Genomic DNA, 275,169 nt, shown 5'->3' on the forward strand with positions numbered 1-275,169 from the left:
GTTATCATAGTTCTAATGCACCACGCTAGTTATTGGAACCATTTTCACTACAGTAAGAATGGTTTTTTCAACAATTTCATGTGCAACGATCCCTATGGTTGTAGTAAAATATAAACGAGAGTAGAAATATGCCATTTGTTCTTCATTAGAGCCACTTTCACTAACAAAGTAATAGCCAACAATAGTTTTGGTGATAATGGTACTACATTGAAATTGAAACAAAAGAAATTACATCAAAAAATTACTTCCTAGAGTTTTGCGATAATAGTATTACATCAAAATTGAAACAAAATAAACTACATCCGAAGCAAACATTTAACAAAACAAATTACATACAAAGATGCTAGCACTTTGTTTTTGTGACACTTCTTTAAGCACTTGTCAACACCACCACTGTGATAGGACTAGGTGTCACTTTTTGCCCTTGTTAGCACTTTCTTACACTTTTGGCCTGGTACCTTGTATGCAGGGGACTATGAGCACCTCCTAGTGCTATCGTAGGTATGACTTTCTTACAATTTTGACCTGGAACTCCTCATATGCAGGGGATAATACGAGCACCTCATAATTGAAATAACCTTTTTCATAGCAACTTTAGAAGTCAAGGCATTGGAAAAGGGAACTCAACTTGGAGGTGAGCTCAATCGAGCACAACATTCGACATTAGACATGGAACTCAATATGGTGGTGAGCTCCAGCACACTGATGCATGCTCTCAGTGCATTAAAGTTGATCACCAAGTTGAGTTCCTTCCCTAGTGCAGAAGGTTGTGCGCAATTACGAGAGGCTCAACACCAAGTTGAGTTCTCTCCCAGTGCCTCACGAAGTCTTTCAAGGAATTCCCTTTATCATAGCAACTTCTTTCGTGAGGCACTGGTGGGGTTATAAAAGAATTGCTTCTTTCAAGGCCCCACTGGTAGAGAGAACTCAACAAAGACCCATTTCCCTTGGCTCCCCATCCTACAACTCCCTTGGTCATGGCTATGGATGGTGGAGTGTTGCAGGATGGAGAGCTAAGGAAAAACAATGGATCCCATGACTTGGGAGCATTATTAAGGGGCATCGAGGTTGCAGTAGAAGATTCATCATAGGGGTAGAAGGGGGCTTGGAGATAGCATGGAAGGGGATATGAGAGAAATTTTCCTAGGTGCGGTGAATTGTTTCTCTGTCCTTAAGGCCTTTATATGTCTAGACTTGCCGCCCTCCCAACCTTTCCCCCTTCATTTCTTGTGTCAGTTGTGCGACTCTGGGTATCTATCACTGCTAAGAGCACACAATCCACTAGCTGGATTTTGCTAGTAGCCCAACCTAGCATAGGCAGTCATCTACATCATCATCTAGCCATGACGTGCGATTAGATGGTTGCCATGCTAGAATTTCTTGGTCATCCAAGCCAAGATCTTGTGTTAGTTGTGCGACTCTGGGTGCCTATCACTGCTCTAAGAGCACACAATCCACCAGCTGGATTTTGTTGGTAGCCTAGCTTAGCGTAGGCAGTCATCTACATCATCGTCTAGCCATGACATGCGATTAGAGGGTTGCCATGGGAGAATTTCTAGATCATCAGAGCCAAGATCATAATAATTCAATGGGATGAAGGGGGAGGAGCGGTGGCACATACACCCAATTTGCTGGTAGCGCATCTTAGCTTAGGCGGTCATATACATCATCGTCTAGCCATGATGTGCGATTAGATGGTTACCATGGGAGAATTTCTTGGTCGTCAAAAAATGCTAATCTGGGTGGCCTGTGAACTAGATGGCCCCTCATGCAAAGTCATTGTTATTACAGTCAACTAAAGAAAGGAAAGATCAAAACAGGACATCAGATTAGCATTGAGTTGATTCATTAGGCTATAATAACAACAATAGTTCTCATTCTAAACTATTGTTATTACAACCTGATACATCGACTGAATGCTAATCTAAGCTTTTGAACTCGATGGTCCCCCATGCAAAGTCATTGTTATTACAATCTGATTTCAAGTGAATGCTAATCTGAGCCTGTGAATTAGTGTCCCTCATGCACAATCATTGTTATTATAGTCTAATTCTAACTGAATGCTTATCTAAACCTGTGAATTAGTTGGTCCCTCATGCATGGTCATTGTCACTAAAACAAGCTCGGTGGCTATTTGGGATTTATATTTTCCCTTGTTTGGGATTTATTGAAAGAAGCGCGGTGGTTGTTTGGGTTTTACTAAAGATTATATTTTGTGGGGGTTGCAATTAATCCTAAACCAATAAAAATGCATTTCATTTCCAGTGCCTACCTCCTCTAGCCTTAACTATCATACAAGTAACCTATCATATTCATCAATGTAATGTGTGGGGAATCTATCAGTACATGGGTCTTCAAAGATGGCAAAGATCTCACTGGATTACATCATTGAGCATGTCAAGATAGCTTGATTTGATAGATTAGAATATGTGAACAATTACATCTTGGATAGCAAGAGAGCAAACTAGTTTGAAATCCTGATAGGTCTCAAGTGAAGGAACAATGGAGGAACAGAGATGGAAAGCCACAAAGGCAATGACATTTTTCATGCCGCTTGTCTTGAGCTTGATGAAGCCATTTCGCAAGGGGTCCCTCGACAACCCAAGATTGTCGTAGATGAGATTGATCGCTTGGAGGAGGAACATAGAGTTCCCAAGAGTGTCATTCACAAGATGGTCATATTGCATGAGGAATTGTGGGAAGGCCTTCAATACTATAAGAACCCACAGTTTGCAAAGTATGTTGCTGAAGGCTCCCACTATGCAAAGTGTTGAGCCTGCGTCCTAGAATCCTTGCATAAATATAAAGTCCTTTAAAGATCTCAAACTTTATCTCTTGTAATCGTGGATATATATTACACGTGACTTTTTTAGGGGCTGACCACCCCTCTATTACAGTTGGCTTTTCAATAGAACTTGAGTTAAGTAGTAAATTGTCTTCTTTTTTTAAAAAAAAGTAAATTGTCTTTGTATTTATCCATACTTAGATACGATGGTGGTCTCTTTTCAAAATGTAGAAGAGTAAAACTTGGTTGTATACTATCTGGATATATAACTTAAGGGGCTGACTATACATTTGGCTTTTCTATATAACTTGAGTTTTAAAGCAATAATTCGCCATTTATATGTCATTGGTTACGATTGCTTCACTTAGCTGGACCTTATAATTTGAAAACGTTGCATTTAGTTGGATTCGAAGGTTGTATTTTCTTATGACTACTTCACTCATGACATGCGATTAGATGGTAATTCTAACTATGTGATGTATTCTTATAGTCTATCTCAACTTAATGCTAGTTCGCATTCTAAACTATTGTTATTACAGCCTGATAAACCGACGGAATGCTAATCTAAGCTTGTGAACTAGATGCAAAGTCATTATTATTACAGTCTGATTCCATCTCAATGCTAATATGAGCTTGTGAATTAGATGGTCCCTCATGCATAGTCATTGTTATTACAGTCTAATTTTGATTGAATGCTAATCTGAACCTATGAATTAGATGGTCCCTCATGCACAATCATTGTCACTAAAATAAGCTCACCGAGCTGGTTTAGGACAATCACATAACTGGTGTTTGAGCTGACCCAACCACGATTGCATGATGTTCCAACCACTGAGCTGGCTTAGGACAATCACATTAAGTACAAGCCAGCCTAGTTCTGGTGTTTGAGCTGAACTAGCCACATAGTTGCATGATATTCCAACCATTGGGCTAGTTTAGGACAATCACATTAAGTCCAAGCCAGCCTAGTAAACTATCCCAAAGCTCAATCACAATCAACCACCGGGTTGGTTTAGGCAACCACCACTGACCTGTGTTATATCAAGAAATAAAACAAGTAAACTATCCCAAAGCTCAATCACAAGCAACAACTGAGATGGTTTAGGCAACCACTGACCTGCATTGTATCAAGCATGTGTATGATGTTGTGACGCCAAAAATTGATATTTTTAATTTGGCATTGGTATTGTTTTTCTCTATGTTTGATAAGAATTTGAGTATCAAGTGATAGCCTAGCGGCTCTCGCTTATTTTTATTTTCTAAGATATTGTATGGGATTGAGAGGATGAGTGGAATGCATCATTGTAAATACCATAGATATGAATTATAAATACCTTGGTATGGGGTGAGAGTTATTTGTGTATGGGATATTATGGGGTTTTTAGAAAATAGGAAGAGTGAGTCATATAAAGAGGAGGGCTCATGTCCATGTGTTCCAATAATATAAGAGAGGCCACATCTTCTCCCTTGTGTTTGTAGTATTTTGAGTGTATTTGAGTGGAGTCTTACTCTCATGGCAATGAAAGTCACTTCTTATCATTTTCCTTGAGTCTCCATTCCTATGTTCTTTTCTCTCTCTATTCAAGTTTCTAAAGTAGTTCTTGTTTGGTCGCTTATGGTGCATGGATGGTCCATCCATTTCCCGAGCCACCATGTAAGATTATTTCTCTATTTTAGGAAAATTATAGGGGTATTGGATCGTTGATAATTGTGGAGCCTTGAGGGAGTAGTTTGCTTAGGCAAAATCTGCATGGGTAGATGGTAGTTAATATAGCAGTTAGACCCCTTGTCAGTATTTGGCCTATAACTTTCTCCTCGATGGTCTGATTTCAATGAAACTTATATCAGCGTGAAGCTCTATTTAAGGATCTATATCGCATTGATTAGTTTCTTGCATTGGTTCCAAGACAAGAAGTTATGAGTCTCTATGTATGACTATTTATTTCTATGGTAGTTTTTATTCCCTTTTAATAAACTATCCATATCTCTTCAACCGGTTATCTGTTTTCAATGAAACTTACATCAACATGAATTCTCTTTAAGGGTCTCCCTCTTATATAATTAGTTTCTTGCATTGGTTCCAAAACAAGAAGTTATGAGTCTCTGTGTACGACTGTTTATTTCTATGGTAGTTTTTACCCCCTTTCAGTAAACTATCCATATCTCTTCAACCGGTTATCTGTTTTCAATGAAACTTATATCAATACGAAGCTCACTTCAAGGCACATCCTTGTATGTACTTTACTTTTTTATATCAATTTTTTTGTGAAAGTTATAGACCTTTGTGTTTTCTAGTAGTTTGTAGAATGATTTTGAGCCATTTCTAGAGGCTTCTATGAAGGAGGTGCCATGTTTCCCCAAAATTTACCCATCCAGCCAAATCAGCCCCTTCAAGCCCCTAGATATATATCATTTCATGTCATGTTGAGCCAAAAGATCTTCTTGCAACAATGCATCACTCTTCTCTTTGGCACCGACTAGCTTGGTGAGATAATGGCCTCTATGGATCCTTTTCTTCTCCCGATGTTGGACTACAACGTCACTTGGGATGTTGCCATATTCATTCTCCTCTAAGTGAAGCAAGGAGAAAGATATGTTGTGGTTTTCTTTGCATGAAAATATTTTCTTCATCTCTCTTTGCAAGTGATAAGGGTCTCTATTATTAAGATTGGGAAAAGTAGGAACTTAAGAGGTGCGTGATGTTTCATTACCCCCAACTTCATGTCACAATGTGCTCGTCAAACATCTTGTATTCCATCTGCCTTCTATAGATGTCCTTGTTATTTGGAGAAACTCTCGAGAGATGCACGAAGAGTGGAAGCAATGCCTAATCATCCCAATCTGAGTAGTCTATGGGTGCTTCAACAGAATGAAAGAAAAGGAGAGATAGCCTAAGGGCAGAAGTAATTGCAATAGTGGTGACGTTTTGGCACTAGAATACTAAAGGTGTTGGTAGGGTTATCACTCTATGAACTTTAGAGTGCAGGCTAAAGCTTGTGAAGGCTCAAGAATGGTATTTACCAGAGTGGCCTAATGTGTCTTCCTTGAATACTACCACCAATCATGACATCACAACTCATTTTCTTCACTTTGATGGCAATGATCGAATGTGTGCATCTACAACAACTACTTCCTGTTGCTGCTCTGCAAGGAGTCTTTTGTTCCTTGTGCCTTGACCAAGCTTTTCAGCTTTTCTATCTCACAGCCTCTATTTGCTTCTCTTGTAAGCCATGGCAAGCTACAAGTTACCATGGCGATAATCAATGAAAGACGATAATGCCAAACCAAAATAGAGAGAAGCTAACTAGTGAGGCAAGCAAAGAATAGAAGACAACTTACCCGAAAGAAGACAATGGCAAACCAAAGTCTGCGCAAGGTCATGTCGAGGTGCGTGTAGGTTGTAGGGCGTTTGCAGGGCAGGGGCAGGTTGCAAGTACTTAATCTTCCAAGATTTGATGGGCGGGAGGTTGTGAAAATTTGAAATTTGCAGGAGTAGTGAAATTTCAACTGCCAATTTTTCCCCCTTTGGTGATACACGTTAGCAAAATTGGATATCCCAAACAAGTGCAATGTGGCCTAAAATGTTTGAAAACACAAATAGGCCAAAGGGCATGCTATCAGGTTTGGTGTTGTGTATTATTAAATGCAATGACCTTTGGCATGCTTATGAGCCATATAGAAAGCAAGTGCATGGAAAAAGATATAATTCAAAATTGTAAATAGTGTTGGATTTATTTAAATATCTTTTCACATGCACAAATTGCATTTTTCTTACTCCTTCCATTTTAGGGTGAATCTAGATACTAATACCAATAACAATCAATGTTTTAAGACCACCATGCACTAGTCCCAATAGTTTGGATTCCAAATTTTCAATCCGTTTTACAAATCAAAAAAAAGTTATGGAGCATGCCCTCAAATGGGTATACATCACTTTAGCACAACATTGGAGGCCCATTAACCCATGCATAATGATCTCATTTAGGTGTGTCCTTGGGTTGAGGAGAAGCTCACATAGTGTACTTTAGAATGATTACTTTGTTGCATGTATGTATAGAACAAAATTTTGATGTTTTTGAATAAATTGCTATATCCTATACTCTTCAAGATGCATGCTTCACATGCAACATAGAACTTGTAATGCTTTAATGATCTCATTCCAAATCCTTATTCCATAATTTTTTACTCTCATGTTCAAGTTTGGAATGTGTACTACAACTTGAAGATAAAGTTTGCCAAATTTCATTGAGCAATGCATAAGTTATGGGTCATGCAAGATACCCATATACAAAAAAGTCCCTGAACCTTACCAAAAATGGCTACACCCAAGCAAACAATGATTCAAGTAGAGAACCACCATAATAGGGAAGGAAAAAAGGACCTAGAGTGGAAAAATGTGCAAATATCCCACTACGAGAAACATACAATAAAAAGTGATTTGGATAGTTGGACATTGCCCAATAGAGCAAATCACTTTCTACTTTATAGTTTATAAAAACAATGCATACCTCTAGCACGGAAAAATGTGCAAATAGCTCACTCTGAGAAATGTACAATAAAAATAAATTTGGATAGGTGCACATTGCCAATAGAGCAATTGCTTTCTACTATATGGTTTATAAAAATAATGCATACCTCTATTTTTATCTCACATTTAAATATAATCCTAAATTGCTCAAACATTGATAAGGAAAGGACCACCATAACATGGAAAAAAAGAAGAGCTAGACTAAGGACACGTGCAAAATCCTCACTATGAAAATTTTAACAATAGAAAGTAATTTGGAAAGTTGAACTTTGCCAAATAGAGCAAATCGCTTTCTATTGTACACTTTGTAAAAAATACATACAAGTTCTTCTCTTGTCTCTCTCATGTATAGAATCCTAACTGTTAGGGGACAATCAAAACATGGCAGATAGGAAACTTAGAAGGAGAAAATGTGCAAAATTCTCTTTCTAAGAAATTGTATAATAGAAAGCAATTTGGGTAGTTGGAGATAGATTTAATTGGTCAAGTTGCTTTCTATTATACATTTGTGGGGCATACTAATTTGACATACCTTTTCCATTTTCTCCATTGTTTCCTTTGGAAACATTTTTTGGGGACTTTGCAAAACTCTTTCAAGGCTAGGCAAGCATCATGGAAGGAGGGAGGTTTGGGCCACATGGATTAGGGACCAATCAGGTTTCATTTGTGCATGTGTGGATGTAATTTGGCTACTAAAAGGATGCCTAAATAGAGAGGCTACATATGCATATTGAGAATCCATTTGTGGGGCACAATTTGATGTTACTAGCTAGTATGCACGTGCATGCATGCAATGCCCTAATGCATCGAGTCTTACAACCTATTCTATAGTCACGCACAATTTCACTCATTTGTCTTCTCACCGCATGCATGCAATGCCCTAATGCATCGAGTCTTACAGCCTATTCTATAGTCACACACTATTTCATCCTTTGTCTTCCCTCCATAGTTGCTCATCTCTTTTTCCTTTTGACATTGCTGGCCATGTAGCTCTCACTTGCACTTTCTAGGTCACTATGCGGTCAAGCACCGTGCCAAACCTTGTCTCTTAAATAGGCCCACACATGCAACTTTTTATTATGCCCCTTTGGGCATGTGACGTGATGCGTGGGGGTTCATCGATGGGGATACTGCATGGGGATGTGGAATAAGACCAAAATTGATATCCCTAGAAATCATGATGGGACAACGATTCATGCTAGGTCTTTTGCATTGAGAGTAGCTTGAGGCCTTCTTTTTCGATGCACATGCTTCTCTTTACTCCGGGTAGTAGTGATGGAGTTTTGGTAGGGTAAGCCAAAATTGAAGTCTCCATGTCTTGCTACCCTACCTAGGAAAGTAAGTGAGAAAGCACTGTGCAAATATTGAGGTATAAAGTTGAAATGATTGGGCCTCTAGCACTTTAAATTGATCACATAACATTTTGCATTTAGCATATAACAATTTGAATTTGGTACCTAGAACTGCACCTAAACATTGGAGTAAGGGGAGAAAATGTCGTGGTGTGCCAGCCTAGAATCCACGCAATGCTTCAAAATTTTGCTTAGAATGTCATAGCCTGAAGACTGCAAAATGGTTATTATACTTTGTACAAACCTTAAACTAAGTAGGTTTAAGGGCTATATAAAGTATCATGCCCATCGGGCACATATCCTCTAAGCAAATTGATGCATATTTTTAAACACACACACTGAGACTTTGGAATGATAGTGATTATCCATGGGTTGTAGGAGAAATTGGAAAAGGGAAGGGAGAGAAAAAGAAAATGATTTTCTCCTTGCAACTAAAAGTGAACACCTTATTTCTTTACAATTGTGGAGAAATGGTTCAAACAATATGAAGAAGAAAGAACTAAAAGAGAGGTGGATAGAAAAGCATGGGGAAGGAGCTACAGAGGTAGGCCGTATTCCCTCGAGTTATCAACATTTCTTGCTAAATGCACCATCCATTGGTTAGAAGCTATTCTAAAGGATGCTAGTCAAAGAGGGGAGATTGTGATAGATGGGGAGGAGGAATTTCAGTAAGGTTGTAATTTCTAGGGATATAACATTGCATTTATTTACATTTGTTTGTAACCTTAAAGAATAATCCATTGCCTCTACAATACCTTTCATTTAATACAATGTGGGAATATATAGTCACTATCAAGTAGAGAAAATTGATGTAACATGCAACACATTTGATCAAGGAGTCATGGCCAACTGCTCGTAAGATAGTAGAGCCATTACAAGGGATACAAATCTCATATAGGCAAAATGGATTACGTTGGAACCATGCAAGTAATTTTGCAAGGGAATTTTAGAAAATTCCAAGTATTTATCTTATATGAAATGGTTTAAAGTCTGCAAAGGTGCATACCGGAAGGGTCCAAGTGGGTTTTTTCCCATTGGCTAAACCAAAATTTGGGATGACCTTACTGATATATTTGCTCTACCCATACACTATGAGCAAGTAAGCATTTTTGCTTATATTGGTGTCTTGCCCTTGGATTTCATTCAAGCTTTCATGAACAATGTTGCATGAATTTGTGTTAAACTATGTATATCTTAATTGAGTGGACAACCAATGGTCATTTAAGATCAAGTTGCACCTAGAAACTGACTTTTATTTGAAGGTGTGTAAGTGGAGCATGAACTAGAAGATCAAGAAATAAACGTGTTGGAGTTACCACTTCTAATACACCTTCTACAAGAGTTTTGGAATATGAATATAGTTTGAGATCCTCAAAGGGTTTGTCTCACACTCATTTACGAGAGCTAGATTTACATGCAGAGGGTGTGCAAGACCTTAACATAAATGATTCACAGGATGAGAAAAAATCTCAAGAGGAAGTGAGGGTTCGATTGACTATAGAATGGAGGACAACATTGATTGGAACTATATTTGGTTGTGTAAACACTTATATTTAATTTCATTATTGCAAGGTGTAACATGAAACCCCACACTATCCAAAATTGTCAATTGTTAAAGTGATTGCAAATTTTCAACACTTTTACTGATGTTGGTAATTTTACCAATGACCTTATCAATGCTTATATCGACATTAATACCCATACTTGTCGGAAGGTTTTAGAATCTAATAATGACATAAATATAGATGAAAATAGCATTTTTTTTCAACAAACATAACTATGCACTATTATCGATGGTATAGCCTTGGAAAAAAATGAGGTAAAAGTGTCGCTATAATTACTGTCGATATTGTGTGTAGGGTAGAAGTGTAGTGAGCTATATGGACATGATTTTTCTTATACATTAAAAGAATCTTCCTTGTATATGGTACACCCGTGATAAGAAGGCCATATGTTTCCAACATGGGTGTGGATAGTATAAAGAGAAAAGTGAACTCTGTGGATATGTTACACTAGACATTCTTTCAAGGGTACATAAATGCCCACACCATAATTATGGAGTCTCTTTGGTGACAACATTCTTTTTGTTTTGTTTTGTTGCTATCTTCATTTCCCATTATACTTTAACTCATGAGGTTTTGCTACTAGCTTCCCTTTAACATTAGAATTTCACTCATGGCTCTTCTTTCTTTTTTGCTACTCTATTCATTTTCACATTAGGCTTTAACTCACGAGGTCTTCTTTTGATATCATGCTCAATTCAAACCTTTTGCACCCTTCTCTCCTCAATTTATATTAATAAGATTTTGTACCCAATACAAGTGCATTTGAGCTTGTCTAGATGCCATGGGAGATTTAATGTTCTTGTTTTCTCATAGTGAGGCACATGTACAACTCTACCACTCAACATTGCATGTAACCAAGTTCATTCATGTAATCAATTGTAGCAATGTTTCTTCTTTTTCCTGGATCTTTTTTTACCCTAAGATTGAAGTACAATGATATTGAGGGTGGGAATAGGAAAGTCTATAATAAGGCTTGAAGAGACAAGATGACTAATAAGGTAGGCAAGCAAGATAGCTTGAGAAGATGATGACCTGAATCCTATGCCAACTTAAGGAGATGCAATCTAGGAAAACATGTAAATCTATAAGGATTCATAATAAAGGTTGATGCAGGCAAAGAATTGTATGACACCATAACATTAGAACAATACTAGCAAATGTAAGAGAGGGAGTACATCTAATATATATAAACACACACACACATACACACACAATCTCTTTTTCCTTTTGACCATACTAATTACTTCTCTTCCCTTTATAACCCCTTGAAAACCCTTTTGTACTCAAAATTTTCCTATTTCCTTATTTTCCTTACTTCCTCTTTAATTTACTTTTTAATATTTTCTTTTTTCTCCCTTTTTTTTTCCTTTTTTCACTATTTTATTCTAATTTATATGTATACTTTTCTTTCTTAAGTCTCCCTTCTCTTTCACCTTGTTTTACCCTTCTTTTTGTATTTTTTAGTCTCCTTTTTCTTTTTTAGTCTCCCTTGTTTTACCCTTTATTTTTCACAAATTAGCACTTCTTAATTCTTTTTTCTTATCTCTTTCTAATTCTCTTACTTTAATTACTATTCTTGCTTCCTTTCCTTCTCTTGATTTACTTCTTCTTCATAATTTTCTCTGTAGTTTTGCCACAATATCCCTTATTTTTCCTAATTTCTCTCTATGCTCTCTCTCTCTCTCTCTCTCTCTCTCTCTCTCTCACCTTCCATGTTACGGCTTTTTCTCTCTGAAAATCCTCCTCTCCAAAAAGACCCCCCTTCCCCCCTTTTTTTAACCTATTCATCCCCTCTACTAATCTATCTTTATTTTCCCTAATTTTACTTAATTCTCTCTAAACCCCCCCCCCCTCGACTCTCCTGGACTCTTTGACTACCCGACCCTTGATCTCACACTATATCTCACACTATGACTACTCACCTCCCATTTGTATTGACTGTACCCATTACCTTAAATACCCCCCTTCCCATCACTTTCTACCATTTGAAATCTCATGAAATCCCTCCCCAACCAGTTTGCATCGATCTATTGTTCTGTACCCATGCCATCCTTGCTGTCTATGCCCGCTGCAACATCTTACCTCCGTGCTCTGCTTCTGGTCTTTTGCCAGCAGGTACTTCCCATCCCTTATGCCTTCCTTTCCCTCCCCCTCTGCCCATGTGCATTCTTTACTCTTCACATAACAATGTAACATCTATTTCAAGTATGTAACATTGGTACCCATTTTAAGATTCCCTTAAAATTTCATTAAAATTATAACTTTTTTAAAAAAATCTATATTTTGCATACTCAAAAACTAACAACTTACAGAATTCATACATTTTTCAAACATCATGCCTATAAATTAAAAAGGGCCTCCACTATATTGCAAAATATATTTTGATTTTCTATATTCTCAAAGTCTTAAATATTTTTACTTCCCATGCTGCCCTCTGTATTTTTATCAAAAAATAGCTTTTATTATCTTAACTTGCTGCACCTAATAGCATGTTCCACTTATTATTTTCCAAATGAGACTTTACACCCACTTTTTAAATCACATAAAGAAAGAATGGAAAACTTTTATTTGAGTGAGTCAAAACCTTTAAATTATTTAAGAGAAAAAAGTAAATTTTTTGTAGATTCATAGTTTGGTACTTTTGACATTAGAAATGATCTTGGAAGGCCCCAAAACCCTGAAAATGACTACAAACATGGATACCTTTTGATGATTTTCTGAAAATTCTAGATGGGAAAGTGCACAAGTTAAAGGCAAGACATGCCAGGCAAGAAAGAGGGTGGCATCTCAACTTGGCTAGGTTGACTCAGAGAATGTTCTAGTGGATAGTTTGGAGGAGGAAGGCTCTTACAACTTTTACCCTACAAATCTTTATCTCTAGTGCATTTGAGGGTATAGGATCCGAGGATGAATACTATTCTTTGTAGAATCAATGGCATGTATATTTGTGAAGCAATGTAATTTCTAGCATGTTAGACTTTCAAAATATGTCATGCCATGGCCCTTTTATTTGCATTAGAGGCATAGGTCCATATTGTAATGGTTTTGAGACATTATTATATTTTATGTGGATTGTGTATTCTAAGTAAAGATTCTCATGCCTGTTTTTTGAAATACCGTTATCAAAAATTTTTCAAAAAAAGATGGTTTTTATGTCTTTTGTCAAAAGACATTGTGTAAAATGGCCATCATTTTAAAAAATATGTAAATTTCACATGAAAAGAAGGGAATATTTAAAAGATTCTCCTAGAGTTCTCATTTTGAGGTTACAATTCTTGAATTAGATGTTACAATGTTACATGTGATCTTTGACCTCTGACTCTTTTCAAGTCCCCATGACCTCCTCGCCATCACGACAAACATTCTCAAGAATCTCCATGGCCGGTGACTTCTTCACTATGCGACTCATGCCTACCACATCATTCCTTTCTTTTATTGTGCCATGGACTCATCACAGGTTTGGTTGAGTCTTTTCATTTTCTTAGTTCATTTAACCCCCTCCCTCTTCTCTCTTTATATATATATATATATATATATATCCCTACTTACCTTTTTCCTCCCCCTCTACTTCTATATAATTCCATTATAATTTCCCGTTATACCCCCCTTTTTTCTTCTATTCTCCCTTTTACTTTTTCCAGTTTTCTTCTTTATTCGTAGTCTATTTTTAAATTTCTTCTTTATCCCCTTAAATCTCCTTGCTTTTTCTTATTTTCTTACTTTCTATTTTTCCTATTTGCCTTATTATTTTTTAACTTCAACTTAATTTTTTCATTCTAGTTTCCTTCTAAATTCTAAACTTACTTCTAATTTCTAATTTCTAATTTATTCATAATTATAGACTACTTTCTAATTATTCTTTTTCCCCTATTTTCTAAATCCTTTCTAATTACTCTCTTATTTTCCTAATGCTTCCTATTTTCTTTTCTTCTAAATTCATTATTTTTTTCTCGAGCCTTTTCCATTTTTCTTCTCTCCTTTCCCCCTATTCTTTCTATTTGTTTCCCCTTTCCTCTCACCAACACTCCCTAATTCTTCCCAAATTTCCCTAAATTTTCTCTATTTTTCTTGTAGTACTCTAAACCCTTCCTATTTTCACTATAATTTTCCAGAACTCCCCCCTTTTTCTTCTCTCCCTATCCTAACCTTATGCCCAACCACTCAACCCAATCCACACTCAAGTAACCCATTTTTTATAATCAATTTGTATATCGTGCTATTTAAGTTTATGGCAAAGCTTCTAATTTATTGTGACCTAGATAACAAGGGAGGAGTGTTTATGACATCTATCTTCCTAACTAAAGTTAAGCTAGTTCTTATCATGTCTTCTTGTTGGATGGTGGTAGGTATGAAGACTCTCCTCTTCAGTAAAAGAGATGCTTGTCAGGACTTCACCAAGCTCCAATTCTTTGCAAAAACATTATTGGCACTTCTTATCAAAACTCTTACATAATTTATTTTGCAATTTTGTAGGTGCTTTACCTACATACTCAAACTCTTCCTTAATTCTATGTTCTCTTTCTATCCTTTTCCCTGACTCTTTTGTCTTTTAACTATGTAAAAGGGACCCCGATAACAAGGGAGGATGGCACCTGTCTTCTCAACCAAAGCTAAAGCTGGTTCTTACTGTTTTTCTTGTTGGATGGTGGTATGTATGCAGATTCTCCTCTTCAATAAAAGAGATGCTTCTCGAGACTTCACCAGCTTTAATTTTGTTTGCAAATATTTTTTTCTAAAACATTATTGGTAGTCCTTGTCAATTAAACTCTTACATACTTTTTAATACATTCTCATAGGTGTTTTACCTACTCACTCAAGCACTTCCTTTACTCACTCAAGCACTTCCTTTATCTTACAAAAGGGGTTGTTGTCTTGTCTACCACACACATGTCTATTTCCCCTGCAACTCTGGATGGTTGCACATAGTACACTTTAGTCATCAAGGCTACTTAGCCTCTTGATTCCTTTCTTTAAAAAAATTCTTAACATTGTTACTAATTTATTTTTATCTTTGTAGAAATACTCTTGGGATACTATACTCGAGTCCAAGTCACTTAACACTCCTCTCCCCACCAATCCCTCTCCCACGACTCAAGCAGTACTCTCATGTTTCCAAAAGTCTGAGTTCTTTTCATTCATTAGAATGCATGATCTTGAGGCTCTTGCAAAGAACACTCCTTTGCTCATTAGAATGATGTCCCTTAATTATTGGATCAAGCTTCTCAAATTTTCACAAAGCGAAAGTGATGGCACCCTCGCTAGACTTGAAAAAGTTGCCTCAAACCTAGCCGCTATCAATCTCAATGACATAAAGGCTTTGAATGATTATGATACAATCCTTCCGTGCCTCGCCAACGACATCCTTGTCCTCAACGATGCCTTTTCCCTCCCCATCCCTGCCGAGTTAGCTCCTACTAATTCTAGTTTTCATAGCTTCATAAATCTTGACCTCCTTTAACCTAAAGACCCATGATCTTCACTCCTAGCCCTTAATCTAATCTCTAATCTAAGGGATGCATTCAAATTTAACACTATTGTGCGTTATCCAAGTTTAAGATTCCCTCAAAATAATACCAGATTTTAACTAAATTTTGAAATTGAGTTGAAATTTAAACATATCCAATTAAAAACATAATAATTTTATATAGATTTTTGTTAAGGGGATTATTTTGGAATTTCTAAAATGAAAAAAATCATTGATATTTAAAATTAAATCTCTAAAAAGAAATAGGCGATTGTAAAATCCTTGATAATTTATCAACCAAAATTTTTAGTGAGATGCACATTGTGATGCATATTTATTTGTTATAGATTAATATTTATGACTTTGGGTAGATGGTAAGATTGTTTGCTTGAGAATTCCTATTTTCATGGAATTCATGACTTCCTGTACACAAGGTATGATGAACACTTTAATGAATATACAACTATGTATTAAGACAATCTATAAATACTCTCACAGGGAGACTCTCTTTGAGATGAGAAGCATTATATGCTTCAAAGTTGTTCTTCAATGAATTAATTAGTGTTATTTTTAATCTCTTTTCCCTCATACAAAGAGAGTTGATTATAATTCTTTATTGTAATTTTTAAATTTGAAACTTTATACACTTTACATTTGGAAGCCTTCATCGATTTGATATTTTAACTATGAGTTTTAAACCCAAAATAATTAAATTAAGTTTAAAGAGGAGGACTCCTATCTAAAAATGATAAGACAAAGATGATATGGAATTTTGAGGACAAAATTTTGTATGTAAATAAGTACTATGTGCTTGAACCACCTAAGTCAGGTAATAGCTCTACATCCGCTCTTCCTCCAGCTATTCTAGCACATCTAGTTGGAATTCCAATAACTCCTGTGGAAGTAACCTATCCTCCACCACAATGTGGAAACTAGGCACCACATACTCATGAGCATTGATGGCCTCTATGTGTGGTATGCCCATCACATGGTCCATGCTACTATGGGCTTGAATGGTCCCATAAAGTCCAGTCCCCATTTTTGAAATGGTCCCAGAGGTAGCACTGGATGCATCAGCATGAGATCTTGATTTGAAGGCTAATTGAGCCATTGACATAAGTCACACTGAGTGCAAAGTGTCGGGCATCTTTTTGTAGCATGGGATACCAAAGTCCAGTCTGCAACATTTTCTTGGTTGTGATTGCTCCCGTAAAGTGGCCACCTATCACTCTGTAGTAGTGAGGCTCCATGAGAACTGCTTCTTGTTCATAGGGCAGCACACATCGGAGTATGGCATCCATCAAATGTCTTCGGTAGAGTTTCCCAACTACCACTTCAAATCCATAGCTCCACAAAGCCACCTGCTTTTGTTGATCTCTAGCTAGGTACTACGGCATAGTTCCTGTGTAGACAAAAAATATAGCATTTCATCATACATGACCACGGGTTTTCCTAATGTACCTTGGCCACATCAATGTCTGTAGTAGCATCCATAAAGTCTGCATCAAAATCCACATCCGAGAACAAGTCTTCGATGTTGATTATAGGCTTACTATATTTGAAGTGAAACAGGTAGTCCGCAATTGCATGCTGCGATCCAAGTCGATGTACACTTTGAAGTCGAATTCTTGAATACCCAATGCGCGAATTGACTTACAAGGTTTTGTTGCCTCACCAGATACAAAAGTGCGGAATGGTTGACATGGAGTACGAAACGGCAACCTAGATAGTGCCAAAATTTCTTCATGGAGAAGATCATCCCCATACCTTCTCGCTCTATCACTGAGTAGTTTTGCTCTACTGGGGAGAGTCTATAGCTTGTGTAATATATGGGTCTATACCACCCTACTACATCCTCTTGCATCAACATACTACCCAGTGCTCCATTTGAAGCATCCACAAAAACATGGAACGATTTGTCCCAATCGAACAGTATCAATGCTACTGCTCTAGACAGTTGCACCTTGAGTTTTCGATATGCCTTATCACACTCCTTGGACTAGAAGAAGGCTTTTGGCTCCACATGTGCCAATGCATTCCATTGTATCACCTTGTGAACCAAGAACCATAAATTCCTACCATGCCACCGGATTTGCCCGAGAAACCTCAAATACTTCTTCAGATTAGTGGGAGGAGGTGCTTGCATTATGACTGCCACTTTGTCAAGATCCACTGCAATTTCGTCCATGCACTGATGACATGACCTAGCAAACGGCCACTGTGGACCATGATTGCACACTTCATTGGGTTCAAGCTGAAGGAAACTTCTCAATAGCATTTGAAACTTAGCCATAGGTGCTCCAAATGGTTTACCTTTGCTCCAAAAACACTTAGATCATCCAATAAGATCCTCATAAAGCCCATGGTACAGATGTACACCCCCCAACCGATTATGAATGCTATCTTGGGCTTATCTTCTTGTGCCATCTGGATTTGATTGTACCCATTCTACCCATCTAGAGTAGACCTCATGCCCCACCACTTCATCTAGCATTAAGTCCATGTACAAAAGTGGTAAGAGATTTGGCACAATTGCGGCATTGAGTTTTTGGTAGTCCACACATATTCCCAACTTTTTTATTTTCTTAGGAACTATGACAATTGGAGAAATCCACTATGGATTCTTGATTAATGCAATGAATCCCACCTGTAGGAGATGCTCTATTCTGCCTTAACCTACTTGGCCACATGCAGCAGGTTCATCTAGAATTTTTGCATTTTGGTTGCATGGGTGTCTTTCTTCAAGTGGACTCAATGCTGGTAAAACTTAGGGTCGAGGCCCCGCATGTTAGAGTAATCCCACATGAACACATCTGCAAACTCCTTGAGCAATGACACCAACTTTGTCTAAAACTCCTAATTAAGTAGGTTGTTGACCTTCACAAGTTTAGAGCACCCATTTGTGCCTAGAAACACTGTATCGAGGACATCTTCCTGAATGCGGGTCACTCTCATTATGCATTCCTTGAATTCTCACTCCTATTTAAAAATGTCATCGAAAATGGATCATATGTTGTCCCAATCGGCAGTAATGGGTTTGCCATTCTTGTGAAGGGTCCAGGCAAGAGGTATTGTGTCAAAATATCTTTGTGGACATCAATTGTGAACAATGAGACCAAATCTGGGTTTCCTTGTAGAAACTCTTCGTCCTTGTTCATCATCCAAGCAGATGGCATCAACTTGGAGAGGTGTCATGGCGAACTCTGCCTATACTATCTCATGTGGAACTGAGGGCTCACAATGATTGAAACAACTGACACAACTGAAACTTATCCACCTCTTGCTAGTGAAGGTTGTGGATTGGTGAACAAACCTCGTACCATTGATGACATATCCCGCAATCAGTGATGATGGTTCACTCAACAATGCCAACCACACAGAAAAGGGCAAATAGGAGATACCAAACTCAAACATCAACTTAGAAATATGAGAGTGTCCTCGCCTCTTCCTGTGGGGTGTTCTTGTTCACTCTGTGCATCACCATGCTCCAAAATTTCTCTTACAATATATTTCGCATTTTGCTGAACCTCTCCCTCTACCAGGGGATCTCCATTAGGAGAAATGGACCACCTAGGCTGATGGGGAAGCCTAATTGTCAGAACTAGGGGATCCACAAATCCTTGCGACCTCATTCACATGCATGCTGCTAGTGTCTAATTGCATGATTTGGCCAAACATACGGTTGATCTCCGCATGCATATGCCAAACCTGTCGAACCAACTTCACTAGTGTAGCATTGATCACCGACTCGAGTTTGTTGTGGCCTTGTCTTCATCGCAAACAAGTCTGTGAATATTTCGTGAATCTGCACTTGCTTGTTGTTGATGAGCACTTGGAGGTCTTTGATAGTAAAAAAAAGTGGGACTTGCAATATTTCCATGGTCTTAAACTCTCTTATCATGTTGTGATATTTCGAGACTTGTTGGGTTTTTCTGATTCACTTTTTTTTGTTTGGGTCATCACAACATGATTGGGGCTCCTTTGTCAATTGTGAAACTCCCTATCATGTTGTGATGATTTCAAGAGGTGCCGAATTTTTCTTATTTACTTTTTTGTTTGATCATCACAATGTGATTAGGGACCCTTCGCCGATTGTGAGTTGTTGGGTTTTTCTTATTTGCTCTTGTTATTTGGATCATCACAACATAGTTAGGATCCCTCTATTGATCGTGAAACTCTCTTATCATGCTGTGATGATTCTAAGACATATTGGGTTTTTCTTTTCATTGTTTCATCCCTATTTCATCCTTGAAACTCCCTTATTGTGTTTTGATGATCCCAAAACCTGTCGAGTTTTTCTTATTCGCATTATGATTATAAGGCCCTCTATTTATTATGTTTTTTGTTCAAATCATTACAATGCGATTATCATCCTCCATTTATTCTACAAGTCCCTTATCACATTATGATGATTACAAGGCCTATCAAGTTTTTATTACTCATTTTTCATGTAAATCATCACAATCTGATTAGGTCCCTTCTATCGGTCCTAAAACTCCCTTATCACATTGTGCTGATTCTAAGGTCTATTGGATTTTTTTTACTTTTTTGCAAGGATTATTTCATGTTTTCACGTTTGCATTAATGGGTTATTAACGTTTATTAATTATGCTCTAAAGTAGTGTGAAATCAACGTGATAATCAAATCACGTGATTTAATTATCAAAAAATTTTACCGAGAAATCCATAAGACTACCAATGGTATTATTAACATACCCGATGGTAGTATTTACATTACTAGTGGTGGTGGTATAGACATTATCAACCGTTATTATTACCACTGGTAACATAGCAAATAGTAATGCAGTATTACCGCTGGTTGTCATTGTGGTGCCATTGGTAGTAGCTATGGTACTGGCGGTATTGTTAGCCACGGATTCATGGTTTCCCATGTAGCTCCACACTATATATCGTTGGAAAGGACAATACAAGCTCTTCATTGGATTGATTATTCTTCATATCCGATAAACCATTTGGTAAGTTGGGACAGAATGGTGAACCACTATCTAGATCGTATTGGTAAGGCTGAGTGGGGGACAGCGAGTCAACATTCATTATACTTGTGGATGTGGTTTGCTACTATGATTCCTTGCATTTTGAGGAAATCACATACCATAAACGTGAGTGCTAGTGAATGTGAGTGTTTGTTGTGTGGTCCTGGGGTGGTCTATACTATGACTCCTTGCATTCTGGGGAACTTGTGGACCATGATCATGAGTGCCAATGAATGCAATTGTTAGTGAGGAGTCTCAGTTGAGGACTTATGGTGTAGAGTTGTGAGATATTCATTTGGTTATAATTTATAAAGCATGGAGACAAGGGGGAGACGAGATGGCAATGATGTGAGCAAAAACAGAGTAGGAATTGCAATTACAAATGCACAATCGGGAATGCATGTAATTAGAAATGTTCATGCACAATCTTCAAGAAGAGTGGTGATTAGGCAAATTGTGGATGCATCGCCCTCATTTCTTTCCCCACACTTTTTCTAGTCACTTTCTTCTCCAAATTCCATTAAGCCTCCATATTTTCCATCTATCTCTATTTTTCATCCTCCAACTTCCGTCTACCATTTCCACCACCACTTTTTCCATGAAAATCTTCTCCACCACCCATTTTTCTGTCACCCCCCCTTCCATCTCCATCTCCACCTCCCATCATATTCCTCCCCATCACCTCCACTTTTTCTATCCATCCTCCATCTCCCCCACTCAAGGTAACCATCCTTTTCTCCTAAACTATATCTTTATTGCTCTATTGGCAATGTTCAACTATCCAAATTTTTATATAGATTTTTGTTGAGGGGATTATTTTGAAATTCCTAAAATGAAAAAAATCATTGATATTTAAAATAAAATCTCTATAAAGAAATAGGTGATTTTAAAATCCTTGATAATTTATCGACCAAAATTTTTAGTGAGATGCACTTTGTGATGCATATTTATTTGTTATAGATTAATATTTATGACTTTGGGAAGATGGTAAGATTGTTTGCTTGAGAATTCCTAGTTAAAGTAACTGCATTGTCCTGATAGCTAGTTAAACTAACTGAGGGTTGGTTCTCCTCTAACTAAGGGCTTCTTTAAGTCCAGGTACTATTAACTAGAAAATAATTCGAGACAAGAGGCTAGACGCTAGGCATGGTGACGCTCGAGGGCCATATAGGAAAAGGGAATATGAGGGGAGAAGCATTAACATGGGTGGGGAAAAGGGATTAAGAGGGGTGGGAATGAAGAGGGAGACTATGGCACAAGGGGAGAGGGAGAGGGGAAAGAGGAGCATGTACATAATGGGATGAGGAATGTAGAGATGGAGACATTAAGGGAGGAGGGTCATGCTTTATTTGAAAGGAAGGATGGGGGGAAGAAATCAAAGTACTAGCTAGGTGGATTTACAAGAATGAGCATGCTCCATCAAGGAATAGCCCCCTCCTTTTATAGCCAAGAGAGGGGGTTTCTCCCAATAAATGCATCCTCCCACATGCATGGTGTGTGTGGAAGAGTCTCCCATGTGGGCTAGGCGGTTACGCACTCTCAATTGTGTGCGACAACCCTTTGCCTCATTTTTCCACATATGTCAGCCCCCATATCCCAAGTCTAAGATACTCCCTTGGTCTCTTCCCAATCTTATAATGCATTCAAACATCTAGGAGGACAAGTGGAGGGTTGGCACAAGGACCACCTAATCCTACTTTTCCATTATTTAACTTGCATTCTTGGACTTTCTACACCCCCCCCCACATGGCCCTATCCTACATGGAGGGAATAATCCAATATAATATCTGTCTATACCTATTTTATATTACTTCTCCCATGGTCCTCGGACCATATCTCACTAAATGCAGGCGTGGGACCGCCTAGGTGGAGGGGTGGTACATGGAGGACCCATGCCACCTTATCATTTTATATTATTACTACCATGGATTATGTACAACACACCTTATGGGTCCTCTTACATGGAAGGGTGGCACATGGTCATGCCCTGCCACCTCAACCCTGGACCTTATGCACACCATATTTTATTATACTATCGCCACAGATACAAGCACACACACATATTTATGCCTTTTGCTTTGGTCAAATTTATCCATAACAGTTCCCCCCCCAAGCAGGGAATGCACAGCATTTCCATGCCTGGGACCATCACGCACAAAGAAGGGCTTGAGATTAATGCTTGTTGATCACCTTCTTGCCATATGGCTCATGCAGCTTCTAAACTTGTACAGACCCATTGCTATGTTCCTTGATGACTTTTTATGGACCAGTCCATAGTGGCAGGAACTTCTTATCCATTTGGTGGTCCAATCTATTATCAAAGCATACCACAACATCCCCCTCAACAGAGTATCTTTCCCATCCCTTGCGAATTTTAGCATCCGAGCGGGCCTTTTGTCGATTCTTTTGGATCTCTATTTGATGTAGTGCAAGGCATCGGGTTTCATCTAACTTCTCAAGTTGTACCAACCTGGCCTCTACATGTTCATCTTCTGTCATCCTCTATTCTTGTGCCAATCTCAAGGCCAGAATCTCTATCTCTAGGGGTAAAACTACCTCAGTACCATACACCAACTCAAAAGGAGTGTGACCTGTAGACATTTTATGAGTGATGTTGTAAGCTCGCACAGCTTCAGTGACCTTCTTATCCCACTGGCTCCTATTCCCTGTGGCCATTTTTCCCATGGATTTACAAAGGAGGCCATTGGTCCGCTCCGTTTTTCCCATGGATGCTGGATAGTAGATGCTAGAAGTGCGATGATCAATACCCATGCGATCCATGAGCAACTCCACTGCTTCATTTAAGAATGGACTCCCATGGTCAGATACTATTTCCACCCTGTGTCCCAAACCTTGTGCAAATACATTCAAATATGAAATTTGAAACTGCCTTACCATTTTCAGCAGGGAGGGCGATAGCTTCAGCCCACTTAGTGACATACTGAGTGGCTACCAAAAGATACTTCTTTTTATGGGAAATCATGGGTAGGGGCCCAACAAAATCTATTCCCCACTTCTGAAATAGATGGATGGACATCACTAGGTGATGTTGCCCAGGACGCAAATCCTTCCTACCAAAGAATTGGCATGGTTCATAAGTTTTGCAATACATAGTGACATCCTTGAACAAGGTCGGCCAGTAGTACCCAGCATGTAAAATCTTCTTAGCTATATAGTCACTGGCATAATGGCCTCCACAAAATCCATCATGATAATGCTTCAATACCTTAGGTACTTCATCTGCATCAATGGCCCGTCTTAGTATCCCATCCAGGCCTTGATGGTATAACACCCCATCAAAGAGAGTGTAGCACCTACTATCTCTACGGATTTTCTTTCTCTCATAGCTAGTACTTTCTGGAGGAAAGGAGAAAGCGGTCAAAAACCTATAGATACCACCATACCATGGATCCCCAACTTCTATGGCCACTACAAGGGTTACATCGAGGCACTCCTCTAAATCAATCAAAGCATTCTTCAAGTTTGACCAACCAGCCCATGGGATATGGTGATTGAAGAACCTACTTTGCAAGACCATTGCTACAAATTATAATGAAGGGCTTTCCAACAACATAATGCTTAAATCTCTCAATTCAAAACACCAAAGACAAAGCATGCTTGTTAGCCTCAGAGTAGCATCGTTCAGTTTCAAGCAATTGTCGAGAAGCAAATCAAACGGGATACATGAACCGATCCTCCCCTTGCTAAAGAAGAATACCCACTAGGGCGTGCTCACCAAACCCAGGATTGATATAGAAAGGCTTTGACCAATCAGGATTGCATAGAATGGGTTTTGAAGCCAGAGCACTCTTGATTTGTACCAACCCATGATCACAATCCTCATCCCAAGAAAAATCAACTCCATCTTTTAATAGCATAGTCGTGGGTCACGTCAAAGCAGCATATTGATCAATGAAGTGGTGATAGTATCCTACTAGATTGACAAATGAGCATACCTGACATCTGGTTGTTGGTGGGGAGAGCTTGAGGATAGCTTCTACCTTCTCGGGGTCAGGCTTGATGCCCTCGGATGAGAAAATATGTCCCAATAACCTCCCTTGAGTAGCTCCAATGGTGCATTTATCAGGTTGAGGCTGCAATTCGCATCATTGACCCTTTAGAAGTTCAACCTAACCTTCATGACGTGCTCCTTACGTGCTGAGAATATATAGAAATCATCTAAAAACACCTCCAAGAAAACCCCCAAATATGGAGTAGACACTGCATAAATCTTTGAAAGGTAGCAGGAGCATTGGTGAGGCCAAATGGCATTACTTTGAATGCAAACATCCCCCAAGGTGTGGCAAATGTGGTTTTAAGCACATCCTCCTCAGTAATTCTGATTTGATAAAACCCGAAGTAACCATCACAGAAAGTATACATCTCATGACCACTTACCTTCTCAAGAATGAGGTCTTGAAAGGGTAGAGGATGATGGTCCCTCTTGGTGGCTGCATTGAGTTTATTCTAATCGATGCAGACCCGCCATTTGTTGTTTTTCTTTGGAGTGACCACCACTAGTGAAACCCATTCAGTATTGTGAACTGGAACAATAAACTCAGCTTCTACAAGCTTCTGTAACTCTGAGCGCAAAGCATCGGTCTATAGGGGCCCTAATCTTTAATACTTCTGAGCCACTAGCTTAGCATCAGGCTTCAGCTCTATCTTGTATTCTATGGTAGTCACATGGCGAAGGTGGTGGTAGCTAGTTGCGAAGAGGTCAAGGAAATCTTTGAACATTTCTAGGAACTCATCTTTCTCACTTGGAATGAGGTTAGGGGAAAGCATAGATTCAAGCTGTTGAGGACTAGCTGTTAACTTTTCTGTAGGTGGCGGGGTTGGAGACACCCCCATCATGTAAACTTCCTCAATGACTCATAGGGTGGTGAGTCGTCAACCATCCGCTACCTTGATTCGAGTGGAGGAATGCCTTGTGCATTTCAAATTCAATTTCTTCATGATACGAGGCACCATGATATTACATGCAGCTCCCCCATCGACACACACACTTTTGACACGGCAATTATCTATGATGACATCTACTGTATGTGAGTGCCGATCAATTTCTTTAGAGATAGAAGAAACGTCTCGTACCTTGCCCTTTTTCTTGCTCTTCCTTGTTGAGAGCCCTTGGTGCAACTCACGTCTCACCTTAGGGCTTAATGCTATTAGTTGAGGAAGCATGATGCTCAAAGACTGATGAGCAAGGTCCTGAACGACCGAATAGTCTTCTTACCTTGAGCCGATGGGAAAATCTGAGGGCAACCACTTACTTCTGCGAGATCTTTTAGTCTTCTCCATTGGTGGGTCTGCCATCTCAGCATCTGAGGGCTCTGAGAAGGACACCTTCTTCCTGGGGTGGCCTGGGCCATGGTTTAAAGACGATGGTACGACTTCTTTTCCCAAGTCAAGGATCTCCATGTTAGAATCCTCGGTGCCTGATTCACTTAGAAGATTCACCCTTAGAATATTGGGACATTCCATGCGATAATGATGCAAGTTTGCCACCTACACGTACACATTCTTTGACTCCTCTTCTTTGCCGAAATACTCAATCATCGCTGCTGTCAACCTTGGCCAACTTTGGCAAACGTCTTTGGCCTGCTTCTCATACCACACTTGAGCCAAACCCTCTAGAAATGTGGGAAGAACCAACAGCCATCTATCTTCAGTAAGAAAGTTGAGAGAAACACAACGGCGCTTAGATACTCATTTGGATTTTCTTCAACCCATCCACAGAACACGAGAATGTCAGCCATGCTTGGAAAATGGAAAAGAGAGAGATGAAATGAGGCTTATCTATTGGCAAACAATGGAAAGAGATAGCTTGAACTGAAAATCAAGTGAAGATACATCCACAAAGCACACATAGGCAGGGTAGGGTGTGACTAGTGTATTGTGAAATACTACACGGGAAGAATCTTTAGCATAGAATAGCTCTTAGACAATCTTAAAAGGACCAACCCTCATGATATTGCATCCATCTTTACAAGTGAGGTTTAGAGACGTGGCACTGCATGAGGTTGTTCATCAAGGCAAACAAGAATGCCATGACAAATGTCAACAGTTGGAGAGCTTGCACATCACCTGAATAGCTTCTTCCAATTCTTGTAGTCGCCATGCTATTTCTTCAAGGGGTGTGCAGTTTGGCATCCTTCTTTTGTGCAATGTCCTTAAGGACTTTTCTAATGATCTTCCAAAGTCGGTAAACTCGTATCAAATATACCCAACACTTAGTTTCATGATGACCACAACTTTACATTCCTTACAAATGATCATGCTCATTTGTGGCTTACGGCTTTGTTGGGGTGATGCTTCCACTCGCTTCATGCGTGATTGAAGTACAAGCTTCACGTGCCAAGAAATCAACAACTATATTTTAAGCTTGAGGGATATGCTGAATTTTTTCCTCTTCAAATTGTTGGCAAAGTTCCAATGCTTGTTGATGTCATGGAACCAAGCGTTCACTCCGTACCTTCCACCTTCCACTAACTTGTTCACACATGAGTTGAGAATCTCCTTGTACCTCAAGTCGCTTGATGCAATGTTCCTGTGCCTTTTATAGCCCAAAAATGAGTGCCGAGTACTTAGCTTGGTTGCAAGTACTTGTTGGTGCAAACTTGCTATAACAATACACCTCACCCCCTGGTGAAGTGAGCTTCACACCCACACTAGCAACCTTGGTCGAAGGTTTGTATGCACCATAAAATTGGAGGAGCCAAGATGTCATCACACCAAGACTAAAATCTAGACATCCCAAGTTTCTCAGTAGTCCAAGATAGGTAGAAGGAGAGGGTGGGGAGAATTCAATACTTGAGCAAGACGTTCAGCACCAAATAAACTTGCAATCCTTTGTTGATAGTTTATCTTTAGACCAAAAAGAATTACAACTTGAAGCTCAAAATGAGGCACAAAAGGTTGATTAGGTACAAAGGGATTCCTTGGGCGAAACATTACCATATAGCTGAGCCCTAGAAACCTTTGTAGTGAGATCTAGAAGAAATCATTCAAGACGAGCTTATCCACAGGAACTAATAAGTAGATGCGCCAAATCTCCCTCCAAGCTTGGGGAGCATCCCACCCTTTGAAGAATGTCACCCTTTTAATTACCTCTGATGCAGCAAGTAGCTCGATCACTACACAATGAGTAGAATTGAAATCAAAGTCCTCCCAGTGTATCACTAGTTCTTCACCTTGAATCATCCATGGTGTATCATCCCACCCATCGTCTCCTTGAACAATGCATTGTACAATTAGTTGTTGAAGATTGACATGAAGATCAAGAAAGAGATCTTGCCAATTGGTAGCTATAATGAGCAGAGGTCCAAGCACCAAATCCTTGAACTCATCAAGAAGTGACATAAATATCCACCCTCCTCATGTGGCGTGCATCCAAGGAGTGAACTTGAAAAAGTTCAGAATCTACGATCTAGTATCAGATATGAATAGAGCACACTCCCTATGGTTAGAGAGTTACAGTTCATGAGATTTCACCATATCAGCAATATCATTACACTTTCATCACTTCCTATGTGCTAGCCCATTAGTAAGTCTTCCTATTGTGAATGGGGAGGTCTTGGGTTCAATTCCCACTTCTTAATAAAAAGAGAGGAGAGGAGAGGAGAAAAGAAAGAGAAGGAGAAGATAAAAGGGGCACGAGGTATGTTGCAGATGCACGGGAGCAGTTTTGCGTGGCATCGCACAGAAGATGCGCAGAAGTGATTTTGCAGATGCGGTCGACCAGAGATGCGTGGCACCACACAAAAGACGCACAAGAACCCAAAAGATGTGCAAGAACTGCAAGGGGAAGGTGCAAAAACTGAGAAGTTCTGCAGCCACAGAGACGGAGAATTACGAGCAAAAGACATGCAGATTGGAGGCACAGAAGCAAAGAACTGCACATGGAAGGTGCTGCAGAACTACACCTAGCCATAGGAGTAATGAATTTTATGCCACTAGCCATGGAGATTTCAATCCCACAGCCACACTAGTTCTATTAATTAGAAAAGAATTTGAGACAAGAGGCTAGACACTAGGCATGGTGATGCTCAAGGGCCATATAGGAAAAGGGAGCGTGAGGAGAGAAGCATTAACATGGGTGGGGAAAAGGAGGGGAAAAGGGATTAAGATAGGTGGGAATGAAGAGAGAGACTATGGCACAAGGGGAGAGGGAGAGGGGAAACAGGAGCATGTACATAATGGGACGAGGAATATAGAGATGGAGACATCAAGGGAGGAGGGTCATGCTTTATTTGAAAGGAAGGATGGGGGGAAGAAATCAAAGTACTAGCTAGGCGGCTTTACAAGAATGAGCATGCTCCATCAAGGAATAGCCCCCTCCTTTTATAGCCAAGAGAGGGGGTCTCTCCTAATAAATGCATCCTCCCACATGCATGGTGTGTGTGGAAGAGTCTCCCATGTGGGCTAGGCAGTTACGCACTCTCAATTGTGTGCGACAACCCTTTGCCTCATTTTTCCACATACATCAACCCCCATATCCCAAGTCTAAGACACTCCCTTGGACTTTTCCCCATTTTATAATACGTTCAAACATCTAGGAGGACAAGTGGAGGGTTGGCACAAGGAATCTTGCCAGCTCATCCTACTTTCCCATTATTTAACTTGCATTCTTGGACTTTCTACACCCCCCCCCACATGGGCCTATCCTACATGGAGGGAATAATCCAATATAATATCCATCTCCACCTATTTTATATTACTTCTCCCATGGTCCTTGGGCCATATCTCACTAAATGCAAGCGCAGGACCGCCTAGGTGGAGGGGTGGTATATGGAGGACCCATGCCACCTTATCATTTTATATTATTACTACCATGGATTATGTACAACATAACTTATGGGTCCTCTTACATGGAAGGGTGGCACATGGTCATGCCCTGCCACCTCAACCCTGGGCCTTATGCACAGCATATTTTATTATACTATTGCCACACATACAAGCACACACACATATGTATGCCTTTTACTTCGGTCAAATTTATCCATAACAATACCCTTCACACCAAAAGCTTAGGACCCCCCAAGGGCCACAATTCAGCCCAACTTAACTCTCCATCTCTTGCCCATTTGGGAAATTACCACAAATTCACACACGGAACCATTGAGCTATGAAAACTTTTTCCATCCAATCCCACACCATTTAGGCATCCATAACACACGTCAATTTGTGCCCCTGAGTGGGCCCCTTTTTTGCACTATTTTGCTCATTAGATTCCACCGTGACCTCCGATTAAGAATCCATCTACACCAGCACATTTTCCCACTCACATGGAACAATCCTAGGCACATTTTTAACACGATGGCCCCTATGACACTAGCACATCACTAACCCCCCTAACAATTTTTACTCCTTGTTTGGGAGCCCATATTATAGCCGTTTGAAGACCAAATTGCACCCAGTTTTTGACGCTAAGATTCAGTCATGCAACATCCAATATCAAACGATAATTTTCAAGTCTTTTTACCCTCATTTTCAATCTCGGTAGTTGCCATTATGTAGGAACTGATTTTGACTCATCGATTGCATATTTTTTACCAACAAAGGTCGAAATCAATTGTGAATTTCAAAGTCAAAAGCACTCACTTAAAGGATACACTTAAGCATTGTGTATGCACCTCAAATCTAGATGAAGACTATACCCTGCATACTTTTATGAGCTTTCTTTGGCCCTCAATGCTCTTCAAGAATTCAACCTCTCGCCATCGACAAGCAGCATGGAGGACATAATAATTGAAGAAGAAATAAGTAGCGACGATCAAAATCCTTTAGAACACCTTAAAGAACGATGCAACTGCAACAACAACAATAATGGCAGATGACACTTTGGTAAATTGGAAATGCCAAAGTACAATGGATGAGGGGACCTTGCCAAGTTCCTTCAACTCTTTGACGCAGCATGTTGTGCTAGAGGCAACCAGTCAAATGAAACCAAAGCCACCTGGTTCCTGATGGCCCTAAACAATGAGGCTTCAGAATGGTAACTTGACCTTCTTGCAGAGGAAATAGCCATATGGGCACTGCTATCTGACCAGTTCAAAAGAAGATTCCAAACAGAAATGCTGCAAGATGACCCTGCATTACAACTAGGCGATATAGATATGTGCAAGAAAGAAAAGGTCAGAACATACTTGGGAAGAACGAAAAGATTAATAGCAAAGTGTGATCCCTGTTCGGACGACAAGTACCTCATAGCATGGTTCATCTCTAGCCTGAAAAAATCCATTCGCAAGGACATGAAAAAAGTCAGTATCTATGCACGTTTTGGTGACACTCATGAAGCTACAATTGACAACATTGAGGATGAGATGACCAATTATGACAATGAAAATGATGGCTATAAATCAAGTCAATGCGAAAAGAAATCTTCAAAGAAGGAAAGCAATTCCCATAAAGATCGCACCACCGAGGACAGAGTGGAAGCCATGGCCCTAAGAGTAAAAGATGAAATGATGCAAACCATCGAGCAAAAGCTGCATGTCTCTCAGCCACCACAGTACCCACATAGAGAAAATGTTTGGTGCCCACACTGTATGGCCAACCATATAGCCAATGAATGCCCAATCTTAAGAAACAAACTAAACCCACCAAAAGTGGCTCAATCCCCATGGTTATGGTATCCCATTTGCAATGATACAGGGCATGATGTAAATACTTGTTTCTACAATATGAGGGTAGCACAACCCTGGCCCCAACAATACCAACAGTCACCCATCCCAATGTACAAACAATCAGAGTTGGCACCTAATGCACAAGTGCCACGTCTCAACCCACTCTCGATGAGAACAAAAGTGCCTCAACTAATGAGGAATCCCAATCCTCTACAATATCCATGGGCTCCCAATCTCACTCCAGTAGTTTCAATGCAGCAACTCCAACCTAAAGAGCTAGAACCTCACTATGAGTATGAAATAAAATACCCTATGTACTACATGGATGGTGCCAAAGGACTAATCCCGGTGTATGCTAATCAAGTAAGGCCCACCACATTTCGAACACCCATCAAGTGTTTTGGTTGTGGAGAAAACCACGGCATAACAAAATGCCCACACAAGGGTAACCCCATTACATTCCAACCTATGTGCAGGGAATGCGGAGTTGGGCATGCTTGCATGGATTGCCCACATGCCAATCCCATAACACAGTGAGACCATGCCTAGCACATCCATGGAAAGTGCCACCCAAGGAGCCAAGGAAGCATACCCCAATGCTGAAACTAAAAAGACGAGCTACCAAGCCTTGAAACAATGGTTTCAACAAGAACAAGAAAAATTTGAGGCGGACAGGATGGTAGGAGCAGAGGTCAGAGCACCATCAGCACCCAACATTGACACGGTGATTGATCCCAACAACTTCCAACAAGTAATAGAGCAACATGCAAAACATCCCCAATTGGATGGCACTACACTAGCAACCTTGATAAGCTACCCTGTCACAATGCCAATTGGGACCTTACTAAGAAAGTGCCCTACAATGTGGGAGAGTTTCAAGGGATGGATCGAATCTTCAGAATACTTCCCCCCCCCACTTGAAGAAGAGGAAAAGGTAATTTCAGTAAAATTTGGTGCGAGGGATGACATAAAAATGTAACCATCCCATTGGAGCATAAAGCCTTTGGTCAATACCCAGCAATAGTGGACAACAGAGCTGGAGTAAAAATTTTAACAAGAGAGCTATATAAAGAATGGGGCCTACCTCCAATGCAGAAGGCCACATTTAACATCCACCTAGCTGACCACATGAAAATGAAGCCATTGTGTATTGTTGACAATGTGTTAACAAAAATTGATGGAGTATGATTCATGCTCCACTTTACTATCTTGGATCTTCCCAAGGGTACCACAGCATACCAGATATTGTTGGGAAGACCATGGCTTCAGGAAGCGTCGGTACTCCATGATTGGGGCACTGATAGGATCACTATCCAAAATAGAGAAACCACTTTCAAGATAAATTTGGGAACAGGGGAAAGCAAATCTACTATTCAAGAGCCTCTTGAATTTTTGTGACATGAGGTTTACTTTCCGATACAAAGTCTTCAAGAACTTCATGTTTTACCTTCTTAAAATTTTTTTCTTGAGAAATTAGAGCCCTCCATGTTCTAATCCATCAATGCTATTGAGGTTTATGGGTGATGGGAACGATGAAATGCATGGATACATTTTGACTCAACATTCAACTGCGAAAATGTACAAGACATTGTATGTCCCAGAAAGAATGGAGAAGGCGTAAGAAATGTTGATAAATTCAAACTTGAAAGAGCAGATGCAAAGGGAAATCGAAGAGCATTCAAAGACAAAGAATGAGCTACGAAGAGCAAGAATGAAGAGAACGATTCTTGGAGACAGACAATGAAGCAAGAGAATTTGAAACATTGTAGAGTTGAAAGCTAGCGCTGGAGGATGCAAGCACAGAGTACAAAAAGAAAGATAAGAGCACATTTTGTTTAGGCATATGTGTGTCTATCTTGCAAGAAAATCAGTGATATTGCAAAGTGTACTTGTTGCAAGAAAATTTTGACACCTCAAAAAGAAAACATTGATCCTAATTTAATTCCCATCAAACAAATGAAGGGTTTAGTCTCTACTGTTGTTGCAAAGAACATAATGGAATGGACATTTTGGGTAAATCTATCCATCCCACCATAAGTCAATATGCTGGGAGCCTACTCTTCTCATGTTTTCCCTTTGCTCAACTTTACAAGTAGAACCTTTCCTCTTTTCTATAGTGGTGCATATTGTTCTTCTAAATCAATGTGCAAATGTTGTAGTCGCTTCTTTTAAGGTTCTTCTTCAGCAGTATGGTTGCACACAGCCATTTCGTGAGGGTTGGTTCTTCATCTCATTTTGTTTTTTATAAGACTCATCGTTAATCTTTCATAGTAACCATTCAAATATTAAAAAAAAAACAGATTAGTGATGGCGTGATGGGTTCTTTATGAGAGGCCGTCGGAATGCCATCGAAAGAGATGTGGAATCTATATATAGAGAGAATCTATATGGAGAGTTTAATGTAGTGTCTTCTCAATTATTTGAAAGTACTTCTTTATTCCTCCTTGGACTGACACACCTGTAGTCCTGAGCCCGACAGATATCTGTATTTTATTGCTTACTCCACATTTTAGAAGAGAGATAAAAGAGAAAGTAGCAAATTTCTTACAGGGCCCCAAAATCGAGAAAGAAAACTATTTCACAAGTGATGCCTTATTCCAAGTGGATGAATTCATGCACATTGAGAACGTGGACAAAGATGTCAAAAGTGATATCTTATCAAGCATGGATGACTTCATGGATACTGATAAAGTTCTTGGGAGTCAAACCAAGTAACTATGGAATTATGGAAATAATGCACAATGATATAATGAGTGATGTTCTCTCAGGAGTAGAGGAGAGTCAAGACTATGGAGTTATGAAATCCATAGAAAGTGCATCAATGACTGATGTTCTCTTAGGATTAGATGAGTTTGAATATCATTCTAGACACTCGCCACTGTGACAGTTAATGCAAATGGTTCTATGACTGTATCAAAAGTAGGGATGAGATCAACAAAGGACTATTCGGTATTTGACTTTGACTGTGATAAGATCAAGAATGTAACCTCCCATGAAACAGTTAATGTAAATGGTTCTACAAATGTATCAATAGCAGGGATGAGATCAACAAAGGACTATTCGGTATTTGACTTTGACTATCATAGTGATAAGATCAAGGATGAAACATCCCATGAAAACAAAGTGACAAAATAAATATTACAAGGAGAACTGCACAAATCCAAATAAGGATGTATAGAAGGACCAAAAATGGGCATACAGATGCATGAAATGAAAGCGAGTCTAGGCAGATCCAGAAAAGTAACCAAAGAGAATAAGAGTAATGAATGAAGATGTTATGCTAAAAGCAATGTGATCTACATGTTGTAAACGTAGATGTATGTAATCCATTAACTTACATGACATCAAGGGTTGTAGAGAACATGTTTAGCAAAGGAGAGGGAGAAGAAGAAATGAATACCTACTCACGAGATAAGGCAAAGTTTAGGACAACAAATAAGGCCTCTTATAAATGGAAAAAGTATTTGCAATAATGCATATTACATCATTACAGGATTATCACATGGCACATATTGGTATTTGGCTAATAAAGCAAAGTATGGAGTAAAATTTAACATTCATGGAAACACAGGAAGGCCCAAAACAATAGCCTCAGCGGTTGCGGTAGCAACAATTTTGAAAGACTACATTCATGAAAATGCTTTACCTCAACTCCATCTATCTGAAAGGCATCTTTTGATAGGTTTGACAAAAAAAGAAGTATTTAACTCTATTAGAGAAACACAGAGGTAAAGAGGGCATGCTCTGGCATCTTTTCATACATTGTATACTCTTTGGAAAAAGAGCTTTGGACATGTTAAAATCCCAAAGAGGTAAAAAATGTCAAAGTGCAACGATTGCTTTAAAAAAGAGAGAATCTCATCATGGATTTGTTCGACATTCTAGAATAAAGTATGCATTTTGGAAGGAGCATGCTATTTCTCATCCAAATGAGTACATGTGCATTATTGTAGATGGTATGGATCAAAATACAACAACATTACCTCGATTCGTTAACACTCCACCTAAGCTACAAGGAAAATATTTTTTAAAGACACATCTATGTGGAGTGTAAGTGCATGGATTTAAGTTTTTTGCAGACATATGGATTGATTCCTTGCATCTACATGATAGCAATCAAGTTGTAACGTATGTTATGAAGTCAAATCACAATGTACATGCTGAAAAAGGTCGCCTACCAGTAATTTTGAAAGTACAGGCAGACAATTGCAGATGAGAGAATAAGAATGTACTCTTCTTTGCATTTTTCTCAATGCTAATCGCTCATCGAATCTTCAATGAGATTGAAGTTGGGTTTTTGTTGGTTGGGTACACACATGAGGATATCGATCAAGTATTTAGCACAGTCTCAAGAGAGCTAAAACACAAGGACAACCAATATCACCAGCCTATCAATGTTTTAAGACCACCACACTGTAGTCCTACTAGTTTAGATTCTATTTTTTCAATTTTTTTTTGTTTTCAACAAATTAAAAAAAGTAATGGATTCTGCCCCGAATGGGTGTGCATAATTTTAGCACTACATTGGAGCCCCTTAAACCACATTTGATGTTCTCAATCAGGTGTGTCCTTTGGTTGAACAGAATCTCACATAGTGTCCTTTTGAATGATTATAACTTGGTTTCATGTACGTGCAAAACAAACGTTTAATGTTTTGGAATGAATTGGTATATTCTATACTCTTCAAGATGCACATACAACATAGCACTTGTAATTCTTTAATGGCATCATTCCAAGTCTTTTTCCCATATTTTTTTTGGTTTCATGTTCAATTTTGGAATGCGTACTACAACTTGAAGACCAAGTTTATCGAATTCCATTGAGCAATGCATAAGTTATGGGTCAGGATAAATAATTGTATATAAAAAATAACTTGAACATCATTAAAAATGGCTACACCCAAGAGAACATTGACTCCTAGTGGTTGAACATATACTTTTTAAATCATTTTTTGATGGTAACTGAAACAAATTAAGTAAAGTAAGCTCATAAAATTGATATTAAAGGGGGCAATGCAATGGTCATAGTGAATTTATAGAAGAGCACTCTATTGGATCAATTTCCATTTGCTATATATGTACTACAATCAAAACAGGGACTAATTTATGAGTTTCCTATTATCCCAATATTATTTTTTTAAAGGAAAAAAAATGAATTCTTATACTTTTCATTATCCTACTACTTGTAGATTTAATGTAAATTTATATATAGTGTAGGGTGTATGCATTGGAGACGACTTATATGTTTTTAGTAGCAACATGAGAATCATTAGATGAGGCACCTAGGATGAGGTGGAATTGTTATCATGTAGGTTATATTTTAATTGTAATCATCCATTGATGGCTCAAGAAAGGAATCTTCCTCCACTCTTATATACACACAAGTTCATATTATAGCAAGAGAAAATAAGAATAGGGTAGCTTCAATTGAATTTGATATTATAGCAAGGCAAAACAAGAAGCAAGATTTTGTAGTATATATTCATTTACAAATTAAAAATCAATATAAATTGAAGCTCAGACATGGTAAGAGCTTATAGATCTTGATGGGCTCTCAATGGGAAAGAAGCATTGTCATCAAAACATGATATCTTATAAAGCTATGTATCCTCATACTCCTCAGATTGTAGAGTTGGAAACAATAGTAAAGTTTAGGTGACACATGTTTGGGGACTAGAAGGGAAATTTTTGTATCAAGAAGCCATATAGCTTAAGCATTTGCACTTGTTTTGATAAAGGAATTAGATGAAATAATTTTGAAACATGGGATAGGTTTCATTTTGAAATGGCTTCATTGTCTTCCATCATAGGGCATCCTATGAAGACAACTCATGAGACCATAGAATATATATCTATATTTATATTTATTTATTTATATAATTCAAAGTATTATTGGTAATCATTTTGTGTATTGATGTAAAAATGTTGTCTTTATGTTGGAGACACACATGAGAATTCATATTGATCAATCTTTTCAACACGGTCTAAAGAGAGCTAAAATGTAGTGATTTTGAAAAATAAATTGTGATTATACATATTCGTACTGGTCAAGCATTCTAAAACACAAAGTGAGAATAATGATACCACATTTGTTTCTCCAGAAAGTCAAATCTAGAATGGTTCATGAACGGATGCATACATGAGATCAGTGACTTCAAAGAAGAGACATCAAAATATAGACAAAATTGGACAACATACTCAAATGTGAGTGCAACCAGCAAGAAGGTGGAGTTGAAGAATATACCAAGTTTGACACTTAGGTTTTTCTCAACCTTGATACTTCCTCGACTAGTTGGAGTTGAAATATCATTACTAACTCGCAAAGAAATTTCAAGTTATCGATGGGTAGAAATGGTCTGAAGTCTAAAAAATTCAACGTTTTCTCCAATGGTGTGTACATGTAGGATGGTAAGGGAGAGGAGTTATCTTCTACTTGGAAAGTAAGGTGGAGACGGAGTCAGCATGTTTCGAGATAAGATGATATGTCACTATTGTCCCTTTTTGCAAATCTTTTTACCAATCCTTAAAAAAGGTGTGCTTGAATCTTTCTCTACTAAGGCACATATACAAGGAGGTGAGGATAAAATATTAAAGCATGGTTGGGCTTGATAGATTAGAGCGCATGTGATGAAAGAGTTATCATAACAATTTTCTCATTTCCGTTCATGGTCTATGATGGGGTATTCATTTTTGCTAAGCCTTCACCCTCTCATGGTTCATTAAGAGCAAGAATTATGTGATTGATTGATTGATATGCATATGCATAACGTTCACACACACAACACGTGTGTGTGTGTGTGTGTGCGTGCGCACGCGCATGAGACACAGAGAGAGAGAGAGAGAGAGAGAGAGAGAGAGAGAGAGAGAGAGAGAGTTATGGTGCGGAGAAAAGGGAAGAGAGGGGTGGGAATTTTGAAGCACCTCTAAATTCTTAAACAAAAAGGGGACATAAATACAATCAACCTTAAAATAGAAAGGGGCCATGGGGATTTCTTTCATATTTCTTTAGAATAAAAATGCACTCAATAAATATAACATGTGGAAAAGGTTGAATAATTGCAAACATGGAATGGGCCGTTCGATGGTGGTATCAATGCTGAAAAAATGAAATATACTGAGGGTATACTCCTTTAGCTTGTCTTGGAAGAGTGTCCCCAAGATTAAAATACATTTGGGAAAGCTGTAAAGATAGTGGAAGTTAAGAAGATCAAATTGAAGCCATTGAACTATCTAAGGATCTTGGATAAGTTCAAATTGTTGATCTCTTGCAGTTGCAAGGCTGCTCGTCCATGGCGACTGATTGCTCTTGGTTTGAAACAAAGTCTGTTATCACCCCCTGCAGCCATTCTCCCACATATGTAGCATTAATCCCCACTGGTTGATCCTTGTAGAACAGGAAGCACTCCAACGAATCGCCAGGATTGGGGCAGTCCGGTGCAGTTTCCGTGTCTCTCCAATCGCCCTCGTGCCGAAGTCCCACCCACCGAGCCAGCATTCGGTAAATGTATTGACCGCTGCCCGCCAGCTCCAACCAGCCTCGCGGAAACATTTCCAAAATCCGACTTCCCGGTGACATGAACATTGTGTTGGTGAGCTGAGCTCCGTGTACCGATACGAGGATGTCCGTGTAAGTCATTATTTCAACCTGCAAAATAGGTGCCCTATGAGAAAGTTGTAGAAAAACAGATTGCCTCGTTTGCAGTGATGCTTCAACTAATAGCCTCTTCACTCCATCTTATTCAACCTCAAAAATAGTGCATTAACATTGGTTGTAGAAAAACGGATTGCCTCGTTCGCAGTGATGCTTCAACTAATAGTCTATTCACTCAATCTTATTCTAACCTACTTACTCGATGTTATTCTAACCTGTTCGGTGAGGTAAGGTCAGACTTCGTCTAGCTAAGCCTTACACCTAATAGTCATTCATTCGTAGATAAGGGGATTCTGAAGGCTGCAAAACTAGAGTCAGTTGACGATAGTTTCCACAGTCTTTATAATTCAAAGGATGTGTAGTCCTCGTATCTGAGCAGGCTGGTATCCCCTAAAGTAAAGCTTGAGCTTGAATGATGGATGTTAGGCCTAACGATGCAGACTATCAGTTAGGCCTAATAGATGACGGAGCATTGATTGGCCAAGACTAGATATGAAATCGGCAAGTTACGCAGGCTGCCGCGAAACCCCCCCAACAGGTCCATACAATAAGAGTATCGAACAGGGAAAGCCGGCTGGATCGACAATGCGCTTACCACGATACTTATGCTAATTGATTCTTTGCAGACGTCCCCTAAAAGGACTCCAAAATGAAGGTAAGATCAGAGCACCTGTTGACAGAACGTGAGATTCGCCATGTATACCACAGACCAGGAGCACCCTTGCACTGCATCGCATCGCTGTTTGACCACCTGTCGCCATGCTCCCTCATCAATGAAGCCCCTGGCTCCAGTTCGTACCACCAAGGTCACATTAACGTGTTGGCCTACGATGGAGGACTGCTTGACTGCGGAGATACTACAGCTCCTGCGCGCTTGACAGCGGGCCTCATCGAAAATCTTGCGAAATTCTTCATCAGGAAGTCCAGCTATCCCTCTTCGGCTGATTATTGCCTTTTCAAAGCATACTGGCCGTTCGGCATTGTTTAGTTTTCCGACTGCTGTAGGAAGACCCGTAACATTCATCCAATTCTTTATCCAATCACCCATGGTATCGCGATATTCGCCCACATGGAAGAGAAAAAGTCGATCTGCACGGGCACAACGGTGCTCCAATCTCCAATGCAAGAACTGGGCGAGATTGTACATGGCGTGCCAGGGATTGATAAAGTCCCACTCACTGTTCGTTAGGAGCGTAACGCCTGGTAGGAAGTCGGAACCGAGAGGCAGACCATCAGCGAAAGCAAACGCGTAGGAGTTCATAGTCCCAGAAAACGTATGGTTTCCTTTTAAACAGAGAAATCGATCCTGAGAACGTTGGGACGGGAAATGGAAGAGCTCCGGAGGTCCCTTGGCCATCCCTCGTCCTGGAATGGAAGACATGAAGTAGTGGAGGGTGTGGTAGATCCGTGCGTCGAAGGCATGGGAGTCTTTCAAGGGTGAGAAGTCGACAGTAAGGGAAAGGTGCGTGTGGAGGGTGTGGGATGCGACCTGGAGGGAAGCGAGCTGGTCTTGGAGGAAGGATTGGATGCGTTGGGAGTCATGGAGGGCAAGTTCTAAGGAAGAGACGCGTTGGAGGAGGAGGTGATGGAGATGATGAGGGTGGTGGATGATGAGAGGTGGAGGGTCGATGATGAGAGAGTGTTGCTGATGATCAGGTGGGAGGCGACGAGAGATGAGAGGACTGATTTGTACAAGGAGGATCGATGCAAACAAGAGCATCAAAAATCCGAAGAGTAGAGCAAGATGAGGGCGAGAGGTACGCCAAGCTCGTTTGCGAGCAGGGGCGGAGTTGGGGACGACCATGAATTGAGCAACTATAATATGCACTAGAGAACCCCGAGGTGTCATAGAAATAGATCTTTGGTCTAATCCTCACCTTCCTCCACGACTATCATCATGCTTATGTTTGCAAACGTGACCCCCATCGTGGCCTTCATCTTCTCCCCATTACCCACTTTTCTTCCCACCCCTATGGACTTGTCAACTCACGGTCTTGGTGGAGCCTTTCATCACTTGCCTTTGAGGGACCTTTGAGTCCCTTCAACTATACTTTTAATCCTAGAGTTCTTCCCAACTCCATTTATGGGTACTTGGCCATCCTCAACGAAAATGGGTCTCCCTTGGGCTCTCCCCTTGCTTGTCATGAGAGATGTTGCCATTGGTAATTCTCGGGAGGAAACGGGGACCCTCGACGACCAGCCATAGCTCAATAGTAGCCGATCGCCCTAGTTTTCGACAGAGAATCCGCGACTGATGTCGATTCTCGACTCCGCCAACAATGGATGTGGCGAGGCAAGCAAGGACACGTGGCGTTGTTTGATTTGCAATTGGTCACGATTTTTTTTGGCATCGAGCGCTGTCTTGTGTGGTTGGTGGCGATGGCTTAAATGGCATGCCTCGTGGGGTGTGGCAATAGGTGCAATCATTATTTGGAGTTGGATAAGTGGCACACGTTGGGGTTTGATTAGCTCCATTGATTTAGGGGCGAAAGAATGGATAGGTGGTTCAAAAAGTAGTGTCATCGACATTACTTTGTCAAGTGCTAACAAGTAGTGGCTAAAGGTAAGAACGTGCGAGTAAGAACGAATGGGTAAAGGTAGTAAAGCACAAGTAAAAAGAACAGGTAGTGGTTTGTCAATGAAAAGAATGAGTAGTGGTTTGTTAGCATGTGGCTTTATGGTCATTAGGGGAGAATTGGGGTCTCCAAAGGCCCCCTAATTAGTGTTTCCTAATTTCAAGGGGTTAGTGAGAGATTTAAGGTGTAACAATGGGAGTGATCCTTTTTGTGGGACAATGCCATGTTGAGGTGAGGGTGGGAAGACCTGCAAACAACCCTATTGGCTACTCCTCTTACACCAGGGACCACTCAAACCATCCCCACCCCCTCCCAACCCATGCTTGACCCTCCTCCCATGTACACCTTCCATCCCCAAATGCATTCAAGAGGATGTGGGTCCTTTTGTGCAAATTTCCCCCCCTCTCAGTTTGTTGTAGGCCTGCCCCCTCCTCTTCGCTAGTCCAGCTCCATTGTCCCTCCATTTTTCAAACGTGAGAACTCCTTTGGCAACAACTCTGCCTCCTCCTTCTCTAGTCCACTGTCTTTCTTGCTCTCCAACACCTCCTATAGAAACTGCTCATCTCGCTCTGCTCTAGTCCAACTCTTTCTCTCTCCGTTCCTAGCTACAATATCTCCTACAACAGTAGCTCATTCCCCTTTGCTCTTTCTCCCTCCATTCCTAGCTACATCAACTCCTGCAACAACTGCTCATTGCCCTCTACTCTTTCTCTCTCCATTCCTAGCTATAGTACCTCTTGCAGTAGTAGTTGCTCATCCCCCTCCACTCTTTATCCCTCCATTCCTACCTATAGCACCTCCTGGAGCTACTCTCCACCTTCATTTGCACCCTCTATACCTACCCGCCCCTCTCCCTCTCTCTCCCCCTATTAGCTACTCTCTCCCTCCACACTACACTTTCATGTCCATTATTACTTTTGTGACCTCTCTACAAGCATGGTGAGGAGACCATACACGTCCTTTGTGTTCCACAGGAGCAAAAATGCATTGGATGAATGGGTGCCTTGCACCTACACCTCGAATGATTTGATAGTGATGAGAGGATTTGCCAAGGGTCCCCGTAAGCTTCCCAAGACTGAGAAAGGTGATCTTTTACATGAGTGAAAGGACTGCATCGTGAAGTTCAAGCTTGGGAAGAAAGGATGGTTTGCAAAGGTGCAACACATCTGCATGGGAAGGACATGTGACTGGCTCTGTCAAGCAATCAATCGACAATACCTTCACATTGTAAGTCTGCATTTTGTGTAAATTTTCTAAGTATAATGAATTAGTTTAAAATTGTATTTTGAAATAGCAACTGTACATAGCATATTTTTTTCCTTCAAACTTTGGGGACTGGGAACCAATCTGGTGGTTCTTATGTAAGTTCATTGCCATTAATAAGGATTTAAAAGTCCTCTACTTTGAAATAGAGAAATATCTATAATTGGTATAATGCCAAGTACATACTCCAAGGACGGCATTAGGATATAACCATCTTCAATGCATTGCACCATCACAACTTAAAGATATGGATTGCAGCATGGTGAAAATATTAACAATGCAATCATGCAAGCATAAGATTGCAAAGGATGTCGACCATGAAGTTTACATTTGACTCTAAATGGGTAAGGTTATCTTAATTTATACCTCTACATATTTTTGCTTCTTGTTTTCAGAATATCCAGATGCACAAAACAAAAACCATGTGATCATGCAAGTGCCTACAAGAGAATGCCCTTGAGAAATTGCTTGGGGTAAATTGGGTAGGCAGGTCACGTAAACAAAAGGATGATCTATTTCAATGCCATGCACGTAAGGACAATGTGGTTGTCAAGTACCACATCTCTTGCCAAATGTTATATTTAGCTTTCTAATATAGACACTGGGAAAAAACAGGTGACAATTGAGTCTCCCTTGACTCTAGCGATGATGAGAAAATATAAGAATAAGTTTATGTATTGATTCTCATTTAGGATATGCAAAGAATGTGACCATCACGTCACAATGGACTCTCAAGGATGTGCGAGAACGCCTATTATTCATGGAGGATGGCATGTTTGAGTCCTTCCATTTTATAAAAAAACGCATGCATGGTACCACTTCTATCCCTCCTACAATATTGAAGATGGTAAATAATGTGGGATGGAATACTTGTGGATTTTGACATTTTTCAATTCACAGTGGTACAATTTATTTTGATGTTTTAAATAGTTTTGTTTCATGTCAAAAAAAATTTCAAAAAATAAAATTTATTTTATTAACTATATTTACAACATTTTGGCATATATAGGTTGTAGAGTTACTTTAGTTTCAAAGTTTCACTATCCTAGCCATATTTCTCCTAGCTACCAAACTTGGCATGCTTTGTGTTTTAGGATGCTTGACCAATACGAATATGTATAATCATAATTTATTTTCAAAATCACTACATTTCAGCTCTCTTCAGACCATGCAAAAAATTTTGATCAATATTCTCATGTTTGTGTCCAACATATAGACAACATTTTTACATCAATACACAAACTGATTATCAATAATACTTTGAATTTTGTATGTGTGTGTGTGTGTGTGTGTGTGTGTGTGTGTCTTATGTGGTCTAATGAGTTATCTTCATAGGATGCCCTATGATTGAAGGAGATCGCCCAGTTGGTTTCCAAAAGGCGAATTCATCATAGCGTGCATCACTAAGCCAATATACACCCCAAACTAGGCCCCTAGGCCACAGTAAGCGATTTTTCATCCTAAAAGCACCAAAAAAAGAGAAAGAGAAGAGGAAAGTTACGAGGACAAAATTAAATTTTGAAAAATAAAAATAAAGCTAAAGACCCACGGAGTCTCTTGGGCAAACCCAGTGCTTACTAAATATGTCAAATAAACAAAAGAGAAAGAAAACAAGAAATAAAGAAGGAAGAAGGTGAACAAAATCTTCCAAAAACAAGTATAAAAACTCTCTCTCTCTCTCTCTCTCTCTCTCTCTCTTTAATTAAGACATTAAAAACTAAATGGACCCCTTACACTTATGTACCGCTTCCTACAAAGATGCAATCCTAACTTAGAAAGGACATGCATACTCAATCAAACTCTTTTGAAATTCTTTATAGACACACAACGTAAGTCATTAAGAACTTTCTTTTAGCATGGCTTCCTCTTCACTCTACTTCCTTCCACTGTATTTGTACTCCTACGAAGTCTCCTCTTCTTCCTTTCATTGTAATTGTACTCCTACAAAGTCTCCTCATAGATGCTCTCTAGAACACCCTCACAACTCCCCTTGAAATACCCTCCACAAACTTCAACATGCACTCAATCCCCTATTCCAAAATCATACCAAATAAAGGCTGAAAGGCAAACATCTCGAGAAACAAACCTCCCCCCTCCGCCCCCCAAATATCACACACAAAAACATGTGTGTGTGTTTTCGCCCCAAAAAACAGAAATGTGTGTGTGTGTTTTCGCCCCAAAAAAAAGTGTCTCTCCCCCAAAAACATGCCCAAACTTCTTGGTTAAACACAAAACGAGCAGTGCAATTTTGACCTTATAGCAGTCACCCACAATCATAGAATCCACAAACTCCACACTAGCAAGGATTAGTATGGCACCTCCACAAGCATCATCATTGCCCAACAATGCAGGTAGACCATTGTATAGACATGTGTGCTCAAGATGTATACATTCCCACAAACAATCTTGAACATAGAGGTCTTTGTACGAGTTGGTCAAAACTCCCAAGGTAGGTAGACTAGGAGATGGCGAAGGCTAGCCACGGGGAGTCTTATACAAAAGCAGTCATCATCCCCTTCATTCAAGCTACAGCTATCTGTAAAGATGTGATTAGTCCCTCCAAACGAAGAGCCCTAAGCAAGAAAAGCTTAGGCAAGGTAGGTGACAGGGCTATGCATCACTAGAAAAAGAAACAACTATCACAATATAAACTCGGATAAAAACTTTACAAGGTGGAGTTTGCAGTACTAAAGCCCATAAGCAGTCTTCCTTGAGCATCAGGTCACATTATCCTTCTCCATTGCAACGATCAGTGTAAGCCTCTCATAAACCTGAAGAATTTCAAGAAACCTTAGATAATGCAGGGAAGAATCTATCATCTAAAATTATACTGGCAGGTCTGTGGTGCACTTCATCAAAATATACATGTATGCTCACGGACCTTTGAAAGACAAGCATTTGGGCTCCCTACAGCAATGGTAGTTGCCGTATCATCCTGCCCTACATGGTTTACATCATTTTGCTACCAAAACAATCATCAAATTTAAAGTGTCAATATGTCAGGCATAAGTTGATTCAACTGCAGTCAGCTAATATCTTTTCACAGTTTCCACCCACAAAGTTGTAAATTTGAAAAATGATTGCAATCTTAGCCAGTATCACATGTAAGCACGCTGAGTAGCAAGATTGTATTTTGGGAGAGACGTAGTCCCCAATTAATGAAGAGTTAAATGACGCAAGCACAGTTCCTTGTCTATTTAGTTGCTCTCGCTGCTGGTAGCTTTCTGCACACCTAATGCTAGTAGAATGGATCCTTCTGCTTGCAGCAAAACCAGCTCTAAATGCTTATATTCCCTCTCGTACCCATCAACCTGACTTAGTCATACTCAGGATCTCCATCATACTGCCCGTTTATTTTCCAATGACTTTTTTAATCTGGTAAGATCCTAATTTTTCCTTTATCCACATGTCCATGGAATATGTCATTGGATCTCCTTTTGCCTCTCGAATCTCATACTTCACAGTCCAGCCAGTCATGCTAGCAGCCGACCGCTCACATATATCCGTCCACCTAGCCCTCCCCAAGCCCATCCTAGTCCTACATGCTATCATTAGGGCTTCAACCCCTCCCTAGATCACAGCAATCATTCCTTTACACCAGTAATCTCTCACTATCTACTCCCTTTCATGGTGTTTTTGCTTGCTCAACCGTCTACATTACTGCATACCAACACCTTTGATCGCCCTCAGCTGAAAGAACGAAGTTGTTTCACTGTTTGAGGTATGGGCCATTCCAAAACCTTTTGAATGCGATCTAGATCAATGCTGATACCTTCTGAAGAAACCTTGTGCCCTAAGGAAATGATCTCCATATAAAGAAGTCTCATTTACTCATCTTTGCATATAGCTTATGCTGTCTTAATAGAACTAAGACAATCCTGACGTGTCCAATGTGATCCTCTAATGATCGGTTATATATCAAGATGTCATCTAAGAACACAACAACGAATTTGCCCAAATAATCTCGGAACACTTCGTTCATCATTTGCTGGAAGGTAGAAGGAGCATTGGTCAACCCAAAAGGTAATAAGAGAAATTTGTAGTGACCATACCTAGTACGAAAAGCGGTTCTATCTATGTGCTTTGCATAGATACGGATTTGGTGATAATAGGTTTAGCCCCAGGTACTAAATCTATGCAATGATCTACTGCCCTTTCTGGTGAACAATTCTTGAACTTGACAAGGTATATGTAAGTTACTTTGCCCTGGGGGCCCTTGCGTACCGTATGATACATAATCTGCTTTGACTAGAGAATCTCCTCCAACTCATCCACTTCTGGTGGATCTTCCAATATTTGTTTTGTAGGCTCTGGCCCTTGATATCTTTTAGAAGCCTCGCATGAAAGGCATTGTGAATCTTCCAGTGCTCTTGCAGTTGTAGCATGTATGCTGCCTCATTTTTTTCGTCTATGACCCAAAAGGGTCAATAATACCTAGTAGACAGCTTGGCATATACTTTCTCCTTGCCCTTAAGCTAGTGAAGCCTAGCTTTCTCAAAATTTAGAAGTACCCAATCCCTTGGTTTGAGGTCTGTCTATCGTCAGCTCTCTTATGTTTCTACTGATATCTCTTTATTGTTGTCTGCACTTGGCTGTCTAGAGATCTCTAACATATTGATCATGTGCATATATCTCATCTTTGGTCCTCAAATTAGTGGCAGAATCACCTTTCCATATATGACCTCAAATGGGGCCTTCTATGGAGCTATGAACAGCATTATTATATGCAAACTCACTAGTAGAAGGTACCTTTCCCAATCTGATTTCTAATCAACCATATAGCATTTCAAAGGGTCTAACACAACTGAATTTTCTACCTCAGTTTGACCATCTGTCTGGGGATGGAAAGAAGAAGAAACGTTCATGTTCGTCCCCCTATTGTCAAATAGAGCTCTCCAGAACAACTTGTCATTTTGGGATCTCGGGATCTCGGTCACTAACAATGGACTTAGTCATGCCATGATGCTTAAAGACCTGGGCCAGGAAAAATTTAGCCATGTGGTATGCCTTAATGGTCTTGCGTATCAGAATAAAATGAGAATGTTTACTGCATCGTTCTATGATAGTCCATATCCCATCATTCCCGGTACTTGATCGTGGCAAATCATTGCATTGGTATGCTCTCCCATGGTACCTAGGGCACATCAATATGCCAGGTGTCCTCCATCTGCCATATTTAACTTTCTGGCAAGTAAGGCATTCTGCAACAAAAACATGTATATCCTTGCGCATGGCTGGCCAATAAAAATCTCTCTCCAAATCTTGAGTTAGTATCTCCAATACCTCTATGTCTGGCATATGAGGGTGCATGATATTTCTCCAAAATTTTATGTCTCATATCTTGGGTAATGCACAAGCATTCTAATGGAACAACAGCAAGGAGACAATGGAATGAAGCAAATGGAGAGTATTTATTCAAGAGTGGAGAGCCCAATATATAGGCTCCAAGATACATCCACTAAACATCATAGATGATGTCATAGTAGAAGCCACCAAGATCCTATAATCATGCCACCATCTCCATGAATCTCTCAATCACACCTAGAACCTTCTACAACTAAACCTGGTCACACAACCAACACACAACCCTTGTACCCCTTGGTACACCCCATTACATCAATTTGTCCTTCATTCCCCCCCACAAATTAACATGGGATGCTCCATGGCTTGCCCATCATCATGTGGCAACACACATGGCCCCAACCTGTGACTCACTCCTAGGACTCTTGGTTTACAACTGGAGGATTGGAAAACGACTATGTATGGAAATCCCCATGGGTCCAACAAGGTAAAACCTCAAACAGAGAACTAACAATCATTTAAGGATGGACTATCCATCGCAGAGAACCATTATTGACTCCATCACACAAATTAAAAATCTAGAAGGCAGGGCCAATGCCCTTCTGGATGAAAGTCTCCTCATTGATAGAGGTCTTTGTAACATCTTTGACTTTCTTCAATGTTGGTGAAGTCATCCTTGTCTTCATGGTTTCCGAGATCACTAGCATATCATTGATGTAGCTTCTTTGTTCCTTGATCTTAACTGCTCCTTTCTTTGTAAAATAAACTTCCAAAAGAATAGTAATAGTAGCTTCTAGTCGGTTGGCCTTAGAGATGCATGCCTTTCTTGATCAATTTTATAGGTATCCTTACATAAGGCACTCATGGTAAAGAGGGTCTTACTGCTTGGTATAACAAGGGCAGTGTCTACTCTTGTACTACATAGGAGCTCATGATTGTATGGCAAAGTATAGTCAATCAATTCATTTCATACATCATGAAAGATGCTGAAACCATAACTAAGGCATCTTCAATCAAATAAGCAACATAATGGTTGTAGTTGAAACCTTTGTTCCAATCATATCCATTGGAAACCAGCATGCATATCATGATATACTCATTTATCATATAAGCCTTTGTCACTATAAACATGAGTATAGAATACTTCTCCAAAACACCTTCAAAGTATAATGCCATAGTCAAACTTTGACTTAAAAGTTCAAGGTTTCCTCCAACTGTCAAGTATAATGTTGATTAGAGCTAAACGAAATACTGATTTAATACTTCAGCATTCAAAACAAAGCCAATCCTTGCTTTGACGATCAAAAGCCCCAAAAACTAGTTGACTTAGCCAACCCTTACCAAGCATAGCAAGCTGAAAACTGTGTTTTCAGACAGAGGTCGAATGGAGCCCGAAATTGGAGCTATAAGCAGCAAGAGAGAGAGGGCTTTCGCAAGAGAAATTAAGCTCTAGTACCAGAGGACTCCCACCAGAGAGGAATTGCGCCAATGCGCGTCAGGTCGTCTGAGAAACTTGCGCCTTTTTCGATTGGTTTTTTCGTGTTTTCTCCTCAAATACAGGAGCATTGGTGCTCAGACTTCATCAGAATCCTCCTTATAACATCGCTCACCAGCAGCTAGAACCATTTTGTGAATGGTGACTCCTATTGGGAGAATTGCAAGAAAATTCGACGACCAGAAGAAGTGTCGGCACAGGCAGCAGACATGACTTACGTAATTCCTCTGAACCATAGATTCGCCCAGCCAAGAGGAGTATCCAGCTCAGAGGGCTCGCAGAATGATGCTTCAGAGAGAGAGAATAAGCTTAAGGAAAATCAGGAAGGAAGGTGGAAGAGAAAAACTCCATTCCGGGAAGATGAAGAATCTAGGGGAATCAAAGAAGACTCAAGGAATCAAGGAGGATGGTTGTGGCGCTGATACCACATGATGGAGCAACAGCAAGAAGACAATGGAATGAAGCAAATGGAGAGTGTTTATTCAAGGGTGAAGAGACCAATATATAGGCCCCAAGATACATCCAGTGAACATCATAGATGATGTCACAGTAGAAGCCACCAAGATCCTATAATCATGCCACCATCTCCATGAATCTCTCAATCACACCTAGAACCTTCTACAACTAAACCTGGTCACACTAACCAACACACAACCCTTGTACCCCATTACATCAATTTGTCCTTCACATTCATCCCTATTAAATACCCATCTTTCATGGAATATTGACTCGTAGACTGCCCCTCCTACATATCCTGCATTATTTCTCCAAAGTCTGGGTCACTGGCATATTGCTCTCCCATTTCTTCAACATCCCTGTGATACACAATGGTGACATTATTGACCTGAGGTCATCAAGATAAGGTATTTGCCAATCTATTCAGAGCTTCTAGTGTATGGACAATCTGAAAATGAAACGTGCATGCACAGCAGATTTTCCCATTTCATGTGCTTCTTTGAGCATTTAGTTCGTGTCAGGAAATACCTCAGACTTTGATGATTAGTTTTAACTAATGTTTCCATGTGTTTATAGTATGAATTATAGCTAGTAACTCTTTCTCATAAATCCCCATATACCTTTCAGCATCTCGTAATCTTCTACTTTCGTAAGCCACCACGTCACCATCACAATCCACATCAAAGGATTTATACAGATCAAGAAAAACAAGAATTCGTCCCGTGGTCAATTTCTCTTTGAGAGTGTTGAATGCTTTCTTCTAGCGTTCTTCCCATCTAAAGGCTGCCAGAAGTATCAGAAATCTCCGAGAAAGTGCATACTTCATGTATGGACCTAAGTTCGAGCCATTCTTGAATCGAATTTATTTTAGCAAGGCCCATTCAAATCCCAACCTTAAGGTAATGGGTTTCTTCCAAGAAGAATTCATTCTTCTTACTGTTCGCATAAAGCTGATGATTACGTAGTTCTTGCAAGATACTTCCTGTGCTCTTCTTCAGACTTTGAAAAGACTATAATGTCATCAAAGAAGGTGCATGTGAAGTGCCTGTGAGGTAGAGGGCACCACAGTGAGCTTGGAGAGAGTCAAGGGAGCCCTGGCTATCTACGGTGAGGCCTTGGGTGCGCGGATCAACTCGACAAAATCCATAGGTTTCTTCACAGGCTCTGAGGAGACACAGGAGATTCTAGTGTGGGGGAGCAACTTTGGCTTCCGCTGGATACCGCGGGGCCAAACAGCAAGATACCTTGAATGCCAGGTGGGTATTGATGTTATAGCAGAGCAGCAGATCGCCCCGGTCCTCGAGAGTGTTCGGCGCAAGCTTCTCTACTAGAGCTCAGCCAAACTCTCCCTAGCGGGCAGTGCTTTAGTGGCAAACCAGGTCCTTGCCACGACATGTGCCTCCCGCTGGTGTTTTCACAGAGGGTGCATTGGGCAGCTCGGATGGTTGGTTTGGAGCTTCCTTTGGGCAGGATTGGACGGCACGAGGAATACTAGAGCCTAGGTCGCTTGGTAGATGGTGATCGTGCCGCAGGCATTGGGAGACTTGGGTATCATTGATCCGGAGATGTAGATCAGAGCCCTCTTGGGCAAGTTGGTTGTGCACGGCCTCACCCCAGCTGCAGAGCCTTGGAAGCTCCTCTTACAGCAAGGGCTCCTCAGGAACACCCCATGCATTGGGGGGCAGTGGCAACATTCACACAAATGGATCTTCTCAGAGGCCCCCCTTATGGGGAAGGGTTTCCCCTTGATGAGGAGCCTCCATAGGGTCTGGAAGAGATTAGCAGGGGGCCTCATTCGTGCTCATCCCTGCTGCAAAGATGAGTTCGAGCAACAGTCCCTCATTTGGCACCCGGAGATTAAGGATCAGGATGGGCGTATGCTCGAGCAGTGGACTCACATTGGTTGGGCACGGTGGGACAGTGGACCGGCCAGCTCCTTTAGCAGATGGAGCAGATTACCCATGTAGGCAGAGGCAAGGCTTGGCGCCTTAGCGCATTTGCGAGGGGCAAGGCAGTGGATGAGGGAGATTGACCTAGCCAACCCTAAGTCCAGTCGCCATTTAGCAAGATATCATCTACACCCTCTGTTCCACCTGGGAGCGTGGGACCCCAAGCTCTAGGGCGACTATCGCGAGATGCGCTCGTTTCTGCAAGGCTTGGCCTGCATGAGTTGTTTACATATTCACTCCGCGAGGAATTCACTGGTTGTATAGCCCCCCCCCCCCACCTAGCTGTTAGCCCCTGTACTAGAGATCCCCTAGGCAGTGAGCTAGGTTTCTCTGGAACAAGGTTTTTTCTTCTTTCAGCCTTTTTCCAAATTTTCCATACTCAGCACCTTCGGGGCTGCTGTTTTGTATGAAGTCTTTCAAGCATTAATAAAAGGTTACTTTCTTTGCTTTTTTTTTTTTTAAAGTTCCTGTGATGCCTAAAAAAGGATCCATAATTCTATTGAGCGTAGTAGGGGCATTTGTCAAACCAAAAGGCATCACCAACTACTCATATAGGCCAAAAGGTAGTTGTGAATGCTACTACGGTTGTGTGCCGACCTGTTGGTACCCACTCTTGAGATCTATCCTGCTAACTATTGAAGCTCCACTCAACTTATCCTAAACATAATCGATGCATAGAATGGGGAATCTATTCTTGATGGTCATCCTATTTAGAGCGTGATAATCTATGCATATCCAAAAAGAGCCATCCTTCTTTTCAACCAAAAGTACATGGGAGAAAGAAGGACAGGAACTGGGTTGAATCAACCTTATAACAACAAGTCTTGCACCTAGTCGTCACCTCTTCTCTCTATGTTGTACTTACTCGATAGAGTGGCCTATTAGGTGGCTCACTCCATGGCATAAATTCTATTTGATGATCTTTTGGTCTTTCAGGGGGTAGCTCTCCTGGCAAGGCATCCAAGAAACAATCTTTAAAGCTCTCAAGAAACTGAAATTTTTCTTTATCAGAGGCATTCAATCCAACATGGATTTCTAAATCTTTTTCTTTAACAAAAGCTGTATAGGTTGTTCTCTTATTTTGCCCCATGAGAGGAAAAGCTCTCTTTCTTCTAGATTAGTCACCCTTCCCAAAACATCTGGTATTCTCCCGCTAATGATCTGGGCTGTACTTGAGGCTTCTTTTGCTCCTCAGAAGCTGAAGGCCTTTCAAGGCACTAGGCAACCACATGCCCCTCGGTACTGTACCTGAAACATTTCCCATCTCTATAGAGTATGGCAATCTGTTCAGGGGTAAACTTTTGGGATCTCGTTTCCCCTTAGCTTCTGGGGCTGAATCTCCCTCTTCTCAGCCCTAGGAAACTCTCTTTTCTCAAACCAGATTGGGGTTGGCTTTTCTTTTCTGCTGTCCCTGCTAGAAGTGATGGCACAATAGCAGGGTCCAGCATATGCATAAGGCTGGCCACTAAAGCTGAATGCATCATATCATGGATACTCTTGATGTACTGTGTATTTATAACAGCCTGAAATTTTGGGTTTCCTGAGTTGGGACTTCTTGGAGACTTTCTTAAAAGGGGCAATATGTAGATAGGCATCCCAAAATTTCTATCGATATGTCTCTACTGATTCTCCTTCATCCATGTGCAAACTTCCCAACCAAGGAGTACATGATCTTTGGCTGCATAGCATAAACTGTATATAAACTGTATATAAAATATTTTCTTGAAACCTTACCACTCTTTTAGGGCTGAGCCATCTGTTGTATGTGCACTCCACCATGCAATGGCTGTACCAAGGAGAAGCAGGCTAACCATATACAGCTTTGAGGACTCAAGGTAATTCTCCAAGCCAAAGGCAGCATCAAACTGTCTAATAAACTGTATGGCCTTGCCTGGTGGACCTTATTGTCCATTATATATGATAAACCCTACAAACTTACCACCTTCTTTAAATTCGCTTGGCTCACATGCCTTTGCTGCTGTATTCTTCTCCTCGGAAGATTTCTTCTTTTTAGACTTGGGAGCTGGTAAGCTAGAAGAAGAGGATGAAGAAGTAGAACTAGAGGTAGAGGAGAAACTCAAAGAGGAAGAACTGGAGGAAGGGGATGAACTAGAAGAAGAGGATTTCTTGCTTTTCTCTTTCTTTTTCTTCTTCTTGCCTTCCAAGCATGGCTTCTTACTAGAAGAGAGAGATGGGGTGAGCTAGGAGATCTTTTTCTGCCTATTTCTTTCTGGCCTGCTTCAGAATGAGCTTTTTCTTGCTCTTCCTCACCATGAGGATTCTCCAACCTACGGAAAAGAGGATCTCTCCTTGCTGGAGCAAGTTGTGCAAGCGATTCCTGTTGGAATATTTGTGATGAAGGACTTGCTCTAAGGTGCATGTGCGCATCTAGTAGCAGTCATGTGTGTGTGTGTGTGTAGTGAAGCACACTTAGTACTATCTAGGACCATGACACATGTGATGATGCAGTAGAAGGCGCCCACTTACAGAGGTGCCAATCATTTAGGAAGTCCCTATGATGTAGCGCTGATTGCCTTTGATGTAGGAGAGGTGCCTATGATCTAGGACACCCTCTCTCCCACTCTATAAATGAGAGGCTTCTCTCTCACAATCAATAGAACACACTTTTGGATTATTCCTATGTTCTCAACTCTTGTCACGATGCATCTCTTCTCTCCCACCACTTCCATGTGGTATCAGAGCTCTAGGTTCTAGAAAATCCTTTAGCCCCCTAGTTTGCCACATCATCATTCTCTTCCTCACTTCCACCTCTCCATTTTGCCTCTTTCTTGGAGTTTTTTGTAAGAGCTTGTTCTCCCTTTGTAGTGCATCATTCCTCAAACCCTCTCAACTGTAGTTCCACCTTAGTAGGGCGCACCTCCACCTCAGAGGGTTTCCCAACATTTGCCCTCTACAGCCCGTGGCAACACAAACTTCTCCCGACGAAGTTCTGTGCAATTCAGCTTCTACAGTCGAAATTTTGACATGCCCTTTGAGCACAAGTTGGACGATGTTGCAAGCTACCTCCTGATGAATGGAGTGAGAAGAATTTAAAGAAAAACTAGTCGAACTTCTTCAGCTTGGCTATGGCGACCTGACACGCAATTGCACCCATCTCCTTGGCTGGTATACAAGCTTTATTTCTGCTTCAAAAGCTTGCTAATTGCTGCTTCTATCAATGCGAATTTTGGTCTCCAAGATTGCTTCACATGTGAAAGCAAAAGAAAAGAAGAAGAAAGTCAAGGCAAATATGGTTGAAGAAAGAACTTCATCAACCAATGAAGTAACAAATTTTGTGGTAGCATCAGCAAATGAAGAATCAAATTTTCTAGAGAAAGATAAAGATTAGACCTTCTAAAGTCCAACATCTTTGAACTTTTGTCATCACTTGGTCATGTAGTCAATTTTGAGGTTCTCAACTTGGAGCAGTACTCCAAAAGAAATGTTATGTGTTTTTAGTCCTTGTAGCCTTTGTAAATCACCTATGGTCACCATATGATGTAGGCCATGTGATATGTGTTTGCCTTCATGGTAGACATAGAAACTAGGTCCACACAAAGGCCTAAGATTAAAGCTTGTACATACAAGGGAGATAACCATTTAGGGGGTTTATCCCATTTTTGTAAACCTTGACCCTTGGGCACCCCTTGCTAGCATGAGATCCTAGCCATAGATTTATCCTTGACCACCATGAGATGGCTTGTGAAACTATGTGATTAGATGTATCCTTGACATAGCATGAGGCAAACCCTTGAGGGGAGGTATATTGGGATATTTGTGATCAAGGGCTTGCTCTAAGGTGCATGTATGCATCTAGTAGAAGTCACATGTGTGTGTGTGTGTGTGTGTGTGTGTGTGTGTGTTTGAGACTTTTCAACTTTTCAACTTTTCTAGTTTTCAGTTAACCTCCTCGCTTTTCCCAGGGACCTTCTTGTCATCTTTTCAATTTTGTACTTCATGGTGGGTTTTCACCTCTTCTAAGGTTTCCCACAGAGAAATATATGATTTCACAAAAAAATGTGTGTGTGTGTGTGTGCATGCGCGCGCACAATGAAGCACACTTAGTACATCGTTCAAAGAAACGTTTCAAAAAACAGGAAACGTTTCAAAAATTCAGTTTGTATATTTGGGTCTTAATAAATGCAAATTTTATGCCCTGCATAAATATAGCATGCTGAAACTATGCAAACTAAGCTTAAAAATCACAAAATGCCTTCATACATTGCCTACAATGCCCAATGGTTTTGGAAGTACTCTAGTTTGTAAGTTGTTACTAGCTAGTTGTTACAGAAGACTAGAGATAATTAAAATTAGAATGTGAGCTTTGAACTTGGCCGCATGACAACAATTCAAAAGCTCAATCATCCAAACTCATGGTGCGACTCAAGCTTCCTCCTGCACTCGTTCCTCACAAATTTCTAGCCTCAAAGGAATCGAATCCATGCCACAACCAATCGAGCATGATTGTGAAGTTGAAGTTGCCCGTGGCCATCACCGAGGGGAATTACAATTAGCAAAAACCTACTACGTCCAAACCAACCTGCTCATGTACTTACAAAAAGGCTGTACACACTTAAGAATGGATGGAAAAGCCAAAGATAGATGACAGGCAAAATCATCGTACAATAGATCATATCTGTGTGCTAGTAGTGCGCATCAACTAGATTGTGTGTGGAAGTTAGACAACATCATAGCTCGAAGTTCGTTTGAATATATAGTCCTCTAACACATTGAACTGGTGAATCGTCCAATAGTTCCCAATACCTTGCACGACAGAGAGCTTGCTTTCTTCTTGGACAACTTTATTTGATCCTAATGTTGTATGACAATGTGCAGAGACTCGATCAGACGAAAGGTGTCCCATTGTCGATCGTGATCTGGTTCTGATGTAGTAATGTCATCAACCAGGCCCAATATAAAACTCGTATGGAACGTTAAACTATAAACTTGTAAACACCTCCCACCAACACAATACAGAAATCTTCTTAGGCGAAGACGACGACCAAATTTCAATGCAAGCAACTAGTAATTGACGAGCAAAACTATCAACAAATCTCGCCATTGACATCGAGCAACAAAGACAGATTGGACGACTGCTATTGATGCGCAACAAGAACTACAAAAGGCAACGGCGCTCACAAGATGGACTCGAATAAGCATTTACAAGGACTATAGAAACAAGAGTGAACGGGACTTCTCCCCGTTCCCCTGCGATCTTGCAGGTATACTATGATGTCAATTCGGATTTGGGGGTAAAGACTCTGCTTGAACATGGCTGGCACAGGTTAGACTTGTAGAGTACAAAGTGCAACTGCAAGAAGACTCCCTTTTGGCATCTCGCGTTGGAAAGCTATCGCTGATTGACTTGGCTGGTTCAGAGAGAGCTTTAGCAACGGATCAGCGCACTATCAGGTCACTAGAGGGTGCCAACATCAACAGATCCTTGCTAGCCCGCAGCAGCTGTATCCATGCTCTGGTAGAGGGCAAAAAAGGCACATTCCTTTCTCGACAGTAAACAAAATAATACAAAAGACAGAACCTGGAGGTGAATTTTTTCACACATAAGAACACAAAATATGTCAATACTACAGTGAAAAAGCCTCTACAGAAAAATGTGGCTTCAGCAGAGAGCACTTTCCATAAAGTCCTCTCTCTCTCTCAATCTATAGATATCCGTTCCATATTTGATCACTGAGCGTATTGTTGAAAGGCGTATATAGCTACTATAAATGGATACGAAGAAGAATCCACTGAGCGCAGAAGAGAACGGATGAGCGAAAGAGCACTCAATGCAGGCTTCCACAGCTGCACATCCAACTAGAGCGTAGAGAAACACCTTCCAGCTCTTAAACGTATTTATCAACACGCTGCAGCATCTGACTTTCGAGCTCTTAAACGTATTTATCAACATGCTGCAGCATCTGACTTTCGAGTTTTTGGCACTGCTGCTGAGATAAGTACGAGGCCGTTTTGGGTGTGGGACTTACAGGGTACCTGTCAAACTTCTATGATCCCAAACGTCAGCCCGAGTAATTTATTTTTCGGAGAGACTCAAAATACTTTACACTGGGCCGATCAAGCGAGAATAAACAACTCCGTATGCAGCTTGCGCACTTGCAACAGAAGCTTTTGACGGTCTAAAGCAATGCAATTTTCGAACGGCACCCTGCATCTTTCACGCATGGTTTATCCACCTCTTGCCCGACTCCCGAGACAATCCCTACAGTGGTAGACACTTTACAGGTCAAGAGCGCAGGATCGAGGATCTGCAAAGAACCGTGCAGGGGTTAGAGGAGGAGAGGGATCAAAATCGGCGAGAGGAGAAGCTAACAGCATTGATCTAGTCCACCTTAGCAAGTCCGCTTTAGACGGGCCCTCAAAGGGCAAAGGGCAACTCTCTCGTTGCTATAGCCTGCCCCTAGCGGGGCAGTGCTAATAAACCTAAAAATTCTGTAATTTTCCCTTTGCAAGAAAAACGATCACTTTACTAAAGCCTACCTCACAGGGCAGGCGGTGTTTGCAGAATTCTTTCCGCTTCTGATGGGCATCGCATGGGGAGACGATTTGAGGTTCTGGCGGTGGGAATCTTCTAAAAGTTCTTGTTTTTCCGAGGTGAAGTTTTTAACATTGCGTGCAACTTGACTGCCCAGTTCTTAAGTTGTAATTGAGCATGACAGCAGGGTTCTGGTCATAGAAATTGCACACGATTCACGTATATTCGATAAGGAAGCGCATCTATGACTGTTCAAGCGATGCTTATTTCATGGGAGTCTTGCAGAAATTGTGCCATGATGGAGGCCTGCACAAAGCACATGAGGCTGTGACCCATATGATCAAAGAAGGAATGTGGGTGTCGATTGAGACATGGGCTTGTCTTCTGCAGGAGTGCATTAAAAAGAATGACCTAGTGGTAGGTAGGCAATTACATACCATGATTGCTGAGACTGGTGATCAATCAAATGTAAAGCTTGGACGCCTCTTAATCCACATGTTTGCCTCTTGTGGAAGCATGCTTGAAGCAGTCCAAGTTTTTGACAGTTTGAAGGAACATAATGTGTTTTCATGGACAGCAATTATTTCTGCACATGCACAGCATGGCCAAGTTGATCATGCTGTGGAACTCTACAGCCAAATGCAAATGTCAGCTGTGAAACCAAGCTCCTACACTTTTGTTGCAGTTCTCAAAGCTTGTGCCATCAAAGCAGCCATAGTGAAGGGAAAATTTATCCATGCTGACATCATGAAAAGGGGCCTTGAAAGGGACCAATTTGTCGGAAGTGCTCTGGTGGACATGTATGCCAAATGTGCTAGCCTAGGAGATGCGCGCAATGTGTTTGACAATTTGCCGGAACTTGATGTTGTACTATGGTCTGTAATGATATCAGGATATGCTGAACATAACCATGGGTGGGAAGCACTTCAATTATACGAGGAAATGCAACAAAAGGGCATAGAGCCAAACAACGTGACCTTTTTGTGCCTTCTTAAAGCATCTGCCAGCATAGGAGCGTTAGATCAAGGCAAGCTGATCCATAACCATACAATCAAACAAGGCCTTGCCTCAGATCTGTTTATTGGAAGCACCTTGATCTACATGTATGCCAAATGTGGCAGCTTACAGTATGCACGCTGTGTGTTTGACAAGTTACCGACACAAAACGTGGTGACATGGTCTGCCATTATTGCAGGATATGCTGAAGATGGGTATGTTCAGGAAGCTCTGCAACTTTTTCAGAAAATGCAACAGCATGGCATAGACCCCGATGAGGTCACTTACGTTTCTATTTTGAAAGCATGTGCCTGTTCAGCAGCCTTACGTCAGGGACAGGTGATTCACGTGGAGATTATGAAGCGAAGGCTGGAGTCAAATCTTTTTGTTGGAAGTGCTCTGCTAGATATGTATGCGAGATGTAATAGCCTCACGGATGCACGCATTGTCTTTGACAGCCTGCCTGCAAGAAATGTTGTGTCATGGTCTGCAATGATTGCAGGATATGCTGAGCATGGGTATGGGGATGAAGCTCTCCAATTATTTCAGAAAATGAATCAAGAGGGAAAAAGGCCAAATAAGGTCACGTTTGTATGCATCCTCAAAGCCTGCTCTAGAATATCCGCCCTAGATCAGGGCAAGCTTATTCATATCACTATCATAAAACAAGGGCTTGATTCAGAGCTGACTGTGCAAAATGCCCTCACTGACATGTATATCAAATGCGGCAGCCTGGAGGATGCACACAAGGTGTTCGAAAAATTTTGTATACGTGATGTTGTATCGTGGTCTGCCATGATTGCAGGATGCGCTGATCACAGATACGATGAGGAAGCATTCCAGCTGTACGAAGAAATGCTACTGGAAGGTACGGATCCCAACGAGGTTACGTTTGTGGGCATCCTGAAAGCATGTTCCAGTTTAGCAGCCCTAGAGAAGGGCAAGCTGATCCATGCTAACCTTATGAAAGGAGGGTTTGAGTCAGACCTTTTCATAGGAAATGCCCTGGTTGATATGTACGCCAAATGTGGTAGTTTAGTGGATGCAGACAGAGTATTTGCAAGCTTGCCAACACAAGATGTGGTGTCATTGAATGCGAAACTTGCAGGGTATGCAGTCCATGGGCACAGTGAGGATGCCCTAGAGTTGTTCAAGGAACTAATACAGAACGGCATAGAAGCAAACCAAGTAACCTTTGTCTGCATCCTCAAAGCATGCTCTAGCTTAGCAACTCTAGATCATTGCAAGCTGATCCATGCTGAGATCATGAAAAGAGAACTAGAATCAGATCTTTTTGTTGGAAACAGCCTGGTGGATACTTATGCCAAATGTGGTAGCCTGGAGGATGCACACAAGTTGTTTGATGGGCTGTCGTCGCGGGATATTGTATCATGGAATGCAATGATTGCTGGATACATTGAGCATGGACACTGTAAGGTGGCTCAGCATTACCTTGAGACCATGCAGCTCGAAGGCATTACGCCAGACGATGTGACCTTTGCATGCCTCCTGTCTGGTTGCAGCCATGCAGGTCTAGTGTGCGACAGCCATCATTACTTGAAGTCCATGATGCTAAACTACAATCTGGTGCCAACAATTGAACACTATGCCTGCATGGTTGACATTCTTGGTCGAGCTGGATGCTTGAATGAGGCAGAAGAATTGGCCTTGAGAATGCCATTTCAACCAAATTCTGTTGTGTGGCTGGCTTTGTTAGGTTCTTGTGTCAAGTGTGGGGATCTGGAGGTAGGGAGGAGTGCCTTTGATTGCCTTATAGAAGCTGATCGCAGAAATGCTGCTGGGTATGTGCTGATGTCAAACATTTATATAGCCAATCACATGTGGCAGGATGCACAGAACATACTAGAATTAAGAGCATTAAAAAAAGTGTGAAAGCTATCTAAGAAGAGCTATTGGGCAATTTTGAAAAGAGCATCTTTAGAGATTTTGCAAATTGTGGACTTGGGATTGGGACAATTGACCTCAAGCCAGGCTATGATGAACAAATGGCTCACATGAGGAGTGCTTGATCCCTCTTGGCTTTCAAGGGTTATGTATCTCCTCAAAAATTAGAACTCTTAGCTTAACCACTATTGTAACGAGGATTTGTTCATGGTTGAAAGTCTAGCAGGAAACAAGCAATTCTGGTGTAGTATATTTCCCATGTGCTTACTTTTTGGGAAAGGCATATGTTTAGATGCCTCATGTATCGAGCACATGCCTGAAAATCCACATAGTAAAAACTGAGTTCAGACTTGGAGGGTCTTTTGGGGTGTTCCCAGCTACATGTGGCTTGACTTTTCAAGCCAAATATGGCTTGCACCTTTACGATCCGAATGTATATAGAAGTGTTATAGCAGATGTGTGTGAGCAGTAGTGGAAGAGAAGCGTTTGTAGTCCACATACCGGTGAGGGAAAGATGACATCTGGCTTAGCAAGTGTAGATGCTGACATTAGCAATCGACAAATGGTTGGATAAAGTTTTAGCAGAACTGCTCTAGATGCATGCCATGGGTATTTGGAGCAAATGTCGCAGCTTTTTATGGAGAGATCATAGAATCATGATGATGCTTTCTTGTATGCAGGAAACTTGCTAAATTGGGAATTTGCATGACCTTTCCAGCAAGGAGCCAAATTCTTTAAGCATGGGTGCAAGTCGAATTGATGCCATCTTACTTGGAGACTAGTACATGTACAGAGGTGGAGTGTCTTCTACACAATACAATTTAGAGTAATAAAGGAATTCATTTATGTTTCATGAAGATAATTGAGGAACAACCTTCTTGAAGATTTCCAGAGCAGCGATGGAAACATTCATTTTCAAACTAATGTAGTATACCCATGTTTGGACTAGGAAGTATAACATTATGTTTATCAACAGATAGACGAGTTGAATGAAAGGCTGCTTGGAGCAACCTTCAATGAAAGATTGTAACCATACCTGACAAGCGAAGCTTTCATCTCTAGAAGGCAGTCTTGAACATAGTCAATGTGTCGAGGAAGTTACATTTCAACGAAACACAAGGCAATCAGGTTGTTATTGAGTACCAGCGTTAGAGGTCATATTTTTGTATGTTTGGCAGTCATGATTCACTGGATCTTGGAGGATTCGGGTCTCCTTAGCTTCTGTGAGCACATTAATCACGTGGATCCTCCCCCCCCCCCATTAATGCTTGAAAAAACCAACCATACAATCAGTGGCACTGATTGTGGCAGAAACAAAAGAAAAAAAAACCCTGTCAACGAGCTTGGTTTCAGAGAACCCGGCTCATTGCCTATGAATCTCTGCACAAGGGCTCACAACCAAGGTGAGGGGCTACAACGAATGCCTCGCTCTGTCAATGCATAGAAGACACATGCATACCAGGCCTTGCAGACACGCGCCCACCTCTCAATGGTCGTCCGAGATCCCGACGTCTCTCGCTCCATATCATGCCAAATGGCAATGAGGGTGGTTGTCGAGGGGTCTTGGTAGCCTCCCATTCACCAAGTTGCAACAAAGCGGTGATGTTGGACACCATCTCCAAATACTATCCTCGTGTGTCCCGCTACATCCTCTGCATCCTAGAGGGCCCCTTGCCGAATCCTCTTGCTGCAGGGTAGCTTCATAGACAGTGTGGGATCGTCTCAAGATCATTATCTGCGCATCGGTCTCCCATCAACACGCATCTGCTCTAGCCATGGGCAGCCATGGGCCGATGGGCAATCCCCCATGGGCAAACATCCAAAAGAAAATGTAATCTTTTGTGGCCTACGACTGGTCCATAAGCAATATCAAATCTGAAGATGACCTGTTGGGGGCACTTGCTGCTTGATCCAATGCCGTTTTCTCCAAGGAGTCCAGGCAGCCACCTCCAACTTAAGCCAACGACCAAAACGTGCTGTGTATGATGAGAAGGACACCTCAACACACCTCTCTGAGTGCCTTATTTTGGAAGGCCAAAACCACTCAACCGGATCCTACTACACCTCACGAAGGGGCCAGCCCTCCCACAAGCAAAGGCGCCAATTTTTTTCGTGTTGGGTCAATGGTGCAATCCTTGCCTAAGTGGCCCATCACTCTGATCCTCCTTCAATCAATCAAGCCCAAGATCCCATCCCAACTTCAAGTCTCCATTTCTTCCTGGAGTGGAAGGATCTGATGGCTTGGTGCAAGTTCTGAATCATCAGGGGTACCCCTGTCATAGAGAGCCATCCATACCATTGCAGTTGAGTTGAGGCCGTGTGCAAACCCCATCCCTCCAAGACTCGGGAATGGTGGAGTCTTATCTCTAGCATCTTCTTGCATGCCCCCCTCATGTGAGAGAGGGCATGAGACATGCCTTCGTCCTTGTAGGAGATGACTCCATAATCAAAAAGATCTGGCTGGGCCAGACCAATGTGCATCTGATGCCCCAATATGAAGCCCTCCTGATCTCGAACTTACAGATGCCAAAGAAGGCGCTGCCACTCATAGTCCTCATGACATCAAGGGTTGGCCTGAGTGAGTCCCCAAAGCTGCCACTGCTAGACTCTATGTAGACTCCTCGTTGAGGGTGAGCCCTTCCTAGTGATGAGGAGGGCCTCTGAGAAGATTTACCAATGAGACTACTACCATTGGCCTCCTGTGCGGGGGGTTTTCCTAAGAATCCATCTCTAAAGCAAGAGCTTCCAAGGCTCCGAGCCTAGGGTAAGATTTTGCACTACTAGCTTGCCTCGGCTTTGCATCTCTGGGTCTATGATTCCAATCATGTTTCTGCCTAGGATAGTCTATCAGGCGGCCTTGGCTCTAGTGTTCCTCGTGCCATCGGATCCTGCCCACAAGAAACTGTACACCAAGCACCTGAGATGTCCCTTGCAACCCTTTTGAAAGCACTAACACGATGCCTTGATCTAACGCTCCTATGCTGACAGATGCTTTAAGTTAAGAAGGCACAAAAAGGTCATGTTGTTTGGCTCTATTCCCTTTTGTTGCATTCCCTCGTATAATTGAAGTGCTTCCCACCCATGGTTATGTTCAGCATATCCTGATATCATTACAGACCATAGTACGACGTCAAGTTCCGGCAAATTGTCAAACACATTGCGCGCGTCTCCTAGGCTAGCACATTTGACATCCATGTCGACTAGAGCAATTCCGATAAATTGGTCCCCTTCAAGGCCCCTTTTCATGATGTCAGGATGGATGAATTGGCACAAGCTCTGAGAACTGCAACAAAAGTGTAGGAGCTTGGTTTCACAGCTGACATTTGCATTTGGCTGTAGAGTTCCACAGCATGATCAACTTGGCCATGCTGTGCATGTGCAGAAATAATTGCTGTCCATGAAAACACATTATGTTCCTTCAAACTGTCAAAAACTTGGACTGCTTCAAGCATGCTTCCACAACAGGCAAACATGCGGATTAAGAGGCGTCCAAGCTTTACATTTGATTGATCACCAGTCTCAGCAATCATGGTATGTAATTGCCTACCTACCACTAGGTCATTCCTTTTAATGCACTCCTGCAGAAGACAAGCCCATGTCTCAATCGACACCCACATTCCTTCTTTGATCATATGGGGCACAGCCTCATGTGCATTCCAAGCTTTTGAATTGGTGCTCGGCCAAAATCTCCCTTGCAAGGGGATCCCTCATGGCCGACAGGTCCTTTTGGCCATGGCTTGGTACTTTGCATCGTGTTAGTGCTTTCACAAGGGTTGCAAGGGACATCTCAGGTGCTTGGTGTACAGTCTCTTGTGGGTAGGAACCGATGGCATAAGGAATGCTAGAGCCAAGTCCGCCTAATAGACTATCTTAGGCAGAAGGAGGATTGGAATCATAGACCCAAAGATGCAAAGCCGAGCCAAGCTAGTAGTGCAAAATCTTACCCTAGGCTCGGAGCCTTGGAAGCTCTTGCTTTAGAGATGGATTCTTAGGAAAACCCCCCGCACAGGAGGCCAATGGTAGTAGTCTCATTGGTAAATCTTCTCAGAGGCCCTCCTCATCACTAGGAAGGGCTCACCCTCAAAGAGGAGTCTACATAGAGTCTAGCAGTGCAGCCTTGGAGACTCACTCAGGCCAACGCTTGATGTCATGAGGAGTATGAGTGGCAGCCCCTTCTTTGGCATCTGTAAGTTCGAGATCAGGAGGGCTTCATATCGGGGCATCAGATGCACATTGGGCCAGATCTATTGGATTATGGAGTCATCCTACAAGGACGAAGGCATTTCTCATGCCGTCTCTCACATGAGGGGGGCATGGAAGAAGATGCTAGAGATAGACTCCACCATTCCTGAGTCTTGGAGGGATGGGGTTTGCACACGGCCTCAACCCAACTACAATGGTATGGATGGCTCTTTATGACAGGGGTACCCCTGATGATTCAGAACTTGCACCAAGCCATCAGATCCTTCCACTCCAGGAACGAATGGAGACCTAAAGTTGGGATGGGATCTTGGCCTTGATTGATTGAAGGAGGATCGGAGTGATGGGCCGCTTAGGCAAGGACTGCACCATTGACCCAACACGAGAAAAATTTGACTTAGGACGAGTCGCGGTGGCACCTTTGCACTCAGAGAGGTGTGTTGAGGTGTCCTTCTCATCGTACACAGCACATTTTGGTCGTTGGCTTGAGTTGGAGGTGGCTGCTTGGACTCCTTAGATTGGATCAAGCAGCAAGTGCCCCCAACAGGTCATCTCTAGATTTGATAGTGCTTATCGACCAGTCGGATGCCACAAAAGATTACATTTTCTTTTGGATGTTTGCCCATGGGGGATTGCCCATCGGCCCATGGCTGCCCATGGCTAGAGCAGATGCGTGTTGATGGGAGACCGATGCGCAGATAGTGATCTTGAGACGATCCCACACTATCTATGAAGCTACCCTGCAGCAAGAGGATTTGGCAAGGGGCCCTCTAGGATGCAGAGGATGTAGCGGGACTTGTTGGGGTTAAGGCCCTGTGCCACCTCATGTACACCTTTTTTTGTTACAGGTTACAGTGTGAACACGGTTCACTCCGAACCGGTTCCACCCAAGTGTCTATCCTAATATATTCTTGAGGGTTGTGGTGTGCCCTTGCTTCTCGATTCACACCCACCACTCTTGTGGTCTTGGTCTCACTCTCCTCCACTCGCTTCTGCTTCAACTGGTATCAGAGCTTTGGCTCATCAACTCTATCCTGCGTCCTCACCCTCAGCCAAGAAGTTCCCCTTCTGCTTCCGTACAGCGTACTGGCCCCGTACAACTCCAATTGTACGTTCCGTACAACGCGTGTCTTCTGCTTTCGTACAGCGTACTGGCCCGTACAACTCCAATCGTACGTTCCGTACAACGCGTGTCTTCTACTTCCGTACAGCGTACTGGCCCGTAATCCTCCAATCGTACGTTTCGTACAACGTGTGGCTTCTGCTTCCGTACAGCGTATTGGCACGTACCACATGTGGCTTCGTCCGTACAACGTGTGGCTTCGTCCGTACAGCGTCAAGGCCCATACAACGTCAAATTCAGTCGCGTTCCGCTGCTGTTCTATGCCCTTCGTTGGTCGTGACCTTGTTAATCTTGTGCGAGGGAATATCCTTCTTCGAGGTATTTAAGACGTGGTTTTGCAGGTACACTTGACATTTGTCAAGTGGGCAGTTACATTTGGTCACATTCAGCAGAAATTTGAGGATTTGGTGCAATTCTCGGAATTTGCAGAAATTGCATGCAAGAAATTTGGGGCTTTTGACGCTAGAGTGCTTGTACGCACTTGTGGATGCCTATTTGACGAAATTTCTCTTCAATAGACGCCAAAACAAGGGGCTTTTGCTCAAATTGGTGTCATTGGCTGTTGTAGACAGTTTTTGGAAGGGGATTCACATGTCTATGTGTCAAATGCATTGACAAAAGAGGAGACTTTGCAATCAGGTCAGTTTTGGGTAAATGCTTCTTATTGTGGACAGCACATTTGTACACTCTTGGAGAGTGTGAAAACTCAGTTCAGTTCTGAGTTTAGCCTTGTGACAGTGTTCATATGCCTATTTGAGGTGGGAGAGTTTGCCCAAACACCTGCTAAACAATCTGGGATATTTGTGTCACTTGATCATTCATTCTACAGTGACATTTGCTCACTTGTCAAGGCTCGGGGACCTTTGTGACAGTTTTGTACAAGTGCAGGCCTATTTGAGGTGGGAGAGTTTGCCCAAACACCTGCTAAACAATCTGGGATATTTGTGTCACTTGATCATTCATTCTACAGTGACATCATTATGTCTTCAAGCAACGAAGACATCATTATGTCATCATCATTTGGGCTTATCATTATGTCTTCAAGCAACGAAGGCAACTATTGGAACATCGAGAAGTTGGAGGGGAATGCAAATTTCTCTTATTGGAAGAAGCAAATATATAATGTGTTGGTCCAGAAAGATCAAAATATGCCTATCAAGTATAAAGGGATCAAGCCCGATGAAGTTAGTGACCTTCAATGGGAAACCATGAATGAGAAGGCCAAGAGTACCATTCTTTTGACCATCTCTAAGAAGATCTACTTCAATGTAGAGAATGAAGCCACCGCTTACAGCATATGGAAAAAACTTGAGTCCCTTTTCGAGAGTCAGAGTGCAGCTAGTAAAGTGTTTTGGTTGAAGAGGCTTATGAAACTAAGCATGAAAGAGGGGACAGCCCTCTCACTTCACCTCAATGAGTTTCACTCTATATTCAGCCAACTCACAAATCAGAAAATGAACTTTGATGATGAGGTGAAGGCCATTTTTCTCTTGAGTACCCTCCCTGACAGTTGGGATACTTTTGCTACAGCCATAAGCAATTCAGCCCCTGCTTTCACAGGATTGTCATGCCAAGATGTGGAAAGCGCTCTTCTGCAGGAAGAGGTGAGGCGTAAGAATAGCAGTGAAAATAAGAATGCAAGTGCATTGGCTGTGGGCAGAGGTAGGCAGCAAAATAGAGGAGAAAACCAAAATAAAGGGAAATCTCGCAGTCAGTCCCATCCTAGGAAGGACCTTGAATGCCACTACTGCCATAAGAAGGGGCATATTAAAAGGGACTGTTTTCAGCTGAAAAACAAAGGCAAGGATAAGGAAAGAAAAGAAGAGGACAAAGATGCGAAAAGAGATGCCAAAGACACCAAGGGCAAGGCTAAACTTGAGGAGCTCAATGCAGTGATTAGCAGTGATGAAGATAATGACGATGTCATACTTGTTGCCTCCTCTGGTGATAGTTCTTTTCTTGTGGCCAATGATGGCTCGTATGCACAGGATTGGCTATTAGACTCAGGTGCATTCTATCATGTTACTCCTCATGAGCAGTGGTTTGCTTCGTATGATGCAGGGAAGAAAGGATGCGTGAAACTTGGGAATGATTATGCCTGTGACATTGTTGGCATTGGGGATGTGCATCTAAAATTCCCAAATGGTTCTGAATTTGTATTGCACAATGTGAGACATGTGCCACAGCTCAGGAAGAGCTTGATATCCATTGGGCAGCTTGATGATGCAGGGTATCTCACCCAATTTGGTCATTCTATGTGGAAGGTGCTTAAGGGAAATATGGTTGTGGCCAAGGGCTGCAAATCAGGCACCTTGTATCCATTGTATGTTGAGGGTGTTGATGCTAATGTAATCCATGTCACCGAGCAGCCACACACTTCATTGTGGCATAGCCGGTTGGGCCATATAAGCCAGAAAGGAATGAAAGTATTGTCTTCTTTGGGTTACTTGTTGAGACTTAATTTTTCTGGATTTTCAGCATGTGATCATTGTATTTATGGCAAACATAAGCAATCAGCCCATAAAAAGGCTGGAAATGTTAAGCAAGAAGTCCTAACTTTGGTACATACAGATGTATGTGAAATGCCCAACCTTTCTTTGGGTGGTGCCAAGTATTTTGTCACTTTTATTGATGATGCATCCAGGAAGATATGGGTCTATCCCATTAAGCATAAGAGTGATGTGTTCAAAGTCTTCAAGACTTGGTTGGCACTTGTTGAGAATCAGACAGGAAAGAAGCTTAAATGCCTCAGGTCTGATAATGGAGGGGAATACCTCTCAAGGGAATTTATTACATTTTGTGATGAGAAGGGGATAAAGAGGGAGTTGCCCGCTCCCTACAATCCTCCACAAAATGGCGTGGCTGAAAGGGCAAATAGGACCATTCAAGAGAGGAATCTTAGCATGCTCTCACAAGCAGGATTGACCCATGGTTTTTGGGCAGAAGCTGTTAAGACAGCAGTACATCTCATCAATAGGTCACCCAACAGGGCCTTGGATTTGAAGGTACCTGAGGAGGTGTGGTCAGGAAATCCACCCTCTTACAAACATCTCAGGGTGTTTGGCTGCCAAGCCTTTATGCATGTCAGAAGGGAAATACGCAGCAAATTAGACCCAAAGTCACGCAAGTGTATCTTTCTTGGGTATGGTGACAATGGAGAGATGGGTTACAGGTTGTGGGACCCTGAATCTCACAAGATTGTGAGGAGCAATGATGTGATTTTTCGAGAAGATAGGATGCAAAAACAGCCTATCAATACCATTGGAGTGAGAAGAGTCATTTTTGAGGAGGAAGGACCTCCAGCACAACCACAAAATGCCAATCAAAATGCTGTCCAAAATGGTCAAAATCAGCAGCCACCTCCGGCTTTCAATGCTCCATATTATCCTCCACAGGAAGAGCCACAAATGCAGCCTGAGATTCAGCAAGATGTGCTTCCAGAGCAGGCTGTACAGCCCCAAAATATGCAGGAACAGCAAGTAAATCAGCCACCTAATCAAGATGGTTGGGTTAGGCGGAGCACCAGGGTGTCCCGGATGCCTGACAGGTTTGTTCCAAGGGTGAATGCACTTGATGATTACATCATGGTGACAGATTGTGGTGAGCCCTCGTGCTTTAAAGAAGCCATGAAGAGGGAGGACGCAAAGAATTGGCAAAAAGCCATGGTTTCAGAGATGCAATCTCTTGAGAAGAATCAGACATGGAATCTAGTGCAGTTGCCTGCAGGCCAGAAAGTCCTACCATGCAAGTGGGTTTATAGGTTGACGATCACTCCAGGGGATGCTAAGCCCAAGTACAAAGCAAGATTAGTTGCTAAGGGGTTCAAGCAGGAAAGTTGCCTGCAGGCCAGAAAGTCCTACCATGCAAGTGGGTTTATAGGTTGACGATCACTCCAGGGGATCCCTTCTCTAGGGCTGCTAAACTGGAACATGCTTTGAGGATGCCCACAAATGTAACCTCCTTGGGATCCGTACCTTCCAGTAGCATTTCTTCATACAGCTGGAATGCTTCCTCGTCGTATCTGTGATCAGCGCATCCTGCAATCATGGCAGACCACAATACAACATCGCGTATACAGAATTTTTCGAACACCTTGTGTGCATCCTCCAGGCTGCCGCATTTGATATACATGTCAGCGAGGGCAGTTGGGATGGGATCTTGGCCTTGATTGATTGAAGGAGGATCGGAGTGATGGGCCGCTTAGGCAAGGACTGCACCATTGACCCAACACGAGAAAAATTTGACTTAGCACGAGTCGCTGTGGCGCCTTTGCTTGTGGGAGGGCTGGCCCCTTCGTGAGGTGTAGTGGGATCCAGTTGAGTGGTTTTGGCCTTCCAAAATAAGGCACTCAGAGAGGTGTGTTGAGGTGTCCTTCTCATCGTACACAGCATGTTTTCGTCGTCGGCTTAAGTTGGAGGTGGCTGCCTGGACTCCATTGAGAAAACGGCATTGGATCAAGCAGCAAGTGCCCCAAGAGGTCATCTCCAGATTTGATAGTGCTTATGGACGAGTCGGAGGCCACAAAAGATTATATTTTCTTTTGGATGTTTTCCCATGGGGGATTGCCCATCGGCCCATGGCTGCTCCCTATGATGTAGGACTAATTGCCTTTTATGTAGGAGAGGTGCCTATGATCTAGGAGACCCTCTCTTCCACTCTACGGATGAGAGGCATCTCTCTCACAATTAGTAGAACACACTTTTGGATTCTTCTTGTGTTCTCAACTCTTGTCATGATGCATCTCTTCTCTCCCACCACTTCCCAACAATTCCCTCTAGGAGTCTTTATCCTTAAACTCCTCTTCTTGTCTGGCCTGATCAGTTGATGCAATCCCTCCATTATCAAGTGAGCCAAGATCTTGGGAAGCCATCTTTTTTTTTTAAATCTTTGATATGCCATTCCTCACAAGAAAAATGATGCGTTGGGCCGACAAGATAAAATATGGGCGTGGTTGCCTTATAAAGTCCTAAACAGTTTGCCTCATGCATTGCCATCACAAACTGTTTTCAAGAATTCCGGTCAAGAAGGAGGTAGGATATCGGATTGTTCCCGGTTTCTCAAACTAAGCTTTACACGCGCATTGGGTGACATGGGCAACAAGGAATGTCAGCGCTTGCAGTCTGAACCACCACCAAACCCAATCAGTTCGATTTTCCAATGTGCACTTTCTGCATCGTGCAAGACTCGAACCTCTCACCTTTAACTTAGAAGCTTGTTGAGATTGCGCTAATCCATGAGCTCATCACCCAATCAATTGAATTGATTGTACCATTCATAGTCTCATGGAAAACTTGATTTGTCGCTACCACAAAAGTGTCTGCACGCTTCAACCCAAAGCTCCTTACGATCTTGGAAATCGCCTCAATGCAAGCCTCACCAGTACACAATGTCGTGAGAGCTCGTCGTTGCCACAAAGGCGTCTTTACGTGACGACGTTGGCATGAAGAAAACCATGAGAAACCTCGTCTCTAATACCAATGAAACCTGACCAAGACCTTCATGGTCGAATTATGCAATGTTAACAAAGCTTTCACGATCCAACGATGGAACCAATCCGAAAACCTCCATGAAGGAAATGCGTACGAAACTGTTAACAGCCTTCACGATCAAATTTCTTCACATCATTCAACACACAGTAGGACCCAGAACCCATTGATTGCACCCCCCAGAAGGTATTCTTATTGCTAGAGGACTTTGTTGAGTACAACAAGCAGATTCAGTTCTACTTACAAAATGCAAATGAATCCGTTTTCACAACATTGATGGAAGGAGCCCACACCCCAAATGGCAACCATGACTTCACCACATCTAAAACCATCAATTAGTCCAGCATGGCATTTATAAATCTCCCAAGCCCCTTGGTCACACATGGGCATAGGCTACTCCTACGAAATAGCTGTGCTCCATAAAAGTATGGCCATGAACCCCCTTGGAACTTACACAATTAATTCAAGGCACTTAATCATGGCACCCACCATTAATTGTTAGGTCACTTGTGCAAAATTAAATCTTAGACTAATCCTAGTCTTTGTGGGCATCCCCATCATACAATTTAATACACATGCTTTAATTCTTTGGTCGACCAGGGTCAACCCTCTTTGATCATAATTAAGGGCTTTGACCGACAGACAAGGCTCCTTAATCATAATCAAATCTCTCCAACCAAGGTCAAAATATCTCGGTTGACTAACATCAGGACTCTTTGACCATAGCGAAATAAAGAAAGAACCCTATGACCATGGTCAAATAAAAGGTCAACTTTACATTTACTCAGAGTATTTACAACTTGGTGACACTTCCCCTAGATATTTCTACATTTTGTAACTATCCGTTTGAGTTGATTTCCTGTTTGTAGAATTGCATTTACGTCCACAAGTTTTGCCATAGTTTCTATAGCATTTTCTGCGTCACAATTCTCCTTATGTCGCATGCATCTTTTGGTATATCAGCGACTGTTATACCCCATGATTCCGTCCACTTCATTCCCTATCTGTGCCAGCCCATGATCTGTATAGCTTCCATCACCTTGTGTCGTATCATATCGGCATCCATCTTCTCAACTTTGTTGAGGTAAGCCATGAATTGACATAAAGCTTCCCCTTCTAATGGTACCATACATGTTTCAGCCAATAGGATGGGGTAGGGTGTTTATGCCTTAATTCCTAACTACCCTATTAGGAAACGTTTGTGCAAAGTTTCTATTCTTTCCTAGTATATCCTAGAGATGGCGGGTGCCCAAGCTGGGCATCTGTAAAGGATAGTGCATGCAGCCTGTACAAGCATAGTGTATAGAAACTTTCTCATTCCCCACATTTATTTTGGAGAGAGAGAGAGAGAGAGAGAGAGAGAGATGAAGGAAGGAGAAGGCGGATAACATTTTTCATGAGTAAATATTAATGAGACTAATAACAAGATGCTTATGCCCCGCATGCTAGTCCCAAATGCTAATACTAATATTAATGAGACTAATAACAAGATGCTTATGCCTCACATGCTAGCCCAATAATACAAAATGAAAACCTTGAAGAAAACCCTTCATTGGGGAGATTGGAACAACATGTTCCCAACATAGGCAGAGAGAAGAGAAAAGACCGGGGAAGAGCACGGCAGCGTACGAAGGCCGGGTTGGGCAGGGGGAGGGGTTAACCAATCACACCAGCAATCTCTTTTTGTGCACATCGAGTGAATGTGCATGTGTGTTCAATGTGTGCAGATAATGCGTTGTGTATAGTTTAAAGAGAACGTGGAAAGGGGCGGGGCTGCAGCATGCAAGCTCTTTCAAATAGGAAGTACAATTGCAAAGAAAACAAGAGTCTTAAGCAAATACCTTGATGTGAGATTCTTCAAAGTTCTTTACAACCGAAGATGTAGATCTTCCACATTCCCCCTTTATATCTGCCTCTATACACAACTTGGGGGATTCATCATACCTAGTTTTAAGACATGAAAGAATTTACTAACACTTCATCTACCAACTGCTTCCTGAAGTGAAATGCATGCCTTATGGGATTTCTAGGATGTAATTCCAACCACGAATAGCATCCATTATTCATGGCACAGTATCAACATGATGAAAATATCGCAATTAAGTTACAAATAGCAAACACATAGAAAGCCACAGCCTAAGCACTAGTTTATAGCCATCAACAAACAAGAAGGCAAGAATACCAACATACATTGAAGTCTTCAAAGAAAACATCATAATCACAAAAAAAGCATACCTTTTTGAATCAACATGACTTTGGATATTGAATTGAGTACTTGAGACGTACATTTCACACTTGAATAGCAAGTGGAACAGATGATGTATATAGTCACTAGAATGTTCCTTACTCGCCTTGATACCCAAGTGCCCTATTCAATCTATGCATGTCTGTGCTAGAGTGACATATGCATGTCTATGCTAGAGTGACAATCAGTAGGACAACCTCACCCTTGCACCATTGTCATTGTTTCTCCTCTAGCACTTCCCAACACCAACTTAATCTTTGTACGTGTGTAGTTCAACAAGCATCACATAGCCATTCATCGCTCTCCTGCTTCAATGGTACCTTGGCTTAAGTCATCTATATAATCTCCTGCATGTAGCAAGCTCCTTGTCTCCCCCTCTAGACCTCCAACATGGGTGTGCTTCTCTTCTTGAACAGTCATAACTCATGTGGTTTCAAAGGAGTCACCGTGGAATTATTTAGATTCATAACCTTAAAAAGAGTAATAAACAACTGAAAAGTTTGTATCCTTGTCAAAAACCATACTAAAAATATTGTGAGTCTCCCTAGACAATCGAATTGTGAGACAGTGTTATCTAAGATCAATAAAAGTCATATCAGTTGGGTCCTAAGTCAGCTATAGAGTAGCCATACGGGGAAACAAGGCTACAAATCAGCTATAAGGTGTCTTGCATAATTGGTCCAAAGCTCAAGAACCACATGACAATTTATTCTGCATGTAAATGAAGACTAGCATCAAGAACCACCAAGATTGTAACCCATCAACAATCATTTCTGATACATCACACCAATACAATCAATAATTGACTGGGCATGCATATGCTGTCAAATCCAAATATAAAGCTTGTTTTCATTAACTTGTATGTGCTTGATGATCAGCGTCAATTCGCTAAAGAGTCCACAATCAGCACACTATTTGTTAGTGTTCACCATAGGAGTTGCTAGCGCCACTACTATAAGCAATAGTAGCCTTATGTTACAAATTGTTAGCTGAATCATCATCAAAGCACTGCGCAGCAACAAAATGGCCTACGGTAAAGGACAGCAGGTTAGTCCAGCTGCCAGCCCCATTAATATATGGCTTGATACCATCTACATCTTCCACTCCATATAGAAGCAAGGTACAGAGGGTGCCAAGAACACCACCAAGAGGCAAGAGCATTTCTGCAAGGCTTGTCATGGGGGACAACCATTTTCCGAGCGAAATCTTCCGAGCGTCCAAGCGAAGGAAAAAAAAGAGCTTCCATTACTATGTAAAAATATGGCCAAAATAGATCGAAACAAAACATAGTTTCACTTAGAAATATGCAAAGTATCATAGCAATGCCTATTTTATACATGAATCTTTACATGAATCTTTGGGAATGGTGAGTAACATAATGGGATGGCTTTTAAAGAATCCCACATGTAGAGCAGACTTCTCTATGAAAATTCCTTTTTGATCCTTCTTACAACTTTTACTTAATAGGAGGTGATATTAAAAACCCTCTCTCAATCGAGCTTCATGACAGGGTTTTTCCAAAGAAACCTCATTGAAGCAAGCCATCAAGGTAGTTTTGCCAGCGAAACCCCTTTGAAGTAGGTCTTTCAAGGTAGTTTCACTGGCAAAACTACCATGGACAGAACTTTAAAAAGTGACATAACTTTCACATCCATTGTCCAAATATAGTCATTCAACCACTCAAATTGATCGGAAAACCCCATTTGAGCACAGGTTAGATTTTGGAAGATCTTACATATGTAGTATTAAATATTACATGTATTTTATGAGAGTGATATATAAGCCCAAGTTAATACTTATTTATTGTAATTTAAACTTATTCAGAAACACATCCATAAATATCTTGTTATTTATGCTATTAAAACACTAGAAAGCTCTTGTCATATTGATATAAATGTGTTTAATAAGTAATTATATATGTATAATATTATTACACTGAGAGTGGTTATGAGGGATGTTTCTTAAAGGAATGATTTTTCAACACTTTTTAAAGGTAATAATAGGAGTACAAAAGATGTCTATGAAAAAGAAAATTTATGTTATGTAAAAAAGAATGAGTAACTATTTTGTATATTTTTATGATAAAGGGATCTAGTTCTAGTGAAAATAATAGTGTAAAAACCATGTCTCCTAAAGAAATACAAATGTTTAAATCTCTTGAAAAACAAGCTCAGACAAACTTGCTCATAGGTTTTTGCTCGTAAAATTGACGCATCCCTTGTCATGCAGACAGTTTTTGCATTTTCACAGGTCAAGAAATCTACCAATTGTATATTCACCACATGGATTTGTTAGCACCGGGTTCCAAAGTACACTAGGCAATAAGCTGGACAGTCTGAAGCGCACTCCATGACAGCTAGCTTTTGCTCTCAACCGATAGTTGACTCTGTACTGTTTTCAAGTTTTAGTGGAACGTACTTTTCGCTGTGTGTGTGGGAGGGGGGGTAGGGGATGTTTTTTTTTTTTTTTTTTGGGGGGGGGGGCAGAGGGGAGGGCTGCAGTAGAGCCAACATCAACGTCATACACAGCTTCACTGCTAGTGCTAATGCAAGGGTTAGTAAATTTTCCAGATTTTTTTGATCAATTCATATACTTCGCCTAAGAGCACAAAATGAATATAGGGCTTTCTTGATGGCAACACGGTGAAAATGTGCCTAGGATTGTCCCCCTTGATAGTGGGAATGTGTAGGTGAGCTGGATGAGTTGTGTGTTCAAGCGGCATGGTCGCAATAGGTGATTTAGAGAAACAAGGAAATCTTGGTTCTTGGACCCATAGTGACATAGAGGCACACCAAATCTTGTCACATTACAAGACACAGTGCCATGGATTTTGCCAACAAACATGATCGCGAAAAAGCAATTACAGTGCACCTATCTTAATTTGTTATTCTTGGCTGTCAATTATTTTGAGTCTTGCCTCTACGCTGTGTGATCGTAAATGCAATACATATAAGAAAAAAATATTGCACTATCCAAGCCACAAATTCTACACAAAATATGTAGGAAATCTGACCATTGATTGTGAAATTACTGCAAGGCAGACCCAGCAAATCACAGAACCAGAGATGCAATTCAACAAACAAGGGAATCACGTTGAGTGAATGCTTTCGAACACATTGATCACGATGATTTTTTATTTTCATGTGAGCAATTCATTGATTGCCATCTCAAAGATTTCAATTTCTGCAAGCACTTCACATTTCTCATGCAGGCAGTTTAAAGATTTCATTTAAATGCTTATAAATGACAAAGTCTCAATATTATACTTGGTTTGACCTTTGAAAGCGAATGTTATTGCCTTCATCAGAGTTAAGTGAGTTCGATTCTGCTCTTACACACAGACTACGAAACAATGGAATGGATCTAACCTAGCAAACTCTGAACCACTAGCAGAAACTATAGTACAACATGATACCACCTGAAAACACATCAGCTAGGTTTTGTAGCAAACATTAATCCATAGGCTTGAGTAAGATAGATTCCAAAATAGAAAACCTGCAAGAAGATCATTGACCATTCGTGAGCACTCCTATTTTGGACCAGCCCAATTGTAAGGAATTTTTCATCATACTAGGCTTGTTGTGTTATGTTGTGTTGGCATAATCTCGTGGAATCTCCCTCATCCATATGCGTATGGGAAAGCTCTCGCTTCAGAAAGGAAACTCTTGTTGGAATATGGAAGCAAGAACTAGAACTAGAAACTAGAAATGAAATGACAAGACTGAAAGACTAGAAATACCTTGAGAAGAGTGTAGACAAGACACAAGCTAGACTCATTGATTACAATGATGTGACCCATTGAATATATGGGCCAAAGTACAAGACATAAAGCAAGAGTGCTTATGGGATAATTGTAGAAGTGCCACATGGCACACACTAAAGACTAGACTTAGACTTAGACAAATGTAGACTAGGAAATAGTACACTTAGTGTGCACTTATCTCCAACACCCTCCTTAAGTGGACACTAGGAGTAAGACTGAAAGACAAGACTAGAAGACAGACTGATAGACTGAGAGACAAGATAGAAAACATGACAGACAAATGATCCTGAGACACCCCTCCTCAAGTGATATCCTCATATGGGTCCACAAGGGTAAGGACAAGATGGATCTAAAACACAGTCAGATTGATAGACAAATAGACAGATAGACAGAAGACTCACTGTAGACAAATAGAAAGACCAAGACACTAGAACCCCTTGACCTACATCATCGGTGGTCAAGGTGGTAGACAAGACATAGAAGTAATCAGAAAGCCCACTTCTCATCATGTGAGGAAGGAACAGCAGGATCAGCTGATGGAGATGTTGCAGCAACATGGGCTGAGGTAGATGCAGGAGCTGATGTAGAGGTTTTGGAGTAGCAGTCCCTCTCCCGGTGATTATCACGGCCACAAATGGTGCATGGATGAGCCTTGAACAGTCCTTCTCCACATGATTAGTTTTGCCACAATGGGTGCAAGGCTTTCTTACCTTAGAACTTCCTTTCTTTGCTAAAAATGCAGTGTCAGTTACCTTTCGTTGTTGAGTTCTTTCTTCCTCTTGGAGAGCATTGATGATACCCTCAAGAGAAGGATTATTATGATACTTGAAGGTAGTGACAAGAGTAGCATAGGAGTCAAGTAAGCTTTTGAGAAGCACAGCAATAGCAATATCTTCAGAGATGGGAGACTTGACTGACGCAAGCTGAACCATAAGACTGCGAAAATAATTGACATGAGAGGCTATAGTAGCTCCTTCCTGCATATGTAGATCAAAGAATGAGATCATAAGTGCAATCTTAGAGTTTTTAGATCGGGCTCCAAAAAGAGTATCCAAAGTGATCCATGCTTGAGGAGCAGACTGTATGTCAGAGATGTGATGAATGTAATCATCTCCAAGGCCGAGTAATATGATAGCATAGGCTTTGTCGTTCTTGGCAGCGACAACTTGCTCAGATGGACCTTCGGGAGCATCACGGTGAACAATGTCCCAAAGGCCTTCTTTCATAAGATGGCACTTGATTTTGATCTGCCAAGTATGAAAGTTGGACCCATTGAATTTGTCGATAGATATGAGAGAATGAGAGGAAGATGCCATGTGGGAAGGTCTTACCTCTTGCTAGGATGCAAGGGCAGTGTCTATTCCCTTACAATATTGCAAAAATAAATGAGAGGAAGAGATCCCAGAAGCCGGTTCTCTCACCACTTTGTCAGGGCCATAGCATATGACAGCCCATCGAAGCAGGAGGAACCAGCAAAAAAAGGAGAGACTGTTCAGCAAACTGAAAGGGGCAAAGCTTAGTACCTTAATCCCGGGCAGAAGTAGAAGTGTAGAAAGGATGCAGATCTCCGTGAAGATGGAGCTGGAGAAGTCAGCCTGTGCAGGTACGGAGAAGTCGTCAGCCTGTGCAGGTACGGATTCCGTACAGTCGTACGGACTGTACGGACAGCGAGGTACGGTCGACGTGCGAAGTACGGGCGTCGTACAGTCAGCGCAGTACGGACGACTGACGACCAGCGGAGTACGGACGTCGTACGAAATATGTACGCAGATCTGTACGGATAGCAGGAGCGACAGCGGGTGCAGAAGTGACAGTAGATTGCGCAGATCTGTCGTGACAGCAGAGTGCTGTGCAGATCTGGCATAACAGCAAATCTGGCGCTCAGATCTGTGGCTGAGCTGCACAGATCTGAAGCGCAGATCTGGCGCAGAGATTTGGAGCAGGCGGAGCAGGCGTACATGCAGCAGATTCGCGCAGATCTGGAGCGCAATGGCGGGACAGAAAGAGGGCAGATCTCAGAGAAGAGGCGGCCAGCAGAAGCGTAGAAGAGGGCGGTGCAGAGGTAGAGGTGCCACGAGAGGCTGAAGAGAGAGATGCCGGAGGGAGAGGTAAACTGAAAGGAGAAGACGAAGCTATGGCTGCAGCAGAGTAAGAGGAGAGGAGAGGGGATCTACATGCTCTGATAACATGTTGGAATATGGAAGCAAGAACTAGAACTAGAAACTAGAAATGAAAAGACAAGACTGAAAGACTAGAAATACCTTGAGAAGAGTGTAGACAAGACACAAGCTAGACTCATTGATTACAATGATGTGACCCATTGAATATATGGGCCAAAGTACAAGACATAAAGCAAGAGTGCTTATGGGATAATTGTAGAAGTGCCACATGGCACACACTAAAGACTAGACTTAGACTTAGACAAATGTAGACTAGGAAATAGTACACTTAGTGTGCACTTATCTCCAACAACTCTGGCATCATTTGTTGCTGCAAACATACTCTCTAGTATCTCTCAAGCTGCCATTGATGTCTTGCATGACCGAATGTGAGGTATAATGAACCTCTTGACAGAGAGAGAAATCACTGAAAGAGCTTGTGCATCTCTAGAGTCCCATCTTTTCTGCTCTACTGTGGGAGCTCCTGGAGCGGCAGCTCCAATGACTTGTGCTGTATTTTGACCTCTACCCCTGCCTCTAGCTGTAGGAGTGACCGGTGTAGCCACTGTATCTGGTCTTGCTTCATCTCCATTGACATAATCCCAAAGATGTCTACCAACCAAGATATTGCAAACCATGAAACTCCACAAGGAGTAGTTGGTGCCATCCAACTTATCCTCCTGTGTGAGAACTTCGAACACCTCATTGGGGTTGTTCTGAGCCATTTATGCCAGATAAACTCAAAAAAACACAGCAAACTGACCAAGTAAATTCCCTTTTCGGAATATCAAACGCACAAGTAAAATCTGCAAAGAAAATCTGTCCACAGTGACAAATATTGTCACAGCCTATCAAAGGCTCAAAATGTACCAAAATGATTTGCTGAATGCCCAAAAATCTGCAAATAGAATCTGCAAAAAGTGGCAAAATTCTGCAAATTGACTCATACTAAGTCTAGAACTGCTTGCAAACTTCCCAAATGCTCTTTTACCTGCAAAATTGCAACCCAAATGCAAAAGTCCCAATTTCTTACGGGAAATTGCATACAGAAGAGGGCAAATGATCGAAAAGCCCCAATTGTTGCATAAATTGCACTCTGCCTGCAAAAGCTCCAAATTTCACTGCAAAATTGCAGTGTAATTGCAAAAGCCCCGAATTTCTCCATAGATCAACTGCAATGTCTGCTAAAGCTCCAAATGTGCTCCCAAAAGCTAAGCCAAACAATGGCTGAATGCACAACTGATCTTGCAAATGAACTCTATCAAAAAAATGATGAACACCTTCAGCCTACAACGAGCTGCCAGTACGGAACTCTACGGAATCCGTACGGTGTACAGACGACTGTACGGAAGCAGCAGATACGGAATGCAGGACAATATGGACTATCAGTTTGTATGGTTGTACGAACAGTTTCGTACGGTTGTACAGGGAAACCTGTACGGACTGTTCGGGTTGTACAGACGAAGTTCTGTGCAGTTGTATGAAATGCGACATACGGACGGGAACAGGCAGCTGGTATGGAATCCGTACAGTCGTATGGACTGTACGGAATGTAGGTCGCGATGAAGCTATACGAACGAGCAAGAGCTGGAGATCGAGCTTGCGGGCAATGGAGGTCGAGCTTGTGGGCAATGGAGCAGGTCCGGGAAGGAGAGATGCTCGGATACCAAATGTGAGAAAAGAAAGGAAGCAAGAGCAAGAGTGAGCAAAATGGAGAGAGTGAGCTGAACATTGTTCACTCCCCAAAGTGTACTGATTTGAAGTGACTGAAGTGAACAATGAAAGAGATGAGGGTTTTGTCTAAGTGACAAAACCCTATCTAATCACTAACCGTAGTTAGAGATTAGACCATGGTTAGGGGAAAAAACCTCTAAGAGGGAAAAGTGCCCCTAACTCACTTATTACATTACATTGGCCACTGCCTAGAATATAATAATAATTCTAACAATAAAAGGAGCAATTAGTGCTTGAAACCACGTCACCCAAAGGGAGGCTGCATCCACTCTGAACCATTTAATGATGAGGCTTTTGATTAGTCCATTTGGATTCCTCAATATAAGTGTTCTACTCCCCTCCCAAAAAATAAAATAAAAATAAGTAAAAAGAAATAAAAAATGAAAAATCCAATTGAGAGGATCTCTATCCTACAAACTCCTCTTGTACTGAATGGGTGCGCTGTCATGTCAAATCTGTTGAGACTCTCTTACTATGCCTTCTCATATTTACTAGGTTTTGTGAAGTCTGTCTTATATGGCACCCCAAGTCATGATGTGAATTTCTTTCATAATCTTAAAGCATATTCAATGTATTGTTTATGTACTTCATCCTTTGGCCAGGAGTAGTTGCTGTAAAAGGTGCCCCCATTTAACATAATCCATGTATTTCCCAAAATAATCACCTTATCCCAGTTTAGTGCAAATAGAATGACGAAGTCTTCACACTTGATTGTGGACTAATTGCTTTTTGCAGGCGTGGGCTATTACATTATCCATGGTTTATATTTATAGGCCTGGGTAGTTTTGGACGAGAAAGTAACTTATTGTAACTTCGACTACCACTTCCATGTGTCACCATACATATGAACCTCTGTCATATGGCAGCAGGTGGGTGCATGTAGACCAAGTGGTGAGCGGATTCCTCTCCTAAAAGTCAAAGTTAAAACAATCTCAACTTATGACCCTCGCATTTATCCTAGCTATACTACTTGTACTAGCTGTTTTTATAAAGACAGCCACGTCAAATGTGTTTAGAGCCATCCTAGCTCTGGTCTCAACCTCTAATATTGTCCTACCCTTGGTTAGAACCCAGTTACATCCTTTGGGGATGATGATGCCAAACGAAAGCTTCAAAGGTCATAAACAACTCTTCTATGCTATTGCTCCCAAAAGCAGAAAAATCTTGGGCAGATACTGGAATCTACAAAGACTGAGTTTTTAAAAACTGACAATAGTCTCCTAGGGCACATTGTCTCGCCTTCAAGCTCTTACTAATGTCAAAAGGGTAGAACTCTTGGGCATATTAGGGTATCATGGCAAAAACCTTCAGAGGTTTGCAAAAATCATTGCACACTTGCAAAGCTTTCAAAGCGCTAGACTTCTGTCGAGGATTATAACTCTTTTGATCTGCAAAGAATATGGGATGATACCACATTTTCCTCCTCATGAATTCTCACCTCACAAAGCTTCAAGACTTGAGGGAACAATTGCTGAATATTGATGAAGTCATTCCGAATTCAGAGATGATAACCACCACTGTGAATTCTCTTCCTGAGTCCTATCTTGGTTTTCACACCTCGCTGAATTTGTCATTGAGGGGGAGCAACAATCCTCTCTGTTTTCACGAGTTGGTAGCAAACAAGAAGAAATATGGCAACCCAGGCTGGCGAGGATGCCATGCTTTCCAAGTTCAAGCCCAAGGGTAAAGTGCAGCAAAAGCCACATACCAATCAGCCCGCACATCAGCATAAAGCTGATTCAGGACAGCCCTCTTATAAGGCTAAGGGTGATGCAAATAAGTAGAAAAAGAAGGGCATTTGTCACTATTGCAAGAAACCAGGTCATTATATTGGAGAATGCAAGAAGCGCATAGCTAAAGAGAAGAAAAGGGATTCAAGTATGGCTATGTCAGATGCATCAGCTCCTCATTCTCATGATGTGGAAGAGCACTATGCCTTTCTATCTTGCATTTCAGATTTTTCAGTGGGTAGTTCAGATGCTACAGCCACTAATGATGATGACCCTTATGCTTTTTTGACTTGCAGCTACGATCCTTTAAAGGATACATGCTCTCTCAGTGTCAATGAGACACTGAATACTGGGTATTTTGACACTGGTGCTTCAAAGCACATCACTTCCAAGAAGAGCCTTTTTGTATCTCTACATCCTCCATCCACAAAAAAGAAGGTGACTTGTGCAAATAATTCCTCTTATTCAGTGTGTGAAGTGGAATGCATGCTCTCTCAATGTCAATGAGACACTGAATACTTGGTATTTTGACAGTGGTGCTTCAAAGCACATCACTTCCAAGAAGAGCCTTTTTGTATCTCTGCATCCTCCACCCACAAAAAAGAAGGTGACTTGTGCAAATAATTCTTCTTATTCAATGTGTGGAGTGGGAGACATTATTCTCACATCCACTGATGGCACAAATTTCAGAATTCAAAAGTACTCTATGTGCCAGGCATAAAGAAGAATTTTCTTAGTGTCCTCTCTTAATAGAGGAGGATTTCATGTTGTTTTTTATGATGATAAGTGCGCAGTCAGAGACAAAGAGAATGACTATGCTTTGATGTTGTCTAGCATTTTATATCGGGGTCTTTTTCAGCTTGATTTATATGTAAAAAGATCTGATCTTGCATCATCAGTGAGCACTCCCACAGCTGCGTCACACTACTATGGAGATGGATAGATGCATGCTTACAAGTAAGAAGTTGCCTCACAAGTTTTGGCTTGAAGGCCTCATGTGTACAAACTATATTTTGAATCGGGTTCCCACAAAGGCTTTGAAGACAATAACTCCCTATGAGGCATGGCATGGGAGAAAGCCTTCAGTAAACCATTTCAGAGTTTTTGGTTGTGTTACATATGCCCACGTGCCTAGGGAGTTTCGACACAAGTTGTTAGATAAGGCACTTAATTGCATTTTTGTGGGGTATAGTTCACAAAGCAAAGGCTATCGTCTCTACAATCCTGCTACACGCAAGATTTTTGTGAGTAGAGAGGTTATATTCTCTGAAAATTCAGCACATACACGTGCTCAAATTCAGATTCCAACTTCTTCAGATGATGTGTTTGAGGAGATGCTTCCTATAGCATTTGGTTCCCCCGCTGAAAATCAGAATTTACAACCACCTCTCCTGATCCACATGCCCCGATTCAGCCACCAGCTGATTTTGTACCTCCACGGGGTGTGGATGAAGTTGTCAGGCAAGAGATTCAAGAGATACACGCAGCCAAAACCATCCCGAATCGGATGCTACGGACTCTCAGGAAGAGTAGGCTTGAGGTCCCATTGGACTCGTAGTGCGGTAAGGCACGCAGGGGGGGCTCTTTCACTTGAGACAGCTTATGCAGGGACTCTTCTTGATGAAGAGGAGCTTGACTCTTTTGAAGAAGCAAAGGATAATGTGCATTGGATGCATGCCATGCACAATGAGTTGCAGTCCATAGAGAAAAATCAAACTTGGGATGTTGTGGATTTGCCACCATGTAAGCATGCCATTGGTACCAAGTGGGTTTTCAAGGTAAAAAGGAAGCCAAATGGCTCTATTGACAGATACAAGGCAAGGCTGGTTGCCAAAGGCTATGCACAAAAGAAGGGCATAGATTATGAGGAGACATTTGCTCCTACATCCCAGATGACCATCACACGGTCAGTTATTGCAATGGCTGCAAATTTTGTGTGGAATGTCCATCAGTTTTCCTTAATGGGGACTTGCAGGAAGAGGTTTATGTCAGGCAACCTCCTGGATTTGAACTTTCTGGCAATGCACTTCAAGTTTGCAAGCTTAACAAAGCTTAATATGGGCTGAAACAAGCCCCACGTGCATGGTATGCCAAGATAGATGCAATCCTGGCAAGTAAGAGATTACACAATAGTCCCACGGAAAGCACCCTCTACATCAAGAAGGATGGGGGGGATATTTTGGTCATCATTCTTTATGTAGATGACATGCTGCTCATGGGGTCAAATGAGGATATAATTGCAAATTTTAAGGCTGAGTTGAAAGCTGAATTTGACATGACAGATTTGGGCATGTTAAATTTTTATTTGGGGATCTAGTTTATACAAGACAAGTGTGGCATCATTATGTCTCAATCCAAGTATGTGCAGAAGCTCTTGGATAGGTTCAAAATGCATGATTGTAAGCCTACTGCCACTCCCATGGGGCCAGGGCTGAAGCTTACTATGTATGATGCTGGTGAATCAGTGGATGTCACACTTTACAGCCAAGCTGTTGGATGCCTCATCTACTTGTGCAATACACGGCCCGATATTCAGTATGCAGTATCTCAGGTGAGCAAATATATGCACAGCCCAAAGACAACACATTAGCAGGCTATAAGACGCATCTTCTGTTATTTGCAAGGCACAAAGTCTTTTGGCTTGATGTTTCAAAGGGGGGGTGACTTGCAAATGCATGCTTACACTGATTCAGATTGGGCTGGAGACTATGATACTAGACAATCCACTAGTGGTAATTGTTTCTTTTTGGGCAACGCTTGCATTTCTTGGCTGAGCAAGAAGCAATCTACAGTGGCTACTTCCTCATGTGAAGCTGAGTATAGGGCAGCTTTCACAGTGACAGTTGAGTGTGTTTGGCTGTGACGTTTGTTCGCTGATCTTCATCTAATATTGAAGGGTCCTTCTCCAATTCTCACTGATAGTCAGAGTGCTATAGTAGTGGCAAAGAATCTTGTGTTTCATGCTCGCACGAAGCACATTGAGGTTCATTATCATTATGTCAGAGAGAAGTTGCATGCAGGGGAGATCAGTATGATCTATGTGTTAAGACATGACAATGTTGCAAACATCTTCACCAAAGCACTTCCACGTGAGAAGTTTAAGGCATTTCGCAATGCCCTAAACTTATCTCCTTTTGGTGATCGATCATTACCTTGTACACCACATTGGCACTGCACGGGGGTGTTAGAATTATTATTATATTCTAGGCAATGGCCAATGTAATGTAATAAGTGACTTAGAGGCACTTTTCCCTCTTAGGTTTTTTCCCCTAACCATGGTCTAATCTCTAACTACGGTTAGTGATTAGATAGGGTTTTGTCACTTAGACAAAACCCTCATCTCTTTCATTGTACTTCACTTCAGTCACTTCAGTTCAGTACACTTTGGGGAGTGAACTACATTCAGCTCACTCTCTCCATTTTTCTCACTCTTGCTCTTGCTTCCTTTCTTTTCTCACATTTATGGCTCAGAATCCATGAAGTCGTGTGGACAGGAGTTGGGAGCTGCCAAGATTGGAACTAGCGGAGGAATATGCAATAGATGTCTCTGAAAAGAAGAGGATGTGTTGGAATAGCAAACCTTAATAGGTTGAGTATGGTCATAGTATGCGTGTGAGTGATCTAATCTATGATGTCAAGTCAAGAGCCACATGAGATGATTGAGAGAATTCAGAGTGATCCAAGGAGTGAATTGTGGATCTAGATGCTTCTATGTGAAGCTATATTATGATGTACTTCCAAAGCATGAGTAATGCAATGGAACCAATGCTCATTTGATTTCTCTATCTCGCCTTGAGTCTACTTCTTCATTAGTGACTATGTCATTGCTTAGCTGTATTTGCTACGAGCCTCCTTGAATCCTACTGTCTAACATGGGATCAGAGCAAGTTTTGGCCTCCATATATTTGTGATACAAGTGACCAAGCTCCTTTGTCACCATTTGCTACCTATCGGCCGAGTTCTGCCGACTCACACTCTTTGGGCTACTGATTCCGACTTTGAGTAGTGAAACTCTTTGTTTTGAGTATTCACAGGTGGTCAAGAATCTGCCATTTTGACAGTATGTCATTTTATGTATACCACTATCTTCGGTTTGAGGGGGGTGTTGGAATAGCAAACCTTGATAGGTTGAGTATGGTCATAGTATGCGTGTGAGTGATCTAATCTATGATGTCAAGTCAAGAGCCACATGGGATGATTGAGAGAAATAAGAAGCGATCCAAGGAGTGAATTGTGGATCTAGATGCTCAATGAGCAGCAAGAATGATTACTTTATTTGCATACAATCTTTGATGAGATTACTTAGTAAAGTAAGAAAAATCACAAGTTCTTGAGAAGCTGCTACAGATATGTACATCCCCTAGTGCTGGACAAAATGCTACCACATAGATATTTGGGGGCAGCACGAAGATAATCATATGCAAGGTCAATATCTATCCTTATCAAAGACAGTCCACTTCCGCATAATTTTTATCTTCATCTTATATATTCCACCAATGCATAGTTAGCTGCCATGAATCCACTTTTTCTGAGTTAAAAACACAAGCTTGTAGCAAATGAAGCTAAGCAATGACATAGTAACTAACAAAGAAGTAGACTCGAGGCGAGATAGAGAAATCAAATGAGCATTGGTTCCATTGCATCATTCATGCTTTGGAAGAACATCATAATGTAGCTTCACATAGAATACATGGCACACTTGTGATTCCATTTTGTTTCAAGTGACCCATTTTCCTATCTATGGATATTTTTCCTTCAGGTATGGTGGCTCAAGAAAAGGAGCCATTTGTTAATTAAGATTGTACCTACCCAAATCATTACGATGAAATGATTGGGATGCGATTGGGATAGAAGCAACACTCTCATCCAAATCATTACCACGAAATGATTGCGATGGGATTGGGATGGAAGCAGTTCATATATTTGTGAAAAACTTCATTCCACGTCAACTTCGTAAAGTTGGTTGGCAACAATTTCATGGGCACAGACTTAGGCCCTAGCAAACAAGAGAGAGAGCCAAGAATACATCAAATATAGTGATTTAAGTGGATCTGCTTATACCCTCATGGGCCAACAAAGCCCTCCTCTGTGATATGTAAACAATGATCCCTATAGAAGCTGAGCTTCACTGGAAGCTCGCTCGGTCCCAACCAGGTCCAGAATGTGTGTAGCTGTAAAAGATCCTCACGGATGACCTGGTTGACCTTGTGTGACTAGAGAGAAGAGAACGGCACATCAATGCTATACTCGAAGGGATGGAGTCTATCCATGTGGAGTCTGAGTCGCTTAAACCATCTCTCTCACACACACACACACACACACACACACACACAGAGTCTATTGATATCCAAGGGTGACTAAAAATAGAAGATCCATCTAATACAACAGCTTAGGAAGGGCATAGGGAAGCTGAGAAAACATGCGTGCCTCAGGATCTATGGAGCGCTCTAAGGTGGATGGAACCTATGTGGAAACATGATGAAGAGAGTGCTCATGACACCACAACTCTCAACACCTCCCCTTGGTGCCATGATCCTTTGGCTACTGCAAGGTGGTCAGATGTGAGTTACATTCCATCACCTCCCCTTAGTGCATGCATTGCTACTTAAGGTGGTCAAGTGTGGTTTTTACATGTCAATACCTCCCCTGGGTACTTTCATAGCTACTCTCAGGTGGTCAGGTTTGATTTTCATATAGGCAAGGTTGGCAAGGTTTTTTTTTTTTGTTTCTCAATACATTCCATTGATGTCACCTTTTGGCTCATGGCTTGATGACGATGCTATGTAGTTGACCTGCTGGTTCTTCAATCTGCAATCTTCTTCCTTGTGTAGCTTCATGCATGATGCTTTGTTCTTCCATGTGCCTTGATGCTTTATGTGTGGATGCCATGCTTTGTGCTATGGTCATCTCATGCACTTGAGCTTTTGGCATGCTATTTGCATTCATGCGTCGCTTTTCCATTTGTTGCAAAGGTCTTACCATGAGCTTCGTTTTGCTTCAATGGCAGTGTTTAATTGCATACAATGATTCTGACTTTACAGGCGCGTAGAGCTCAAAAAGACGATCACTTTTCCTTTTTGGAGCGTGTGCAAATTCTTCCTGGATTGGAAGTTACGGCTTATCGAATTTTCTGTGAAGAAGAGGACCTTTGAGGATGTGGCCCAGGGATTCACATGCTGAATTCAAAACTGTTCTTACAAAGGGACTGTGCTTGGGTGGCACTATTGACTGTGCATGCTTATGTGGCAGTTAACCAACCCTAACTCTAACAATGGTGGGTTAAGTTAACCAAACCATGATTGAGTCTTATCTGCCACGTGTCAGAGAAGAGCTTAGAGAGAGAAATGTAGAGAGCTCTTTTGTGCAGAGCGGTGGCGATGGCGAGGAGACATCGCAGCAGCGGGACGGTCATGGTCATGCAGACTTGGCGGTGAATTGTAAAGGCGATGGCGACGAGACGGCTATGGCATTGTGATGAAGATGAAGAACGTATTTGGAACTTGCTTAGCATGTGCAGCCATCCGTAGCTTGCCGTGGAACAGCCTCGCTATGCTGAACAGTAGTATAGTGCACCTGCCTAGATCGTAAAAGATCTAGAAAAGCTTCTTTCTTGAGGTCGGTCGTCTCAAGCCATGCGCCGCTCCTTTAGTTGCTCATCGTTGTAGATAGGAAGCTTGCTTGTTGCAGGTTGATTTGATGCTTGTCTTACTTTGTCGGGGTAGTCAGCTGTTGCTTTGAAGCGTCGTTGTTGGCCACTGCAAACAGTTCGTTGCTAGCCGCCTGTGGCTAGTTGCTTTGCTTGGAGCTGTTGCTTGCCAATCCCTTTGTGGACTGGGCGCCCGCTCCACTGCATAGAGTTTGAGCTCTAGTCGGCTAACTGAAGGATGCACTCATGGGAAACGACCCGTGGAGCAAAGTCTGATCGAGCTGAAGTTGTAGAAGCTGGCTGGTATACTCGGTGTTGGCCACCATTGTAAAAGCAGCACTGATGTCTATTGTGCTGATGTACCAATCGTTTGTGGCTGTCTAGCTCTGCTTTGCACCGAGGAGCAAAAGAGAAAAAGGTACATGGAAGCGAATTATGGAGTTGCAACGCTATGAAACAATTCGTTGAGTGCTCCAACGGCTGCTGTGTTACTGGAGCTTGGAGGCCGTAGGCTGATGGAGAGGCTTTGTAGTCAGCCGTGAGCGCCGTATGAAGGCTAAGGAAAATATTGGAGCCTATGGAGTCGTAGATGCTGCTTCAGATTTGCTGCTCATGCAGCTCGTGGCATCGCTAGCTGCACTACACTATCTCCCTCAAAGAACCTCACTCATGAATTTCTCACAAGAAGAATCGAAATGAGCCGAAACCTATGGACAGAATTTTCTCTCACAAAGATCACTCAAGAAAAAAAAAACTCTCACTCTAAAACTGAAACTAACCTAGGAGAAAAGCATGAGTTCCTAAAGCATGCCTTCAACTAATCTAGGAATGGGAGCAATCCTAGTGAACTACTAATGAGCTAAACTAGGAGAGCTAAACCTATGCTCTGATACCATGAGAAAACATGCGTGCCTTAGGATCTATGGAGCGCTCTAAGGTGGATGGAACCTATGTGGAAACATGATGAAGAGAGTGCTCATGACATCACAACTCTCAACAGAAGCTCCCAAGCAAAAAGCAACTCCAATTATTTAGAGTACCTAAATTATATCCTTAAAAAAACATATATTATTGGCCATACATCATTTTAAGACTAAGGGTCTTTTGGTTTTGATTTAAACTCCTTAATGAGTGCTATTCCTCCGTGATACACTGCCCACTTTCCATCCTTCCTGGCAGCCTTAACCTTGGCTAATTCTATTGCTTTATCCTTAAGTTGAGATCTTGTAAGTTTCTCAGCTATCCATAGCTTGGTTCCTTTCAGCTTGTACGACTGTCGTAGGATCTTGAGTCTTAGATCTTGTGAGTTCATATGTGATAGACTTTATATATTATTAATAATAATTACGGTATTTCATATACTTTATACGTTATGTATTTTTTAATGTATAACTAAAGCACGTTTCTAGGCGAAACTCCAATCAAAACCTCGAAACATTGACGTGTGGTTTTTTTGATACTTGGATTTTGTCCTAGGATGTGAGAAATCGCAGGGGTCTAGAGGTAATACAATAGATATTGGATGGATAGGTGATTTTGAAAGGTGCTAGAGGATGATACTATGTTTGGATGGGCTACGGATGGAAAAGTAAAAGCAAGATAGGCCAAGTGGAGGCGTGGAGAAAAAGAAGGCAAATATTAAAAAGCAGGTCGCATCTTCCAAAAAAAGTAGTGGTCACTATTTTTGTCATAACTTTTGATTTGTAACTCAGATTGAGGATCTCTTTTTTCTGTTAGAAAGCTGGGATTGCGATCGACAACTTTTGAGAAGAAGTTGGGATCTAGCTGTGCAAGATAATAGGTTGACAATCCGGATTTCAGAGAGCGATCTAGGTTTGTTGTGGAAGGCATCGAAAAGCTGATGTTTTGGAGCAGCGAATGAAGGTTGTGAGTGCTTTGGAATTGGAAGAAGGGTGGGGCTCCTACATTGCGCCAGGTTGGGTTTCTTCCATGTGTGTGTGAGGGCCTCTATCAACGTCGGGTTGATTTCACCAGGAGGAGGTCTACACGTGGTTTTGCATCAGCATATTGTAAAGCAACGGCATGTGTGTGGGGAGGAAGATGCGTAAGGTGGTAGTTGTTGCTTGTATTTGAGCTGCCAAGGATTGTCGTCCAGTTTCTCCTGCGTTTGATCCTGGTTGCTTCATGTGAAACCTTGAATAAAGCTCAGTTACGCCAGGTTGGGTTTCTTCCATGTGTGTGTGAGGGCCTCAGCCCTCTATCAACGTCGTTAGTCTCTTGAGCTGGGTGCTCTCGGCTTAGACATCCCTGCACATAAATAGATTGGTCATTTGCAACGTTGTATCATTTGAGCATACCCAAAAAAAGAGTTCATCTATCTCAAGCAATCGAGCTGGAATCGGGAGTCAATTTACATTGTGCACTATTACCCTCTGAACATCACCTAAAGAGAGGCTTGACTTGTGAAGGTTTTTGTTCTCCTTACTTTTAAGTCAGTCACAAGGGACTCATCCAACAAGATCACCCTAAATCTTTGCAGCGGTCCACAGATGGCTTTTAACAAGGCAGTGTCCCCTGTCATGCTGCGCTTGCCAGCCCACAAAAGGATTTGGCTTGCATCTCAGTCAATAGCTTGCAAGCCATGAGTTTTAAGTCAGAACTACAAAACTTTTGGTGCTGAGGCACGCCCTTCTAACAGCCAACACTGCATCTCGAACTTGACTTAATAACTGTTTGGATACTTTGCACCAAGGGATGGCAAGGAGAACTTGCAAGGGCCTCAAGAGATAGGAAGGCTTAGGCAGCTAGAGGAGTAGAGAAGGGGAGCTGAGCTTGGAGAAGTCTGAAATTTTACTCCCACAATCCTTTTCCTTGTACCTTTGGAAACCTAATATTCATGTGCCCGTAAATATTTCATGGTGTTAAGGTCTATAATTCTGGTATGTTTCCTACCCTCCTACTCCTTGAATACCAACTGAAATTTCTTTTTTAGAATGGAGTTCTCCTCTTTGCCTTCTGTCTCATCTCCTACAATTGCCATTTCATGACCAACCCACATAAGCAACTATTTGATCTCAGTGTGATCTAACAAGGAACTACGGGCTACAGCATATGGCGGGTCCAAAAACCTCCCCCAAAAAAACAGGTCCAAAAAAACACCCCAAAAAAAACAGAATCCAGACTCCAAACTCTGCAAATTTTACAAACTTCAAACATTTACTCGATGATTGTGTCCTTATTCATCAATTTGCTGGTGAGGATCTATTATAAAATACAAGAAGCTTAATTTACTTATATTCTTAGGACAATGTTAAAGGTATCAACAATAATTTATCAAAAAGACGTCTTCATGTTTGAGTGAAGAATAGCATGTTCTCCCAATATCACATATCAAGGTCTGCTGTCATAGAAATCGCCATCACTTTTAAGTGATTTACATTTTTCAGAATTTGTCATCCCCAAAAAAAAACCATACCAGTGTCTAGGGAGTCCTGCTTTCGCGCGAGCAGGATGGTTGAAGGGCCCCTTTAGTTCCACATTAAGTTCCTGCAAGAGCTCTGTTCATCCCAGGACATGACCATGTCATATTGTATCTCAATTTGTATGAAAAATAGAACAGACATTTTCAACGAGTAAAGGTGTTTCAGCCTATAAAACAATATTCAACCAAATCCACTTGCTTTTGTACAATAGTGCAAACATTCCATTCAATCCAAAGAAAAAAAAACACCGTGCCAACCACCCAATTATCCACTCATCGGTCTTACTTTAAAGTCTTTTTATCCTTTTTGTAATAAGTTGAAGAATCACTCAAAAAAGGATAAGCAATTATCATGAGCCTCAACGTCCAGCTTCCAATAATTAGAGCCTGTCATAATATTTTTCCCTTCCTACATTACATCAATAATAATAGGGAGCTCTACTACTAAAGCCACTGATTTGCTTACTTTACTCAGCCCTGCTTTCCTCGACTCTGCCACATTGATAGCCAAAAACATTTTATCTTTCAATAACTCAACATTATCACGTTGTGCTTGAGAATTCTTCTTTTTGAGTGTAAAATACCTAGGTAGAGAACACGGATTGCATTCCAGAATAATGGAAACTGATCAAAAGAAAAAAAGACAAAATTTTGGCAAAAGCTTTGAGAGCTCTAAAAGCTTAAGCATGATGCAAGAAATGCATAAATCCGATGCACCTCGCTTAAAAGCGTTGGTTGTGGAGCACATGCACTCAGGGCATAAATCAAACCGCCAGCGAGACCTTTTGCCAAGGATTCAATGTTGGCAGCCATCCAAGTTTCTTGCCTTCTACCTACAAACCAACCCCAACTAAAAGCCTAGTAGCTGCTTTCCCAGCTAAAAATAAGTATGTCTTGAAAGTAGAAATATCTTGGAAGAGAAGCTACATGATTTGAGAACCATTGGAAAGATGGTATGAAACTTTGATAAAAGCATTGGAAGCTGAAGCATAAGTTTCAGCATACGCACTACAGGCTTAGTCATGTCTGGACATAAAATCACACAGCCCGTGAGCAGTTTTAAAAAGGATTCTGTCTTGCAAACATCTAAGATTCTTGTTCCACCTACAGCCAAAAGCCAAGTACCCTAGAACTATGTAAATTAAACTTGTGTATGTCATGATCTTGCTCCCTTATGGAAGTGGTACAAGAATGGAGGTGTTATAACTGAGATTTGCATTGCTATCATAAAGCAGTAAGTCATTCTCAATTTAATCACCAAACTATACAAAATAGTAGGTGGGAGCAGGTTTTCAAAGCCTATCATTTCATAGGCTTTATACTCTTTTAGCCTTCCTGCAATACATCTTGTTTTTTGTGTGTGGACTAGTTTACTGAACTCTATATGTTTAGCTCTTATTATTCTCTGGAGTCCAGAAATCATAACAATCTATAGAAATGTAACGAGCAAGGGCTGGAACAGAGTCTCTCACTAATAGTGTCCGTCGCAACCACTGAGTGCAAAAGTGTGGAATGTTGACTACATACATCCATACATACATACATACATATATATATATATATATATATATATATATATCCATATACATACATACATACATACATACATACATACATACATACATACATATATATATATATACAGGCAAGGGCTGGAACAGAGTCTCTCACTAATAGTGTCCGTCGCAACCACTAAGTGCAGAAGTGTGGAATGTTGACTATATATATATATATATATATATATATGTATGTATGTATGTATGTATGTATGTATGTATGTATAGAGAGAGAGACGTGCACACACACACAACACATGGATGTGTGTGTGTGTGCCTGTGCTTATGTACGCACACACGTGTTCAATAACAATGAGAGGCAATGGCTGCTTGGACAACATTCCTCCTGATTCGCACTGCTTTGCTTCTTTTAGACAGATTCATCTAATAGATGCATTAAGCCAACAATCTATTGAGTTTTAACGTGCATGTTTCTGAAAAAAACAATACGTTATTTCAGACATTGCCACGAACAACTGAATTTTGCAAGAAACACGGTCCATAACTGAAAAAGGAAGAAATCTTGAAAACCAATAAAAAACAAAAAGTTTCTTCATCAATACTAAGGTTTGGCATCAGTTTTACTCAGGCTTCAAACATACGGGTTGATCGATGTTGGTATGTCTTTCTGACGTAAGAACTTCACTCTTAACACAATATCACCTTTAAAAGTGCTGTCGGGAGCCTTGTTCATCTTCTTGCAAACATCCAGAAACCAGGATACACCAACAGCAACATGAGCAAGTTCCTCCTCTGATATTTGATTCACAATCCCTGCAGAGCGTACATCTCCCCACCCAACTAGGCGTCCTGCAAGCCTCGGCCCAGAGTCTAGTCCACGTGCCTCCTACAAAATGAGGTTAAAAGAGCAAGCTTACAGTTCAAAAGAAGTTTTAAATTTAAAGATCTACCAAATTTTAGTTCAATTCAATGCAAAATAAAAAGGGCTCGCTTAAGATGTCTTCCATAGTCACTCCCTCCATGTGTCATAGTTCTAGGAGATTGGTCTGGACCATAGAACTATCACTGCAATACAAAGTCACCAAAGTCTGTTCTGATAAAAACTTATTAGCTTTGGATTCGTATAAAACTGCCCCCACAAACCATCCAGATAATAGCAAGCTAGCCAGAATCACCAACAGTCAAGATCATATCAATAGAAGACGTGTATACAGAGGTATAGCAACCATAAACACTCACAGATCTACAGAAATGTACTCAGCATGTAGCCTGCAAAACAATCATGTATATAAAGCTCCAAAAATGTGGATGATAGCAAGTACATCTACCCCTTAGATGAAATGGGAAGGATCTTAATGTCAGTAATTCTGGGTGTTCTTAGGCATGGATATGGAACTCCAGAATCAATATCAATTTTGAATGCCTCAAAAATGAATTGGATTCATCGAGATTTGTTTCAACTCCTTCGAATCCCGATGTGTGTTTGTGTGTATATATGTGAGTGCACATACGCACACATGCATGTGTGCACATGTGTGCATGCGTGCACGTGTGTGTTGGGGGAGGGGGGAAGGGCCTCGCAGGCCTATGGGACAAAGTACATTAAGCGAAAAATAACTCATACAAGCCTCGAAGGGCTGAAGCAATGAGCGCGATAGGGGCCTTGCTGAGTACTATGCTAGGCTAAAGAGCTCAAAAAGGGTCAAACAAAACTCAAAACTCAAAAACAAACTGAAGTTGAAAGCTGAGAATCAGAAGCCGAAAACCCGGCATCGTAGTAGCTCTCCGGTGTCGGTGGCAAATAGTGCGCACGATGTGGGGTGGGGTAGTTCTAAGAGTTCATGTGGTGGCTGGTGGGAAATGGCGTACAATGTGCATGCATAAGAGTACCAAAGTTCAGTGTTGATAAGGAGGAAGGGGCCTCGTCGCTTGAGAACCTTCTACCATAAGTCCCTGGAGTTGTTTACTAAACATGATATTTAGTGCCTCCTCATTTTGGCAAACAAAAAGCCTACTTCTTCCAACAAACCAGATGACGATACTCACGTATCATCTCCATCTCGTTCAAAAGATGATGCTTAGCCCCCCCCTCCCCGTCGGCAGCCCCCCCCCCTCCCCGTCGCTCGCAGCCTCCCCCTCTCCGTCGCTCAGCCCCCTCCCCCTCTCCGCCCCTCCCCCCTCCCCGTCGCTCGCACCCCTCCCCCTCTCCGCCCCTCCCCCCTCCCCGTCGCTCGCAGCCCCCCCCTCTCCGTCGCTCAGCCCCCCCCCCCCTCGTCGCTCTCAGCCCCCTCCCCCTCTCCGTTGCTCTCAGCCCCCCCCTCCCCGTCGGCAGCCCCCTCCCCCTCTCCATCGCTCAGCCCCCCCCTCCCCGCCGGGCAGCCCCCCCCCTCCCCACCACTCAGCCCCCCCCTCCCCGCCGCTCAGCCCCTCCCCGCCGCTCAGCCCCCCTTCCCCCTCCTCGCCGCTCAGCCCCCCCTCCACGTAGCCCTCCCCCTCCCCGCCGCTCAGCTATCCCCCTCCCCGCTGCTCAGCCCCTCCCCGCCACGCAGCCCTCCCCCTCCCCGCCTCTCAGCCCTCCCTCCACGTAGCCCTCCCCCTCCCCGCCGCTCATCCCTCCCCCTCCCAGCCGCTCAGCCCCTCCCCACCACGCAGCCCTCCCCCTCCCCGCCGCTCAGCCACACTGTGCCCCCCCCCCTCCCGTAGTTCTAGTGTGCCCCCCCTCTCCTGTAGCTCTACTCTGCACCCTTCCCGTAGCTCTACTCTGCCCCCCCCCTCCCGTAGCTCCACTCTACTCCCCCCCCTCCCACAGCCTCTGCACCACGTCCCCCTCCCGTAGCCTTTGCCCCACCCCCTCCCGCAGCCTTCCCGTGGTCTGAGGGCCCTTGTCTGCTGCAAGCCTTGGCTTGCCACTGGCCTTGTGCAGGCCTGCGCACCCCTACAGCAATGCTGAACAAGATCTGCCTCCCCTGGAAATCGTGCACTTGAACAAGTCCTACAATGGCCCACAAACCCAAACAGTCTCCGAAGCCAACTGTGGGAGAGATCACAAAGCGCATCTCCAGGAGTGGATTAGCAATTGACAGCCAACCAGCCCTGAAAACATCGGGTGCAATGGACACCAATGCAGTTCTTTCTCCCGCAGCCAACATCTCTACTCCAATCACTACCCCCCCCACCACTGTACCACTCAGCTTGCCCCCCACAGGAGAGGGTCACAGTTCCTCACCCCCCACACAGCTCCCTTCTATCTCCACCACTCTTATGTCCCCCCTTCCCCTCACCCAGCAGCCTTTCTCCACTCCTCTGCCATATACAGCCAGCCTATTGCCCACGCCTCCACAGCCATACGCCATGTCCCAGTTCGCACCCTCTCGGGTCCCACCTGAGACGATAGATTACATCTTTACGGAGCTACATCGACTACGGGATCATACCGTAGCACAAGACCAGCTTATTCAGAGCATGCGCTAGGAGATCACTCACCTCCGTCAAGAGGTTGTCTCTCTCACTGCTACAGTCACAGCGGCCCCGCGCACTACACCAGAGGTAGAGGAGCGGATCGCTACTATTCAGACTGCTATTGCGGAGACTACCAGATGGGTGGACGTTGCGAGACGGGCACCCAAAGCAGCAGTCTCAGCCACCATTGCCGAGCAGGAACAGAGGGCCAGTAAGGCTCTCAACATCCGAGTACGAGGTATCCCCCGCACAGATTCACTCACCCCCTTAGCGGACGCGACTGCTTTTGTGACCTCTACCCTCGGCCTCGTCGAGCATGGGATCGAGCATGCATGGCGCACAGGACGGGACCCCACGCGCCCATAGCCACTCATCATCCGATTCAGGGATACTCAGGCTCGACTTGCAGCACTCAGGCAACGTGCTACACTACGGGACCACCCTACTATCTTCATGGATGAGGATCTCACACCTATGCAGGTGGAAGAGCGGCGCACCCTGCTTCAGCAGCGAGATGTAGCCCGTCAGGAGGGGAAGTGGGCTGTCGTCCGAGATGGCCGCCTGTTAGTTGGCCCCCGCCGCCGAGCCCCACCAGGTACTCCAGACACGGTAGCAGACTCCCCCCCCAAATAGGGAGACATGGTCTATGAGACTCAGACTCAGCACACAGTACCCTTGGCATGCACCGTATGGAACTGTAATGGTACCCTATGGTCTGACCCTGGGAACTTCTCAGAGTCATGCACTGGACGCGACATCGTTTTCTATACAGAGACACATGAGAGCCCCGAGCGCCCTCTCCCCTCGGTCAGTGGCTATACCTGGGAGTCAGTATTCCGTGAGGAGACCAGATATACTGGGGGGGTCCGAGGGTCAGGCGGAGTTGCAGTACTCCTTCGCTCAGCGCTCACGAGCTTGACATCCGTGGTTAGACGGGATGTCCATGCCCGTTACCTATGCTCCGATTCCGACGCCCCTCCACACGCGACCTCTTTATTGCAGTCTGCTACTTTCCTCCAAAGACGTCACATTTTGCACGATGCTTCGCGAGGATACGGAGGTATCCCCCTATCTAGATCTCTACTCAGACATTGTGGAGTTCTCCAGACGCGGAGAGGTCCTCCTTGTTTGTGATTTCAACGCAAGGACAGGTGCACATCAGACATCACTCCTAGACTTCCACTCAGATCCGGTCCTATTACCTGAGATGGACACAGAGGACTCGGGCTTCCCCCGCTCCTCGACTGACAGTCGCGCTCCCGTTACTGGGTATGGGCAGGCTCTTTTGGACCTTGGACGTATACATGATCTGGTCATCTACAATGGACTAGATCGGTGGCCTGCCTCCTCTGGTTTCACATGTTTCCCACATGGCAGAGGACCCAGTGTCGTCGACTATATTCTGGGATCTCCTGCTTTAGCCCCACAGATCACTGACTTCCGCACTGCACCCTTACCCCCAGGAGCCGATCACACTTACCTTTTCTTTCATATACTTGCGTCCCGAGCCCCTCCAAGCCACACCCCGCACTACACTACCTATCATGATATACACTTCGATCATAACCTCTCACCTGATTACTCAGCCCACCTAGCCTCCCTCCTCAGACACATAGACACCATACCCTCTCTAGATCACCGAGCCACCCTCATCACCCACTCCCTTCACAATGCAGCCCGCCACATCTTTCCTTCCACTACTCGGTCCACCCACCCTCCACCCACTGGCTCCACCCATTGCAACAGATGGTATGATGACGAGTGCAAAGCATTACGTCGCACACTCTAACTCACGACCCAGCGAAACGCTAGGGCCAACCCACGTCTCACCAGGGATTATCGTCGACTAGTCCGTCGCAAGAAGCTAGCCTTCCTGCGCCAGAATGAGGATACGCTACTGAACATTCTGTTTAGTAGCAACTCCAAGGATTTCTGGAGGAAATTCCTAGAACGCCGATCCCCCTTCCCCCTCACGAACACTTCCCTCTGGCACACCTACGCACGCACACTCTATGATATCCCTGATCAGCCTCCTCCCGACCTCTCAGCCACCCCCCGCCCCAATTCTTGTATCCTCTTCACAACCCAGGGAGTCACCCACGCAGCGCATAAGCTTCATAACGGTCGAGCTAAGGATCATGAGGGCCTATGCACAGAGTTTGTTGCCTATGGCATCAAAACTCTAGCCCCCATCCTGGCAACGCTGTTCAATGAAGCTGTCTACCACGGGTTCCCCAGAGCCTGGACCCTGAACACTATCACACCCATCCACAAAGCAGGAGATCCCATGGATCCAGGGAATTACAGGACCATCATGGTTGGACATGTTATGTCCAAGATCTATGCATCAGTGTTAGATGGCGAGGTCAGTGCTGGCGCAGAGGTACAGGGGCTCAGGGCATCCGGATAGGCCGGCTTCAGGACGGATCACTCGACTTACGATCACATTTTTACACTTCGAGGGATCATTGAGGAGGCCAGACCATAGTTAGGGGAAATGGAAATGGGGAAACGGGGAACGGAAACGGAAACGTTTCGGGATTTCTGGGAGGGCTCAAACGGGGAAACGCCACGTCAGCAAGGGAGGGGAGTAGATGATGATGGAGGGCTGAAGCAGGCTGCAGGAGAGAAAGGAGAGGAAATGGAGTGAATGGGGCGGAAGGAGGGCTGGAAAACCTTGAGGATGGAGAGAGTATGAGGCTGAAGGAGTGGAAGGAGCCTGGAGACCAAAATCAAAAGCAAAAAGACAAAAAATGTGATTTTGGAGACCTAGCAGCCTGTGTTGTCTGAAACGGCACGTTTCAGAACTCTGAAACGCGTTTCAGACTGGCTGAAACGTTTCAGCCAGCCATTTCAGGGTCCTGAAACGTTTCAGACTCTGAAACGCGTTTCAGGAAACAGGGCTTCTCTGAAACGGCGTTTCAGGCCTGGCTGGGCTCTGAAACGCGTTTCAGCGTAACTATGGGCCAGACACAGGAGACAGAGAGTATATTGTTGCTTTGTGGATTTCCGCAAGGCATTCAACACCATTCCCCGCGGGCAGGTCAGGATTGGCACCAGCTGGACCCCAGAGACCACGAGCACTATCGGAGTCAAACAAGGATGTCCCTTGTCACCGACTCTATTTGGCCTCTACATCGACGAGCTCGAGACCACCATCAGGACACTCGGAGGTGCAGGCTGCTCTCTTGCGGAGACTGCCATCCAGATTCTCCTATACGCAAACGATGTAGTACTACTATCCTCTTCTGCTACTGGTCTTCAGCGACACTTGGATGGACTTCAGGTCTTCTGTGATACACATGACTTGAAGGTCAACCTTGGGAAAACCAAGGTGATGATCTTCAACACTTCCAGGCCCGCTATGCACCGAGAGCAGCTCCTCTTCGCCGGCGACCCTGTTGAGATAGTTGACTCCTACACATACTTGGGCGTTGTCTTCTCAGGCCCGATCTTCACGATGCGCCCAGCCATGCAGGCCAGGATCAGCCGGGGATACGCCGCTCTTGCCAGGCTGGAGCGACAGTGCTACCACTCCCACTTCCAGGACCCGCGGACCAAGTCTCTCCTTTTTTATTCTTTGGTCCGCCCAGCAGGCATGTACAGTAGCCCTTGGTGGGGAGTCGACCTTTCAGACACAGAGTGGGCTCGAGTTGAGCGCCTACAAATACTGATGTTTGCTCGGATGATCCGTAGCAAACCATCGGTACCACACCAGATCATTCTAGCAGAATTCGGCGCCTCACCCCTACAACTTGATGCGGCTTTTTAGGCTATCACCTACCTCCACAGAGTCAGGGATTTTGGCTCCTCCGCTGACGGTCACCTCCGCCTACCTTGGTTAGCCCTATCCTCCTCTATTCCAGTTGGTTCACCCGACTGGGCCTCGACTTAGACCGGTTGCCTCCTTTTCAGTACAACCTCGACGCTCCACCATCTCCTCTCTCCCCCACTGACCAGGAGGTCAACCGGCTCATTCGGGCAGATCTGCTCCAGCTCCACATCTGGCGGACATGGCTTCTTCACTCCGAGCTTCCTGTGAAGCTCGACTTCTACCGCCGACACTGCCTCCAGATCTCACAGGAGGGCTTCATCACACCTCCGAGTTACACAACTTCATCTTGCCACCGAGATACTTCTCTCCGAGCACGGCGACACGAGCAGCACACACAGCGTGAGGACACCCAACAGCCTATCACTGACTTCTTTCAGTCACAGGATACCTCTTCTCAGTCTAGCCAACGACGCGGACGTGAGCGAGAGCCAGAGCCACAACAGCTACGTCAGCGGATAGACTCACACATCCAGGTCCATGACATCTCGTCTCTGCTCTCGGCCCGCCCCACTGGGGTTACCGTTGCCCTCATCCACAGGGCCACCCGCCGCCCCCGACGACCAAGCTCGACTAGGCTGCGTGACGTCAGAGGCCAATCATCTATCGCAGGGTTTTTTCCGACTTCCCATTTGACGGCCCCTCTATGATTGGTCTGTGACGATCACCACCTACACATGTATACTGTATCTCCCCCCTCTGCCCCATTTTTGGTGCCCCCCCCTTCTTCTTCTTTGTATCATCTGGAGGTAGACACATATTTTTTGTATCAGGACTAGACACACAGTCCTTCATAACCTCTTTTTTGTAGAAACGGTTGGTTGGCCCGTTTTGAGACCACCACCGTTATGCTCATTGTATCGGTTATCTTTAGTCTCATAGACCATCACGGTCTCCCGAAGACTTTAATAAACTTTCTTTCTTTCTTTCTTAGTATCATCATCCTTTTGGTAAGTTGACGGGACTCAAAACATTCCAGCTAGGTTGCTTAGCAAAAAGTTCCCTCAATAGAAAGGTCACTCCATGTTGGAGGTCCATGCTCCCCCTTGTGATGATGGGGCACATGGGATACAAAGCAATCAATTTGACCTACTTCTGTCAACAACAGCAGTGAAATGATGTGGCAGGTGACATAGCAGCCACACATGAAAAAGCACCCACGTGTCATGTCACATATGTGGCATCAGCCGTGTTGAAGTCGACAAAAGGTAATCCGCTGCTCAACCACATGGTCAACCTAGATCTAGGGCACATTGGCCCTTCTTGGTCCTTGGGTTATATAAGTTGAGGTTGCATGTCCACTCTCCATCACAATCACATTCACAAGTGACTCAACCTCTTCATCACTTCGAAAAAGCAAGAGTGATTTGGTCACTCTCTACCTCCCTTTAAGACAGTTTGCCGTTCATGTAAGCAATGAACACAAATGGCAAGGCCATGCAAGCTGAGTTGACGGCATAATGTCTTACACTCATCCTCGTACCAGCTATTGCAAGGTACTGAGCCAAGGCGACGGCGGGCGAGTGCAATGGGTGGTGTGTGGCAAAGTGTGCAGGGAGTCCTCATGAAGGGAGCAGGTGATCAAAGCGGCACGATCTTCCGGGAGCAAAATTTCTGTGAGTAGGGAAAAAAACATGCAGAGTACTCCAGGGAGAGGCTATGATCGAAGTGGATTTCATGATATGTAGAGTGTGGACCCTGGCGAGCTGTGTGTCATGTGGTGGGAGATGGACGTACTAAAGAAAGATAAGCACGATCAGCTCTTTGTGGTGGTGGGTAGACGGAGAAGTAAGTGATCTATGGGGCAAAGGCAGGGGATCCCATAATGTAGTCAACTATGTTAGAGCCTCCCCGTGTGGAAAGCAAGGGAATCCACCTAATGAAGGTCATCGGTCTAGACCATTGTAAATGATAAAGTCATGTATCCTACCATGTCCAAGAAACATGCACATAAGAGGTAATCGGGGCTCACGAGTCACCTGTCTGCAGGTACTCAAGATATCCCTGCCTCATCTAAATTAATATCCTGCAGCAAAATAGAACCATCTCAAACATCAAGAAAATGTACCTACCGCGTACTTGTGCTTGCATTTAAGTACCCAACCAAGAGGACTTCCCTGCAGCTCGAGAAGTCCGTGATGTTTGGATGTAGAGCTACAAAGGGTGAAGTCTAAGCATCATCACAGAGGTCTTTAGCAAAATGTGAGTGTTGGAATAGGGTCGGTCACCTCCCCACCTGTGAGTCCCCCATATGAGGGGTGCATCGGGGGCTTGGACCATAGAATAGGAGTAGGCATGGGGCTGCCACATCGGCAGCACATGGGCTGCCATGTAAGGTATCTCCTCTCTCTCTCTGCTGCCCAGGGCCACCATGGTGGGCAGAAGGGGTTGGAACAGGGCTGAGCAGATACAGAAAGTTTTAAGGGCCCATGGGCTTGGGAATGAGGCTGGATATGGGCAGGCCTGCTGGGCCAGTGGCAGCCTGCCACGTGGCCAGGCAGGGCCAGCCAAAGGCTAGAAGTCTGCTCCCAAAGGGGGCTTTATAGGCTGCAGTTTTGGGGCCTGTTTCAGTCGGCTGGCATGCCTGCTTCAGTTGGCTACAGGGTCACTTCTGGTCGGTTTTTTGGCAGGGGCAAAGAGCCCTATATAAGGGGCCTCTACACTCATCACTTGGAGCAGCCACAGAAGAGCATAAAGGAGCAGGAAGACCAGCAGCAGTTGGGCCTATTTCCAGGAGGTGAACCAAGCTGAAAGACCTGCAGACTTAGCTCAGAGTGGCAGCCTACCTAGGCTGGCTTTCTGGACAGCAAGGTGGAAGGGATCTTTGGCCAGAGAGACTACATAAGCTCAGTGGAGCAGGCGGGCTCAGAGATCTAGAGGTGCCAGGCATATAGTAGAACATTTTGGTATTGTTGGAAATACACAAGTGTTGCTTCTATACTTGTCTTGATGCACAATCTATTTGCTGGCTTGCACACATATGAATGGTTGTGAAGTACACACATGTTTATGAAAATTGATTCCATAGTGAAACACTTCCGCGTGTAATTCCTAGGCCCATCTCTTAGTCTTCCGCTGCGGGATACCCACCCTACATAGGGATTCATTTTCTAACAGTAAGGTCTTAGGAGGGAAATAGCAAACCGTGACGAAGAGCTCCTATGAGAGGTGCATCAAACCCTAATCCAAAGGAGTTTGGAATGTGTGTCACGTCTCTCGACAGAGATCATCCAAGTGAGAGACATCCTATATACACGAACTCCAGTCTCGTCTCGGTATGTTGTCTCCCGAGTGTATCCACAGACTATAGGTAAAGGGTGCTCTAGTCTCTGATGAGTCTCTAAGTGAAAAACTATAACTCGTCTTGTGAATCAGCCCGAGAGATTCTTTAGATCTAACCATAAGATACCATTCCAGTTCCAAACAGTGCAAGTCACAATCTCAGTGCTCTGAATCTCATAGACCCTAATGTTCAGAGCTTTACTAGAAGTGTCATTGATGGCAATGGTGGTCATGAGGGCGTATTCACTGAATTTTTTACATATGGAATAGATACTTTGGCCCAATCTTAGCAAAGCTCTTTAAGGACGTAGTTTGCTTAGGCTTCCCATACACATGGACTATTAGCACATCACTCCCATTCACAAGGTAGGGGAACCCATGAGCCCAAAAAACTACACCATTATGATATCGCATGTTATGGCCAAGATTTATGCATCAGTACTTGACACAGTTGCAAGGACTCAGAGCTAAGGGACAAGCTGGATTTCGGCATGATCATGGGACTTTAGATCACATACTCAAGACAAGGCACGAACAGAGGGTATATTGTTGCTTTGTGGACTTCCGAAGAGCTTTCGATACTGTGCCGAGAGACCCCCTTATCATATGTTTCCAAGATTTCAGTTCTGGGCACTCTATGAGAGGGTATCAAGCAGGGTCCGAATTGGTGCAGGGACAGAGGAGATCATGAGCACTACTGGAGGCAAACAAGGTTGTCTGTTTTGTTACCTACGTTGTTTGGCCTCTACATAGATGAGCTTGAGACTTTCATGGGGATACTAGACGGGGCCGGTTGCTCTCTCGCTGGCACTTTGACTCATATCCTCTTATATGCAGATGGTGTGGTCATGCTCTCGCCCTCAATGGTGGAAGGCCTCCAAAGACGTTTGGATGGCTGCACACCTTCTATTAGTCACACAACTTGAAGATCAACCTTGGTAAGACCAAGGTTATAATTTTCAACGCATCTAGAGTAGCCATGCACAGAAAGTAGTTGACGCTAGATGGTTTTCTCTGTGTATACTCTCACGCTCCAGCAAGGTTGGCTGAGTGGAAAGTTATGGTGCTAGCTCCCGTGATTATCAGTAGTTAGTTGAGAGTCTGTAACATTTGGTATCAGAGCTGGGGAGGCGAGCTTGGGAAGTGATAGTGTGAGGCTTCATGGTGGCCAGCGTGACGTGATGCAGAGCGCTGGAGATGGTACCAGCGTAGTAGGCTATGACGAAACTTGGAGCGACGTGACGAGCAATCCGTCTCAGATACATCGAAATAGCTTGGCATGCAGCTGAGAGAATAGATCGCCATCAGAGTAGTGCAGAGGTTGAGTACGAGTTCGTGGGTTGAGAAGCGAATGGAATTGAAGGGTCGAGCGATCTGCCTTCATAGCAATTCGTCAGCAGATTGCGTTGGTTGACGGTGGTGCAGGAGTGACGTAGCAAAGCTGCAGTGAAGGCTCGCAAGCTTGACCTACTCCCTGGTTCTAGGATATAGCAACTCATAATACAGCGGGCAGATTTCGACGAATAGCATCTAATAGATTGACGAGGAGCTACATAGTGGAAGAGCGGGAGTGCTATATATTTGTTCGGCCAGTTGTGATAGCGTGGTGGTCACCGCACATGAATAAAGAGATTCGAAGGTTACGAGTTAAAAGGGATTGCAGATAGTTCATGGAGGCGTAAGACCTTCGGATGATCCGGGCGTAGCGGAAGCCCGTATGGTCTTCTGCGTTCCTAGGTACCAGTAGGTTGACGGTGCGAGATCACGATTCGAGAGACAATGCAGTAGCGGAATATGGTTTACTCTTGGTCATCAATCGCTGCTTGGAACAAAGACTCAACGGATGGTTAATGGTTTGGCATTCAACCACCAGTTTGCTAAGGAGGCAGAGAAATCACGATCTGATTGGGGTTCCTTAACATCGAATTCATAGACCAGGGAGCACTTTACCCATTTTCTCCTTTGTTTTTGTCATTTCTGTTTTGTTAGAAACAGATTAGGTTTTCGTGGGTTGCCAGGTTGCATGAAGGAGAAGATGCCATAGATGTGTTAGTAGTTGTAGCAGACTTGGGAAATTTTTTTTGGCTTCTCCAAAAAAAAATTGTGGATAGTCTTTGAGACTATGCTTCTGTATATGCCTGTGTGCTTCAGTCAGAGTTGATTTGCAGGAATTTCCCTAGTATAGGGAAAAGCGGTATTTGAATTATGCCTGTGTCAAATGCCTAGTTAGTGTGCATGTGGGATTGCAGGTATTCCCTAGAATAGGGAATTGTGTCAGAGTGCCAGTACACTGAATTTTGTCAATTTGTAAATACAGTGTTCTAGCGGTGTTTTTTTTTTTTTTTTAACCACAAAATAAAACAAAACACCCATTGACCTGAATGGAAGCAGAAGAAGGTGAAACCGGCCGCTAATCACTCAGAGGGCAGTGGAACTAAACCTTTAATCACTTCAGCACTTATTTACAGCTCACAAAGCATATATCACAACCATTAACCATTGCATGATCACCATTTGGCATTTACCCATTTGTCCACAAACAAAACCACTGAAAAAGGGATGGAGGCTAGAATGCCCCTGCTCAACAGACATAGACAAGTGCACCTGATTGGCCCCAAACACCGTGGCGCCCCTTTCGGTATTTCTTTATATTTCACAGTGAAATGATTACAAGTTGCATCTGGGAGACCTTCCTTGCAACTGAGCACGCAGCCCCAATTCACTAAGCCTTCGCAAGGCTTTCAAGCATATAACACCATCACATAAGTGCACTTAACCCGTAGGCTCAACCCAAAGGCATTCTCTTTTCCGAGTGCAATTCCATTGGCTGTCCAGATGCAATCACGCTGCACCCCAGCTGCACTCTCTTTGAGTGGTTTCCAGATGGCATTCACAAAGCTTTTCAAAGCTCCAAAATAAAATCAGCAAAGTACCCAACCAAAGAATGACTCATGTAGCTCTGCCTGGGCACCTGCGAGCCAAGAAAGAGACGGCACACGAGGCCAACCAATAGCTTATGGCAAAAAGAAATTGCAGTAGCAAAATCACAACTCACCAAGCCCTGAAGACTCGAACCAAGTCCTCAATCGCCAAGAGGACATAGTAGCCAATGCCCAATTGCATTCTCAGCCAAAGAGGAGTGCAAAGGCATGAAGAAAGAGCATTTACAAGAGCCGACCAGCAAGAATTCCACTGAAAAATGCGAAAAGAAACACTTCTGTCGCGAAGAAGTGGGAGTTCTTGGGCTCAAAAGAAGCGTGCTTCAGAGAGGAATGCATTGAGAAGGTTTTGGAGAAGTTTCATCGCCGGAAAGTCCTCCAAAACTGAGAAAAACCAGTCAACCAGCACGTCGGACCACTCGAAATTCAACAGAAAGCTGTAGCTTTGCAAGAGGAGAGGCCCAGGAGGCGGTAGAAGCAAAAAGGTCCAGAAAAAGCCACTTTTGCAAATTCGTCCAGCAAAAGAAGTGCTCAGCTCTGCCCGTTCTACCAAACGCACGGAGGGAAAAGCATATCACTACGAAGGGGAGGCAGAGGGGAAGCCATCGGGCCAAACGGAAGTCGAGGAATCCAAACGGGTGAGGAGTTATGAAGAAAAACGGAATTCAGCTGAAGGAGGCTGAAAAACCAGTCCAAAATCTCAACAAAGGGAGAAGATGAAAGAGAAAACCACACATGTGAAGTTTAGAAGGCCCAGGAAGGTCCAGGAATGGCAAAGGAGCATGTAGAAGGCACTAGAGCCACCTGGAACTCTAGGGGGGCCACTGAAGGTACATGGCCCTCTAGGGGGCCCATTAAAAATGCCACGTCATCATTTCCCAACAACCACTCTTTTAATTCCTTGGAATGCCTTTGGGCCTAGGGATTAATTACGCTTATGTGCTAGGCACCATGCCGCGTTTAATTACACATTATTAAGCCCTCGCTTGGACTTTTAAAACCAAAGTTGTCACGGTCTTGTAGTACATTAAAGTACCTAGAATTTCACGCCCCCGTGACATACCCCTCTCTTGAAACAGCAAACCACAGTTTGCTGCCCCAAAACACAGGAGCGAGCATGAAATATAGCATAAAAGAGTATACAAGAAAGCCGCAGCTATAGTATACAGAGACAGTGAAAATATGGCTAGGAGAGGCATGCATCCATCCATATATACTGCTCAAAATCTATGTGATCCTCGGCGATCAATAGTCAAGATGCATCAATATCATGAAGTCTCACAGCAGAAATACTGTCAGCTCAGTATCTCGGATGAAACATACAGTGTCATCAAGCGACCTCATGAAATCTTAGTGAGCCCGTCTGTACTGAGGGAGTGGAGGTGCTACCCCCCTCTCGAACATCAGGTAATGCTCCAGACGCTCGCTCTGCTGAACTACCTGTAGGAGCCCGGACCGCAGTCGGCTCTAATTGGAAAGCATCAAGGTAAAGCTGCAATATCCCAGGTGAATCTGCCAGTTCACCTTCCTCCATCCATTTCGCATCAAGTGATGGGTAATTTTGAAATTTTACCAAGTAGCGACGGATAACTTTACCCTTGAGCTTTCTATCTCTGTGTGCCAGAATCTGCTCTGGGACCAGAAGTTCATCCTGTTCTTCCACTTCAGGCTGCACCTCATCAGATACATCCTCGGGAATATCTCCATGATATTGCTTTAGTAAGCTCACATGAAAAGCATTATGTATCTTCCAATGCGGAGGCAACTTCAGCCTATAAGCTACTTCGTTTATCTTTTCAGAAACCTGGAAAGGACCATAGTAACGCATGTTCAGCTTTGTGTACAACCTTTCCTTGCCTTTCTTATTTTTCAGCCTTGCCTTCTGAAAACGCAGCAAAACCCAATCACCTTCTGTGAATACCAATTCCCTGTGGTGCTTATCTGCTGCTCTTTTCTGCTTGTCTTGACTTCTTTGCAAGGCATATTTGTTCTTCTTGTAAGCCTCTTCAAGGCTTTCCACAAAACGATCAGCTTCGAAGATTTTCTCTTTTGTATGCAAAATGGGAGGTATCTTCCTGGCACCTTCCACTATTTCAAAAGGTGCTTTACCTGTGGATGTGTGCACCGTATTATTATAAGCATATTCCAGCAAAGGCAAATAATGCTCCCATTTTCTTTTGTGGTCTGAGACATAGCATTTAAACATATCCAAGATGGTAGAGTTTTCCTGCTCCGATTGTCCATCAGACTGAGGGTGAAAAGATGACGAAAAATTCAGCGTAGTGCCCATATTTTCAAACAGTCCTCTCCAAAAGAGGCTGGTCATCCTCGGATCTCTATCACTGATTATGGATTCAGGCATCCCATGATACTTGAAGACATGCTGCAAAAACAATCTGGCCATTTGATCTGCTGTAATTTTCTTTCTTACTGGCACAAAGTGGGCTTGTTTGCTAAACCTGCAAATTATTGTCCACAATCCATCATGTCCAGTAGGAGTACGTGGAAGATCAAACACAAAATCCATAGCTATGCTTTGCCATGGTCTATCAGGAATTGGCAAAGGGTGTAACAACCCAGGTGCCTTCTGCCTGTCAAACTTTACTTTCTGACAAACCATGCATGTTCTCACATAATCTTCCACATCTTTCCTCAAAGATGGCCAATAAAAGTATTGCTCCACTGCTGTAATTGTTGCTGTAATTCCCCTATGTCCTGCATATGGAGGAGCATGACTTTCCATTATGACTTTCTGTCGCATCTGATCAGTGACACAGAGTCGTCCATGCATCAAAATGAAACCCTCTTTCAACATATAGTGATCATGCCTTTGACCATCAGAAAGCTGATCATAAATAGTTGAAAAATCAGCATCATTAACATACTGATCTTTCATCACATCTAACACATTGTTGTAAGCAATGCTCACTGCTGAAACACTGGGTTTCTTGGAGACTGCTTCAGGCTGTGGTTTCCTGGAAAGTGCATCAGCCACGACATTTTTGTTACCCGGTACATGTACAATTTGAAAATGAAACATTGAGAGGAAGTTAGCCCATCTCATGTGCTTTTCAGATAATTTTCTCTGCGTGAGAAAATATCTAAGTGACTGATGATCTGTTTGCACATAAAAATCAGCTCCAAGAAGGTAATGTTTCCATGTGGTCAAAGCATGTATCACTGCTAACATTTCCTTCTCGTATGTCTGCAAGTACAATTCAGCATCTTTGAGAACTCTACTCTCATATGCAACCACTCTGCCATCCTGCATCAAAGTGCCTCCTATGCTGTTTCCACATGCATCACAAGTTACAGCAAAGGGTTTTGCAAGATCTGGCAAGATAATAACGGGTTCAGAACACAATTTTTGCTTCAGCTCTTCAAAAGCTGCATTTTCCTTTGGTCCCCACCGAAACGGTACAGCTTTCTTTTGTAAAGCATGCAAGGGAGAAGCAATTTCTGCAAAGTACTTTATAAACCTCCGATAGTATGAACACAACCCAAGAAAGCTTCTGACTTCATGCAGATTTTTCAAAATTGGCCAACTCCTTATGGCCTCAACTTTTGCAGGATCCATCTTGACTCCATCCTTTGACACTATATGACCGAGAAAATGAATCTCATGCATAAAGAATTCACTTTTCTTGGTGTTTATTAATAGCTTGTGTCTTTTCAACTCTTGAAACACAATAGTGAGGTGTTTCCTGTGCTCCTGCTCATTTTTAGAGAACACAATGATGTCATCAAAGAAAGTGCCCACAAACTTTCTGTGTGCTCTAAAAATTCTGTCCATCATTCTATTGAAAGTGGCAGGTGCATTAGTCAAACCAAAAGGCATCACAAGGAACTCATATAAGCCAAATGAAGTGCGGAAGGCAGTCTTGTAGACATCTTCAGGCCGTATCCTTATCTGATGGTATCCACTTTTAAGGTCAATACGACTGAACATTGAGGAACCTTCCAACCGATCCAATATATCATCAATGCGTGGAATTGGAAAACGGTTCTTAATTGTGACTTTATTCAAAGCCCTATAATCAATACACATTCTCCAACTGCCATCCTTCTTTTGCACAAGCAACACAGGGGAACAGTAAGGAGAATTACTTGGCTGTATTAATTCCTTTTCCAAGAGTTCCTTCACTTGTGACATTATCTCTTCCTGTTGTGCCTTACTGACACGATAGGGAGGTATATTAGGCGGTGAGCTTCCTGGAATTATATCAATTTGATGATCCTCGGGCCTCTTGGGAGGTAATTCTTGAGGAAGTGCATCTGAGAAACAATCCTGAAAATCTGAAATAAAAGCAGCCCTTTCTCTATCTAAAGCAGAAAGAGTAGAGCCCTCCTGAACTGGTTGGCTGTCCTCTTTGACAAAAATCAAGTACGCTGAAATATGACGCTTTATTACATTGGAAATACAAGAAGCTGAAACTACAGGGATGGACTCCCCTTTCAACTTTACATCAAGTATATGATTTTTGCCTCTATGAGTTATAGAAATCTTCTTGTTTCTCATTTGCACATCAGCCCCCACCCTGTACATCCAAGGCATCCCAAGCAAAGCATCACACTCTGGCAAAGGCATAATGTAGAAGTCCTCTACATCCTGATATCCCTGGATATGCATCCTCAACTTGCCAATGATAGGAGTGACAGGTGTGTTGAGTTCAGGGTTGGCCATATCACACATGCCGGATGGCCCCATTTCCTCAGGCTCGATGCCAAGCCTTCCTGCCATATCGGGAGTTATGAAATTTGCCTTTGCCCCAGAATCAAAGAAAAACAAACAATTCTGATTTCTGATTTTTCCCCATGCTCTGCACATCTCAGTCTTTTTCATTTCCTCTTCATCATGTGCATGTGGCAAACTCCCAATCACATCTGGAAGAAGTCCTGCAGAAGGTTTAGGCTTTTTGCCCTTCCGATCAGCCTGTTTATCACCATTCTTATCATCATCTGACCTGTCTCTTTTCTTGAATGGGCAATCATAAGAGCGGTGTCCCTCTTCTTTGCATATAAAACATTTGTTTTGCTCCATGAGTGACTTTTTCTCTTCATCAGATAACTTGGTACGGGGCTGTTTATTAGGCTGTCCACGCCTTTGACCAGCTTTGAATTGGGCTTTTCCTCCCTTTTGAAACGGTCGTTTGCCATAATTTTTATTTTCAGATTTGATGTCCTTATCCTGGTGTTTGGCAGCCCGTTTGTTGTCTTCTTTCTTGCTGTCCATAAAGCCCAAATTCTTCTCCTGCATCCATGCATATGCTGTCCTTGCATTCTCAATTAATTGAGTCATAGAACCCACCTTGGTTTTGATGCAATAATCACGTAGTTCACTAGGCAATCCACAACAGTACCTCTCTATTTGCTCTTTCAAAGAAACATGCCTGTAAGAGCTCAATGGCAGCAAAACATCCCAAAACCTCTGGGTGTAATCATCAAGATTCTTGCAAAGTTTGTATGACAAGTCATGCCAGTGTGAAAGTACTTCAACTTCAAAAGTTGGAGTAAGCCAAGTAGAAGAGAACACTTGCTTAAATTCCAGCCAAGTAGCAGGTGCATCTCCATGAAGCATAAGGTTAGTGTACCACTTAAGTGCATTGCCTTTCAAAAATGTGGCAACCTTCCTCATCTTGGATGCTTCTGTAAACAAACCCCCAAGAAATGCAGCATCAAACAGTTGAAGGAATGTGAGGGCTTTGTACCTGTCCTGTACTCCATTATATGTATCAAACTTGACATGAGAACCACCATCCTTAAATTCTTTATATACATTTGATATTGGCTGTCCCAAAGATGGCTGTATATTTGCAGCATTCCCTTGACTAGGGAGAGCCATGCTTGGCTGAACATTAGGCATGGGAGCATATGCTGTGGCTTGCATGCCTGGCTGCATTCCCACATTGTCATACATGGCTTGTTTTCTATGCCCAATTGGCGGTGAAATCAACATAGCATCAAAAATAGAATCTGTACCAAAATATTCAGGTTGCTGCCTCAAATATGGCTGAGGTGGTTGAGCCACATTTATGGACTGCACATTATTATTTTGAGGAGTAGAAATACCCAAACCAAGGCCTTGTGCTGGCTGCTCATACTGTTGCACTGGATGTACTTTTTGTACCTCTTTCTCAAGTGCTCTTTTGGACGATTCCTCTCTCTTGGAAGTCACTTTCTGAGTCATTTTTGATGGCTGTCCCTCATGGGAAACCGATGCATGTGTGTACTCACTCTTTCCGTGCTTGTGCTTTCTTGGTTTCTTCTTCTTCTTGGCATTTGTTTGCACAATCTGAGCCAAATTTTGAGCCAGCTGAGTCAAAGCAGTCACTGCACTTGCAAGCTGTGCATTCAACATAGTAGCATCATCTGACTCACTGCTAGAACTAGTATCACCGTTGAGCTCAGTTGTAGCTTCATGTGTGGCCTGCTCAAAAGGCATTTGTTGTGCTTCCTGCAGCTGTACACTAGCTGGATCATTAAGGCTTTCCTGCCTTCTCCTTTGAGGAGTTGTGGAGCTCTCTTGCTCATGGGTACTCACCATGTTCATGGTTGTAATATTCAGCTGTCAAAAAGTGCAGCAAAGATATCCTTCCACCAAACTACCAAGGCCCACCTCTTGAGAAAGAGTGTGTGGTATCCCGGCAATGGAACCAATGAAACCGGCCGCTAATCACTCAGAGGGCAGTGGAACTAAACCTTTAATCACTTCAGCACTTATTTACAGCTCACAAAGCATATATCACAACCATTAACCATTGCATGATCACCATTTGGCATTTACCCATTTGTCCACAAACAAAACCACTGAAAAAGGGATGGAGGCTAGAATGCCCCTGCTCAACAGACATAGACAAGTGCACCTGATTGGCCCCAAACACCGTGGCGCCCCTTTCGGTATTTCTTTATATTTCACAGTGAAATGATTACAAGTTGCATCTGGGAGACCTTCCTTGCAACTGAGCACGCAGCCCCAATTCACTAAGCCTTCGCAAGGCTTTCAAGCATATAACACCATCACATAAGTGCACTTAACCCGTAGGCTCAACCCAAAGGCATTCTCTTTTCCGAGTGCAATTCCATTGGCTGTCCAGATGCAATCACGCTGCACCCCAGCTGCACTCTCTTTGAGTGGTTTCCAGATGGCATTCACAAAGCTTTTCAAAGCTCCAAAATAAAATCAGCAAAGTACCCAACCAAAGAATGACTCATGTAGCTCTGCCTGGGCACCTGCGAGCCAAGAAAGAGACGGCACACGAGGCCAACCAATAGCTTATGGCAAAAAGAAATTGCAGTAGCAAAATCACAACTCACCAAGCCCTGAAGACTCGAACCAAGTCCTCAATCGCCAAGAGGACATAGTAGCCAATGCCCAATTGCATTCTCAGCCAAAGAGGAGTGCAAAGGCATGAAGAAAGAGCATTTACAAGAGCCGACCAGCAAGAATTCCACTGAAAAATGCGAAAAGAAACACTTCTGTCGCGAAGAAGTGGGAGTTCTTGGGCTCAAAAGAAGCGTGCTTCAGAGAGGAATGCATTGAGAAGGTTTTGGAGAAGTTTCATCGCCGGAAAGTCCTCCAAAACTGAGAAAAACCAGTCAACCAGCACGTCGGACCACTCGAAATTCAACAGAAAGCTGTAGCTTTGCAAGAGGAGAGGCCCAGGAGGCGGTAGAAGCAAAAAGGTCCAGAAAAAGCCACTTTTGCAAATTCGTCCAGCAAAAGAAGTGCTCAGCTCTGCCCGTTCTACCAAACGCACGGAGGGAAAAGCATATCACTACGAAGGGGAGGCAGAGGGGAAGCCATCGGGCCAAACGGAAGTCGAGGAATCCAAACGGGTGAGGAGTTATGAAGAAAAACGGAATTCAGCTGAAGGAGGCTGAAAAACCAGTCCAAAATCTCAACAAAGGGAGAAGATGAAAGAGAAAACCACACATGTGAAGTTTAGAAGGCCCAGGAAGGTCCAGGAATGGCAAAGGAGCATGTAGAAGGCACTAGAGCCACCTGGAACTCTAGGGGGGCCACTGAAGGTACATGGCCCTCTAGGGGGCCCATTAAAAATGCCACGTCATCATTTCCCAACAACCACTCTTTTAATTCCTTGGAATGCCTTTGGGCCTAGGGATTAATTACGCTTATGTGCTAGGCACCATGCCGCGTTTAATTACACATTATTAAGCCCTCGCTTGGACTTTTAAAACCAAAGTTGTCACGGTCTTGTAGTACATTAAAGTACCTAGAATTTCACGCCCCCGTGACAGAAGGAGCTTCCAGGATGAACCCTGTAGAGTCAGGAGTCCGGCCGACCCAGCAGGTGTCGCGCCCAGTAGTTCACACCTTATCTGGCAGGATTGCATTACTTGAGGATGCCTTGCAGCAGTTATTAGCGCAACAGTTACAGGCAAATGCAAGGCAGTCTGAACTTAGAAGAGTGATACACAGTATGTCTGCCAGACCTTCTCGAGATGAGAAAGGAAAGGCTCCGATGGAACCGGAGTCTAGTGTCCACACGGTCGAGCCTAGGAGGGCTAAAGTACCTAATATTGCCAATTATAGGCCGGAAAAGTACTCTGGTCGGATGAATGACCGTAGTTCCGATATAATTCAGACCTGGTTGCACAAATGGGATGAGGCGTTTGCCATTTGTGAAATCAGAAATGATATCAAGAAAATCCGAGAGGCCACCCACATGTTTAGTGAGGCAGCGGAGAGGTGGTGGATCAAGCAACAGAAAGATGGTATAGCATCCACTACCTGGGAGGGGTTTCAAAGAGAATTCAGAAAACACTTCTTACCTCCTGACGAAGCATCCCGAGCTTGGGATCAGTATAGAAACCTTCGTCAAAGAAATTTGTCAGTGGCAGAATACACTGATAAGTTTCGAGAGAGCGTAATGAAGGTTGATGAACCCCTACCTCAATTAATCCAAGTGAAAGATTTCATATTTGGATTGAATGATCGGATTAAAATGGAAGTTCGGGCTAAGTATGCGAACACGTTGGATTATGCTATAGCCATAGCCCTGAACTATGAAGATGCCAAGGGCAGCAGGCCAAGTGGGTTTACGCAGGTCGGAACCCAGTATGGGTACTAGAAGAAATCTCGGTTTAAGAAGAAGTGGATTAGTAAAGGGAGTGGTTCTCAGCCAAGTGGTCAAGCCAAGCAGACGAAACCAGCTGAAACTCCTAAATCAAGTACCACCATTGGAGTGAAGAGGAAAGTAACACCAATGGCAGCCCGGGCTTGGTCAAAGTCTCCCTTAAACCCAGAGCAAAGAGAGAAGGCTTGTGTTTTGATTGCCTTCAGCCTCATCAGTGGAAAGATTGTCCACGAAATAAGGATCGTCGGATGGCTGAGATGGTAGTCTCAGAATGCGACGTGGAAATGGAGGGAAGTCCCAAAGCGGAACAGATGCACATTCAGCTAGCGGGATCTTCTCAGAGGTTAGTACCTTGTTTGTTATGTGTGTCTGTTGCTAAGCTAGTAACGAGTTAATGATATGGAGTTAATAAAGATGAAAAGGCAAGTGGCCAATCATGATGTCATTATGTTGTTTGACTCGACGTCAACTCACAATGTAATGAACTCCAAGCTCGTGAAGAGGCTGAAGTTAAAGACTAGCCCATCTGACTATGCGTATACAGTCAGGATGGCAGATGGAAGTTCAACTGAAGTATGGGACCAAAGGGTTACCCAGTTGGAGCTTCGTAACTAAGAAGCTTGATTTTGAAATGACTAAGCTTGCTCATGCAGATATAGCCCTGGGTAAGCCGTGGCATTCTAGAAAGAATCCAGCCATTGATTGGAAAAAGCACGTATAATATCAATTCAAGATGAATGATGTGCTTTATGTCTTACGAGGTGAGAAAGATGTACCTCAGGGACCGTTGGTTTCCATGATGGAAATCCGAAAAGCTCAAGAAAAGTTTTTATTCCTTTGTACAGCATCGGTAGAGCCGGTTGATGATTCTTCGGCTAGCACCGATGTTGCGCAAAGTGGTGAAATGGCCAAGCTGGCTGATCTTACAGTAGAGGAGTTCTCTGACTGTTTTAGGGATGAGCTACCTTATGGGTTACCTCCAGAGCGGAATGTTCAGCATAAGATCGAACTAATCCCGGGGGCAGAACCTGTAAATAGACCTCCCTATCGAATGAGTTTTATCGAAGAAGCGGAGGTGCGAAGGCAACTGGAAGAATACCTCAAGTTGGGGCAGATTCAACCAAGTTTCTCACCCTTTGCTTCGCCAGTGATATTAAAGAAGAAAAAGGATGATACGTTTCGCCTCTGTATAGATTACAGAGCATTGGATAATATCACTGTTAAGCACAGGTATCCGATGGCTCGGATTGATGATTTGATAGATACATTACATGGAGCCGTGATTTTCAGCAAGATAGATCTTAAGTATGGCTACCATCAGATCCGGATTAGAGCCAAGGATGTGCATAAAACCGCTTTCAGAAGCAGGTTTGGTCATTATGAGTTTTTGGTAATGCCCTTTGGACTTACCAATGCTCCTGCTACATTCGTCATGCTTATGAACGATTTACGACATCTTTATATCAAAAAGTTTGTAGTATATTTTATTGATGATATTCTGGTATTCAGTAAAAGTATTACTGAGCATCGCGAACACTTAAGAATAGTGTTCAGTTGTATGGTTAGACTTAAATATTTAGGATTCATAATTACTCCACACGGGGTAGAAATGGATCCAAAGAAAGTGGCTGCGCTACTAACTTGGCCAATCCCTCAGAGTCTAACCGCTTTGCGACCATTCTTGGGATTTGTCCAATTTTATCGAAGGCATATCAAAGGATATTCCGAAATAGTATCGCCATTGACTGATCTAACCTCAGATAAAGTACCTTCTATATGGGGACAGAATCAACAAGAAAGTTTTAACGCCGTGAAACAAGCTGTGGTTTCAGGACCGGTGTTAAAAATAGTTAATCCCCAGAAACCGTTTTTCCTAGAAACTGATGCAAGTGGCATTGCAGTAGGAGCGGTTCTTCTTCAAGAGGAAAGGCCAGTAGCCTTTGAAAGCAAGAAGCTTTCTCCCTCTCAGCGAAATTGGCCAACTCATGAATTGGAGTTGTATGCTGTTATCCATGCTTTGAAAACATGGAGGCATTATTTGTATGGTTCAGAGTTTTATGTGGATGTGGATCATGATACTCTGAAACATTTTTGTAAACAGCCTGACTTGAGGGGCCGCCAAGCTAGGTGGGCAGAACTCATGCAGGAGTTTAATTTGACGATTCGGTACCGGAGAGGGAAAAATAATAAGGTTGCTAATGCGTTGTCTCGCATTATGCACAATATGAGTTTTACGGTATTAGAGAGTGCTCCAATGACCAAGATTAGAGAAACTCAAAAGGTGGACCAGTTTGTCCAGAGCTTATGGCCTAAAGCTCATGTGTTTAGACCCGGGAAAGAAAAGGATGACCTGGCATCGACATTGCCATGATAGCCCATGTGCGGGACATCCAAGAGTCGAGAAGACATATGATCTCGTGAAGCAAGATTTCTTTTGGCCAAAGATGAAAAAGCATATTCATGAATATGTGACACGGTGTTTCTCGTGTCAGGTAAGTAAGGCGGAACGGGTGAAGCCACCCGGACTTTTGAGGCAGAATGGGTGAAGCCACCCGGACTTTTACAGCCCTTGGAAGTACCACTAGGTAAGTGGGAGAGCATTTCCATGGACTTTATTGTGGGTCTGCCTACGACACAAGGAGGGTATGATTCTATCCTTGTGGTGGTTGATCATCTAACCAAGATGGCTCACTTCATTCCGACTAGAGAGCCTGTTAGTGCCCCGCAAGTGGCGGATTTGTTTATTAGACATATATTTCGTTTGCATGGATTGCCTATATCCATAGTGTCAGACAGAGATGTCAGATTTACCGGTCATTTTTGGACAGCGGTATTTGAGACACTAAGGACTGAGTTGGGAATGAGTAGTGGAGATCATCTTGAAACGAATGGTCAGACGGAGAGAGTCAACCAGATTTTAGAGGATATGATGAGGGCATATGTGTCATTGAGGCAACATACATGGGACAAGTGGTTGCCATTGTTAGAGTTTGCCTACAATGATAGAAAACATTCCTCTACAGAGTTTAGTCCGTTTGAATTGAATTATGGTTATAGACCAGCAAATCCAACTACAGTTGGAATACCTCAGAGAGTGCCTAGTGCCGCGAACTTTGTGGTTCAGATGCGGGAGATGCTAGCACTTGCGAGAGCTAATATCCACCAGGCTATGGATAGAGCCAAGGCGTATGCGGATGAAAACTGGTCTATAAGAGAATTTAAGGAAGGAAAAAAAGCTTTTCTCAGAGTTCCTTCGCACTCCAAGTCTTTGACTGCAGGAGAGTGTGCTAAGTTATCACCTCGATATTGTGGGCCGTGGTTAATTCTAAAGAGAATAGGCAAGGTAGCCTATAAATTAGAATTGCCACAAGGTTGCAAGGTGCACCCAGTGTTTCATGCTTCTCGTTTAAAGAAATTTTTGCATACAGGTGACTCACTAATCGAAGGTGCGGTTTTATTTCAGGAGATAGAGGATAATGCAAGACACAAACCAACAAGAATCCTGGACCGAGGAACAACGCAAGTGCGAAATCGGAAGATACCCACGGTGTTGGTTGCATGGCATGGTCAGCCTCTATCAGAAGCTACCTGGGAATCCGTATACCAGTTGCGGAGAGTGTTCCCAGACTTTATTATCGAGGACGCTGATGTCTGAAGAGGGAAGGAATGTTACGCTCTAGCTGAGGTGGCATGACCTCGGAAGAATCAGTCGACATTTGCTTTAAGGATCTACGTTTGTAATATATGTGTTTGCGCTTCATGTAAATGATCCGGAGGGAATTAATGTCAAGGTCCTAGATGAGGGCTGATAGCACCAGACTAGGTGGATTTAAGGCTAAGGGCCTGATGCAAGAAATGTGCCTAGGGGCAAAGGATTTCAAAGTATCCCAAGTGAGGGGTTTTTTAAAAAGAGATGCATTAGGAAAGGCCCTATAATGATGGCATGTGGCATCTAGATCCATCTAGGGAGATGGGGCTTGTTGGAGTTAGTGAGAGAATGAGAAGGGACCTTCACGTATGTTTTGAGATTTTGATTTTCTTTGTGAATACTCTCACGCTCCAGCAAGGTTGGCTGGGTGGAAAGTTATGGTGCTAGCTCCCGTGATTATCAGTAGTTAGTTGAGAGTCTGTAACAAATGTAATCAGTTCCTGGTTGGCACTATGATTGTGCATACCGAAGGGGCTAAGATTTCAAATTCAACAAGTGAGGAAGAGAGAGGTGAAACTAGCAGTGAAGATGAGAGATCAATCATGTCTAACAGTGATGAAGCTCATGTGGCTATTACTGATAAAGTAAAAGACCTACATTTAAAACTCTTAGTTTGGGTGGGACCAGCAAGTGTTGATTGTGTGCATGCGGACTTTGATGTGTATGATGAGGTTAAGATTCAGTGTTTGCAGGATGATGGTGCAAGCCACTTGGAGTTTCTTGCAGTTTATGGCTTGAGCCAAAGGACTCGACTTTTGTTTCTTGTTTGGCACTCACAGCATGGGTGCTGACTATCTTGCAATGCTGCATTGGATCAACATTTTGGCATGGAAGCATGGTGCTTTTATTGTAGTTAAAGGGCCGGTCCCCTCTGAATTCATGATGAAGATGATGGTTGATAGTGGCTGTCCCGTGGGTTGTGATTTTGTAGTATGCATGGCTCTCATTATACCTTGAGTTATCTGAAAGTGTTCGTGGTAGTTATGCAGCTCTGAAGTCTTCATTTTCTTGGGATTTAAGTTTCATGGGTCTTCTATGTATTTTCCGAGCTTGATCTCAGTCAGTGGGAGAGCTTGTGTTGAGCTATGTAATCCACTGGGTTTTTATAGGTTGTTTGGCTTGGGAGGAAATATGGCCAGTGTATGAATTGAATGTAAAGGGGTGTAGAGACAAGGATGTTGAATGAATGCCTTTTACCTTCTAATAGTGTTGTTCACTTGCTTTAAATGTGGATTAGGGTGGCCGTGAAGACGGTCTAGGCTCTACTGCTTTTGTCCATCCATCGGTATTTAAAATGAGCCGTAGTTTCAATTGTTTAACTTAGCAGATTCCTCCAAATTGAGGTTGCTAGTGGTAGATATGATGCAAAAAATAGTACTCAAAATGCCTTTGAAAAAAAAAGTATGAATACATTGCAATCTGAACAGTCAGTGAAAATATCCCAATCTAATATAGGCTTATGCAGCAAATGATGCCCGGAATCGCCAAGAGGCTTTACAAGGCTCAAACAATGTACACAAATGCCAGAAAATAGCCTATAAGGATTTACAATGGTAGCATGTGAGTGCAAAATGAAATGATGTGTAATCTGCCCACTGAACAATCTGCAAATACCTCTTAAAACTCTGAACTCTGCTCACTGAGCTGTGAAAGATCGGGTTTCAGAACATGTAATGATGTGAAACTGCATGTGAGCGTAGAGACTTACTCAAGTATGAACTAGTCTGGAATTTTTGGGCATGGCTTCGATTGGTTGCTTTGGAGTTCTCCATCTATGGCTAAACTAATATGTACTAATCTAGAGCTAGACAAACCATTGAGCGATGAAAAGAAGTAAATAGTTTCTTTTCCTTTTATTCCTTTTAGATGCAAGGTAAGATGCGTCGATGAAGAGGCTTAAATGTGTGCAAGAAGTGGATTTGATGCCGAGGCTAAAAAGTGTGTGATACAAGCGTCGAAATGTGCGTGTGATGTGATAAGTGTGTAGAACACGAAAAATCGAGCGTTTTTCTTTTTTGGAGCACCCTCATAATGTTCCTGGATTAAGAGATATGACTTGATCTGGGTGGAGGGAAAAAAAAGGAGAAAGGATGATGTGGTAGTTATATTCATATGGAAAACTTTGCCTAGTAAGGGGTGTGCCTATGGAACATTGTTGCTGAGGTGGCAACTGAGTGCACATGGAAGTGCCTATGAAGAGATTACTGTGCCTTCCAAGGGATAACTGTGTGCCACATGGCAAAGGACGTGGCCTTGATGATGTGGCAGTACGATGTGGTTGGTGACGTGGCACTTTGAAGACGTGGCAGCTGACTAGGATGCTGATGTGGCAATTGATTGGACCAGATTACATGGCAGATAGATGCTGAGTTGGCAAGCTACTGACGTGGTAGAGCTGAAGTGTCTGTCGGTGGTGATGTGGCAAACAAGGCAATGATGCTGACGTGGCACTAGGGAATTTGCTAGCTGATGTGGCACTATGATCAAATCTGCTAGATGGCAGATAAGGGTGGCATGGTAAATATGCCACGTGTCAATCTGCAGACCAAGCTTGAGAATGTGATGACGCTGAGAGTGTGGTGGATGGACTGCCACAAGGCGATCAAGCTCCAGAATCTTTAGAGATTCCGACAGAATTCCAAGATTCTGTGGTTTGGTTCTCTCTCCGAGGAGTTTGGGTGGCCGTTGAGCTCGTTGCCTTGTTGCGTCATTATTGGGCGACGACAAAGATCTAAGGGTAATGTGATCCGTGGGAACAGTCCGCTGCAAAGGTATTGCTACAGCAAGCATTCCCTACTGTTCTGACATCAAGTTAAGATGTCATAGGAGCATGCCTATACCAGTAGTTGTTGGTCCTAGGAAAGGAGGACTCAACAAAAGAACTACTGCTACTATATGTAGCCCATAAATCCGTCCCATATGGCCAACTTCTTTGCTGAGCTCCAAATACAGCACTACCTCTAGAATCAGTACCTAGATAGCCACAGAGGCAGTCACATCATCCGGAAGGCATGAACATCTCTCAAATAGTATTTTCAGATTGATACAATCAAGTTCTCCAATGAGATTAAATAAAAGAGGAATGAACATGCAATTAAAGTGAGTCTAGAGATATTGAAATGCAGAGCAGCAAGGTAAGCCGAAATCTTATGAATTTACACCAGCAACGAGAAACAGTATTGACCAAATCATCGATCTTAACTATTCCAGCATACGGTTATAAATTCTGCCCTATTGAAAGACTACTTTTGGCTAATAACCTGTCTGATTGACCTCTCACGAAAGTTTATAGCAATTCTATCATTGTCCCCACACAATACTGACTTTCCATTTTGAAAAGAAATCTCCTTTGTGAGCAAATGGAGGGCCACGTGTTAAGAATTGATTCTCTACTGAATTACCAAATGTCCTAGACGAGCCTTATAAAATCATGCTATCTTAACTTGAGCATAACAAGACTGACTAGAAGGTGTTGCACTGGCTGCTTCCGCTGCTCGCCCCCCCCCCCGCCATCTTTCTCCTCCCTCCAGCCTCCTTTCGCCGTCCCCTTCCCTTGCCATCTCCTGCCCCCCCCCCCCGCCTCCATTCCTCCTCCTTCCCCCACCTCCACTCATCCTCCTCCTCCTGCCATCTCCGCCTCCTCCTACGCCACTACTCTGTCCCCTCCCGCCGCCTCCGCCTCCTTTCCCACCTCCCCCTCCGCCCCCCTCCCAGCCTCCATCTCCGCCTCCCCCTCTGTCTCCTCTCCCACCTACCCCTCTGCCTCATCTCTCCCCCTTCTTCGCCTCCTTCCCTTCTCCCCTTCCACTTCCTCCCCGCCTCCTTTTCCTTCTCCGCCCCCTTTCTCTGCCTCCTTCTACGACTCTCCCTCCGCCTCCTTCCCCGTCTCCCCCCCGCATCCATCTCGCCCTACTACTCCACCTCCCTCCCCGCCCTCCTCTCTCTTGTTCCTTCCTTCTTGTTTCCATTTCAAAGGCCCCTTTGCAGCCCTTCAGCCCTTTCTCGTCTCACCCTCGCTCCTTGGGGGTGTTTGGGTTTGGGTATCAGGGGCTTCTTCGAGGCGTCTCTTTCTTCAAGGGCTCTCACTAGCCTTTCTTGGGGTGAGGCAGTGTCACGAGGGCGTGATTTCTGGCGCATGCATGTTGGCTTGCATGTGGGCAGGACCTCGGGAAAGCAGCGAGGTTGTGGGTTATTTGATGTGATAAAACCCCTGGCAATTGTGCCTTGGGGGTGAATTTCATGATTTGGACAAAGAAGGGGGCAAAAGACCCTTAGTTTTAAAGTTAGGCCATTGGTATGCTTCCATAAAGAGCCCCACTAGAGGGGGCTAGGGGCAAATGGAAGAGGAAGCCGTGTGCCACCTTCCAAATGCAAACGAGTTCGGTAAGGTTGCACATGGAAGCTCCCAAGAGGAACCAGGAAGAAAAGAAGACAACAGGCGACGGGAGGGGGCGCACGCAAAAATACGTCACAGGTTGGCTGGTCATCACACGGGCTGACGAACCTAAAGGTTGGTTGGCCGACGAGCAGTAATGGGCTGATGGCACATGCGAGAGCTCACGGGATGGACAACAGGCTGATGGCGCACGCAAGAGCTCACGGGCTGGGTGTTTGGATTGCGGTGCTAGCTAGGAGATCATGGCTGATGGCGAGCTGCTACATGGAGAGGCACATGGCATGAAGCTCACGCGCTAGAGAGAAGACACAAAGGCCTAGTTGACGATACGATTTCGGTTGTGGAAGCAGCGCCACTTTGTGCCTTCGTACGATTCACTGACTGTACTTTAGGCCTGCTCTATAGTGGCAGCGCACCGGCTGAATCTTGAAGAGTTGGTTAGACTTTTTGATGTATTTTGTGGAGCAGGGGAACTCTCAATGTGAAGTCCTTCTCTTAGTTCAAGATTCCATGGATGCTAGTTGGAAGTTTATGCTTCTTAGAAGGAGTAGGTGGTTGAGGTAGTGGCAGGGGACTGTGTGACCAAGTATTGGTTGCTAGGAACAGGCATAAGCTGAGTGCAATTGTTTTGGAACTGAAAGGGATGCCTATTTTCCATGTTTGGTGGGAGCATTCTCAGCAAGAAACATGCATTGTTTATGGATGCCTAACGGGCTGTGTAATGTCATTGATGCCAGAAGGATGGTACTTGTATGACTGCCATTTTGTTTGTTGTGTTGAGATGCAACTTCTCTTCTAGAAGAAATAGGTTGATGTCTCGGGATGTATGCGGCCCATAGGGTGAGAGACTATTGGTCATGGCAGTCCTAGACAGTGGAGAAAGCTCTTGTATGATTTCCTTTTTTGCTTTGAGCAAATAGGTGGTTAATTTAGCACTACTGAGTCCTGACAGCTATGGGGAACTGTGTAGCCGAGTGTGGTTACTAGTGACAGTTCCGCGCTGTGTGCAAGCTTCTTGGATTAGGGATGTGTTAGAAATGACCCAACACAGGGTACACACAGCGGAAGACTGATAGTAATGCCCAGGAGCTCACACAGTGTGGTGTGGGATGTGGAATCACAAACTTCTTAACTTATGTGCATAAAATAGATGTACAGACTCATCAATAGACAATGAACCAGCCAGATAGAGAAACCACCAAAATAATATATTTCCGTCCAAAACTATGGACACAATACAAAAGAGATAGATCCAGAGTCCCACCAATGGTGTGGTCCTCTGATCTTACCACAAGGTACTTCTCCTATCTGCTGGCTATCTCTAGAATCGAGCCTGCGTGCTCCTTGTCGAGCATCTGTAGACTTTCTGTCCAGACTTGATCTCTACACCTTGCTGCCCTGGATATCAGCCTGGGTGTGCAGCCCTAACTCAGCTTGTCTGCAGCTCTTCAGCCTCCTATACACCTCCTGGATGTAGGCCCTATAGGTACTGATCTGCTGCTCCAGTCTGCTGAGGCTCTGCTGCTCCAGATGATATGATGATCACAACACCTTGCTGCCTAGAAGACAGCCAAGGTCCAGCCTCTAGGGAACTCAGTCTGCAGCACACCTTCCACTCTCCTTCACCCCCAAGAGAGTGGCTTCTGGCTGCTCCTGTCTGCTCCTTTTCTTGCTGAATGTTGGATATGCAATGAGGCCCAGGGCCTCTCCTTTTATAGGGCTCAAGGCCCCCTTGAACCAACCGACCAGCCAGCCCTAATTGGGTCGACTGGCTGGTCTGTAGCAGACCTAACCAACCGACCAGTTGGTTGGCTGGTTGGCTGCCTATCCAGCCCTATTTAGGGCCATTTGCTGGTCCTTTGTTCCATGCAGGGCCCAGCCCCTTAGGACTGCTTACCCCGCCACCTGCCAGCCCTGCTTGCAGGCCATAGACCTGCCCATATACCTTGCCAAGGACCCCGTCATGCAAGTGCCTCTTCTTCTGGATCACCACACAATCATGCTCCTCATCAGATCCTTTCTGCCAGGGCAGATCCAAGACATCCTGTCCCCGCCATCTCCCTTTCACAAAGGTGTCTTCTCACGCAGCCATGCTGATGTCTCCGGGTAATTCACTCTTTGTTGTCTGACTAGTACCCACATGGCAGCCAGGATGCTGCCCGTGTGGCACTCCCTCAAACCCTAGGTTCACCCCCCCCATGCTCTCCTCATATGGGGGCTTACACATGGGGAGGTGACCTTTCCAACAGGATGAAGGCCAACTACAAGGAGTGGTGAAAGCAGTGAACACTAAAGGCCATGCAGGGTATGGGGATGCCCGATGGGATGTGGAATGCCCGAGATCCCTATATGTAGCTTGGATTTCAAGGCCTCTCACGTAATTAAAGAAATACCGAAAGGGGCACCAAGGTTTGGGGCCAATCTGTGTCTTTGTCTCGGTGCAAGGGCACTCTAGCTCCCAGTCTGCTACTAGTAATACTTTTGCTGAATTGTTAATATAATAGTGTTGGCTGGTTATTTGTTAGTTCTACTGCACTTTAAATTTATTGAAGGTCAGTTTCAGGCAGCTTCCCTGCCCACCGTCCAAGTGGCTCTTTGTTCTTTTTTCCCTTCCTTGCAGCGGGAATTTTTGTGCTTGTTCGGAGAAAGAAAATCTTGGTGGTTACCCTTGGTCTGGCCAGAGGGTCTCTACAGCAGCACCCTCGAATCCCACAGCTGTTAAGGTTATCCTTTCTCCATCCGACAAGCAAAAGGTGCAACATGCAATCTAGTCACTTCAGGACAAGGCAGTTGTGGGTAGAATTGTGGGCCTCACTCCCACAAGGAGACAAGTGAGAGAGTGGAAGGAGACCACATCCAGGAGGTCACCATCTACGGAAGAGGTGTCTTCCTCATCCAGCTGAGCTCTCCTGCTACTGCCTTGATACTTGTGGAGCAGAGCCCCATCCTCCTTGGCCCGCATTTGGTGTACCTTTTCCCTTGGTACCATGGCTTTACAGTGGAGGACATGGACACGACTCTGATTCCAGGTGACGCTCCGCTTCCCCGGGCTTCCAAAGGAATACAGAGCCATCCTTCCCTCCATTGGTAGAGCGTTGGGCAAGGTGCTGGAGTCCCTACCAGATTCGGCAGCATTAGTGGAGATCTCCGGTCTACCATGCCAATTTCTTTGTCGCAGGCAGATGGGCCATTTAGCCCAAAATTGCCCTCATGGTCAGGGACGGCGGACCCCTCCCCCCCCACCCCTGCAAGACAAGCAGAGTTTGCAGACCAAGACCAAGCACCCCCCAGGTAGGAGCAGAATGAGTCTCAGACACCTTCAAATGGAGAGTGGACCAGGGTGGGCAAAAGGAATAAGAAAAGAAACAAATTGGCTCGAAAGCAGTGCCAGCAATGAGCTAGATGCAAGGGGAGAGAGAGAATAGGTCGAGAGGCACCCGCGGAGGAGTAGCTGCAGGAGCCCTTGGTTGGAGACTCCTCCCCCAGTGGCAAGGGTCACAATTCCATCAAGTGATCCTCCCTTTGTGGAGGTCCAGCAACCACAGTCACCCTCGAGTTAACAGCACCCCTGCCCCGCCCCCCCTCCCTCTGCCCCGCCCTCCCCCTCCATAGTAGCTTCTACAACCTCCCCCCCCTCGCCCACCCCCCTATCGGAACTGCCTGGGCTCCCCTGTCAGTAGGCAAGGGCACGATTGCGTCCCGTCCGCCTCTTTGCCTCAACGTCCTGTACCCCTCCCTTCTCAGCCCTCCCGTTCCGGGTGGGATTCAGAGGGAAGGGGCTCGTCCTCCCGATCAGCAGATCCCAAACTGAAGCCTGGGCATCCTCTCCTGGCAACTTTTGGAGATTGGAGCCCTGGGATTACCCAGAGATCCAAGACTCTCACCCTCTGCCACTGGAGGTGACGCTCATGATCTTGCAGCCATCAGCGTAGTAGGCCCCCAGACACATTCAATTGGGTGATTCCAGTTCGCCTCCACAGGGTTGGAGAAGTGGACCCCAGGGTATTTGATGCTATGATGGGGGATTAGATCTCACACATGATGGAAGATTGGATGGGTCCCCAGGGACTAGATCTTTGGCGTGCCCATGGTGCTGAAGTGAATTCCAGCTAAGCTTCACGCCAGAGAAGCCGATCTATGGATTGATAGTAGGAGTTATTAGATTGCCGCTTGAGGCAAGGACTGATCCGGTACACTACTGGCCACTCCAGAAGTGTGCAGTAGTGGATGTCTCCTTCATGTTGTAGTGGGCACGGAAGATAGGCATAGAGCCAGTGTCCACCCTGGTACACCGTCGCACAAACATGGACTACTCGCCCTCCAAACCCCCCTCAAAGTCATTAAAGGCAGTTTTTCTAGAACAGACACCCACCCACAGGAGAGCCTTGTTTCCCGCTTCCCAATCCTCGTGAGTTGGACCATAGTGAGTTGGGCTCCACGACCGTGCACGTAGTCAACCGCCACAGTACCTAATCCTTCGATAGGAGTTGCAGAGGGTAGTGGTAGGGCGAGCAGTGGACTTCCTTTTGATACAGGAGCACATGTTCTCAGCATGAGACATCCAAAGGCGCCATCACCTTCTTTCGGGGAGAGGCCCGGAGGTGTGGTCTCCTACCATAGGATGGAGCTGAGGGGTCTGCATCTCGGTCTCCTAGGCAGTGGCCCCCAGAGGTCTACGATCAGGGTGAGCTTATCCCGGGGGGGGGGAGTTTGGATGGGAGTCAAGACGCGAGAGTCCAGGATTGGGATCCTGAATGTGTATGCCCCGACGTGTAGACAGCACCGTCCGGCCTTTTCGAGGAGGCTAACAGAGTGTCTGTCAGATGTTGACTCCTGGATCGTTGGAGGAGACTTCAACAACCTGGAGTTTGGGGAGGACAAGCAAGGGGGTGCCTCCTTTTCCAAGATGCCAGCAGCAGAGTGAAGCACATGGGAGCAATTCATCTTCACGATCAGTGGCAGAGACCCGTGGAGAGAGCCAGAGTTCATCTCACCGACATCATCCATGATACATAGACTGGCTTTGTATAGGAGCGCAGCATCTTGGACAACATTTTCACATTCTGGGAGGCAGTAGATTGGGTCAGGGAGGAGTCACAGCCTCTGGCCATCCTTCTCTTGGATTTTGAGAAAGCTAACATCAGGGTGGAGTTGTCACCAAGCTGTAAATATTCCAAAGTCAAAAAATAAGTTGACCATGTATTGATCATAATTAATGAGTTCATTTATTTAATTATGTTCAAAGAGCTACTTTTCATTTGGTCAAAGTCTTGACTTCGGTCAAATATACTTAACCTCGGTTAAGTAAGCCTAACCTCGCTTAGGAAGACTCGGCTTCCGCCAAGATGGTAAACACGGTTAGTCAAAGAACTAAGGCACTGACTCCGATCAGTGAGTTCTGACTTCGGTCAACGAGACTTGGTAAATGCCAAGAGGGTTAACTTTGGTAACCAAAGTGCACCAACTTTGGTTGGAGAGACGTGGCCATAATTAAGACGCTCTAGCTCATGGTCAAGCCCCTTAATTACGACCAAGAGGATTGACCTTGGTCGACTAAGAATTGTGTTCTATGTTTTGTTTACATGTTTGCTTGGTGGGGATGCCCACAGTGACTAGGATTAGTCTACGGATCATTATTTACATGCAAAGCACTGACCATTAATGGGTGCCATGGTTTTGCGCTTTAGCTAATGGTTGGAGGTACTTAGAAGGATTGAAGAATCAAGAAGTATGGAGCTAGGCGAGCGCTTCAGAGATCACTCGCGTGACCAAGTGCTTCGAAGACTCTAGAGTTGCCCCTAGTGGCATGTAATTATAAAAGTACTTTTAGAATTTGACACTTGGCATGTTGCCAAATGAATGAGCTTGAAGCTCTTTGTAAAACTACTCACGTTTTGGTATTTTGTAACACAGCTCTAGGCTGAGCTTTTGTATTGAGATTTTTCTCTAGTAATAAAATCCTTCGGGGGGGGGGGGGGGGGTCCATCCCGACATGTTGTCCTGGGCCCTAATGTTTTGCAAAGAGAGGAAGTGAGAGAGGGTTGTTTGAGAGCTATTTGGAAATGGTTTTAGGAGTGGTCTTTCCTGGAGGGCACTATGCCGAGGTTGGGTTTCTCAGACCAATGAATCAGAGGATTCTCTGCGCTCTATTCAGGAGCTCTAGTCAGATGCTTATAGATGGACGCATGGGTGCATCCTTTTCTCTCTCTCTCTTGGTCCGCCAGAGCTGTCCCCTAGCTCCCTTTCTTTTCCCTTTTGTGGCGGAGGCACTGGGCTACTACTTGAGATCGCAGGTGGCGGGCCTCACAAGGTTGAGGCTCCCAATCAGACAGGATGAGCTGTTGGATTCCGATTTTGAAGATGATACAGCCTTGTATGTAGAGGCCACCACAGTGAGCTTGAAGAGAGTTCAGGGAGCCCTGGCTATTTATTGTGAGGCCTCAGATAGGTGCACGGATCAACTGGACAAAATCCATCGATTTCTTCACAGGCTATGAGGAGACATGAGAGATTCGAGAGTGGGGAAGTGCCTTCGGCTTCCGCTGGATACCGCGGGGCCAGACAGCGAGATACCTCATGTGCCAGGTGAGTATTGATATTACAGCAGAGCAGCAGATCGCCCCAGTTCTTGAGCGTATTCGGCGCAAGCTTCTCTACTAGAGCTCGGCCAAACTCTCCCTAGCAAGCCATGGCTTAGAGGTCCTTCTCACCACGGCTTGGTACATTGCCTCCCACTGGTGGTGCCTTGGACAGCTCTTACATTTGGTTCGGAATTTCCTTTGGGCAGGATCGGACGGCACAAGGAACACCAGGTCGCTTGGCAAACGGTGATCATGCCGCAGGCATTGGGAGGCTTGGGGTATCATTGATCCAGAGATGCAGAGCAGAGACCTCTTGGGCAAGTTGGTTGTGCGAGGCCTCACCCCTGGTGCAGAGCCTTGGAAGCTGAGCGAAGCTCCTCTTACAGCGAGGGCATCTCAGGAACACCCAACGCACTGGGGGACAATGGCAACACTCACACAGATGGATCACCGGGAAGGGTTCCCCCATGATGAGGAGCCTCCACAGAGTCTAGCAGAGATTGGCGGGGGGCCTCATCCGTGCTCAGCCCCATTGCAGAGAGGATTTCGAGCGTCAACTCCTCATTAGGCACTCGGAGCTCAGGGATCAGGATGGACGTATGCTCGGACATATTGGATGGGCACAGTGAGAAAGTGGCCCAGCCTGCTCCTTTAGCAAATGGAGCAGATTACCCATGGAGGCAGAGGCGAGGCTTGGAGCCATAGCGCATATGCGAGAGGCAAGTCAACAGATGAGAGGGAGATTGACCTAGCCATCCCTGAGTCTTGGTGGGAGGGACTCCACATGTGGATGGACAGCAGATGGTTGGGGCCATTTTGTCAAACTGGGGTCCCGTTGAGGATGATGATTCAGCCAGGCAACACACAGCCCGGTTTCTTCCATGTAGGGCCTGGAAGCCTACTCCTAGCACTCACTGAGAGAGACCCAGAGATGGACAGGAGTCTGGATGGGATTCATTGGCAGATGATCAGAGTAGTGGGCCATTTGGGAAAGGAGTGGCACATTGATCCTCGTAGCATCCTAGAGCAGGATGCCCCAAGATGGAGCCTCTGGCTTTGAGAAGGTAGGCCCCTGAGCGAGGTCCAGTGGGATCCGAGAGAGTGGCTTTGGCCTTCCAAGATCAGCTTCACCGAGCAGGTGGACAAGGTGCAATTCTTTTCCTATACCACTCGGATTGGCAAGAGGCTTCAAATGGACTCTTCGATTTGGACCCCTTCGAGGGAGAGGCATTGGGTGGCCCAGAGGGTGCCCCAGGAGGTCCGTACCAGGTTTTGGACGCGTCTATGGTCCAATTTGCAGCCAAGGGAGATCTCCTACTTATTCTGGCTCGCCTCCCACGGAGGCTTGCCCATAGGCCCGTGGTTGGAGCAGATGCGAATGGAGGGGCAGTGTCACTACTGCTCTGTGGGACTTCTGGAGACGAGCCCTCACAGCCTCTGGAACTGTCATAGCACAGTGAGGATCTGGATGGGAGCTCTCACGATTATGACTCGCATGCAGAGCCTTCAGAGGGACTACACCAGGGGATGGTAACCTGGTTGACTGAGGGAGGTCACGTGTTTCAGATTGATGAGGTCTCTATAGCTTACCAGATACAGGGTCAGAGCATTCAGAGGATAGAGCTCCATGAGGCGGTCCCTCCTGATAGCCCGGATCCTCATTCCCCTCTAGAGGATAGCGTGTGGGAGGTAGTAGCCAGTATCACGACATGGAACATTTGGGGTTGCTCGCTGTAGTCTAGTGATGGGTGAGCATCCGATTTCACCCTCGGCTACATTGGTCGCCATCTAGCAGGATATCATCTACACCCTGCACTCCACCTGGGAGCGTGGGACCCCGGGCTTGGCCAGCAGAAGTTTTCTACATTTTCACTCCACGAGGGATTCGTTGGTTGTACAGTCCCCCCACCTGGTTGTTAGCCCCTGTACCAAAGATTCATGATCTAGGTTTCTCTGGAACAGGCAGGTTTTCTTATTTCAAGCCTTTACCGGTTTTTTCCATACTCAGCACCTTCGGGACTGCTGTTTTGTATGAAGTTTTTCAAGCATTAATAGAAGGTTCCTTTTTTTGCAAAAAAATTGTCCTGGACGATGTAGGGATGCTAGATACAAGAAAGATCAGGCACAATGAGGTTAGTGTGAGACTATTGAATACCATCATGTGCTGTGTTTGGCTGATTCTGGTTTTAGATATAAATCATGTGGCCATCCATCCTACAATTCACTCCAATCTTTTCTGTTAAGATAGTTCTTTGCTGCCATCTCTCATACCTAAGCTTCGAAAAATTATTCTTCCCTTAAAGAAAAACAAGCATGCCTCAAACGTCTAGAGTTTCAGACTTCCATTTGACCAAGTTCATGAGATGTCTTTTGCTACTATAACTGACAAAGAGGGGAAAAAAGTTTAAACATGAAAAGTTACCTGCACCATTGGAACAACAGCGAGGCGAGCCATCACATTACCAGCTGACTTATGGCCTTCATCGACAAGCACATTATGAGCTGGAATATCTCCATAGCTGCTAACAAAAACCAGATTCATTTCCAGGGTCGTGTTACCTTGCTGGGACTTCACAAATCCCAAAACCTGATAATAGGGCTTAAACAGATACACAATTATACCAACATCCAAGCTCTGCTAGTCGCTGCGAGCACCAACAGAAATGGCGACTTTCATCATCAGCGACGTGTGCAAAGTCTGCAAAAAATTGCTCACCCAGAACTTGACTGGCTTCTGAAAATCGTACCACAGTGTCCCAAGCCAAATCAACGGCATTCAGCTCAATATGTGCAAGGTTATGAAGGACATGGGCATTTCGTGGAAGAGGTGAATGTTTGACATCAGGAACTTGCTTTAAAGGGACCTGCAATCCACCAACTAGACATGAACCATACCCATTTTCCCACCAAAATAACGGCATTCTCAAAATTTTGTATAAAATAGCTTTTTCGGAACATCTTACAGAGTCGATACTCATTAAAGGCATGCAAACGACAACTTCTAAGGTTTTCCAAGTTGTTCTATGATGTACCACGGTTATATTGATGAGGATTAATAAAACTTCACCATAGTTTCCAAAGCAAGACAAAACTCTTACTGCAAGCTATCTTTTTGCTATGCATAAAGTGTCACAAATGTTTTGATTCCCAACTAGAACAACGCCTCACGAGAAAGCATCACAAACAAATCGTGCACCCTCAAGGTGAAAGTCAACACAACAGGTGAAAAACAAACTGATGAAGAAAAGCCTTAAGGGCACATTGCAAAACTAGTGAAGAAAAACCTTAAGAGCAAAAGTTCCTGTTTCGAACAGTTCAAAAAAGAGCTCTGGTTTTGACACTTGCAGATATAACGAAGAACCAAACAACAAAGAAGCATTCCCTACAGCTTGGCATTTCTTCCAAACAGCCTGTTGTTTCATAAGCTTCTCCTGTTTGTAGGTGGCTCAGCAAACATCCACTGAGAGAGGGTGCCAAACTCAGGAATTGTTTGCTGATCCCTCTGCTAGAGGATCACCATGTCTCTCCTGTCAGAATTCAGGCTGCCCTAGGTTGAGCGCTCCTGCAAAATCTTATCTGTCCCTATTTTGCACCACCTTACTCGCTGTTGATGTCTGGACTTCTGCCCTGCAATAACGGATGGTGTCGATCCCTCAATCTCACTCTTCTCTTCACCCTGAAAGGATGATCTGCAAGCTAGGACTGCTGATAACTGGACTGCCCCCCTTATAAGCTTTGCAGCCCCCAAACCTGTTACAGACTGTTATATTCTGGCCAACCAGTCTGTCAGAGATTGGGCCGACCAGTCCTTAGGCCTATTTAGGGCTGCTCTTGCAGTGCCTGGCCTCTAGTCCTGTTCCAGACCTGCTTCCTTCTGCAGGCCCTGCACAGCAGCTGTGCTATCCCTCCTGTTACTGATGTACTGCCTGTTGTACCAGTTCAAGTACCTGCCATACAGCTCGCCGTACTACTGTACCTCTGCTGCTATACTGCTGCTGTACAGACCTGTTGTCCTCCAGCCCTCAGTCCAGCCCATGCTGCTGTTAGGGGTGGTCTTAGTGGCTGCCCTAAATTCAATACAAGATAGAGATCTATGTGTTTGTCCATGTGGCAACCAGTCTGCGGCCCAAACCACTCTCTCCATCCTATACAGTAAGTCATCCTCCCTCATGTCCTCATATGGGGGCTCACAAGTGGGAAGGTGACCCTAATATTCCAACACCTCCTCTCACTGACCCACAGTGGGCCCACACAGCATGTCGATGCACGTACTCTACTAGCTCCCTTAGAAAAACTCTCTGGAACAAGTTGAGGACGTCAACAACATTTGATCCATGTACCTACATCTCCAAGTCCTGACCGTCAACATCCACAAACAATCAGATCCATTCTAGAACATTGGTATACAGTTCAGTCCAAGTCACTTATGCTCCAAGTCTTCAGAATCCCAAGGCACTAACAAATGCATCCAATTGTCCTAGGAACCAACCAAAACTGTGAAGAACCAAAGACCTTGGGGGTTTGTTTTAACCTGTCACGAAACCACCACCATCCCTGTCCTGGTACATGATTTCTTAAATAGTGAGATCTTGTGGCTGGCCGCTGTTCTGCATTGATCCCTACTGGTAGGAATCCCTCCAGCCACCTCTGAAGCGAGTGTATCACCCACTGTCTTCCCAACTACTATCATCTTTCCTTAATTTGCAAAATCCCTTGTCTCCACCATAAAGACTTTGACAAGATCACAACCTGGTCTTTCCAGCATCATGCAATTGGGTTGGGTTGGAGAGGCCTCGTGATCATCATCATTGATCAGCAACTGCAAATCTTGGAGGTAACCTTGCAAGAAGCATCGAAAGCCTCAGCACTGAGAAATCCCCTCCACAAAGTAGAAGACCTCGTGGACACCAGGAACTATCGCACCCTCATGATTGGCCACACTGGACAAGATCTATGGATCGGTACTAGAGAGAGAGATCAGCAGTCACACAGAGGCACGGGGATTCAGGAGGCAGCACTCTATTCTAGACCACATTTTCACTCTAAGGGCCATCATTGAGGAGGCGAGGTCCAGACATCAGAGAGACTACACATGCTTCGTAGACTTTCGAAAGGCCTTCGACACTGTTCCACGATCCCGCATGATCAGGAGACTACAGGAGATGCTGATCCCAAAGATGCTGATTTGGAGGTGTGATGAGCTTATATGAGTCAGTCAGAGGTAGGGTCCGTGCCCCAGGCGGTCTATCGGATCAGGTCGAGAGCACCATTAGGGTGAAGCTGGGCTGCCCCCTCTCACTGACTCTCTTTGGACTCTATCTACATCGATGAGATCACATAGATCACCTAGGTGGCGAGGGCTCATTACTAGGGGATCTCCTCATACAGATATTGTTATATATTGATGATATAGTCCTTATATCCTCTTCAGCGGAGGGGCTGCTGAGAGATCTAGAGGCATTAGAGGTGTTTTGTAGAGAGAGAGATCTAACGGTCAACCTTGGGATAACTAAGGTTATGATCTTCAACACCTCACGAGCAGTGACTCACCGACTTAGTTTCACCTATCGTGGTGGTGAGCAAGTGGAGATAGTGCAGTCATACACATATTTGGGAGCAGTCTTCATAGGACCCATCTTCATGATGAAACATGCAGCCCAGGCACGGCTCACACGAGGGCGTAGTGCTTTGGCTAGACTAGAGCGGCAATGTTTCCAAGCGCACTTCCAGGATCCACCAAAGAAGGGCTGGCTTTTCGACACTAGTGCGGCCAACTATCATGTATGCAGCACCTTTCTGGGGGTGCGATCTTCCGAGGACACATTGGAGGAGCTTCGAGCGGCTACAGGTGACGATGGGATCTAGGATGATCCAATGTAAGCCCTCAGTTCCACATGAGATAGTACAGGAAGAGTTCGCCATGACACCTCTCCAGGTTGATGCCATCTTTCAGACTGTGACTTTCATCCACAGAGTTTGGGACTTACCCCATTGGAGACTTCCGAGGTTGGCCCTAGAGTCATCCAGACGACTCGCAAAGAGCGAGGTAGACACATGGTATGCACGCATATCTACATGGCTTGCTAGTCATGGTATCCAGATGGACAAGCTTCCCCCCTTTTAGTACAGCATGGATGCACCTCCTGAGTCGATCCCGCGAGATGAGATCAACCGTATCATACGGTTAGACCTCCTCCAGCTTCACACATCTCGAACTTGGGGGGAGGACCAGGAGCTCCCCACCAAAACCCAATTTTATCACGACCACTTTCTAAGAGTATCAGAGGAGGGATTCATTATCGAACCCCAGTATCTTGAGGATAGAGGAGTCTTTCATGCACTGAGGATTGCCATTGGTCAGATGTGGGTTTCATCCCATCAGCTGAGGATCGAGGCAAGGAAAGCAGCGGGTATACCCAGAGAGCAACGGGTCTGCACGCTATGTATGCTCGGGGCGGTTGAGACAGAGGAGCATTTTCTTTGTGTTTGCCCAGTCTACTATGAGATTCGAGACGCTACCACTGTCTCTACCTAGAGGGGAGTGGCTTCGGTCCTTTGTCACGACTGATCCATTTCCATGACCAGGTCTATGTCGGGCTTTATCTGATGGACATGCGACGACACAGAGAGACGCTTCTACGATAGATCAAAGAGCAGCAGGGGATGGTCAGACCACTACAGGATATAGAGGGTGATCGGGCACACCGACACGTCACAGACTTCTATACATTTGAGTCAGCCCTCAGACACAGTGGAGTGGAGGAAGAGCTAGCCGATATGAGAGCAGCAGCTGGCACAGTACCACCAAGAGAGGGGCGTAGAGGCCACGTGTGCGACAGAGAGCCCCCAGAGCACACTCTATTGAGGTCCGACCTATCACAGCTTTCCTCAAGGGAGACCAACAGAGACGAGGGGTCACTCTAGACATAGCCCAGAGAGTCCAGAGAGCGAGGAGACCGCGTCCCCCACCGCAGCGCGAGACAGCTCAACACACGCAAATACGAGACATCTTCGCAGCCCACCAGAGAACCATCACTCTACCAGGCTTTGGTTTCATCCAGCGCCTGGATAGATTGATTGATATGGCCCACTCTGCAGTTGTAGTTGACTTTTTTCTATGATTATGATTCTATTAGCATAGATTAGTACTCAGCAAGGGTCCTAGCGTACCCTTTGCTTCAGCCCACTGAGGCTTGTATGGGTTCGCTTTTCTATGTACTTCATCCCATAGGCTCCCGTGGACGTTAATATATCTTTCTTTCTCCAACCAACTCAGAGAACCTGTACATTGGTTCAAAGAAATCTACTAAAATCTCTAGAAAAGCATAATGAAAACGCGTACCGTAAAAATTCAATCTATTGATGCTTGCCATCGGAGCAGGCCACGTACCTTCTAGAAGCACGATGATCTTCCAGGCCTCTATGTAACCTTATCGTCATGCCTCCCCTGCTAAGCTCTTGCTCATCAAGTTCCATCTCTAGGTGAGCTCCTCCATTTCTGTAGGTGATACTAGACTTGTCCTTATATCCCATGACTGAGCAACATTCTCCATCCTTCACCCTAGAGTCAGAATATGTACATCGTATCTCAATGAGATATTGTGTCACCCCTAAGAAGAGTTCCTCGATATCGGATAGGTCCTCCTTTGGTTGGTCATCCTTCTTCTTTCTGCAATCTCTAGCGAAATGTCCAAGCATATCACAATAAAAGCACTTCTTCTGGTTCTTCCTCTTCTTGTTTTCACCATCAAAAGTGGTCCCTCTATCATTTTTGGCATCCTTCTTTTTCAACAGCTTCCCTTTGCCAATCTTGCTTATGGCTATGAGAAACTTTTTGTTGCCATCGTCGCTTCTTCATCTAGGCTGCTTCTTGAAGCAACAATGGGCCTCCAGTGGCGAGAGTCATCACCGACTCTCTATCTACTCGGAAACTTGCTAACCAGAAGCATGGCCATCCACCTTATGAAAAGTTGATCCCCAAAATTTTTCACTTGTGAAGGAAGTCATGGGTTGACTCTCCTTCCTGTATCTTCATGTTGTTTGTTTCATAAAGATCCTATAAAATCTTCCATTTCCATATCTGCTAGTGGATATCAGCTATTACCAACCCACCGTCAGCTTGATATCATGAAAAGAGCAATAGCATTCCTCTTCAACTTACATCTAACACATCGACAAGTTTCGGCTCCATGGCTTCCGTCACCTCCCAAATTCCCCTGGCCACTAGATGCATAAGAACCTTCACTTTCCATATAGGATAGTTGATTCCATCCATCTTCGTAGACTCACCCAAAGTTCGGAAAAGTGAACTAGATCCCATGGTAGGATGTAGATGACCTGATGTCATTGCGCCGTTATCGATGTCAAAGTCATGCTTATGCAGAAGCGCAATTTCCAATTAAAGTACTCAATAAACTTAGAATTTCAAATAGCCATTATTTTGAGATGAGCACTCACACACATATCATTCAAATTTCACAAAAAGGTCGCAAAGAGAAGGGAAAAGAGTCTGGCATCTGATAAGGTGTGCATGACGTACACCCCCTGTCTGAGCTAATCCCAGGTATATTTCTTTATCACAATGATGCTCAACTTCAATTACAATAGTAATGCAAACCCTCAGACAGAACCCAAGGTAAACTAGAAATCCTATCTCTGCAAAAGTTCTCCAGAATTGTTATTCTAATACCAGCCTGTATCTTAGACTCTGAAACACATAGTCCACATCAGAAACGGTTAGGGTTTCCAGCCTAAATGAGATTGGAACTTCCGAAACCAAAGGGAACATGTTCAGTATATATAGAATTAGTTGTAGAAAGCCCTATGAGTGAAAAAACGAAATCTGAAAGTCAATTTCTAGTAGCCTGGAAGACAAAACACGCAACTGAATTTGAGAAAACAGTGCATAAGAAATCATAGTAATTGATAGAACTGAAGAACATGAAGAATACTTGCCCTGTGACTTAAGTGCCTTGGATGTTGGAAAGGAAGAAACGTAGGCTGAAGCAGAAGTTTCAGCAATTCATAAAGTTGGACAGCAGAAAGAGTTCATGGAGCAATAGAAGAATGAACCAAAGTTGCCAAAGGGCAAGCGGACAGCAAGGAAGATGGCTAGGGCAAAGGGAGAATTTGAAAGGAGAGCAGCAAAGAAAAGATGGCTAATAAGGCTGCCACATGAGCAGCACAACAGCCTGGCAGAGGCACAGCAAGTGTGCGTGTACAGGCTGGAACAGGCTTCTAAAAGAGGCGCACAGGTGGCGGGATAGAGGGCCTGCACAAGGTGCATTAAAGGCAAGGGGAATCAGCATATCAGGTCGGCCTGGTGGAGCAGCAAAGGAGGCTGCTAGTAGGCAGGGACCTGCCTTTATATAGGGCTGGGCCCTTGCCTTGATTGGAGGGCAAAGGGCCCTAGAAGTATGGGCCAAAGGCCCTGGAAAAGAGAGCCCCAAAAGGGGTATTTATGGCAGACCTGGTCGGCCAGATTAGGTCTGCCTGGTCAGTTTTTGCCAGCCCCTTGGGAGCCTATAAAAGGAGGGCTTCCAGGCCCTCATTCATATCATCTGGAGCAGCCAGTCCACCAGCAGAAGGAGCGGCAGCAGGTCTACCTTTGGGCCTATAATCAGGAGGAGAAAGAAGTACCTTGTGCTGCAGACCTAGCTTGTAGGAGGCTGCCCAAGTAGGCTGTACCCAGGCAGTAAGGTGGAAAAGATCATTCTGGACATAAAGTCTACAGACACTCGAGGTGGAGCATGTGGGCTCGAGTCTGGAGATAACCGGCACATAGGAGGACCTTGTGGTAAGATCAGAGAACCAAACCATTCGTGGGACTCTGGATCTCTCTCTTTTGTATTGTGTCCATAGCTTTGGAAGGAAATATATAATTTTGGTGTCTTCTATATCTGGCTGGTTCATTGTCTATTGATGAGTCTGCACATCTATCCTATGCACATAAGTTTAAGAAGTTAGTGATTCCACACTCCCACATACACACTGTGTGAGCTCCTGGGCTATTCTATCAGTCTTCCGCTTTGTGTACCCTCTGTTGGGCGATTTCTAACATGGTATCACAGCCCAAGTAGGAGGCTCACAGGTGTGGGAGCCTGAAGGCAGGGACCTTGCTGAAGGACAACACTGATTCAGAAGCTCTTGGGAATCGACCTCCACGACTGGAGAATAGTGTCGTTGCGAAAAGGAGGGTGACTCACATTCAGTCAGGTGCATTCAGAATTTCGGTCTACTGAAGGTTGAGTTTGTTCGACTTTGCTGGTTTATCAGCAGAGATGTTGATCTCTTCATCCACTTCAGCCCCTACTCTCCCTTCCTCCTCCCCCAGATTTCTTTCTTTCACCATCCCTAACTTTGGAGAGTCTGGGAACCTCGATGGGTCAAATTACCCGAACTGGAAGGTGAAGATCCAGAGTCATTTAGTGGCTTGGAAGCTGTGGAAACTGACAACGGGAGTGGAGGCAAAGCCAGAGGATATGGTGAACAAGGAGGGGAAGATACTCATGCATGTAGATGGAGAGGAGCTTGAAGCTTGGGAAGACAGAGATACCCATACCTTGGCATTGATCATAGGGACTACGGCAGACTCTATGCTTCCTCACATCCAGATGGCCGACACGTTAGTAGAGGCGTGGACCATTCTGAAGGATCTGTACGAGACAGACAACACATCCTGGATCTTGCTTCTTTAGCATCAGCTCTACAACCTTGATATGGATGAGAGAGATTCGGCACATGACCACTTGACAAAGGTCAAGGTGGTGAGGGATCAACTGGCATCAGCAGTTGGTCAGAAGGTGGACTCGTGCCATTTGGCCTTGATGGTACTGAGGAGGCTACCTCGGAGTTTCAAAAGCTTTGTTACGACTGTGACAATAAGACAAAGGACCAAACCTCTGACTTTTGAGGAGTTGGGTCCATTACTGCTACACGAGAAGAAGCTAGGGAGAAGCTCTACAACAACGATAGAGATGACAAGGCGTTGCTGGCGAAGGATTACGCTAGCAAAGGAAAGGGCAAGCCTAACGATGGCAAGTCCAAGAAGGATGACTCTGATGACGAGGACACTTCCAAGAGGAAGCAGAAGAAGAAGTGCTTCTATTGTGACACGCCAGGTCATTTTGCAAAGGACTACAGAAAGAAGAAGGCAGATCAGAAAAATAGGAAGGAGGAGTCCGACTCAGATTTAGAGGATGATACAAAAGCCAAAAGCTAATGTGGTAATCGAAGAGTTGTTCTTGGTGACATCTCCGTGTGTTACTGAGGTTAGATATGCTGACCTAGAAACCACAATGATAATGTCTGACATTGAGATGTGGGTCGACGAGGAGTCAGAAACCTTTGTGAAGGTGAAGGACAGCATGGAGTGCTTGGTATCTTCCAGGTGCGTGGCTGTTGATGCTAACACGAGGGTGGATTCCACGGAGTGCCTTGGGGTTTCATGTTCAGTGGATGGTGTACTTCACACAAGGAGTACGACGATCTCGTAGGTACTTGATGTTCTTCATTTAAACCTTTATAGCATGCTGTGGAGATAATTTGTTCTTCAATTGTCTCAAGTAATGCGAGATTGAAAGGAATTGGCCTTCTTAGAAGCTAGCACAGGCGCAGCAAGTGTGCATGTACGGGCTGGAGGCCCCTGAAAGAGGTGCACAGGTGGCAGGACAGAGGGCCTACACAAGGCGCATTAATGGCGAAGGGAACCAGCATATCAGGTTGGCCTAGTGGAGCAGCAAAGGAGGCTTCTAGTAGGCAGGGACCTGCCTTTATATAGGGCTGGGCCCTTGCCTTGATGGAGGGAAAAGGGCCCTAGAAGTATGGGCCAAAGGCCCTGGAAAGAGAGCCCCAAAAGGGGCATTTATGGCAGACCTGGTCGGCCAGTCTCGCTGACCAGATTAGGTCTGCCTGGTCAATTTTTGCCAGTCTCTTGGGGGCCTATAAAAGGAGGGCCTCCAAGCCCTCATTCATATCATCTGGAGCAGCCAGTCCACCGACAGAAGGAGCAGCAGCAGGTCTACCTTTGGGCCTATAGTCAGGAGGAGAAAGAAGTACCTTGTGCTGCAGACCTAGCTTGCAGGAGGCTGCCCACCTAGGCTGTACCCAGGTAGTAAGGTGGAGAAGATCATTCTGGACATAAAGTCTACAGACGCTCGAGGTAGAGTACGCGGAATCAAGTTTAGAGATAACCGGCAGATAAGAGAAGGACCTTGTGGTAAGATCAGAGGACCGCACCATTGGTGGGACTCTGGATCTTCTCTTTAGTCTGCACATCTATCCTATGCACATAAGTTTAAGAAGTTCGTGATTCCACACTCCCACACACACACTGTGTGAGCTCCTAGGCTATTCTATCAGTCTTACGCTGTGCGTACCCTCTATTGGTCGATTTCTAACAAAGTGGAAGAAGAGGATGAGATCTCTATCCCAAAGCAAAGCTTGGCACATAAAGAAAGGTTAGAGTTTGAGTTTCCCATTGCCATCTGGTGAAGTTCTAGAATTATTATGTACTAGATGCGAAGGGGGTGGAGGAAGGTGAGCTAGCTGATTCACATGAGTTATTGCAGCTCTACCTGGAAGCATGTCATCTTGAGCCCACTGCAGTTGAGGCTCGTTCAAACTCAGCAGAGCAGAGGTCTGGAGCATTGCCTAATGCTCAAGAGGGGGGCAGCACCTCCACTCCCTCAGGACAGACAAGCTCAAGTATCTAGAGGTCGCTTGGTTCCACTACATGTCTCACCCGAGGTACTGATTGCTGACAGTATTTCTGCCATGGGACCTCTATGATGAGTGTACTAGTCACTCCACAGAGATGATGCATGATATGGATGGACTCGCGCGCTCTCTTGGACCATATGTTCATTGCCAGTTGTATATTACAGACGATGCACATTGTGGTATGAGCTATTCATGCCTATTTCATTATTGTTTATTTGCTGTTATTTTCAGCAGCAAAGTACATAGTTTGATGTCTCAAGAGGGGGGGTATGTCATGGGGACGTGATTTTTGTATGCAAATAAACCATGACTACCTTGGCTTTGGGGGACTAGCCTAGGGGAAATGAAAACTCCTTAAAAACCCTAGGAACTAATGTGAAAGTGGGGTCTAGGTCTAGGCACATTTACTCAGCCCAAATGTTAGTAGGCACAAGGCAAGGAATAATTGTGACCGAAAGTTAGGCCTAAGGCAAGGAACAAGTGCGATAAAAAAGAGTGGGTTAGAGGCATTAACAAGGTGGCAAGGTAATTGGCCACGTGGCAGTCCAGGCATTGCATGTGCTTGCATGCATTCCTTTTCTCTCTATGTTGTGGCTGAGTGGCTCTTCTCGCCGGCCCGTGATCATTTCCACGCCTTCTCTCCTGCCTGTGATTATTTTTCGCGCCCGAATCTTGCTCTTCCCCCTTCCAAGCTGCCGATTTCTGCTCCTCTCTTCTTCTAGGCTGCTGATTTCTGCTGCTGCCTTCTTGCTGTGTGGATAAGCTGGTTCGAATCCATTCGCTGCTATTTTCCAACTCTCTTGTGGCTGAAGGTCAACTGTGCTTCGCTAGGGGCTTGGATAGAGGATAGGTGCAAGGTTAGAGGTCGCCCCTCTTCCATGGACAGCGGGTACAGAAGTTCTGACCTCCCTTTGTATGCTCTTTATTTGTTTCTTCTTTGTTATTCGAAATCCTCCCCTCGCAAATTTGAGCTGTCAATAGATTCCTAGACAAAGAGGGTGTGCTGAAATTCGTGCCAGAGGGTCAGTTTTGTGATTTCATCTTGCCTTGAGGTCACTTGTGCGTTTCTGGGATTTGTGATGTTGCTCTGTTGCCCTGAGAGGCTGGACCTTTGACTTTTGGGACTGCCAAACACTCTTTTGCAACTAGATGCCTTGTGGAATGCATTAGTAAGCTTTCATTTGGTCACAGGCACTTTGGAATGCCTTCGCCTTGGCTTGGCAATTGGGTACTAGTTTGTACTTGGATATGGAATCTGGATGCCTATTGAAGCCACGAATTGGCTAGAGCAGTGGAAGTGTTATTGAAGCAAAGTACGAGGGTGAGCCCTTGTTGTAAAGAGTACCTTCCATAAATAGAAGTAATAAAGAAATACCGAAAGGGGCGGCATTTGGGGCCAATCTGTCCTTTTTATATGGTATCTTGAGTAGGGGCACTCTAGCCTCCCTTCTAGTGTCTTAAAGTTTATTTCTCAGTGGTTCTAACTAAAACGAAGTGGCTGAATGTGATGCATTATGGCTGTAATGAATGTGAATGACAAATAAGTTGTGGACTACTGCCCTTTAGTTATCTAGCGGCCAGTTTCAACGAGTCAAAAGAACAGGCCAATCACTTTCGAGAAGCTTGGAGCCATGATCCTCAAGGAGGAGATTTGGATGAAGAGTATGATGGCACAGATTGTTAGAAATCGACCAACAAAGGGTACGCACAAGGGAAGACTGATAGAATAGCCCAAGAGCTCACACAATGTGTGTGGGGTCTTTTGCTTTGAAATATTTGGGGATCAAACTCCTTGAGTTTGAGCTATACTCCTTTCATGGGGCTATTTTCATCTATTAAGTAAGAGAAAAAACCCGCAAGAGCAAGCTCAAAGCGGAATACATCATGTAACCATGAGGATAAATAAACCCCCTCAAAATGAGGTGGAAAACAACCAAGGCTGAGGCTGAAAGTGCCACCTCAACTCTGTAAGAGTCTCAAAGAAGAAAGGAGAATCCTTCCATTCTCTGAAGAAAGAAGCCCTCCTAGCTGAGGCTGCACGGGAGTCTCCCTGCATGCTCGTCCATACGGCCATCAAAGTATATATGGTGTCTGTCCAAATACTGGCCAATGTGTGCGTGGGATGAGCCTGAGTTCCCTCCAATCCCTCTATGCATCTGGCTCTCCAGATATGCCTGGCTGCTATGCTCACCGATATCTCCCAAGAGGTATCCACAAAGGCATGTACTGCTGCAAAAGGAAGGTGTGGTACCACATCCAAAGAACAAGACTCAACCTGATGACGTCAAATCGAAATGGCCCGAGAAGAAAAATTGTCTCTCATAAAAGGCTTGAGGCCCAGTACGAGAAAGCCAAGCCACTGAGCCCCATGTCATAAAGAATGGGGAGTGCACAAAGTGACTGAAAATCCTGGCTACCCCCATCCAAATCATCCTCGCCTGTCTGCAATTCCATAAGCAATGCTGAATCGTCTCCAAAGCAAAGAGGCAACGAGGGCAAGTAGGGTCAGCTCCGAATCTGGATCTCCAAAGGTTCACTGCAATCCCACCATGGATAGAAAGCCAAAAGAAAAGAGTGATCTTTCTATTCCTGTGGGATTTCCAGAGTCTCCTCCAGAAGCACCTCTGCAAATCCGCAGTGATATCAAATGCCTCCCAACCAGTCACATTTTGAGTTTTGACTCTCAAAGAGTTGAACTACAAATCTTGGAACTTGGAGCCTAGGCCCATAAATTGAAAACAACGTTACAAAGTTAAAAACGAAACCTTTTTTCTCAAAAAACAGCTTAGAAGTTAGAACTTGCTAGCTGCAAGCGATGGTGTACCCAAGCATCAATGTCAAGGCTAGGAACTACTAACTAGCTACTAAATAGCTGGGAGCTAGTAGCTAGCATCTAAAAGCTAGAGTAGACTGCACCATCCAACCCTAGGGACAAGAGAGCAACAAACGTCACGACCTTGGAGGTAGAGCTGTTGCTTTCAACGTAGGAGGTATGGATGCCATCGTGCGGGTATGGGTATCAAAATGGGCATGAAAAAAGAGGCAAAATCTTCATAGTTTAAGACTTAGGGTCTTTTCCAAACGTGGGGTTTTTCAAACATTTTCAAACGTTCGAAATTTTTCAAACTTGTGCATGCAAAGCAAAGTTTGATTGAAGTTTCCAAACGTCCCTTTTTCAAACGTTTCCAAATGTTTGGTAAATCAATCAAACGTGTTTGTAGTAACTATGCTTAATGTGCATCACATAGATGTGCAGACTCATCAATAAACAATGAGCCAGCCAGATATAGAAACCACCAAAATAATATATTTTCGTCCAAAGTTATGGACACAATACAAAAGAGAGAGATCCAGAGTCCAACCAATGGTGTGGTCCTCTGATCTTTTACCACAAGGTACTTCTACTATCTACCGGATATCTCTAGACTCGAGCCTGCATGCTCCACCTCGAGCATATGTAGACTCTCCGTCCAGATCACAACACCTTGCTGCCCTAAAAGCCAACCAAGGTCCAGCCCCTAGGAAGCTCAGTCTACAGCACACCTTCAACTCTCCTTTACCTCCAAGATGAAGCCAAAGGGAATGCCTTCAGGCTGCTCATGTCTGCTCCTCTTTCTACTAAGCTGTGGGATGATTAGTGAGGGCACAATGGCCCCTTTATATAGCCCCCAAGGGGCTGGAAAGAAAACCAACCAGGCAGCTTCATACTTGCCGACCAGGCTGGCCGACCAGTCTGCTGCTGGTCCAGCTCTTTAAGGGCTCTCAAACCGGGGCCCTTTGGCCCACACTTCTAGGGCTTTGGCCCTCCAATCAAGGCAAGGGCCCGACCCTATTAGAGAGCGGGGCAGACACATGGTATGCACACATATCTACATGGCTTGCCAGGCACGGTATCCAGATAAACAGGCTTCCCCCCTTTCAGTACAGCATGGATGCACCTCCTGAGTTGATCCTGTGAGATGAGATCAACCGTATCATATGGTTAGACCTCCTCCAGCTTCACACTCCGCGGAGGTTCTTATTGGTGGAGTCTCGGGAAATAGGTTTGAGATTACCAGATCAGTCCGCCAGGGATGCCCTCTAGCACCCTTTATATTCTTATTTGTGGCTGAGCTATGAGCTATTACATTAGAGCTCAAGCTGATATTGTAGGGCTCAGGCTTCCATTAAGGCAGAAGGATGAGCTCTTAGACAGTGAGTTTGTCATGACAAGAGAAATGATTATTTAGTTAATTAATAGTCATTAGAACCTTATTATTGTTGGGCGCCAAGTTGAAGGTGCGGTTATATGTTTGTATTTATGATCAATCAAGCGGTGTAAATAGTACCGCCAAAACTATGTAACATTGGCCAATGATTAGTAATAAAGATGTGCACACAAATGTCTAGGTCCTAGGGGCAATAGGAAAGGGAAAGGGTGCATTAGAGTGCATTGAATGGTAGGCGCATGGGTCATAGGATAAGGGTAGGTGTAAATGGGAAGATGGAACTTGAGTGATCTCAAGGGACATTAATGAAAGGGTATCACCCTTTCATTGTGAATCTCACGTAGCATTCTCTCTACCACATTGCATTCATCCGCCATCTCTCTCCCACCTTGCATGTAGGTCGAAATAGAAACACGTACTCTCATGAGGGCACTCTTCCCCATTGGAGGGCCAATTGGCATTCGAATTCTGCATGCATTGCACACATTTGCATTCTCGAAAAGTCTGGTTTTTCACATTTGGTATCAGAGCGGTGACAGTCCACGACCGGGACGAGAAGAGGGCGAGAGGAACGCACAGAATCGTGACGGAAGCACTAGGGGGAGGCACGATCCGCGATAGCCATGCACGACGGAAGAGAAGCACAACAGGCGTCGGGAGTAGGCACGGAAGCCGCAGAAGAAGGTGCAAGATAAAACACGACCAGGAATGTTACGTAGCAGAAGAAGACGTGCGCGACCAAGGAACGCACACGAGACAAGGAAATTTGGACGGGACGCACGCATGCGCTGTGCACAACAGTCCACTATGCACACAGCATAATTCTCGGGTTGCAAACATCTCCTTGGCCAATCCTGAATTCTTGAGGTAAGGGATTTTTCTGAAAATTTTTGGTCTTGAACGGTGAACGCCCCCCTCCCTGTGTGAATGCACCCTTAAAATCCTTAAACCGTGAGGAAAAGGGACCCCCCCCGTTCTCCCCAACGGAAAGTCAGATCGGAACAAGATTCTAAGGGGGTGATCCACCCATCAAGTATCCCCTATAACGGTATCTAGAGCTCCAATCCGCTCAAAACAAGTAGCCCAAATGGAGCGTACCAGTTTACAGCAGAAATAAAAGAAGAAAAGCTTAAAAGAGAAGGAAGAGCAGGTCATTTTAAGTGTCTTCTCAACACAAAGTGGGAGTCGGATAAGTACCACCAACTCTACAAAACTTAAAAATAAACCCCTTTTTTTGAAATTACAGCTAGTCATTTTCTCTCGGCTTCTTCCACCTCCAATCTCTCTCCCTCCCTCCCTCCCTAGCCTTCTCTCTCTCTCTCTCTCTCTCTCTCTCTCTCTCTCGCTCGCTACCCCCTCCCGCTACCTCTGCTACCCCCTCGCTACCCCTCTCGCTACCTCCTCCCGCTACCTCTGCTACCCCTCCTGCTACCCCCTCCCACTACCTTTGCTACCCCCTCGCTACCCCTCTCACTACCTCTGCTACCCCCTCCCGCTAACTCTGCTACACCCTCCGCTACCCCTCGCTAACGCCCTCTGCTACCCCCGCTACCCCCCCGCTGCCTCTGCTACCCCCTCGCTAACCCCCTCCACTACCCCCGCTTCCGCTCGCTACCCCCTTTGCTACCCCCCCGCTACCCCCTCTGCTACCCCCCCGCTACCCCCACCACTACCCCCCCGCTACCCCTCTCTACCCCCTCCGCTAACCACCCCCCCCCCCAATTTTTTTTGTTTTTTTTTTCCCCAAAAAAAAAAAACCCCGCTCTCAGCTCTGACCCTTTTTTTTTTTTCAAAAGCAGCTTCGAACTCCTACAATCCCTTCTTTGCCCACTGCTATTTCCCCCATAATGAAGGGAACAGGAGAATGAGGACAGGAGACTAGGCAGGAGACCCTTCAATCCAAATCTGCATACGCATGGAGATGGGGAAGGGGAACGGTGACAAGGCGAAAACACAAAAGCAACTCAATCTCAAGGACTTCAACAAACGCAGCAACCGGAGCGGTTTGACAGTGGACAGCACCGCAGCCCAAAGGAAAGGAGCCCACCCAAAGCCCATGCCACTCACCACATCCTCGACCTCTATGGTTACCACCACTATTTCACCACCATCATCCGCCTCATCATCTACGCCACCTCTCTCCTCCCCCTCTCTTGCATCATTATCACAGGTCTCCTCTCCAGTAGCCTCACCACTGGCCCCACTAGCCACAGCTCCACAATACTTTCCCCTCGTATCACCTCTACCTCTCAGTCAGCCACCCTTCATCACCTCGTCCGCTCTCGCTACTCCTACATATCACTCCCCCACCCAAATCATGTTGTCCCCACCCTCAGTACAACCTCAGCAGCCCACCTTCATTCCAACCCCTCTCGAGATCCAGTTCCCACCTGGACCAGGACATCTTAGGCTCCCGCCAGATGCTTGGGACTCCCTATTGGCTGAGATACACAGCATCCGGGCCCGTCAGGCAGAGCTGACACATTACACCCAGGAGCAAGCCCGATACACCCAAGAGCGGGCCCACATTATACACGAGCAGGGCACCCTTATCCAGGGACTCAGACACGACATCACAGCTTCGAGAGGAGCTCGGGACCCTCAGAGCAACGCCTGGAGGGACCCCAGTCATAGAGATGGAGGCACAGATAGCCACGATACAGTCGGCTGTAGCAGAAACGATTAGATGCGTGGACGTGGCGAAACGGGAGCCCGCAAAGGCAATCGTTTCAGCCGCCATACAAGAGCAACAGCAGAGGGCTTCGAAGGCCCTCAACATCCGGATACGAGGGATCACGCGAGACAGCACCAGCACCACTACGACGCCCATGGAGGAGGCGATCACCTTTGTGACCACCACCATGGGAGTCCCCGACCATGGCATAGAGGGAGCATGGCGTGTTGGGAGAGATCCCAACTGAGAGCTGCCCCTAGTCATTCGCTTCAGAGATTCACATGCTCGACTAGCGACACTCCGACGCCGAGCCTCTCCACGAGAGCATCCCACCCTATCCATGGACGAGGATTTGACACCACTACAGATTGAGGAGAGACGAGTTCTTCTGCAGCAGCGGGATGTTCCCGCAAGGAGGGGAAACGGGCCGTGGTCCGAGATGGTAAGTTGTTGACCGGCACCCGTCGGGCTCACCCGTACCTCCTAGAGGGACGGGGCCTATGAGACTCAGGTTTTCGAGACCTAGACTGCACCATTTGGAACTGTAATGGTACCTTATGGTCAGACCCAGGGAACTTCTCGGAGTCTTATACACGACGAGACAGTCTTTTACACAAAGACACACCAGAGCCCAAAGCGTCCACTACAGATAGTCAGTGGCTACACATGGGAGTCAACCTTCAGGGATGAGACGAGGGATACAGGAGTCGTCCGAGGATCACGTGGGGTCACAGTATTGTATAGGTCTTTCCTCGGAGCCATCTCCATTGAGAGGAAGGACGCACACTCCTGATTCATGTGGATCCGGATCCGACGCACAGACACCCGTGACCTTTTCATAGCAATATGCTACTTCCCACCAAACACATCCCACTTCGCCAGAGTGGAACGAGAGGAGGGTGAGACATCGCCATATGCACCCTTACATCAGGATATCCCAGACCTTTCAGCCTGCGGGAAAGTTCTCGTTAGGGACTTCAACGCCAGGACGAGCACGCACTAGGCACCACTCCCAGACTTCCGAGATGACTCTATCATGCTACCAGACATGGACCTAGACGAAGCACGTATGACCAGGACCTCATCGGACCGACACGGGCATGTTACACCATATGGACACGCGCTCCTTGATCTGGGCAGAATGCATGATCTCATCATCTACAACGGGCTCGACCTATGACCCTCCTCAGGTGGTTTTACTTGCTTCCCACACGGGGGGGACACTAGTGTAGTAGATTACATCATGGGATCCCCTACCTTCACTTCATGTATCACTGACTTCATCGTAGCACCACTCCCTCCAGGAGCTGATCACACATACATATTCTTCACTATCGCCACCCCACGCTTAGCCACACCACACACACCACATAGGAAGCACGACACCTACCACAACATACACTTTGATCACAGTCTCTCATCGGCCTACTCTGGATGCCTAAACAGACTCCTAACCTACATCGATCACATACCACTCATAGAGGACCGTGCTGCCCTGATTAGTCGCACACTCCACGAGGCTGCCCTCCAAATCTTTCCCCACACCACACGGTCCACTAGACCACCACCTCTTGGTTCTGTACCCTGCAACAATTGGTACGATGCGGAGTGCAAGGCTTATCACCGACAGCTCCAACTTGAAACCAGATGTCACCTCCCGAACACACCAGACACGGTACGCAAGTATCGACGTCTCGTACGTCGAAAGAAGCAGGCATTTCTTCGTCAAAATGAGGAGGAGCTACTGCACATCTTGTACAGCAGCAACTCTAAGGATTTTTTGCGGAGACTCCTTGAGTGTAGGTCCCTATCACCCCTCACCGACACGAGAGTCTGGCACACGTATGCACACCATCTTTATGATGTCCCACACCAGCCCACTCCAAATCTCATACACACACCTCGCCCCACCACTTGCACGTTGTTCACCAGAGGAGGAGTCAAGGACGCGACATTGAAACTGCACAATGGCCGAGCTAAGGATCACGAGGGGCTATGCACTGAGTTTATCGCATATGGGATCGACACGTTAGCCCTGATCCTAGCAAAGCTATTCAATGACGCTGTTTGCCTTGGCTTCCCCCGCACCTGGACACTCAACACCATCACCCCCATCCACAAGGCAGGGGATCCCATGGACCCGAGTAACTACAGGACTATCATGATTGGACATGTGATGTCCAAGATCTATGCAGCTGTATTGGATGCATCGGTCAGCCTGTTCGCAGAGATGAGAGGGCTCAAAGCAAAGGGCGAGGCCGGTTTCAGGCGAGACCATGAGACTATCGATCACATACTCACACTCAGGATTGTCATTGAGAAGGCCAGATCACGGAAGGAGAGGGTATATTGTTGCTTTGTGGATTTCCACAAAGCCTTTGACACAGTATCTCGAGCTCGTCTCATCACACACCTACAGACACTGGGATTTGATCAAGAGATCATCTAGCCAGTCATGGCATTGTATGAGAGAGTCTCAGGCCGAGTTCGGACAGGCACAGGTTGGACAGATGAGATCCTGAGTACCATAGGGGTCAAACAAGGTTGTCCCTTATCACCGTTTGGCCTCTACATCGATCAACTTGAGACTTTCATGGGGGCGTTCGGAGGGACCAGTTGCTCACTTGCCGGGATCATCATCAGGATTCTTCTTTATGCAGATGACGTGGCACTCTTGTCGTCCACACCCGAGAAGCGCCAGCAACACCTGGATGCACTGCAGGCTTTTTGTTTATCCCATGATTTTGAGGTCAACCTTGGCAAGACCAAGGTCATGATCTTTAACACCTCTCGAGCAAACATGCAACGGAAGCAGGTTACTTTTACTTTTGGTGGGTCACCAGTTGAGATCGTATCCTCATACACTTACTTGGGGGTCATCTTCTCCAGCCCGATCTTCACGATGAGACCAGCGATGCAGGCCAGACTGAGCAAGGGATACGCCTCACTGGCTCAGCTAGAGAGACAATGCTTTCACTCCCACTTCCGGGACCCTCGGACCAAGGCTCTTCTCTTCGACTCCTTGGTCTGACCAGCCGGTATGTATGGCAGCCCTTGTTGGGGGCCTGACATGTCAAAGATAGAGTGGACACGGGTGGAGCACCTGCAGATCCTCATGCTCTCACGGATGATCCGGGGGAAACTGTCAATACCACATCACATCATTCAAGCCGAGTTTGGTGCTTCTCCACTCCAGCTAGATGCAACCTTTCAAACCATCACATATCTACACCAGGTTAGATCATATGGGGACTGCACATCAGGGAGACAAAGGTTGCCATGGTTGGCTCTTGATTCCTCCATGAGGTTGGCAGCAGAGGGAGACGAGCGATGCTGGTATGCACGGACTCACAAATGGTTTGTGAGACTAGGGTTCCACATCGATATGATACCTCCTTTTCAGTACAGTTTAGATGCCCCTCCAGTACTCCTACCCACCATCCCAATTGGGCCACACACCAACCAAGTCATTCGAGAGGATCTCCTGCAGCTACACACCTTTAGGACCTGGTTGGAGCCGAGGGAGCTTCCAGTGAAGCTGAGTTTCTACAAAGATTACTGTCTTCGTATTTCGGAGAAGGGATTCATCACACCACCGAGATACACTAAGCTTCATATGCCTCACTCACTATGGATCTCCATCGGACAGTTTCAAGTATCATCACACCGCCTCCACATGAAGAGCGGCAGAGCAAAGGGGATTCCTAGGGAGCATCGCTTATGCATATTGTGCGACTATCAGGAGGTTGAGTCGGAGGAGCATTTTATTTTCAGGTGCCCAGTGTACTACGAGATCCGAGGTCGCTACCACTGCCTCTTCAGAGACGGCTCCGGGCTCCTTTCCAGACTCCTCGCCTACCCAGATCAGAGATGCCTCGCGGCCTTCACTCACGAGGGGGTCCGACATAGAGAGTACTTACTCAGGCGACGGGGCTTGGCCACATCATCAAACACCTCTCAGAGCAGGATCACAGAGTTCTTCCCATCGAGTGACATTGATCATTCAGTCTCTAGCCACAGACGTGATAGAGACCCGGACCCGACAACCGTAGCACGACACACGAGACATCGAGGGGACACACAAATCACTCTGGGAGACCTCCCGTCATTGTTTAGACCCGGGATACGTCCCACGAGAGTCACGGTGGCTCTGGTCTTGTATCGAGCCTCGTCCAAGAGACCGAGACACACGGCACCCCTTGATGGGTGCCAGCGTCCCATCATCGGCTATGCACCAGCCAGGGCGACATGACATACGGAGGATTCTGCTCCGCTTCAGTCCTTTTCTTTTCATGTTACATCCAGATGTATTTGATTATGTATGATCAGACTTAGGGTTCAGCACGGGTGATGATGCTCGTTTCAGTAGCTCCACCCTTACTGTGATTTGTATCAGGTTTTTTTCAGTCTCATAGACCCATCGGTCTTCTGAAGACTCTAATAAAATTTCTTTCTTTTCTTTCTTGTATTACTAAAAGGAAAGAATGGAAGGGTATGGGAGATATAACAATGAACTTATTCCTTTTCCTACATAAATCCAAGGAGAGAGAGAAAGAACACCTTCACCCCCTCCTGAAGAGGATGGATTAGGTGAGAGTTACACATCTTGAGCATGATAACCCACAAATAGATTTACAGCAGTCTCTCCTTCAAAAACCTCTTGATAGGGAGTTCTCCTTTCGTAATGAAAGAAGAAATGAGACCAACCAAGAACAAGGTGATGAGTTTACGCCTTCAACTCAAAACCCAGCACACATGGATTATAATCCAAGTGCAAGAGGAAGAGAGGAGACTCCTGTTGATAAGCTGATTTTCCAGCTTAGCAATATGATTGAGCAATCCATTATGACAAGATTAGGGACTAAGAGGACTTTAAACTTTGTGGATGAAGAGTTGAGTACCCCTTCTAAGAGGTCCAAATTCCAACCGCAAGAGAGAATTGAGTTTTCCCCAAATATGATGGGGCAAGGGAGGCTGACAAAATCCTCAATTGGATTCGCCATTTTGAGCTATACTTTGCCCATCAAGACAAGACCAAGCAAGAGAAGCTTGCTCTTGCCACATTGCATCTGCAGAAGAATGCTCTAATGTGGTGGTCTTTGTCACAAACAGGAAAAGAGCCTATTCATGAATGGGCTAAGTTCGTGGAGCAACTGAAAGCCACTTTCATGCCACCGAGGCATGAAGAGAACCTAACCTTTAGTTGGGAGAGGTTTAGGCAATTCGATAATGAGAGTAATGCAGATTTTACAGCCAGATTTTGGAAACTCTCTCTAGAGTTACCCGAAAAGAGTAAGGAAGATAGGAGAAAGAAGTATTTAGCAGCCTTAAGCCCAAAAGTAAGGTACGAGGTTGAAATGTTTAACCCAACCACGGTTAAGGACCTCACTAAGCTGACTGAAATAGCCGAGAGGAAATTGAATCCTCATAAACCCTTCAATAAGGAGGGTGGGTCATCATCTAAGACCAACAATATACCCACTTTTAGGAAACCAAACCGGTTTAAGAATAATAAAGGAAAGGGTAAAGCTCTTGTAAAAAATGTGAACAGCCAATCACGTCCTGGAGGAGTACCATTTCCTTCTATGACGGAGAAGAGAAGAGGAAGTTGATTAACGAAGGAAAATGTTTCGGGTGTAAGAAACATAAGCCAAGGCACGTATGGCATAAGTGCCCCGTTCTCTTGGCTAAGATTGCCAAGACGAATTCAATAAAAGGAAAATCCAAGGCATCCAAGCAGGAGGGTGAGGCTTCTACCTTGTCACCCTCGAAATCTACCGTGACTATTGAGCCAATAGTGAATGCTGTCCATTCAACCAATACCTTTGGGCCTCATGATCCTTTTAAGGTGTATGGATTCATGAATGGACAGAGAAAAGTCGTTCTCCTAGACGGTGGATGTAATTGTGACTTAGTGAGTGATAGATTGGTAAAATTACTCCATCTTAAACCAGAACCTATGCTCTCAGGAGCTTTTAGGGGACACAATGAAGAAGACACATTCATAGTATGGAATATTCCTTTTCGTATACAAAAATATAGAGATCAAAGGGATTTTCTAGTAGCTCCTTTACAAGACGTTGACATGATTCTAGGTAAACCATGGCGCTATTCATTCTCATACTCATCATTATTGCTTTGTACATAAGGATGAAAACATAAAGATCGTAGCGGATCGAGACGTGTATATAATTCCATTGATTACTCCTACCCAAGCGAAAAGATTGGTAAAAAGAGGGGTAGATTGTAATCTTGTGTATATACGGGATTCACGAGATCTTCATATCTCAAAAGATCAGAAGAGAAATGAGTTCCTTAGAGCTTATGAGGATCAATTTTCAAGAGATGACTCATTCAAATTGCCTATGGAGAGAGAAGATGATCATGCCATAGACTTAGAGCTAGGAGCTTCTCCTCCATGTAGAGCCCCATACAGGATGAACAGGATAGAAATGGAGGAGGTAGAAAAACAAATTGAAGATCTATTGCAAAAAGGCCTGATTTAACCAATTTGGAGCACCTGTATTATTGGTCAAGAAGAAGGATGGATCATATCGTATGTGTATAGATTACCGTGCTTTGAATAAACTTACAATTAAGGAACCAGTATCCGATTCCAAGAGTGGATGATTTATTGGATATGCTTAAAGGTGCTAAAGTTTTTAGCAAATTGGATTTAAAATCTGGTTATCATCAACTTCAGATGAAAGCTGGGGATGAACATAAGACTGCTTTTCGCACTCTCGACATTATGAGTTTTTGGTCATGTCTTTTGGCCTAACTGATGCTCCAGCCACTTTTAGTAGGCTAATGAGAAGGGTTTAATACCCTACTTGGGAAAATTTGTCATAGTCTTCTTTGACGACATTTTAGTTTTCAGCCAGAATGAGGAAGAGCATAAGGATAACCTTGCTAAGGTAATGGAGCTCCTAAGGAAGGATCGATTGTTCCTAAATACCAAGAAGAGTGAGTTCTTCAAGACAGAAATAGAGTAATTGGTTCACATTGTGTCTGCTGAGGGAATTCGGGTTGACCCTAAAAAGGTCAAGGCCATAATTGAATGGCCAATACCCAAAAATATACATGAGCTGAGATCCTTCCTAGGGATGTGTAGTTATTATCGCAGATTCATTAAGAATGTTGCACATCTTGCTTCTCCACTAACAGATTTGTTGAAGAAGCATTCCTTGTATGAGTGGGGAGAGGTTTATCAAGTAGCTTTTGAGGACTTAAGAGAACATTGGTCACTACACCAGTGTTAACACTTCCGGACATGGACAAAGAGTTCTTTGTTGTATGTACGGATGCGAGTGGTACCTCGATTGGGGCAGTGTTGATGCAAGGAGGGCATCCCATTGTTTATGAGAGTAGAAAACTTCAAGGGGCTGAATTGAAATATATCACATATGAAAAGGAGTTACTGGTGGTCATTCATGCTTTAAAGTTATGGAAGCATTATTTATATGGTTCTGCTTTCAAGATTAAGACTAACCATCAAAGTATCAAGCACTTGTTTTCTCAACCCATTGTTTCTTCAAGGCAAATCAAATGGGTTGAATATATTCAATCCTTTGGGCAATTAAATATTGAATATCAGCCAAGAAAGGAGAATTTAGTAGCTGATGCTTTGAGTAAACGGCCCCAAGTTAATCACATTTATGTGATTAAGGAGAAATCATTAGGAGCAATGGTTGAAGCTTATCCTTTAGATGAGGACTTCGCTGACATTTATGGGAAGATTCAGCGTGATGAGGTCGGGGGTTTAGAGGCTTATTCCATCGTGGATGGATACTTATTTTTGAGACGTGCCATATGTGTACCCAAAACATTTCAGTATCTAGTCATGAGTGAGTTACATGCGAGTCCATATTCTGGACATAGAGGCATTAGAGGCACCATTGACAATATTGAGAGGTACTTCCATTGGCCTAAACTTCGCAAAGAAGTTTCGACCTTTATTCAACAATGTGACTTATATCAACGCATTAAATCTGACAAGTAAGACTGCTGGTCTTTTGCAGCGTTTGCCTATTCCCTCTGAAAGGTGGGAACACATTACAATGGATTTTGTGTCAAGTTTCCCAAAGGTTGGTCAGTTTGAGCAGATTTTCACTGTTATAGATAGGCTGAGTAAACAGGTTCATTTTATTCCCTGTAAAACGGAGTTGTCTGCTCCTGAAACAGCAAGGTTATTCATTAGGGAAATCTTTAGGTTACATGGGTTACCAAAATCTATTGTATCCGATAATGATGGCCGTTTCATTAGCAACTTTTGGACAGCCCTATTAGAGAATCTCGGTACCAAACTGAAATTTACTACAGCCTTCCATCCTCAAGGAGATGGACAAAGTGAGAATGCCAATCAAACCATAATTACTTTACTTCGAGCTTATGTCCATGACCAACCTAGAAGGTGGCCAGAGTTCTTACCCATGTTAGAGTTTGCTTATAATAACATTGTACATACTTCCACCAAGAAAGCCCCATTTGAAATCATCTATGGGCAATGTTTACCCATTCCAATAACACACTTGGGGGAGCGAATTTTTGCTGCTGACCAGTTTGCTGAGGATATGTCACAGGTTATTGAGCAGGTAAAAGAACATATTAAGAAGGCCCAGGTTCAACAATCCAAGGCAGCCAATAAAAAAAGAAAAGAAGTTTATTACAAGGAGGATGATTGGGTTTTACTGAAGATTGATAAAAGAAGAATCAAGTCAGTGAGAGGAAGTACAAAACATGTCAGTTAGCACCGAAGTTTTATGGTCCATTTCAGATTTCAGCAGCTTTATATCCAAAAGAAAGATACAGAGCGTATGAGCTGAAATTACCAGCCCACTGGCGTATGAAGAATATCTTTCATGTGAGCAATTTGAAGAGATACCATGGAGATACTTTTGTGTTTTTGGATACTCAGCATCAAGAAGAACCTAAACTTGAAGATGGGATTGAAGTTCTTACTCCGGAATAGATTGTGTACCATAAAGAGAAAAGTACTCGTGGAAAGAAGAGATATATGTATTTATTGAAGTTTAAAAACCAGCCAGCTAGTGATGCACAATGGATGGAAGAAGAGTTCTTTACAGATTTTCCATAGATACTCGCAGATTATAAAGAGACGCTGCAATTGCAAAAGTAACAAGAGAAAGTGCACGTAAGAGGAATAGACAAGCAATAATCCAGAAGAGGACTTCTGCTCATTCAAGCAGGAGGGAGTGTTATGACGAGAAATAATTAATTAGTTAATTAATAGTCATTAGAACCTTATTATTGTTAGGCGCCAATTTGACGGTGCGGTTATATGTTTGTATTTATGATCGATCAAGCGGTGTAAATAGTACCGCCAAAACTATGTAACAATGGCCAATGATTAGTAATAAAGACGTGCACACACGTGTCTAGGTCCTAGGGGCAATAGGAAAGGGAAAGGGTGCATTAGAGTGCATTGAATGGTAGGTGCATGGGTCATAGGATAAGGGTAGGTGTAAATGGGAAGATGGAACTTGAGTAATCTCAAGGGACATTAATGGAAGGGTATCACCCTTTCATTGTGAATCTCACATAGCATTCTCTCTACCACATTGCATTCATCCGCCATCTCTCTCCCACCTTGCATGTAGGTCGAAATAGAAACATGTACTCTCACGAGGGCGCTCTTCCCCATTGGAGGGCCAATTGGCATTCAAATTCTGCATGCATTGCACACATTTGCATTCTCAAAAAGTATGGTTTTTCACAAAGTTGGCAGATGATACGGCTGTTTTTTTGGATGCCACTCCACAGGCACTAACCTCATTCAAGACGGCATTGGATTTGTTTTGCATTGTGGCAAGTACACACATTAATTGGAACAAATCCAATGCCTTTTGGATCAATGATGAGGACACTCCAGACTGGGGAAATGACATAGGGTTCACTTGGATTCAAAGGGGTATTTCCGTTAGATATCTGGGATGCCAGGTTGGGGTGGGCATCTCTCGAGCACATCAGTTTGCTCTCGTGTTCAGAGTATCAGGAGGAAACTCATCTTTTAGAGTTTTGCCAGACTTGACCTTACATCTAGAGTTGTGGTTGTGAACCAGGTATTATTGGCCACTGCCTAGTTTGTTTGCTCTTGTTGGTGCGGGTCTAGAGGTTGTATCATTCAGCTCATGAGACCCATCAGGAACTTCCTATGGAGCGGTTTATATGGCACCTAAGATGTTGTAGCCAGGGTGGCTTTGGGAGACCCTCGTTCTCCCCACAGGAGGAGGAGGTCTCAATATTATTGACCCGAACTTGCAGTGTATGGCCTTACTCTGCAAGTTCGTAGTATGTGGATTGATGCCTGGACAGGAACCCTGGAAAGATTTCTTCTCACGCAACATTCAATCTTGTACTCCATCTCATAGGGGAGATTGGATGGACAGCATCAGATGGATCTTTACTTCAGCCCATCTCAAATCTCCCCCTTTCCCTCTCATGGCTGCTATTCTGAAAGCCTGGGGCAGCTTCAGAAACACTCTTCGCAGAGTTCCACCCCCTCTCGTGAAGAAATTCACAGGCAGCCAGTCATGTGGAATGACTCGATATTGGATGACCATGGCATGCCACTTGGAGTGTCACACTATATGCAATGGTCTAGATGGTAGAGGTGACCTGCTTCTACAGTAGGCACCTGGCAGGCCTTTAGGAGACTTCCAGAGGATCAAAGACTCTTGGCAGAGTGGATAGACACAGATGACTTGCCGATCACAGAGTCCACTTGGTGGGGAGCATTCTCAGGGACGGGCATTCCTTTACAGGTTATTGCCCTACCGGATGCACATGAGGATACCCTAGTCTTTGTCTTTGATGTTCAGTCAAGAGGCAGACTTACCAGATCTTCTGATGATATTCTTTTGGAGGTTACATGTCAGGATCGCAGGTTTCATGGAGTGGGGCACGGACTCACAGTGGTATCTTGACCCCGATCCTCTTCTACTAACACTGGGGTCTTGGAGACTCTGGTTATATGGTGGTTCCCCTATTAGGTTCCTACAGTGGGACCCAGAGGAGTGGGAATAGATTGATGAGGGGCACCGAGAGAAGAGCATCCCCTTCTTTCGTTATACAGTTAGAAATGCCCGGACATTTCAGCTCAACAGTAGAGGTTGGAGACCCTCCAAAGCCCCTCATTGGGGTAGTTTTCAGATTTCTACAGTTGTGCGGAAAAACTTTTAGCATAGGCTATAGAAATCCCTCAGGAATAGAAAGATCACTCTTTCTTTTGGCTTTCTATTCATGGAGGGAGTGCAATGAACCTGTGGAGATCCAGATTCGGGGCAAACCCTACCTGTCCTCATTGCCACATAGCAGTTGAGTCAGTACAGCATTGCCTTTGTGAGTGCAGACAAGCGAGGACAATCTGGAAAGGTGTTGCTAGGATTTTCAGCATCTTTCATACAGCACCTTTCAATATGACCTGGGGTTCAATGGCATGGTTCTCTCTTACTGGCCCCCAGGTGTTCTTCGAGGGACATGATCTAGATCCAGCTTTCATTGTACGGTGACACTCAGTGGAGTCTTGTTCCCTCCAGGATGTTCCCTTTAGTCCTTTCAGAGCTACTCATGCCTCACACTTCATGGGAGATTCTGGCTAGCATTGTAGCTTGGCATATTTGGAGAGCCAGGTGTACAGAGGCGATGGAGGGTACCCAGGTTCACCCCTCTCAGACTATGGCCAGTATTTGAACTGACACAGTACACACTATGATGGCCATCTGGGCGAGCATGCAGGGATCCTCCAAAGCAGCCACTGCCAGGAGAGTTACTTTTTTCAGAGTTTGGAGAGGATCCCCTTTCTTCTCTGAGTCTCCCTCAAGGTTTCAGCCTCCGCCTTGGATTTTTATTAGCTCCTTTTGAGCTGTTTTCTTTTTCCTCATGCATAGCATGATGTATTCCGCATTTGAGCTTGCTCTCGCGGTTTTCAATCATACTTAATGAAGTAATTTTCTTGAAAAAAATAAAAATAAATGAGAAGACTTTAGAGCCTCGTGTGCTCTAGTATTGGTGCTATTGATTATTGGCCGAGTGTCTTCTTTTCTTATTTGGGAATTAAAGATGAAGTTGCAGCCAAAGAAGCCAAGGGGAAATACAGAGCCCTTAGAAGAAGCACCCAATTGTATAACTAAACTCTTGAGGTTAACTGCAAGAAAGATGTTAGGCCAAAATATGGAAACACTGATGGATTTCTATCTTTAGGGCCTTATGACTGTTTTGGAATATTTTTCTCCCACCAGCATTACAGGCCAGACTCTCTCTCTCTCTCTCTCTCTCTCTCTCTGCCCATGTGGCATCTGACCTCGGCTGGTACACCTATGTCATGCTCTCCTCATTTGGGGGATCACAAATGTGGAGGTGCCCTTCCAAAATCCAACAAATCGAGGTAACCAAAGTCACATCAAGAGCTTCTTGCAAGATTGGCAAGAAAGAATTGGTTCAAATGTCCAAGAAAGCCAGCATTGAGGCACATGGAAACCTTCGCACAATTGATGGAGTAGGTGTTGAGAAGCAAATGTAGAGGCACCAAGCAAAGACCTCCCTGATGGCAGATGGAGACTATGGAGGAGTCTAGTTTGGTTACAATAGCAAAACAAATCATACAGCCTGCATCACATTGAAACATGGAAGTTCCAAATGAGCAGAGACTTTCCTCTTCCAAAAGAGGAAAGTCTTCATGCAGTCTAACAATGCGCTCGATTTTGGGAAGATGAGATGCAAAAAGATGAGAATCCTCAAGATCTCGATCACCAAAAAATGGCAAATTTGAGGAACAAAAAGAAGGTAGCTCAGCCAGCACCAAGGCAAAAGCAGCATCCAGCAATAACAGCAGCTAGAGCAAGGCTAGATAGAACCCAAAATTTGTTAAATGGTAAAGAGACAATAGGATGCCAAAATACAAGAACTGACAAAAGGAGCATAATGAGGTTGCAAAACAGGGCGCAACAAACATGAGCACTAAAAAAATGCTAGTAAGCAGGAAATGGATGCCATAGTCAAAAACAACAATTGGAAAGTTCTTGATCTTTCGCTTGGAAACAATGTGGTTCGATGCAAGTGGATTTGCAAAAAGAAAGTGAATGGGTCCATTGATAATTAAGTGGCAAGACTTATCAGCAAAGGATACTACTAGGATGCGGAAGTAGATTTTACTAAGACTTTTGCACCAATTGTAATTTTTACCACTGTCAAAACAATGCTTTCTATGGCCCCTATGGCAACTGGATGTAAGAAGCAGCCTTATTTTGGAGACTTACTAGGTTCAAATGGATCAGCCAGCTGATTTCATGCATAAAAGTAAGGCATGTTTGTGAGCCAAGGTAAGCATGCAAGGATAGTCCACTTGGGGATAGCAAGACAATTTACACACCACACAAGGCTGACATTGGATGCTCGTGTGAAGGAGCTATATGTGGATGCCACTTACACACTAGGCTAATGGGCAACTTATTTTCCCATGACCCACATTCTTACAAGATCTGAGCTCACAACCGTAGCCTGTCTGCTACCATTGCCTGTTTGCCCATGGTTTCCTCACCATAAGAGAGAGCACTAATTATGAGGACAAACATTGTGCATCCCTCTTAGTATATTCAGGCTAACAGACACGTGGAGCGATCCAGAAGGCTCACAGCCAGATAGGAATCCAGACGAAGGAGAATCACATATTTCTTTCACAAACAGTGTTCAAAGCGGACACCAACGCATCACTCAAAAGACTGTGTCTTCTCACTTGTATCACCATTTGCAAATAGTCAAAGAAAGGAAAGTTTCCTTCTCTCTCACTTTTGCTTGTTATCGTGAGAGAGCAATGGATGCCTGGTTACAAAGGTAGGCATGTTCAGTAAGCAAGCGTCACATTTCACACACACAGAATAGCATCTTGGCTTGCACACAACCTAGGCTTACATGGTTTGGGATCCGTTGGTTAGTTGATGACTGAAAGTTATCACTTGCATTGAAGGTCGCCTGAGACTCAATTCTAAGCTATTTCCATTTCCCAATGAAATTCCACAGAATCCCATTCTAGCATATTTGTCCTCCGTTGCCCTTATAGATGGTTTGGAGATTACGAATCTCTAGGATTTGGTGTCCTATTGTAGATGCACCATCCAAGGGGGGGCTGATGGTGTATGCGCACATTTTGTTAGTGCACCTAGCTTGTGCTCGAGGTGTGGGCCGTCTCTTCTTTAGGTTCGCTTGGTATGAGCACGAGGTATATATAGTTAAAACTATAATATATCCAATGTTACTCTACTTCATGGTGTCCTTTCTTGATATTGCTCAAGCTTGGGAACTGCCATCTTGGCTCTCCCACTTCCTGATCCCATTGCATTTACCTCCATCATAATGTGTATTTTGGGTTAATGCAGAATCTGAGGTAGTTGTCAAATTCTATGAAGGGGAACTCATCCCCCTTCCAATTTCAAACGTCTTCACCTTTTACAAAGGTTTTGGCATTGCCAGAAAATTCTCTCTCCATCACCTAACGGGCTAGAGAACTGCTGGATTAAATTTGGCGGAATAGAGAAGAAACTATATCGTCTTAAGAAATATGGAGGGATTCTTTAAACGTTATGAAATTACATGCTTGTTTACCAATAGCTGAAGTGAAGGTCGAAAACCATGTAGCTGTCATCTACCCACCACAAAGTAGGGGCATGGTACATTTTCCGTGAATAATTCAAGGTTCTCTGCTTCTCCACATTGAGACCCACTTTTCAACTTTTGACGCAAAGAATCAGACATACCAGCACGGGTTTTGGCGAACGGGCAGGCCTATCGGGGGCCTTAGCAACTCCGAGAGGCAATTTCCCATCGGACCAAAGACGGAAGGCGTGATGGGTGATGGAAGCCTTAGCGAGGGGATCGGGGGTAGTGAGGACGAGGAGGCCCCATTCTGCGAGGGAAGAAGGGAGGGTGGGCGGGAGGAGGGGGGAGTGATCGGAGGGAGTGAATGATTCTTGGGAGTTACGTTGAGGAGGCCAGAGACGACGCTCGTCGAGGGGGCTGGAGCGCCATGCTTGAAGGCCAGCCCATTCAGGAGTAGGAGTGGGAGTGGGAGTGGGAGAGGGAGAGGAGCAGAGCGTGCGTACAAGGCAACATTGTATAGCTCGAGCACCATAAGGCAAAAGGTGGCAACAATTCAAGAATTTTGCCATCTCTCATCTCTCACTCCCCTCGAGAGTTCTCAATTTTCTCAGGCTCCTTCACATGCAGCCCTATATATACGAGTAACCTAACTCGTCTACGACGGGCTAGCGACCCGTTCCGCCGGGTCTCAAGATGTTAAAATGTCTAAAACCAGCAACATATTCTAACCAAAAAAAAATGTTTATGACATAGTACTTCAAAATATTACATCTGAAAGTGAAGCCAGAGAACTCATTGATATGTCCAAATACACATCTACATACAAAGTCAAACTGAACATACAAAATCTACAATAGACACACAAACATCCCTAAAGGGAAAAGTCTGCGGCCATGTACTATAGGGAAAAGCTTGCGCCAGCCATGTACTCCACATCTGCCATGTCCAAAAAAAAATTATGTATGACAGAGTACTTCAAAATATCACATCCAAAAGTGCAGTCACATGTCTGAACATGCAATAGCTATAAAGAACTGATTGATATATCCAAATACACAGCCGCAAATAAAGTCATAACTGAACATACAAAATCTACAATACACACACAAACATCCCTAAGGGAAAAGTCTGCAGCCATGTACTGCACGGAAAAGCTTGCGACGGCCATTCACTCCACGTCCACCGCATCCGCCGTGTTTACCACGGCTACGAACATACAACGGAGTACCAGCAATCGTATCTGGACCAGCATCGCATAGAAAAATAATTTAGGAACTATAATTATTGAGCCATAAAACTTTTTTAGAGTACTTACTCAGACGCAAAGGGCTGTCAACAATGCTCACATAGGTGTACGTGTAGTCCCCATTTTACCCTCGATAGAAAATTCGTGTCCCCACACATTCATAGTATCCCAGCCAGCGAACAATGATGGTCTGTGGTCCATCATCCCTATGAAGCCAGCAAGCCAGGACAGTGTAATATCCCAAATGGACTCGTCCATCCAAAGGATTGTGGATGTGGAGATTCATAATAAAGCAACAAACAATGTACACGGTTCTTACCCAAGGTAGCTCTCTAGCTCAAGCAAATCCAACAACAGTTGCGCGCTCTCCAGAGATCCCCAGCCCGCGCACGATCTGCAATTTTCTAAAAGTGAGTGGCTATACTATTAAACATGTCAACATAAAACGTGGTTGTCAAGCAACTATGTACCTTGCACTTGCGCTCCTATTTCGATGACAAACGTGAACTGCCTAGACATCCTATCGCATTGCAAAAAAAGAACGCACGTGTCAATCTACATATACTGGAAAAAAACAATAGGCTTGAAGAGAAAATAGGCTGTAGTATATTGCAAACCCATGACTCAAATGAAAAATGAAATCCAAGCATTATCAATGACAAAGTCATGAAATATTACATCTCAGTTCATATTTCTGTAAATAACCAACATTCCCGAAGACCTATGACAGTTGGAATATTGAAAGAAGTTTTAAAAAAGCTATACAAAGATTACCGAAATGAAGATTTGCCACCCAAGAAAGTCTCAAGAGGGCTTGAAAGAGCAATGTCATACTCCTAGGCTCTTGCTGTTGCCAATTGCAAAACTTCCTTGTACACAACATTTATAGTAGAAGTATTATCCATCTCCTCGCCCCTGGCATCAAACGCACTCTGCAAAATGAAAACCTTAACAGCGTTTGATGCCCGGATATGTGAAAATGCCATGTATAGTTGGCCATGATTGAATACCCGTGTCGCCAAGTACAGCCCCAAAACAAATAATGTTTGGCCCTGTGACTTATTGATTATCATGCCAAATGCCAATCGAATAGGAAATTGCCGTCTCCTCATGTCGAATGGAAGTTTAAGGTTGGTTGGAATGAATGTTATTCTTCGAATAAACGTTCTATCACCAGCATTGGTACTAGTAATGATTTCAGCTTCTAACACTTTCGTGTGAAACTCTTTCCAAATACACATCCGCAAACAAAGTCATAACTGAACATACAAAATCTACAATAGACACACAAACATCCCTAAAGGGAAAAGTCTGCGCCATGTACTATAGGGAAAAGCCTGTGCCAACCATGTACTCCACATCCCCCACATCCAAAAAACAATTTTCTATGATAGAGTACTTCAAAAATATCACATCCAAAAGTGTAGTCACATGTCTAAACATGCAATAGCTACATCAAAGAACTGATTGATATATCCAAATACACAGCCGCAAATAAAGTCATAACTGAACATACAAAATCTACAATAGACACACAAACATCCCTAAGGGAAAAGTCTGTGGCCATGTACTGCAGGGAAAAGCCTGCAATGTCCGCCACATCCACTGCATCTATGAAAATACAATGGGGTACCAACAATCGTATCTGGACCAGCATCACACAGAAAGATAATTTGGGAACTATAATTATTGAGCCGACAATCTAGGATAGCATAATATTGCAACTGGACTCGTCCATCCAAAGCATTGTGGACGTGGAGATTCATTAGAAACCTTGAATCAGGAACAGTCCTAAAAGACAAACAATAGCATGTTTTCCCACTCAAATAAAAACTTTTGTTTTAACAAAAATAAAGGAACAAACAATGTACACGGTTCTTACCCAAGGAAGCTCTCCACCTCAAGCAAATCCAACAATAGTTGCGTGCTCTCCAGAGATCCCTAGCGTTCGATGCTCAAATATGTGAAAATGCCACGCATTGATGGCCATGACTAAATACCAGTGTTGCCAAGTACAGCCCCAAAACAGACAATGTTTGGCCCTGTGACTTATTGATTGTCATGCCAAATGCCAATCAGATAGGAAATTGCCGTCTCCTCATGTCGAATGGAAGTTTAAGGTTGGTTGAAATGAATGTTATCCTTCGAATAAATGTTCTATCACCAGCATTGGTACCAATAATGATTTCAGCTTCTAACACTTTCGTGTGAAACTCTTTCCAAATACACATCCGCAAACAAAGTCATAACTGAACATACAAAATCTACAATAGACACACAAACATCCCTAAAGGGAACAGTTTGCAGCCATGTACTATAGGGAAAAGCCTGTGCCGGCCATGTACTCCACATTCGCCACGTCCAAAAAAAAAATTCTCTATGACAAAGTACTTCAAAAATATCACATCCAAAAGTGTAGTCACATGTCTGAACATGCAATAGCTACATCAAAGAACTGATTGATATATCCAAATACACAGCCGCAAAATAAAGTCATAACTGAACATACAAAATCTACAATAGACACACAAACATTCCTAAGGGAAAAGTTTGCGGCCATGTACTGCAGGGAAAAGCCTGCGACGGCCATTCACTCTACGTCTACCATGTCCGCTGTGTCCACCACGGCTACAAACATACAACAGAGTACCAACAATCGTATCTAAACCAGCATCACATAGAAAGATAATTTAGGAACTATAATTATTGAGCCATAAAACTTTTATACATGTATGTTGGTAAAACCCAACTCATTCTTTAGAGTACTTACTCAGACGCAAAGGGCTGTCAACAACGCTAACAAAGGTGTACGTGTAGTCCCCATTTTGCCGTCGATAGAAAATTCGTGTCCGCACACATTCATAGTATCCCAGCCAGCGAACAGTGATGGTCTGTGGTCCATCATCCCTATGAAGCCGGCAAGCCAGGACAACGTAATATCCCAAATGGACTCGTCCATCCAAAGGATTGTGGACGTGGAGATTTATTAGAAACCTTGAATCAGGAACAGTCCTAAAACACAAACAATAGCATGTTTTCCCACTCAAATATAATCCAAAAAAACTTTTGTTTTAACAAAAATAAAGCAACAAACAATGTACATAGTTCTTACCCAAGGTAGCTCTCCAGCTCAAGCAAATCCAACAATAGTTGCGCGCTCTCCAGAGATCCCCAGCCCGCAGGATCTACAATTTTCTAAAAGTGAGTGACTATACTATTAAACGTGTCAACATAAAACGTGGTTGTCAAGCAACTATGTACCTTGCACCTGTGCTCTTGTTTTGGTGACAAACGTGAACTGCCTAGACATCCTATCACATTGCAAAGAAAGAATGCACATGTCAATCTACATATACTGGAAAAAAACAATAGGCTTTGAAGAGAAAATAGAGTGTAGTGTATTGCAAACCCATAACTCAAATGAAAAACATTATCAAGGACAAAGTCATGAAATATTACATCTCACTTCATCTTTGTATAAATAGCCAACATTCCCAAAGACCTATGATAGTTGGAATATTGAAAGAACTTAAAAAAAGCTATACAAAGATTACTGAAATGAAGATTTTCCACCCAAGAAAGTCTGAGGAGGGCTTGAAAGAGCAATGTCATACTCCTAGGCTCTTGCTGTTGCCAATTTCAAAACTTCCTTGTACACAACATTTGTGGTAGAAGTATTATCCATCTCCTCGCCCCTGGCATCAGACGCACTCTGCGAAATGAAAACCTTAACAGTGTTTGATGCTCGGATACGTGAAAATGCCACATATAATTGGCCATGGCTGAATACCGATGTCGCCAAGTACAGCCCCAAAACTGACAATGTTTGGCCCTGTGACTTATTGATTGTCATGCCAAATGCCAATCGGATAGAAAATTACCGTCTCCTCATGTCGAATGGAAGTTTAAGGTTGGTCGGAATGAATGTTATCATTGGAATAAAGGTTCTATCACCAGCATTGTTACCAGTAATGATTTCAGCTTCTAACACTTTTGTGTGAAACTCTTTGCATATCAACCGTGTCCCATTGCACAAACCCTGGCGAGGATTCAAATTGCGCAACAAAATTATAGGAGCATTCCTTTTCAAAACCAACCCGATGCGGGGGATATCCACCACCAAGATCAAGACTGTTCAAATACTCGACTGCAAACAAAAAGGAATCTCCCCCTAAGTTGTCCACTGAGTCTGCACTTAGGTACTCCCTTTCCTCACCGGGCATTGCCTTCAATGTTGTAGCATTAATTGCATCAACCTCGATGTTTCGAGGTGCAAGAATAGCGCGCTCTCGAAAGTATGGTGTTCCAAAACAGTTACAAGCCCTCGATACACCCATCCAATGAGGCCTTCCATGGACTTTGTCTCTAAAAGCATCTGCAATGGAATCACAACAGTATCTTCTTTTGTACATCTATTTATCCCATTGCCAATGTCCAGAACCCATTGCATGAACTCTTGCTCAGCACAATTATCACCATTCCGAAGGACCCGCATATTCTACGTCAACTTCAATACTGTAGTGCGATCCCAAATCCTTGAGTGGCATAAGGTAGCATTGACAATGTCCTCTCATCCTGCCTTTGGAAGAACTGGCAAGGCTTGCCTAAAATCCCCCCCCAACAATACCACCTTCCCACCAAAAAGTTGCTCATTGGACATGATATCTCACAAAATTCTGTCTAGTGCCTCAAAAGCAAACCGGTGAGTCATGGGTGCCTCATCCCATATTATCAGCCTAGCCATCTTCAAAACATCTGTGAGTTGACTATTAACCTTAATATTGCAATTGCTAGTACTATCCAGCTCCAATGGTATCTTGAATCGTGAGTGTGCCGTGCGTCCATTGGCTAGTAGCGATGCAGCAATCCCAGAAGATGCACATGCCAAAGCGATGAGCCCCTCCCCACGCAATCGAGAGAGCAAGCAATTGTAGAGAAAGGTCTTTCCGGACCCTCCAATACCATCGAGAAAAAAGAACTCACCACCATCTTCATAGACCCTTGCCAAAATCCGATCGAATGCAGCATGTTGATAGTGATTCAAGGACATTTCCATTTGTTGGGCAGTCTGTGCTTCTTTCACACAATCAAACATTCTTTCTTCTTGCAATAAGCCATTTCCAGCTTCTAACAAAGATGTTCTATCTACAACAGGCATTCCGTCAAACTCAGCCCACCTTTGCCCATGTTGTTGAAGAATGTGCTCCAAGTGCAATACAGCCTTCTTTATCGCTAGTTCACGACGACCAATTAAATTCCCCATACTTGATTCCAATATATTTAAAAAATCATCCGAAAGCTCAGGGGAAAATTTTTCCCACAAAAGTCGAGGAGATGTTGGCTCACATAAAACCAATATTGTGACAAATAGGTGTCTCAGTTGTGCACTATTCTGATAAAACACAGCCTCTTGCATACACACAAACCATTCATCATCACTCTCCAACAATCCTCGTGCTATGCATGCTGCCTTGAAAGTAGGGTACACTTGACTGTCAAAAGTACGTAGGTCATCAAAGGACTTGCATCCCGTGCACACATTAAGAAGCATACGCATGAAGTAGAGCTCACCAGCTGAGGGGGAAATATTGTACATCCGACCAATGGTATTCCCCTTTTGCCTTCTAGTCCACCGCTTACTGGTTTTGTTCCAAACCAACTTGTCTGGCAAGTCACCATATAGCAAGTTGCTTGCGTCATATTGCAACTGATTATAAGTGAACCATTTTGTGAGGGTGGTCTTTTGATTTTGTTCCCTGCCTACAACATTTTGCAAATCATCATCATCTCGAAAGATGACGTTATTGCGCATCGGAAGATGAACTTGCAATCTTTGCACATTGGGATTTTCATCGTGCGTGGCATACTCATAAATCCGCCAACATGCTTCTGATGCTGACACGTAATGTGCATCTAGTATTCCCAACTTTTCCTTTTCCTCTTGTCTTTTTGTTTGCATTTATTGATGTGCTTTCAAACAATATTGCACAATCAGATCCTATACCAAGACATGTTCCTGTATGAATCATTGCCTTCTTATCCAAAGAAAAATACACTCCACTTTTCACCCTTGTTAATCTATCTTTAGATAGTGTGGGATTTCCATTCAATTGGTTGAGAAGTGTGCTTTTAGAAATGGCTTTCCCATCCACTTCAACAAATGGCAATATTTCACTAGCCACCTTCTCCTCCTCATCAATTAGACAATCAATCACATGACGAAGCTCACTTTCACTAGTAATTTCTTCATCCAGATCGTCTCGAACACCACTATCAAAGTGATTATCTTCATCTGTAAGTAGAACATCATCCAATGATTCATCTTCATCCACATATTCAAGATTAGGTTTGAAGAGTTCTAAGAGATCTCCCTCCTACCATGAGTCATTCCAAAAAGTTTCATCATGCATACCAAGTGTCTCACTTATGGCCTTTGCTTCTAATAATCCCTCTTTCAATGCAGATACCATATGGTTGTCACTACTCACACAAGCGCAGTCTCCCAAGTTGGCCAAAGGAGTGCCATCTTCCTTTTCCAAAGTAGCCCATATATTTTCTTGTTTAGAATGAGCTATTGGAAATTTAAGAATTGAACCTGCTTGAAACTCTGCTGTTCTATTAAGTGCTCCTGTACTATGTAGCAAATCAAAGCCATCATAGCATCGTTCATTCCGAACCATTCCACCCACCTTGCTGAAAAAATTCTCACATGCATCCGATCCCATGCAAGAAAGGGGTATGTGCAAGTGAGGATGCTTTTCCCTAAAGGTCTTTATCAAGAGAACCACAAAGTGACATGACAATTGAATGTCAATGAATGTTTCTCTACTAATAAAGTTTTGCTTTAGGGAGTATACATCATGCTTAGTGATCCACATGCACCAAATCCTACATATAGAAAGAACCATGAGTATTATCCACATAAACCTTGGAAATATGTTCAAAATCCTTTATTCATATATCACTAATAGCAATGGTAGCAACTTCTACATACCTGAAAAACAAAGACACCTTTCCTACCGCTTTCACACGACCATACAAGTCTAGGGTAGGTGATAAGAGAATATCAATGTAAGATGCTACCATTGATAAGTACATACATGTGCCCAATGTCCGCTCTTGGTGAGCACCATACCTTCTTGTAATAACTTCAAACACTTTTGTACTTTCTTTGCAGCAATCCTTTGTGCAGCTCTCCAATTTTGTCTATCCTTCCTCTTAATATCCCCTTCTTGCAAGCCATGTTCATCAACCTTGAATAATTGATATACAATTGCTACATGATTCAAAGTCACAAGCTCTCTACCAAGTACCAACCTCCTAGATGCACTGTCCAAAGGATTGATAAGTTTCTTTCCATTATGGATATAGTCTTGATCATGCAAACCACTGATACTCCCATCAAATGTGATGTGTGTTGTAAAGGTCTAACCCTTCCAAGGAATGCACAACCTGGGACCTTGACAAGAAGAGTAATCTTGCAACATCAACTTTCTGCGCCTACTATCCCCATCTGAAGCATGTCCTATCATTGGACCTACCATATCCCTTAGAAAAATGTTCCAAGAAAGCTGAATGCTCTCCTACTATTCTCTGACAAACATGGAATCAAACCTATTACATGTCAATTGCACCAATAGAACTAGCTTTGGCAAGCATTCAAGAAGAGGATTCACTATCAATACCCTTGCATAATGAGCAATCACATTATGTTGAAAAGCATCCACTACTCTAAGATATCCATCTTGACCATCACCAACTTGCATGACAAAGTCTAAAATGCAAGTATGTTCCAGCTTTTTACCACAAAAGCCAACCAAATTATCATCATGTGCCACCCATCTCACCATTCTTTTCACAACTGTTTCATCCTCAGCTAGAAGAATTGGCACACTACCCAAGGGTATACCTTTCTTCATCATGTGACAAGTGTAAACTTCTCTTGCATGTTGAAATATATCCTCTTGTAAACCAATTCGAAAGAAAAATGCTTTTCTTGTGGACCTCATTGTGGTAGACATGTGTGGACCTCCAAGGTTAAGTGATAAGAAATTATGCAACCTTGTCCCTCCCCATATCTTGACAGTCTCAAATAATTCCTTTGTTGTATTGGAATATCCCTTGACCTACTCTTGAAATGTTTTGTGAAATGTCAACAAAGAAGTTCCACAATGCCTTCTTTCCCTCAAACAGACCTAGATCATGAGCATTGATTATATCTTGACAAAATTTTCTAACATCTTTCCTCACCATGGCTTCCATAGTGCTCTCTCGAAGACTTCTAACCTTCATGCTCAATGCAACAACTTCAGTTCTTGTGAATGCTATCCATTGTGGACTTTGTTTTTGCTACTCTCAATAACTCTAAATGAGTCAAATAATCTAACCGTCTACCACCTCCTATGTCTCTTGATCCATGAGTGTCTGAAGATTGAATTTGTCGATACACTTGCATGCGAAAGTCTCTTTCTTTAGGAATAGTAGCACATGCACAACATTGCAAATTATGAAAGTATGTTCCCTCCAAACATATCCGCTTGCAATCCTTATGATGGAAAGTGCCATTAATTTCAATGAACTCTGTTGTCCCCATCATAATTGTTGCCTTAGTTGCTGGCTCATTGTGCCATTTGACACCCTTACTATCATCCAAAAAGGGCTTCAAGTCAACCACATTCCCATCATAGTTATATGACCCTTGCCAAAAACCCCAACACAAGGTTGCAGGCAAGCTACTCTCTATGAGCAAAGGAGGAATCTGTTAAGTTCCCAATAGACTTGAATTTTGCCTAATGGAGAGAGAGCCAAAAGCCATATGACTAGCTACACCTAATATCTCTATAAAAAAATAGAAATAGTGATTGAAAATAGAAGCTTGAAAATTTGCCTAATGGAGAGAGAGCCAAAAGCCATATGACTAGCTACACCTAACATCTCTATAAAAAATCAGAAATCATGATTGAAAATAGAAGCATATGAGAAATACCTGATGGCTTTTGTGATGCATTGGCAGTTTGCAAGGTGTCATTATCTATAAGAAAACATTACAATAGAGCATAAGAAAAAATGTTCACTTGGAAAATACAAACCTGATGGAAAATACAGCTAGAACATGTGAGTTTTACCTTTAGCGGAACATTTCTTGAAAAAACCACTTAGATCTCTTTGCTTCTTATCTATAATTGTCACCTTGGATGGGCGACCACCAGCCCTCTTCACTTGATTACTAGAATCAATGCCACTAGCCTTTGTGATATGTAGCTTGGATTTCATACGCTCAATCATGCATTGTCGTAGAGATCCTGTCTTTGGAAATAGTGGTATCCACTTGTTATCTAGCATGCAGCTTATATAGACTTTTGATAGAGTGTTATAATCTCCAATAGTCTCTGTTACTAGTTGAAACACCACATTATTCTCACTTGCAAAGGTTGAAACCTCCAGCATTGCTTCATTTACTTTTTCTTTTCCTAATTCCATAATGTCATCCAATGAACCAAGGCTCTCTTTTCTATGGCTCTCTTGCTCACATAACCCAGTAATCCTTGTATGGGATGCTGAGTTGATGTGTGAGTGTGTGTAATTATACAAAGTGTCAGGACCCCCTTGACCATAAGAGCAATCACACTCCTCACACCAAATCTAAAACAATGCTTTACCATCCTTGTCCTTTGACATGAGCTCAAATCTATCATGTCGGCCTTTTGCTCTTAACTTTTCTTTGGCTATCTTAATCTCCCTCTGCCATTTTTTGACCTCAAATGGTGTTGTAAGGTGACTCTTCAATCGATTCTTAGAAACACTACCACACATAGTCGGATCATCCACCATATTGTAGCTTTCACACCCTTGAGAAAGATCATGCAGACACTGTACACTTTGGCATTTTATTGCTATCTCCAACTGAGTCCACTTTTTGGCGTTTGCCTTGTGTATCATATTCCATTTTCAATTGGATGGTTACTTCTGCAGCATCAACTATCCATCTCTCCTCTTGCTTGGCCCCTATTGGAATTTTCCTAGATCCTCCCAAAAATATAAACTCATCTATGATAAGATTATCAAGGATGATCTCTTCTCTCAAGTCCTTGTAGGTACCACCAGTTTTAAGATGAACATATCCCAACACATGATTTTTAGCCACACCCTCATCTAACACAATCACAATATCATGCCTCTTCATGCTCCTATAAAAGGGCTCGATAACAAAAAAGGTACCCAACAAGATAATCTCAAATGGATAGCAAAACCTATTGTAAAGTAAAGAAATGAGGAAAAAATAACAACAAAACCATCATTAACATGTTCAGAATGAAGGATGAAATGGACATAAAACCTGGAGCAAAGTATGGAAGAATCAGAGTTGCTTCAAGCCAACAATCTCCTTTTGAAGCTTGCAGCTACTCTAGCAACTAGTAACAAATTATAGCACTTGTAAACAAATTCCAACCAAAAACATGTGACTTGAAGTAGAAACATAGGCCTTCTCAATGCATTATTTGCAGTAGCAGCAAAACCTATTGTAAAGTAAAGGAAATGAGGAACAAATTACAGCAAAATCATCATTAACATGTTCGAAATAAAGCATGAAATGGGCATAAAACTATTGACATGTATGGTGATATGCGGCTCTATCCACCAGCTCACATAGGATAGGTAGAGCACGTAGATTGTCAATTTGTCTTATCTTGTTTTCTTAGTAGTTGTGTCTTATACTTAGTGCCCACATATGTAAGGCACATAAGCCCTCTCTGTGTATGCTACATACTACCTGTGTCTTCACTTTCGTAACATGGTATCAGAGCAGCCAGGTTCTCTAGTGTCTCTCCCATTCTAGTTTTTTGTCTCCTCACTACATCCACTTCAACAGATAGTGTTGGTGGAGATATGCTACTTCTCCTGTAGCAGGTTTATTAGGAGATTTTTGGAGCATATAGCATCTCCCTCTCCAAGAGCAAGTCGTTTTTCACTATAGCAGGTCTAGGAAGACTCCAGAACTTCAAATCTACCTCACCATAGGCTCATTGAGTGTTTTGTGTGCTCTCATAACCCTTGAGGCACAAGAAGAGATGTATGCAAGCAGTATTATCACTTGCCCTAACTCAAAAAACACAGGGTTCTTTGAATTTATCCATATAAAATAGAGTGTAAGAGAAGATCCAGCCCAAGAGAGGAAGTTGCTCACCTTTTGTGACCATTTGGAAGCATCAGAATCAAGATACAAGAGGCATCGCTAGACAGCTTGACAGTAGTTCACTGTTTTGCTCGTAACTTTTGCATACGGTGTTCGTTTGGGGAGTTCTAGTCTCAAATTGAAGAGGAGAACAAGATCTACAAGTTTTCTATTTTTTGAAGTTCTTTAGGTCTTTGTATAGTCCACGATAGAGACAAATAAGATCTACCTCATTCTCCTCCGAAGTCTTTTCAAGAGCCACATGAGGCCACTCGGAGACACTTCTAATTATGCAGGGAGGGTGTTTGAGTGTCACTGGGAGATGCTTCTAGGTCCCTGACATTGGCAATCAAAGATGAAGCTATCTAATTTATTGCAACTGCTGCAGATGGGGATGCTCGTGAAGCTTTGAATCACTCTAAAGCCCTCTTTCTCTTCGCTAGAGAAGAGGTCTCTTCCCTCTGCTCCTCTCTTAGTTCGACATGAATGCTTCCATTTACAGCACAACAATGAACTGGGTCTTTTTTCCGACTTGGGAAATGTCCACTGGCAATCTCTGCTCACTCTCTTTACATCAACATTACTATGGGACTTCCAGGAAAGCAATTATGTAGCTCATCGTAGAAAGGATGGTCCTCTCTGTCCCTAGCACCATCCCGAACTTCCTTGTACCCGGCTGTCAGTTTTTCCCACTTGTCTTTGCATTGCTAGGCGTCATGGGAAAAACCCACTCTTCCAAGTGTTTGTGCGATTTCATCCCATAAAGCGAATTTCCTGCCACTCTTCTTGAACTGCTCATCGAGTTCAGTTCTTGCTTTTATTAGCTTCAAAGTCTCAAGCCTAGTCCAGTTGCTTTGGAAGCTGCTGTATGCATGGCTCTTAGCAAATTGAAGCAAAGGAACAAGATTGAAGCTGAAGGGAAAGCAATAGCTGCTCACCTCAAAGGCATAGATCTAGAGAGATCACCCCTTTAGAACTCACCCTTCCCTGAGCCCCGTAGCCTCCTTGTAGTCGCCATCAGCTTGAAACATGAGGTACCCTTGTTCGAACCCTCGCTTCTAGCTCGCTTCTCCTTGCCTCTAGGTGTATGGCTGAGTAGAGCATATATAAATTTTTAGGGGGAGCAAGAAGAGTAATAGCTAGTAGAGTTGTGTATGTGAAGAGCTTGGGCTGCTCAAGTGGGCAACAAGGAACGAGTTGTGGCAACTCGAAGGAGAAGAAGAGGGCGGCTAGGTTGGCAAGCAGAAAAGAGGTGAAGGGGGCACGAAAAGATAGCAAAGGTTGTGGGGAGGGTTGAGATAGGTTTGCTAAACATACCCTAGGTTGAAGCTGTTAACCTTGGGGGATTGTACCCTTAACTAATCATGTTGAAAAATAGGAAAGAAATTCTTCAATTTCTTATTTCACCATTAGGGGGAACATACTACGGGGACCAAAATAAAGGATTAGGGACAGATGAGGAGGGGCACAGTACACACATATGAGGAGGGGTACAATACACATACGAAGTGCACTTTAAATCGTTTGAAGTATCCTATTGGTCCATGACAATTTAATTTGAGAATAGTCCCCTCCATTACTAAATGGCCACATGGACAATGGAACATTACCCTCAAAGTTGGCAATCTCCCATTGGTCCACCTCCGAAATTTCCCCTCACACATATCGATTAGTCAAATGTGTGTCCAAATTACTACATGCCCAGAATGAACCCAAATTTTTAGCATGTGTTAGACCTCCCATACACAAGCTTGACTAATGTAACTACAATATATTAAACCATTTCCTTTAAAGTGGAAAATTGCAAGGCCATTTTGTGGGCCATTTTTTACAAACACTCTTATAACCATAACTACTAATTTGAAAAGCGCACACAATATAGTAAAGTCTTAGAATAGGCTTGAAATATTCTACATGTTTCCAAATTCAAGGGAAAAGTTTTCACTTCAAAGAGCATTGTATTGTGGTTTGTAAACCTTCATGAAGATGAATTCCTTACAAATTTATTGATTCATCCATTACCTCATCCCTTATTTGGATCAAATAATTTATACCAAAAGTAGAAGATGACAATCCAATGACAATGCAAAATAATGGGGTCCTCAACTAGGTGGAAATAGAAGAAACAATACATTTTCTCGTAGTACAACACAATCTTGCTCGTTGAAGATCATTTGCTAGCAAATGAAACACAACCCTTCTACACTACATCTCCAAAATTCCTTGATATCAATACAGTAAGAGAATAAGGACAACTTAGGAGAACCAGATTGTGGTCAAAATCAAAGAGTGAAAGAGTGAGAGAGTATAGGTGTGGGTGTGGTGGTGTTCATGTGGCCATGTTATGCTTAATTTGCTTGTAGGAATGCATTACTATGGAACATCTCTTACACCTTTTTCCATAGCCTTTTTTCTTATTTTCTCTAAACATTAGCCCCTTTAATTAGCCATGATTAGTGCTTTGATTACCATAATTAAAAATAAGAATCGCCATCAATGAAGGAGACCTAGTGTTAGTTTTGGGCTTCGTTCATGAACACCCAGTGACTGACTTATCAAATGAGTATTTGTGTGTCATTTCTACATCGGGTCTTCATCTAGGGTAAAGATTAGTACCCCCCCCCCTCCCCCCCACCCCCCCTAACTTAAATTTAAGATTAGCCAAAACATAAAAGGGCCCCCACCCCTAATGTATAAGCTTATGCATCATTTGCAAAAAACCCCCCTAGTGTACACTCACGTGATATCATAAGGTTCCCCTTGTGAATCCCCGATGTTAGTGCTACTACAAGTGGTTGGTGTTGTTGCAGTGTGCTGCAATAGTGGTACTCAATGCTTGGCTTAAATTAGTGGTTAGAGCTGGTAGTTAGTGCTACTAGTTGGTGCTACTAAAAAGTGATGTATATAGTGCTGCTACTATAGTGTTGTAGAGTTGCTAGTTGTTAGTGCTGCTGCAAGTGGTTGGTGTTGTTGCAGTGCCAGTAAGTGCCGCTAGTAGTGGTACTCAGTGCTCAATATGGTTAGTGTCTTCCATCACATTGCAAAAAGGATTTTAATGCTATGTACCTCCCAAGGACATTCTATTAATTTTAAGCACATTACATTATAAAAACACAAAGGATGAGTTGAAATAAGAACACTATGAATGAGTCTTTGTTTCAATTGGAAAAGGAATCCAATTAGTCTTCCATCTCCAAAAAGGCAACGTACAGGCAAAAATGAGTGATTTTTATAAAAGTTATTAATGATGTACCAAAAAGGTTGGTATCCCACTACATGCATCTCCTTCCATCCTCAATACTCTTTCCAGCCATTGGGTCTTATCATATACTCCAGAATGTCAATGGACTCCTCATCATGAAAGAGGTCGTGCTCAAACTGTGCCATTTAGGACTGGTGATCCTCCATTTGCAGCCACACAAACAACCATGGCGCGAAGTCGTCCCATCAAATAGGAGCACATTTCTTCATCGTTCCAGTACATGTTATTCCTCTAATAATGGTCTACTAGTGCTACAATATTGCCTATCAATGCAGTAACACTGCAAGTCAATGGTGTGCTAGTGCTTATTATGTGCTCCAATGGTGCAGGTCAAAGATGTGCTACTACTGTAAGTGCTATGCTAGAGCTCTAAACAATGGCCAAGGTAGTGTTGGTGAAAACTTACCTCCAAAGCTGATTGAAGCATGTAGTTTTGTGTGCTCATGTGGTGGTCGATGTGCACCTACCACCAATGACCGTACAACATCAGTTCATTGTCCACAACCCGAATGCATGCACTCTTGCTCGATGGCACATAACTGTGCAAAGCAAAACAGATGGTATGGGTGTTTGCATGGTAGCATGCAAACACCCTGTACCTCATCATCATCAGCAAGGCCGCACCCAGCACAAGAACCATAAACTATCAAAGGGATTGGAATCCTAGTGGCTTGCTGTTGCCAGCATGGCAGAGAAGGCTGCAGAGTTATTGAGGCTCTGCTCCGCACATGTGGGACCATCTTCCGAGCAAACTCTACATGCACCTCACATTCCCTTAGATCCACTTCCTGTCCGCATGCTTCTTCCTACAAACACATGAATAAATGAAAAACCATCGCCCAGGTGTTTGAAAAATCAAAGTCTTGCAAGCATCAAAGTTTATGCAGGCGAGACCAACATACCTCTACAGAATCCATGGTAGCCTGAACACTGCCGGAGCTATCAACCTCCATGTAGGCAAGCATGGATTTTAGAGTTTCTATTTTGACATGTAGATTCTATTTTTCTATTTCCGATGCACTCTCATATGCCTCCATGGCATTGGCCATATCATTCTTCACCTTTTGGGCTGTTGAGCTAATGCCTCGAGTCTCACGCAACTGGCATTTTGCCTTCTCAAGAGACTCCACTGCCTTTTTGTTCTCCAACCTGGCATCTTCTGTGCCTGAGGTTGGCCACCCTTGGCTGCTCCCATCGAAACAAATGCTTCCACCAACAAAAGCTTGGGAAGCCAGAGGAGTTCTAGATTTCCTCTCGTTGTCATCCTTGTTCTTGCTCAGCCACTTGCCGAACTTTTGTTGGAGCTTGTCTTAATGTTGGACCAGGGAGATTATGTTCTCAGCTAAATCTACCCAAGCAACCAACCTTGTGTTTGTACGACCATCCTGACCATACTCATAAGAAAATCCTCTCGCAAACGAGAGGGACAAATCTAGGTTGATTGGAGATTCTTGAAAGACCTTCAGATGAAATTCTAGAAGCTGGGAGTACCTGACTAAGCGGCACTTTATTTTTTCTTTCCCCTATCGAAGGTGGGAAAAAACAATCAACCAGAACCTATCCAGAACATCAAGTTCTGTGAGTTGGCGCGAGTTCAGGCCCACTAAGCTCAAGCCATACTCTGCATGGAATTCCTCCTTGGTCTTGCAAAACACCTTATGGCATGGAGTGTCAATGTGGGGTATAAACCTTGACATTGCCCCAAAAAGTGAACTGAATACTGATACTGCAAATTTAAAATACAGACACAATTAGACAAACATCTGATATGGACTGCAAAAAAGGAAAGAGATATATTATTAAAGACAGTTAAAATAGATATAGATTGTGTTACACACTTATAGAAACAGGTAGACAGAAACACTTATAGAAACATACAGACATAGAAACATTTATTTCAGATATAGATATATTGAAAAAATACTTTGATAAGAGGTCCAAGTAGAGGACCATCAATACTATAGTTAAGCATTTGTATACTGGGATTTGTTAGTGTAGCTCACTAGGATTTCTATATAATTCTCTCGATTCACAGTGTAAGTTAAGAAACTATAAAGCTAATTTGTCGCTGCATGATATTCAACAAGCCAAAAGCTATGCTAAAGAGGATTCGAAAAGGCAAGACACAGAAGCTTCATTACTAACCAAGCTTTTCTATGAAGTCTTTATTTAATAGCGTCCCGTCTTTGCAGCTCATTTTCATGCATGCGCAAGCTAAACATGCATTTGTATTGATGTAATCTTCCTCTCATTGTTATAGAGGCCCTCTCCATTAGTTTCACAATGGAGGGCTCTAAGCTCGTTTAAAAGAAACAATAGTCTTACATTTTGAAGCTTCACAATGGATGCTACAAACAAGTAAGGAGCTCGTTTTTACAGAAAGAACAGTCCTACGTTTGGAAGCTTCACAATCGATGGTTATTTCTGGACAAGCAAGGAGCTTGTTTCAAAAAAAGAACAGTCCTGGAGCTATGTCATCTCACCTAGTCCACCTGCTCGTGCAAGAAGGATGTCGTTGGGTTTCATTTGCAGCTCGCTCCAGCTCACGATCAACAATAGAAGAAACAGACTTCAGTAGAAGGAAGAAGAAGACCAAGAAGGAAGCTTTGCATGTGCTACATAGGGCTTGGTTCACGCAGAACTTTCATTTGGTCTACGGGTGTGTATGAGAGACGGAATCTACAGTCAGTGTAGAGCATGTCGCCAAAATCATAACAATCCGTTACAATGAGTTAGTTGATAAAGGCTTTCACTCATCCATGATTCAGTTACACTCTTTTTAAAAAAATTGTTCACCCCTCTACTTGTTGCTAAAATATTACTATTGGGGCACCACTATTTAGCACATGCAAGTGTACCACCTTACCATGCACCCACCCTAAAGGATTCATATCTACCTGAGAGGGAATGGATGGGCATTTTTAAAAGTCCAAGAGAGCCATCCTTGTATAGGATTAAATGTAGCAGTATTCGTCCCGAGGCATACAAGGATTTTCTTATTTTCTACAATAATTTTTACCAAAAGCAGCGGCCTATTAACATGGAGGTTACAGTTGCCTTTGCCAGGGCGTATGCAAAAGAATTTAGCCCGATGTCGATTGAGCAAGGCACTTCTGTTGTTTTTGCATGGGCAGTTTTTGCAGAGCGGCACATTGAGGAGTTGAAGAAAAGCGGCTACTTTGAGAGCCACGTCATTAAGTGGAAGAAAAACAATGAAGGGATTTCTACAGATAAGGAGTGTTCTTTGCAAGATGGCATTCTTTCTACAGATAAGGAGTGTTCTTTGCAAGATGGCATTCTTTGAATAGATGAGAAGGGTGGAGCTAAAGAAACCCCCATGTTAATTAGACATTTTCGAAGGCAGGTGAGGTTGGTGGATATGAGGGGGCTTATGCCGGTTGGCGACCCACACACTGAAAATAAATTATAGTCTCTGGTTGATCACTTGGTTGTGAAAATGGTATCTGTTCGGGTGGCATTGGATAGCGGGAACACATCCTACATAGATGCCCTGGTGAGGAAGAGGAGCTGGGAATCCGTAAGTGAAGTTGTCATGCAGCTTAGAGCAGAGAAGGCATAAGCAGAGAATTAACTGCAATCCTTGCAGCCTAACTTCACAGATGCAAATAAAATGTTTGAGCTGGAATTGACAATTAGGCATCTTTCTAAGACCGTGGCATGGTTGGACACGGGAGATGCAGAATATGATGTGGTCCAAGCTAAGGCATTTGCATCAAACTTTAACAGTCACTAGTCTCATCTTGATTTACTTATGTATATGAATTCATTAAACGTTTCTAAACTCCTTTATTTTGTATCATGTTTGCAGGCCGTACTTGATCTGCACTTAGACCAGCTCTTAGAGGTGACAGACCAAATGCTCTGGCCTATCGGATGTAGAGTGAATGGAAGCGCAAGGGCCATGTATAGTTCACGCCAGCCCCTCCTCATCCCTGGTGTGCAGTTAAGGGCCTAATCAAAGTCTCGGCTGGTGTGTAGGTTTTGGGATGAGCCTTAAGCAGGAGGACGCGATGTTGCTAGTCAACTTGCCATGCAAGCACAGCTATCATGTGTTGTGCTTTGCATCTGCTAGCACATATGTTTGCAAATCTGCACCACATTTGCTAGCACATATGTTAGCATCCAATTAGTGTATGTGTTAGCAGTTGTGCTATTAGCACACCTATCATTAGGAATTGGTGCTATATGCATATTGTAATTAGCACAAGTTATGTTAGCATATGTGGTATCATATCCATTGCCACAACATCTGTTAGCACAGTCTATTAGCATATCGGTTATCACAGTCTATTAGCTTTGCTACTGTTAGAGCAATCGGTGTTATAAGAATAATGTTATCAGTGCAGCATATGTTACATACTTGTTAGCATATCTGTTAGTGCAAAATTATATTGCACAACTGTTATAATCTACTGCAGATGCAAATTGTCCTTCTGTCTACTTCTGTGTCTTTTTCATGCATGTGCAGATAAACATGTTGAAAAGGAAATCTCAAAAGGGGAGCCACAAGGCGAGGAGTTGCTTGCGAAGGAGCCTATAATGGAGACCACTGTAGCAATTGAGGAAGGTGGAGAGGGCAGTTTGCTATAGGAGTCACACAGGAGTGAAGGTGTGGCAGATGATGCCCCCACCATTGAAGAACTTGTAGCAACGGAAGCAATCGTTGATTTTTTGTTATAGGTTTCTAGAGTCAAGAACCCAGTAGTTGTAGGGGAAATTTACATGGCTGATCATAGTCCCCTGGAAAACATTGCTGCACGGATGGGTAAGAAGAAGTCAGCTGCTTCCACTTCTATAGTTGAGCATGTAAAGAGACAAAAGCTTGCATGTGGTGTAGATGCAGATGCAACAAGTAGTAGGAGCATTGCCAAACCACGAGCATGCAAGAAACTATAATGTAGATGCTGTAGGTCAGCCAGAGTGTCTTCCTGTGCACTTTTGAAAACCCAAATGTTGTTCTTGGGTCCCACATGTATACATTTATGGCATGACAAGTGAATCTCAGACGAGATACTGCCATCATAGAAAAAACCTTGTACTCTTTTTTATAATTTCCTTCAAGTGCAATTTAGAGTGTTGTTAAACTTGTTATAAAGGGCTCATTGTAATTTCCTTCTGAAATGGATTTTCAAAATTTGTTGAATCATGTGGTACATTGCTGAATACAAGCTTTGGCGCATGTGCATGGTTCATTGTGCTTTATTCAGCTTTCACATGGTTCATTTTGTATCCAAATGGTGCATGTGTAAGGTTTAGGCTGCTTTCATATGGTTTATTCTGGTTTTGTAAGGTTTAGGCTGCTTTCATATGGTTTATTCTGCTTTCATATGGTTCATTCTATTTTCATAACAAGTCATGTATGTATGGTTCATTTTGCTAACAAACGGTTAAGTCCGATTCAAATCAGTTTGGTGTACATGAAGCTTCACTATTAAAATATCTTCTTGAGCAGCTTTGGTGCTTGTCAGTTGCAGTTATGTTTGTTCATTCTGTAGTTATGTATGGTTCATTCTGCTTTCATTCCTGTCTGTTGCAGTTATGATTGTTCATACTGCAGTTATGTATGGTTCATTCTGCTTTCATACTAGCTCATCCTTGTATGGTTGATTCTGCTTTCATATGGTTTAGTCTAATTCAAATCTTGGTGTACATTAGGACTCATAGTTAAACTATCTTTTCTTTGCAGCTTTGGTGCCTGTCAGTAGAAGGCTTGATTGTGAGGAGTTGTCAACATTGGTCGGTAAAGGGAGCTAGAGGACCAAAAAGGGAGTTAGAGGATCGGCAAAGGGAGTTAGAGGAGGAAGAGTGCAAAAAATGGGAGAGGATTCAGAGGAGGGAACTAGACATTTTGCAAAGACCAGAGACGAAAGCAACAATTCCCTTGATGGATCACCCTATTCTGTTATGCCTGCCTGCACCCCCCCTGATTGTCTCCACACCTCTATAGCAAGAACGGCGAGCACTTATACTAGACTTGAATGGCATGTTGGTTAAGGTTGTAGAGGAGTTTCATGGAGAAAAGCCCCCTCGCTATGCCAAGGTTATGGAAGAATGTCATGTCAGTGCTAGACGCACGGCATATGTCAGGAGGGATGCTGCTAATTTCCTGAACTTTTGTCCCAATTTTTTGAAGTTTTTGTGTGGAAAACAGCCCAAAGAATTAAGGTAGAAAAAATTATGGAGGCTTGTTTTCAACGGCACAAAGAGATAAAGGTATGACTCAGGACCAATGCTGCAAAGCAGAATTCACATTGGGAGCCAAGCCCATTTTCTTTAAAGACCTCCAAAAGATTGAGGAGAGGGATCTACACAGAAAATGGCTGAAGAGGTTCCCATATAAGGCAACTTTATGTTTTTTCCCTTGTACAAAACCTTCAAACTTAAGATTATTATGTGCAACACTATGTATCATCTTTGAAGCAATAAACATCCAATTCCACATGCTTTATCTGTCATTTGTTTTTGGTTACAATAAATTTGTTCATCCAGCTCTTTGTTCTTTGATTATATTTTTGATTACCTATAATTTGTCCCATATCAGTTGTCATACACTATGCAAGATACATTGTGCTATGCTAGATATGATAATTATGTTAGCATAATCATGTGCTTGTTAGCATAATTGTTAGCATACTTATTTACTTATGTTAGCATACTTGTTAGCATAATTATGTGCTTTTGAGTATACTTGATAGCATAATCATATGCTTGTTAGCATACTTATGTACTTGTTAGCATACTTATTTGCATATGTTAGCATGCTTGTTAGCATACTCATGTGCTTGTTAGCATACTTGTTAGCATGCTCATGTGCTTGTTAGCATACTTATTTACTTTTGTTAGCACACTGCTTAGCATACCTGTTAGCATACTTATGTTAGCACACTTGGTAACATACCTATTAGCATACCTATGTTAGCACACTTGTTAGTATACTTCTTTCTACATTGGTTAAAACACTTTTCTTTCCATACTTGTTACCATACTACTATTAGCATACTTATGTTAGCACAGTTGTTAGCATACTTATTACTTAAGGTAGTATAGTGATTGTCAATATGGCCCTTAAGGGGTCCCCTTTAGGGGCAATGGCCATATAGACAAACAAAATACAAGAAAGTAATGTGGCCCTTGCCCCTAAAGGAGACCCCTCAAGGGTTGCCTTTAGGGGACTCCATAACTCTTAGCATGCTTGTCAACATACTTGTTAGCATACTTAAGTTAGTGTACTTATGTATTGTTGAAGAGGTCTCGCGACATGTGTGCAACATCAAACCACGATATTTGTGTCCGAAAAATCGAATGCAACTATGCATAACACCAACCACGGCACTTCTTAACATATACAAGAATTGTAGACTCTGCTGAAATTGAATTCAAGTTTTTCTAGAAGTATAAATGAGCCATGGCATTTCTTTGGAAATAATTTCACAAAATTAAATAACCCCACTACAATTTGCTTTCAGTAAATAGCCCCATCTCATAATGTGCTTTGTCAAAAACAATGAAAGGCCTACATTTGAGCGAGCTGAAGATAACCATTCAGCCTCCCAAAGAATACAATCCAAAGTAACTTACAAAACAAATTCTCAATCAAACTATCAACATCTAAGAAGGCAACATTTGTAGTGGCAGCTAGCCAAATTGCATTGAAGTGCAAACCCCTATTCCGGGCATTTTTGCTCTTTTCTGGGTCTCTGGGCGTCGATTTTTGGTGTCTACAGGGTCAATTTGGGGTTTTGGCCTGCTCCGAACACACTGGCGATGTCACAATCATCAAATTCTACACAAAAATCATCTTTTTAAAATCACGTATGTCAGACATACTAAAAGAAATTTTTTTTGAATATGACTTATTTTATCTGTTAACATGGTTTTTGGTATTTTTCCAACGTTACGTTGGCCCTCTTCTGATTAGTCAAGAGCCTATTTTTCTAAACCCTAAAAGGCCCCAAAATGTGCTCCCTATTTTTATAATAATTAAATAAAAACTTTTTAGTGTAAAAAAGGTCGGTATTTGTGTTAGAAAGCGGCCTATACCTTGTAGTGTTACTTGTCTTAGCAACTTTTGGTCAGCTTAGCTCGTTAGAGGAAGACATTGGTTACTGAGCAAGAATAAGTTGAGCTCAAGGGAGATTATACAAATGGAGTCAAAGAAATGGCACACATGCCCTTAAGTGTGTGCCTATTATTTTGGATTCTGAGAGGATTATAAATGTCAAAGAGATCTCGAAGGTGACCAAAATTCTCCAATGGAACTACACCCTACCCACGCATGGAGGCATGATATTTAAACGATACTAGGTTGCTGCTCAAGTAGCAAGGGTAGTCCAAGAGCGTCTTTTGCTAGAGAACGTAGTTCTTACTGCAAGTGGGGTAGAAGAAAATGTGAGTGGAATACAATTTGGAGACGATCAAGATTTCTGATTCTTGGAGAAAATGGGGACATGCTAGATAGTGGCTCCTTTGGAACAATGCACAACCATAAGTGCTTACACTTCTTGACAATTTCTAGCACCATATTCCTAAAAGATATTACTGAATTCCTTGAAAGGAGAAAAACTTTAGTGCCCCTCCAAACAATGATATAGATACCGCGACAATTGATGATGAGATTGTGGATGTTGATAAGATATCTCACATGTATGTTAGGTATTCCAGATTTTGTCAAATTCTTTCTTTGAAAAACTTAAATATACCTTGAGGCTTTTCACTCTAAAATTTTGAAAGGCTACCATTTCTATCTAATTCTTTCTTTGAAAAGATTAATATACCCTAGACTTTGACTTTTGAATTCTCAATTTCTCTATGAACTCGAGGGCTCCCTATTGATGATACAATTGCTCCATGCTCACCTCCTTACATACTAGTGTCTAGTGTCTTAGGTTGCCTTGCCTTTTTCTTCTCTTGCTGCCCTTTCTTCCTAATTTCTTTGAGTTCGTATTCCAGTGGCATGGAAGGAGTCTTTTGTTTCTTCGTCCTGTGAATCAATATATAAAGCTAGAAGAAGGCAATGGAAACAAAGAATAGGTTTCCAAGCTAATTGAAAGAGAAATTATGTCTGTACAATGGGAGGGCATAGTTATAGATAGAGAAGCATCGATGATAGAGGCAAAGAATATTGAAAGGGTTGGTTCTATGGTCCTTATTAGAATGACAATTAGAGGGACATGGAGAAGGATCAAAAGAAAACTTGTGTTGTGGATGTAGATGAATGTAAGAAGCAAGGCTCTATTGGCCATTTATGCTCATGCCCTTTCAAACAATGTCTAGCTAAAGGAACAATATACTCTTTTGATACTTTGTTGGGAGGGGGGAGGAAGGAGGAGGAGGAGAAAGGGAGGCAGCGCTGGATTTTGGAGTGGGCGATGAAGCCTGCTACGGAGCAGAGGATTATCACAAATAAAAAGAAGAGAAAAGAGAGAAATTCAATGGGGACTTGGAAAAGAGAACCTCAAACATGGACTCTTCGTTATAATAATACACAAAACATGGGAACGACAAGTTGAGAAGTTCCAAACATTCTTTAGGGTCATGGGTAAGCACTCCTCCGACCATCAATGGGTAGGGTCCACAGAATCGAATTCCCAACATTGGATCTCGATCCCGGCAGAATTGTGATCTCAGCCGTTGGATCAACTTTTTGGAATAATGGGAATGCGTGCTTCACTTTTTGATCGGCTCCATTACGTACATGATCGGCTAATAAAGGTAAGGATGCGAGCAAATCAACGGCTCATGATTCGTGCCAATTCTCCACCCTTGGATGAACAATCCCACGAATCTCGTTGCTTTTAAGCCGTTAGATTCAAACAGGATCTAATGGTGCTACACATGCCAGAGATCCAGCCGCAACATGCATCATGTGACCACCCTAAACGTCGCCAAATCCACAAATCCGACCTTGACACCTGTTCCCCTCCGCCTCCCCCATCCGTCGATGATTGAAAATCGGCCTTGGTCATCGATCCCTATTGAAAACCCAGGCAACCGACTCCCGCCTTCCGATCAATTATCGAAGGCCTTGGTTTCCTCCTGGGAATCGACTCTCAAGACCAATTCCCTAGACTGTCAAAGCTTTCCATCGTCACAATTTTGATCTTAGCCATTGGACCAAAATCTACTCTCTTTATTAGAGCTCTATTAACGAGAGGTTTCTCAGGGCAATTGGAGAGATCTCCTTCGTTGGATCCAAAAGATTGGGAGATGGAATGTTGTCCGTTCGATTATAAGGAGGTACGGTGGGTAGTTATTCTTTAACTGACGCAAACTCATTCTATCTCCCAAACTTCTCCCATTCTATCTTTGAGTGCGTCTCTTCCCCTCCTCGCAACCCCCACCCGAGTCTCCATGCTAATCACATTTTTCTCTTGATCCGATTGCAATGGAGAAGTCAATTCCAGCGACGATTGCAGCTTTCTTGCTTCTCCGCTGAAAGAACTATGCACAAACAATGTCCCTAGAAGCTTCCCAGCGATGTAAGCCTTGTAAGCATCCTTCTTATGAGGTTAGCAACTTGTGATTTGCAGACAAGTTTGCAAAAAGAATTGCCAAGGATCAGAGACTAGCAGGAGTGGTGGTTTCCATGTCGCTGAGAGAAGTCAAAACTAAAATGACTCCTGTGGAAGGCTCAGGTAGCACTACCATGTACCCTTCCAAGTTCCCTAACCTAGCAAGAGCAGATTGCCGGTGCGCGATGGTGCTGGAGCTATAGGGGATGAAAATGCCTTGGATTTGGTAGAGTTGGAGAATTGCCATCGTGTGGTGGTGCCGCCGTGCTAGACCTACAGGGGCTTTTTGAGGGTGAGCGGATCTACTCCTTCCACCAAACAGCTTCTAACTAGAGCTCATGAGAGGCCGAGGAGGTAGAGATTGGAAGTGTTAGGTCAAACTCATCCCTAAGATCAGCCTAAAGATTAGCACGTGAACATGGGCTCAAATTTACGTAACATGCACACAATAATGTATCCTCACATGATCACGAGGAAGTTGGTTAGGGGATCACTGAATTCTTGGTTCTCCAAGATTGATTTATTTCTCACCCCTGGGGCACCAACTCCATTTAGTAAGAAAACCTATCAAAATCTTGAGTATGAGATGAATTTAATAATATGCCATGAGTAGAAATTATTCAAATTAATACGGTTGTGTTCTACACTAAAAGAGCTTCAAATATGTCTTTACACCTTGAAATTTGGGTAACACATGAAACAATTACATTAATTTGAAAGGAGATGGGTTTTCATATTTTAGTGTATTTTTTCTTTTACCCCCCCATCCAAAAGCCCCCCCCCCCCTTGGTCCTCATATTTCTTGGAGCGACCACTGCGTTGGTTCTTGGAGTTATATCTCCATTACCTATTTTTATGTATTATAGGAGGAGGTCTATGATGACCACTGCATTGGCAAATAGAAGGAGATATATGATAGCCACTAGGCTGGTTCTTGGATTTATATATTTGTGTACCTACCTAAGAAAATGTATTTCCTTGTGCAACCAAGGAATTTAATCCAATTGATGCTATGGCCCTTGAGGGATCCCCTTTAGGGACAAGGGCCATATTGACATGCCATATCTAGATGTCCAGTAGCATCCTAGATATTGTATAATGCATGTTGATATGGCCCTTGCCCCTAGAGGGGACCCTCAAGGGCCATATCGTCAATTGCATTTTCTAAAAGTTTAATTGTATTTTTCTAGATGCATCTCCATGCAACCACAACGGCGGGACGTTGGAGCTATTTTAGCGTTATTTTGGTCCTAAACCAAGGAAATTATAGTCCTATTTTATTGGTATTTTAGTCCTTGTGCTATAAATCCTAAATGAGGGCAAAGGTACTCCAAGCCACCACGGTGGTCGGAGGCTCAGTGGTGCCATCCAGATAATCAACTACAATTCATCGAGTGAAAATTGAGCAAAAGAGATTACAATGTACATCTACATCCAGTAATAGGTTATTTGAAAAACAATGTAGACTGAGCAAAAATTGAACGGAGGATCTTACATTTATAAAAACTTAGCAATTGTTGAGAACCTTAAAGGCCAAAATACTACATCCAGCGATGATAACCATTCAAATATAAAAGTTAACAATAGTGCTTACTGAGAGCCTAAAATTAAACAAAAAGAGATCACATAAATGTAATAAAAACTCAACAATTATTGAGCGCCTTAAATACCAAAACATTACATCCAGCGATCTAAAAGATCACTGAGAGCCTTAGAGGCCAAAAGATTACATCCGACCATTGTTAAGTGGTTATGAGCTTCTTTGAGCTAGAGGAAATTTGTACAACTTAGTATTACCGCCAACCGAGCTTGTTGCATTAAAATTTTTTAGGGAGCCAATGGAGGAGATGATGGAGAGGCAGAAGACCATGCACATTGCTAGGACTCAGATTATGCCCCCCCCCTCCAAGTACTCTGCTACTATGAAAATCTTGAGGCATCTTATTCCAGAAGTGTACCTATTAGATTACAAGAACTCAAATGTGATAAACAATCTTTCCTCATTTGAAACTTTGGAATTGGAACAGAATTTCAAAAATTCAGAAATACAAGTAGAGGAATCATTGTAATTCTGCATATGTGCAATCCATGATTGAGTACCTCAAGATAGAAGACTAAGGGAAGTTATGGGAAGTTGGAACCTCAAGGTCCATTCACACCCCTTCACATCCCCCCATGTGACTATTCATTAACCTTATTCTAGGTGCCTACTTCGTGGTCCCTCACATGCTGATATGGTAGCATATCTTAGAGTATTTGTCACGAGCTTGCTCCTGTGTCAATTGCACGCCTTTCTTAGCATAATCAGAAGAAATTTGTGATTTCTCCTTATGAGTATTCAACTTTTGTATCATATCACCTTTCTTTCAAGGTTGATCAAAGGCATCCTTGCATTGAGACAATATGTGGACTTCCTCTAATGACCTCAAAAACTTGGCATCATCATCAGAATTTTCCCCCCAATAAAGCCACCCCTCTTGATGGAAATTTTTCTAAAGTTGAATTAAAAACCCCCTCCTGTTATTGTAAACCTATTAAAATTTTTCCAAAGGTAGACTTAAAATACCCCTCCTTTTGAATGCACATGGTACACTAAAATTTTGGGAGGTGAACGTCCTGAGTGTGTTTCGCTAGAGGGGGGAAAATCGGCAGCTGAAATTTCACTACTCCCATGAATTTCAAAATTTCACACCTCCTACCCATCAAATCTTGGAAGATTAAGAACTCACAACCTACCCCTGCCTTGCAACCCACATGCACCTCGACATAACCTTGTGCAGACTTTGGTTTGCTATTGTCTTCTTTTGGTAAGTTATTCTTTGCTTGCCTCTCGAGCTAGGTTCTCTGGGTCTATTCTGGACTGTGGCCATGGCATCATTGGCAGCATTCAGCTCACCATGGCTTGCAAGATAAGTAGACAGAGGCTACGAGACAAGAAAGCTAAAAAGCCAGGTCAAGGCACAAGGAACATAGTGTGGGTCGAGGAAAGCACTGGCACGGTATCGAATAGGAAACAAAAAACACTTTTGCAACATTTGCAAAGGGAGAGACAATGAGAAGAAAGAAGACTCCTTGCAGAGTAGTAGCAAGAAGCAGTTGCAGATGCACGCATTCGATCATTGCCATTAGAGCGAAGAACATGAGTTGTGGTGTCATGATTGGTGGAAGCATTTGAGGCAGCAACATCAGGCCAAGACACCGTGAACTTGGTTTGCTTTCTTGATCTCCTTACCATGAACCGAGCTCTGATACCATGTGGAGAGTGGGAGAGAAGTAAGGAGTCTCACTTGCATCTTTCTCACATAGACAATGGGGGGATACACACAAAGGTGGAGGTTGAAAAACAATTTTCCTCTTTTTAGTTGTGTAAGCCAAAAGAACTCTCTCTCTTAGTACAAAAGTAATAGATGAACCCTATACGTGGGTCTCAAACCAAACTCAGCCTAGGTGGCATACTAACTGAGCCACTAACTAGAGTACATAAAGATAGCTATCATCTAGCTATTATTCATGGGCGGTGTACCAACCGCATCTGCAGCTAACAAGTCGGTGACATAAATGCACAACGGTCACCCTAGCATATCACGAGTGGAGCTCGATATCTCAACACCACCGTGTTGGTTTCCCATAACACGAATCCACACATCATACAAATCCATTCATCTTGTAATAAAAGAAGCAAACCACCATGTTATTGGCTGTTAATATCCTAGTGCAGCCAATCACTGTGCTGACTATAACTTATTCTGCATTACTACCATGCTATCCCTACACTACTACCATTCTATCCTAAAATTTGTTGTATACTTTCTCATCCGTGCCCCTGGTCTACTACTTTGCTCCACACCCCTCCTCTAGCTCTTTTCCACCCCTGCTCTACTTTGCTCCATGCTCCCTCCTCCTCATATGCTCCCGTTGTCACCACCTTAGATGGCATACTCATAGAGGGCCTCTTTATGGCTGTGTTGTATGGGTTCCCCCTAGATGTCGATGAAGGCCTCATTATTTTCAGAGCAGAGTACTCTCGACTTGTTGAAGAGGAGTCCTAGCAATGTGCATGGTCTTCGGCCTCTCCATCGTATCCTCCTATGGTTCCCTAAAAATTTTGAATGTAACAAGCTAAACTGGTGGAAAACTGAACTGTACAAATTTCCTCTTGCTCAGATGAGGCTCTCACCAATGGTTGGATGTAATCTTTTGGCCTCTAAGGCTCTCAACGAGCTTTTGGCTCACTGGATGTAATGTTTTGGTCTCTAAGGCTCTTGTGAAAGAATGTAAGATCATGCTAAACCTAGTGCATCTTATTGAGCAGAAGACTACAGAGGCTCAAAGCATAGAAGAAACTCCATGAAAGAGATGATGAGCAACTATGAATCAATCCATTCCAAATCTATGCTTTTGTAATACAAGAGATAGGCTTCTTATAGAGAGAGCCCTTAGAATAGTCAACACTTGTGTGATCCTCTCATCCACATCTCTCCTTGTGGATATCCTCAATCCACATCTCCACATCTTGTAGTCCACATCTTAGGGTGGCTAATTTAATACATTCCTTATCACATACCTTTGCCCTTTAATCAATGTGCTCATGGCACCATATCTCTCAACACCTCTCCTTGGTGCCATGATTCTATGGCTACTACAAGGTGGTATTAGTTGGAAAAGAAATCAGGACCAGAGGCTAGAGGCTAAGCATGGCGACGCTCGAGGGCCATAGAGGAAAGGATATCGTGAGGGCGAAATGTTATCATGGGAGGGGAAAAGGAATTAGAAGGGGAGGGAATGAAGAGGGAGGCTATGACACAAGGGGAAAGGGAGAGGAGGAAGAGAAGCATGTACATGATAGGAGGAGGAATGTAAAGATGGAGACATCAAGGGAAGAGGACCATACTTTATTTGAAAGAAAGGATGAGAGGGAAATATCGAAGTACTAGCTAGGTGGCTTTACAAGAATGAGCGTGTCTCATCAAGGAATAGCCCCCTCCTTTTATAGCCAAAAGAGGGGGTCTCTCCCAATTAATGCATCCTCCCACATGCATGGTGTGTGTGGAAAAGTCTCCCATGTGGGCTAGGCAGTTATGCACTCTCAATTGTGTGCGACAACCCTTTGCCTCAATTTTCGACATAAATCAAGCCCTATATCTCAATTCTATGATACTCCCTTGGTCTCTTCCCAATTTTATAATATGTTCAAACCTCTAGGAGGACAAGTGGAGGGTTGGCACAAGGAATCTTGCCACCTCATCCTACTTTGCCCATTATTTAACTTGCTCTCTTGGACCTTCTATACCTCCCCCACATGGGCCTATCCTATATGGAGGGAATAACCCAATATAATATCCATCTCCACCTATTTTATATTACTTCTCCCATGGACTTTGAGCCATATCTCACTAAATGCAGCCTAGGTGGAGGGGTGGCATATGGAGGAGCCATGCCACCTTACATTTTATAATATTACTACCATGGATTATGTACAACACAACTTATGGGTCCTCTTACGTGGAAGGGTGGCACATGGTCATGCCCTGCCACCTTAACCCTGGGCGCTATGCACACCATATTTTATTATACTATTGCCACACATACAAACACACACACATATTAATGCCTTTTTCCTTAGACAATTTTATCCATAACAGTTCCCTCCCCCAGGCAGGGAATGCATAGCATTTCCATGCCTGGGTCCATCACGCACAAAGAAAGGCTTGAGGTAATGCTTGTTGATCACCTTCTTGCCATATGGTTCATGCAGCTCCTGAACTTGTATAGACCCATTGCTACATTTCTTGATGACTTTGTATGGACCAGTCCATAGTGGCAGAAACTTCTTATCCATTTGGTGGTCCAATCTGTTATCAAAGCATAGCACAACATCCCCCTCAGCAAAGTGTCTTTCCCATCCCTTATGAATCTTAGCATCCAAGCGGGCCTTTTGTTGATTCTTTTGCATCTCTGTTTGGTGTAGTGCAAGGCATCGACTTTCATCTAACTTGTCAAGTTATACCAATCTGGCCTCTACATGTTCATCTTCTATCATACTCTGTTCTTGTGCCAATCTCAAAGCTAGAATCTCTATCTCTAGTGGTAAAACGGCCTTAGTACCATACACCAACTCAAAAGGAGTGTGACCTGTAGATGTTTTATGAGTGATGTTGTAAGCCCACATGGCTTTAGTGACCTTCTGATCCCATTGGCTCCTGTTCCCTGTGGCCATTTTTCCCATGGTTTTACAAAGGAGGCCATTGGTCCACTCTGTTTGACCCATGGATGCCTGATAATAGATGCTAGAAGTGTGATGATCAATACCCATGCGATCCATGAGTAACTCCACTGCTTCATTTAAGAATGGACTCCCATGGTCAGAGACAATCTCCATGGGTGTCCCAAACCTTGTGTAGATACGTTCAAATATGAAATTTGAAACTGCCTTACCATTTGCAGCGGGGAGGGCGATAGCTTCAACCCACTTAGTGACATACTGAGTGGCTACCAAAAGATACTTCTTTTTGCGGGTAGTCATGGGCAAGGGCCCGACAAAACTTATTCCCCACTTCTGAAACGGATGGATGGACATCAGTGGGCAATGTTGCCCAGGATGCAAATCCTTCCTACCAAAGAATTGGCATGGTTCACAAGTTTTGCAATACAAAGTGACATCCTTGAACAAGGTTGGCCAATAGTATCCAGCATGTATAATCTTCTTAGCTGTATAGTCACTGGCATAGTGGCCTTCACAAAATCCATCATGATAATGCTTCAATACCTCAGGCACTTCTACATCAATGGCCCGTCTTAGTACCCCATCCATGCCTTGATGGTACAACACCCCATCAAGGAGGGTGTAGCGCCTACTATCTCTACGGATCTTCTTTCTCTCATAGCTAGTACTTTCTGGAGGAAAGGAAAAAGTAGTCAGAAACCTATAGATACCACCATACCATGGATCCCCAACTTCTATGGCCGCTACAAGGGTTACGTCAAGGCACTCCTCTAAATCAATCAAAGCATTCTTCAAGTTGGAACATCCCCCTTTTACAATTTTGAAAGAAAAATCATATTCTTATAGAACTGCCAACCATTTGGCCAACTGGCCCATGGGATTTGGTGATTGAAGAACCTGCTTTGCAAGACTAGTGCTAGTGAGTATAATGGACTTTCCAGCCACATAATGCTTAAATTTCTCAATGCAAAACACCAAAGACAAGGCATGCTTGTTAGCCTCTAAATAGTGTCGCTCAGTGTCGAGCAATTGTCGAGAAATAAATCAAACAGGATACATGAACCGATCCTCCCCTTGCTAGAGAAGAATACCTGCCAGAGTGTGCTCACCAAACCTAGGATTGATATAGAAAGTCTTTGACCAATTTGGATTGCGTAGAATGGGTTCTGAAGCCAGAGCATTCTTGATTTGTGCAAACCCATGATCACAATCCTCATCCCAAAAGAAATCAACCCCATCTTTTAATAGCATAGTCATGGGTCAGTCAAAGTAGCATATTGATCAATGAAGCGGCGATAGTATCCTGCTAGATTGACAAATGAGTGTACCTGACATTTGGTTGTTGGTGGGGAGAGCTTGAGGATAGCTTCTAACTTCTCGGGGTCAGGCTTGATGCCCTTGGATGAGACACTATGTCCCAATAACCTCCCTTGAGTGGCTCTAATGGTGCATTTCTTAGGGTTGAGACTGCCGTTTGCATCATTGACCCTTTGGAAGGCCAATCTAACCTTCATGACATGCTCCTTACATGATGAGAATATACAGAAATCATCTAAAAACACCTCCAAGAAATCCCCCCAATAAGGAGCAAACACCATTTGCATAAATCTTTGAAAGGTAGCAGGAGCATTGGTGAGGCCAAATGGCATTACTTTGAATGCAAATGTCCCCCAGGGTGTGGCAAATGTGGCTTTAAGCACATCTTCTTCGGCAATTCTAATTTGATAAAACCCAGACTAACCATCACAGAAAGTATACATCTCATGACTACTTACCTTCTCAAGAATGAGGTCTTGAAAGGGCAGAGGATGATGATCCCTCTTGGTGGCTGCATTGAGTTTCTTATAGTCGATGCAGACCCACCACTTGTTTTTCTTTGGGGTGACTACCACTGGTGAAACCCATTCAGTATTGTGAATCGGAACAATAAACCCAACCTCTACAAGCTTCTGCAACTCTGGGCGCAAAGCATCCATCTGCAGGGGCCCTAATCTCTGATACTTCTGAGCCATAGGCTTTGCATCAGGCTTTAGATCTATCTTGTGCTCTATGGCAGTCACATGGCAAAGGTGGTGGTAGCTAGTTGCACAGAGGTTAGTGAAATCTTTGAACATATCTAGGAACTCGTCTTTCTCACTTGGAGTGAGGTCTAGGGAAAGTATAGACTCAAGCTATTGAGGACTAGCTGCTACCTTTTTTGTAGATGGCAGGGTTGGAGACACCCCCATCATGTAAAATTCCTCCTCTGAGAATTCCTCCCCCCCGTTTGATTCTTCCATTGATTCAGACACCGAGGATGAGAGAGTATCACTATCTTGCTCCTCTTCTTCTTCTAGTTCCATGGCACCGGGTTGCACCGAGATTTAGAAGCATTGAAATACTTGTGTCCTATCTTCCAATAGATGACTGCATCACTCTTTCTCAACCATGGTCTCTCGAGTATGGCTAGGTAACTCCTACCTGTATCAACCCATTGACGGTGGTGGTCAACCCATTGACAGTGATGGGCAAATCCTCAATGACTCCCAGGGTAGTGAGTCGTTGACCATCTGCTACCTTGATTCGAGTGGACGAACGCCTTGTACATTTCAAATTCAATTTCTTCATGATTCGGGGCACCATGATATTACATGCAGCTCCCCCATCAACACACACATTTTTGACATAGCAACTATCTATGATGACATCGACTATGTGTGGGTGCCGATCAATTTCTTCAGAGATAGAAGATACCTCTCTTACCTTCCCCTTTTTCTTGTTCCTCCTTGTTGAGAGCCCTTACTGCAGCTCACGTCTCACCTTAGGGCTTAATGCTATTAGTTGAGGGAGCTTGATGCTCAAAGAACGATGAGCAAGGTCCTGAATGACCAAATAGTCTTCTTGCCCCGAGCCGATGGGAAAATCCGAGGGCGACCACTTAGTCTTACGGGATCTTTTAGTCTTCTCTGTTGGTTGGTCTACCATTTCAGCATATGAGGGCTCTGAGAAGGACACCTTCTTCCTAGGGCGGCCCGGTCCACAGTTTGGAGAGGGGTCCGAGGGGGTACGACTTCTTTTCCTGAGGTCAAGGATCTCTACATCAAAATCCTCAGTGCCAGACTCACTTAGAAGATTCACCCTTGGAATATTGCGGCATTCCATACAATAATGACCCTTCTGGTGGCACTTGTAGCATACAACATTAGCACGGTCTCTTGGAGGGCGGTTGGCTTGATTTTTGATGCCCACCATCTCAAGCTAAAGATCATTTAGGGCCTTGTCTAGGTCATTGACTCCAGGTTCTATTGCAGTGGGGGCCTCTTTAGCTGGAGGGGCCGAGGGAGTAGAAAGGAGGGGGGCTCATGGGCAAAGCTAGGGAAATCTTCGAGGTGAAGGGTGAGAATATACACCTTGTTGAGGGTAAGCATCTAAGGGAGGACCATACATTTGAGGTGGAGGCGATGGATACATCCCTAATGAGGGGTGGGGATATGCCCCTGAGTTAGACCCACCAAGTTGTTGTTGCAGGAATTGAGGGGGTTGCAAAGGGACAATCGTCTTCTTTGAAGTAGGGTCAGACTGAACTTTATCAAACTTTTGAGCAATATCATGTGCTAGCACCATAGTTTTTGGGTTCTCCCATTTAAGCTTGAGGTGGAATTCATCACTTGCTCCTGCTACAAGGTAGCCCAACACATGTTGAGTCATTCCAACTCGAAATCCGGCATTGTCCTCCTATGTGGCAATTAAACGGTCCAGGAGCACGGCTACTCGATCCACATATCGATGCGCCGTCTCACCTTCTGACTGCTTCAAGTTTGCCACCTGCAGGTACACATTCTTCGGCTCCTCTTCTTTGTCGAAATACTCAATCATTGCTACTGTCAACCTTGGCCAGCTTTGGAAAACGTCTTCAGCCTGCTTCTCATACCACACTTGAGCCAAACCCTCTAGAAATGTGGGAAGAACCAACAGCCATTTGTCTTCAGTAAGAAAGTTGAGAGAAACACAATGGTGCTTGAAGGCCACAAGATACTCATTTGGATTTTCTTCCATTCATCCACAAAACATGGGAATGTAAGCCATGCTTGGAAGATGGAAAAGAGAGTGGCAAGATGAGGCTTATCTATGGACAAAAAATAGAAAGAGGAAGCTTGAACTAAAAATCGGGTGAAGATACATCCACAAAGCACACATTGGCAGGGTAGGGTGTGACTGGTGTATTGTGAAATACTACACAGGAAGAATCTTTAGCATAGAATAGCACATAGACAATCTTAAAAGGACCAACCCTCATGATATCACATGTATCTTTACAAGCGAGGGTTAGAGACGTGGCGCTGCATGAGGTTGTTCATCAAGACAAACAAGAATGCCATGACAAATGTCAATAGATGGAGAGCTTGCACATCACCTTTAGCTTCTTCCAGTTCTTGTAGTCTCCATGCTATTTCTTCAAGGGGTGTGCAGTCTGGCATCCTTCTTTTGAGCAATGTCCTTGAGGACCTTTCTGATGATCTTCCGTGGAACCAAGCCTTTGCTCTGCACCTTCCACCTTCCACTAACTTGTTCACACCCTAGTTGAGAATCTCCTTGCACTTCAAGTTGCTTGGCATGATGTTCTTGTGCCTTTTGTAGCCCAAAAAGGAGCACCGAGTACTCAGCTTGATTGCAAGTACTTGCAGGTGCAGACTTGCTGTAACAATACTCCTCACCACTCGGTGAAGTGAGCTTCACACCCACGCTAGCAGCCTTGGTCGAAGGTTTGTAAGCTCCATCAAATTGAAGGATCCAAGATGCATCACACCAAGACTAAAATTCGGACATCCCAAGTTTCTCGGTAGTCCAAGATAGGTAGGAGGAGAGGGTGGGGAGAATTCAACACTTGAGCCAAACATTCCGCATTTGTTGATAGTTTATCTTTAGACAAAAAAGAATTACAACTTGAAGCTCGAAATGAGGCACAAAAGGTTGATTAGGTATAAATGGATTCCTTGGTCGAAACATTACCAACCATAGCCGAGGCCTAGAAACCTTTGTAGTGAGATTGAGAATAAACCATTCAGGATGAGCTTATCCACAGGAATCAACAAGCAGATGCACCAAATCTCCCCCCAAGCTTGGGGAGCATCCCACCCTTTGATGAAGGACACCGTTTTAATTACTCTGAAGCAACAAGTTGTTCGATCACCGCACAATGAGTAGAAGTAAAATCAAAGTTCTCCCAGCATATCAGTAGTTCTTCACCATGAATCATCCATGGTGTATCATTCCACCCGTCATCTCCTTGAACAATGCACTAGACAATCAGCCGTTGAAGGTCGACATGAAGATCAAGGAAGAGATATCATGCATTGGTAGCCATAAGGCATAGAGGACCAAGCACCAAATCCTTAAACGTGTCGAGAAGTGACATAAATATCCACCCTCCTCGTGTGGCGTGCATCTGTGAAATGGACTTGGAGAAGTTTCAAATCAGCGATTTAGTAGGAGATGTAAATAGAGCACATGAAATGAAGTACTTTTGCTTTTTACAGCAAGAGTAAACTCCCCACGGTTAGAGAGTTACAGTTCTCGAGATTTCAATATATAAACAAAAATCATTACATTTTCATTACTTCCAACTTGTTGGCCCAATGATAAGTCTCCCTTTTGTGAAGGGGGAGGTCTTGGGTTCAAATCCTACTCTTTAATAAAAAGAGAGGAGAGGAGAGGAGAAGGAGAAGAGAAAGCGAAAGAGAAGAAGAAGAGAAGAGAGAGGGGGGGCACGGGATCTGCTATTACAGTTTTGCAGAAACTCAAAAAAACTGTCCGTGACTAGAAGATATAGTAGCCCAGAAAATTGTCACGCCAGTGAACACAGTAGACGCACGAAGAAAACTGTCCGCGATTAGAAGATGCAAGAGCCCAGAAAACTGTCGCGCGGGTGAACACAGTAGATGTGCGAATCGAATGCGCATGCAAGAACCTTTAAGGAGCATAGATGATAGAGTTCTGCAGATGCGACCGGTACAAGCAGAAGATTCGCTAGCCAGAATACACGTAGGAATTGTGAGCAAAAAGTAGGCAGATTGAAAGTACAGAAGCAGGGAGGTTTTGTAGCCATAGAGATACGGAGGCACACAATTTAGAGGCACAAAAGAAGAGAACTGTGCATGGAAGAGGCCGCAGTGCCACACCCAGTCATAGGAGTAACAGATTTCATACCACTAGCTGTGGAGATTTCGATCCCAACAGCCACACCATTTCTATTAGCCGGAAAAGAAATCAGGACCAGAGGCTAGAGGCTAAGCATGGTGACACTCGAGGGCCATAGAGGAAAGGAGATCGTGAGGGCGAAACATCATCATGGGAGGGGAAAAGGAATTAGAAGGGGAGGGAATGAAGAGGGAGGCTATGACACAAGGGGAAAGGGAGAGGGGGAAGAGAAGCATGTACATGATAGGAGGAGGAATGTAAAGATGGAGACATCAAGGGAAGAGGACCATACTTTATTTGAAAGAAAGGATGAGAGGGAAATATCAAAGTACTAGCTAGGTGGCTTTACAAGAATGAGCGTGTCTCATCAAGGAATAGCCCCCTCCTTTTATAGCCAAAAGAGGGGGTCTCTCCCAATTAATGCATCCTCCCACATGCATGGTGTGTGTGGAAAAGTCTCCCATGTGGGCTAGGTGGTTACACACTCTCAATTGTGTGTGACAACCCTTTGCCTCAATTTTCCACATAAATCAAGCCCCATATCTCAAGTCTATGATACTCCCTTGGTCTCTTCCCAATTTTATAATATGTTCAAACCTCTAGGAGGACAAGTGGAGGGTTGGCACAAGGAATCTTGCCACCTCATCCTACTTTGCTCATTATTTAACTTGCTCTCTTGGACCTTCTATACCTCCCGCACATGGGCCTATCCTATATGGAGGGAATAACCCAATATAATATCCATCTCCACCTATTTTATATTACTTCTCCCATGGACTTTGAGCCATATCTCATAAATGTAGCCTAGGTGGAGGGGTGGCACATGGAGGAGCCATGCCACCTTACATTTTATAATATTACTACCATGGATTATGTACAACACACCTTATGGGTCCTCTTACATGGAAGGGTGGCACATGGTCATGCCCTACCACCTCAACCCTGCGCCCTATGCACACCATATTTTATTATACTATTGCCACACATACAAACACACACACATATTAATGCCTTTTCCCTTAGACAATTTTATCCATAACAGTGGTCAGATGTGAGCTACATTCCATCACCTCCCCTTAGTGCTTGCATTGCTACTTAAGGTGGTCAAGTGTGGTTTTTACATGTCAATACCTCCCTTGGGTGCTTTCATAGCTACTCTCCGGTGGTCAGGCTTGATTTACAAACATGTGGGCTGAAGGTGGCAAGGTTGTTGCTTCTTAATGCTTGATGTCAGTGGCGTTCACATCTTTGCTTGACGTAGCTTGATGCATGATGCTTTGTTCTTCCATGTGCCTTGATGCTTTATGTGTGGATGCCATGCTTCGTGCTATGGTCATCTCATGCACTTGTGCTTTTGGCATGTTTATGACAATGATGTGTGCATTCATGCTTTGATTTGTCATTTATTGCAAAGGTCTTACCGATTGATTTCTTTCAATATTGGCAGTGTCTAATTGCATGCAATGATTATGACTTAACAGGGGCATAGAGCTTGAAAAGACGATCACTTTTCCTTTTTGGAGCACATGCAAATTCTTCCTGGATTGGAAGTTTAGGCTTGTCGAAGATTCTATGAAGAAGAGGGGGCCTTGATGATGTGGCACAGGGATTCACATGCTGCACCCACACTACTGTGCTTAGTAAGAAGTTATTGTGCCTTGGTGGCATTGTTGATTGTGCATGCTGATGTGGCATAACTAACCCTAACTCTAACCATGGTGGGTTAAGTTAACCATACTCTGATTTAGCCATGTGGCATACTCTTATCTAAATGAGCTAACCCAAAGTTTAAACAAACCTAACCATAAACTTCATTTAACTACACCTATCTGCCACGTGGCATTTCCACTTGGCCAATTATTGACCAAGCCTCACTAACCAAGCCTATCCTTATCTCCACGTCTGGTTGTGGGAATTCCATTTCTCTCCCTCTGCTATGTCTTCTTATCACTCGATGTGACGCTTAGCAAGGTGCTGTGAGGAGCGAGTGCAACTGTGAAGGGGTGTGTTGACGATCATGCAGCATGGGTTGTCGAGTAGCATTGAAGGTAGGGAGCCATCTTGCTGTGAGCAAGGATCATTGGAGCTTGGAGGTTGGTAGTCCGTTGAGAGGCTATGTTGGAGATGCAGAGTGTGTAGCTATAGATCCACAATCATTGGAGCTTGGCTTGGGAGGCGGATTACTGTCGTTGGAGAGGTCGTTTGATGATGGCGAGGCTTGGAGCTTGCTAGCGATGGTGTTGTGGGCTGAGTCGCATAGGTGCCTTCCCTGCTCCTGCCTGGCTTACATCTACAAGTAATCATTGAGGTTGTTTGTAGCAACCGTGGGCAGTAGGTAGGTGGTTTGGCAGATCAACACACAACACAGATCCAGCCGTTTTGTTGCTGAACGGTCGTGGACGCAGAGTATGAAGGCTTTGGAGGAGGCTGGTAGTTGTCCATGATGGCGGAGTCTATTGCTAGCTAGTTGTAGAAGCAGCGTTGTCAGCACTGAGCCACGATCCTTATTGGCCGGTGTAGTTGCTAGGCCCTTAGCTTGTTGCAGTCGACTGCATCGAAGTCGATGCTTGTGCTAGCTGCTGGTGAATTTGCTGGCTGCATTGGAGACATTACAGGTTGGCATTGGAGTACATGGTTTTTTGACGGAGAAGCGCTAGAGCCACTGCTAGTTGGTACTCATTGGAGCTCTTTGAAGTGGCTGCTGTCGAACAGCTGTGCTGCTAAGAAGTAGATGGAGCACTGTTGTGGTAGTTATGGGCTATGGAGCTGCGAGAGATCAAGCTATGGGAAGTCCATCGTGGATGAAGCTTGTTGATGGAGAACCTTTTTTCCAACTGCCTCACAGATTAGAGTCTTCTCCTTAAACACGCTCTTTTGAATGAGATTTCTCAAAGGATGAAATGGAATCCTAACAATGAAATCTCAATGCTAATCAAAGAATTTTCTAACTAAGAAAAACATCTCTCTCTCAAAGAATGGAAATTCTATCTACCTAAGGATTCTTAGATCTATCTCTCAATGACCTTAATCTAATCTAGGCTTAGCTAAACTTGCTCTGATACCATGTGAAAGAATGTAAGATCATGCTAAACCTAGTGCATCTTATTGAGCAGAAGACTATGGAGGCTCAAAGCATAGAAGAAACTCCATGAAAGAGATGATGCGCAACTATGAATCAATCCATTCCAAATCTATGCTTTTGCAATACAAGAGATAGGCTTCTTACAGAGAGAGCCCTTAGAATAGTCAACACTTGTGTGATCCTCTCATCCACATCTCTCCTTGTGGATATCCTCAATCCACATTTCCACATCTTGTAGTCCACATCTTAGGGTGGCTTCTTTAATACATTCCTTATCACATACCTTTTCCCTTTAATCTATGTGCTCATGGCACCATATCTCTCAACAGCTCTCAACAATTCCTGAGCTTTTATTACATTTATGTAATCTCTTTTTGTTCAATTCGAGGCTCTCAGTATGCATTGTTTTTAACTTTTATATTTGAATGGTTATGGCTGCTAGCTATAATCTCTTGGCCTTTAAAGCTCTTAGCAATTGCCAAGTTTTTATAAATGTAAGATCCTCTATTCAATTTTTGCTCAGTATGAGTTGATAATTTTTATATAACCTGTTATTGGACGTAGATGTACATTGTAATCTCTTTTGCTCAATTTTCACTCAATAAATTGTACTTTTTTCCTCATTTATATTTACTGCAACAAGGACTAAAATACCAGGAAAGAAGGACTATAATTTCCTTGGTTTATGACCAAAATAGCGCTAAAATAACTCCAATGACCCTGCGTATGGAGATACATCTAGAAAAATACAATTAAACTTTCAAAAAATGCAATTGACGATATGGCCCTTGAGGGATCCCCTCTAGGGGCAAGCGCCATATCGATGTGCATTATACAATATCCAACATGCCACTGGACAGAAATGTGATGTCAATATGGACCTTGCCCCTAGAGGGAACCCCTTAGGGGCCATATCGTCAATTGCATTTTCCTTAGTTGCACAATGGAATACATTTTCCTTGGTACATAAATATATAACTCCAAGAACCAGCGCGATGGCTTTCATAGATCTCCTTCTGTTTGCCAGCACACTGGTTGTCATAGACCTCCTCCTGTAATTTGTAAAAATAGGTAATGGAACTATAGCTCCAAGAACCAGCGTGGTGGCGTCTCCAAGACAACCTTGAATTCTGGGTGATGATAGGTCGTTAGGCTAGTGCACTGAGGTGATGCTCAGAATGATAGATTGCATCTCATTATTTATGCCAAAAACTAGCACGGTGGTCTCTCCAAGCCAACCTATGACTTGCATGGGCTATGAGCAAAGATTCGGCAAAGGTTGCATGATGATAGGTGGTCAGAGATTGTGCTATGGCAGTATTCAGAATGATAGATTGTGTCTAATTATTATGCCAAGAACCAGTGCAGTGGTCTCTCCAAGCCAACCTTCAATTTTAATGATCTACATGGGTGCAGTGCCCTGTGATACGTGGCAAAGCTATGGTAAAAGGCTACGCAATGATAAGTGATCAGGTGGCATAGGCCAGAGACTGCATTGCGTGAAGCAGTGTGTAGAGATACCATGTGTCAAGCTATGTGGTGTTTAGAACAAATAGATTGCATCTCATTATTTTGCCAGTGCACCTTCATGATGTTGGGAAAATTTTCGACAAGAGCGTGGGTCCACATAAAATTCAAATATCCACCCAGAAGCGCATCGTGTCGCCGCCCCAAAATGGCCCCGAAAATAGTTTCACAATTGGCTACACCCAAGCAAACGTTGACCCAGTGCTCATGGCTCTTTATCAACACAAGGCCTCTAGGGATTATGACTTTCTGCATGTTGCATCTATGTGATTTTATAAACTCTTCCACTTCCCATGGAACATATGTCTAATGGTTGCCTATTGTGACTAAAGTTTCATTGTGGAACAGCTTTATTTGGCACTATTTAGGCCACTGAAGTTGCAAGCATGAAATAATAGAGCTCTTGGGTTGGAGATAAGAACTTGATGACTCTTTAGACCATGTGTGTCCCCTGATAGCCATAACCTATGAAGAGTCCAACAATCTACAACTCTTTCTCAAGTTACGATAAACAAGCTCGTGATGATTGCACATGATGTTTGCTTTATTGAACAAAATTTTTTGCAAACCTTTGGCTAAGGTTTCCTAAGGTTATGATAACTTGACACATGGTAGTCTATTTTTTACTCCCCCCCCAACTAAGTAAGCACTACAATGCCCTCATCCTATGAGTCTACCAACCATATGAGGTTACCTGCCAAGTGTAAAATCAAGAAGGTGAAACCAAGAATGTGGTATTCTTATCATGTAGGGTTTCTTTGAGTTCTTATGCAATAACATGCACGTATATAGCTCTAGAGATTTCTTTAAAGGGGATACACACTAATGAGCAATAGTTTTAAGCTTGGTAAGACCTCTGCAATGGCATCACATGACATTGTGGATAAGTTTACGGGTGTTGGTTTTCATACTAGGCAGTCAGAAGTGTTGTACTTGATAATGCAAAAGAATTTTGGAATGCCTTGGTGACCAATGGGAAGTGAATAATCAAACAACACTTGGCTACATTGTTGCATCATCAGAAGATGAGTGTATCCATCACTTTGATAGTATTACAAGTGCAAAAGACACATGGGAAGAATTAAATGAGGGATTTGGGATAGAGGCACGTCACTCTAAGCTGATAATGACATTTTATAGCCTAAAGTACAAGCCAAATGAAGATCTATCCAGACATCTTAGCAAATACAAATGCATATGGAAACAACTAGACATCCTTGGACAAACAAGAAGAGAAGGCTATACTTCTTGCAAGTTGTGATGTCGAAGGCTATAGTACTTTGATAGAAACGATACCACACATGGATAATCTCACTCTATATGATATTGAGGCATCTCTCCTAGTGAGATAAGGGAAAGTAAAGAATGAGAAAGGATAAAGAATGAGAAAGGATCTCTCGTGTCAACAAGAGACAATTTTCTTAAGCAACAAGAGGAATCACTAATAATGAGTTAAAAGATTGCCACAACAAGGGTAAACCAGCATATAGTACTACAAGAATGAAGTGCACTTTTTTGTGGACTCAGTATGCCATTGGACAAGAATTTCCTATGATATTATTTTACTTTAACCTCATGTGTTTGTAAGGGCCTCATGAAATAATACATTAAATCTATGACTCACTGTCATACCTTATTATCTTGCAAAGTGCATGCAATTTCTTGCAAAGTACATTAGTAGATTTCTAAGTGCATGCAATTTTCCCACCATGCTCTTCCTCTCATAAGAATACATTGTCCCTACAATTCACATTGACACATACTTAGCTTGCAAAGTTCATGCAATTTACCCACCACGTTGTTCTTCTAAACACCATGATAATGGGTTGATGTGCCCTCTCCTCTGGTTCCATCCATGGCATACTCTTTCCTATTCTCCTACCATAGCTTTCAAGTAAATGGGCCTCTATGCACACCCAACCAACCATCCTCCTTACAATCTATAATGGCCTCATAGACTCCTCCTTTGAGATCGCATTTGTTTCCTCCCCAAATGTCAAGCCTTTCCCAAATTCCAATTGTGTATCTAAACATAGATTCACAACCATCCTTCATTCCTAAAGTGGACATAGTTCCCTCATCATAATAGCTACTGAACTATCAATGTTTTAAGACCACCATGCACTAGTCCCACTATTTTGGATTCCAAATATTCAATCCATTTTGGTTTTCAATAAATAAAAAAAAAGTTATGGAACGTGCCCTCAAATGGGTATGCATCACTTTAGCACAACATTGGAGGTCCATTAACCCATGCCTAATGTTCTCATTTAGGTGTGCCCTTGGGTTGAGGAGAAGCTCATGTAGTGTACTTTTGAAGGATTACTTGGTTGCATGTATGCATAGAACAACATTTTGATGTTTTTGAATAAATTGCTATATCATATAGTCTTCAAGATGCATGCTTCACATGCAGCATAGCACTTGTAATGCTTTAACAATCTTGTTCCAAATCCTTATTCCATAATTTTTTACTCTCATGTTCAAGTTTAAAATGTGTACTACAACTTGAAGACAAAGTTTGCCAAATTCCATTGAGCAATGCATAAGTTATGGGTCATGCAAGATACCTATATACAAAAAAGTCCTTGAACCTCACCAAAAATGGCTACACCCAAGCAAACAATGACCCTACTTCTACTCTTCTAGCTACAAGCTCCATGCAAGAGGAAAATTAGCACTCGCTCTAATAACTTCCAAGAACTCAAAATAACCATATAAGATACAAATTAAAAGAGTTTCAAGCTAGTAATTGGGAAGGTCTGATCACAAATTTGCTAAACAACGGTCACAAGGAAAAGCAAATGCATGCGACATAAGGCAAGGTAATCTAGAGCTAGTCAAGGACACACATATTCACTGACTCAATTCATAGTGTTTGTGTTAATACATGAGTAGTTCTATAGCAAAGCTATTTTAATAACATGAAAGGCCACACATTACTTTACAAGCTACTTTGTTTAAGCTTACTTACATTACAAGAGTAGGATTGTCAAGCAAGACTACTATTCATGTGACTATGTATTGATCAAGGCATTTAAAGTTTTTGAAAAAAGTACACGGACTACAGTGACTAGCAAGATAGCCTAAGAGCAAGCTTCTAGCACACGACAATGCAAAATTGAGTGATAGGGTACAATGACTACATAGTGCAAGACAAATGACCAACAATGTGGCTTCAAAGGTTCAGACTACTCTCTACAAAGTCTCAAAGTAGAGATGTGATCTTTCTAGTGCAGGATTCTTTCTTTAATAGGCAAGTTTAAAGAATCTTATTCATCCTTTTAGGTACACCCATCCAATATGCAGTCAATGTTGCCGTGCATTATTTGCTCATGCTATTGAAGTGCTCGGATTAGTATGACTTGGATATTCCATTCTACACTAGAGTATGGCTCGATCATTGGCCAATTAATGGTGTGATCTTCACACAAAGTGTGTATGTTGGCTTCCCATCTATGACGTCGTGGAACTGCATAGAATCTAGGATGGGTTCTAAGACATGGAGGTGCACGCAGGTACTCTTTCAAGAAGATTACATCAAAGAGCTTGGGGCGGCACCAATCAAGTTGGGGATCCAACTTGCTTACCCAATCTTCACTAACTTGACGCTGAGAAAGGTTGGTATAGGGAAGTCGTCCAGGGTCCATCTAGCTCAAGTTTTTATATCAGGATACTTTCTTCAAAAATTCTTGATGGGGTTACTGGGATGTGGTATCACATCATAATCATACCCATGATTGGAATTGGTAGAGGAGTGCAAATTGTATTATCCTGATCCTGATATTCAAAATCAAATACTGGGTCATTTTCTACTGATGGCAGCACAAGTAGTGTCAGAGGTGATGAGCACAAGGAGACAATCTGGGGACATGGGGGAGAAATATGGAAGAGTGTTAGTTGTGGGAGGGGAATTAGAGGGGAGGGAGGGAAGAATTGGGCAAATGGATTGAGCAGCTTGGTAATCCTCGAAGGTAGGATTAGCAAGGGAAGGGAAGAAGTTAGGTGTGAGGCGTATTGTTGAGGATAATATTGAGTGGGCTCTAGTGTACAGTGATGATGCCGTACTTGCCAAGCTGTGCATTGCTGGAGTGGTAAGAATGGAGAAAGTCCTTGACATACGTGGTCATTGTAGGACTCTCCTCCAAGGATTTTAGGCTCTCATACAAACTACCTGGACCCCTTTTCTCTAAGAAAGATGTTGTTGTGTTGGAAAGAGCATAAGTCAATGTAGGTGGCCACACAAGTTCCAAGGACTGGGCCCCGTCAATGGTTGTGTAGGTCAGTGGTGATGACTAGGGTGGCATTTGTTCTTATTGGGTTTCCATGTCCTACACAAAATCCTCCTCAAAGCTATCACTTTGAACCACAATTTCTCGTGGTTACCATGGTTGAGAGGAGGTAGATGGCTAGAACTCTATAGGGGGTCTTGTGGCTGAGGCGGTGGGCTCTTTCTTCGCATCCTCTTTAGTGGCGGCATTATTCTTGAACCTGCATCCATGTTCATATGGTGTAGCATTGATCATTAGATTAGTTGGCATGCAGGTATGACATTTGTGTGTGTATTGTGAGAGATCTTATTTTTACACATGCTTTGAGAGTCTAGAATGAAAGTGTGTGGCACAATTATTCATGCAATCGACTATGTGTCTAAGCGAAAGCACGTAAGTGCACGTGACCTAGTAACTAGGTAGGGACTAACTATATGCTTTTTTTGTTGCTACTAGGATTTCATAGGGTAGCTAGGACTCAAGCATCACTTCTGATCCCTAGGTTGAAATTGGTTGATACTACCTATATGTGTGAAGACATACATATGCAAGTGATTGCTCATGATACAATCTAATTCTAACTAAGGAAGACTTGGGTTTCCCAAATCTTCACTTTTGTCGGGGATGGCTTGCGTGTTGAGTAGTAGCACTTCAGTCAGCTCTCGTTTATGGTTGTGTTGAATTGGACTCCATCCAATGTTTCTAGCAGCACAACTCTCATGGGATTCATTTTTCTTACTCGATAGGGTCCTTGACCTAGATACTTGAGTTTTCCCTTGTGTACTTTGGCATTGTATGACAAGACCAGGTCACCTTCCTTGATTTCTTTGGCTTTAATATTTCTATCAAACCATGCCTTTCTTTTGCATTTTTCTATTGTCATGGAATGGTAGGTGACTAATCTAGTCTCTATATGCTTCTCTAATTGATAGAGTCTTTCTTTCAGGGATGCATGATCTCCCATGCATTTTTGTACTACTATGCACAGGCTTGGTATTACAAATTTGAGTGGGACCACAGCTTCAAGGCCATACACCAATTGAAAAGGTGTATTCCTTGTATTGACCTTGAGTGTGGTTTGGTATGCCCATAAGGGCTACATTTAGTTTCTCTGCCCAATACAAAAGTTGTGGTTCTACTACCTTGGTGAGGATAATGCTTAATATTTTGGTGGTGGATTCGGCCTATCCATTCCCATGGAAGTAGTAGGGTGTGATTTTTCTATGGATTACCATAAAGCCAAACAAGAGTTCTTGGATTACCTCATTGACAAAATGTGTGTCTCTATCCGACACAATTTCAATGGGGTATCCAAATCGGGTGATCACATTTTTGTATAAGAATCTTTCTGTCCAAGATTGTGAATTGAAGGGAAAAGCAGACTCTTGCAACTTTTGTTGAGATGCCATTCCCTATTTCCAAGGGTTTTCCCCGTGAATCATCGGCAAGGCGTATGTTAAAATTAACCTTTTGCATTAGTGGGAGACCCCATTCATCATAGAGCTCCTTGGATAGGACATTTACACCTGCTCCACCATCCACTATGGCTTGGACTTCATCATATGCCTTGTGGATCAAAGGCACAATGATGTTGTGTATGTACTCTCTCTCACCCATCTGCATAGGGATATCTTTTATGTCTTCCATAGGTGGAGGAGGATTTGCAAGTTCAATCCAACCTTTGAAACTCTCTCAGAGATTGGGACAATTCTATAATAGGATTCCAATGGGAATTGACACAGGGTAACTTAGAATGCTAGAGAGTGCGACTCCTTCAACTTGGCATGGCGGTACATTATGTTGTGGATTTTATTGTTGAAACAGAGGCTAAAGTATAGTATCAATACTTGGTGGGGCCAAGTCAGGGATTTGGATCTTGTGCTTGGTGGTTCTCAGCCTCAAATTGAGCTTGTTCATTTTGTACCCATTGTTGAAGTGCTTGAAATCCGGCCTTCTCCACTTCCACATTAGGGTATGGAGATTCTTTTATTTGAGGCTCAAGAGCTGATGTGAATGAACTTGCTTGCTCATTGGTTGGTGGAGGTAGAGGCATTTGTGCTTTCTTTTGAAGAGGTCATCTTGATTAAATTGGAATGTTAGGGTTCTTGGTGGCCTCTTTTTGCTAGCATGTAATTACATTAACAAGTTGTGCTATTATGCTTGCTGGACCTAGACTTTGATGGTCCACCCCAATAATACCAATCAATTGGGACATCAAGATTAGCCTCATTTTGTTGGGGGACATTATTTTTCATGAGACAATCCATACATGCATGGCCTATGCCACAATCTTTGTAGAGTGGTTGGAAAGTAGTGGGGCTACCATGATGTGGGCACTTTGTGATCCGATGATTCTCTCCACAATCATAGCACTTGATTGGTGCTCGATATGTGTTGGGTCGAGCTTGATTTGCATAGACTTGTATTAAACCTTCTACGCCTTCCACATGGGTACTCTGCTTCATACTCGAATGGCAAATCCCCTTCCTTAGCTTGAAGTTATTGTATTGGAACTGTCGGAGGAGCTAGATTTGGTGCTCTTGGATATGGTCATGGATTTGGATTCTTGAGTAATTGTACGACTTGTGTCTGGATAGGAACATGATTCAGCACCAGAGCTGGGGGTGCTTGCGCAAGTGCCAGTTGCCTGTACATTGGTATGGGTGCCGGTAAGTATTGTTGAGTTCGAGGCGGATTGTTGCGCATGTTAAAGATACAACTATTTTCATCATCGCCACCGACTACGCATATATAGCACCACAACCTTGGCGGTGGATTTGCTTGTCAAGTGATCCTGGCTCTTAGGACCGGGCATTCATTTGCTGTATGATTGGCCATGCAATGTGGGCACCATACATTTTCTCACCGTGGATAAGTCTCAGGTGGCGGCTTTGTTCAATGGCCTGCATCATTTCTTCTTTTAGTTTCATGCTCATGGCCTCTAGGCAATCTTCATTAGATGTTTCGGCAGTGGACTTGGATTTCCCCTTTTTAGAGCACTTATCTCGTGCACTGGCTCTTCCATCATCACTGCTAGTGTCAGAGTCGGTCATGCCATCCTCGATGTCAATGGCTGCCGCATGAGCAGCACTAAAAAGTTTTTGAAAAACTTTGAATCAATACTTTGTAAACCCAAACTGACATTAAGAGACGGTTCAGAGATTACATGCCATTGCTGGACGAATTCCTTCAAAAGGTTTAATTTAGAATGGGGACATGTATGTACCATCGACCATGATATAGTGATTGACAAAACCTTAAAACAAAATGTTTGGGACACATCCCTAGGAAACACCTTAGTACTTGAGTCCATTATCATATGACATGATGAATTCTGTGGAATTCGATTTTATGACATTTTGCAGAGACTACTTACTAAAATTGACTAAGAAAAAGAAATTATAGATTGAAGAGAAAGAGAACCCCATGAGAACCCTGAATGTAGAGAGAGAAAGTACAAGATTAAAAACATCTCTTCTCATTACATCAATGGATAAGTTAGCTTCGACTCCAGCTTACATTTGTAAATAATTTATATTGGACCGAGCTATGTAGAGTTGTCGAGCAGAGACTTCACAAGAGTGGATAACTCGGACATCCTAGACCAATAGGTCAAGGATATTACACACTTTAACTTGAATATTAATTTGGATTCTCACTCATTACCTTATCTCATGGCTACTTTTAAGGCCTACAAGAACACGTTCAGGTGGATTACTAATGCCCACCTCTATGTCTTTTTGGAATTGGCTTCCTTTATCTACAAACATGCCTTGATCCCATAATGGAAGCATCAAGGGATCTTTAAGAAGAAAAACGATTGGAGACAAATATCAAGGTGGCTGCATTCTCACTAGTCTTGATTCTATATATGAGGTAAAATTAACTTTACTTAAGAAAATATACTCTATCTTCACAACAGATATTGGCATTGAGAATATCCCCTTAGAAGGGTATTTTGGGCTCAAAAGGATTGTATCAGAAGTCATCAGTATGGGTTACATAAGGAGAAAGAAAAGATACTTAAATATCAATTGGCATAAGAAAAAAGCTCTATGGAGCAATCGAAAAGGTAAGATACTGACCTCCATATCACAAGACTTTATTATGCTTAATATATGGCTCCTTGAGAATATGCACTTGAGAGTGGCAAACTAGGTATTTAAACAAATCTCAGGGATACCCATGGGATTCTCTTGTTCACCCCTTTGGTGCAAGTTATACCTACATTGGTTTGAACTCAACTTTATCAAGAAACTGTGGAAAGATAGAGATTGGGAAAGATTGTCCAAATTTGAACACCCTTTCAGATACATGGATGATATTTTATTGATTAATGTCAATTCCCCAAAAGAATTTTTTAGACCATGAAAATAATGATTTGGATCTACCTCCTCCCATTCTTGGAAATCAAAGATACCATAGTGGATATACAGATGGAAAATGATGAGAAACCTATAGGTGTAAAAGCCAACTTTCTAAACATGTCCATCACTGTCAATCACTAACAAAGATAATGGAATAGTAGTGATAGGTAAATATGATAAGATTGAATCCCTGGATTACCCAGTATTCAGACCATTATCCTTTTTTGAAAAAGTGATTCTTTCCCAAGTAATGCCTATACTATATACATGAAAAGAGGAGATTATTGCTTTTATGCAATTCAAGAAATTGATCAAGAACTTTGAATTGAATGGATTCAAAGAAAAGAAGAGTAGAAAAATAATAAAAACCTTCCTGTAAATTGGAGTTCCCCAGATGCGACCTAGACCTCTAAAAATTGAGGAAATGGTTGGGTGAGTCGTTCACTTTATTTTACATTACCCCTCAATATATATATTGATACTTGTTAGGCAATAGCCCAACCCAATCCTAAGTGATGGGTGGACTACTCCCCTCACTTAGATTGTGCATCGGACCTATGGGAATGTGGTAGGTGGGTCACACACACACACACACATGCACGTATGCATGCACACACACACACACACACACACACACACACACACACACACACACACACACACACACACACACACACACACACACACACACACACACACACACACATTTATTCTCCCAAGAGAGAGAGAATGTATGGGATTATTGACTAGATCAAGTTAGTTCCATATATGACCCATGTGGCAATTCCTGATATTGTCTATAGAAGAATAAACAATGGATACCGAAAGGTAGTATTGAGATATCGAGCTCCACTCATGCTATGCCAGGGTGACCGTTGTGCATTTATGTCACCGACTTGTTAGCTGTAGATGCAATTGGTACACCGCCCATGAATAATAGCTGAATGACAACTATCTTTATGTACTCTAGTTAGTGGCTCAGTTAGTATGCCACCTTAGTTAGCTGAGTTTGGTTTGAGACCCACATATAGGGTTCACCTATTCCTTTTGTACTTAAAGAGAGTTCTTTTGTCTTTCACAACTAAGAAGAGGAAAACTGTTTTCAGCCTCCACCTTTGTGTATATTCCCCCATTGTGTATGTGAGAAAGCTACAAGTGAGACTCTTTACTTCTCTCCCACTCTTTTCACATGGTATCAGAGCTCGATTTGTGGTAAGGAGATCAAGAAAGCAAACCAAGTTCGCGGTGTCTTGGTAAGAGGATCAGTGTTGCTTTCCTTTTTCGAGTAGCATAGTCAGAAAGTGCAAGAATGCACTGTCTCAGATTGAGATGCCCTTCGCGATGTGGTGAAAGGGCAATATATGTTGCGGGACAAGGGCTAAGCCTTTGGTGACATTATTTTTTTGATTCGAGGCCATTTCGAGGCCCGTTTTGGTGGCGGAAGTTTTCCACAGGCACTCAAAAAGCGCCTTGTTTTTGTTGTGCGACCACTGTTCTATAGGTCGGTGAAAAGTTACCGTAGAAATTGCATTGTATGCCTGTGCGCAGAGATATTGGGAGTGACAGAATCATTATTATTGCATGTTGATGTAAAATTGTCACTAGGAAGTGATTGTGTGGTCAAATACCACTTTTGTCAGTTTTGCAGATTTGCCCTTGTGAGGCAAAAGTTATGTTTTTTGCAGTGACATAATATTTTTGCAGTGTTCTGTATGTTGAGATATCGAGGTCCACTTGTGATATGCCAGGGTGACCATTGTGCATTTATGTCACCGACTTGTTAGCTGCAGATGCGGTTAGTACACCGCCCATGAACAATAGCTGTATGATAGCTATCCTTATGTACTCTCGTTCATGGCTCAGTTAGTATGCCACCTTAGTTAGCTGAGTTTGGTTGAGACCCACATATAGGGTTCTTCTATTTCTTTGTACTAGAGTTCTTTTGGCTTTCACAACTAAGAAGAGGAAAACTATTTTCAGCCTCCACCTTTGTGTGTATTCCCCCATTGTGTATGTGAGAAAGCCACAAGTGAGACTCCTTCCCTCTCTCCCACTATCTTCACATGGTATCAGAGCCTGGTTCATGGTAAGGAGCTCAAGAAAGCAAACCAAGTTCACGGTGTCCTAGTAAGAGGACCAGTGTTGCTTTCCTTTTCTGAGTTTGGGAGCAAATCTCTGTAGGTAGCATAGCCAAAAAGTGCAAGAGTGCATTGTCTCAGATTGAGATGCCCTTTGTGGTGTGGCAAGAGGGAAATATATGCTGTGGGTTAGGGCAAAGCCCTTGGTGACTTTCTTTTTCTGATTCGAGGCCATTTTGGGGCCCGTTTTGGTGGCAGAAGATTTCCACAGGCACTGAGAAAAAGGCCCTGTTTTTGCTGTGCGACCACTACTCTACAGGTCGGTGAAAAGTTGCCATAGAAATTGCATCGTATGCCTGTGCGTAGAGATACTGGGAGTTACAGAATCATCCTTATTGCCTGTTGATGCAAAATCATCACTAGGAAGTGACTGTGTTGTCAAATACCACTTTCGTCAGTTTTGTAGATTTGCCTGAAACGCATTGGTCATGTTAATGTACGGCGACTTAAATCAATGCAGGCCTAAAACATTGTTCTGGGATTGCCTAAATTCAAGGATGCAGAAATGCATAAGGTATGTGAAGCATATCAATTTGGAAAACAGGCAAGGAAACCATTTCCTATGCATGTTCAAGAGAGTAAGAAGCCATTGGAATTAATCCACTCTAATGTGTGGACTACTAAAGCTGCATCTATTGGAGGCTGTCATTATTTTGTCACTTTTATTGATGACTACAATAGAAAAGTTTGGGTGCATTTTATGAAAAAGAAAAGTGAAGTGTTTGGGCATTTCAAAGCTTTTAAAGCTATGGTTGAAAAAGAAACAGGCCTGCAAAATAAAATGCCTAAGGTCAGATGGAGGGGGAGAGTACCTCTCAAATGAGTTTGCAAGGTTCTTGTAGGAGCATGGCATAAAGCAGCAATATTCATGCAGTCATACCCCATAGCAAAATGGACTTGCAGAAAGGAAAAACATGCATATTGGAGAGGTATCTCGAGCCATGCTAAATGAAAAAGACCTCCCAGATTATTATTGGGTTAAGCAGTTGCTACAGCAGTTTACATAATGAAGAGGACTCCCACTGTAGCAATACATGGCATGATGCCAGAGGAGATGTATACTGGTAGGAAACCAGATATTTCACATTTGAAAATTTTTGGTTGCATTGCCTATGTTCATGTGCTAGATGAGTTGAGGTCCAAGTTGGATCCAAAAGCTGAGAAGTGCATCTTTATTGGTTATTCTCTGCAGTGGAAAGGGTATAGATGCTATAACCCTTCTACTCGTAAGTTTACAGTGAGCAGAGATGTTGTTTTTGATGAGATGAGCAGCTGGTATAAACTAATAAATGTGATCATTGATGTGGATGCACAAAATGGTAATGCTGCACAGAATTCACAGCAGTAATCACAAAATATTAGTGGACATGTAGTGTCCTCTAGTACTGGTTCACATACTTCGCCATGGACAGGCAGATTGAGATCAGGAGAATCTCCTCAAAGCAATGTAGATAGTGGTATGCAGGTATCACGAAAAGGAAAAGAGAAGGTAGATCAGCCCATGTTTGATGTGAATGCAGGTCACTCTTATGTGGATGGTGAATCCAGTGGCTCAGAACAGAGCATTGATGAAGAGTTGGGTATTATTTCTATTGTTACACGTGGAGTAAGAAAGAACAAGGATGTTTTGAGAGCACCTAGAAAGGAGCCTATTTTGTGTAGGTCTACTAGAGCTAGATATTCTGTGGATAGGCTGAAATATGATGGATTTACAGCCATTCACTATGCGTATATGGTCAAAGTAATACAGGAACCAGAACCCACTTCTTTTGAGCAAGCCATGGGAAAAGAAAAATGGGAGAAAGCATGGATGAAGAAATGGATGCCTTGGAAGCAAATGCTACATGGGAATTGGTGCCTTTGCCTAAAGACAAGAATGCAATTGGCTGTAAGTGGGTTTATAAGGTGAAGCACAATAAAGATGGTTCTGTGAACAGATACAAGGCAAGATTAGTTATCAAAGGGTATGCACAGACATACGGCATTGATTATGAAGAAACATTCAATCCGGTTGCAAGGATGGCAACTATAAGAGCAGTCATTGCTATGGCTGCATCAAAGGGATGGTCTTTACATAAGATGGATGTAAAGAATGCCTTCTTGCATGGTGATTTGCAAGAAGAGGTCTTTATCGAGCAGCCACTAGGCTATGTTCATGCTATTCATCCTGAGTTTGTTTGCAGGTTGAAGAAAGCCTTGTATAGCTTGAAGCAAGCACCTAGAGCATGGTTAGACAAGATAGGACAATATCTTGTCACTATTGGCTTTCAGATTTTCAAGGCAGATTTCTCACTTTATGTGAGAAAAACAGAGAAAGGTATTATGCTGCTTGTCATTTATGTTGATGAATTGATCATCACAGGTGATAGTGATGAAGATATCCTTCATGTGAAAATGCTATTGAAGCAGAAGTTTGAGATGAAGGATTTGGGAGAGCTGCATTATTTCTTGGGCATTGAGGTGATTAGATCACCAAGTGGGATACGGCTCTTGCAGAGGCAGTATGGATTGGACATGCCATCCAAATATAGGATGACAGGCTATAAGCCTATTTCAGTTCCTTTGGAGCAGAATGTGAAGCTGAGCGCAGAGCAGGTGAGCTTCTGGAAGACCCTACTATGTACAGACGCATAGTAGGAAGTTTAATTTATATGACTATTACCAGGCCAGATTTGAGCTATGCTGTTGGATTGGTAAGTCAGTTTATGCAGGCTCCAAGGAAACCGCATTTGGATGCGGCTAGATGCATACTCAGGTATGTGAAGTCCACATTACAGTATGGACTATTTTATGAGGCTGGGGTTCAGATACAGTTGCATGGATACAGTGATGTTGATTGGGCTGGTAGTATTTCTGATAGACGATCTACCAGTGGATATGCGTTCTCTTTTGGGAGTGCTGCAGTCACTTGGAGCAGCAAGAAACAATCTACAATTGCCTTGTCGAGCACAAAGGCTGAGTACAGGGGTGCATCGATGGCTGCATGTGAGGTATCTTGGTTGCATAAGCTACTTTATGATATGCATCAGTCTACAGATGGGCCAGTTGTCATTTATTATGACAACATGAGCATATACACTTAGCAAATAACCCAGTCTATCATGCTAGAACAAAACATATTGAGGTGCATTATCACTATGTGTGGAAGAAGGTTTTACTAGGTCTTATTGATCTAGTTTATGTTAGCATAGAGGATCAGGTAGCTAACATATTCATGAAGGCATTGGGCGTAGAGAAACTGCGCAAGTTCAGAGACCTGCTTGGTGTGCAGGAATTGGGATTGAGCACGAGGGGGAGTGTTGAGACATCGAGCTCTACTCGTGATATGCCAGGGTGACCATTGTGCATTTATGTCACCGACTTGTTAGCTGTAGATGCGGTTGGTACACCACCCATGAATAATAGCTATATGACAGCTATCCTTATGTACTCTAGTTCGTGGCTCAATTAGTATGCCACCTTAGATAGCTGAGTTTGGTTGAGACCCACATATCGGGTTCTTCTATTTCTTTGTACTAGAGTTCTTTTGGCTTTCACAACTAAGAAGAGAAAAACTGTTTTTAGCCTCCACCTTTGTGTGTATTCCCCCATTGTGTATGTGAGAAAGCCGCAAGTGAGACTCCTTCCCTCTCTCCCACTATCTTCACACTGTAATGGTGTCTAATGCTCTTCCACAGATAGTCATTGAAAAGCTTGACAAGAACAACATCCACGCATGGAAGTTTAGAATGACGAATTTGCTTAAGGGAAAAGGCTATTGGGAGTTCATTATTGGAGCTGAACAACAACCAATTATTCCTAATGTTCCCAATCACCAGGAGTTGTAGGCATTTAAAGGATGGCATGAGAGAGCCAAAAAAGTTATGTACTGGCTATTTATCAGTATTTCAAATTCTATGATTGTGCATATTCAAGATGCAAGCATGCCGAAGGAGGCGTGGGATACTTTGAAAAAAATGTATAGCACAAATATGCAAGCCAAGAAAATCTAGCTCAAGCAGGAGTTGCATAATGTGCAAAGAGAAAATATCTAGCATAAACACATTGGTCATGTTCATGTACAACGACTTAAATTAATGCAGGCCCAAAATATTGTTGCAGAAATGCCTAAGTTCAAGGTTGTATAAATGCATAAGGTATGTGAAGCCTATTAATTTGGAAAACAGGCAAGGAAACCATTTCCTAGACATGTTCAAGAGAGTAAGAGGCCATTGGAATTCATCCACTTTGATGTGTAGACTACTAAAGCTGCATCTATTGAAGGCTGTCATTATTTTGTCACTTTTATTGATGACTATAGCAGAAAAGTTTGGGTGTATTTTATGAAAAAGAAAAGTGAAGTGTTTGGGCATTTCAAAGCTTTTAAAGCTATGGTTGAAAAAGAAATAGGCTTGCAGATAAAATGCCTAAGGTCAGATGGAGGGGGAGAGTACCTCTCAAATGAGTTTGCAAGTTTCCTACAGGAGCATGGCATAAAGCAGCAATATTCATGCAGTCATACCCCACAGCAAAATGGACTTGCAGAAAGGAAAAAACAGGCACATTGGAGAGGTATCTCGTGCCATGCTTGACTAAAAAGACTTGCTAGGTTATTATTGGGCTGAAGCAGTTGCTACAGCAATCTACATAATGAACAGGACTCCCACTGTAGCAATACATGGCATGACACCAAAGGAGAGGTATACTAGTAGGAAACCATATATTTCTCATTTGAAAGTTTTTGGTTGCATTGTCTATGTTCATGTGCCAGATGAGTTGAGATCCAAGTTGGATCAAAAAGCTGAGAAGTGCATCTTTATTGGTTATTCTCTACAGCAGAAAGGGATAGATGCTATAACCCTTCTACTCGTAAGTTTATAGTGAGCAGAGATGTTTTTGATGAGATGAATAGCTGGTATAAACCAGTAAATGTGATTGATGATGTAGATGCACAAAATGGTAATGCTGCACAGAATTCACAGCAACAATCACAAAATATTAGTGGACTTGTAGTGTCCTCTAGTAGTGGTTCACATACTTCACCATGGACAGGCAGATTGAGATCAGGAGGATCTCCTCAAAGCAATGCAGATAGTGGTATGCAAGTATCACAAAAAGGAAAAGAGAAAGTAGATCAGCCCATGGTTGATGTGAATGCAGGTCACTTTTATGTGGATGGTGAATCCAGTGGCTCAGAATAGAGCCTTGATGATGAGTTGGGTATTCCTTCTATTGTTGCACCTGGAGTAAGGAAGACAAGGGATGTTTTGAGAGCACCTAGTAGTGAGCCTATTTTGGGCAGGTCTACCAAAGCTAGGTATCCTATGGATAGGTTGAAATATGATGGATTTACAGCCATTGACTATGCATATATGGTCAAAGTGATACATGAACCAGAACCCACTTCTTTTGAGCAAGCCATGGGAAAAGAAAAATGGAGAAAGCCATGGATGCCTTGGAAGCAAATGCTACATGGGAATTGGTGCCCTTGCCTAAAGACAAGAATGCAATTAGCTGTGAGTGGGTTTATAAGGTGAAGCACAATGCAGATGGTTTTGTGAATAGATACAAGGCAAGATTAGTTGTCAAGTGTTATGCATAGACATATGGCATTGATTATGAAGAAACATTCACTCCGGTTGCAAGGATGGCAACCGTAAGAGCAGTCATTCCTATGGCTGCATCAAAGGGATGGTCTTTACATCAGATGGATGTAAAGAATGCTTTCTTGCAAGGTGATTTGCAAGAAGACGTCGATATGGAGAAACCACTATGTTAGGTTCATGATGTTCATCCTGAGTTTGTTTGCAAGTTGAAGAAAGCCTTGCATGGCTTACCTAGAGCATGGTCTGACAAGATTGGACAGTATCTTGTCACTATTGGCTTTCAGATTTCCAAGGTAGATTTCTCACTTTATGTGAGAAAAATAGAGAAAGGCATTATGCTGCTTGTCATTTATGTTGATGATTTGATCATCATAGGTGAGATAGTGATGAAGGTATCCTTCATGTGAAAATGCTATTGAAGCAGAAGTTTGAGATGAAGGATTTGGGAGAGCTGCATTACTTTTTGGGCATTGAGGTGATTAGATCCACAAGTGGGATATGGCTCTTGCAGAGGCAATATGGATTGAACATGCTATCCAAATATGGGATGACAAGATGTAAGCCTATTTCAGTTCCTTTGGAGTAGAATGTGAAGTTGAGCACAGATGCAGGTGAGCTTTTGGAAGACCCTACTATGTACAAACGCATAGTAGGAAGTTTGATTTATATGACTATTACCAGGTTAGATTTGAGCTATGCTGTTGGGTTGGTAAATCAGTTTATGCAGGCTCCAAGGAAATTGCATTTGGATGCGGCTAGATGCATACTGAGATATGTGAAGTCCACATTGCAATATGGACTATTTTATGAGACTGGGGTTCAGATATAGTTGCATGGATACATTGATGCTGATTGGGCTGGTAGTATTTCTGATAGACGATCTACCAGTGGATATGTGTTCTCTTTTGGTAGTGCTGCAATCACTTGGAGCATCAAGAAATAGCCTACAGTTGCCTTGTCGAGCACAAAGGTTGAGTACAGGGGTGCAGCATTGGCTACATGTGAGGTAGCTTGGTTGCATAAGCTACTTTATAATATGCATCAGTCTACAGATGGGCCAATGGTCATTTATTGTGACAACATGAGCAGTATTATACACTTAGCAAATAACCCAATCTATCATGCTAGAACAAAGCACATTGAGGTGCATTATCATTATGTGTGGGAGAAGGTTCTAGTAGGTTTTATTGATCTAGTTTATGTCAGCACAGAGGATTAGGTAACTGACATATTCACGAACGCATTGGGCACAGAGAAGTTATGCAAGTTCAGACACCTACTTGGTGTGCAAGAATTGGGATTGAGATCGAGGGGGAGTGTTGAGATATCGAGCTCCACTCATGATATGCCAGGCTGACCGTTGTGCATTTATGTCACCGACTTGTTAGCTGTAGATGTGGTTGGTACACTGCCCATGAATAATAGCTAGATGATAGCTATCTGTATGTACTCTAGCTAGTGGCTCAGTTAGTATGCCACCTTAGTTAGCTGAGTTTTGTTTGAGACCCACATATAGGGTTCACCTATTCCTTTTGTACTTAGAGAGAGTTCTTTTGGCTTTCACAACTAAGAAGAGGAAAACTATTTTCAGCCTCCACCTTTGTGTATATTCCCCCATTGCGTATGTGAGAAAGCTGCAAGTGAGACTCCTTACTTCTCTCCCACTCTCTTCACACGTAGTGCATGGATGTGCACTTCATATCATGCCATGTAACATAGAATTTGGCATTTGAAGTATATATGACCAACGACAGGATATATTATATGCAATTCGGATGATTACCGATTTGAAAAATGGGTTAAAGATATTAGAGGAGAAGTATGATTATAGAATTGTAAATTTATTTGAGATAGGATAATTATACACATATATTTACCATTAAAGAAAATCATATAGGAATGTATGTCTATTGGCATGCCCATATAAAAGGGAGATTAATTGGATATCCCTTATGTGACTATAAAGTAATTATAAGATATTACTGATTACCCATTATATAACCCATAATTAAATTTGTCCTAATATTGAACCAGATATTATTGACCACACCATTAGTACTTTAAAAGAAGCAAAGGATTTTCACGATGGAATTGGATATATATGAGTCAATTCTGAGTCATGTCTAATTACATGAAGTTATGGATATTTGAATACACCCTCCAAACCAGACCATGGAGCAATCTCTAATCACTATTCACACACACTGAGTTTTAAAGGGTTCTAGTCAAAATAACCCTCCATCAATGACTAACTATGGATGTAGTATTGAGTTTTAAGACACACAACACTCAAGTCGAAATGGAGATTTGTTGCCAAAGATTTGCATTGGTAGTATTATTGGTGGGAAGGAGCCGCCAGAAGTTGATTAGGAACTATACTAAGGTGCTGTGCCACAAAGAACGTCTCCTTTACTACCTAACAGAGGATTATCCAATGCATTCGCCCTTTGTGAACTAAGAGAGCACTAACTACACAGCAACATAAGGGATACAAGTTGCATTAGCGAGACTTCCCACATGTTGTGTAACACTGAAGGAGCTTGAGGAGCTTGACCCAGACACCACAGCATCTGAACACTATTCAAACTACAAGCGTGAGAAGTAATGGAGTCTCTAGAGATAAGCACACCACATTGTGACACTCAATGAGCTTATAGTCTGAGGGAGTTCACTGCAATGTATTTCTCCAGCCATCAAAATTCAGATGCGGCTTACATCATTTTGTTTCATGTTTGCTTTTAGTATCACAATCTCATTCCATGCAGACTTCATAATAGGAGAGATAGTCAAAGTCCCCTACTCTACACGAGAACAATGACTGCGAATGAATATATAAAATGGAGATGTCTTAGAAAGAGTACGAAGACACAGGAGATCCTTCCTTGTGCTCATCTTGCCGTTTCTTATGTGAGGACTTATACATGCTGATGACATGATAACGATGGGAGTGTATACAAATGGAGATGTATATAGTCCCTGTTATTTGAGGGTCACTTAACTCTGATATGGAGGTTCCTACTCCATGAAGGCTGAGGGTCATTTACAAGCCCTAGGATAGCCCATAGCAAGCCCGAATGAATTTGATGTCACTATTATATATAGTGTGAAAAGTATACGAATATTTAACTACGAATTGCATTTGATAAGGGGTGGTCTTATGTTTAATGGCATCTATGTCAAATAACTCGCATCAATAGATAACATTGCATGGTGACGACTTCATCAACAACATAATAGACATGCTATTATGGCAATGTATGGAAAGTTGCTGAGTGTTCGAAGGTATTTGCTTGTAGTATGGTACAGTGGAGAGAGCAATGAAAGGCTTGAGAGACCACGAGCTCTTTGCCCATCCCTCTATTTCCACTTAGAGGATGCTACTTAGTCTCATGGTGCCTTAGTCGAGGTATATAGAGAGATCTCCAAAAAATAATATACACCGACAGGTGCTCAATAGTTGCTTCACAATAGGTATAATCCATGCTCAATCCATGTCCATGGATCTTGTATAACAACTTCATTTAGTACTACTTGTAAAAAGAAGGGTGATGGAGCCTGTGTCTTTGATGGATGCACATGATATTATATATACAACTTATTATATGAAGAACTTTGAGGCCCATGGTAATTTTTTAGAGTTCCCTGATGCCGTCATTGATAGTCTTTGCAAGCTCTAGCTATAGATTTTATTGAAACAACATCTACTAGTTTAACATCAGAGCTTTCACATGCATTATGAAATCCGTTGTATCATGAGGGACTTGTATTTCTTAACATACACTTTCTTGTTTGAGGAAAATAGCTTGTCCATTAGCCCACGAGCTTACTTCAGGGTAACAAACATCTAGCATCCATCAACAGTTTATTATATGTAACATACTGGTTGGTTTTGGATGGGAATGTCAATAATACCATAGAGACCAAGACTCAGACGTGTAAGGTCTAGTGATTTAGCTAGCTCAAGAGAAATCATTAGCTCCTTTTGAGATAGTCATTTTACATGCTAACTAGTAATGCATTAATGGATATATGTATGGTTATGGAATGTAATTTGATGACTGTCCCAAAGAAGCATCTTTTTCATATACTAACACTTGTGGTGACTGGCCCAAAGGCATAACTCGAGCTCTCCTTGATGGGGTAGAGTGAAGAGTTGATTAGATGGGTTCTTCTTGTATTCACAGAATTGAACTATTGTTGTGAAAAGACCCACAAACTAAAGAGAATATATGAACGATTTGTAGATGACATGCTATATTTTAGAAGAAAAAATGCCTTCAGTTAACATTAAAAGATACAAGAACATGTACAGGAATAATCATATAATGGAATGTTCTTGACATCATGTAGAGAAAGAATTAGAAGGAGAAATTCTTGTTAGCATATAGTCATCATGATAGTTTTGATTTTCACGTTTCTAAAGAACTATAGGATTCTATTGAATGTATAGATTACTAATGAAGCAGAGAAGGGATTTTCCATACAATAACTTTAGTAAATCAAGTTCTGACATTGATATTGATCCCATGGTATGGAACTATATATTTAGAAGATTGTAAGGATGAATGAGGTGTCATAACTTAAATATAATTGAATTAGTCTAATTTATTGAAGGAATTTAGAAATATTCCTTAAACTTTAAAGTTACCTTGAGAATTTCCCAAGATAAGGGGAATTATCAGCTCATTGTGGATAACTATCATGAATGGATTAAAAAACTTATCTTGGAGAATTATTCCCCTTGTTGGATTTAATGTATGTAATGACATTCTATCATTTTTCTAATTACCATTAATTGAATATCTTTGAGAACTTAAATGCCCAAGATGTTAGAGATTGCAAATCAAGATGAGTGGCATGGATGACAACTGTGTGCCAGCATGGAGGCATGCAGTCCCACATTAAATGGTCCTAATTCTAGCTTGCCATTTATGTGGATGGATGCAGGTGAGTTGGCATGCTTCTCAACTAGATTTGTAGTTGGACAAGTGTGAATGTCACACTGGATTACGGACTTGCATTGGCATGACAAATGAACACCTTTTTGTACCCTATAGTGTCAACTATTCTTTTACATACAGCTTTTTGATGTCACCCAAAATTTTGATAAGAGATCCAATGTCATATGGAAATTTTACATAAATGGGTGGATTTTGAAGAACTATAGAGATCCCTAACTATGAACAACAAGGTGTAATTTTGGGAAGAGACATATGTCTTTTTGTTGCATTATGTCCCCCATTTGACATTATGGTGGATTTGAATGGGATGATTTGAGCAAGAATGCTTTGGATAATCTTATATATCCTTTTATAATGGATGAAGTTTGGTTATACCACCAAATTTTTGGATAGATGAATGACATCAATATTATACCTGGTTTCAATACATTTGGAGTTTATTTTGATGGAATTGAAAAATTAGGAATACAACTCATTTTGGAACATTATGCAAACTTGGGTGTGATTATTTGATTTGGATTAACTTCTATTTTGGATTTGTTTATTTATGGGCCCCTTGAATTTTGAACTATTGGACTCCTCAATGATAATGAAATTCAAGATATGTTAAGGATTAATTAGATAAATAGGATGAACGCACACATTACAAGGCATAGGCCCTTTTTCGACAAAAATATCGATGCTTTTTACATTAATTTGTTTTTTTCACGGGCATAAATGTCATTATTAAGGTCGTTAAAAGCATCGAAAAAGAAGCGTCGCTATATAGCGATGCTGTTAAACATCGCTATATAGCAACACTGATAATCGTCGCTATATAGTGACACTGGTAAACGTCGCTATATAGCGACGATTAACAGAACTAAAAAAAAACATTAGTGGGGCTAAACAAGGCCATAGCAAGCCCTGTTTTGCCCCACTAATGCTTTTTTTTTTTGTAATTACAAAAAAAAGTTTTTATAACAAAATTTCCCTTGCGAAAAGGGTGATACAAAATCGCTCAAATGAAATGATTGAGCAACAAAAGCATATACATGTCGAACATATACAACATTGTTTGTTACAAAATTACCCTTTCGAAAGGGTGATACAAAATTGCTCAAACAAGCAGATATACAAAATGACATACATGGCGAAGTATATGCAAACTGCTACTACTACTACTACTACTACTACTACTACTACTACTACTACTCATTTGAATTGTCCTCATCGTCCTCATCCTCCTCCTCATCTTGTTGGCCTGATCCTTGGTCTTGTGAGCTGTGCCTTCTCCCTGATCCTTGTCACGTGCATCTGATCCTTGGCCCTAGTGATCGCTCACCTCCGGTGATGGGATGATTGAGCTTTGACCCAAAGAGTGAACCATATAAATTGAAAATTAGATTGGAACTTAAAGAACAAAACAATTTAAAAAGTGAGATTACAAGTAGGAGTAGGCTTATACCGTGCGAGCAGCCACCTCAGCCCAATCGACCATCGCTCCCATTGCCTCTTGCTCAATAAACCACGACTTTATTCCTATGCGAAATGTGCATCGCGTCTCTGCATCTGTAGGAAGACAACCCATTGCAGCTTGCTATGGATTCAATTTGCAAGAGTTAGAGTTAGCTAAAGTGCATGTAATATTTGTAGTAAAACAAATAGAACAATACATTAAATGAGAAGAAGTATACTTACCATGGTTGCCTCGAACGCCAACTGTCTGCTTGCACCAAAGTGCGAAGTACCTACGATGTCCAGCCATCTCTTCGCAGCCCTCCTCTAACCCTCAAACATTTCAGGATGGTCCCTATTCTGGGTCCCTATTTTGCTTCTTGAAGAACTTCCAATCAGCTTTGTCTGCCCAATTGGGTTTAGCCAACCCCTTTGTGATGGAAGTACACAAGGTTGATCTACGATGCTTCAAGAACAAACCCATGTGCTCTCGTATATAATTCTCATTAAACTCCCAATTTGGCAGGTTAGGGTATTTTTGTTTTAATTCATCGATGACTGCCTGCTTCTTTTGGTCATCTTGATACCACCAATTAGTAGCAATGCCACTCTTGAAGTGATGGCTCATCAACCGCCTCATGGTGGCCATCACTGCTTTGCCCTTTCTATCTTCTATTATCTCTCTGGCAGCCGTGATTTGATAGGAAAGATCCTCTAATGAGTAAGGAGGACTGATGGTAGCAGAGTCAGAAGGAGTGGAAGTTGTGCAAGCACTTTCGGAGCGAGGAGTAGAAGTGGGAGTAGGATAGGGCAAGGGACCTGACTGATACTGTGTTTCTAGACTAAGTGGAGACCTGTAGGGATGTGAGTTTGCTGACTTGTCTAATCTCCCAAGTCAGCACAGCATAAGCTGCCCCTCCTACGCTTCCTTTCCTTATGAGAGGCACACGCAGGTGGACCCCTTGGTCGAAGGGGCACGACGGGATGGCTGGGCAGTAGGTCTAGCCATCGGTGTAGGGGAGGGAATTGCTGAGGTCCTCTGAGTACTCGTCAGACGTGTGACGTGATCCCATGTCTAATAGTGACACAAACACGAAAACAAAAAACAAAAAACAAACATAAGCATAGGCATAGGCAAAGGAAAAGAGGAAGAAGATGGAAAGGGAAAGAGATTGGAAGAGGGGAAAGAGAGAAGAAGAGGGAAAGGAAAGAAGGAAAGAAGAGAGAAGAAGAGGGAAAGAAGAGGGAAAGAAGAGGAGAGAAGAGGCAAAACAGAAAGAAGAGGAGAAGAGGAAGAAGAGGGAAAGAAAAGAGGGAAAGAAGAGGGAAGAAGAGGGAAAGAAGACGAAGAAGAAAAGAGGAAGAAGAGGAAAAGAGGAGGAAAAAGAGCATGAGCATATGTCTCCTTCTCTTATGCTCATGCATAAGTATAAGCATGAGCATATGCTTATGCTTATGCATAAGAGGAGTCTTATGCATAAGCATAAGCATAAGCATAAGAGAAGGAGACATATGCTCATGCTTATGCTTATGCATGAGCATAAGAGCATGAGCATGAAAGAGGGGGGAAAAGAGAGAAGAGAGAAGAAGAGGGAAAGGAAAGAGAGATTGGAAAAGGGGAAAGAGGGAAAGAAAGAGAGAAGAAGAGGGAAAGAGAGAAGAAGAGGGGGAAAGAGATTGAAAGAGGGAAGGAGAAGGAGAAGGAGAAGGAAAGGAGGGAAAGAGGGAAAGAGAGAAGAAGATGGGAAAGAGGGGGCAAAAGGGGAAAGAGAGGGGAAAAGGGAAAGAAAGAGAGAAGAAGAGGGAAAGTAAAGAGGGAAAAAGAGACATATGCTCATGCTTATGCATGAGCATATGTCTACTTCTCTTATGCTCATGCATAAGCATAAGCATGAGCATATGTCTCCTTCTCTTATGCTCATGCTTATGCTTATGCATAAGAGGAGGAGACATATGCTCATGCTTATGCTTATGCATGAGCATAAGAACATGAGCATGAAAGAGGGAAAAGAGGGGGGAAAAGAGGAGAAGAGAGAAGAAGAGGGAAAGGACAGAGAGATTGGAAAAGGGGAAGAGGAAATGAGAAGCATGAACATTTGTCTTCTTCTCTTATGCTCATGCATAAGCATAAGCATGAGCATATGTCTCCTTCTCTTATGCTCATGCATAAGCATAAGCATGAGCATATGTCTCCTTCTCTTATGCTTATGCAAGAGAAGGAGACATATACTCATGCTTATGCTTATGCATGAGCATAAGAGAAGGGGGAAAGAGAGAAGAAGAGGGAAAGGAAAGAGAGAAAAAGAGAGAAAGAGAGAAGAAGAGGGAAAGGCCATCGGTTGATCGATGGGAGGAATGCCATGACATGAGCTCTGCAATGGATTTGCACTTGAACATATGTTGGATGTGAGAAATTATGGGAAAATGTCGCAGAACCTTATGAGGCACATCCAAAGTTTTGAGATCTACTCTATATCTTGCCTCTCCACAAGTAGGACACTTTCTTGCATCCTTATGTGGTCCACAAAATAGAATGCAATCGTTGACGCATGTATGGATGCGCTTGTAATCTAATCCTCCAAGAGAGGTCACATGTTGCCTTGCCATATCTCTTAAGGTCAGTAATTTATTCTCCCTTGGAAGCATTTTACACAATAGCCTACACGTGAAGACCATAAATGAGAAAAAGCATTCCAGTAATTGACCCACTAGCATAATTCACCATGTTTGTAAAACAAACTTTAAAGCTTACTTGAGTAATGCATTCAAACTTGCATTGCTAGATGGTATGCAAGTTTAGTAACTCAAGGGAGGCTTATAGAATAGAGAATGTGCACCCCTCAAATAGTGGAGTCGATGCTACGGTAAAAAGATCATCCTACTCCATGCTATGATCCCTACCTGAGGATTGATGGACATATAAATCCCACACCATATCATCAAACACCTCTTCTCCATGACCTCATGATGTAATGGCGGAGGGCTGCTATCACCATCACTCCATGCATCTGTAATGGTCCCTCCTGAAGATCCCACCTCATATCGTTGATGCTTTGCCTTCTTACAACGACGAGCATAAGGCAACATATGCAGGTGTGGCACTACATCCTGTATCAAATTAAAATGGAATCATAACTCAAACACATGAACACCCATATGTATCTCAATCAACCTTAACTCTTTAACACTTACCATGTTTATGGTCGCATCCCATTCTCCATACTTTGAGACATGATTGAGTGTAATTTTGCATGCATGATACATGTTTCCTCGACATCAATCACACATACATTTGATTTCTTGCTCCAACCACATTTCGTGATGGTGGGGATACAGAGGGATTCATCCTCACTGGAGCTACTTGTTGAAGATGATGACATCCTACAGATAAACAACCCAAAAAATTTATTCTTGTATGAGTTGTAAATGTCAAAACTCTATGGAGCATCTAAAAGCGCTATTAAGAAAAACAAGGAGAGAGATATAGGAAGCAACTAGGAGGGAGCAAGAGTTAAGGTGAACACCCATACATAGTAGATAAGAACTAACTATGGTTGAGTCAGTGTGACTCACCTTATTTACCTACTCACAAAACAGGAACAATAACTGAGAGCTTGATTCCCAACACTCCCCCTCAAGCTCAAGTAGGGAGCATAACACCAAGTAGCTCTCTAAAGTATGTAAACTTATCTCTACCCAATGACTTGGTAAAGATATCTGCAACCTAATCTTTAGTCTTCACATGTATGAGATCAATCTTCTTTGATAACACCATCTCTCTGATGAAATGGTAGTGTACCTCAATATGCTTAGTTCTAGCATGATAAACCATATTACTTGCCAATTGCACACTACTCATGTTATCACAATAATGTTTGATTGGTTTTTCCACATGCAGTCCCAAATCCTGCAAAATCTTTTGAAGCCAAGCAATGTTACATGTAGCCAATGCTACACCTCTATACTCTACTTTTGTACTAGACAATGCCACTTTGGGTTGCTTTTTACTACGCCAGCTAACCATAGCACTTCCAAGGCTAAATGCATAACCACTGGTGGATCTCTTGTCATAGGCACATCCTGCCCAATCTGCATCTGTGTATCCAACCAGTTCTATATCCTTTCCATACTCATAAAAGAGTCCATACTGATATGTTGCCTTGACATAGTGCAAAATCCTTCTCATTGCATCTAAGTGAGGCTTCCGTGGCTTCTGCATAAACTGACTAATGAGTCCCATAGCATATATTAAATCAGGCCTGGTAATAGTCAAATAAATTAAGCTTCCAACCATCTGCCTATACATGGTAATGTCATCAATCTCAGCTCCAGAATCAGCCATCATCTTCAAGTTTTGATCTAAGGAAATATCCATTGGTTTGCAATCCTTCACGCCAAACCTCTCCAACATATTCAAGGCATACTGCCTCTGCATAAGCCAAATGCCATCGGGTGTTCTCAACACCTCTATGCCAAGAAAGAACTTCAAGTCCCCTAGATCCTTCATATCAAACTCCATTTTTAGCTTGCTCTTAATTTCAGTAATGCCATCATCATCACTACTAGTCAGAATTAGATCATCAACATAAATCACAATCACAACATATCCAGTGATTGTCTTCTTTTTGAAAAGTGAATGATCAGCCTTCCCAACTGCAAAACAAAGCTCCTACAGGTATCTACTAATCCTTTCATTCCATGCTCTAGGTGCTTGCTTCAGCCCATAAAGAGCTTTCTTCAACCTACAAACATAGTTGGGATAGTTAGGGTGCACATAACCCTCGGGCTGAACCATATAGACTTCCTCCAACAAGTCACCATTTAGGAAAGCATTCTTGACATCCATTTGCTGCAATTTCCAGCCATTTGCAGCAGCCAATGCTACGACAATTCTCATAATTTCCATCTTGGCAATAGGGCAGAAAGTTTCCTCATAATCTAGCCCATACTACTGTGCATACCCTTTGGCAACCAACCTTGCTTTATGCCTTTCCACTGATCCATCAGACTTGCATTTTACTTTGTAGACCCATTTGTAACCAATAGGATTCTTGCCTTCAGGCAACTCCACCAAATCCCAAGTCTAATTAGTGGCAAGGGCATGCATCTCCTCATCCATGGCATTCCACCAATGACCATGTTGCACAGCCTCACCAAAGATAGTTGGCTCAGTATGTCCCATAACTTTTGTCATGTATGCATAATGTCGAGTAGCATAACCACTATAAGTTAACCTGTCAACATGATACGTCACTCTCTGTGACCTTCTCATTGGAGTGCCTTACTCTCCTTGTTCATGAGGAGGTATGTACCTGCTTCCCTTGACTCAAGGTGTAGACACAGATGGTATACCTATCTCACTATCCAAACTGTCACTACATGACGAATCATAGCCATAATTTGATGGCCCAGGGACATCATTTTCAGCTTGCGAAAGCACCTCAACAACCTTGTCTTTCCCTTTATCTCTCCTCCTCACTGACATCACAGTGTCAGTGGAATTGCATAACCTGCTAGACCAAGGATTCACTGTAGTAGAACCAGTAGATGTAGGCCCAGATATGGATGTACTAATTTGTTGATTTTTATCATATGCATGACCTGCAGATGCATCATTTGGAACAACCACTTTCAGCTTGCCATTATAGGATCCCAATACCCTTTTCCAATCAGAAAAATTTCCATTCGAAACTTCCAAATGGCATAATTATTTTGATCCAACTTCTCTCGAACAATCTTGTAATGTTGTCACTGCCACTAGCATTAGCCATGGTTTCCAATAGTAGATTTCTGCAACTTTTTACTATTTTGCACAGTCAATAATTTCCGCACGTTACCTCAGATGCAAAAACTATCAACAAACAAATTGTAGCCAATCCACAGGTCTACAACTTTCCAGTTTAGTGTAGGTCCAAATTCTATAAGGTTTCACTATTATTTGCTGCTAAATGCAAGGACCTTCACACTTTTGACAGTAGTCCAAAAACTTCCAGTTACTAGTTCAATGGATCAACCGGACACAAAATGCCACTTTGCTACTATCACTGGCAAGGCATAGCATCTGCCAAGCTACTTGACATTAACATCCAACCACTGGGCATCCAAATACCATCATATATATCTATGAACATTGCAATATCATGCTTGCAACTACAATTGACAATTTGACAGTAAGTTCTAAATTGTGACTTTTTCTGATTTTCCCACGCTCATAACTTTTGACAATAAATCCATATAAACTTGCTTCCAAAAGCAAAGTCGGAGCTTGTATACTTGCCTCCAACTTGTCAGTTTAGACTTGCATCCAAATCCACACAGTTTGAGAAATAAACAGTCTGAAAAATGACAATTTGATTAGTTTTGAACAAAAAAACAGCAGCAGCACTTCGTGGTTGGAGGAACACGGGAGTCCTGGTAGCTCACAGAGAGACTAAGACTCCACAAAAATGATGTATGAGGATGTAGCAAACCTTTGGGGTGCTGGAAAAGGAAGAAAGCAATCGTATATCACTTTTGAAGTCTCCAAAAGCTGTCCAGGAGCAAAAAAACGAGATCTACAAGCTGAAGGTCCTCCTCACTTGATAGGAGATGTAGGAGAGTTTTTTTCAGCCATAAACAATCTCCATAGAGCTAGGCGATGAGGTTTGGAGAGACGTTTCACAAACAACCTCCAAACAGCTCGGTGATGAGGTTTAGAGAGACGTTTTTACTTCTTACTACTGTATATACCTCTTGCTTGGCTCAAACCAAGTAGTAGTTGTCTAGAAAAAGAGATTAGCTCCATTCTATCACACCCAAATAGTAAAAACGAGTTGTGTTTTGTCAAAATACATCTTCCATGAGTAACCTATGGGTAATAACGATCTCCCCTTAGCAAGAAGACATCAATTGGATAGCTCCCAAGCCAAACAAAGGCTAGAAATTGCTACTTCAGTCCAAAAAACGAGATCTTTTCTCATCACTTCGAAGCTTCAGAGTAGGAGAAGCACTCCCATAAGCTTCCACAAGCAACCAGGAGGAAGCAATAGTCTCCTCCACAATCAGCTCATATTTACCCCACACAATACAGTTGAACACTACTAAGGTCAACACCCATACATAGTAGATAAGAACTAACTATGGTTGAGTCAGTGTGACTCACCTTATTCACCTACTCACACAATAGGAACAATAACCGAGAGCTTGATTCCCAACAAGCACGTCTAACACTGTGTTTGTACTATGGAACGTGTTTATAGGTGCGTCTAAAATATAGTATAGAGGTGCTGATAGATGCACGTTTAGATGCACTTTAAACGCGTTGCTAGACGCATTGATAGATGCATAGATTGCGAGCTGATTTTCGAACCTACTTTTAGTGTACTTGCTTTCCTTCACATACTTTTAGCATCGCACGGCTTGCTTTCCTATTAACAGACATAGCTCTGGGCATCTACACTTATCTCCAAGCACCCACACTCGTCTCTAGGCTTACACAATCATCCCCAAGCACACAAGAGAAGAGGGTGAACAAGGAAGAGAAGAAAGAGAAGCAGCTTTGAAGTAAGACAAGAAGCTTTCATACCTCTATCCAAGGTAAGTCTCTTGGCGGTTGATCTTCTTTGGAAGTTTCTCTATTTGGACTCGTCCTTTGTCGTATGCAAGGAAGGGATGTTTGTGATACTAGTGTTGTTCTTTTTGGGATCGGGCGCATGTCCTTTTTAGTTTCTTTGAAAAAGGTGTCTGTCGGGAGTGCGTCTGACTTTTGGAAAAATAGACAGTTGTGCCTCTAGACGTGTCTATAGATGCACTATGACAGTCTTTCTTATGTGTTCTTCCCTTTCCTCTTTCCCTTCCTTTTTCTCCCCTTCCCCTTCTAAGAAAGGGATTGCATGAATGATGGAAATAAGTGATTGCATGAATGATGGAAAGGGATTGCACGAGTGAACAAAGGGATTGCGTGAATGATGGAAAGGGATTGCATGAATGAAGAAAGGGATTGCATTCGTGAGGAAGTAAGGGATTGCATTCTCTTTTTCTCTCCTTTCTCCTCTCTTTCCTTCTCTTTTCTCCTCTCTTATCTTCTTTCTTTTTTCTCCTCTCTTTTCTCATCTCTTTCCTTCTCTTTTTCTCCTCTCTTTCCTTCTCTCTTTTTTTCTCTTTTATCCCCACTTTTTCTCTCTTATCTCCTCTCTTTTTCTCTCTTTTTCTCTATTTTTTCTCCTCTCTTTTCTCCTTTTTCTCCTCTCTTTTTCTCTCTTATCTCCTTTCTTTTTTCTCCACCCTTTTCCTCTCTTTTCATCTCTTTTCTCATCTCTTTCCTTCTCTCTTTTTCTCTCTTTTTCTCCTCTGTTTCTGTCTCTCTTTTTCTCACTTTTATCCCCACTTTTTCTATTTTTCTCTCTTATCTCCTCTCTTTTTCTCTATTTTTTCTCCTCTCTTTTCTTCTTTTTCTCCTCTCTTTTTCTCTCTTTTTCTCCTCTCTTTTCCTCTCCTTTCTCCTCTCTTTCCTTCTCTTTTTTCTCTCTTATCTCCTTTCTTTTTTCTCCTCTCTTTTCCTCCCTTTTCATCTCTTTCCTTCTCTCTTTTTCCCCAGGTGAAGCTTCAATAGCCTAACATTGAGCAAGCAAATACAGACCTCTGTCACTCTAATTCAAAGAATGTAGGAGTCTGTAAATGCTTGCTCAACGTCAGGCTGTCACTCTTATTTTTCTTTTGCATCTCATGACGAGGGCATGCTCGATGGTAATCTTCTTCTTTTCTTTTCTTCAGTTCATCATGTGGCTAGGAAGCTCTTCTACCTCACCTGATCTTTGGAATGTCATCTTTCAGGAGTTATATAATATTTTGGGACACCCTCCCACTCCTGGGGACTTATACACATACATGACGGGTACTACAAACACCCCCCAAGAGTTGGCAGTATAGACTCCAAACCACCCCAACCCCACACTAGCTAAGATTATCCCAGTGGAGTCGAGATAGCCTAGCCGGCTACAGAGCCTCTAACACTAGGATTGGAATGGAAAGATGGAAAGCATAATGAAAATGGAAAGAAAGTACAAGTGCAAAGGCAATGATAACCAAAATACTCACATGTAGATAAAGCTTGATGTTGATTGATGTGATAGATAATAGACAAGTACAAAACTATATAGTGTGCCACTAGACTCTAGAAAGTCACAATGTCTATGGGATATCTCCCAATATGACACGTGCCATGTCTAGGAGTCACTAGACTATAAAACCACACCTAGACCACCTAGAACACTCATTTTAGACTCACTTTGGCTTCATATTCCAATACCCCCCCATGAAGGCAAGGTGAGAGACTAGTGGAATGGAACCAAGAATAGAACATGACAATGACAGTCATCAAACTGTGCACCCTATGTAACTTAGAGGCTAAAGTCTGAGCGTGTTCAGAGGTTGGATCCAAGCACTCTCATGGCTTGAGACTCAACATGCTCAGAGGCTCACGTTATAGCATGGCTACATGACCAGCTTATAGGTCTAGGAATACACCAACATCTTGGAACTCAGCCACCAGGCTTGATAATGAGACCTATCAAAGCTAATACATATGGCTCCCACAGTACATCCCCCCTTGGCTTCATAACAGGACATGTTAGGAAGCCACACACCAAAATAGGAAAACCAATACATCTTTTTAGGAGGACTATCCAAGGCAGAGGATCTTTAGACTCAATGAAAACCAACCACTCAATACATATCATGTTAGGGGGACTACCCAAGGCAAGGGACGCCAAAATACATCAAGCTATAGGAATAGATTAAAAAAAAATATCTCTTTGTATAAGAGATGTCCTCTGCAAAGTTGTTGCACATGTGTGTGCACATTCTTCCTAATATATGAGTGAATTTTGAGAAGAATGCCCCCTAAAGAAAGTGTCGATGAAGTCCATGGGAACAACTTGCGGAGTGATCACTGCATAACTCTCAACGTGTTGAAGTGAGAGCCACCCAAAAGTTGATGTAGAGGCCTTAGGTACCATGAGCAATCGAAAAGTCAATCAATGTGAAGTACCTCAGGCACCGATCAAATAAGCAATGTTGGGGTGAAGGCTCAAACTTGAGCACTTATGCCCAAATGGGGCAAAGTTCCCAAGTGAATGGGCAAAATAGTGATAAATTTACATGAATGTGGAAATCCCCAAATGATTTACATGCTGGGGGCTTCAATGGAGTTGAAAGGATGCAAAAATCAAAAAAGCCCTAAATTCTACAAATTAGGGTTTAGCAAAAAATTAGGGTTTTAAGAATTTGGGGCTTCCCAAAATTTTGAAGCAATGTGTTCCTTCAATAGTTAGGAACCCTCACACCATAGAAATCCTTGGAAATTTTAAAATCTGGGGTAGAAATTGGAGAAACAAAAAATTAGTGTGAGAAGCAGCTTGCCCATGTTTCTCCACGAGCAAGTCTATGTCTTCGTGAGTAAAGAAAACACACCCATAAATCCATCTTCATTTGCTCAAGAAGATAACAGATCATATTTCGTTGCACAAGCTCACAAAGATACCCATGGGAAGTAGCCGATACAAACATCAACAGATGATGAAATGCAGTCTTAATTTCATCACACCTTGCAGATGGAATACATTTTGATACAGAGCTCTGATTGAGACAAAGTAAACAGAAATTTGTAGCTCTTTAAGTGTACTTTAACTTTCTTTCAGAAACCAAATCAAAATTCTACTTGTAGCTCAAGATATAAGCACCGCACTGGTCATAGGTCTCAAAATGGTAGGCAGAATGGCAAGCAAAATCCGCAGTAGCTCCAACTCCACTTCAGCTCCACTCACCAACTCCAGCTCCATTTGATGGTAATAAACAACATGTTGTAGATGGGCAGCATTCAACTCACATTGATGAGGCTTGGGTAGGAGGAGAAGAGAGCTCAAGGAAGGAGAGAAGAGTGTAGCCTTCCAAGGCGGAGGAGGGAGAGTAGCTTCATTGCCCTCCCTCACCTCAACCTCTTGGAAGGGAAAGGGAAAGCAGGGCTAGGAACATAGCTCTGATACCACATGAAGGGACATGTGGAGAGGGGAGCATCACTCTAACACTAGGAACGGAATGGAAAGATGGAAAGCATAATGAAAATGGAAAGAAAGTACAAGTGCAAGGCAATGATAACCAATATACTCACATGTAGATAAAGCTTGATGTTGACTGATGTGATATACAATAGACAAGTACAACACTATATAGTGTGCCACTAGACTCTAAAAAGTCACAATGGCTATGGGATATCTCCCAATATGACACATGGCATGTCTAGGACTCACTAGACTATAAAACCACACCTATACCACCTAGAGCACTCATTTTAGACTCACTTTGGCTTCATATTCCAACAATTTCTCTATCTCACTATTGTTCCATTATCTCTTTTAGTGACACTGATGGACATGTTTAGAAAGTTGACTTTTATACCTATAGGTTTCCCATCATTTGCCATCTATATATCGAGTGTTGTTTCCTTGATTACCAAGAATTGGAGGGGGTAGATCCAAAGTGGATTTCATTATTTTCATGTAGTATAAAAATTTCTTTTGGGGAATCGACATTAGTCAATAAAATATCGTCCATGTATCTGTATCACGAGGCTTCAAGAGAAGTAACGGCCAGCTGCATGGAGAAAAAGCGAACAGGGACTTCTGGGAAGATCAAGAAAAGAAGGGCTTTCCATCTACGAGGGACAAACCCACCTATGCGAACGTTAGCGCCATAAAGAGGCTGGGCGGTAGCGAAACCTTGAGACAGGAAGTGATCAGAGAACGTGAAAGAAGAAAGACTGTAACAGACGAACGTCCGACAACAAAAAAGGAAAGTTGAAACTACGAAATGCTTTGAATGTAAACATCAGAGATAACATAACCAGCTGGCAGCAAGAGAACACGAAGGGATGGATAAGCGCAAAGATCTTAATAGTGACGCGGAAGACAAGTAGAAGGCAATAATTACGTAGAGGGAGAACCATGAAGGGTTGCTGGCAGAGGTAAAAAGACTACGGACAGTCGTCAGTACAGCTCAAAAGACCATGACGAAGGTGCGCATTCCCTTGCTGACTAAGTAAAGCTAAAGAGCAAAAGCGGATTAAGCGACCGTAAGGTAGAGCAGCTGAGCACGCAACCATGCAAGAAGCAGTGCAAGCCCCGGAAAAGACAGTACGTTGGAGCAGCGCAGGAACTACTAAAAACGAAATAAAGGGGGAGGCAAACATAGACCTTGCAAGAACATAACAAGGGAAAGAGCCACAGCTGAACCGGAGTGTAGCTCAAAGTCACGATGAAGGATACTGCAAATGAAGGGCAGCGTAATAGTTAGAGGAAGATCCAGTGTGAGGGAGATGAGGTAAAAGAGTGAGCCATAGAGAAGTTGGTACTAGGGTGGTAATAGACTGAGGTAAGTGACGAGCAAAAAGCCAACTTGGGACGATGAAGTTGCCATTGAGGGAGTTTGGAGGCTATCGAGGAGGCTCAAAGCATCACCACAATAAGCAAGGGAGGCTCGAGAGCATGAGCGATACAAGAGAGAGTTGAGCATATAAGAAGGAGAAAGGGGGAGAATTATGTGGCAACGTGGGCGGTCGTACCATGTTAAGTAACCAATGAGAACTACGTTGAGACGTTACAAGGTTTGTATAATTAAGCAAAACCCCAATGCTTTATAGTAAAAATGCTAACATTAGGTTAGAAGAGTTTACCATTAAAGTAACTATTGAGAGAAGGTTTTACGTGCAAAATTTTTTAAATTATCTTTACCCAAAATCGTTACTACGGGTTTATAAAAAAAAGGAATCTTACGTGTTCACTACTATCAGTATTGAAATCTAGTGTCTTTGAAGTCTTGCCAAAGTTTTGTGAGCCTCGGAACAATCGAGTTTTCTTGGAAGAACTCTTCATGGAAGTTGGAGTAATAAACTATCTTTTTGGATCTTTGTTCTTTGACTGCAAGAGAATAGCTTCAAGAATATTGGCCAAAGGTGTGTTGTGGGGTCACGGAAGCAAGGGCATCGCTGGGGGAGTAAAGTGGCAGATTACGCACTGCTTCTAGCATGAAATCATGGAACCAAAAGTACACAATAAGAGCACGAGGCCACCCAACCAATGAAGGCATACACCAAGGCAGATCCTGAGGAGAAGGGGAAGAAGCTAGAGAGATTTTGGAAAACAAACCTTAACAAGTGATCTAACCAAATAATGGAGGCTGAGTAAGAAGGATTAGGGTCAAATCTTTTACATTGGCACTTAAGAAAGGGACGATAAGTATTCTAGCAATTCTTTAGAAATTTATTGGGCTCACGAACTATCTTGATTAATGGGTCCTTTAGTTCTGGCAATCATGGTAGTACTGGTGCAAGTCAACATCTGAGAGATTAATTTAGGAAAGATCAAAGAAAAATTCATTGGATAAGAGATGCTTGGATTGTAAAGCAAGGGTTTTGTAATGGTCCACCACTTCAAGAGCAAAAGTACAAAAGAGCACTAAAGAGGTAATTGAAAAAGGGGCCCTATGGTTAATAACGTCAAAATCCCAAAGTTTGTGCTCTAACCTTTTGGAATCAAGATCAAGTTGGCGTGGAGGGAGGAGAGTAATAGGTCCAGAGAAAGCTTGAGACAAAAACTTTTGAGGGGAAGAAGAAGTTACAGAAGATTGGGAGCTTAAGGCAAAAAGGGCTTCTTTTTCAGTATGATCAAGGAGGTCAAAGTCTAAGAGAGGGTTGATAATTTCTATAGAGTTTTTGACATCACGAGGGATAGGAGGGAGACCATTAAGGGAAAAAAGCTTATTCACTATCAAGGTAGGGTAGAGAAATAGAAGTTGAGATCCAATGCATCTTGACATTCAATGAGGGCTAATTACAAAAGAAGTTTATTGAAGGCTTCTAAGAAGTCAAGTTGATCTTTCTTTGACTAGACTAGGAGGGAGATCTAATCATTTAGAGAGGCAACAGTGAAAGCTGATAGAGGTTTTTTCAAGGAAGCTTGTATCTCGAAGTCAAGAAGCATCTTATGGAAGTCCGTACCTTTGAAACATGAGAGGATGCATTGAGTGCTAAGCGATGGGATAGGGATGAATGAAGAAGTTGCAGCATAGCCCAACTTGATGAGAGATGGTATCCAGTGGTTCTACAAGCATGACTAGTTATTAAAAAAAATATTAGCCACTTAGATCCCAATAATACTAAAGGTAAACTTATACACTTGACTACTAACATTATCCATTGTATTTGAAATAATTGCATGACACTAGCCCAACCAAAGGCTAGTTGGGAGATCAGTGTATGTGTTTAAATTTAAAAAGTCCCATCATTAACTAAGTCATACAATTAAATCCATCAATAGGATAATTTGTTAAAAATAAGATAATGATAATCAAGACTCATATAGTGAGATATGGAGCATTAGAGACACGATAGAAATATCCAAAATCTTTTTTAATAATACTTCCAAATGCCTTTGAGACACTAATATGGGAATAACATAAAGTGATAAGTCTTTCCAAAGTTCCAGGTTCCTTGGTTAGGATCCACTTACTTGTCACCATCCACAGAAAACCATTTTTTGGAACCAATTTGGCATCATGTGGGAAGACAGGTAATGCCTTGCTCCCTAGCTTGTTATCGCTTAGTTAGAACTACAGAGAGATTCTAAATGTATGCCGAAAAAAAACCAAATGGCAAAAGCTCTCTAATAATTCTTGCATTTTGCTTTACGATACAAAAATGGTCTAGTTCTACAATGTTGTCCAATTGTTTCCATTTTCCTTCGTGCATCCTCCAATTTTTTAGAGATAAAGGCCATTTTGGCAGGGTCTATGTTTGCGGACATCCTAGCTATCCTATGGACTTTGTTTGAGTTCATCTCTGGATTTTCCTACCAAATTTAGTTATCAACCAAATTAGGGGGGGTGATCAAACACCAAGGAAAAAAAGATTTGTTTTTAAAAAAGGGGGGTTAATTCATGACCAAGAGTGAGACACCAAATGAGTAAATTTGAGTGTTTGTAGGAAGGGGTTTACAAATGAGCAAAGAATTATAAAATCATGTAGGGGGGTTGTCCACACCCTTGTGAGAAAAAAGGAATACAAAAAAAAACCCATTGAGTCTAAGTGAAGTATTCTAAGTGAAGCATGCATCAAGGGGTGTAGTCTATGTAAAAGAAATAGTCTTAGGGTGGTAATCTACTCCCTTATTTGTGAACATAATTTTTTGAAAAAAAAGGGGGTAATCCACACCTAAGCAATAAACACAAAATTTAAATCATCGAAGATAAAGAACTAAGAGTGACTTAATTGAAATAAATGGCGGGGGGTACTCCACACCCTTCTCAAGAAACTTTAATTTATGTGGGCTCTTTAGGCATCATACTTCTAAGCAATTTAAAAATGTAACTAGATATACATATTAAAGTCTTCAAGGAAATCAATACTTTTCCCTTTAACACGACATAAAGAAAAAGTAAGGAAATGAGATGGAGCGTTTTGTGACAAATTAATAAGAAATAGGTAGAAGAAAATTAGGACAAAAATTCTTAAAGGTTAACCAAAAATAAAGGAATAAACCTTTAATACACACTCTAGGAGTAAACACTTACCATGAGAACCACCACCATACCCCATATTATGCAAAAACATGGAACATAATTATATATGGGTTTTAAGAGTTTAGAATGTACAAACTAACTACAAACTATTAAGGAATAGTTTTGGAGGGAATAAATCTAAGTAGCCAATAAATATGACAAATGAACATATACAAAGTTTTAACATATTAAAATATTCTAAAATGTAGGTACTACTATTGTTAATTAACAAATGTCAGTTTTAAATCATAAACATGTACCTAGGTAGGAAGAGTAATTATGGGTTTAAAGGAAACCAAGACAAGCAGTTATTACAAGGGACAATTAGTTAGAAAGAATCCATTACTACGCCTATAGAGAAAATCGAACCAAGAAAAGAATGGCAAATTATTATCATTATCAAGACGATAGATAATTACTTACCACAACAAAAGGAGGATGGACCAGTTACTTATTATCATTTATACTATAGTACATAATTCGCAAGGGGGTAAGCATCACTATATTAGAGCAAGGCTCAAGGTAACCCAAAAAGAGCCGTGTACAACAGTAATATCTTGGACACACCAAAAATCATAGAACCATGAACTTGATACTCATCAATTGTCATTCTTTCATCAAAGACATAGTTCCCTGCATCCAAAGCCATGAAAATTTGAGATTTGCTAAAAATTGGTAATAAGCTTGTGAGTACTGTGTGTTCATAAGTTGGAAAATGCTTATACGCATGTTTGTGTGATAAAAAGTATAATTGTGTGTGTGTGTGTGTGTGGCAGTTTCAATAAGTATGACTCGCAAATGATAAAAGGTGATAGGGGAAAAAATGAGTCCTTTCGAAAACTGAGAAGTCCAATTGAGAAAGACAAAAAACTTAGCTTGAAGGGAGCCAAGGAGAAAGAAGATGTCTAAGTGATTAAGCATGTACCATAAGTCATGGTCAAGCCATAAAATGGAGGATTTACAAGAGAGATTGGTCTTCTTGATAAGGCAGGTACATTTAATGTAAGGACAAAACACATTCCAATAGTTTTTGACATAGTAATTGTCATCATTGTTTGAGAAGCCAAAGTCCTGTCAGTTGGAACCTTTGGAGTGAAAAAGGATCTCCTTATTGGAGTGATCAACAGTTTTAAGAAAGAAGGGGATGTTGAGAAAGTAATTAGAATTCAAATGCCATGGTAGGCATCATATTTGCATGGTTCGACCTCTTTGGAAGAGAGGTTACAAAGGAAGGCAAGAGACTGGATGGTGAAAGGGGCAAGGAAGCTAAGATTTTCGAGGCACCATATTTTGTGGTCAAGCAAAGGGGCCTTCATTACAATGTGTCTAGAAGGGAGTAGTGGAACACATGAGGCAAAATTCTTTAGTTCCTTTCCTTCAAGGGGTTGAGGCTGGGAGATAGTCTCAAAAGAGTGAGATTGGGAGACAGTCTCAAAAGCAGCTTTGTCATCAAGGGAGAGGAGGTCAAGGTTGATGAAGGAATGAAAGGAGCTGTTGGGGGGAGCAAGGCCAATAGGGATGTGGAGCAGGAAAGCACCATTGAGGATGAGTATGTCATTGGTGAGGCTAGGGATGATGGAGTGATACTCCTCATTAAGGGCAGTAGTATCACCAAGATCTATTACAGAAAGATTATCAGCAACTCTGGGGATGATGGAGTGATACTCATTAAGAGCAGTAGTATCACCAAGATCAATTGCGAAAAGATTATCAGTGACTCTTTGAAGTCTTGCTAGAGTGCCATCAGTTTCAGAGCGGGAGAATTTTAGAACTTTAACCTAGTCATTGAAGGAGATGGTTTTGATGAGTAAATGGGAGTTTTTTGCCAAAGCATTGAGATCATGAGTCCTAATAAACAAAAAGAACTCAAACACCTAGAAGCATGAGAGTATTTCCTGAGAAGCAGGAGAGGGAGTAGGAAGTGGGTTGTTGAGGGTCTTTGACTGAGCGAGACATCCCAAGAATGTTTCTGTAAAGGAGGGGAGAAGAGAAAAAAACAAGTTAGATCAGGGAGTCAAAAAGCCAAAAAACGGCCTTGATGACTTAAAGGTCCTATGTACAGCCATCCAAAGTTGCAGGGGAAAGCATGTGTGTGTAGTAGACAGTTACAACACCCCTTTCCATAGTGAAGAGTAGACAAATTTGGAGTGGAAAAGAGAAATGTTTAATAGAAGTACTTTGCAATAAATATCCACAAAAAATGAAGTACCATCATTAAAGGATGAACAATATTTTCAAAAGAGAAAAAGTGAGCAGTAGAGCTTTGAAAAGTTGTTGGCGGCATCACTTTTATTGAAGAGGGGATTCTGCCTACCTGCCACCATCCAACAAGCAAAATAGTGAGAACTAGTTTTAACTTTGGTTGGGAAAACAGGTGTCATCAACACCCCTCCCCTGTTATTGGAGTCGCAATAAAAATTGATGCTTTTGCCTACACTTACCAAGATTAAGTAGTGAAGATAATGATGAACTTTTGTAAAAAAATTTGGTTAAATAGGGAGCAATGTTTAGCACTATCAGCCAAAGTTTATGAAGAAAAATAATGCACATTTATATTAAAAAAGGTTAATGCAAATTGAAAAAGGTGCGAGAGAGAAAGGGTTTAATTAAAAGGAAATTAATAAGATAGGGGTGGCTTGAGGGGATGAGGTAAAGATCTTTAAAAAATGTAAGCAAGAGGGAGGAATTGGGAGCAAAAAAAAGGAGGGGTTGTTGTAAGAGATAGGGAGAGAGAGTGTGGGTTTTAAAGTAAGGGTTCTTATGAGGGAACATAGAAAAACCTAAAGAAATTAATGAAAATTAAGGTGCCATGGAAAGAAAAGAGGTAGAGAAGCACAAGCTGAGGAGTCTTTAGTTGTAAAGAGAGAGGTAATGCAAATAAGAGAGGGGAATTTTAATTTATAAAGCAAGACGGGGGGGAATAGATGTATTTATATAGAAGGGGGGATTTTAAAATAAATAGAAAGGGAAAATTTTAGTAAAAAGAAAAGAAGGTAGGATTTTTTTTTAAAAGTGAGGAGGGAAAGTTAAAAAGTACAAAAAATAGAAAGGGAGAAACCAGTAAAAAAGAAAGGGGAGAATTTGATAAATCTATCTAGAAAGGGGAAAAAAGGAAGGGGGGGTCTTTGCTGTCGATGTGTACTGTCGATGTGTACTGTACATATAGAGTTAAATAAAGACATAGGGTGGTAGGGGGAGGGGAGAGAGGGCCTTTTTATAGAAATAAACAAAGTAGAAATCTGAGGGGGGGGTGGGTTATTAAATTGTTTAAATTGACTAAAGAAATTTAAAGAAACAAGAGATAGGGGGGGGGATTAAACAAGAAAAGGAGAGGTGATAAATGAACCTCAGAATCCATGTTTCGATGGAGAAGCGTGAAGGTGCACATAGGGCGGTGTGGTGAAGGCATGGACTAGAGAGGAAGGGAGCAAGGGTGTTAGGGCAATGGCATTTAACGGCGGTTGGAGGAGAGGAGGAAGCAAGTACAGTTTGCAAGGTCGTAGTGCGAGAAGGAAGGGGAGTAAGGAGGGAGAAGGGAGTAACGGAGTAAGGCATGGAGCCATGAGCAGCAAGGGGCAGATAGCAGCAGAGCCGTGTCAGGGGTGGTGGAGCAGTGAGCAGCACGGGGCCGAAAACAACAGAGCCGCATCATATACAGGGAGCACGACACGCAAGGCTTGTAGGCTGGAGGGTAATACGTAGTGAGTGAGGGGGAGGGGGTTAATATATATGGAAGGAGTAGGCTAGTATGGGGAGTTGGGGAGGTGAGAAATGAGGAGCGAGGTGCATAGATAAAACATTCCTCCAATTAGAGGAATGTAGAACACAACGCGAGGTGCATAGTTAAAACATGGTGGTGCGTACGAGGACTAGGGGGGGTTAGAATTTAATAATTAGGGAGTAGGGGGAATAGGGGGAATAGAGGATGATAGGGGAACATAGGAAAAATAGGGAATACTAGGGGGGAGAGGAATTAAGGGAACATTAGGGGAAAATAGGGAAATAGAAAAATAGAGATAAATAGGAAATTAGGGAAATTAGGAATATAAGAAAAAGGGAAAAATAGGGAAACAGAAAAATAGAGATAAATAGGAAATTAGGGAAATCAAGAAAATAGGAAAATTAGGAAAATAAATTAGGGAGAGGACTTTAGAAAAGAAAAATAGGGAAATTAGAAAAATAGGAAATTAGGGAGATTAGGGAAATAGGAAAATAGGGAAAAATAGGAGAATATGACAATTAGAGAAATAGAAAAGAAAGGAAAATAGGGAAAAATTAATAGGGGGTGGGAAAATTATGGGGAGATAGGGAAATTAGGGTGTAAATGAGAGAAAGGACAAAGAGTGTAAATGTAAGGGGGGAGAGAAATTTAGAAAAGAAGAAGGAAAAAGAAGGGAGGGGGGGTTTGGGGGGGGGTAGAGGAAAAAATGAATAGGAAGTGTGTGTGTGTGTGTGTGACCCACCTACCACATTCCTACAGGTCCGAAACACAGTCTAAGTGAGGGGAGTAGTCTACCCATCACTTAAGATTGGATCGGCGGACTGCTACCCAACAAGTATATATATATATATATATTGAGGGTTAATGTGAAATAAAGTGAAGGACTCACCCAACCATTTCCTCAATTTTCAGAGGTCCAGCTCGCATCCGAGGAAATCCTGTTGCAGTAAGGTTTTTATTAAATTTTTATTGTTCTTTTCTCTGAATTCATTCAATTCAAAGTTCTTGATTAATTTCTTGAATTGCATAAAGGCATTCATCTCCTCTTTATCTGTATATAGTATGGGGATTACTTGGGAAAGAATAACTTTTTCATAAAAGGATATTGCTCTGTTACTACGTGCCTAGATGAACTTACATATTGGGTAATCCAGGGAATTGGATTTATCATATTTCTCTGTCTCACTACTGTTCCATTATCTCTGTTAGTGACAATGATGGACATGTTTAGAAAGTTGGCTTTTATACCTATAGGTTTCCCATCATTTGCCATCTATATATCCAATGTTGTACCCTTGATTTCTAGGAATTTGAGGGGGTAGATCCAAAGTGGATCTATTTCATTATTTTCATGTAGTCTAAAAAATTCTTTTGGGGAATCGACATTAATCAATAAAATATCGTCCATGTATCTAAAAGGGTTTTCAAATCTAGACAATCTATCCCAATCTCTATTTTTCTATAGTTTCTTCATAAAGTTGAATTCAAATCAATGCAAGTATAAATTGCACCACAGGGGTGAACAAGAGAATCACATGGGTATCCTCGAGATTTGTCTAAATGCCAGGTTTGCCACTCTCAAGTTCATATTCTCAAGGAGCCAGATATTAAGCATAATACAGTCTTGTTCTGATATGGAGGTCAGGGTCTTACCTATTCTATCGCTCCATGAAGCTTTTTTACTATGCCAAGTGATATTTAAGTATCTTTTCTTTCTCCTTAAGTAAGCCATGCTAATGACTTCCGATAAAATCCTTTTGAGACTGAAATTCCCTTCTAAGGGGATATTCTCATAGCATTTGCCAATATCTACAATAAAGACGGAGTATATTTTCTCTGGTAATTTAATTTTACCTCATAGATAGAATTGATTAGCAAGAATGCAGTCACCTTGATATTGGTCTCCAATCGTATTTCTTCTTGAGGATCCCTCGATGTTTCCATTATGGGATCAAGGCATGTTTATAGAGCCATAGTGATAAAGGAAGCCACTTCTGAAAAGACACAAAGATGGGCATTAGTAATCCACCTGAACGTGTTCTTGTGGGCTTTAAAAGTAGCCATGAGATAAGGTAATGAGTGAGAATCTAAAGTAATATTCAAGTTAAAGTGTGTAATATCCTTGACCAGTTGGTCTAGGCTATCCGGGTTATCCACTCTTGCAAAGTCTCTGCTCGACAACCTCTGCATAGCTTGGTCCAATATAAATTCTTTACAAATGTAAGCTGGAGTCGAAGCTGACTTATCCATTGATGTAATGAGAAGAGATGTTGTTAATCTTGTAATTTCTCTCTCTACATTTGGGGTTCTCATGGGGTTCTCTTTCTCTTCAATCTGTAATTTCTTTTTCATAGTCAATTTTAGTAAGTAGTCTCTGCAAAATGTCATAAAATCGAACTCCACGAAATTCATCATGTCATATGATAATGGACTCAAGGTTATTAATTGGTTCCAGATCATAAATAAAGCATCCAATGTCCCCTCAATACTAAGATGTTTCCTAGGGATGTGTCCCAAACCTTTTTGGATATTTTGTTTTAAGGTTTTGTTAATCACTATATCATTGTTGATGGTACATACATGTCCCCATTCTTTATTAATAAACCTATTGAAGGAATTCATCTAGCAATGGCATGTAATCTCTGAACCATCTCTAAATGTCAGTCCGGTTTTACAAAGTATTGACGCTATGTTTTTTGAAAACTTCCAAACAATGTTTCTATTTCTTATAGTATCAATCAATTCATACAATCCATATTGGTACCAAAAGTTGATAAATAGTTTTTAAAAGAAAAACATTTTGAGTAAAGGGTTATCAAATATTGCATGGATGAAGAGGTTAGAATTCTTCCTCACTTTCAATAAATTACTCTTGCTATGTGGTAACAAAATGAGAGAAAAATGACACTTCTCGTATGAGTTTTGCATACCTGGCACAAATCAATCCTTGGCATCATAAAGCAGATGTTGAACAGGGAGGCTCTTATTCTTTGTATCAATGTAAGACATGGTCTTACCACCTATTAAGATCTTGGATGGTTGTACGTGTGATTCTGGACTATCCAAGTGTACATAACTTTTCAAAGGGGGTTGCCACTCAATCATCCTACTAGGACTAGGACCTTTTGTTGAATAGTATGAAGTGTGTCCACGTCCTCTTGTGTATCCGATGCATCCTATTGATCTTCCTCTTACTTTGGATCCGTAAGCCCTGGTAGGTAATGTCTCAGGGGACCGTAGCATGAGTTCACCATAGGACATCACTCCTAGTGAAGGCTGAGGCCATAATGGAGCAAGTGGATTCTTTTTCGAATTCTTAACTGCTAATAAAACCAATTCCCTGATGTAGTCAAATATGAGAGAGGCCTTGCAAAATATAACCATATCACTAACCTGCATAAAACAAAAAGTCATAAGATATCAGTATCAGCAATATGTCATTTAATATTATATAAGATGGTATTGCAGAAAAAAATTGACTTGCCTTCATAAACGAAAGGAAAGAATTGAAAGCAGCTTTTAGTGGCCTATTCAAAGAAAATGCTAGTAAATTATGTAACGTACCAAATTCCATGATCAAACCATAAAGGTTGTGCTTTGCACTCCATCTTTTCTTCCAAACATTTGCACTTAATATATGGGCGACCAACCTTAAAGATGTCATTCAAATATTTAGGTGTCCTCCTTTTAGTTTCTGATATCTAGCTCTTAAGCCTCCCAAATACTCCCGCAGGGGAAGGGCATCTACCCATGGGTGGTGAAAGCTAACATCGGGCAAAATTTGGATAGAGGATGATTATGTGTGATGCTAATGTTGAAGCTTTGTGCTTGTCTTTTTGCATCGATCTTTAATGCTTTCGAAGAATCCACTAGATCCGCTAAAAATATCTACATGTCTGATGCAAATGGTGCTAATAAATTCATGTCATGGAGCTCCCATACTTTGTTATCATATGCCAATAACTCAGCTTGATGCCCATGATGGGAAGAAAGGATTACTATATGTACGTGTAGAGCTCTTTCTAGGAGTGACTGTTGTAGCCATAAGCTGATTTAAAAAATTTGTTTCTTGAATATCCTATGAAAGCCCTTCAAGATCACAAAAACTATTGTGTGTTGTATAAGAAGAGGACCCTTCCAGTAAAGAAAATATCTCAAGCCTAGATTATCAGGAGACAAAGGTCTAGGTGGAGGGGGGAGATTTGAATATATAAATAAGTTCCTCATTACATAAGGAGACTTCTCAACAAATTCCAATAAAGCAATATTGGCTTCTTCCATTGATTGGTCCAAACATAGAGATAGTTGATTAATGACATCAAGAATCTTGTCCATATTTCCCTTTCTGATTACTAAAACTCTACACCAATCATTGATGGAAAGTTGCATCACTAAAAGTTTATTCGAATCAGGGTGTTCTTTGATTTCTTGCATGTCCAAGGCTATAATCATTTCATGGACTCTTTTATCCAACATTGTCATTATGGCCTGGCATCCAAGTGATGGTGCTGGTAGCAGACCACATACCTGAGAGCAAGCAAATCCTTGTGCCATGAAGAGGCCTGATAATCAAAGCCAAGCATAACTAGTAGTCATGAAAATTTTCTTACCTCATAATGGTTACACAAGTGTCACTACTACACAGGATCCTATTGCGATGTTTATGTACCGACGTTTAGCACACGTGGGGTGCTAATTGTCGATATGAAAAGCGCATCCTGTAAAGCATCGCTATATAGCGATGTTAGGCAAACGTCGCTATATAGCAACTATTACAATGGTTGCTATATAGTGACTTTTAAGTGTCGCTATATAGCGACACTGATATACTATTTTATAGCGACGTTTTCCAGAGAGGTTTTTTACTCATATAGGCCTTAAAAGTTAGTTTTTTCCAATGATAAATTTTTTAAATTTTCATACATGTTTGATCTCATAGAGAATAAAAATATGAGAGCATGTACATCAAGCCTTTGAAGCTCATATATTCATGTCCAAGTTTGAGATGAAAAAAATCAATGAAGAGCATTTACATCAACTGTTTCATCTTGAGCCAAGTCTAAGGTGCTAAACAAGTCTATCTCCAACTCTATACCGAGTTGATCTCCTATATCATCATTGTACTCTAGCATCATACGTTCACCTAAAAGTACTTGATCATCTTCTTCAATAAAGTGTGGTGATTCTTGATGATCATTGTCTTCTTCCTCAATATCATGATCTCCATCTTCCTCCTGTGCGATGTCATTATGCGCATCTTCCTCTTGGCTCATATTGTGATCTTCATCTTCTTCGCTAGATTCATTGGAATCAATTGGATCTAGCATTGGTAGTGGCATCTCCATATCCACATCTCTATCTTTAAAAATTTGCTTACTTCGTGGTGCAACTTGGATCATGTACCACCATCTTGGATCAAAACGATCCGGATGAAAAACCACCTATATTGAAGATGGGTGCCAAATGTCATCAATTATATATATGAAATTATGCTCAAATACATGTATCAATGGATCTTTAAAAATGAAAGCTTCGATTAATTAAATCATTAGTATGTACCTGCTCACAGTGCTCGGGAAAAACAAAAGTATCACTTTCATCGGTCCAATGTTTGGTGGAGTCTATTGCAAAGAAACCGTTACTATCTTTTCTCACTGTCCCATGGGGACTGTTGTAAATAGTTCTAAACCATTTTACATCAAGAATGAAAATACTAAATCATCTGAAATCAACTTCATAGATTTCGTGTACAATAATACAACTATGAGGAGAGAAGATTGGTATCCGGAGCACTTGCTTGGCTATCTTGTGTGAAGTTAGCCATGACTCCACAATCATACGTGACTCTCTTTGAATCGATGCGTTCCACATGAAAATGTCGTCCATATGACCATAATGCACTGTACTTTTTGTACTATAAAAAAGCATCATTTAAACAATGAAGATGCATCTATTTTATAGCATATATTGCCACAAATAATTACTTAATTACGTCAAGAGGTAAGAAACTTACATGCACCATACATCCAGATAATAACTCTCGCTTGCACTCGTTTATTGTCTCTCCATCACGTTCGACTTTATGTAGAGCCAGTTATAGCCAATCAGGTGACATGTGAGTGGGGAGAAGAGCCAGATCCCATGGATATGGTTGCGATCGCCTATACATTACTCTGAATCTTGTCCTTGCATTTATTCTTTCTGCTTTGGCCACTTCATATCTCTCAATCCACTTCTACATCTCAGGGCTATTGAGGATACAAAACTTATTGAATTTCTCCATTTACTCTTCGCTCATCTTTCTTTCAATCCCTTTTCCTTGGGAAACCTCACCAACGATGCGATCATCATCCTTGTTATGCCAAGCTTGTGGCATACCGGGATCCCTGGATGCAAGAAACTCCATGATATATACTAATGACTCTTGCACAAGCCATCCCTCTGCCATGCTTGCTTCTAGTCTTGCTCTTTGTCTTACAAATCCCTTCAAAGTTTTCATAAACCGCTCGAGAAAAAACATCCATCGACTATGAACGGTACCTGCAATAGCCACCTCATCAACTATGAGCACAAGCAAGTGGACTTGAGTTGTCATAATGCTCGAGGGAAAGTGCTTCTCAAGCAAGCATACGGCTTCGATGGATTCCACCCTAGCCTTCTCAATGCTCGATATGGAGATCTCTTTTTTGAGATATCCACCTATTTCACATGTCCATGTAAGATATTTTCATAATCAGATTAATCAGCTGAAATTGAAGAAAATGCAATCAATGCGATTTGATAGTAAGCATACCTCACAATACCAAGATCTTGAATATAGCATTTCTAACATCTTCTTGTAAGCACCCTTTTATTGTTATTGGGAGGATGAACTATCAAAGCAACAAAGAAGTCATGTCAACAATATAACATAATCATAATTATGCTAACGCATCACGATTATCGGTACACTAATTCTACAACTTAGAATACCTGTAAGACCTTGTGCCAATCATGGGACTTGAGGCCCACTAAGCTTATTGTCCTTTGAAAATGCTCCTTTCAAGCAATGCATGTACCTTGTCGGTGTTTGAAAAGAGGCAATGTCTGCCTTGAACATTGCCTCCTTCCTCATAGAGAGGATCCACGTTGCTTTTGGGAGGACAACTTTTCCCAAAGCATGCACTTGGGGCCACAAACAAGACATCTTATTCATAGCATGAAAGCCTTCTCGCACTCCTCTCGAGTCTTTGGAACCAGCCAAGTGTGCCCAAATAGTAGCCCCCACATTCTTGAAGATATGCATGGGATCCAAGAGATGATTGATTTGTAACTAACCCCAATAAGGAAGCTCGTGAAAGATCGATAGCCTCTTCATATAGGAGAAGGTTCCTATCCATTTGCCCTCCAAGCTTGAATCTAGTCACTTGCCTTCAAATATGATGGTGGTGGATCAAGCTGACCTCCACGTGCGAGATGGTCAAGTGGAAGGTATCGAGCATGACCTTCATAAACATTTTTCCTCATATGTTTGGAGTAACATGCAAGCGATTTCAAACCCGGTCCACAAACAGGACAAGCATGGTATTGACTTGTAACAAGTGTTGCACGCGTGCATGAATGTGTTAGTATAAGACATGTGTGCAAAAGAGAGTCATAAAAGCATAATCCTATATTATACATGTAGAGACACAACCACATACCTATGCACTCTCCATATCCTGGGTAGTCATGCATGGTCCACATCAAGATACCCCTGACCAAAATATCATTGGTATGTCTAGGAGCTCTGGAAATATCAAAGACCCACACTCCTCTCCATAATATATGTAACTCCTCTATCAAAGGTGCCATGTACACATCCATATTTTTTGCCTTGTGATATTGTAATTCACCACGACTATGGGCCATGTCGACCAAGATGTCGAGCGTAATCCGAAAGGATTCATGCCATCCATGGCGAGCCCAAGATGTAAGTTGTGTGGCTCCCTCGCAAAGTTTGGCCACTGATTGTCTATGTGCTTCCAAGCTGCACAATCTGTGGGAATCCTCAATGTGTCATCAGTGGACCGATGAGATGCATGCCATGTCATCAACTCCACTATGGATTTGCATCAGAACATGTGTTGTATTCTTGCAATGATGGGAAAGTGTCTCAAGACCTTTACCGATATCCGCTCACCTTGCAAGTCATCTCTATATCGTTGTTCCCCACACTTTGGACAACTAGCCAAATCTCCATGCTCACGATGAAAGAGAATACAATCATTATGGTAAGCATGGATGGTATCATAATCCATACCCACCGTTGTTAGCATCTTTTTCGCTTCATCTCTTGATGCGAGCATGGTATTTGGTGCAGGCAACATCTTCTAGAGCAACCTATCACAATTCAAACATACATAGGCTTCAAACAATATTCAATACACTAATCCATACATGATGATTCTCAAAACAAACAATATCCAAATAATCAGTCAAATTAATGCAATAGCTAACCTCATTAAGGCCGAGACACTTGTATCCGACCACCCATACTTTACTTGTAGATTCAAGATTGAGAGACAAGCACGTAGTTTAGACATCCTAGCACCCTCGTACAATTGTGTTGATTGCAACTCTCGCATTTTGACCTCAGACTCTAACATCATGTGTACATGGGATGTAGTTCCCCTAAAAATAGAATCCATCATGTCAACCATACACTCGTCATCATCCGAGAGACTATAGTTTTGCTCAAAGTGTGAAGGTATATGCGTACCCTCGTCAGCCTCATCCTGTTTTAAGATTTCATGTAAATAATAGATCTTGTATTTCCTGCTATCCAATATTAACTGCGAACTTAAATAGCTTTGACTTACCAATAATCCATAAACACGTGCAACACCAATGGTGGGTACTGGTTCAAGCTCCTCCCCATACATCCGCAAGTGGCGCATGATAATATGACGTTGATGTTATACTTCTCGCTTGCAATGAGTGCAATGACAGTATAACCTCTCCATAAGCCACTTTGTGCTCCCGAGAATTGGGGCATCATTGGACGAGCTTCCACTCGTCCCTTCCATCTACACTTATAAAATCACAACATAAGTGGCAAGAAAATACATTAACAGTTATAAAATAGCATCTATGAGCTTCTTTTTTAACTTAGAACATAAAGTGTCTTAAAGTGTCACTATATAGCAACTTTTTGCTATGTTCCGTCGCTATATAGCAATGCTTTTAATTAAAAACGTTGCTATATAGCGACGAAAAAGCATCGCTATATAGCGATGCTGTGGGTTAAAATCGAAACTAGACGCGATGCGTGGTGCTTTCTTTAGCACTCTCTAATCTCTATTGTAAGCAAGGCAATCTCTCCTCCCACCTATTTTTGACAACCTCCCACTCTATTCTCCACTCCTCACCACTACTTACCCCTGTCCTAGCTCTTGTGCTCCCTCTCCACCCTTCTCCCTCGTTGGTTTCTTGAAAGGAAGTTTTTCAAGAGGTGAGTCTCTTTCAACAATGTAGGTAGGTTTTTGGTTAGATTTCATTTTGTGAGTGCTTCTCCTTGTATTGCTAAACTTGTGTACTAGTTTTCATGCTTGATTCCAAAGGATTGAAACAAAAAACGAGGTTTCAAGAAAGAAAGAAGAATCACCTCTTCTAGTCTTTTTTGTATTTCTCTTCCTTCTCTTTCTCCTTGTCTCCTCAATCCAATCTTTTTGAGAAGTTGCTTTTGTAATCTCCTCCTTTTTCTAACATCTTATTTGAAAAATGATATGTTTCCTCTCTTTTGTAGGGCCAGTCCACAAAACATCGAGCGGGACGTACTATTCTAGGTAAGTGCTTCCTCTTTTTTCCATTTGTTATTTTTGTTATTTGCATTGGCTTGTAGCTAGCTCCTTAAATGCTAGCTGTAGTGATGGGCCTAGGAACCCTCTCTTCCCCTCTTTTTCCTCTTCTTTCCCTCTTCTCTCCTCTTCTTTCCCTCCTTTCCTTCTTCTCTCCTTCAATCTTTCAATCTCTTTCCCCCTCTTTTTCCCTCTTTCCTTTCCCTCTTCTTCTCTCTTTTCCTCTTCTTCCCTCTTTCCTTTCCCTCTTCTTCTCTCTTTCCCCCTTCTCTTATACTCATGCATAAGCATAAGCATGAGCATATGTCTCCTTCTCTTGCATAAGCATAAGCATAAGCATAAGAGAAGGAGACATATGCTCATGCTTATGCTTATGCATGAGCATAAGAGAAGGGGACATAAGCATAAGCATAAGCATAAGCATAAGAGAAGGAGACATATGCTCATGCTTATGCTTATGCATGAGCATAAGAGAAGGAGACATATGCTCATGCTTATGCTTATGCATGAGCATAAGAGAAGAAGACAAATGTTCATGCTTCTCTTTTCCTCTTCCCCTTTTCCAATCTCTCTTTCCTTTCCCTCTTCTTCTCTCTTCTCCTCTTTTCCCCCCTCTTTTCCCTCTTTCATGCTCATGTTCTTATGCTCATGCATAAGCATAAGCATGAGCATATGTCTCCTCCTCTTATGCATAAGCATAAGCATGAGCATAAGAGAAGGAGACATATGCTCATGCTTATGCTTATGCATGAGCATAAGAGAAGTAGACATATGCTCATGCATAAGCATGAGCATATGTCTCTTTTTCCCTCTTTACTTTCCCTCTTCTTCTCTCTTTCTTTCCCCTTTCCCCTCTCTTTCCCCCTTTCCCCCCTCTTTCCCATCTTCTTCTCTCTTTCCCTCTTTCCCTCCTTTCCTTCTCCTTCTCCTTCCCTCTTTCAATCTCTTTCCCCCTCTTCTTCTCTCTTTCCCTCTTCTTCTCTCTTTCTTTCCCTCTTTCCCCTTTTCCAATCTCTCTTTCCTTTCCCTCTTCTTCTCTCTTTTCCTTTTTTCCCCCCTCTTTTCCCTCTTTCATGCTCATGCTCTTATGCTCATGCATAAGCATAAGCATGAGCATATGTCTCCTTCTCTTATGCTTATGCATAAGACTCCTCTTATGCATAAGCATAAGCATATGCTCATGCTTATGCTTATGCATGAGCATAAGAGAAGGATACATATGCTCATGCTCTTTTCCCTCCTCTTTTCCTCTACTTCCTCTTTTCTTCTTCCTCTTCTTTTCCTCTTCTTCCTCTTCTTTCCCTCTTCTTTCCCTCTTCTTTCCCTCTTTTCTTTCCCTCTTCTTCCTCTTCTCCTCTTCTTTCTCTTTTGCCTCTTCTCTCCTCTTCTTTCCCTCTTCTTTCCCTCTTCTTCTCTCTTCTTTCCTTCTTTCCTTTCCCTCTTCTTCTCTCTTTCCCCTCTTCCAATCTCTTTTCCTTTCCCTCTTCTTCCTCTTTTCCTTTGCCTATGCCTATGCCTATGCCTATGCCTATGCTTATGTTTGTTTTTTGTTTTTTGTTTTCGTGTTTGTGTCACTATTAGACATGGGATCACGTCACATGTCTGACGAGTACTCAGAGGACCTCAGCAATTCCCTCCCCTACACCAATGGCTGGACCTACTACCCAGCCATCCCTTCATGCCCCTTCGACCAAGGGGTCCACCTACGCGTGCCTCTCATAAGGGAAGGAAGAGTAGGAGGGGCAGCTTATGCTGTGCTGACTTGGGAGATATAGACGAGTCAGCAAACTCACATCCCTACAGGTCTCCACTTAGTCTAGAAACATAGTATCAGTTAGATCCCTTGCCCTATCCTACTCCCACTACTACTCCTCGCTCTGGAAGCACTTGCATAGCTTCCACTCCTTCTAACTCTGCTACCATCAGTCCTCCTTACTCATCAGAGGATCTCTCCAATCAAATCACGGCTGCCAGAGAGATAATAGAAGATAGAAAGGGCAAAGCAGTGATGGCCACCATGAGGCGGTTGATGAGCCATCACTTCAAGAGTGGCATTGCTATTAATTCGCGGTATCAAGATGACCAAAAGAAGCAGGTGGTCATCGATGAATTAAAACAAAAATACCCTAACCTGCCAAATTGGGAGTTTAATGAGAATTATATGCGAGAGTGCATGGGTTTGGTCTTGAAGCATCATAGATCAGATTTTGATGCATATGAAACAACAAACATTTTTCTTTCACTGGCAAATCAACAAATGTTTTGGCCATGGGGCCATGTTCACATCTATTAAGGCCTTTTGCCATAGCAACATACGAAAGCTTGTTGCTTGGGTTCTAGGAATTGGGAAAGTATTGTGCATGGTCTAGTCTCCCCCAACATAATTGAAACTTGGGTCCTCAATGGAGCTAATATTTCAATAAAAAACATCAAATTTTACTTTTGAAGTGACTATATTTTATTTCGTGGGAATTGGGATTTTCCCAAATTGTCTAATATAGTGTTTGTGTATGTTTTGGATGTAAAGTGGTTTAAGGACATGGTGGAAAGAGGCCTTAATGCAACAATCAAATGCCATGCAAGTGGCTTTGTAACTATTGACTCCACAAAGTTTTGGCAAAGTAAGAAGGACACACTAGTACTACCGCAACAATGTGAACAGGTATTGTACACACATATAAAATAATCACTTTTAAATATTTGATACCTTCGATGCAAGGAAAATAACATGATTGTATTTGTGTTTGAATTAGGTTGTCTATCAACCAATGGTGGATAATAATAGGTGGTGGCATGTCATACCTATTACGCCATGTTCCAAAGTGATGTATAGTACATTTACTAATATGGAGCATATGGAGGATGATCATGGCCATGGAGGTGATGATGATCATGATATGAGAGAGGAGAATGATCATGAGATAGGAGAATCTACAGATATTAAGGCCATTACCCATGAGGACGAGCCTACCATTGGTGATGCTAATTTTGATGAGCACATGAGTAGCACAAGTAGTAGTGGGCTGAATGTATTTGTAGATCTCAACACTGGTTTGGATTTTGAAGTAGATAGTTTGGCAAGGGTTGATCTCATTGAGGATGAGATTGAACCGTAGCCCATCATTGATATTGGCAAAACTATTTTACATATTGTCTCATTCTCCTCACCTCAATTTTTGTATATGTGGGTTTGCCAAAAAGCATTGATATTTTTATTGAAATTATGTGCTTTGGTAATCATGGGCAATGTTTGGAAAGCAATGAGATGTACATTTATCATCCTGCACGAAAATCCTACTTTCTGTATTCTCTGTTTTGCATCTAAATCTGCATCTAATTCATAGTGCAGACGCGCTAATAGACACGCTATTAGATGTGCTCGTATTTTCACTATTTTAGTAGCGCCTATAGACGTGCCCGCTATTTTGCACGTCTATCAAGCATGTCTATAGTTGCTTTGTCTTGTTGTGAACCCCCCATGGCCCCGCCATCGAAGGAAGGGAGATCTTGCACGGATCCTATGTTATCCTGGCTATCGAAAAATAAGCTTTGCATGCATAGTGCATACATTTCCATGCATGGTGAGCTATAGTTAGCATGTCCTCTCATGCATGCAGCCAGAGCATAGTAAATGCTCTAGCACATGCTCATCTTTTGAATCTTGTCATCCGTTAGCGCCACCGTGGGTGAGCAGCTTCTCCTCCGTCGTTCGTGTCTCTTTCATCGTTCATGACCAACGTGTTGGAAGTCTGCTCCTCCATCATGACCAGGTATTTCTCATCTATCTTCATCATCGACTGCACTGCCTCTACTAGGATCTCTGAGTAATCCTTTATCCTTGAATGAGGTGAATGAGGAATCTCTTTAATGTGTATATCGCCCCTTAATCTGATCGAGATTTGATCACCTGCAAAGAAAGACTTACGAAGTTTGGTTCTTTGATCTGAGCTCTAATTGTGCTATGGCATGCATCGCTATTATGGAATCCTTCTCCATTTGCTTAGTCTTTCACCTAGCCTGACGGTTCTAAAACCATACAGCTCACCTAGCCCAACGATTTTGAAACCATACAGCTTCACCTTCGTTTCTAGTTCAAGCTTATTAGCCATGCTAGACACCTTATTCAAAGCCTGAACTTGTTGCATCGTAAGCCTTTGACTGCGCTTTTTTGGAGGTGAAGCAATGGACGTGGCTTACCGCATGCTTTTCACAGGTGCCATGAAACAGACTTCCACCATCGGACCATCTGGCCTTGATGTCAACACACATTCTGTCCATTGATGTAGCCACTTGCGTGATACTGGCATCTTTAAGGTATTACTTTTGACTAGATTTTTGGTGTGGTTCTTTGCTGCCACTGCTACGGTCTTCCTTACACAGATTGAGACTTCAGTAATAATTGTCCCATGACGCTTTCCTTTTGCTTCCGTAGGAGAGAGAAATTTGAATTTGTTCTACGTTCGTGTTTTTGTTTTCCCTACTATTATGATCTCATGTTTGATAGTTTAACATAATCTCAACCTTTTAAATGAAAATCGATATCCTATGGTCTTTCATGAACTTATAAAGGTTTTACATGATTGTATTAGAGCTTATGTTCTTATCTTCTATATCTATACTATTTCTTAAGGAGGGAGAGCTTCACGAGAGGCTGCCACATGGACACCAATCCAATGTGGTAGGTATGTAGAGGTTTGGAAAGAGGAGGCCGGAGGTTCAGAGGAGGTTTGGAAGGGATACTCACACATGCAGGCAGAGACTAGACTACGAGTCCTATGGCAAAGGCACACATGGCGCTTTGTATTGAGGAAGAGATACTAGATTGCGAGTCCCATGGCAAATGGCACACGTGGCATGATGTGACATGCAGGATAGACTGTAGCCTGCAGAGGTATACTGACATGTGGGATAGAAGGGCAGTGGTAAACTCATAGATGGCACCTCTTTGGCATGCCCTACCAAATGGTAAAAAAAGAGGCTGACGTGCCATTTGCCGCCCAATGAGTTTTTCAAAAATCAATCTTCCACTTCCTCCTCTTTTGTTTTGTAAGTCTTTTTCTAACGTTCTTTCACCTCCTCTTTGTCATAGTAATCCATGTGAAGAGAGTGGGAGAGAAGGAGTCTCACTTGCAGCTTTCTCACATCCACAATGAGGGATACACACAAAGGTGGGGGCTGAAAACAGTTCTCCTTCTTAGTTGTGAAAGCCAAAAGAACTCTCTCTTAGTACAAAAGAAATAGGTGAACCCTTTATGTGGGTCTCAAACCAAACTCAGCTAACCTAGGTGGCATACTAATTGAGCCACTAACTAGAGTACATAAAGATGGCTGTCATCTAGCTATTATTCATGGGAGGTGTACCAACCACATCTGTAGCTAACAAGTCGATGACATAAATGCAAAACAGTCACCCTAGCATATCATGAGTGGAGCTCGATATCTCCACACTCCCCCTCGAGCTCAATCCCAATTCCTGCACACTAAGAAGGTCTCTGAACTTGCGCAACTTCTCTGCACCCAATGCCTTCGTGAATATGCTAGCTACCTGATCCTCTGTGCTGACATAAACTAGAAAACCTACTAGAACCTTCTCCTGCACATAGTGATAATGCACCTCAATGTGCACATATTTCCTTGGAGCCTGCATAAACTGACTTACCAACCCAACAGCATAGCTCAAATATGGCTTGGTAATAGTCATATAAATTAAACTGCCTACTATGCGTATGTACATAGTAGGGTCTTCCAGAAGCTCACCTGCATCTGCGCTCAGCTTCACATTCTACTTCAAAGGAACTAAAATAGGCTTATAGCCTATCATCCCATATTTGGACAGCATGTCCAATCCATACTGCTCTGTAAGAGACATATCCCACTTGTGGATCTTTCAATCATAGCTTTAAAAGCTTTGAAATGCCCAAACACTTCACTTTGCTTTTTCATAAAATACACCCAAATTTTTTTGCTATAGTCATCAATAAAAGTGACAAAATAATGACAGCCTCCAATAGATGTAGCTTTAGTAGTCCACACATCAGAGTGGATTAATTCCAATGGCCTCTTACTCTCTTGAACATGTCTAGGAAATGGTTTCCTTGCCTGTTTTCCAAATTGAGCTATGGAGTTGCCTCATTGAATAGCTCTTCAACTGACTAGAAGATGAGCACCCCTCGGCTAAGCTCTCGACCCAAGTGGAGAATTCATGGTGGGAAAGCAGAGCTGTGAGATCTGGCAAAAAGGCCTTCCGTAGCTTGTAGGTTTTGCAATTTACAAGCCTAGCGTTCAATTTGGCATCGGCAACAGTTTCTCTCAAAGTCATAGATTTTGGGCAAAACTTAAAATCTCAGGCATCAGAGGAGATTTGTATCATGTTTTCAACCTCCTTTGAGAAAATCTGGAATCCATTACGTTGCTTGTGCACTTGCTCATCTTCTTTCCTTGCCTAATGTCTTCCAAATGTGATGCCCAAAAGCACTATCTTCTTACTTCCTCAAGCAGAGTGAACCTTTCTAAGAGTGGCCATGATGAGACACCCATGAAGTTATGGAAGAGAGAGAGAGAGAGAGAGAGAGAGAAACCATCATCATGGTGTTTAGCTGTGAAGATTACATGAGAGAAGCCTGCGTTCTTGGCAGTTCTCAACCATTGACATGCATCCAAGGCATGTGGGTTGAAAAAATATGGATGGGACTTGCTAGAATCCCATTCGAAGTCCGCCAAGGTGGTGATGCCAAAAGGAAGAAAGGGCAGAGCTTGGATCTTTGATGGTTATGATGGAACCTTGCCTCCTCCCTTCCGTGAAGTCAACCCTCCTCATCCTCCTCCCCTCTCCTCATCCTCCTCCTCTCCACAAACCTCAAAAGCCTCTTCATTGCAATGACCTCCCTTATGTGTCAGTCTATGCAAAGAATGTATCTATAGGGTGTATACAACTTTTTTTGCTCATACACATTGTGATTTGCTTGCTTGATCACCAATCTCCACAGGACTAGCAAGCAAACAACTCTCGGAACACAAAAAGACATCAAATGACTGTGAAAGGCAAGACACAAGTAAAAAAAATGATCGGGCAGGATAGCGATCATTAGTAGCCAAGCACAAACAATGGCGCAAGGCACATCTATGATGACTAGACAGCCTATAACTCACGTTTTATTTGATGGTGTGAGTTTGTATGATCCACTCTCTCCCCTTCTCTTGAGTTATGCGATGTTTTCCTCCTATTAAAGGGATGCAGCGACTTGAAGCACACAAGCAAACAATAGCACGACTGAAGGCAACAAAACATAGATAACTACAACATTCTACTACCTATAGTGATGCAAAATAGGGAGATAAAAAGTAGGAGGTAAGATCTGCCAAAAGACATGGCTTACGATAGCCAGGATGCACACAGCTATGGCAAACTAGACAAGCGAAGAATTTGTAGCATAGTAGAGCGGGCACTTACAGCTATGGCAAAGACATACTTTGCATTACCTACTAGAGCCGCAAGCAGCAAACAAAGCAAAGATAGACTTGGCAACATAGTGCCTACCAAAGCCTTTATGCAATAACTAGGAAGATTCAATCTTTTGTGATCGAAACAAATCCGATCATGTTGGATCTTTTGGAGTTTTTGGAAGTTCGCATAGTAGACTTGATTATGGCGGCTCAACAATTCTCCTTCAATTCTGATCTGTCAACTATGTTACTAGCTTTTGGTGTGACCGTGAAATTAGTGGGTGCTAACCAAAAGCCTTGCATCTTGAGCCTTTTATGGAAGAGTTCACTCAACCTTGGTGTTGATTTCTATTCCATCACGGCTTGATCAAGATGGTGATCAACTCCCATCTTATTAAAATAGACAAATCGTTAATGTTCAAGTAGATTTATGTTTAATTGAAGTTCCTGTTCACACAAATCATGGTTGCAACTCCATGTCTACTTGGGAATAATTTGCTTTGTCAATGTTGCCTTTTATGCTGAGTTTTCAATCCCATCCTAAGCAAATGGCACTATTTGAAATGCTCCTCACATTGGAAAAATCATGAGTCTGGGCATACTTCTTAAAATCATCGAGTTGTTAAAGTCTCAGCTAGCAACAACTCCTCTAAAATAACAAGGAATATTGATTACAAATCAAGTATTGGCATTGTCTTCGTATTTGATATTTCTTAGTAGTTGTTGCGATGAGTGCCCATGCAATCTTCTCTCTATGGTGTCATGACACATTGCTAAGGAAATACAGTAGAGCAGTCCAACGATACTGAAAAAGGCTTGTGGTATTTTTGTTGATCCAGCTAATGGAAAAGGATTTAGAGGTTGAGAGAATAGGTAGAAGGAATGTGGAATTGGAGGAGCATGTGAAACATCTTAGTCTAGATTCCCAACTCTAGAATGCAGCCAAGAACAATGAGGTTTTGTCTCTAATCTCCAAATCAATTAGGAGTAGATAGTAGCATAAGCAAGAAACAAAGCAAGGAAGGATGCATGGAGAGTTACTGTGTGGATGATGCAAAATCTTGCAATTATAGTCATTGCAATTCTTAGGGAAATTTTTGCCTGGAGAAGTCTTACCAAATAGAATAAGATCCATTGAAATTTCTCCAACCATCCATTGTGGCATGGCTACCTTGGAAGACAACAGATCCCATGATAGCATTAATCAAGGCTCAAAATGTAATGACATGATGCTAATTTGCAAAGTGTATGCCATCAAACATTTAATTGCATAGAAAGGATGTAATAATGCCTAAGGAACTATTTGTTTGCAGAGATTTGTTGAATGGAGCATCTGACATATACTCAATGCAACACGATAGAAGAAACCAGATGACAATTTGGGTTTGCTCATGCACTCAAATAAAGCATGAATGTGTGAGCATTACATTGCTATCTCAATGTTTTTACCTTGATAAGAGGAGGAGGCAATGTATTCAAAAATGAAAGGCACATAAGTGAACCTACCAGAGTGTGAAAGAGAATAAGGACTTCAATTGTAGAAGGAAATAGCAACCCCCTATATGGGGAAAAGGAGGTAGAATCATGTCTCTCAAAGCTTCAAGAAACCTCCACTAGAGCCAAGCCTCCATTGGAGAGACAAGGTCAAAGGGAGAAAGGGCATGATGTGGGTGAGGAGAAAAACAAGGAAGCAAATGAAGCATTAGAGCGAAGGTATGGAGCCTAGTGGTTTTATCTCTACCCATGGATCACAAAAGGTGCTACAAAATTAATGCCATTCATGTAGTGAGAATTGCAAACAAGGTATGCAGCTTGGGGGTTTAATCTCTACCCATGGATCACAAAAGGTGCTATAAAATTGATGCCACTGATGTAGTGAGAATTGCAAATCCAGTTGGATATTGAAATTTCCCACACATAACCATATAGAATTTCTTAATCTACATCATCTCTTCCATTAGTTTCTAGGCAGTCTTTTGGCTTCTTTCTCTCATAGAATAGAATAAACATTTATGGTATATATAGTAAATAGAGAGCATTAGAAAAGAGGAGAGAAAAATTAACAAATGTGGAATGGTGTGCATGGGAAGTTGGAAGCGAATGAGAATAAGAAGTCAAAAGGAAGCAATACAAATGATAACTTTACAAGTAGTCCTTGAAAGTCAAAGCTCAAGGATGAGACTTTGGCTTATGCAAGGAAATAGATTTATAAGCCTTAAGGAGGGAGATCTTCAAGAGAGACTGCCATGTATACACCTATCCAACGTGGCAGGTATGTAGATGTTTGGAAAGAGGAGGCCGGAGGTTTGGAAGGGAGACTCACACATGGAGGCAAGCACTAGACTGCGAGTCCCATGGCAAAGGCACACGTGGCACTTTGTATGGAGAAAGAGAGACTGGACTGTGAGTCCCATGGCAGATGGTACACATGGCACAGTGTGACACACAGGACAGATTGCAAATTGCAAAGGTATACTGACACGTGGGCAGCGATATATTGACACGTGGGGCAGAAGGGCAGCGGTAAACTGACATGTAGGACTGCGCAAACAGATTACGTGGATAGACACGTGGCTCATCAAATCAGCGCCAGAGGCACCATAGTGTGTGCTAGAGAGAGAGAGAGGAGAGCGAGGAGAGAGGAGAGAGAGAGAGAGAGAGAGAGAGAGAGAGTAGAGCAGAAAGGAGAGAGAGAGAAGGGGGGGAGAGGAGGAGGGAGAGCAAGAGAGAGAGAGAGAGAGAGAGAGAGAGAGAGAGAGAGAGAGAGTAGAGCAAAAAGGAGAGAGAGAGGGGGGGGAGAGGAGGAGGGAGAGCAAGAGGGGGAGAGAGAGAGACAGAGAGAGACAGAGAGAGATAGAGCAGAGCAGAAAGAAGAGAGAGAGGGGGGAGAGGAGGAGGGAGAGCAAGAGAGGGGGGAGAGAGAGAGAGAGAGAGAGAGAGAGAGAGAGAGAGAGAGAGCAGAAAGGAGAGAGAGAGAGGGGGTGGAGAGGAGAAGGGAGAGCAAGAGAGGGAGAGAGAGATAAGAGCGAGAGAGGGAGTAGAGAGACGAGAGAGAGAGAGAGAGAGAGAGAGAGAGAGAGAGAGAGAGAGAGAGGGAGGAGGGAGAGAGCTGGAGAGAGAGATAAGAGCGAGAGAGAGATAAGAGCGACTAGAGAGCGAGAGAGAGAGAGAGAGAGAGAGAGAGAGAGAGAGAGAGAGGGGGGGGGGAGACGAGGGAGAGCGAGAGAAGGAGATAGAGATAAGAGAGAGAAAGAGAGAGAGAGAGAGAGCAAAGAGGAGAGAGAATATGAGAGAGAGAGAGAGAGAGAGAGAGAGAGAGAGAGAGAGCGAGAGATAAGAGAGAGAGTTGGAGAGACAAAGATGAGAGAGAGAGAGATAGATAGAGAGAGAGAGAGAGAGAGAGAGAGAGAGAGAGAGAGGAGGGAGAGAGTAAGAGATAAGAGAAAGAGTTGGAGAGACAAAGATGAGAGAGAGAGAGAGAGAGAGAGAGGGAGGGAGGGAGGGAGGGAGGGAGGGAGGGAGAGAGAGAGAGAGAGAGAGAGAGAGAGAGAGAGAGAGAGAGTTAGGAGAGTAAGAGAGAGAGAGAGGAGAGAGAATGAGAGAGAGAGAGAGAGAGAGAGAGGGAGGGAGAGAGAGAGAGAGAGAGAGAGAGAGAGAGAGAGAAATATAGAGACGGGTGGGAGGAGAGAGAGAGACATATATATATTTATATATAAAATAATAATCTCACCCCTTAATGAGAGGTCTTGAAACTTGGTATTTTATTTCTTTAAATTAAAGAATTTCTAAGATCCCACCTTTCAACCCAACAGAGCGGGGTCTCTAGCCCGTCATAGACGGGTCAGGTTTATACATATATTAAAGGAAGGAGGGACACACAAGAGGCTGCCACGTGTCGTGTGGAGATGAACGTTGAGAAAAGTAGGAGGAGGTTGGGAGAGGACAAAGCACATTTTGAAGTTTGACTTTGGCAACCATCTTGCACTACGCGGTCTTTCTTCTTCGCTGGCCACCTGCCCTCACTTGCCTTGCCGCCCATGACTGCTACGAGAAAGAGAGAGAGGCAAAGGCTTTAGTAATTTCTCCGCTCGCCATTAATCCGTCATAGCCACCTTCTCCGCCTGCATGCAATCTGCCATGAAATTTTTGCAAGCCTTGTGACATGCCTCACTCCACAAGGAAGAGATCGTACTAGCTAGCTAGATGAACGATAGCCTGCAAGCAAAGAACAACCGCGAAAACAAAGAAGACTTCATTATCTTTGAGCACACGACCTCTCTCCTTAACGTCGATGTGAAGGATTGCAGCGTAAAGATCTATCCATGTTTCTCCCTGTTGAATGGACTCAGTTTTACTCGCCAATGTATTGAGTGTTATGTTGCTTTTGCTTTATTTATCAAGCAGGTTTCTGATCCGGTGGAGTTTGACGCTGGAGACCTTTGATGTTGTGCTGCTTTTTTCGTGGGCAGATTGCATAGGGAAACACCCTCCACCGACTCGCTGCTACTTCCTTCCACGTTAACTTTGCCAAGCTTGAAACAATATGCCAAGCGAGAGCTCACAAAAAATATGCTTACCCCTGCGATTCCATGTCTCCAAGATTTGCCCTTTGAAGTGGAAAATACTCCACTTTAGCGCGACCCCCTCAAATCAGTAGAGAGGAGGAATTGCCTCCCGTATGCGACCCCCTCAAATTGGTAGAGAGGACAAATTGCCTCCCGTATGCGATTAGGTGATGCTGTGTAGGATTTGTAGCTGCCCAGTTGATCACAGGGACTCTTAACTTGAAGGCTGAGATAAAGAAAAGCACATCCACCGTGGTAGCTGCGTTGGAAGGCTGTGGAGGGGGAAGTCTTGATGTTTAATGTTTGTGCAGGTGGGGCGACCTTTTGAGGAATGTAGATGATGATGATTGCAGGTAGCAAATAAATGGCGTGTGCTGTTCATTGCTGGAGTCCTTGAGGTTCACAAGAGCAACAGATCAATCCCGATGCGCTAAGAAAGAAGTTCGTTCCTGCAGGCTGCAGCTCGCTCGAAAAAACTTTCTCGAGAGGAGCTGGAAGAAATCCACGAAAATTCTGTCATCTATTTATAAAAGGCGTTAGCAAGAGTCCGTGTGGAGACTCAGGAGCCGATTCAGACGAGGAAAATCCAAGATGTATCGGATTTAAGACGACAGTAGAGCTCACCATCGGTCGACAGAAGTCCCGAAATTCGATGGGAACGTCGGACAAAGGTCCCCGGCTCTGTGTTGGGTTGGCAATAGGAATTCATACGTGAATGAGGATGTTTCACAAAATGAGGAGGTGGTAGGTTTGTGAGCAAGGCTATCGACAGATCTGAGGAACTGGCGATGGAGAGACAAGGAGGGCATGTTTGAGTCACTCAAGTCTACAACGATCTCTCCACTATAGTTGCACTTGCAGCTCGCAAGATGGTGTGGTGAAAGAGACAATCCAGAGGACCTGGATACGCATCACCCCATTTCTCTGAAATTTGCCTCGATCTTTCGACACCAACGACCCATCAGTGGGAAACTCCTTGGTCAATTTCTAGGAAAAGCTTGAGGCGGGGAGATCGCTGGTGCACAACTGCATGCGATTCAGTGGCTGGCACCCCATTCAGAGACTTTGTTACAACAAGGCCAACTTGAAGGTGAGAC

General features: G+C 42.7%; 2 protein-coding genes and 1 long non-coding RNA gene across 4 annotated transcripts; 1 reads left to right on the forward strand and 2 right to left on the reverse strand.

Annotated features, from left to right (window-relative positions):
• Positions 1–38,564: 38,564 nt before the first annotated feature.
• Positions 38,565–40,770, reverse strand: LOC147896664 (uncharacterized). Its single transcript, XM_087381927.1, has 2 exons — positions 39,637–40,770; positions 38,565–38,960 (listed from the first exon to the last, which is right to left on the reverse strand). Exons 1-2 carry the CDS (start codon positions 40,768–40,770, stop codon positions 38,565–38,567), a joined length of 1,530 nt encoding a protein of 509 aa, XP_087238053.1.
• Positions 40,771–45,103: 4,333 nt separating this feature from the next.
• On the reverse strand, positions 45,104–167,531 carry LOC147896665 (diiron containing four-helix bundle family ferritin protein, putative (Protein of unknown function DUF455)). The gene is made up of 8 exons (XM_087381985.1): positions 167,115–167,531; positions 135,364–135,605; positions 135,164–135,260; positions 96,148–96,331; positions 93,923–94,004; positions 74,051–74,153; positions 45,687–45,767; positions 45,104–45,576 (listed from the first exon to the last, which is right to left on the reverse strand). The coding sequence occupies exons 1-8, from the start codon at positions 167,523–167,525 to the stop codon at positions 45,523–45,525; spliced, it is 1,254 nt and encodes a 417-aa protein (XP_087238111.1). The 5' UTR covers positions 167,526–167,531; the 3' UTR covers positions 45,104–45,522.
• Positions 167,532–185,692: 18,161 nt separating this feature from the next.
• LOC147896666 (uncharacterized) lies at positions 185,693–188,409 on the forward strand. Of its 2 annotated transcripts, XR_015541823.1 has the most exons (4): positions 185,693–186,175; positions 186,467–186,600; positions 187,127–187,423; positions 188,345–188,409. It is a non-coding gene; the product is annotated as an uncharacterized LOC147896666 (long non-coding RNA). The 2 variants fall into 2 exon arrangements; XR_015541824.1 differs by lacking the exon at positions 188,345–188,409 and having other exon boundaries at positions 187,127–187,571.
• The last annotated feature ends 86,760 nt before the right edge of the window (positions 188,410–275,169 follow it).

This window comes from Dipteris shenzhenensis, chromosome 11, assembly GCF_047967505.1.
Source record: "Dipteris shenzhenensis isolate YYH24624 ecotype China chromosome 11, Dip_SZ_1.0, whole genome shotgun sequence".
Lineage (NCBI taxonomy): Eukaryota > Viridiplantae > Streptophyta > Polypodiopsida > Gleicheniales > Dipteridaceae > Dipteris > Dipteris shenzhenensis.

What these genes read in the sequence shown, in the direction of transcription:
- LOC147896665 (XM_087381985.1), bottom strand. Translation starts at nt 167,525, where the DNA reads ATGGCAAAATTCTTGAATTGTTGCCACCTTTTGCCTTATGGTGCTCGA. An exon ending in CTAGCAGAGCTTGGATGTTG is followed by an intron (nt 135,261 to 135,363) that starts GTATAATTGTGT and finishes TTTTGTTAGCAG; the next exon opens with CTATGGAGATATTCCAGCTC. An exon ending in CAAATGCTTGTCTTTCAAAG is followed by an intron (nt 45,577 to 45,686) that starts GTCCGTGAGCAT and finishes GAAATTCTTCAG; the next exon opens with GTTTATGAGAGGCTTACACT.
- LOC147896664 (XM_087381927.1), bottom strand. Translation starts at nt 40,770, where the DNA reads ATGGTCGTCCCCAACTCCGCCCCTGCTCGCAAACGAGCTTGGCGTACC. An exon ending in ATCTCACGTTCTGTCAACAG is followed by an intron (nt 38,961 to 39,636) that starts GTGCTCTGATCT and finishes CCTATTTTGCAG; the next exon opens with GTTGAAATAATGACTTACAC.